The following is a 288,358-nucleotide window of genomic DNA, read 5'->3' as shown; positions in this document are numbered from 1 at the left end:
GGAGAGGGAGTTGAGGGAAACTGGAAGGAGAGATGAACCATGAGAGACTATGGACTCTGAAAAACAACCAGAGGGTTTTGAAGGGGTGGGGGGGGTGGGAGGTTGGGGAACCAGGTGGTGGGTAATAGGGAGGGCACGTACTGCATGGAGCACTGGGTGTGGTGCAAAAACAATGAACACTGTTACGCAGAAAATAAACAAATAAAAAATAATAATAATAGTAATAATAAAAAAAGAAAGGGTCAAGTCTAAAACCATACTGAGCCAGGACAGACCTTTCGTGTAATGCAGGAAAGTTAAAACAGGCTTGCGCAGAAGGAGGAAGCTGTTCTGGGTTCGTGCTATTGGAATTCTTTTGAAATTGCTTGTCTTTTTCTTCTGTGCATCTGTTGCAAGAAAAAGGACCTGGGGCTACATCATAATGGGTGGGTCCTCATCCTGGAAGGCCTGGGTCCAGATGCCATAGACCAGCACTTCTCCAGGCCTTAGAACAAACCCTTCTCCTCTCTGATTTTAGGACAGTCATACTTGAGTGTCTTTCCTCTTTTTGCCCACTGTGTGCTGAATTCCAGTGAGCTGGTATTAGTGTGTGGCTTAGGGGACAGACAGCAATAAGGTCTCTTGGCTATTTTGTCATGGTTGTTGTGGGTTTTGTGTTTATTACCGTTTATCTCAATCACTTAGGTCTGACTCCTCTGGATTAAAACATCTCATGATATATTGTGGTACAGCTCAGCTCCCAAGGAAACTAGATTTAAGTTTGGTGTTAAACTTCCAGGATTTATAGGCTATCTGTACCTGAATTTCTCTCTTACACATCACCTTTTCACTCTGATGCCGTTAGAAGACCGATCACTAATGATGCTCTACTTAAGATAATAAGCCTCTCTTTGTAAAGGTGGGGAATGACATATCCTTTAGGATTACATAAGGCAACTCTAATGGCCCTTAAAAGATTTTATAGCTCTGTAAAGAAGAGACAAACCTGAAGCATTATCAATATGATTAGAACCTAGAAATGGATTCAGAGACTTTCCTGCCTTGTTCCCATCTGATGTCCACAATTATTCACAGATGCAATAAGAAAACAAACCTGGTTGAATATTTGAACAGTACCTGATTCTGCTTTTCACCTTTGTAAACAGAAAATATTGCTTGTTTTGCTTTAATTGATTTGCAGCTTTGATATCTTGTTTATAAAGATAGAAAAACAAAGAGAGAATATAAAAGTCGTCCATGGTCTCAATAACTAGTTAACCTCTGTTAACATTTGCAGAATTCACTTTTATTCTTATATATACATATGTCTAAAGAGCTGATTTATATCTATATTTTCATTTTATTTCATTATCTGAGCAACATGGAGCTAATTTTTCATTAACAATCATTTTTTCAAAATCATATGTGAACTAATATTATTTTCTAATTATAAAATCCAATAGTAATATAAATATTAGTTTAATGCTCTTTTATTTCCCAATCTTTGCCAGTAAAACCCAAGAATATGCACCTGAAAAATCATGGTATTGTTTTTTGTCCTTTTTTGGTTTTGTTTTTGTATTTCATTTGGGTACCAATTTAAAACAATTAGCTGGGCCCCACTCTACAAATGTGTCTGACCTCAGTATTCTCATCATGGTCCTTTAGGACAATCTGGGTTTTATATCCTTACAAGTAACCTGTTTGTTTTTCTTGCTTGAAAACTTTAAATTGTTTTTATACTAGAAATTCACATTTTTCACCAGCATATATGTAGGACTCCTCAACTTCATTTATTCTGCCTGGAACGTTTTCCTAGGTCTATAGTGTCAGGTAATTTTTCAGATCCAGAAACTTTCTTTATATATCTTTGGTTATACACTTAATTACAGTTTTTATTATTCTCATCCAGTCTCTTTCTTAAGGGCACCAATTATTCATAGCTTTATATTCTATCTCCCAATCTATCACTTCTTTTTATAGTTTTCTTTTTTTCTACATTACATAAAAGATTCTGAATTAACTAACCCCGATACAGATTTTAGTTCTGCAATGGAGTTTTAATTTTTATGGTTTTTTTCTTAATTATGGCTGTTCTCTTTTGATCTTTATCAAGTCCCCCTTCAAATACTCTTTCATAGATTTTTTTGTCTTTTAATGACTCAAAGCATGTGCATCCTAAATTTTCTTCTTTTACTATGATGAACATTCACACTTTTTTTTTTATAACAATACAAATTTATTACCCTTCTAGTTTCTGTAGGTTAGAAGTCTGACATGGTCTTGTGGGGCTAAAATCAAGGTGTCAGCAGAGCTGTGTTCCTCCTGGAGGCTCTAGGGGAGAACCCGCTTCCTTGACTTTTCCAGCTTCTAGATACTGTCTGCATTCCTGGGCTCATGGCTTTTCCATTCAACTTCAAAGCCAGAACTGCAGGATCTTCAAACGTCTCTTTCACCGTTTCACTGAAATTCTTGCATCCTTCTTTCTCTCTTTTTTTAATTTGAGTAGAGTTGGCACACAATGTTACACTAGTTTCAGGTGCACGACATAGTGATTGCACAGGTCTATGCATTATGTTCACCACAAGTATAGCTATGTAGGTCTCTTACGTGTATCCAGAGAAAGTGTGTGTGTGTGTGTGTGTTAAACCTATATTGAACAAGTATGTTTCATGATGTACTAAGAAGCCAGCAACCCCACATTATCCCCTTTACTTAGGGTTTGTTCTCCCCTATTTAATATAAACTTTTAAATTGAAATGTAATATACATAAAGTTTACAAATTTTAACAGCAACTTGATGGATTTTTAAATACTGGATATGCCCACATATGCACCAACTAGATGGAAAATTAAAGCATCATCAGCACCTAGACACCTTCCTTGTGCCCTCTCCCAACCATTAATCCCACCCAAAGGTAATTACTTCTATCATCATGGATTAGTTTCCCCTATATCTGAAATTTACCTAAATGGAATTACGCAGTATGTGTTCTTTTATATCTAACTTCCTTTGCTCAAGATTATATTTCTGAGATTCATCCATGTTGTAAGTAATCCAGCATATGAACATACCACAATTTATTTACCCCCTCCCTTGATACACATTGATTTCTTTCCAGTTTGGAGTTATAAATATGTTTTGGGGGTACATATGCCAGAAGTTTTATGTATACAGAGTTTTAGCAAATTCTGCCCCAGAGTTTTTGTAAGCAATGGATGGAAGTTCAGTTACTCCAAATCCTTTCTAACTTTCAGCATTGTCAATTAACTTTTTTTATTTTATCTATTCTTATAGGCCTGTGGTGATACTTCACTGTTTCGTTTGCTTATTGACCATTTGAATATCTTCTTTTATAAAGTATTTATTCAATGACTTTCCTATTTTTTTTAAAGATTTTATTTATTTATTTGACAGAGAGAGAGAGATCACAAGTAGGCAGAGAGGCAGGCAGAGAGAGAGGAGGAAGCAGGCTCCCTGCGGAGCAGAGAGCCCGATGCGGGGCTCGATCCCAGGACCCTGAGATCATGACCTGAGCCGAAGGCAGCGGCTTAATCCACTGAGCCACCCAGGCGCCCCAAGGACTTTCCTATTTTGAGCCATCTTTTTTTCATTGATATATAGATCCTTTTTATATATTTGGATATAGATAATAGCCAGATATTTGCATGTAAAATATCTTGTCCTACTCTGTGACTAACATTTTACTCTCTTATTGGAGATTTTTAAAATATTTTCTATTGAAATAATTTCAGTCTTCAAAAGAATTGCAAAAATAGAGAGTTCCTGTGTACACCTCATTCAGCATCCCCTAATGTTAACACGAACATATAGTTTGATCAGAGAAATCGGAGTCTTAACATTGATTTAATACTATTAACTTATCACAGATCTTCAGCAGAAGTTTACCGAGAGTCCCACTAATGTTCTTTTTTATCAGGATTCATTGAAGAAACCAATATTTAGCTATCATGTCTCCTGGTCTCCCCCAGTCTGTGACAGTTCCTTAATCTGCCTTTGTCTCTCATGATTTGAAAGTTTCAAATGGAGTATCACCAGCTGGTTTTTTTTCTTTCCTTTTACTTACCTTCAATTTTGGTCTGATGTTTTCTAATGATTAGATTGAGGATAAGCATTTTCTTAAATATTTTATTTATTTATTTGTCAGAGACACAGAGAGAGTGCACACAAGCTGGAGAAGCAGCAGGCTCCCCACTAGGCAGGAAGCCCCATGTGAGACTCAAACCCAAGGCCCTGGGATCATGACCTGAGCTGAAAGCAGATGCTTAACCGAATGAGCCACCCAGGCATCCCAAGGATATGTATTTTTGGCAAGAATACCAAAGAAATGATGTTCTGTTTTTTCAGTGCATCACATCAGGAGATATATAAGATTTGCTCATACCAATGGTGATATTAACTGATTATTTGTCTAAGTGGGTGCTTGCCAGATTACTCCTCTATAAAGTTACTATGTTCCTCTTTGTGATTAATAACAATCTTCTGGAAAGGACTTTCAAACTATGCAATATCCAGCTCTTCATTATACTTTCACCATTAATTTTAGCATCCATCAATGATTCTTATCAGCAATCATTATTATTTATTTCTACATCTGTCCAACTTTGTGCATATACATGTATATTACAAATCATCAGCTCATACTGACACTCTGGTATCTCCGATGTCCACAGTCTCTTTAGCTTTCTCAAGTAGGCATGCGGCACAGTTCTCTTCACAACTGATCTTCTTGAAGCTCCTTCTCTAGGCATAGTACCCTACCATCCCCAGACTAGGGGAGGAACTTACACCATTCTGACACACCAGTTTGGACAGAACTTCAGGGATCCCTTGGCAAAATCTTGTCCAAAGGGTCCAGGAAATATGGAATGCCTTATAAAGCTATCTCTGAAGAGGTTCCCTCTCACACTCACTGTTGCTGCCCTTAAAATTGAGGCACCGAAAAGCCCAGACAGATGGTTTATACACAGCCTATAGATTTTCCCAAGGTTCTGACTGAAGACAAAGGAATAGCTTCAGCCACATTAGAAAGCAACCATGATCTGGGACAGAAGGAGTCTCCCGCCTGTGACAGTTGTTTGAGATGGAACACAGCATGTGGACAGCTGCTTTTTTCCTATTACTTCCTTGCTGGTGATACACTGATCAACATTTTGTTGTTGTTATTGTTGTTCTTGGTTTGTTTGTTTTTCCAAAGAGAGCATTGCTCTGTTTATTTTATTCCCTTTTATTTTACTTTATTTTTTTATTTTATTTTATTTAAATTCAATTAACACATAGTTTATTATTAGTTTCAGAAGTGATTTTTCAGTTGCATAGAACACCAGTGCTCATCACATCATGTGCCCTCCTTAATGCCCATCACTCAGTGACCTCATCCCTCCACCAACCTCCCCGTCTCCAGCAAGCGTCAGTTTGTGATCATTCACACAATAAAGGCAATTCCTTCAGATGTTGCCAAATCAGAAAATCATTTCTAGGTTTCCACAACACTCTGCCTCAGCAATGGCATGTACTTTCATAAATATCTCAGTGGGGAGGTTAGGAGGTAAATAAAACGTAACTAGTTGATCACCATCACACATTAGAAATCTCTATGTATTTTCCCAAACACATACAACTTTTTTTTAAAGGTTGTTTGAGGTTGTTTTTTTAGAAGATTTTATTTATTTGACAGAGAGAGAGTACACACACAAGCGCGGGGAGCTGCAGAGGAAGAAGGAGAAGCAGCTCCTTGCAGAGCAGGCACCCTGATTCAGGACTCAATCTGATGACCCTGGGATCATGACCTAGGTTGAAGACAGACACTTAACCAACTGAGCCACCCAGCTGCCCCTGTTGGAGGTTATTTTTAAGAAACATCTTCAAGATGGAGTAGTATAAAAAGAGATGGAAATAATATCAAAAACATGCATAATTAACCAAATTTTATTCTCTACTGGGTAAATTCATCAAACAAAATGTACAACTGGTGGGGTGCCTGGGTGGCTCAGCCAGTTGAGTGTCTGACTCTTGATTTCAGCTCAGGTCATGATCTTGGCATCATGGGATCAAGCCCCACATCGGACTCTGCACTCAGTGTGGAGTTTGCCGAAGATTTTTTCTCTCCCACTTTCCCTGCCCCTCCCACCTCTCCCCTCTCTCTCTAAATAAAATTTTAAAAAATATATAACTGCTCCAATTTCTGTAAGTGGTTTCCTGTAACTTTTTAAATTAAAATAAGAGCCAGTTCCCTCAATACTTTACACAAATTAGAGGACAAGTCCTGGTGAGTAGGGGTAGTCAGCTGAACATCTGGGGGCTGTCAGGATTAATAGAATCTCTGCTTACTGGGACAGTTTACCAGCTTTTTTTTTTTTTCCCTTTTTATTAATTTTTTCAGCGTAACAGTATTCATTCTTTTTGCACAACACCCAGTGCTCCATGCAAAACGTGCCCTCCCCATCACCCACCACCTGTTCCCCCAACCTCCCACCCCTGACCCTTCAAAACCCTCAGGTTGTTTTTCAGAGTCCATAGTCTCTCATGGTTCGCCTCCCCTCCCCAATGTCCATAGCCCGCTCCCCCTCTCCCAATCCCACCTCCCCCCAGCAACCCCCAGTTTGTTTTGTGAGATTAAGAGTCATTTATGGTTTGTCTCCCTCCCAATCCCATCTTGTTTCATTTTACCAGCTTTTTGGTGATGATGGAAAAAGCCTTGTTCCACACAAACAGCGAGATAGGATGGCAAACACAGTTACCAGTAACAATTACAAAGGCCAACAGTAATAAGAAAAACTGTTTTTGCTGATGAACTTTGGTCTTCCTCTCTCCCTGGTGGACCGAGTTGCCAAAGGATGAGCTCAGACTTCTGTCTCATTAGCTTTTACCTTGATAGACTTTCTCTCCTCTCCTCTAAGCAGCCCCTGTCCCTCATTTTCATCATGAATATGGTGGACAGAGGAAAACGTTATCTAAATTGAATACACACAGAGTATATTCTCTTTCTGACTATATTCTTATGCACAAGAGCATGACTAAAAAGCGTGATGGTCTAAATAGGGAAGCTAAGGCATTGATGAGCTGTTTACTTTCACATGTCATCAATTATCATGGCCAATAAATCAATTGTACTGATTGGCTCCCTACAGCACGGTGTAGGATGTATTTCTTCATACACTGATACATTGCCAGTTATCATTACTCTTTAATTATCATTGCATGGCCAATTTCCAGTGCCCAGTGAATTGGCAATGCTTCAAAAGTGAACCAGAATCAAATTTTCCTGTATCTATTTTTTTATTAATTCACTTACTAACATAATTTCCATTTACTAACCTTTATTCTAAGAACCCCTGTAGGCTTTGTGGTAATTATATAACAGTCCTTGCTTTCATAATAAAACAGAAATAAATATTATCTCAGCTAATGTTTACAAAATGCTATGCAAGAAGCACGGTAAAATGGCAAAGTGATACAGAAGTAGAAATACATGTTTCCACCCCAGATTAAGAAAAGTTTCTTAGAGTACTTAGTATCCAAGCTTCTGTGTAAGAGTAAGTAGGTTTTGAAAACATGATCTTGGGAGATGAAAGGACACTCCTAGTAAATGGAATAGCGTAGAAAAAAATAAGAATATCCAAAGACTGAAAAATGGCTTAATTTGACTGAGGGGTCAAAAAGACAGAAGATGTAATTTTGGAAATATAGGCCTGAACCAAGTCAGGGAAAGCTTCGAACGCCAGCTAAAAGGTATGGATTTTCTCTTGCAGTCTCTTCAGCAAATAAAATCAACTTTCAAACTTTATTTACTTAAAAAATTCTGACTGAAGATTTGCCAACTATTATATCTGAAATTAGTTCTTATTTTCAAGAAAAAAACTGTTCTCAAAAGCTACAGAGTTCATGTCTTACAATACCAACTGGGTGATTTTTTTTAATAAATTGTAATCTTGTAGTTTCACCATGTACATTATATGTTAGACAGCGACACCTAATGGTAGTATGTTACTTTACAGCCAACTCGAGGAATCTGGAAGAACACCAACAAAAGGCGAAGAATGAAGTCCAGTCCGAAGAGTCCTCCCAGCAGGAAGACTGCCCAGGACCATAAGTGAAGAACTTAGCTAACAACAGTGAGAAGAGATGCAGGGTGATTGGAAAGGACTCAGAATTTCCTGAATTACTAAGTTCAGATACAGCCCCCGTATCACTCAGCACCTGGTACTCTCCATGACCATATTCTCTAAATTTGCTAGATGATGACCAGCTTAGAGCATTTTTGACTAAGGATGGTAAGAAAGTGAAAAATACTATTTGGTTCTTGAAGGTCCCTGGGGATCCATGCATGCATGCCAACAAGAAAAACCCCAAAGTTCCTTGTTTAATACCACACACAACAGAAATGTATAAGAACTGTCTTATGTTCTTTTTACTGGTGTCTTTCTGGGGGGAAAAAAAAGAAAGAAAGAATGAATGAACAAACGTGGCCAAGTGTCATAAAATGTCTTCAGTCTCATTGTCACTGTTCTATCACTTTCCAGTTCAAAGGCCACTGCAGCATCTGACTGCAGATGGTCACAGATGTGTGCTGGAAAGCCTTCTCTTCTGATTACGTAGTACAAGTATGGGGAATGATCTCGCTAGGATAAACTCTCCCGAGTACATGTGCATGACAAATCCAACCTATTAAAGAGGAAGAGTCTGTCACACTCCTACATGACTACAATAACGTTCAAAGCATACATTCCCTTGCTCACCCTTTAATATTGGCAAACTCAGGAAGAAAATGTTCCCTTGTTTCAAAGAAGGGGAACTTAGTTGTCACTTACTCTTTGCCGGTGTTTAATATGAAGATCTATCATCACTCTGACTGCGACTCCAGGCTGTGATCCAATGTATCCTAGACTGGAGGAGAAAAAGTAAAAGTTAGTGCAAAACATCTAGGTTATTTTAGGTTTTCGGTTTGTCAACCTCACAGCCTTCCACTCACACTTTCAAGCACTACAAAAAAAGAAACACAAAAGAATCCTCTTTGCTTATATGATTCTAATTCGGTACACTTCATTTCAGCTTTTAGCTCGAGTTTTATAATTTTAGCTCACACAGCTTTGAATTATTTTTCTAATTAAGATACAGCTTTCTGAATATAATTCATTTCTGTAAATGACATTAATTTAATGCCATGTATTTAATATCTGTTCCAGACCATCACAGACTTAGATCCAAGGAAAAGGCTGACAAAAAACAGGCATACTTTGCTTCCAACATCAAGTGTTTGTTTCTCCGCTGCATTTGCATCTTAAGAAAATACTTTTTTTTTTTTAAAGATTTTATTTATTTGAGAGAGAGAGTGAGAGTGAGTGGGAGGGAGAAGGAGAGAGACTCTGAAGCAGACTTCACACGGAGTACAGAGCCTAAGGTGGGGTTCGAGCCCCACACTATGAGATCGTGACCTGAGCCAAAACCAAGAATAAAGCACTCAACTAACTGCCTGAGCCACCCAGTACTTTCTAAGAAAATCTCCTAAAAAAATAAAGTTTATTTATTTATTTAAGAAAGAATGAGAGTGAGCAAATGAGAGAGAAAGAGAGCATGAGCAGTGGGAGGGACAGAGGGAGAGGGAGAAGCAGACTCCCCGCTTGATCCGGGGACTCCTGGATCATGACCTGAGTGGAAGGCAGACGATTAACGGACTGAGCCACCCAGGTGCCCCTCTTAAGAAATACTCTTATGCACCTTCCATTTACTCAAATTTCTCAGTTGACTTATGATCGATTTGTATTATATAGTGGCTAAAGAATACTTCCAGCATCTTCAGTTCCTGTTGTTGTCTATACTGCAATCTCAGAAGAACATGCAGAAGCAGGGGAAACATCAGAGGAGGAGAAGGTTTCATATCCTGGGTCTGTCCTAAGGCATGTGGCCTGAGAATGGACTGGCAACACAAATGGAAATCATGTGTTGAGTCTGGAGCACTCTGATGCGAGTAATCAGGGTAGATGAGCCCTGACTGCTTTGCCCAGCCCCCAGAGAGAGGGAGCTAGTATGGGGAGAAAGACCTGATGTCTCCCACGGGGACCCAGCCTGCTAATGGCCCTGCAGGGACAGGTCCCTCGGTGAGCTGTAAAGAGACTGTCAGGCAGGACAAATTCTCCCAGGGAAGGAGCCTACCAGCTGCCCCACCACTGGATTCTTTCCAGCTGGTTGGAAGTCAGCCTCCTCCACAAGACAAATCCTAGAGAGACCGATTTTCCATTTCTCTTTCCTGCTTCCCTCACCTCCAGCACAATAATGTTCCCAGTGAGAATCACAGAAAGATAGTGATGCCCTTTGTTCACAAGGCTGTTAATTTCTTTTAGCATGAACCCCAAACCCAATCTGTATTCTACTCTAAAACCACAGCTTGATAATATCCTTCATAAACTTAAATAATAAGCAGCTACATGAAGTCCATACCACATGACTATCCTGCATCTTCAAGAACTTTGCAATCTTTTGGGGCCAATTTACAGGGCGTGTATTTCTTACAGAAAACCTATTGTCTATTTTTAAACTCATTCTGAATTTTTCTGTCTTTCAATTAATGAATGTAGCTCATTCCCATCTTACATGACAGGAGATATACATACTTTGCCCCTTTCATCTGATTTTAGGTTTCCTATTTATTGTTCTTTGTTATGGATCCATCTGTCCATAGTGGCTTTCCAGCCACACAGTGGAGAGAAGCACCATCCAAAACAACATGCTGTGATGATGGAAATGTTGTAGATCTACCCAATTCAGTAACCCCTGGCCCCAAATAGCTATCAAGCATTTGAAATGCCATTAGTGCAACTGAAAAATTAGAATTTTTATTTTATTGTATCTTGGCTAATTTAAATTTAAATGGTCACAGTGACTGGGATGGTGGAGAGTAGAAGCTTTTGTCAGGTCGGGTGCTACACGTGAGAACCCACTTCAGAGGCAGATGCCTGGAGTACGGGTTGGTGTGGCTGAGTCCGGCCTGCTTTTTTGGCAGCTCCGGAGCAGAAGAAGATCTCCAGATAGCAGAGAGGAGAAGAAGACTGCCATTCCGAGGAGGCTCAGAGTCAATTTTCCAGGTGTCCTCGCTGCAGATTCGTGTCATCCAAAGCACTGAAATGTCTCATATCCAGGACTCTGAAGGTTTCCACAGCACCTGAAAGCTCTCTCAGGCTTCAATACTGTAGGTCGTGGGGAACCTTCTAAGTTTCCTCCTTCAGTTGTTTTAATATTCCATAAAAGAATGGGAAGAGTAGCTCTCAAACCAGTCCTATTCCAAGACTCCCCTCCAACAAATCCTCTGAAAATGCTGCGTCTTGGCAATGACTTTGCAAATGACTGCTCCGAATGACTAGGAAGCACTAAATGCTAGGCCATTTTAGCCTGGGTCCCAGAAGCCTGGGTTCCACCCACAGTTGGCTGGAACTTTTCTGAAACTTAGCTTTTCTTACATTCTACTTAAGCTAATCGTTCCCACCTCTAACCGCAGAACCACAGGGGACCAAACTCTGTCCTCTGTGGCACCTCCCCACCCACCCTCTTCTTTTGTTTTCACATTTTGGAAAATGCCCCATTTATTATGAACATTTTAGAACTACAAGGGGACTAAAGACCTTCTAGTCTAAGCCCCTAATCTTACAGGGGAAGAAAAAGAATCCCAGGAAGGACAAAGAGAAGGCACACACACTGCCACTCTCCCTTCCTACACATGTGGCAGAAACCACCGTTCAGTTAGAGGAATTTTTTCTACCGAACCTGGATGTGGCCTTAAACTCGAGCTCAACAGAAGGCTCCAGGCAGCCTCTTCATATTTAATCACAAACATGACTGGCATCACACGTTAAACCCATTTGTGGATGCAGTGTTAAATGATGTCAAAGTAATTTGTGGCAGAACAGAAATCGAGACCTGAACCCATGTCGCCTGTCTCTCAGGCCACTGACCTTTCTGCCACATCACAGTGCTGCGCTGACGTCCAAATGTCATGCTTTACATTTGCCCAGCAAATATTCCATTTGGGTGTAAATTTCCCAAAAAACATCTAATCGTGTTTTTGGTTGTTAGCTTTTTTTCTTCTTGATTAATATGCCTGCAGGGCTTAGAAACCAAAGCAATATAAAGGCACACCCCGAGAAGTCATGGTGTCACCCTGCCTCCATCCACTCCATCCCTCCACTTTTAGTAGTTCCTTGTTTACCCTTCCAGGGTTTCTTTGTGCAAATACAAGCAAATTGAATATATATTTTCATTTTCTGCCCTGGTTATACACAAAAGGTAGCACAGTATATACAATTTTAGCACCTTGTTGTGTTTTTTCTTTTTTGTTTTTTTAACTTAATATATTCTGGAAATGGATCTCCCTCGTTTTTGAGCAGGTACATAATCATGTCACCTTTGACATTTAGGTCATTCGAACAAGATCCAATCCACAGTACATGTCTTCTTAAGCCCCACTTTTGTTTCTGCTAGGATTTCTTGTCTTTCTTCCGGCAGTTCGCACCTGAGTCCTTTCTGTTTAAGTGTAAAGATCATTCATGGTCCTCCTCAGAATGTAGGTGAAGTTTTTCTATTATCCATCACACAATATGGCCAACCTTTTTTTTAATTAACTTATTTTAAAAAACCACCCCTATTGAGAAACATTTTTTTTTTTAATCACAGAGACACCTATAAAGTATCATAATGGCATTGGTCAAAGCTTGGGATTTTGGAGTTGCCAAGTATACACATGGAGGCTTCGAAATTAATTTTGAGGACTGAGCCCTGGTTATTGGCTGACATGCTGTCCATCCCACTATTAGAAAGCCAGGGACCCCTCTGGCTCTCAGGGCCTTGGCAGAGCCCCTTCGAATCTCTGACCACCCTAGAACTGACCCACTTAGGCTGGGCTCTGATTAAATGGACCCCAGCAGGCTGGCCCACACTCTTGTGTCAGTTGCCCTAAGTGAGCAGGCCTGATCTATCAGAGGAAAGTGTGGAGTCTGGTCTGGGCAACATCTTTATTACCTTCTGTAGAGGTACGAATCACCGGGGTGCTTTCCAGTTCCTTTCAACTGCCTGATAATAAAGAATGATCCTCCTGTCTAAGGAAGCCAACATCCCTATGGGAAAGCAAATACTGAGGAATTTATATAAAGGAAATATTGGAGGATACAAAGCCTCCTTCCCTTCACAGTACTTCCTTGGATGGCAAATTTCATTGGAAATTTTAGAAAACCAATTTCAGCACGGTGTGTATGGAGACAATGTATTGCAAGACCTTGAAGCTAGCATTTTTGAGGCCAGAAAGGTGGATACACCACGTGGGGATTATTTTTGCATTATTCCTACCACTGGTCCCTGAAAAGCCCTGTGAGGGGACCACACTGGCAATGCTGCCGCATTTGCAGCCTGTGGGGCCCAGGACAGGGCAGGGCCTAGTAAGTCCACCTAAATGCTAGACAAGAAAATTAGCCCTAACAGCACTAATTAGTAATTTATTTCTTCCTCATGCAGCTGAGCACCTAATGACCCAAATCTCGGCGGGGAACAGGGTAGTAGTAGTTCCTTGCTGGACGACCCATCTTGACTTTAGAAGTCGCTATTGTTTTTACATTACCCTCAAGTATTATCATTAGGTGGTGAGCAAAACCAATTTTCTTAATCATCTCCAATCTCCCCAACCTCCTCCACTAGAATAATATCATCAACTAGCTGTACAAAGCAGGCATCTGAGATTTAGTTGAATTAGTAACACCTCAAAGATCATTTAAGGCTGCAGCAATCAGCCTCTAATTTCATCTAATTAGAGAGCAAGATGATTTCCCTAAATCCTCACTAATATTTTGAGTTGACAAACAATGAAGCCGTCCTGATAAGGAAAATAAATGAGTTTCATAAAGCCGCCGCTTTTTTGCTCCCTCAATAACCTGACCGCTATGTCGCACGTACAGATTTAAGTGGCAAAAACAGAATAGATGAGCATCTGTCACAACAGTCATTAGCCAAGAAACCTCCAAAGAAACTCCCCTGAATCATCAGAAACACTTAAACTCTGGGGCCGCCGTCCACCAGGAACCTTGCTACTGCTTTTGTGCTTAAATTCTTAAACACTCAGCGACAGCGACGAATCTTGCTTGGTCCCTTACCATGAGACTACTGAAGTATTTACCGAAGCTAATTTCTGCCAATAAATTATGGCTCATTCCCCAGAGATGTTGTTTCTCGAAGATGCTAAGGAGCATTTAAAAAGAGCGGTCAATAAAATGTTATGGGGAAGTGGCGACCTGACGAAACCTGCTCTCACTTGGTAAATGACAACTTTTTCCATCTGAGACAACATTTGTAGATATGTCTACTTTGAGCACACATAAGGATATTAAAATAAACACAAAATTGTGGACACAATGTTGGTGAGTGTGCTCTATGGAACAAGATGGGAAACACACAGGTGTAGAATGGAGACGAGCAGAGAGGGACGTGAACCAAAAGAAGGCAGAAATGAAGAGAAAGGTTAAGGGGGAGAGAAACTGCTGAGGTAGGCCTGACAAATGGCATGTGACCAGCTCCGCGAGGGAACCTGCTAGGTCAGGGCTTGGGCTGACTGAGTGTCCTGGGAATGTACCTGGCTTTGTCCCAAAGCTCCTCATGCGGTGACCCTGGCAGGGTCCTTCTCCACCTCAGCTTATCTGGCAATATTCTGGAAAGAAAAGAGAAAACCTGTATTAGAGAAGCAGTATGGATAGGGGTGTCCAGTAGGATATTGGGAAATGCTGGGTTTCCTCTCCATTAACAGGAGGTCAGGCAGTGTCCCCTTCACATCTGTCCTCAGCAAAATAAAACGTGCCACGCAGTCCTGCCACTTGCAACAAAAAGAATACCATGGGCAGGATTTGCAAAATGCTTTCTGAAAACTTAAAAGTGTCTCATAATTTATTTTCAAGTGAATAACTCACTTGGAAGTGTACAAAATTCTATTTCCTAGGAAGCTAGGAAAACAACTAACCCCCTTTTCTGAGGAGCAGCAGTATAGCTTATGAAGGCAGAGGTCAGCAAAGCAAAGAGGGCCTGTCTGTTGTCTTCTCTCTCCCCTGCAAGTGCCAAGAACATCCCAGCAGGAGTCTGCAGACCTGTTTGTTTTCAACCAACAAAGGCGATGGTTCTTAAATGGAGGGGCCACATCTGAGCTCCACTGTGTGGGACTCTCTTGGCTCCCTGACCTCTAAGCCACACACCAGTCAGTCCTCTGATTACTTACTGAACCCCATTTGTCAAACTTCACAGATACTTGAGAAGTGCCAAGATGGGGGGTCAGGGGGTCGTGCCTTTCTCCTGTTGATGGGAGGCCAGTGGGCTGCCTGCCTTGGGTGAAGACATCCCTAACTTGGGGAAACTGAGGATCCATTTAAGAGCTAACCTTGATGAAACACCTTCACTATATACCAACAGTGTTCTCAGCACCGATTGTGAATCAGCTCATTGAGCACAACTACTCTAAGTGGTTAGCCCTTTTACAGATGAGGAAACGGACTCCTAGAGAGGACAAGTGGTGGGGGGTGTCTAAGTGTGGACTGTGGCTCCAGCCACCGTCTGCCTGACTTCTCTCTCTCCTTTCTGAAGCTTGCTGATGTTTCTTTAAGCACAAAGCCCCAAATGCTTGGTTAAAAAATGGTTTAATAAATTTTATCATTGTTATCTTCTACAAAATTTGTACTTTTTCCCAAATGTTATCATGTCTTTCCAGTATTTTACCTTTTTTTTTACTTAAAAAAAAAATGGTTCACGCAGGATGCTATAGGATCTCCCTCTTTCCTACCATAGCCTATGCAGATAGACAACCCCAGAGACAGCCAGGACTAAAGGTTTGGGGAGGTGGTGTGCATGATTCTATGTATTTATCATATTATATCTGTGTACTATCTGTATTTATTTATTTAAATACACACACACAAACACACACGCATACACACCTTTTTAACGTAAAAGGATTACACCGAAGATACAGTTCTGCAACTTGTTATTTTCAGTAAACAAAAGGTCTTGAAGTACTTTTAACTCCTCTGTGTGTAGACATGTCATTCTTCCAAGAGAAGCTAATAGTCAAACGTCACCTTATCGGTGGGCACCCCCCACTCTCCTATATAAAATAGCACCCACTCACCTCAGTCATTCTCATCCCTTACTTGGCTTTGTTTTCTTCTTACCTTTTATTAAGCCAAAACGTATATTGCTTTGTTTATTTTCTACCTCCCTCCACTGCAAGAACAGGACTCTGTGTTTTCACAGTTATATCCCGAACCCATAGAGTAGCACTGCACCTAGGAAGCACTCAAGACATATTTTTTGAATGAATGGTATGAGATGACCCTTCAAAAAGGCTTTAACAGATTACATAACCACAATAGTGTATGCATGTCCATTGATCCGCCTAATGTTGCATATTATACAACTTTTTAATTTTTGTTAATCCGAGTTTATTTTAATCCACATTCCCAAGAACTTCTTGAGTAAATTACTGTTCAAATCCTTTTTCCTTTAGCAATCAGATTTGATGTCTTCTTATTTACATGGAAGAGCTCTTTATACACGTGGGCATTGATCTTTTATATCTTATGTGCTGAAAGCATTTAGTCCTATTCTGTCCCTGTGTGTTCCTGGTTAGGCACAAAAGCTTCTGGCTGGCTCCCCAGGGAGCCCCGCTTCTAGGTGGAGACCAAAATTCTAAGGACTTGACACCACCACAAATTGGCTTGTTCTGGATAACCTGGACCTTCCAGAATCATTCAGTCGGTATCCACCATTCACTGAGTCCTACCCTGAATAAGGACGGTTCCCTGGATTGTGCCTCCTCCAAGGCCTCGCACAGTTGAATTAGCTACTGTCCATCTCTCAAGTCAAGATAAAATATTTAAGGAATATGGCTGCAGGACCTGCTGCCCATCCAGGCCTTTATCTATTCTATCCAGCCTAATTATCTGAGAGTTGAATTCTTGGCCTCTGCTCTCCTGGAGTCAAACTAGCTGACCTCCACTTATCCAGCTTGCTGATTAACAGATGCTCCCCTGTTCCCTCTGAAAATGCACCAAGGAAATCTCACAATCAGCTGAATGCTAGCAGCTAGCAAATCCGGGCATTTCCATCTCCCTGGTTATTTGCTTGCTGGGGCTCAGTTGTGTTTTCTCTCAAAGCTATTTATACTAGTTATTAGGTTATTATAATTAACAATTTGATTAAATATGATATAAAGTGATCAAAATAGGGGTGAAAAGAAATCAGTTGTTTCTGTAAAAATTTAGTCGATTGCTTTGGATACGCTCAGTAAATTAGGTGCTAAAAATTGCTGTCATGCTAGGTTTATATGAGACAACTGTAAAAAACTGGGAAATTTCCAAAAATGCCGAAGTTCGGAATTCAGATTGCATCGTAAAGAAAAATCCCTGACTTTACATCAAAAATAGCTAAATGACGGCACCTTTAGTTAGAATAAAATGAGTATCGTAAGCATCTCTTTCTGATTCCCTGCTTTAATACCTTTCTCTAGTAGCTGACCCACTCAAAGTGCATGCTGCAGCCTCAGTGAAGCCTAGTAGCAATGCAGGAGAGCAAGCCCACCCCAGCACCACTGATTCAGGATCTGCATTTTAATTAGTCCCTCCAGTGACTGTACGCACGCAGCACTCTGAAAAGCCCCACTCTGCAGAGTGTTTTTCCTCTGCTTTTATAAGGATGTTAAAATAAATCCGTGGAGGTGAAGAATTTTCTACGCACAGCTTAGCCCATGTCAAAAATTTATTTTAAATTTGATGCTAAGAAAAGCTTTTAGAGCTGGTAGTTTCTTCCCTGCAGACAGTAATAACTATAAATCAAGCTTGCCTTCCTTTTCGCTTTGACCACAAGGAAGCTCATACACAGAGCTTTTACTCAGCTAGGTCACCTGTTCTCGTGTTCTTTTTTAATTTATAGTTCTCCTAGCATGATAGTTTTTTATTATTTCATTGTATATGTTCCTTGAAATTTATTTGCTTTATGCTTTCCCTAATATCATTTTTGGAGAAAAGGGGGAAGATGGAGAGATAGACACTCCTAAGTCTAGCCCTGAGGAACTGAATTTAACCTGATCCTTACCTCCCTTCCTGAACTCGGCTCCTGCTCCCCCCCAACCCCGTACACGAACAGCATATCCTAACCCAACTATTCACCCCTTTCCATTAGCCAGACATTAGCCTTTTTTCTTGAACTCTCTGATCTTCCACAGCTCAGCCCAGAATTTACACCTCTCTTTTTAGTGGTTTTCCCTAGTCATCACCAGAGATTCTTTCCCCTCTAAGCTCTAAAGAGCACTCTGTTGGTATCCCCAATAGAAATTCACGGTTAACCAAATATTGCATACGTAGCTTGCAAGAGTACATTAAAGAGAGGGGACCCACATCCTTTGGGCACTCTGAAGAGCCTACTGTGTGGTAAATGCTACCTTAATGAATGGATAAATTCTATGTGTAATAGAATAAAGTACATATGACAAGAATTTCATTTGATTTAAATTTTTTTTAAATTGACAGAAGTAGCCATTCTGAAAGGTAAAACAACCCATTATTTTTACATTTTCTGATTTACTCATTATCTGAAAAGTTTACTCAATATTTGTAAGATAACAAGTACAAATGATGTGAATTTTAAGTCAAGCCAAGTGGGTATTGAGATGGCCAGTAGAGAGAGTCAGATGTCCGAGTGACAGAAGAGATTTGGATGAGTGCTAGAAGGGATTTCCATTTTTCCCAAAACGCACTGCTCACCTGGGGCTTCTGGAACCATTTTTAAAGACTTGGAGCCTTTAGCCAAGAGTTTTAGGGCCAAAAGTTCCCCACAGACTGCCTTACAAGGATCTGCCAGGGAATAAGTTAACGTTAATTCTATGCTGCAAGGCAGAGCAACGCAGCAGCAGACAGACAGCCTGGCACCCAGCCATTCAAGAAAATGGGACATCTGTGTGTGAGCCAAAACATCCCACTGACCTTGAGCTGAAGGGATGAGCCTCCGGCAAGGACCATTAAAAGGCTCAGGCTCCCTAAGCAGAAAATGAATGGCCCAGACAAGTGCAGGAGAATGGCCCATGCCATGTTAGCCAGTCTGGGACACAGCAGTAATTAATAAAATCAACTTACTTAGGGGACACAGGGAATAATAAAGTTGATCAATTCTCTCTTCTACTGAGATCAGTATAGTACTGTCTGAGAGAAATGTAATTCAGGCTACAAAAGTAATTTTAACATTTCCAGTAGTTGTATTAAAAAGTGAAAAAGAAACAGGTGACATTCATTTTAATAATATGCTGAAAATAATAATAAGCTATATTTAACCTAATATACCTAAACTATTTCATTGAAAGCATTTCAATATCTAATATGTAATATATTATGAGTAAGATATTATATCCATTTTACATAACAAATCTTTGGGATCCACATCTTAATTTGGACTGGCCACATTTCAAGCACTCAATAGGCACCTATGGCCAGTGGTTACGATAATGGACAGTGCAACCTTTAGGTCCCCAAAATACAAAAGTGGTGAATTAAGCACCTCTACACAATGGGAAAGGTCCCGGATTGTAGACCAAAGCTTCTGGCTTTTATTTCTACTCCTTGGCTTATCACTTAGCTCTAGGCACTGGAAAGGCCTTCTAACCTCACTGAACCTCTCCTTATCAGGAAAATGTTGATGAGTAATCCCTACCTTTCAAGTTTGCTGGGATGAATGTATGCAGAGTACCAAGTGGCCATAGTCCCCCGGAGGACATTCAATAGCGACAATGTACTGATAACATACGGAGAAGGACTGTAATGTTAACTGCAGTGAGAGGGAGAAAACCCTCTAAAGCAAGGTAGAGCCTCATATTTTTCCTGGTTTAAAAATCACAAGAAGAAGAGGAGTGTTTCATCCTAATTTTCCTTAATTTTAAAGTACATTATTCCAATAGGTGGTATTCCTTTGATGAAAATACGCAGATTGGAGAAATCCATGTGCTGTTACATTATCATCTTCAAAGCAAAGAGCCAAGACATTTTGAATGTGCCGCAGAAGAATATTCGGAGAAGGTGGAAAGTAAATACCTTTCACCAAGAAATGTTTTACCTCATACTATTATTTACACAAAATGATTTCAAGATCAAGAAATTTAAAAGACAGTGTCTAGGGGTGCCTGAGTGGCTCAGTTGGTTGAGTGTCTCCCTTTGGCTCAGATCATGATCCCAGGGTCCTGGGAATGAGCTCTGTCTGCATCAGGCTCCTTGCTCAGTGGGGAGCCTGCTTCTCTCTCTCTCTCTTTATCTATAAAATAAATAAATAAAATCTTTAAAAAAATAAAAATAAAAATAAGTAAACAACAGTGTCTATTGTCAAGTGGTTAAATAAAATACCTGAAAATGTTCAGTCTTCTTGAGACCCACAACAGTGCTAAACTTAACATCTCATGTGCTTCATTGTCCTTTTGTCTTTGGTCCTTCATGGGTGTAATTGGGGGCTTGGTAATTCAATGCACATTTTTACTTATTCAAAAGTTGTATTTGAAAATGTCTTGGAAGAAGGGGAAATGAGTTAGACATTTAGGAATTAGGAAGTTATTCTAGAAGTGAAGAGTTGTTTTATGTCAATTTTAATAATAATAAAAAAAAAAGAACAGATTGTCAAGAGACAAATTGTGAAGAGACAATTTCCTGGCCTTAAGCAAAAGTAGAACAGAATCAATTTGGTAGGTAGAAGTGGAGCTTGGACAATATAGGAATTCACTGTCCTCCAGAAAACTCTAAGGTCAAAATAATTACCAGAGAGCCTGGGGAAGAATGTATGTTATGAAATGAAGACACAGGGTGCAGAAGGGCAATTTCTCAAATCACTGCCAGGGGAAAAAAGGAATCGTTTTCAAAGGACAAGCAGAGCAGGAAGGTAAGAATATGAAACTAGAGGGAAGATACCAGAATGTTTTCCTGGAAGGCAAGAATAATTAGAAAAGACAGTAGTTTCTCTCTTCAGAACAGAAACATAACTCCTGGAATGCATCTAGAAGAAGGTGGGTCAAAGACACTGCAGTCCTTGGAGAGGTCAGATGTGAACTGTGGCTGACTGCTTCCACCTAAGTAAGTGAAAAAGAGGGGCTGATGGACACTGACGGCAGAGGGAACAGAACGACATCCTGTGTGGTAAAGCAAAGAGCAATCTTGCTTATGAAGTTATTTGAGACAGGATTCTTATAGGCTGACATCGTTCACTAGTAATTGTTAGATATCTGTTGCATTCCTGCCTCCAGCTCTCCACACTTTGCCTTGCTTTTTTCTTTCCTGTTGCCACTGACAATTCAAGCACCAGCTCTTCCTTCCTAAGAATGAGGAAATTCTACAGACCCAACATATCAAATGGTTAGATTAGAAGGTACTGCTGGTGGGGGGAAAAAAGACACCTTGGGAAAAATTCCTTCCATTTAGCAAAATTCAAAATAGTATTTCTATAAGATTGGTTATTGCCACCTGTTTTGTCCTTTTTTTCTTTAGGAAGTTTTGAACGACACAAATTTTCCAGAGGACTTGTAAAAGTTGTTAACCAGATATGGAACTAATTTCACCACATGACTTCTTGAGGTCAAAAGCAGTAAAGTGTGGCTCTTACAAAGGAACTCCTCTCTCCTCATGCTGTTTGGCACAGGCCACCATTTCATGCCTCTGCAGCCCTACAGGATGAAGCCAAGATAAACTCCCCATGCAATCTCACTCTGCCGTGTTTATAATCTACACTCACTACAATGTTATGTGTTTCAAAATTGCCCAGGGTCTTTTTGGCAAGTTATTATCTATCAGGACGAATCAGTAGAGGAAGACACCACCTAATCAGTGGCTTTTAAACCTTTTTTTTTACCTTGACCCATGGTACAAAATGATTTTTATATCTTGACCTTGCACACACGTTTGTAAACTAGACAAAAATATTCACAAACTGAATCAAGAGAATCATGAAACAATACTTTCTTACCCTGATACACCCCAAAATTTCAATCCCAGCTCTTTTTCGTTAAAAAAAAAAAAATGAAATTGTTGCTGCACACTATGTTGGACACTGCCCTTCAATGGGTCATACACCTGTTTGAAAAACACTGGCCCAGAAGCTGTGACTGCGCTTCCCAAGTTGCAAGGCCTTCCACAATCTCATCCCATTTCCCTGTTTTATATGAGTTCCCACTTCTCCTAACACAGCTTTAAAAATAATACGACAATTTCCTTTTATTGGGCACCTACATTGTGACAGTTTCTGTATTAGAGATTATACATATAGTATCTCTAATACTCATTACCCTGTGATGAGAGCATGATTTCCTCTCAAATGACAAAGAAGAAACTGAGGCTCAGGGAATTTGATCAAGTGAGTGACTGAGCTAGAACTTGAACTAAACTGGGTATAATCCCAGAAGCCCTTCTCTTTCCACAGGAAAACAGTGGCCTGTGTGTCTCCCTACAGTCCCTCTGCTCATTTTGCCTGGAACCCACCACATTCATGTTGTTCCTTTATCTGGAAAGCCCTTCCACCTTCTGCCTCTGGCTCACATCTGTCTATTCACATTTCTGGACCTACCTCAAAATCTGCTTTTCCTAAGAAACCACCCAGATGACATTGGCCCATGTTTTACTACCTTCTAATTCTGGTAGATAGTAAATCTCAGAGGTTAGAACTCAAGCACAGGAACCAGACTGCCAGTTTTTTGTTTTTTGTTTTTTAAGATTTTATTTATTTATTTGATAGAGAGAGAGATCAAAAGTAGGCAGAGCAGCAGGCAGAGAGAGAGAGGGAAGCAGACTCTCTGCTCCCTGCTGAGCAGAGAGCCCGATGCGGGACTCAATCCCAGGACCCTGAGATCATGACCTGAGCCGAAGGCAGAGGCTTAACCCACTGAGCCACCCAGGCGCCCCCAGACTGCCAGTTTTAAATGCTAATTCAGTCACATAGAGCCTGGTGATGGTATTAACCATCTGTGTCTCCATTTTGTCCTCTGCAAATGGAGAGAATTACTGCTGCTACCCTTTAGGGTTTTTGTCAAGATAAATTAGTTAGCAGTTAACAGACACAGAGTGATTTTTATAGAAGCTGGTGGACAGTAAGTTTTTAATAAATATTATCATTACTTCCTATCCCTTATTTATGTATTCAACATGTGTGTGTCTTACTTTTCTGACTAAATTTTTTTTTTAATATTTTATTTATTTGACAGACAGAAATCACAAGCAGGCAGAGAGGCAGGCAGAGAGAGAGGAGGAAGCAGGCTCCCTGTGGAGCAGAGAACCTGATGCAGGGCTCGATCCCAGGACCCTGAGACCATGACCCAGACTGGACCACATTTCTATGTATAGTTATATCCCAGAGTTACATAATCTCTGACATGCCACAGTATGCATTTAACAAGTCAGAATTAAGCATTTCAAAACTGACCAATACCAGATGAAGAAATTTGTTTTAGCCAAGGAACAGCCAGTGAGGACCTGATAGCCTTCGTATTTCTGAAGGTAAATATTGATGACCTTTGGTGATCTTTTTTTTTTTTTTTTTTTTTTTTTTGAGAAACTCACCAGGACGGTTTTGAAGGTCCCCATGTAGAACAGCTCTTGGGGAGATCTGTGGTGCAGATCCACTGTACCCCATTCCATGACTAAGCAGACACAGATTTCATAGATTATGGACTGAGACTGGGAGATGCAAAAATTTACATCTTTTTATTTTTCCCAAGCTGATGTTATTTTAGCTCTTGAACTTTCATTTCCATTTCATTAAGTTGACTTTGTCTCTTCAGAGTAGAAGCTGTCATTGTAACTGTGATTCCTACCCTCTCACTTCACTTTCTCTCCTTCTTGACTGGGGTAGTCTAAGTTCCTAAGCCCAACTGGAGCAAGGATGGAGTGAGACATAGGACAATAAATTCTGGAGCTTTTTGCTACCGCCAGGCCTTAATGAGCCTGCAAACATGGCACCAAAAGGTCAATGTGTCATATGGGTCTCTGCAGAAAATAGGACATTTTGAATTCACTCAGTACAACCACTTTCTTTGCCCATGGTTTTCTTTTTTAACCTCACCCAGTTTGATCCATTCTGCAAACACCTGCCCCTCATAACAAGCACTTTGCTGTAAGGAAGTGACAGTTACAGCAAAGGCACAGACCTCCAGCCTGGCTGACTTTTGCTACTAGTCATAATGGAAACATTTTTTTTTTCCTCACAGAAGCACAAAACAGCAAACACAGAAAGAGTCACAAAGAGAAATCCCACAGGAAAAAGCATTAGGAACATCAAAAGAAAATCACATATCTTACTGTATTTATTATTTTTTCCAAGAAGTAACAGTGTGAGATCCCTTAGATATCTGCCTGTAGGGAAAACATTTCTGTTCCACTAACAAAGCTTTTATTGATTTTGATGGAACCAAAACACTGCCCCCTCTCTTTGGAATTTCGCTTGTTAAATGCTGGTCCTCAGAATGCGGTTCGGCACTCTTGCTCCCATATTTGTTGGCCTGGTTCAAGGAAGATTGGTTCAAGGAAATATGGATAGAAATGACAGCTCCCTGGGAAGCAGGATATTTTTTTTCTAGAAAGCTACTTGAGTAAGTTTCAGCTAAAGGATAAATCATCCTCAAACTCTACCTGCTCTATTGATGGCTCATGGAAAGTTCTAAAAGAGCCTGGACACTCACTGGTTGCTCAGAATTCTTGGAGTTATAACCTTGTCTGACTGATTGTCTGATTTCACTCCAGAATCTTTCAGTGCGTTATATTGCATGTGCTTCTACAAATCAGGGGACAGTCAGCCAGGTCTGAGGATTTTATAGCATCCTTCAAAATATTGGTAGCAGACTAAGATTGTAAAATTATATTCTTGGCTTTAACCCAAAGCAGTAGGTACTGGGGTGATCAGGATAGTGCTAAATATAAATTTGGAGAAATTTCTTTTAGGAACCACACACCCACTTTAGTTTGTGTTCTGAGACTGGTTCTCCCAGGCTGCTTGGGACATCTCTGAAGACCAGATCTGCTACCACAGCCACAAGCTCAAGTGGCCAATCAGTTTGGCTTATTGCAAACCCAGTTTAGGGGTCCAGTGGGGCTTATGACAAAGACAGATGTTAAGTACTACATGTTGGTATTACTTACAAAAAATAGTTATGTTTGTTAAGAAATCATAAATAATGTATTTCACTAAATAATTATTCAGCGATAACAAGACAGAACCAAAGAAAACAAAACAGAATAAAATCTTTCTGATGTACCGACTTTATTTTGATGTCTCTTTCTCACAATCTCCATGTAATTATTTTAAAAGTAAATTCTATTTCCAATAATAAATTAATGTCATCTTTCCTCTACCCTGCTGAAAGTTCTAAAATGAGATCAACCTGCAAGTCAGTTTGCTAGCTTTTAGGGTTTCTAAATAATCTGCCTGTTCCTTCTAGAATGGTATAAGTAGCTCCTCCTGCAGTAAATTTTTTTCAGCAAAATCATACTTTTGAGATTCTTCTTTTCAAAGCAGAGCTCTCCCTTTGAACTTCCCTTTCCAGGAATTCTACCCAGGGATGAACCAGTGTCTACTCTAAGCCTATTGAAAACTATCCTTAACTTTTACATACCAGAGGCTTATTTTCACGGAATAAGCATCATTGGATATAGAGTTAGAATACATTATGAGGAAAGAACTTCAGAAGGTCTATACTGAACCTATTCACTCAAACTTTGGAGCAGGGGGCTGGCTGGGGGGGAAGAAAGGACCTAATTCAGGGAGTTGATGAAATCTGGGTAGCCAGAGGCTATAGTCCTGTGCTCATGGAAAGTGAGGAAGAAGGAGAATTAGGTGTCCTTTTCCATCCCACTGGGTGTGGTGGAATATTGTCTGTCCTAGAACCCTGACCTAAGCTGTTTAGGTCCCTGTGAGAGGTCACAACAGATGAGGAGAAAGAGAGAAGGAGAGTGATGAGACATTCCAAAAACTCATAGACTACATCTAAGTCAAAGACAGGTACTCCCCAAAATGGCGCCATGGCCCAGAGATTCTGGGTCAGGTTTAACCTACATGAACAACAGCATGTTGGCATGAATGACAAGGTGATGTCATGTTACTCCCTGGTGTTCAACTCTCCAGTGGTTCCCTTTGTTCTCATGATGAATCACCAAAACGTTCCAAGTCCTATTGAACCTGCAGATTTGACCTTGACATAGCTCACAGACTCCCTCTCAAGCGACCTCCCTCTCCATCTTTGTGCTGAAGCCACAGTCACTTTTCTGATATTCCCACTCAGTTCCTGCTCCTCTCAGGACCTCCTCTGTCTAAAATGCCTATTCCCCCCAGCCCCGCACCAACTCCAATATCACTTGTGTCAATTTTTCCTGGAAGCCAACCTGATCTGTCATCCCTACACCTTCTCTTTAGGCACTTGATATATTTGCTATTAAATTATAATTTGTCTAACGGCCGTCTTCTGCATTAGACTAGAAAACGGATGAATGCAGGAAGTAGATCTGCCCTGAATTCTCAGCATCTAAGACAATGCCTGAGTCACAGAGGGCGCTCAGTAAACCTTTGCTGAGTGAACACCCGAAATGAATGAAGTTTTGTAGGAGGACATGGGGACACTTAAGTTAGTAACATGGTACATTTCTAGCATTCTGTAAAACCCCACATTAATGTTTCCTAAATACCGACTGTAGAGAGATTTTATAAATTATAAACAAAAGAGATCTCTTAACTTACAGAATAATTTTAGTCTATCTTCGAAGCCAGAATATAGCACTTCCGTTAACAGTCATGGGAGGCAAAGAGAAAAAATACGTAGAAAGATAAAAATAACTGTCCCACGATTCATGTGCTATGCCTTTCCACCATTTAATTCAGTGGATTAGTGGATTAAGTCAATTTTAGTTTAGTGGATTTTTAAAATTTAGAATTTCATGTGTGCAATTTCCTGCTTTGTTAGTATAGGCAGTACTCATGGCTGAAATGGAACAGAAAAAACTCTCTGGGCCAGAATTCATCATGACCAAGGGACAGGACTGGAACAGGTGTCAGAGTGATCAGAGATAATTACCAAAGTAGATACAAATGATCGTGATTCTTTTCCCTACATGTAGCTGAGTTTCATCAAGAGCAGCACTTCTCAAACTTTCATGTGCATTAGAAAGGGAATCTGGTTAAATGGCAGATTCTGATTCAGTCAATGAGGAGTGAGGCCCAAGATTCTGTATTTCTAACAAGCTCCCAGGTAATGTCTATCCCATTAGGTCAAGGATTACGACTTAAGCAGCAAGCAAGGGGCTAGGGCAGACAGGACCGGTCACAGGTGGGCACAGGTCAGATGGCACCATCACACTCTGACGCAAGTGTGAAGTAAGGATTCTCCTCACTGAAATGTAGTGTCAGAAAGTGCCAAATATAACATATTTTAGAGGCTAGCTAGGCCACTTGGAGAGGTGAAGAGCAAAGACCATCTGTCACCAGCAGAGGGAAGCAGAGGGCAGGGTAAGTGGCACAGGACTCCCCAACAAGCCAAACACCCAGATAGCAATTCCACTAATGCTCAGAGACTAGGTGAGAGGGCACCCAAAGAGTCAGCAGTGTGGAGAGAGGTTCACATGGATCAGAATAAATGCACAGGACAGAGCACTTTGTAGCAATGGAAGCAACACCCATCACTGAGTCAGGAGACTCAGGATTCAATTCAGACAGAAGCTGAAACCTTCTGTTTCAGTAAAACAGGAAGGAGTGCGAAGCATGGTCCCTAATGGATGTTTCCATCCTTCACATTCTGTGATGAGTGCTTCTTATTCAGACTTTGAGGAAACTGGAGGTGTCCCTATCCCATAGGCAAGGGATGGAAGTCTAAGGGAGGACAAATACTGTGAAGAAATGGCTGGTCACCAGGATGCAAGTCCCAAATGGACAGGCAGTGATTGGTTTGGTCTAAAGGTCAGCGTTCTGCTGAGGCTGTGGGGATTTTTTGTCAGTTTTAGGGGTTTTTTGTTGTTGTTGTTGTTGTTGTTTTTTAATCAAAGATTATGTGTAAATTGGTTTTAAAAAGCCAAAGAGGAGGCATCTGGGTGGCTGAGTCAGTGAAGCCTCCAACTCTTGGTTTCTGCTCAGGTCATGATCTCAGCGTGGTGAGATTGAACCCCACATGGGCTCTGTGCTCAGTGCAAGTTGACTTGAGATTCCCTCCCTCTCCCTCCAGACCTCCCTCTGCTCACACTCGCTTGCTCACTTGTGCTCATGCTCTCTCTCTCTCTCTCAAATAAATAAATAAAATCTTTTTTTAAAAAGCCAAATAGGACAAAAAGGCTTATAACCAATAGTCTCTTGTCCACATTATCCTCCTCATCCTTTTCCCCAGAAGCAATGTCTTTTAATTATTTTACTGTTTCTTCTCCATATTCACCTCCATATTTCCAAATAATATGTACAATATAATCCTGTTACTTGACTCAGTAGCTTTTGACTTTTTCCTATGGTGGATTAGGATATTAATCCAATCATACCATCTCTTCCCTTCCATTATTCTCCAAATATAGTATATCTTACTTTTTTAGATTATATCAAATTTCGCTGTTTCCATTATTATGACTATCTATTATTTAAGTAACCTACTGTGATTATACTTAATTTTTTGTACAACTATCTGTTTTTTCTGGAATAATTGTCTTTTTTTTTTTTTTAATTTGCTTCGTTTCCTTTGACCAGCTGACTAAATTTCCCACACTCTCCAACAGCTCTGTAAAATGTCTCTTTCAAAGACAGTTTTCCACATTGGGGAACTGTCAGATTATTCTCAGGTTCACCTTTTTTGTGTTGGATCCTGTTTTGTGAATTCCATCCTTCCTCTTGGGTATTTTTCCTATTTTAGTGGAGTATATCCTCTGGTAACATCCACAAACCTTTACTCAGCTATCAGAAAGGATGAATACCCACCATTTGCAACCACATGGATGGGAACTGGAGGGGATTATGCCAAGTGAAATAAGTCAAGCAGAGAAAGACAATTATCATATAGTTTCACTCATATATGGAACATAAGGAATAGCATGGAGGACCACAGGGGAAGGGAGGGAAAACTAAATGGGAAGAAATCAGAGAAGGAAACAAACCATGAGAGACTCTGGACTTCAGGAACCAAACTGAGGGTTACAGAAGGGAGGGGGTGGAGGGATGGGTAACTGAGTGATGAGCATTAAAGAGGGCATGTGTTGTGATGAGCACTGGGTGTTATATGCAACTAATGAATCGTTGAACACTACATCAAAAACTAATGATGTACTATATGTTGGCTAATTTAACATAATAAAAAAGGAATAAAATAAATAAATACTGATGAACAAACTAATCATTTATGCTAACTTTGCCTTAAAGCCTATCATTCAGGAGATAAAACAAATGGGCAAAAAAGACATTATTCTTCAGCTGTTGTTGAATTAGGACTGTGTGACATGCTCTGCCAACCCATTTCCTTCACCATTTTAGTTTACTTTGCATTCTTGCCCAAAAATAACAGCCCCCTACCCCTCCCACACCCCACACACCACCCCCTCCCCACGCTGTAGCATAGGGATTCCAGGACACCCAGAGTGCCAGAAACAGCTGCTGCTGAAAACGTGGCAGCATTGGCTTCATGCCTCCATCCTCTGGTCCAAGACATAAAAAATTGGAAACAATGTGGAGAATAGCTGGGCAGAGAACAAGGAAGAGCATTGTCCTTCTCTCACCGATGTTTGGAGAAGTCAGGCAGTCTGTTTTTAAGTAAATAGACTTGCTCTAATGGAGCAATCTGTCAAAATAAGCTGGGCTGCTTAGAGGGGATGGGAAGGTGCAGCACCGTTTCCCTCTCCCCTGGGAGCTATTTATTTGCAAGGGATGACAAATGAGAGTGAGGCAGAAGCCTGTGGTAATGACACTCAAAGCGAGAAAAATAATAGCGTGAGGCTTAGGATGGGCTCATCCTAACTCGATGTATAGATGGGTTTTGTGTGTTTAAATAGCTAGCCCTCCCATTTGCATCTCAAGTGCTCCAGAGAAGGAGCAGACAAATGCAGAACCATCACTAGGTGGTTTCTAGTCAGTGGGTTTTGCAAGGAGGGAGAGGGGGCACAATGAGCAAATTAATGAGGAGAAGCTAAGTCTCTGCAGGTTGTCTCCCTCTTTACTAATGGAGGGGGGAACAAACCAGAAGTTTGCTTCATCACCACATAGTACTTGACAAAGGAGTACCGTATTTACATCGGGAGGTCTATGCAGCAGGGAGTGGGTTGCAGGGGGACGTGGAGGAGGGCAATTACCAAATGCTCACATGAAAACTCATATTTTGGACTTTACCCACAATATTCACTGCTGGTGAAACAACACAGTGAAAGGGCCAGGTGTAGGTTAACTCTTTTAGTTTGTGCCAGAACCTTGAATTCTCTGGAAAGAAGAAAAGGATTTAATGTAAACTACAAATGCTTTAATCAAGTGGCTTTCTTCGCATACCATGAAAGCATTTTGAAACATTCAAATAAAAAAAAATTCCCTTATTTTCTGAAAATATAACCTCTTAAAACACCAAGGACGCTGCCAGACCAAGTCCCATCAAGTAACAAGGCACAATAAGAAGCTTAAAAGGGGTACGGATTAAGTTACATTTGTATGAATAAGCTCTTTTTTTGTTGTTCAGGTCTCAATCCTTAAATGATCCTATCTCGTGCATGGAAGGTGTCTCCTCATTAAATTATACATTTAAATCCTCAGTGTGGGTCCCAGACCCAGAAAGTCCCCAGGGCTCACCAACATTTGGAGACAAATACCTACATCAATGACTATAATTCAGTTTTCTGGCCCATTGTCCCCACTGGCAGGACCCTCCCCTCACCCCAGCCAGGTGTTGCTGAGATGCCCAGGACCGTGTCTCATGTGCAGAGGAGAAGCCTGCACATGCTACCTGCCGGTGAGCACAGAGACAGCCCCACAGTAGGCACCTTCTGTGGGGACGCCCTTCTTGCCCCGGTGGTGTCTCCAGGTTCTCAAATCCGCAAAGCACACCGCTGCCTAAAGATGCCTCAGCTTCAGGCCTCACTGGTCAATGCCATGCTGGTTCCACAACAAAAAACTGAGAGGGCCTCTCTCCAGTGCCGTGTCCCACTTTGTTCCTTGGGGCTTGAAACTGCCTGAGGGAGGCCCCACATCTCATAAAAATTTTTCATGAAGACATCTTCACCCGCTTCTGCCTTCTGCTTCTCTCTCTACCTGTCTCAGATTGAGACCAAGACCCCGGGAATGGATAAACACCGCTCTTCCCTCACTCGAAGGCGCCCACATGTCCTCCTTCCCAGACATATTGAAGTACCCATGCAAATTAATTCCCTGAGGCCTTCCCTCCCATTTCACAAACTTGCCAAGATATATCTGAACCTTAACATCCCGCTTTATCTTGTCTCTCACACCCAGGCACCAGGTCCTGGAAATTTTTCCTTTATAAGTCTTCACCCCGACTCTCCTTTCCTTCTCCTCTGCCTCCATCTTCATTCAAGCTCCTCTCTCTCTGCTCCTGGCTTACCCCAGAAGTTTGCTAATTGGAATCACTGCTCTGCTAATTCAGCCTAAAAGCTGCTCCTAAAACAGTAATCCTCAGATGCCGCCTTAAACACATAAACTTTTTGCTGTAGTTTCTGACTTTCAATTGGCCATACAAATCAGGTACGTTACAGTGGAGAGAATGCTAGCCTTGGAATCAATCACCCTGTGTACAAATCTTCTGTGCTTGAATAATTTCCATAACTTTAATTGCTTAAAATTTAAATTTCATCTTCTGTAAAATGTGATATTAGTATGTGCTTCATAGGTCTATTGTTTAAAAAAAGTTAAATCATGAATATGAAGTTTAAAAAAACTGTGAACTACAAATGTAAATAATAATGTTATAAAAATTCAAGTGCTTCCCTTAGAACTGAAGTCCTCCATAAGCTGGCAACCACCCACGTTCCAACCTTTTCTCCAGTTACTCCCATTTCCAAACCTCCTGCCTGGACTCCTCTCTCTGTTTCTCATCCTTCAAATGTTTCTTTTACTTCCAGATAATGCTAGTTGCTAGAACATAAAAAGCAAGATGTCATTGCCTTAATATGAGAGTGGTTTATTGCTTGCTCACTTAAAATCTAACACAGGTATTCCCACTTGGCATGTGGGTCTCCTCCAAGTGATCTTCAGGATCCTTCTCTCTACGGCCCCACCATCTTTAACATGTGGTTTCCAGGGTCACTTCGAAAGGAAAGAAAACATGGAGAATCGCACATGAGAGGTTCTTCTGGGTCAGGCCTGGAAGGGGCTCAGGTCAGAGCTGAGTCACAGAACAGCATCAAATGGGGGGCAGTGGCATGTCTGATAAGAAGAGGACACAGATTTGGAAGACAGCCAGCAACTCTGTGCCACTACCTCAGATACTCAACTAGAGAACAGTTGCCAGAATGTGTTCCCCGAGTATATCCTCCAATGACTAGGTTAGATAACCTCACTTCATTCATGAAATCCTTTTAGAGCGTTCTAGCAGATCTCATTCTCCAGATTCAAACTCCTGACACACATTGATTATATTATGCTTTGACTCATTAGCCTCCTTTCTGTTAAACCACAAAGACGTTTATCAGATCTCTTTCTTCTCAAACTCTCTGGAACATTTAAATCTGAATCTGTCAGAATCAATGAATCTTGATGAGACACCTCCCCACATTGATGTCCATAATTTTGGCCCTTCTCCTGACCCCAGGGAGCTCTATGGCTGGCTCAGTTCTTTTTTCCATAGCATAACTGTGAGAGTCTCCCAAAGCAGCATTCTTCTGGCAAAAGAGGCTGGGAGGATGTCATCTGGCCTCAGACCTCACCTCTGGTTGGAAAGAAGCTGACCCCTGCCCAGAGATCTTCCAAAGTATCTAAAGCCTCTTCAGCTGTTGAGTTGCATGATGTTAACAACACAGACACAAACACAGACACAAAACATAATAGCGTTTATACTTGTTGGTAGCCAATGATCCACAGTAAGAAGTTGGTAATATTGGCTATAGAAATAGTAGTAATTAAACATTTAAGGAAGTAAGGTGGGGAAGAATAGAAGATGTAAAAAATGTTTCTGTCTACTTTTTATAGTGTTCATTACTCAGACAGTAAAGTTTATGTAGTTTTCTCCCTATCGATGACAACATGTGTACTATTCACCCTTGTCTGTTCTTCATTGGTTTGGGGAACAAATGAGACTCTATGAGATGAAGATAAGAGTATGATTTAGAGATGGAAGAAAATTGGGGAATTCATCAGTAATTGCTTACAGAACTTTGAAATATGAAAAAAATTACCAGAATTCCAAAAACCCACCTGCAATTGTAAAATAGCCTCCAATTCCCTCACCTCTCCTTCACCTGGGAGGGAACTCAGATGCCCAGAGCTCACGGGACAATTTGGAATTCCCTACTGTGAAATCTCTATAGCAGTTGCTCCCCTACGGCTCTGAACAGCCCCATGGTGAAGGCTTCGGGTTCTCGGGGCACAGCAGCGGGCTCAGCCCATCCTTTTGAAGAGACACAAGCCTCACTTCTCGTTCCGCTGGTGACAGCATGGAACGGTGTAAACGAAAGGCTCCTTCACATTTATTCATGCAGCTCAGCTCCTGTCCTGTTGATGTTCCCGAGCAGATGTGCAAGTGCTCAAAGACAATTAAATTATGATTCATGCTCCAGGACGCCTGCTAAGGCAGGCTGCCTGGCCCTGAGCGAACACCTATTTTAGCAGTAGCTGATGTTTCCCTTTGGTTGAGGACCAAGTCGGACCAGGCAGGGCTTTGAAGTTATTTCTGTCTCGGTGGATTAGAGGTATCAAAAGAAGCAGCTCCACAAACCTTTTAACAAATATTTACAATCCTGCGCTAAACAACCTCCACCGTACCTTAACCTTTACCGTCTTGTGAAATGCTTGCCAACCTCCCTGCCAAACTCCCGCGCCTGCCAGAGTGGGAGAGAGGGCCCGGCTCGGAGGAAAACAAGTACAAAACGGCAGGGCGTCCGCTCTTTCCGCCCTGGAGGGGCACAAGGCCTGTTGGTGCTGCCCAGCCCAGGAGGGGCCTCTTCCCCCGTCCTCCCCACACCTCAGAGGGGTACTGCTCTGCCCCTGCGGGAGGGTTTCCCCTTCTCGGCCAGGGTGGTGGGAAGTGGTGTATTCACCTCGGGGGAGTCGTGGAACTGCCCTGAAGCCGGTTTGCAAATGTGCCTGAGGGTGGCCGCAGCCAGCCCAGGAAAGCCAGGACATGACAGGGAAGCTACAAGGAAGACGGTTGGGAGGCTGGAGGCCAGAGGCTCGGGGTTTTAGTCAGTTAGAAGGCTACAGCACTTCTTGTAGTTTCTAATAGGCCTCCTTCGGTGGGAACTGCTCATTCCGGAATTCTTTAGTTGCTTCCTAAATACTGTAGGGGTTAATTAAATGGATGACCAATGTTTTGTTTTTCTTTTTTTAGTTTACTTAGGACTCCTCACCTCATAAGCACGAAGACCTCACAACAAAAATAGATGGAGACCAAAAAGATACCTGAAGAAAGCCGGCAGGCGGGATACCAGTGGTCCAGTCCCTGGCTTATCTCCATCCCGACTTCTCCGGGGGTATCCGTGACACCACACCTGTGGAGTCAGGCCCAAGTCGTTAAAAGAAACTCAGAGCACTGGGGAGATGCCCCAGGTGGTTTTCATCGGCAGCAGAGGCCTCCATCAGAGAAATTAGCCAAGGCAGAGCTTTAGAGAAACCGATGGCAGCTACTGACTTAAGAGCCACCGTGGTTTTGCAGTAAAGCCCTGTGACGTGGTGCCTGCAGCCCCCCAGAACTTACCGTGAGACCCTGAAGGGACCTAGAAGAAGCCTCACAGCAGCAACAAAAGCAAGAGCACGAAGTATGCGCTATACTGTTCACAGGACCAGCAACTGTTATCTCCGGCTGTTGTAGCCCAGGACATGCAAATTAGAAGCATGTGAGCTCAGAGGTTTACTGGTTGTGGTCAGGGCCAGGCATTTAATTCATTCGTTCATTCATTCATTCATTCACCAAATGCTTATTATTTCAAGGCACTGGGTTAAGTGTCTTGTGAAACAAAAATAAACTACGCGTAGGTCTTGCCTCTAAAAGCTTACACTAATCACTACGGTAAATACACAAATAGCTATAGTACAGGTTAGAATAGGTCATCATGTAGTCAGAGAGTGTGCATTGTCTCAGGTGGCGGAGAGGGACGATCTCTGTATGGGGGGAATTAGGAAAGATTTTACATGGGAGCTAAGAGTTGAGGTAAAATTAGTGCATGCGAAGGTGACGCAGAATGTATTCTCAAGGAAATGCAGTGTGAGGGATGGCATTGAGAAGGGAAAGCATGGACTCACTTAAAAACAAAAGCAAGTTGTTCCATTCGACTGGGCTATATAGCCAATAGGAAAGGAAATATTGGACAAGTGGTCAGGAAAGTGGGATAGTTAGGAAATGGAGGGCGGAGTGTGCCCGCTCAGGGAGTCTGATTTTCAGGATAAAGTCATGGGAAGTCCCTAAATGTTCCTTAGCAAAAGAGTGAGTTGGTAAGATGGATACTTCAAGAAGATGTATTTTCTTAACAGCCAAGAAAACTCTGTACACAGGGTCAGGGTCACGATCAAACTTTGTAGTAGCTTCTATTATAGTAATACTCAGTAGCATCAACAAGCAAGGCGATCATCTGTTTTTAACACCAAACTGTGTCTTCCTAGTGCCCAGAGTACTCTTTCAGGCTACCAAATTTTCAGTGTGCTTAGGGAGTAAAAACTCATGTAAAACAAGTCTGTGCCAATTACAATTAGGAAGATCTGCCTGCTGGAGGAGGGGCAGGACAGAACACAGTGAAGAGTTAATGATGATACTTAAAATGATTCTTACCCACAATTACCAAGGGGCACAACCTCCAGAAGCCTTTCTGAATGCCCTACAATCTCTCCTCACCTCAAATGGATTGAGGGGACTGCTTTCATAGCCCAAAACTTCTAGGTACATATTTTGAATTTACTCAGAATACTTACAAAGTTTTTAATGCACCAGCTCATTTCTGAAAATTGGTGAAAATATCTTTTTCTACAGGGGTATTTTCCTTGGTAATTACATAAAAACAATGGTAATAGCACATAGACATTGGGAGTCTTATTTTTAGGCATTAAATATATGATAAACTCAATACACATTATTTCGCCCACTTTAAGAATAAGAAATGGTAGGGCGGGAGTGGACCTGGGTGGCGCAGTTAAGCATCTGACTCTTGGTTTTGGCTCAGGTCATGATCTCACCATCATGAGATATAGCCCCACATGGGGCTCTGTGCTCAGTGTGGAACCTCCTTGAGACCCTCTTGCTCCCTCCCCCTCTGCCCTTCCCCCCTCCTCATGCTGTCTCTCTCTCTCTCAAAAAAAAAATTAATATATCTTAAAAAAAAAAAAGAATATGAAACAGGAACAATGGTCATCACTCTAAGATCTAACAGACACGTGTTGGTTATACCCAATGTGATCATGTTTATTCATAGAAAATGTCTCCACAATTCCTATAGCAGTTCATAAATATTTGCTTTTAATTTCAGAATTGAAATAAAATATAAATAAATTGAAATAAAAATAAGAATTTAAAAATTAAATGAAGTTGTTTCCTTTAAAAAATGTAGAAAATACATTATTATTTTAGCCAAATTGAAAAATATATATAAAAAAATAAAGAAAAATCTTTAATCCTTTAATCCCACCAAAGACAATGACTATTAATATTGTATATATTCTGCTACATATATATGTAAACAGGAGCATATGTACATATTACTTTGTAGTTATATACTGCACAATATATTGTGAATATCTTTCTAGGGAAAAATATGTAGTTGTGATGTACAGTACTTGTTAATAGAGAAATAACATCTTATTGTATAAATATACCATAATTCATTTAACTTATATGTTTTTGTTTGTTTGGATTGTTTCTAGCTTTTCCACTTTAAAGGCAGAACTTTTATGAGCATGTTTTCTAAATATTTGCTTACATTTGTAATCATTTCCTTAGAACAAATTTGTATAAGTCTAATTTCTTGGTCAAAAGATAAGCATATTTTTAAAAGTTTGATGATTACTGACAAGTCTTCCAGAAATCTTAGGCCAATTTAGTTTTCTTCCTGAAAAGGATGAAAGTGGCTATTTTCTTGAAAACTGATATTACTATTGTACTGTATTGTTTATTCAAATATTTTATAATGCGTATTATTCATGTGATTTCTTTCTTTTTGAGTTATGTTATTTGCCCGTTTTAAAATTTGTCTATCTGGAATTTGTAATTCTTATGTTTAATAACTTCATATTTATGTTGCAAATATCTTTGATATGCTTTAGTTTACCATTTTTTACTGGTTTTGATATAGTTCAAACTCTGTACGTGGTTAAATCTATCTTTCCCTTTTACAGCTTGTGGATTTGTCCCTTTTATGGCTTCTGGGTTTAAAAAATCTAGCATACTAGATTCTGTAAATAGTCATCAAAACTTTTCATACTATTCTTATGAATTTTTGACATTTAAATGTCTTTAATCCATTTGGAATTTATTTTGGCATGTAGTGGTAAAGTAGTTGTTTGTCCCTATGCATTTTGCAAGTAGCTAACCCAACACTATTTGGTAAAACATCCAACCCTTTTCACTGTGGCCCCCCTTTTAATTACATACAAAATTTTCATAGATGAATGAGCCAGTTTAAGGATTTTCTATTTTTTGTTGAGTCAGAATTCCATTCCTCAGCCAATGCTATGCACTTTATTAATTTAGCTTTATAATACCTTGTAATATCTAGTATGGTATGGTGAGGTCCTCATGAGTGGTTTGTTTTGTTTTACTCAAATAGAAATTGAGCTACTCTCACCCATTTATCATTTAACATTTTTCATATGTTATGCAATTTTTCAAGCATTTAAAGAAGCATATAGAATAATAAAATTAACACCCATGTGCCCACCGTGAATCTAAATGTTCTTTTGAATCTATTTATAACCTATGTGAGCAGATATATACACTTGTTTCTAACTTTTAGTCAGCTAAGCATCTGCCTTCAGCTCAGGTCATGATCCCAGCATCCTAGAATCAAACCCCATGTCAGGCTCCCTGCTCAGCGGAGACTCTCCTTCTCCCTCTTTCCTTCTGCCCCACCCCCTCTGCTCATGCACACTTTCTCCCTCTCTCTCTCTCAAATAAATAAATAAAATCTTTTTTTAAAAAAGCTTAAAATCATGCTTTGAATATTATGTCTCCATTTTTTGTTGATGTTGTTCAATATTATGTTTGTGAAGTTTTTGCAAATACCATATATATATCTAGTTCTTTCATTTTCATTGCTTCATAATATTCCAATGTATGAATGGAATGTATAAATTATCTATCCATTGCCTTGTAAATGAGGTTTTATGTGCTTTCTTTTGCTATGAACATTCTCGTCCATGTCTCTGTATGTGCATGTAGGCATTTGTCTAGGAGGAATACAGACTTACGAGTAGAATCATGGAGTTATGGGATGCATACCTCTTCAGCTTTGTTCTGGGTATTGTCCTGGTACTCTCCAGAGTGGCTGTATATATTCGCTTTGTTACAATTAGTGTGTAAGAGTATCCTTTGCTCCACAGCCTCTCCAGAGCTTAGTGTCTCCAAGTTTTTAAATTTTCATCAATCTATCAATTTATTCTTCCACATGAACTTTAGAATTGTGTTGTTGAGTTCTAAAAAACCTAGCTCAATAAGATTTTTAATAGAATTTGTAACTCATATATTTATTTGGAAAAAGTAGTACCTCTATATGTAATGCAAACTCTCCCCATCTCAGAATATAATTTTTCTTTCCAGTACTTTCTTTTGCCTCTTTCTAAAGTTTTGCATTTTTTCATAGTCATGAACATTGTTTAAGTTAATTCATATGCATTGCGTATCTTATTGCTATTGTGAATGAACTTTTTTCAAAAGTTTTTTTAAGTCAAAATTTATTTTATTCTTTTATTGACTTTGAATTTAAGTAGATTAGTGCCCCAAAAAGATGGAAAATATGTTAAGAACAAATAGCTGCACACATCCATAGCATTATCTAAAATGTCAAATAAAAGGTCAGCACTGAAATTAAACTTCAGTACTATTATAAACACTGCTGGTCCCCTTCATCTGATATGCCCCCACTCTCCAGAAGCCCTATTTCAAAAAAAAAAAATAGTCATTTTCAATGGCTCCTCCTCCTAGCAGAATAATAACCTCGAAATGATCTAGAATTCGTCACATGAAGGAGCACAGAGTAGGCAATTCCTATGGGACACTCCTCTCCAGGGCACTTTGCACCATCTTGCAACATCTTACCAAGTTTCACTAGCAGTTTCACGGGACAGTGTTTAATCCTTAGCTCTATGTTCAAAACTCAAGGACACAGAGGAAGGTAGGAGTACAAATGGGGGTCTCCTACCTCAGTGTTCCTCCTTACCTCTGTGAGAATCCACCCTTCATCATCAGGTGTTATCAAGCTCCTGTCTGCACCAAGGGCTGGGTCCAATGCTGCTGGGGTAAAGGGAGACAGTAGGAAAAGAGCCTGAAGCATATTTCCTAACTTCAAGGAGCATACAGTTCAGCTGGAAAGAGAATTCATGTGCACACAGAATTAGAGAACAGTTCAGAACCTCTAAAGAGTCTCTCATTTTTCCACTACGACTCTCGGAAGTATTTAGTGATGGAGATAAATGGATAGATAGATAAACAAACAATATAAAATATCTGGGGTATTTTAGTTTCTATGTTACTCTGTGAATTGGAACAATGGACAACACCACAACTGGACAGAGGACCTATTTTAATGCTGCTGTGTCTCATGAGTGATAGCCAGGTACAAAGGATGCCATTATTTCCCTGTGTGCTCATAGTGCATCCCATCTGCTATCACCACTCACTGGCCCTCCAGCTGTGGGTTGTTCTGAACTGTAGCACTTTCCTCCCCAAAGATGTTATGTTGAGTCCCTTGTGCTGTTTAAGCAATCTCTGGTATGAAAGAGTAAACTAACCTGCTTCTCAGAACTTTGAAAGGGGTAAGAAAAAAGTCCAGAACCCTGTGTACTTGGGATTAATTTTTACCTCAGTTAGGGGAGAAAAAAAAAAAAAAGCTCCTCCCTCCATCCCATTGCCTTAGAATGACACTTGGAGTAACATCTAGTGAGAGAGAGATTAGTCTGTTCAATTGTCTTGCGTTATGGTGTACAACATTAAAGATCTAAATACAAAAGATATATACACAATCTTGAAGATTAAAAGTAAATTGCAAGCTATTTTGGTTCTTCAGAGGGAATTAATAGTATCACATTCCTTAATCTTTTGTAAAGGATTTACAAAGTAGTTTCATAAATATGATCTCCTTTAATTCCCACAACAACCCAGTTGGGTAGGTTGAACAGGTAATATTATTCCCATTAAATCCAGGGATCTTAAAGCTAGAAGGGACTTGAAGATCTATCCTGCAGATAAGAAAATATGTTCAGAGCAGCCAAGTTGACACAACTGGTAGAGATGGGACTAGAAAAATCTCATTCTGGCCACCAGACCTGTTGCCTTTCTGTTACATCATGATCTCTCATGTATGTCAAGTACAGAAAGCTGAAAGGGATGATTTAGTCTGCAGATTATAACAAGGGAAGGAAGAAGAACAATAGTAGAATGTCTCTGTTTTATAACCACATCAACTGAGACCCCCACATTCAAAGTTATGGAAGTGTGAGGTACAGAACCCCTTAAATCTCTGAAGGTATATGGGCCAGTGTGAAAGCTGAGGAAGCAGCAAAAAGCCCCACATTTAGCCTCTCCAGCCCCAAGGGAACATTGCTTTCCAGTCAATGCATCCCACCTGGCTTTCTCAGGGGATACCTAGGTCTGAAATTTCAGAGTCCCTGAGGAGGAAGGTCATCTCTAAAACTTAAACTATGCTCCACAGGCTCCAACTTTAATCCAAAATCTTGAAATCCCATTAGAACAAATTCTACCTAGAAACCAAATTGTACAGTTTCTCCCTACAATCAAAGCCACAGAAAAGCTCCAAAGCAAGGACAACTGTCTAGCCCCTCTCCTCGGACTACCCCTTGGGTTAGCCCATAGATGTACTGACAAGACTAGACAAGGTGACAACGCAGCTGAGAAAGGGGAGAGGGGCCATTTATTTTATAAGGAGACCCCTGTGTCTACACCTTCATATTCAACAGCTGACATGGGAGACGCACGGTGAGACAGGTTGCCCAAGGATTGTATCGCAACCTCCTTGCCCCTTGCGAGGCAGAGTAACGTGTGGCCGCCTAGCTAAGCTCTTTATTTGGCAAGCCACCAGGCATTTGGAACAGACAACTGGGTCACCATGGCCCTGTGACATCAACACTGTTCAGACACTGGAGCAAGTAAGACAGGAATTTGATCCAAAGATTGGTTTTGGACAACCACACTCAGACTGGAAGGCTGAGCCCCTGAAAAAGATCTGTCTCGCCAGCTGGCCAAAATAAATACGTGCGAAAAGAAAAGAAAAGGGGAGAAAAGCAGATTATGAAAACTTTTTCCAGACATGCAACTCTAAACCTTAAGTCCAGATATGCACTTTAGAAAAAAAAAAATGCCCTAGTCTTTAAACTATTACATCCCTGGGAACGACCTTATTTTACTTTCTATTTCCTTTGATTCAGAAAATTGACATAGAACAAGATCAAGGCTCTTATATGCATTTATGTAGAAGCTTATTATTCTGAGTATTAAAGCACATTAGTACAAGGCTGAGACTCATGTCAGTTGATTACGGCTGATATAAAACATGCATGAATACCTTCTATATCCTGGGAGTGAGCACTGCCTTTTTGTTGCAAATTACTGAAATCCATGTTCACATTTTATTTTTTTTTAAAGATTTTATTTATTTATTTGACAGAGAGAAATCACAAGAGAGGCAGGCAGAAAGAGAGGAAGGGAAGCAGGCTCTCCGCTGAGCAGAGAGCCTGATGCGGGACTCGATCCCAGGACCCTGAGATCATGACCCCAGCCGAAGGCAGCGGCTTAACCCACTGAGCCACCCTCCATGTTCACATTTTAAATTGTTTCTTTTCTGAGAGGTCAAATCCCCCCCCCACAATGTTGTTTTACTTATTTCAACAAACACACATCAAATACCTACTCTTTGCTGTGTAATTCATTACTGAATTCAAGACTTCTTCATTTTTATGTCGCAGCAAGGAAGAAGTGAAAGAAAATGAAGTTCCCCATGGGGAAATAGCTTTGAGACCTGATTGTTCACAATGCTAATCTTCATGTAACTTAGAAAAAGTACATATTGAATTTGGAAAGGGTTTTTTTTTTGTTTTGTTTTGTTTTTAAGATTTTATTTATTTATTTCACAGACAGAGATCACAAGTAAGCAGAGAGGCAGGCAGAGAGAGGAGGGAAGCAGGCTCTCTGCTGAGCAGAGAGCCCGATGTGGGGCTTGATCTCAGGACCCTGGGATCATGACCTGAGCTGAAGGCAGAGGCTTTAACCCACTGAGCCACCCAGGCGCTCCTGGAAAGGTTTTAGGACTCCCATTAAGATGAGATGGGTAGAGTTTTGTTTCCACTCATAATTTTTACTGCCGTCTTATTTTATTTTGCAATGGTAGCATGCACTGGTTGTTTCCAATTCCACAGTCTCAAAGAAGAACAACATCAGTGAAACAAATTTATAATGAATCACATATTAATTATTATGTGCCATAAGTTTAGCAGCAACAATATTAACTAGTAAGTAGACCCTTAAAGTCTTCAATGATAAAGAAATAATCGTCAAAATACTATAATACTATGGAAAAGGGAAAAGATATTCCTATAATTAACGGCTGTATTCCCCTGTTCCAGTACTCCGGGGCCTAGGAGAGCAGAATGTTTACAGCCGGTATTAACATTCATATCCTAAATAGCTTTTTAATGACACTGTTCTTCTTTGGTTAAATTATGTCACATAAAACCTCCCAGAGAAATGGAAAAAAAAAAAAAAAAGAATAAAGAAAGAAAACCACAGCAATGAACAAGACATATAAAGTTCCCAAATTCCTTCCATAGGCTTGCTGATACCTTGCCCATTACTGAGCATGCTTTCAAAGCAGCCATTCTGACCTTTCTAATGAGTATCTTTTGAGAATCACAACTGTCATAAAAGAAAAGAGATCTTATTAACCAAGAAAGTTCATGTTCCACGTAAGCCTCACACATTAAATATTGCATAATCCTTTCACTAGGGAGCAGTAAAGATCAATATTCCAAGTACGATGATCTTAGCTAAGCTTAAATGAACGTTATTTTTTGTATTTGGATAATAATGACACACTCTAAACCCTAAATTATGAGTAAACATTTGAATGCAAACCATATAAACACTTTCCCTTATTTTTGACAATTAATTTAAAACTGTTAATTATGCCTTTGATGCCTGACCCATTTATACACAAGTTATACCATAAATGAAAGACAAAGAGAAGATGCCCTTATTTGGGCACCACATAGCATAACTAATTTTCCATATCAAAGGATATTTATTCTTCTTTGGGACAAATTGAGATTAATTGGCGAGGTGCTCAGGAATATCAATCTTTATGTAACCTGCCCGGGGTTACTGTTAAATATCAAACTTCTCTATGCAAATAGCTAAAAATACCTTGTTTTGAAAATTCTCAAATCAAAGAAATGTGGATAATAGGGGATGAATAAAACAAAAACATTCAAAAATAAATCCACTCATGTTGTGTTGATGCTGAATCTATATGTTTCATATGTTTAATTATGCCTTAATATCTGCTTACCCATATCAATCATGTCTGGCTCTGTGGTAAAGCTCAGATTCATTACATTTCTTTAACAGCATCTAGCACAATATGATGCCCCTATAATAAGGACCTTTGATGACAGTTACAAACCCCCAGCTGAACTCCCAGTTACCACAAGAGTATCTTCCAAAAAAAGAATTTTTTTAACAAACTAATAATCATTAACAACAACAGATTCTTGCACTGACTTGTCACTGTTCTTCAGTACTCTTTCAGTCAGACGGAAACTCTTCTGAGGAATGCAGTATTTCTCTAACTCAAGGTGCAGACAGAGCACCTGCAGATCCTGATTCTGATCCTGGGGTGAGGCCCAAGATTCTGAGTTTTTAACCGCTCCCTGGTGAGGCCAGTGTTACCAGTCCTGGAACCACACTGCGTGTAGCCAGAACAGAGAATTACTTCTAGGATACCAGTAAAAAGCCTCGGTATACTACTGGAGCATGCTTTGGATTTTCCTGTGAAGGCGCTCATCCCAAAGACTACCTACCTTCTCAGCTAAATTAAAGAACAACTTTCATTGCTGTGACGACAGATCCTTCAAGTGGAAAAATGTAAAGCATTGGGACACCTGGGTGGCTCAGTCAGCTAAGTGCCTGCCTTTGGCTCAGGTCATGATCTCTGGTTCCTGGGATCAAGTCCTATACCAGGCTCCTTGTTTGGAGGGGATCCTGCTTCTCCCTCTGCCTGCCGCTCTCCCTACATGTGTTCAAGCACTCTCTCTCTTCCTTTCTGACAAATAAATAAAATCTTAAAAAAATAAAGAAAATATAAAGTAATAACAGTCTAGCCCTCATTTAAAGGAATTAAACACACCCTTCTCCCACTGAAATATTCATCCATTAATCAAACATCTGTTCAGTGTCAATGAAGTGCCACTGACAGGCAAGGCAGAATAAAAAAGGGCACAAACCTTGTATTTGAGGAGTCTGCAATTTGGTAGGAAAGCTGAAACATCTTAACATCTTCCCCAAACACTGTTAACTGCGCCCCCACATAGACAGGGATCAGTGTCCTCCCACAAGTGGAAAGATGAGGGGCGTTGAGGAGGGGCTGAGGAGAGAGAGAGCTCACTGTTGTGTGAATCCAGGATACCTGAAGGGGGTGGGTGTCGCCTCCGAAGATGAGCTGAGCTGAGCATGCAGAGAGTTGGAGAGTGAGGAATGCTCCCCCACAAAGGCCCAGAGAGAAATTTGGGTGTTTTTGTCAACAGTTTTCTTTTTACAAGCAAAATATTTGACATTTTAGACCATGTTTTCTTAAAAGGTTTTTTCAGGACTTCAAAGATTAGACTAGATTAGACTAGAACTTCTCAAAGCTCTGGAATTCATGAAGATTTCTGACCCAGTAGCATTAGCAATACCCAGGAACTCCATAGAAATGCAAGTTTTTGGTTCCCTCCCGGGACGTACTGGATCAGAAACTCTGGATCAGAGCCTGGAATTCTGGTGAAACAAGCCTAGAGTAAAATTGGAAAACCACGGGGTAGAGCTCCTGTGCTTCAGTATAGAAAGGAATCTCTCAGGAGCTTACTGAAATGCAGAGTCCTCAGCTCCACTCCAGAGATCCGGATAATTGAGGTAAGGCCTCAAATATGCATTTTAATAAGCATTCTAGCCATTTTGACCCACATGGACCACAGGCCCCATTTTGAAAAGCACACAGTTATAGTTTCAGAACAGGGTATAAGGGAAGGGGAAAAAAAGGTGTGAAGAGAGTCAACAAATAAACAAAAGGAGAAAAGGAAGGAAGAGAAAGTAAAACATCTCTGTGTTTATCAGTATGTAACCAGCCAGTAAGGAAAGGGTTTGATTCTGAATGCTCTGGGGAAAAAAAAAAAAAATTAGATCCAGAAGGCTGATACCTAAGTAACTCACACATTTCATAAAGTTTGATGGACAGTTCTGTGAGGATTTTTCAATAGCTATAAACAATTCCTCTTTTATAACAGAGGTCTCTGAGTAGGACTCCTCTTGACATTACAAGTGTAGAGAAATCACTTGAGTTCTTCCCTGCTTGATGCCCAAGATAAACCATGGCTGTTTTTAAAAGACTGTCATTTATTGTTTGTGGGTCACAGGAGAGCTGAATGGCAGAAATTACTCTTAAAGCCTTGTCCTATTTAGAAAGCTAGGTCAGCATTAGCCATTTCTTCTTAGAGCATCCTTTCTTTTTCTCATAAACTTTCAGGGATAAATCTCAGAGATTTATCTTAGTATCTAGAAATAAAGTTCTAGTGCAGTAGAGGCTACAACCTTATGGCGTACTGAGGTTAGATACTAAGTGTTAGGGTTGAATTGTCCTCTCTTATCTTCATCATTTTAAAACAAAATAAAACGGGATGAAATCAGAGAGGGAGACAAATCATAAGAGACTCTTAATCATAGGAAATAAACTGAGGGTTGCTGCAGGAGTAGGGGCAGGGAGTGGGAGATGGGGTAACTGGGTGATGGACATTAAAAGGGGCACATGATATAATGACCACTGGGTGTTATATAAGGCTAATAAGTCACTGACCTCTACCTCTGAAATTAATACTATATTACATTATATGTTAATTAATTGAATTTAAATTTTAAAAGGGAGTGGAAAAAGCCAATAAACAAACAAATAAATAAATAAATAAAACAAAATTATATTGCCACTTTGGACCTAGGTTATTGCAAACAGAAGATAAGGCATGGAATTCCTAAAGTCCTCACAGAACTGTATAGTTTCTGGAGTGTCAGAGTTTCCAGGGCACAGATCCCAAGACCTGCAGACCCCTGCCAGGTAACTTCTCTGTATTAGTTGGGGCCTCAGTGTCTGTCCTCTGAGAGACAACTTGGAAATAAATAAAATCTTTAATAAAAAGCCAAGGCCCTGGAGGGCAGATTGTTCAACCCCTTAACTGATTTGTGGCTTAAGTAAATTATCTAATTTGTTTGCAGTTCAGTCTTCTCATCTATAAAATGGACATGGTAATCACAATAACTTCATGGAGCACTTGTAATAATTAAAGAGATAATACATATATAGCATTTAGCCTTTGAAAGAGTCTTGACAGTTTGTAAGCACTTAAATGTTATTATTCCACATATTTTATATAGTATAGAACAGATCTAAGGAGACATGAAGACAGTACTTAAAATATCAAAATACAGGTATCCCTGAAAATTCTTTGAGAAATGAATTACTCTAATGAAAAATACTTTTGATCAGAACCAAAAACAAAACAAAACAAAAACCTCAAAAAGAGGAGCTTCAGCCCTTTTTTAAAATTTTTTTATTTATTTCTTATTTTTTTATAAACATGTAATGTATTTTTGTCCCCAGGGGTACAGGTCTGTGAATCACCAGGTTTACACACTTCACAGCATTCACCATAGCACATACCCTCCCCAATGTCCATAACCCCACTCCCCCTCTTCCAACACCCCCTCCCCCCAGCAACCCTCAGTTTGTTTTGTGAAATTAAGAGTCACTTATGGTTTGTCTCCCTCCCAATCCCATCTTGTTTCATTTATTCTTCTCCTATCCCCCTTAACCCCGCATGTTGCATCTCAACGTCCTCATATCAGGGAGATCATATGATAGTTGTCTTTCTCTGATTGACTTATTTCACTAAGCATGATACCCTCTAGTGCCATCAACATCGCCGCAAATGGCAAAATTTCATTTCTCTTGATGGCTGCATAGTATTCCATTGTGTATATATACCACTTCTTATTTATCCATTCATCTGTTGATGGACATCTAGGTTCTTTCCATAGTTTGGCTATTGTAGACATTGCTGCTATATACATTCGGATGCACGTGCCCCTTCGGATCACTAAGTTTGTATCTTTAGGGTAAATACCCAGTAGTGCAATTGCTGGGTCATATGGTAGTTCTATTTTCAACACTTTGAAGAACCTCCATGTGTTTTCCAGAGTGGTTGCACCAGCTTTCATTCCCACCAACAGCGTAGGAGGGTTCACCTTTCTCTGCATCCTCACCAACATCTGTCATTTCCTGACTTGTTAATTTTAGCCATTCTGACTGGTGTGAGGTGGTATCTCATTGTGGTTTTGATTTGTATTCCCTGATGCCAAGTGACGTGGAGCACTGTTGGCCATCTGGATGTCTTCTTTGCAGAAATGTCTGTTCATGTCCTCTGCCCATTTCTTGATTGGATTACTTGTTCTTTGGGTGTTGAGTTTGCTAAGTTCCTTATAGATTTTGGATACTAGCCCTTTATCTGATATGTCGTTTGCAAATATCTTCTCCCATTCCTTCAGTTGTCTTTTGGTTTTGTTAACTGTTTCCTTTCTGTGCAAAAGCTTTTGATCTTGATGAAGTCCCAATAGTTCATTTTTGCCCTTGCTTCCCTTGCCTTTGCCGATGTTCCTAGGAAGATGTTGCTGCAGCTGAGGTTGAAGAGGTTGCTGCCTGTGTTCTCCTCAAGGATTTTGATGGATTCCTTTCTCACATTGAGGTCCTTCATCCATTTTGAGTCTATTTTCATGTGTGGTATAAGGAAATGGTCCAGTTTCATTTTTCTGCATGTGGCTGTCCAATTTTCCCAGCACCATTTATTGAAGAGGCTGTCTTTTTTCCATTGGACATTCTTTCCTGCTTTGTCGAAGATTAGTTGACCATAGAGTTGAGGGTCTATTTCTGGGCTCTCTATTCTGTTCCATTGATCTATGTGTCGGTTTTTGTGCCAGTACCAAGCTGTCCTGATGATGACAGCTTTATAATAGAGCTTGAAGTCTGGAATTGTGATGCCACCAACTTTGGCTTTCTTTTTCAATATTCCTTTGGCTGTTCGAGGTCTTTCCTGGTTCCATATAAATTTGAGGATTATGTGTTCCATTTCTTTGAAAAAAATGGATGGTATTTTGATAGGGATTGCATTAAATGTGTAGATTGCTTTAGGTAGCATAGACATTTTCACAATATTTATTCTTCCAATCCAGGAGCATGGAACATTTTTCGATTTCGTGTGTCTTCCTCAATTTCTTTCATGAGTACTTTATAGTTTTCTGAGTACAGATTCTTTGCCTCTTTAGTTAGGTTTATTCCTAGGTATCTTATCGTTTGGGTGCAATTGTAAATGGGATTGACTCCTTAATTTCTCTTTCTTCTGTCTTGTTGTTGGTGTAGAGAAATGCAACTGATTTCTGTGCATTGATTTTATATCCTGACACTTTTCTGAATTCCTGTACAAGTTCTAGCAGTTTTGGAGTGGAGCCTTTTGGGTTTTCCACATATAGTATCATATCATCTGCGAAGAGTGATAGTTTGACTTCTTCTTTGCTGATTTGGATGCCTTTAATTTCTTTTTGTTGTCTGATTGCTGAGGCTAGGACTTCTAGTACCATGTTGAATAGCAGTGGTGATAATGGACATCCCTGCCGTGTTCCTGACCTTAGCAGAAAAGCTTTCAGTTTTTCTCCATTGAGAATGATATTCGCGGTGGGTTTTTCATAGATGGCTTTGATAATATTGAGGTATGTGCCCTCTATCCCTACACTTTGAAGAGTTTTGATCAGGAAGGGATGTTGTACTTTGTCAAATGCTTTTTCAGCATCTATTGAGAGTATCATATGTTTCTTGTTCTTTCTTTTATTAATGTGTTCTATCACATTAATAGAATTGCGGATGTTGAACCAACCCTGCAGCCCTGGAATAAATCCCACTTGATCATGGTGAATAATCCTTTTAATGTACTGTTGAATCCTATTGGCTAGTATTTTGGTGAGAATTTTTGCATCTGTGTCATCAAGGATATTGGTCTGTAGTTCTCTTTTTTGGTGGGATCCTTGTCTGGTTTGGGGATCAAGGTGATGCTGGCCTCATAAAATGAGTTTGGAAGTTTTCCTTCCATTTCTATTTTTTGGTACAGTTTCAAGAGAATAGGAATTAGTTCTTCTTTAAATGTTTGGTAGAATTCCCCTGGAAATCCATCTGGTCCTGGGCTTTTGTTTATAGCAGAGATCAATGAGGTAGAAACCAGAGATACAGTAGAACGTATCAATGAAACTAGAAGCTGGTTTTTTGAAAGAATCAATAAGATCAATAAACCATTGGCCACACTAATCCAAAAGAAAAGAGAGAGGACTCAAATTAATAAAATTATGAATGAAAAGGGAGAGATCACAACTAACACCAAGGAAATAGAAACAATCATCAGAAATTATTACCAACAGTTAAATGCCAATAAGCTAAGCAACCTAGATGAAATGGATGCATTCCTGGAAAACTACAAACTCCCAAAATTGAACCAGGAAGAAATTGACAACCTGAATAGACCGATATCTAGTAACGAGATTGAAGCAGTGATCAAAAACCTCCGAAAAAACAAGAGCCCAGGACGTGACGGATTCCCTGGGGAATTCTACCAAACTTTCAAAGAAGAAATAGCACCAATTCTCCTGAAGCCGTTCCAAAAAATTGAAGCAGAAGGACAACTTCCAGACTCTTTTTCTGAAGCCAGCATTACCCTGATCCCCAAACCAGGCAAAGACCCTACCAAAAAGGAGAATTTCAGACCAATATCACTGATGAATATGGATGCTAAGATTCTCAACAAGATCCTAGCAAACAGGATCCAGCAGCACATTAAAAAGATTATCCACCATGACCAGGTGGGATCATCCCTGGCTTACAAGGTTGGTTCAACATTCACAAATCAATCAATGTGATAGAACAAATCAATAAGAGAAGAGAGAAGAACCACATGGTCCTCTCAATTGATGCAGAAAAAGCATTTGACAAAATCCAGCATCCGTTCCTGATGAAAATGCTTCAAAGTATAGGGATGGAGGGAACATTCCTGAACTTCATAAAATCTATCTATGAGAGACCCACAGCAAATATCATCCTCAATGGGAAAAAGCCTGCAGTCTTCCCGTTGAGATCAGGAACACGACAAGGATGCCCACTCTCACCACTCTTGTTCAACATAGTATTAGAAGTTCTAGCAACGGCAATCAGAAAACAAAGAGAAATGAAAGGTATCCAAATTGGCAAGGAAGAAGTCAAACTCTCTCTCTTTGCAGATGACATGATTCTTTATATGGAAAACCCCAAAGACTCCACCCCCAAACTACTAGAACTCATACAGCAATTCAGTAACGTGGCAGGATACAAAGTCAATGTACAGAAATCAGTGGCTTTCTTATACACTAACAATGAAAATACAGAAAGGGAAATTAGAGAATCGATTCCATTTACTATAGCACCAAGAACCATAAGATACCTGGGAATAAACCTAACCAAAGAGGTAAAGGACCTGTACTCGAGGAACTACAGAACACTCATGAAAGAAATTGAAGAAGACACAAAAAGATGGAAGAGCATTCCATGCTCTTGGATTGGAAGAATAAACATTGTTAAAATGTCTATACTGCCTAGAGCAATCTATACTTTTAATGCCATTCTGATCAAAATTCCACCGGTATTTTTCAAAGAGCTGGAGCAAATAATCCTAAAATTTGTTTGGAGATTTTTGATGACTGTTTCAATCTCCTTACTGGTTATGGGCCTGTTCAGGTTTTCTATTTCTTCCTGGTTCAGTTGTGGTAGTTTATATGTCTCTAGGAATGCATCCATTTCTTCCAGATTGTCAAATTTGCTGGCGTAGAGTTGCTCATAGTATGTTCTTATAATTGTATTTCCTTGGTGTTAGTTGTGATCTCTCTTCTTTCATTCATGATTTTATTTATTTGGGTCCTTTCTCTTTTCTTTTTGATAAGTCTGGCCAGGGGTTTATCAATCTTATTGATTCTTTCAAAGAACCAGCTCCTAGTTTCGTTGATTTGTTCTATTGTTTTTTTTTTTGGTTTCTGTTTCATTGATTTCTGCTCTGATCTTTATGATTTCTCTTCTCCTGTTGGGTTTAGGGTTTCTTTCTTGTTCTTTCTCCAGCTCCTTTAGATGTAGGGTTAGGTTGTGTACTTGAGACCTTTCTTGTTTCTTGAGAAAGGCTTGTACCGCTATATATTTTCCTCTCAGGGCTGCCTTTGCTGTGTCCCACAGATTTTGAACCATTGTGTTTTCATTATCATTTGTTTCCATGAATTTTTTCAATTCTTCTTTGATTTCCTGGTTGACCCATTCATTCTTTAGAAGGATGTTGTTTAGTCTCCATGTATTTGGGTTCTTTCCAAATTTCCTCTTGTGATTGAGTTCTAGCTTCAGAGCATTGTGGTCTGAAAATATGCAGGGAATGCTCCTAATCTTTTGATACTGGTTGAGACCTGATTTGTGACCCAGGATGTGATCTATTCTGGAGAATGTTCCATGTGTACTAGAGAAGAATGTGTATTCTGTTGCTTTGGGATGAAATGTTCTGAACATGTCTGTGATGTCCATCTGGTCCAGTGTGTCATTTAAGGCCTTTATTTCCTTGTTGATCTTTTGCTGGGATGATCTGTCCATTTCAGTGAGGGGAGTGTTAAAGTCCCCTAATATTATTATATTATTATTGATGTGTTTCTTTGATTTTGTTATTAATTGGTTGATATAGTTGGCTGCTCCCACGTTAGGGGCATAGATATTTAAAATTGTTAGATCTTCTTGTTGGACAGACCCTTTGAGTATGATATAGTGTCCTTCCTCATCTCTTATTATAGTCTTTGGCTTAACGTCTAATTGATCTGATATAAGGATTGCCACCCCAGTTTTCTTCTGATGCCCATTAGCATGGTAAATGGTTTTCACCCCCTCACTTTAAATCTGGAGGTATCTTTGCGTCTAAAATGAGTTTCTTGTAGGCAATATATAGATGGGTTTTGGTTTTTTATTCATTCTGATACCCTGTGTCTTTTGATTGGGGCATTTAGCCCATTAACATTCAGGGTAACTATTGAGAGATATGAATTTAGTGCCATTATATTGCCTGTAAGGTAACTGTTATTGTATATTGTCACTGTACCTTTCTGATCTACTACTTTTAGGCTCTCTCTTTGCTTAGAGGACACCTTTCAATATTTCCTGTAGAGCTGGTTTGGTGTTTGCAAATTCTTTCAGTTTTTGTTTGTCCTGGAAGCTTTTTTCTCTCCTTCTATTTTCAATGATAGCCTAGCTGGATAGAGTATTCGTGGCTGCATGTTCTCGTTAGTGCTCTGAATCTATCATGCCAGCTCTTTCTGGCCTGCCAGGTCTCTGTGGATAAGTCTGCTGCCAATCTAATATTTTTACCATTGTATATTACAGACTTATTTTCCTGGGCTGCTTTCAGGATTTTCTCTTTGTCACTAAGACTTGTAAATTTTACTATTAGGTGACGGGGTGTGGACCTATTCTTGTTGAGTTTGAGGGGGGTTCTCTGCACCTCCTGGATTTTGATGCTTGTTCCCTTTGCCATATTAGAGAAATTCTCTACAATAATTCTCTCCAATATACCTTCTGCTACCCTTTCTCTTTCTTCTTCTTCTGGAATCCCAATTATTCTAATGTTGTTTCATCTTATGGTGTCACTTATCTCTCGAATTCTCCCCTCATGGTCCAGTAGCTGTTTGTATCTCTTTTGCTCAGCTTCTTTATTTTCTGTCATTTGGTCTTCTATATCACTAATTCTTTCTTCTGCCTCATTTATCCTAGCATTGAGAGCCTCCATTTTTGATTGCATTAATAGCTTTTTTGATTTCAACTGGGTTAGATTTTAGTTCTTTTATTTCTCCAGAAAGGGCTTTTCTATCTCCAGAGAAGGTTTCTCTAATATCTTTCATGCCTTTTTCGAGGCCGGCTAGAACCTTCAGAATTGTCATTCTGAACTCTAGATCTGACATATTACCAATATCTGTGTTGATTAGGTCCCTAGCCTTTGGTACTGCCTCTTCTTTTTTTTTTTTTGTGGTGAATTTTTCAGCCTTTTTATTCTCTCTCTGTCAAATAAATAAATAAAATCTTAAAAAAAAAATAAAATATTATTTTGTCCAGATCAGAGGACATGAAGGAGCAAATAAAGTATTAAAAAGGTGGCAAAGACCCCAGAAAAATGCACTTTAACCAAATCAGAAGAGACCCCAAATCGTGGGGGGGGGAAGGGGATAAAAAGAGGTTCAGGAAAAAAAAGAAAAAAGATTAAAAAAAGAAAACAAAAAAAGAAAAAATATAAAAAGAAAGAAAAAATATATATATTAAACTAGTCAAAAAACGTTAAAAAAGAAAAGGGTAAACGTTTTTAAAAATTTAGCAGAAGAGGAAAACAGAAAGAAAAAAAATTTAATAAAAAAATTGAATTAACCGCAAGACTAAAGAATCATGGGGAGAAAGCCATGAGTTCCGTGCTTTGCTTTCTCCTCCTCTGGAATTCCACTGCTGTCCTAGGTTTTGAACCTGCTTTCCTTGGTAGATGAACTTCGTCCTGGCTGGATTTTTTTGTTGATCTTCTGGGGGAGGGGCCTGTTGTAGTGACTCTCAAGTGTCTTTGCCTGAAGCAGAATTGCACCGCCCTTACCGGGGGCCGGACTAAGTAATCCACTCGGATTCGCTTTCGGGAGCTTTTGTTCCCTGAATGCTTTCCGTAGAGTTCTGGAGGACGGGAATGAAAATGGCAGCCTCCCAGTCCCCGGCCCAGAGGAGCCGAGAGCCCGGGGCCCCACTCCTCAGTGCGCCCCCAGAGAACAGCGCCCAATCACTCCCGTATCCCCAGCCTCCAGCCGCGCTCCGAGCTCACGCAGCCTGCGACCGGTTCAAGGTAACCCCGAGCTGAGAGCTCAGTCCTCTGCTCTGTCTCTGTAGCTGGCTTCCCCATTCTAATACCTGCGAGCTCTGCGACACTCCGACACTCCCGATCTTTCTGTGACCTTGCGGGACCTGGGGCCACGCTGACCCCGCGTGGGCTTCACCCCGGTTTAGCCTCTGGAGCAATGTCCCTCAGTGGAACAGACTTTTAAAAGTCCTGATTTTTTGCTCCGTTGCTCTGCCGCTTGCCGGGAGCCGGCCCCTCCCCCCGCGGTCTATCTTCCCGTCGTTTTGGATTCACTTCTCCACCAGTCCTACCTTTCAGAAAGTGGTTGATTTTCTGTTTCTAGAATTGCTGTTCTTCTTCTCTTCGATCTCCTGTTGGATTTGTAGGTGTTTGCAATGTTTAGATAAGCTATCTAGCTGATCTCCTGCTACCTGATGTAGTCTCAGCCTGCTACTTCTCTGCCATCTTGACTCCTCCCCCCCGCTTCAGCCTTTTTTATCTGGCTGTCTTGGTAATTTCATTCCAAAATATTCCTGAAATAGCATTCCTCAAATTTCTCAGGTTGCCTGGGTTTTGTATTAAGGCTCCTTCCTTAAATGTGGGACCTTGGTGAACCGCCTAATATCCCTGGACCCAAATTTCTCCATCTGTAAAATGGGCTCCTGAGCACCTGCTGTGGAGGGTCTCTCAGGCACGGCGTTGCTGTGTTGTAGCAGCAGTGGGGACTGCTATCTTGTTGTCCCCAGGAACACAGAGTGAATGCTGACCTCTACAAGTCTGTGGCACATCTCCAAGCAGCCATTCAAAGGGGAGAAATGTCTCCAAAGTCCTGTGTTTTATGGTTAAGATTCATGTGAACTTTTAAAGTTCTATTCCATGACTTAGTGGTATCTTTTTATGTGAAACTGCTTAAATTGCTTTCTGGTTAAATTACTGTAATCTCTCTCTCCTCTCTCCCTTGAACACTCCCCAAGTAAAACTGATACTCTTTGGCTACCCAGTTATTTCCCTTGTGGTAGGAACCCTAGAGGAAACGTTCAGAACCCTAGAGGAACGTTCAGAACCCTAGAGGAAAGTGCTGTTCAAAACTCACATTTTCACAATCAAGCTTAGACAAGAAGTCTAGTCTATTAAGGTATTTTCTGGATTGCCAAGGATTTTCGGTTCTCAGACATTCTTTCTCCACCTTGACGACTCACCATTAAAGATCCAGTATGGTAAACATACAGTCTAGGAATTGAAAGCAGGAGATGAGGTACAGGAGAAGCCAGGGTTCCTCGGAAATGAGAGTGCGCCGCAGAGCTATTTCACAACTCATACATTATTCGGGATCAGTTGCATCCAGAAAAATAATGTTGAGATGTCTCCCACATTTCAAAGGCACAGAGTTGTACTACAGAATTTGCAAATTTTCTGAATGGAGGGCCAAGACTTTAATAAAATCATTGTTCTGTTATTTTTTAAAGAAAGGAGACCTCATTTCTAGTTTTTGTGTAATAAATCACCTTAACTGAGATACTAAAATTCTTATCTTTCTCTTCAAATTCAAAAGAGAAATTTGTTTCTAGCTTATAAAGCAAACATACCTAAATGGCACTCTCCCACTTTAATAAATTCAGAATATTGTGATTTATAAGAAGCTTTTTAAAAAAACTTACAACTGCGTAATGGTCATAATGCCATAAATTATGAAGCTAAATTTCTAATTACCTTTTCTTTCTTTAAATAGAAGTCAAGCTAAGTTGATTCATAAACTTAAAAAGGTCTCCTTTGGGACGGTTATAGAAAAAAAGAAATGTTTCTTTGCAATATAATTAGGGATTTATTCCTTAGGCCTTAGAACCACATAAATAAAAATCATACTTTAAAGTATCAAATTATATATATTATATATATATAAATGGAATTGTCTAACCTAGTAAACAACTGACATAACATTAAAGAGAATTTTTCTATCTGGAATGTAAATGATGCTTTTTCCAGTTAGTGATTTATTCCTTGTAAGTGATGGTTATAAAATTACAAGTATCATCAGCATAAACCACTAGTCAGTTTAGATTCCTTTCTCTATTAAAATTTGTGTCATGAAGTTGACACAAATATGTAGAGGCAAAATTTTCAGTGATTAAGTTGTTGTTGTTGTTTCCCCCCCCCCCCCATCGGAGGCTTTGTAGAGCTTTCTATTTGCAAAGAAGCACCTCGAGTAAAACAAAATTACCATATGGGTACATTCAAACTAATACCGTCCCCTTTTGCAGATAAATTAAAATTGTAGTGCTGGGAAGATAAAAGATTTCAACTGAATCATAGGTTTAAAAAACAAATTTTCTATTTTTCTTGGAAATTTAAGTGACTATGATCACTACACTATATATTTTAGAAAAAAAAATTTTAAGGCTATTTTTTTTGAAGAGAAGGTCATGGTGCAAACATGGACTAAGAAGCTTTGTGAGCTGGACCTGCCTGACGCACATGGACCTCTAAAGGGGACCTGCCTGCCAACTCTAGCTCAGCGTCCCCTGTGGGCACCCAGGGAAAAAGAGCAATGTGTGTCTTTCATAGTCTTGAGTATTGCCTCAAATAAGCTATTTAACCTAGGGGACAGGGACATAACTCTATATCTTTTCTACTATAAAATCTAGACATGCTCAACAATTAAAAAATAAATCCAAGAATGCAGGAGCGTCAAAAGTGAAAAATCAAGGTTCTCTTAAATCTGCCGCATACCCTCTCCCAACAAAGCCTACACTGGCAATCTACTCTTCACAGGTACTCACTTTTTCAGGCTGGTGTAAAAAATGATTTAAGACTTTTATGAAACTGCAATAGGTATATTTTGTATATGTACAATTTTACAATAAAATGGAATTATACTATAAATGTTCTACATGTCCACATGGGAAGCCAAATTATCACTAGAAGGTTTCTTTGCTAGAACAGAATCTGAAAGAATAGACATAGTTAAATTGCCTTAGTGGTTTAGTCGATTAAAGTTATAACAGTGGTATGCTTCATTTACTTTATGGGAATTTACCAGGTCAGGATCCCAGGGTTGGGCTCCCTACTCAGCAGAGAGTCTGATTCTCCCTCTCTTTCTCCCTCTGCTCCTATCTTCTCATAGATTGCCTTGGATTCACGTCTCCACATGTCCTACCTTCCAGAGAATGGTTGCTTTTCTGTTCCTAGAATTGCTGCTCTTCTTCTCTTCGATCTCCTGTTGAGTTTGTAGGTGTTCAGAACAGTTTGATTACTAACTAGCTGAATTCCTGAGACCAGATGAAATTTAGATCTCCTACTTCTCTGCCATCTTGTTCCTCCTCCCTCTATTCTACTTTAAAAGCCACTGCTCCTTGGGGCGCCTGGGTGGCTCAGTTGGTTAAGTGTCAGACTCTTGATTTCAGCTCAGGTCATGATCTCAGGGTCTTGAGATCAAGCCTGGTTTGATCTCTCTAATCTGCTCATGCACTCTCTCTCTTTCTCTCAAACAAGTAAATAAAATCTTAAAAGAAAAAATAAGGTCAAAGATCAGAACATTCCTGTCCACTCTCTAGAGCACCCATTCAGCAGATAGAGCTAAGAACACACATGTAAATGTTTGCAGTCAGACAATTCCCTCCCCCTATTCTAGGTTCAATGCACACCATGTGCCCTTGATTAGCATAAACTTCCTCACAGAAGAATCATAATTAAAAATTTGTTATAGTCTCTTATTCATTATCCTTGATTGGGTTATAACTTGATTATATCATAGCATCACCCAGTTATAAAAATCACAATGATCAGCCTAAGATGTTGACACATGATGATTTCAGACATTTTGCCCTCATCACCTTGACCGAGATGTTTTTCACCTGTTATTTTTACTGAAGTCTAACCTCATTCATTACATCTGGAGATTTTCTAACTTTGTGTCTAAAGCTCTTCATCTTATCTTGTGGTTTTGAGGGTGCTGTGTGTGTGTGTGTGAGTGAGGCACTCTAAGAGCTGTGGAGGCAAAGATCTCTCTGCTCACAGAAAGTGTGAAGTAAGAAGAGCAATGATGTCATTGCTTTGACCTTTGAAGAGTCTGGGCTTGCCTAGAATCTCACGGGATGTTCACTTTATCATAGAAATGAATAGTCCCATGTATCCTTAGTGTGTTGGGTCATAATGTCCTGCAGGACACAATGTTCAGGACTGCCTTTTATTTAAGTAAACTCATCAAATATGTATGAAGTACCTGCTGTGTGCCAAGAACTGTGGTAAGCATTGGGGATAGAGCAGCAAACAAGGGAGACATAATCCTCGCCCATGCACAGTTTCTGACTAGTGGAGAAGACACCCACTAAAAAAGAGTGGACAGATAATGAAGCATGTTCCCAAGAGTAGGTAAGGTAGAGCAAAAAGGACTAAGCCACCCCCCCCCCACCCCCAGGAAGGGGAAAATGTCTCTTCCTGAGAATAAATTAGCCAGGCAAAAGTGGGTGAGAAGACAAAGAGATGTTGGACATTGGGAGCTCAGCATGGATAGTCATAAAACACCTGTTATTCTGGGAGACCAATGATTCTAAGACATTGATTAACATATTTTATGCCATTAGAGAACCTCTCAGAGTAAGATCTTGTTATTACAAAATGCTCAGAATATAGACAGACTCTCAAAGCACAAGATTATTGCTTCTGGTTCTACGCTGCCTGTCCAGGCACCAATCAGCTTCTGCTTCTGGTTCTTTCTCTTTCCCTCCACTATCTCAGCAGGCATTATTTGTTTTTTCCTCCTTCCCTCTGATCACTCCTCCAGATGCACTCATCAACCACCAGTACTGTGGAATACGGTGTTTCCCAAATTGTAATATGTGTAATACCAGCATAAAAGGAGATTCTTTTAGGCAGAACAAAGACAAACTTTTCATTAGTTACACATTTATTTTTACAAATTTCTTCTTTTTAAGTAAATTCGATTTACTAAGTAAATTCGATTAATACTAGTAAGTCTATTTAAAGAAATACATAGAGTAAACAAAAATGAAACAAAGTTTGGGCAACATCATTACACTAGAGGTACTCTAAATTATTCTTTAACCTTTCTGTACCTCATATTTTTCTCCTATAAATGGAAATAACAAGACCTGCCTCAATGACAATGGTGAAATAAAAATGTCCATAAGCCACACCTGAGGTTCTGGTACCTAATAAGTTTTTAACAAATGATGATTGTCTGTTTCTTCCCTTTCTTACTGCCTACATATTGAACTTTCTACTGTCATTCCTACCTGGTTTTTAACATTAAAGATAAAATGTTAATATTAAAGATATTAATATTAAAGTTATAAATATTAAAGATAAATAAACATTGCCCATTAGACTATATTTCAAATTAAAAACTCAAGCTAACCTCACCACTATCATGCATAATTTATCTAAGGCTATGTTGGATACGAGATACATAGACACATTGACAAAGATATAAATATATCCATAGATATGCCAGTACAAAAGAAATGTAAAAGACTGGCAATCTTTTTTCTGCACTAATGATCATTAGGCAAAAAGCTTTAACACTGGTATGATAAAGATTAATAGACTATGAGTTAATCTTGTTTTACTTTTCTGTGGTGAAAAGGAGGAGGAGGAGCAGTGACTTTTTTCAGGGTGGGGTTTGGTTAGAGGGAGGGAGAGAGAAAGAATCTCAAGTAGGATCCAGGCCCAGCTGGAGCCTGACACCAGGCTCGATCTCAAGACCCCGAGATCATGACCTGAGCTGAAATCAAGAGTCTGACACTTAACCATCTGAGCCACCCAGACGCCCCAAGGAGCAGTGGCTTTTAAAGTAGAATAGAGGGAGGAGGAACAAGATGGCAGAGAAGTAGGAGATCTAAATTTCATCTGGTCTCAGGAATTCAGCTAGTTAGTAATCAAACCGTTCTGAGCACCTACAAACTCAACAGGAGATCGAAGAGAAGAAGAGCCGCAATTCTAGGAACAGAAAAGCAACCATTCTCTGGAAGGTAGGACATGTGGAGACGTGAATCCAAGGCAACCTATGAGAAGACAGACCGTGGGGGAAGGAGTTGGCTCCTGGCAAGTGAGACAGCAGCAGAGCACAAAATCGGAACTTTTAGAAGTTTGCTCCACTGAGAGATGTTGCTCCACTGTAGGGGGTGTAGCCCTCACAGGGACAGTGTTGTCTCAGCACTCTCAGGTCACAGAAAGACCGGGGGTGTCTTGAGTGTGGCAGATCTCCTAGGTACTGGAGCGGGGAGGATGGCTGCAAAGATGGAGCCGAAGAGGGGTCTCTCAGCCTGGGCTTACCTTAACTGTGATCCAAGGCACAGTCGGGCCATGGCTCTTCAAGCAGGGACCCCACAAGTGGCAGATCTGGGGAACTGGGCAGATCCTTCCTCCACTGGGAGAAGTGGCACAGGAGAGTGCTGCAGGAATCAGCTGGGTTTGGAGACTCCAAACAGGGCTGTGCACCAGAGACAGAAATGCTCAGTCACAGGCTGGGTGAGCTCGGAGCGCAGCCAGAGACCAGGGAGACAGGAGGGATTGACTGCTTTTCTCTGAGGGCACACTGAGGAGTGGGGCCCTGAGCTCTCAGCTCCTCCAGCCAGAGATTGGGAGGCCGCCATTTTCATTCTCCTCCTCCAAAGCTGTATGGAAAGTGGAAAGCATTCAGGGAACAAAAGCTACTAAGTGAACTGGAGCAGATTACTTAGCCCACCCCCTGGCAAGGGCGGTGCAATTCCGCCTTGGGCAAAGACATTTGAGAATCATGGCAATAGGCCCCTCCCCAAGAAGATCAGCAAATGAGGCACCTGGGTGGCTCAGCTCAGGTCATAGTCCCAGGATCCTGGGATCGAGTCCCTCATCGGGCTCTCTAGTCAGGAGGGAGCCTGATTCCCCTCTTCCCTCTGCCTGTGTCTCTGCCTACTTGTGATCTCTCTCAAGTAAATAAAATCTTTAAAAAAAAAAATCAGCAAGAACATCCCTCCAATATGTTTGACCTGATCGATAAGAACTGGTGTTTTGCAGGGAAATACAGCACATAGAATTCATGGCTTTTTTTCCCCATGATTCTTTAGTCTTTCAAAGTTAAATTTTTAAAATTTTCATTATTTTTTCTCTTTTTTAAAATGTTTCCTCTTTCCTATTTTAACCTACTTTAACTATTTTATCTTATCAAATATCTTTTTTTAATTTAAACTTTATTTTTTCAATGTTCCAGGATTCTTTAAGAATCTTTTCTAATTTTCATTTTTATACTCACATTCTATTCCTTCACTGTATTTAACCTTATTTTTCATATACATGTAAGTGTTTCTTTATTTAAAATTTTGGGATACATTTTCTTCTAAGAGACCAAAGTATACCTAAATCTAGTGTATGGCTTTGTTCTAGTCTCCAGCCTGATCACATTCTCACCTTTCTTTTCTTTTTTATGCCAATTCCTTATCTTACCAATTCCTTTTTTAAAATCTTTTTAAATTTTCATCTTCACAATCATATTACATCCCTTCATCGTGTTTACATGTATGTGTGTGTGTATGTATGTGTGTGTATGTGTGTGTGCATATATATATATATATACACACACATTTTTTTTTCTTTAAAATTTTGGGAGGCAGTTTCCTCTAAGTGACCAAAATACACCCAAAATCATGTGTGTGGCTCTCTTCTATTCACCAGCCTAATCATATTTTTTTTTCTTTTTCCTTTCTTTTCCCCCTGGTTTTGGGTTTCTTCTGATTTGATAAGTATATATTTTTCTGGGGTTGTTGTTACCCTTTTAGCATTTTATTCTCTCATTCATCTATTCTCTGGACAAAATGACAAGGCAGAAAATCTCACCCCCCAAAAAAAGAACAAGCGGCAGTACCAACTGCTGGGGATCTAATCAATATGGACATTAGTAAGATGTCAGAACTAGAGTTCAGAATGATAATTATAAAGATGCTAGCTAGGTTTGAAAAAAAAAAATCATAGACTATACTAGAGAATTCTTTCAGGAGAAATAACACCCTTATCTGGAGAAATAGAAGAACTAAGAATCTAACAATTTGAACTCAAAAAAGCTATTAATGAGTTGCAGTAAAAAATGGAGGCTCTTACTGCCAGGATAAATGAGGCAGAAGAGAGAATTAGTGATATAGATCAAATAATGGAGAATAAAGACACTGAGAAAAAGAAAGATAAACAACTACTGGATCATAAGGGGAGAATTTGAGAGTTAAGATACCATAAGATGAAACAATATTAGAATAATTGGGATCCCAGAAGAAGAAGAAAGAGAGGGGGAAGAAGGTATACTAGAGTAAATTATAGCAGAGACTTCCCTAATTTGGAGAGGGAAACAAGCATCAAAATCCAGGAGGGACAGGGAACCACCTTCAAAATCAATAAAAATAGGTCCACAAACTGTCATCTAATAATAAAACTTACAAGTTTTAGTGACAATGAGAAAATCCTGAAAGCAGCCTGGGACAAGAACTCTGTAACATACAATGGTAGAAATACTAGATTTGGAGCAGACTTATCCACAGAGACCTGGCAGGCCAGAAAGGACTGGCATGATACATTCAGAGCACTAAACGAGAAAAACATGCAGCCAAGAATACTATATCCAACTAGGCTGTCATTGAAAATAGAAGGAGAGATAAAAAGTTTCCAGGACAAACAAAAACTAAAAGAATTTGTAAACATCAAACCAGCCCTACAGGAAATATTGAAAGGGTCCTCTAAACAAAGTGAGAGCCTAAAAGTAACATGAACCAGAAAAGAAAAAGACAACATACAGTATCAGTCACCTTACAGTCAATACAGTGGCACTAAATTCATTTCTTTTAATAGTGAATCTGAACGTCAATGGGCTAAATGCACCAATCAAAAGATATAGGGTATCAGAATGGATAAAAAACAAGACCCAGGAGTGTCTGGGTGGCTCAATGGGTTAAGCCTCTGCCTTCAGCTCAGGTCATGATCTCAGGGTTCTGGGATCAAGCCCCACATCAGGTTCTCTGCTTGGCAGGGAGCATGCCCCCCCCCCACCTGCTGTCTGCCTACTTGTAATCTCTGTCTGTCAAATAAATAAGTAAAATCTTAAAAAAAAAAAAAAGAAAGACCCATCAATATGTTATCTGCAAGAAACTCATTTTATACCCAAAGACAGCTCCAGATTTAAAATGAGAGGGCAGGAAACCATTTACCATGCTAATGGACATCAAAAGAAAGCTGGGGTGGCAGTCCTTATATCAGACAAATTAGATTTTAACCAAAGACTATAATAAGAGATGAGGAAGGACACTATATCATACTGAAAAGGTCTGTCCAACAAGAGGATCTAACAACTTAAATATCTATGCCCCTAACATGGGAGTAGCCAACTATATAAACCAATTAATAACAAAATCAAAGAAACACATCAACAATAATACAATAATTGTAGGGGAATTTAACACTGAAATGGACAGATCATCCAAGCAAAAGATCAACAAGGAAATAAAGGCCTTAAAGGACACACTGGACCAGATGGACATTACAGATATATTCAGAACGTTCCAACCTGAAGCAACAGAATACACATTCTTCTCTAGTGCACATGGAACATTCTCCAGAATAGATCACATCCTGGGTCACAAATCAGGTCTCAGCTGGTACCAAAAGATTAGGATCATTCCCTGCATATTTTCAGACCACAATGCTCTGAAGCTAGAACTCAATCACAAGAGGAAATTTGGAAAGAACCCAAATATGTGGAGGCTAAAGAGCAATCCTACTGAAGAATGAATGGACCAACCAGGAAATTAAGAAGAATTGAAAAAAATTCATGGAAACAAATGATAATGAAAGCACAACTGTTCAAAATCTGTGGGACACAGCAAAGGCAGTCTTGAGAGGAAAGTATACAGCAATACAAGCCTTTCTCAAGAAATAAGAAAGGTCTCAAATACACAACATAACCCTACACCTAAAGGAGCTGGAGAAAGAACAATAAAGAAAGCTTAAACCCAGCAGAGGAGAGAAATAATAAAGATCAGAGCAGAAAATCAATGAAATAGAAACCAAAAGAGCAGTAGAACAGATCAACAAAACTAGGAGCTGGTTTTTTGAAAGAATTAAGAAGACTGATGAACCCCTGGCCAGATTTATCAAAAAGAAAAGAGAAAGCACCCAAATAAATAAAATCATGAATGAGGAGAGATCACAACCAACACCAAAGAAATATAAACAATTATAAGAACATATTATGAGCAACTACACACCACCAAATTTGACAATCTGGAAGAAACAGATGCATTCCTAGAGATGTATAAACTACCAAAACTGAACCAGGAAGAAATAGAAAACCTGAATGGACCCATAACCAGTAAGGAGATTGGAGCAGTCATCAAAATCTCCCAACAAACAAGAATCCAGGGCCAGACAACTTCCCAGGGGAATTCAACCAAACATTTAAAGAAGAATTAATACCTATTCCCCCTGAAACTGTTCCAAAAAACAGAAATGGAAGGAAAACTTCCAAATTCATTTTATGAGGCCAGCATTACCTTGATCCCAAAACCATATATATATCCCATTAAGAAGGAGAATTACAGACCAATATCCTTGATGAACACAGATGTGAAAGTTCTCACCAAAATCCTAGCCAGTAGGATCAACAGTACATTAAAAGGATTATGCACCACGACCAAGTGGGATTTATTCCTGGGCTACAAGTTTGGTTCTACATTGGCAAATCAATGTGATATAATACATTAATAAAAGAAACAAGAAACATATGATACTCAGTAGATGCTGAAAAAACATTTGACAAAGTGCAGCATCTCTTTTTGATCAAAACTCCTCACACTTGAGGGAAAGAGAGCACATAGGTCAGTATTATAAAAGTCATCTATGAAAAACCTACAGCAAGTATCATTCTCAATGGGGGAAAACAGAGCTTTTCCCTTAAGTTCAGGAACACAACAGCACTGTCCACTATCACCACTTCTATTCAACATAGTACTAGTCCTAGCCTCAGCAATCAGACAACAAAAAGAAATGAAAGGCATCCATATTGGCAAAGAAGAAGTCAAACTCTCACTCTTTGCAGATGATATACCTTATGTGGAAATAAAATCAATGCACAGAAATCAGTTGTATTTCTATACACCAAGAATAGGATAGAAGAAAGAGAAATTAAGGAGTTAATCCCATTTACAATTGCACCCAAAACCGTAAGATACTTAGGAATAAACCTAACCAAAGAGGCAAAGAATCTGTACTCAGAAAACTATAAAGTACTCATGAAAGAAATTAAAGAAGACACAAAGAAATGGAAAAATGTTCCATGCTCATGGATTGGAAGAAAAAATACTGTGAAAATGTCTATGGTACCTTAAGCAATCTACATGTTTAATGCAATCCCTATCAAAATAGGATTATTTTTTTCAAAGAAATGGAAAAAATAATCCTAAAATTTATATGAAACCAGAAAAGAACCCAAATAGCCAGAGGAATGTTGAAAAAGAAAGCCAAAGTTAGTGGTATCACAATTCCAGACTTCAAGCTCTATTACAAAGCTGTCATCATCAAGGCAGTATGGTACTGGCACAAAAACAGACACATAGATCTAAGGAACAGAATAGAGAGCCCAGAAATAGACCCTCAACTCAATGGTCAACTAATCTTTGACAAAGCAGGAAAGAATGTCCAATGGAAAAAAGACAGTCTCTTCAACAAATGGTGTTGGGAAAATTGGACAGCCACATGCAGAAGAATGAAACCAGGCCATTTCCTTACACCACACACAAAAAAACAGACTCAAAATGGATGACAGACCTTACTGTGAGACAGAAATCCATCAAAATCCTTGAGGAGAACACAGGCAGCAACATCTTCAACCTCAGCTGCAGCAGCTTCTTCCTAGAAACATCGCCAAGGTGAGGGAAGCAAGGACAAATATGAACTAGTGGGACTTCATCAAGATCAAAAGCTTTTGCACAGCAAAGGAAACAGTTAACAAAACCAAAAGATAACTGATAGAATGGGAGAAGATATTTGCAAATGACATATCAGATAAAGGGCTAGTATCCAAAATCTTTAAAGAACTTAACAAATTCAACACCCAAAGAACAAATAATCCAATCAAGAAATGGGCAGAGGACATGAACAGTAATTTCTGCAAAGAAGACATCCAAATGGCCAACAGACACCTGAAAAAATGTTCAGCATCACTCGGCATCAGGGAAATACAAATCAAAACCACAGTGAGATACCACCTGACATCAGTCAGAATGGCTAAAATTAACAAGTCAGGACATGACAGATGTTGGTGAGGATGTGGAGAAAGGATAATTATGCAGACACACACACACAAAAAACAACCCACGAAATCTTGCCATTTGCAACAATGTGGATGGAACTAGAGGGTATTATGCTAAATGAAATAAGTCAATTAGAGAAAGACAATTATATGATCTCACTGATATGAGGAATTTGAGAAATAAGACAGAGGATCATAGGGAAGGGAGGGGAAAATGAAACAAGATGAAACCAGAGGGATCCAAACCATAAGAGACTCTTAATCTCAGGAAACAAACTGAGGATTACTAGAGGGGAGGAGGGTGGGATAGGGTAGGTGATGGACACTGGGGAGGGTATGTGCTATGATGAGTGCTGTGAATTGTGTAAGACTGATGAATCACAGACCTGTACCCCTGAAACAAATAACACATTATATGTTAATAAAAAGAAAAAAAAATAGAATAGAGATTCACTCTCAGCTCCACTGTTTACACCTATGTGAACTTGATCATGTAATCTGATATTTTTGTGCCTCAGTTTCCTCATCTAATGAAGCCTATTACCTTGTAAAACTGTTAAGAAGATAGAAGCGAGGTAGATACCTTGCTTGAAGTAAATGCTAAAAATCGTGATTATTATTGTTATTGTTTTCAACTTTAACCCACTTTGATCCATGGCCAAACTATACTTCATTGCAGAAAAGATTCTATTACTCTGATCCATTCATCAGAAAAGAAAACCTGTCTATTTTTTCTAAATCTTCGAAACTAGGGGTGCCTGGGTGGCTTGGTGGTTTAGGCCTCTGCCTTCGGCTCAGATCATGCCCTTCGGCTCAGAGTCCTGGGATTGAGCCCCGCATCCTGCTCCCTGCTCGGCGGGATGCCTGCTTCCTCCTCTCTCTCTGCCTACTTGTGATCTGTCTGTCAAATGAATGAAATCTAAATCTTCGAAACTGTATCAGAGTTAAGCCAAACATAAAAGAAACCATTCTTGAAATTTTAAGTAGCGTTTTCATACAAAGAAAGGGGTGCTCACATCACTGTTAGAATGTCTAATGAAGTGGCTTCTAGATTGCCATCAGGAGAGCAACACAAAATTGGCCAAACTTGGGAAATCTGCTCTGCCATAAAGAGAATGGTAGAAAATCAAGAAATAGGCACAGGAGCTATTGGCTTCAGAAAAATGTACAATTCACCCAGGATCAGAAAGACATGGCCATGAGGGTTAGCTGCAGAGCAACGTTGCTAGATAAGACAAAGGACACCCAGTTAAATTTGAATTTCAGATCAACAACAAAACATTTTTAGTGTGTGCCCCATACAATAATCAGGACATATTAGACTCAAAAATTTATTGTTGACCTGAAATTGAAATTTAACTGGGTGTCATGCATTTAAGAAGGAATCCTGAATTACCCCTTCATTTGAAATTAAAATTCAACCAGGTGTCCTCTCTGTTTATTTGCTAAATCTCAAGTTCTGATCTAGAGACACTCATAGCCTACTGCTTTAAGACCAGCAGAAGGGGGTCTTGCATGATGCGGCTTCAATTCAGTCTCATGCGATTGTGTCAGATTGGCAAAAACTAAATCACATCAGGAACTCTGGCCGCAAGGACATTTGGGAGACATAAGTCTTAGCTTTTCAGTCTCTGTATTATGGCAGGCATGGGAGAAGTGTGAAGGGGCATGTGACAAGCCAACAATTCGCCGGAATAGCTGCACAGTAATATTGATTCATTGCATTTGTAATTTGTTTTATTTTGACAGATATATACTGAACATCTCTTCTTTTTGGGTCAGTATAAGTATTAAGGATATGGCACTAAACAAAACAAACAAACAAACAAACAAAAAATAAAGTCCCTGTCCTCGTAAAGCTTAGATTCTAGTGGAGAAAACAAAATGATTAACAACAACAAAAAACCCCCACTAAATTACAGAAATTGAAAATAAAACTGAAAGTAAAAGCCACTTGTAATCCTACTAGTCTTCTTCTAGCTTTATGTAACAGCAAAGGTTAAAAAAAAATCTCCTTACTCTTTTCTCCCTCCAATTTTGTTTCCCAGAGTAATCATCAGTATCCCAGAGTATCATCAGTAGAAGTTGTATGTGTGTGCTTGCGTGTTTATTATAAATAAGTTAAACATGATTACTAAGTCCGGTGATGGTGGGAAGGATATACCTCAGTTCATCTGCTGAAAAGCTCAACATTACTCAAGCTATTACAAAAAAGACAGAATCCAGGCATCTCCTTCCTCCTCCCTTGGGGTCTTTTGTGCCTGATTTACCACCAGTAGTTTTCTGGAAATCACTTTCTCCCTTTGTCTTCATCCTCTATCCATTTTACCTCTATCCTGCTGGGTCTCCTTTACCTGCCTTGGATCTTCTCAGAAAAGACGGACTCACTTGGAGTCAGAGTGGAGCACATACAACACAGGGTAAACCTCTTTCTGCAGAGATCTGATCAATTTTCATATGTCCAGTTTTCATCTGGAGATGATCAAATGTCCCCCTTACATTAATGTGAGGATGGAGGGAGAGGAAGGGAATAGAAACCTGTTGCTCTCCCCACCCCACCCCCACCTTACACCGCACTCAGAGTTAAATCTTAACTCCTCATTCTGTCTCCTTTGTCTAGTACTAAAAATTCTTCATGTCTGACTCTATGTGAGCATGGTTTCCTGCCACCATTTCCTCACAAAGACCCTGCTCCAGCCACTCTCCAAACATGCTTTATTTTCCCATTTCTATCTCTGTCCTGACATTCAGTCGGTATGGACGGCCTTCAATCCAACACTTCTGCCCATGGGCACTGACCTCTGCTCAGGTTCTGGCTTCAGTGCCTCTTCCTCCATGATGCCACCTTGGATTCATTCTTGCAGAAGCTGACCTTGAGACCAGGATTTGAGGACAGATGTTTATTAGGAAGGGGGTTTCAGCAAGCTGGTGTTGAGGAGGAGAGAGAGGCAAGAAAGACAAAAACTAACAAAGGGTATGTTTTGAGGAGGCTGTATGGTGGGCAACAGAATGGCTGGGGTAGGGGGGGCGGTGTTCAAGCCAAAATTTGAAGTGCTTATCCCTCACCTTCCATCCATGATTGCTGAAGGTGGCTCCTAGTGACATGAACTGGACAGTCGTTCAGACCTGGCCTGTGAGTGGACTGAGAGAAATGCCTCAGGTGGAAAGTGCAGGTGTGTGCAGGAGGACACTGCCAGTGAGCACAGAAATTGGGGCCAAGGGGATGTGGACAGGGGGACGTGTAGCATTTTGACCAGCTGGACCTGATTTGTGCCATTATACTATTATGGCCTTTGGTTCATATCAGTCCTGCCTCATGTTATAAGTGTCTGTGTGTGGTCAGAAAAAAAAAAAAAAAAAAAAAAAAAAGGGTGCCTGGGTGGCTCAGTGGGTTAAGCCACTGCCTTGGGCTCAGGTCATGATCCCAGAGTCCTGGGATCAAGCCCCACATCGGGCTCCCTCTCTCTCTGCCTGCCTCTCTGCCTACTTGTGATCTCTGTCTGTCAAATAAATAAATAAAATCTTTAAAAAAAAAAAAACATTAAATTACTCATTGTCTTAGCCTGGTTTATCCCAAAAAGCAGAACCAGAGGCAAATGCTTCTGTGCTATGACTTTATCAAGAAATACAAACTGGGGAAAGTAGGAGCAGTGACAAGAGGGAGTGAGGCAGGGAAGGCAGAAGTGGGGACACAAGGTATGTTTTGAAGGTGGCGGCTGGGAGCGTCCAATTTAAGCTGATTGTCTCAGGACACCCCACCAAGAGAAGGGAGGGAGAAGACTCTACCTACCAGTTCCTTTCTCCCATCATGAGAGGTTCATTTGACAGGGATTTAGGTCCCGGCACGTCCACAGTACAGTTGGGGAAGTGCTGGCAGCATCCCGCAGCAATCCAACACCCCAGCACCAACACAAATGCCCTGGGGCAGGGGCCACGTGAAGCATGAGGCAAGGGGCTATCTGTGGGGACATGCACTTGGTCTGAGTCTCATCGGTGGCCTGGGCATCGGTGGCCCAGGCTGGGCCAAAACTGTCTGGAGACAAGTGAAGGCAAGAGATCCGAAGTGGCTTATTAAATGTGTCTGACTCACCAACAGAAACAACTCACTAGGGGTGACCCGATCCTCATGTGGGCCCCACATATCACGCCTAGAAGATTATCTTCAAATAGTATGAAGCATCCCCACCGTGGCTTACAAATGAAAACCAACCTTCTATTGCGAAAATCTGGTACATCAAAATTTTTTAAAAAGTAAACTGAGTGGATAGAGGTATTCTTTCCAAAATGTCTGATCTCTGTGAAAACAAGTCTCTGCGGAACTAGAGATGTACTAGAAGAAGGAAACGAAGAAGGAACATAAATGAGTGAAGCAAATGTGGATGAAATCTTGTTTTTATCAGTAAGATAAAGAAAACAGGGTCTCTGGTTCACCCAAGGATCCTTTATAGACATTCTATACAGAATTTTTAGCTGTCTTTAATTTTTACTCACTAACTTCTTTGAAGCACTAATTATAAATGTATACAAAGTTTTATATGTTTATGAAACTTTCATCAAAGGGGCGAAAAGAACTATATCGAGGAAATAGGAAGGTCAAAATTTTTATAAGTGCTGTGTTGGAAGGGAGGAAACATGTAAAAGAGAAACGTGTTTATCCAGTAGAATAACACAAGTACCAGGAAAAATAGGGGCCTGTGTAGACATTGTTTACAGGGAGAAGAAATGTACTTAATTTCTTTATAGCCATAAGCTCTGCATTTATTTTTTTTAAACCTGGATACAGGCGACTACATCATGAGCAGGTATTGATGAAAAGCTCAATGACACTTTTTCTATAATCATGAAGATTATAGTGTTTCAAAAGGAATTATTTTACTTTAAAGAAAACAGTTTAAATGTTAATATTCCCAAAGAAACATTCGCATTTGAATTCTGCACCTCATGAAGAAATTCAGTCATTAGTTTTTTCAAATGTGCAGAAAATGATCTAGAAGTCTTAGAATTAATATGTAAATATATTGTTAAAATGAATTAAAGGGTTATATAGATAAGAAAACATAATGAATGCAATAATGAAAATAGTGCAACCTTTGAAACAACAAATAAGTTTCAATTTCAGGAAGAAGGGCTGTGTAGATTGCTACGGAAACCATGGTCCTTGTAATCATGTTCCTGAGGCACATTCTTGAAGGTTGAGTGCTTGAATATAGTCAGCCACAGCTTCCTCAATCAGACCTATTTTACCACGAACCTCAGCTCTAAGTTTATACACTAGAGCATCATCAGGCGTCAAAGACAGAGCTGTAAAAGGAAAACATTTCAAGATATGTTTTATGATGACACTGGAAAATAGTCCCCTATTTTAAAAATAAAAATTTTCTAAGAACTTTAGCACTGCTTATTTGAGAGCATTTTTCTTCCAATGTAAATGATTATTTACTAAAATTAAATATGAAACCTTTCTAAGAAAACTAACTTGAGGAACAGTACAATGTCTTTCCTTGGACGGCTGGCATTGTTTATGTCCAGTTTCCCTGATGATTTTCTGTATCTCAGCTTATCCACACTTTAAGTTATTCCATAAAGGAATCTATATTGATGGCATTAAAGATAAGATATTTAAAAGCATTAATTCTTATGTAAGCTTACCTAGACAGACAGACCTGGTGATTTTCTTCTTTTATTGTCTAAAAACAAATATATCAACCACTGTGATTTCGCCCCAAAATTATAAAACAAAATACCTTGACTTAGGTCTTCCTCAGCTAGTTCATATTGCTTTAAACAACAGTAGAAGTGCGCTCTGTTAAAATATACTGCAGCCCAGAAGGGACAGCTTTCAACCACATATGCAAAATCTTCTTTGGCTTCTTTGTATCTCTCTAATATTGTATTTGCAATAGCTCGATTCATGGTAGCATATTCATTTTCTGGATCAAACCTTAAAGCTTTTGAGAAGTAGTCACTGGCCTATAAAATGTGAAGATGATGATAAGTTGAATATATTTTAATTGGCAGCTATATAGAGATCTGAAGCACTTTTGCTTCACATATAAAACTGGTTAAATTTAAAGTGTATTTGAACTTCTTTCTTTCTTTCTTTCTTTCTTTCTTTCTTCTTTCTTTTCTTTATTTTTCTTTGTGTGCCTGTGGTTCTATTTCCCTGGAACTGGACACACATTAGCTGGGCAAATATTTCATCTAAAATGTGTCCAGCCAAAAGTCAGTTTGCTTTTTGTTATCACCATGTATTGTCAAATCTCAATAATGTCAGTGATAAAATACTACTCCTTACTGAGGTGAAATGCTCTTCTACTTACCCCTCAAGTCCCACACCTTTACACAGTACCAGAAAAAGGTAAAATATAAATCGGAAAAGGTCACAACATGATAAAATGTTAGAAAATTAACATTTTTCTTATACAAGCAGAGTATCTAAGAGCTAAAAAGGTAAATGAATTCTCCAAATAAGATTCTAAACCATGCCACAAGGCTCACCCACCTCCCCACCCCCCCCGCCATGGAGCACTGGGCGTTGTACGTAAACAATGAAACTTGGAACACTGCATCAAAAACTAATGATGTATTTTATGGTGACTAATATAACACAATGAAAAAAATTTTTTTAAAGATTCTAACCCATACCAAAAAGGGATAAAAACTTAGTGATACTATGAAAGTTATGAAGAAGGAAGAGTGAGGGAAAAAATCAACTTGTCAAGATTGAAGACTCTAGATTATTCTTTACTCATCATCAAGCTGAAACGAACCCTTTCAAGTGTGGTCTGTAGATTGGTTTTGGGGTCTTAGTCTGAGAAATCATTTCCTACAGCTCTGTAAAGAGATTAAGTACAGAAACTACGAGTAAACCATTAGTAACTTTTATAGCACTTTGACATAGTTATGACATTCCAGGACATGAACATATTTCTAATAACTTGTTTATATTGTGTTTTAGCAAAATATTGATGAATAATAAGTTAGAAATTTTTAAATGGTCTTTCACCACAAATAGCTTCAGATGCGGCTTGGACATCCAACTAGACATCCCTTCTCTAATTCCATGAGGGTAAAAATTTGGTTCCTACTTTAAAATTTACTTCACTTAAAGGAAAAGTCATTTTTAACAATACAGGGTGCTCTATAATTTTTTGCCATTCAGTTTTTCCCAACACACCACAGTCTTGCTTCTATCTATCTTCCCCTATTTTGTGAGTTCCACTCTTGCTAAGGCTGCAGATGTCCTCAAGCCCAATGGACATTTTCTAGTTCTTTACTTTCAGGACATTTCTGTGGCATGGGCACTCTTGATCTCTCCTTCCTTTGTAAAATTCTCTGTCCTTGGGACAGAGCATCTCTCTGGTTTTCTCTTACCTATCTATCGTTTTCTCTGTCTCCATCACTGAACTATTTTTCTCTCTGTTTCCCAGGGATCTGACTTCAATTCACTTCCATCATGAGTGAAATGGAACACTGGTAGCATAGTGGCCAAGAGCTCAAACCACAGAGCTAGATTTCTAGGTTCAAATCCTGGCTCTACCACTTGTCATCTCTATGCCTTGGGTGAGTAGATAAAGCACTTTTTGTCACCAGTTTTCCTGTCTGTAAAATGGAAGTAACAACTAGAATTCTACTTCCAGTTTTGCTTTTAGGATTAAGTGAGGTTATTATGTGAAGTATATACAAAATATCCATCTATCCCAAGGCAATTCTCCATGAATTTTGCTGCCTCTGACTTTCAAGAGGCAATTCGTTCAAGATTGTGTAACCCATCTTATTTTTGGATGGAACTATTCGATGCGCCAGCGAAGTGCAGTAGAAGGATCTGTTAAGAGGATGGCAGAATTGACATCCTTCTGTGAAGGGCTTAAAGAGAATTCACTCGCAGACAGAAGACTGGACTCAAAATCATCAGAAATGAGGCAAGGAAATGACTCCAAGCAGGGCCAAGACTTTTTAAAAAAGTAATTTAGGCTTCATTTTAAGAATCAGTAAATGATCAATAAAGGCCACACTATTCTACATCACAAAACCAGGACTTCAATCAGGTAGGAGTAAATGCCTACCTCAGCTAAGATAAAAGAATTCAGTAACGCACAATAATGTGCCTGTGAACAATGTAAGTTTCTCTTACAGCTTCCAAAATATATTGCTGAGAAAATAGAAGCCTATCCATTTCATGAAGTAACTTGAAGTATAGGAGTAATGGCTGTGAAGCAGTTGAAGTCCAAAGACACCTACCACAATGATGGTCTTGATTTTTAACAATTGGTCTAGTGCCCTAATATCTGTAATTAATTAAAAATCAGATCCAGTTATCTTTTTAAAGTCACCCATAGATCATGATGCATGCACGTGGCTCATCCAAAAGTGATTTAAAATTATTGTCACTCATTGGGGAGGGTATGTGCTAAGGAGAGTGCTGTGAAGTGTGTAAACCTGGCGATTCACAAACCTGTACCCCTGGGGATAAAAATACGTTATATGTTTATAAAAAAATAAAAAATAAATTAAAAATTTTAAAAAAATTATTGTCACCGGGGCGCCTGGGTGGCTCAGTGGGTTAAAGCCTCTGCCTTCAGCTCAGGTCATGATCCCAGGGTCCTGGGATCGAGCCCCGCATCGGGCTCTCTGCTCAGTGGGGAGCCTGCTTCCTTCTCTCTCTGCCTGCCTCTCTGCCTACTTGTGATCTCTGTCTCTGTCAAAAAATAAATAAATAAAATCTTTAAAAAAAAAAAGTGGGCTAAAAAAAATTATTGTCACTAACTAATGCTGAAAGAAACCAGAACATATCTAGGTTTGAACACTTTAGAGATTTTTTGATGTATTGAGGGACCCTTCTTCCTGCCCCTAAATCTTCCTTCCAGAACAGTTAGAAACAAAGGTTGAGGAGGTGGGGAGCAGGGGACAGAAGCCATTTTCTCCAAAAAGAGGTCTGTCTGCATTCAACTGTGCCCCAAGTCTCTGCCTTCCCTCATGGTGTAATCGATAACGCACCCTGCTCCTTTCAAAGGCCACCCCAGGAACTTCCAAACTTTAACCTCAGTTCTCAAAGATTTTGATCCTAATCATCCCTGCCACTTTCTTCTGCCCCAACAATTTCTTCTTTTCTACTACATTTTTTATTAATATAGGAGCATGAATCACTATCCTTCATATTTACAAAATTAAGAGAACTTCTTACCACACTCTACCTCATTTCACTACTTCTCATTTCATGACTTCTCTTCACAGGACTTCCTGACCAGTTGAACTGCTTAATTCTTCACCTCATATTTCCTCCACAACCTTTACCTGTCTAAGTCTCTGATTCACTGTGGCCGCAAAAATGTTCTTGCCAAAATTATCAGTGACTTCCTCCAATATCCACTTCCTTGACTTCTCCCAGCAGCACTTGACACAGGACACTTTTCCCTTCTTAAAGCACATTATTCTCAAGGTATTATCATACTGTCCTGCTTTTCTTCCCATCAACCTGGCTGGATGCTCTCTTTTCAGTCTACTCTCTGGCATCTCCTCTCTGTTTCACTCTTAAACATTGGTGTTACCCCCAGAGCTTGCTCCTTAAACCGCTTCTCTCCACCTATACTTGCCTATCCAGGCAATCTCAGTCTCAGTCCCGCACATATGCTCACAATGATAGAACAATGCTTCTGTGAGACTGCCTTCGATCTTCATCACTACTACTATTTTCTTGTTTATTTTCTATTTGTTCCTCCAATAAGAAGTAAGTTCCACCAGGAAAAAAAGTCTTTCTTATCTTGTTTAACTCCATACCCTCAGGGTATTATTAATGCCTCATACAGGGCAGGTACGTCATTAATATATGGAGATTGAAGGAATAAAGAGCTAAGTGGTATAAGGAAGTATTTGCTGAACTTTTCCAGCAAAATAATAGCCTCTTGGTACATAAAGATGATGCAATGGATCATTTTATTAAGGGATCTGGTGGCAGTATTGGTGGCACAAGAGAACACAGAGGTTACAGGTCTCAGAAAATGCAAGCAAAAAAAAAAAAGGCAAGCCTTTTTAAAATGCATACATCAGGGGTGGTGCTTGGGTGGCTCAGTCAGTTAAGCATCTGCCTTCAGCTCAGGTCAGAACCCAGGGTCCTAAGATCAAGCCCTCCACTGGGCTCTCTGCTCAGCAGGGAGCCTGGTTCTCCCTCTCCCTCTGCTGCTCCCACCACCTTTGTGCTCTCTCACTCCTTCTCTGTCAAATAAATAAATAAAATCCTTAAAAAATAAAAATAAAATGAGTACATTGTCTTTGAAGGCCAGGATTGTGGAAAGTTCTGAAAAACACAGAGCTTGTGGTAGAAGCCTTCCCGGACTAGTTAGGCTAGAGAGGACATTTTGTAAAGTCCTTTGCCATAACATCAAACGGAGCACAAGTTGGAGTTACCATGGCTCATCACCCTGCTTCTCATAAGAATCTCTGCTATTTGACAAGGAACAAAATCTCATCAAATGTAACAGAAAAGTAATTTGCCTGCCTTCATTGCAAAAACAAGGATGAAAAATATTAGCTTAATTTTTGGAAAGAAAATAAAAACTCACCGGATAAAAAAGTATTGCTACAACATAGATAAAAATTATAACATAACATTTCAAAATGAACTAGAAAAAAATTGTTAAAGGAACAATTGCATTTAAGAAAAAATAAATCAGTAATGAAGGATCTCATCAGAAATGAGGCGGCCAGGAAGGTTTGACATGGGAATGAGATGAAACTAGAAAAAAAAAAATTTTTTTTAAGAAACCTGATCTATAAAGTCCACAAGGGATAATAGAGATTTCAGAGCACACAGGAGAGATTTAGAAGAGAGATGTGAAAAAGGCAAAGAAAATGAAACAAAAACTAAGAGATAAAAAACATGAGAAAAAATAATTGGTACGTAGAAGTCAAAGGACATCTTAGATATAATAATTGGCATTCATTCACAATGAAGAGAAAAATGAAACGAAAAAATTTTATACTGAATTCAACAAAACTTTTCTGAAATCTACATATTGAAAATGCACACTGTGTACGATGACGTACTTTGGCAAAACTTTTTACTTAAAAAAAAAATCTTTGATGATCTTGACAAAAAGAAGTCACAGATAAAAGAATTGAAAGTCAAGTTTGCAACAAAAAGATCATATTTTGACACCAACATACACCAGAATATAGTGAAACAATACTTAAGATACTCAAGGAAAGAAAAAGTGAGTCAGAATTTTAAACCCAGACAAGCTGCCTCAAGTTGTAAACACTGCAGGCAAATAGCTATGAACATTAAAAAAAAAAAAAATCAAGGAATATTGTTCTCATGAGCCCTTTCTCAGGACTCTGTTAGACGACCAATTTTAGGCAACTGAGAAATGAGTGGTCAGGAGGGAAACTTTGGCAAAAAGCCTGGTGATGAGAACTGAATATACTTAACTGGAGAGCTAAGACTAGCATGTGAAATAAGGGTAATAAAATGGTATACAAATATTAAGTCCTTTGGTGGTAGAGGAATAATGAAACAACAAAACGGGAGAGTCGAGACAGAGTAGAAGGCTGGCACTAACTGACACTGTAAGCTTACACACATTTAAGAATAAAAATGTAAATATATTTTTTTAAGATTTTGTATATTTATTTGACAGAGAGAGACAGCAAGAGAGGGAACACAAGCATGGGGAGTGGGAGAGGGAGAAGCAGGCTTCCCACTGAGCATGGAGCCTGACACCGTTCTCCCCCTGGGATCATGACCTGGCCAAAGGCAGATGCTTAACAACTAAGCCACCTAGGCGCCCCTAAAAAAAGATAAGTACTTTTTAGAAAAGAGAATACTATTAACTAAAATCAACAAACAGATGAAAGGGAGGAATAAGGGACAAAAAGATTAAATGATGATTTTATTGTTGTTCGTAATAGAAAATCTAAAGAAATAAGGAACTAAGAGTATAAAGGTATTTTTATAAAGTTAATCATTAAAACAAAGCTATAAACCTTCCTAAATATCAGAACTCTCTTAAAATAATTAAATAAAGTAAACCACAGAAAAAAATACATCAAATATAAGTACACTGTGACATTAAATAACAGAACTAAGATCAACCATGCCAAAATTTTATTATTATTATTATTATTATTATTAAAAGCTAAGTATTTTCAAATTGCCATCTAAAGCAAAATGCTGTATAAAAGAGATACAAGCTGGAAATAAAGTATTCTGAACACTAAAAATAAAGGGAAGGGCAAAGGAATACCAGGCAAAAGCAAACCATTTGAAATCAGAGGTTATGATCTTTGTATCAGATGAAAGTGAATTTATACCTAAGAGCATTTTAAAGAAACAGAGGGCATTTGATATGTATTCACAATGCATATGTAATATGTTTGAATATCTGTACATAAAATAATAATGTTGCAGCAATTTTTATAAAGCAGAAATTACAAGAGATGTAAAGAAAATTATAGAGGGCACACTAATTTAAACCTTTCCCACTACAAAATAAACCAAATGGAAAACAAGCATGGATATAGGCTAAATTAAAAACATAATTTATAAGGTAGATCTTTTTTTTTTTTAATATTTTATTTATTTGACAGAGAGAAATCACAACTAGGCAGAGAGGCAGGCAGAGAGAGAGAGGAGGAAGCAGGCTCCCTGCGGAGCAGAGAGCCCTATATGGGGCTCGATCCCAGGACCCTGAGATCATGACCTGAGCTGAAGGCAGAGGCTTTAACCCACTGAGCCACCCAGGCGCCCCTATAAGGTAGATCTTATATGGATATTTTTAGCTCTATATCCTTATAGTAGAAATTCTTTTTTTGAAAATTCCCCTGGAGTATTTTTTTTTTTAAGATTTTATTTATTTATTTGACAGAGAAAGATCACAAGTAGACAGAGAGGCAGGCAGAGAGAGAGGGGAAAGCAGGCTCCCTGCCGAGCAGAGAGCCCGATGCGGGACTCGATCCCAGGACCCTGAGATCATGACCTGAGCCGTAGGCAGCGGCTTAACCCACTGAGCCACCCAGGCGCCCTATTTTTTTTTTTTAAGTTGGCATGTACAGGAACACATTAAAACTCAAAAAACTCCAAAATTAGAAAATGTAAAGCCTTTCTACCTGGACATTTTCAGTGTCCTATTAATTTATTCTTCAGTCAAAGGGGAAATAATATTTCATGTGTAACATTTTAGGAAAACAAAAATAAAAAACATTACAGACCAAAGTACATATGATACTGCTAGAAGCAGTAATTAGGGAAATGGCCTAAACTTAACACTCATCACAGTGCAAATTAAAGGATGACAATAAATGAATTAAACTTCTGACTCGGGCGCCTGGGTGGCTCAGTGGGTTAAAGCCCCTACCTTTGGCTCAGGTTATGATCCCAGGGTCCTGTGATTGAGCCCCACATCGGGCTCTTCACTCAGTGGCAAGCCTGCTTCCCCCCCGCCCCACCCTTTGCCTGCCTCTCTGCCTACTTGTGATCTCTTTCTGTTGGTCAAATAAATAAATAAATAAGTCTTTAAAAAAAAATTTAAACTTCTGACTCAAGGATAGACAAAGAGCGAGATCAGATGAAGATAAAGAACAAAAGAGTGAATATAAATAAAAAGTTGAAGTTGAGTTTGAATTATGTAAGTGCATTACAGCTCAAATAAAATAAATTCAAAATATAAGAAATATCATCTAATAACCCAATACTTTCATTTCAGACATTCTGAAAAGATTACGATGTTATATAATCAGAACTGATGTCCTTACCTCCTCACTCTCAGTCAAATGCTCATGTGGCTAAAATTTAAGAATGTTAACAATTAAGATGAGTTTGATAATCACATCAATGAAAAAGAGTCTTGAAGAAGTCTGAGATTTGTCTAAGTGGGGGCACAGAGAGAAAGAATTTTAGTCCAGAAACTGACAATAATGGACAGCAAGGCCATGGCCCACACTTGGGGAAAGTCCAGAACAATGTTTACTGGACAAATGTTGAATGGTTGATGATAATGAGGAGAATAAATCCATAGAAATGTGAACATGTAATAAATAATTACAAACATTCTTAGGAAAGAGAACTTTGTTAAAAAGAGCTAATAAATGATTAGCCTGTGATGTTAAGGATTGCTTTTTGGAAATTATATGTAACAAAGAAATCATTTAGTGTCAAAAAGAAAATGTTAAGGAAGACACATTACCTGGGAAAACTGCCTGTGGTGAAAATAGATATTTCCTGCATTAAAGTAGGCCAGTGAATACGTGGGGTTTAGAGAAATTGCTGCTTGATAGTCTCTCATTGCATTCTGTTTTTGACCCATAAACTCATGAATCACACCACGATTTGTTAAGAATTCTGCTGTAGTATTGATCTGCAATATAATAGTATGAGTATTTAGCATCTAGGAACAGTATTTATCTCCAATTTCATGTCTGTAAAAATGAATGTTATGAAATCTACTTGTAGGAAACGAGTAATTTTATAGTGCTGGTGAAACCCCATTAGAGCAAATATTTTGAGAAAGGGCTTGGTGTGAAGTTGATTCAGTGTCAACCCTTTGTTGATCTGGTTGCAATAAAACAAATAATCTTACTGCTATCCTCAGGTCCTTTCCAAAGGATAGACGTGGTTGGAGGAAGCTTATCTGTTTGACTCCGTTATACTAGAGAATAAATTAAATAGTTAACGTGCTTATTTGTCCTCGGTAGTGGCAATTATCTTTCCATTCTTTTCTTTTCTTTGGCAACTAGCAATTACAAAATCTGCCTATTTATACAGAAACAGAATCCAAAAGCTAGAAGAAAAGGTTTTCTATCACTATATACAAAATCTGAGGCTCTTTTGTTTTGCATTCATTTTTATGACAAAATAATATTGATGTCCCATGAAACTATAAATTACATTTATTGAGAAGAATCAACATTTATCATGAGTTTGTATTTTGGATTTTAAATGTACTTAGGTTATAAAATTGGCAAGCCATAAAAATTATTTATTCTGGGAATCTCCTGGAAAAAATACCAATATTATTTTCCCTACAAGTTACTTTAAAAAGTTACAGAGAACTTACATGATGCTATTCATTAATGGTGTTAATTGATGCTAATGATAATATCATCTAAAGGGATTTTTACCTTTATGGCAGCATTAATGTCTTGAATTGCAGCAAAATTATTACCCATCTGAAGACAGACCATGGCTCTTCCTTCATAGGCTAAGTAGCATTTTGGATCAACTTCTATGGCAATGGTAAAGTGATTCCAAGCTTTCTGGAATTTTCCTTGGGCCTAGAAAAATTTTTCATTTACATGAAGTAGGAAATTGTCCATAACATAGTAAATGTTTATGGTTCTAACCTAATCAAATAAAGCCTTTAGTAAGGGTAAATTTATATTGTGCTAAATCTAACCTATTTTAAACAAGGAAGTAGACGGTACTCTGAGTGCATTCAATTGACTAAATTACCTCTGAGTATTTATGCTAACATTTTAATTAATTGAAATAAATCTAATTGTCAGAGTCATCTCTTATGCCAGTCTTGGACAACATAAAATCATGGCCACCATAAAGTCATGGCCACTATATGAAACACCGATGCTTCTGACAATCATCACCACAAAGCTTGCACTGAACTCCATGCACATAGGTAGAGATTGTATTTATTGCCTGGCATTGAATCTCCAGTTAAACATTTTATATACATATATAATGTTTATATATATATATATATGGAATATAATAAAATAAATGTGCTTAATAAATAAGAGAAAAAAATAATGGTATGAAACCTATTTTGATAAACTGTACCAGCATCTGAGATTTTAGGGTACCTATACATAGTCCATGGAAAATGCATTTAAATCTTCCAAGTTTCTGTTTATACAAACCTTAGCACCAACCGAAAAACAAGAAAAAAGTTAGGAGAGGGGCACTGTTCATTGAAAGGTATCTGAGTATTTCCTAGAGAAGACCAGCTAGCAACTAAATACCTCATCAGTGTAAGGTAGTAAGTTGATAAATGCACTGAGTCCGGAGTCTGTCCTTTATATGTATAGGCTAAAAATCCAACCTACCAGAATCTCAGAAGCTGAGAAGCTGACTCACATTAACCAAACTGAGCCCAGTGACTCTTGCATAAAACTAGTAAGATAACTACACACTGTTCTTTAACTGGCAAATCTTCTCCCTCTGGGGGAATTACGTGAAAATCAACACTGCCATAAGAAATTCAGTGGAGAAACAAGAAATATAAGAATATTAAGCTGCAAACAGCCTCACAATGGGATATCTGTCATCTGTTCCTGAAATCCTTTTTGGCTAACCTCAATATCGCTAGTGCGAGGTACATAGTAGGGACATCTGTAAGAATTTGTTGAACAAATGGTTATTCTTTCCCTTGGGCAGAACTTGGATGAACCTAACTCTCTTTTCTCAGTCCTTTCTTTTCTGATTCAATCCTTCTTCCTAACTGTTTCTCAGTCTTCTTTCAGGTTGATACATACCAAATGACATCTTCATAAAACAAAAATCTGATGTCATTGCTTTGGTTAATTATACTGACATTTCTAACAGCCTGCAAAGCCTTCACCTCCAGTCATTTTCCACTTTCTAGCCTGTCCTACAACACTCCCTTCTTGTCCATAACACTCCAACATTTGGGTCCTCTGTCTCTTTCATAAGACATTCGAATGGGTTGTTCACTGTGTCCTAGCCTCAACTCTTAAGTCTGACTGATTACCAGTCTTTCACACTCAATTTAAATGTTAATTTCTCAAAAAGTTCTCTCTTCCCCTTAAACAAATCTAAGTTTCCTTGTTATAAGTTGTTCTAAAACCCATCCTTTTCCTTTGTATCATGAGTATAATTAAATAACTTCATATGATTGCTTGATACTCATCTCTCTACTAAGTAGTAAACTCTTTAAGAACTAAGTATATTTGGTTCACTGCTGTATCCCTAGGCCCCTATCTTAGGGGATCAGTAAAATGCCTACTGAATGCAATGAATGATGATGTTAACACATTTCATTGGATTGCAGTTAGCTCTTACAGCTTTGGGATTCATCCTGTCTCTTCCAATTGACTTTATAATTTTCCACTGTGATCCAATAATGTCTAATTTTATGCTTAAGTCTCAGAGGGCAATCAAATTGTTTCCCTTATTAATGAGTTCTTGGGCATACCTCATTCTAACCACCAATTCTAAAAATCACCTCCAATATTATTGGATCAGCCAAACTCATATTCAAATTTTAAAAAAATCAACTTCAAATGCAGATTATTAACAAAAATTTCTGCAGATTATAATAATTTGAGCACTTTTTTTGCCCATTGTTTAAAATTTTAAATATTAAAAAAAGAAGAAGATTTAAAATCGTTCAGTTCCTCTTCACGGAAAATATAACACACTTAGCACTTTATTCCAAGAATGTCACTACAATTTTATTAATGCAAATAGGTTGGTGAGTGCATGTGTCAGGTCAGAGTGTTCCAGAGACCTACTTGGTAACAGACTAATGCTCTCCCGTGTTGCTGAAAGGACAAACACCGGGTCTCTTGCCTTCCCAGGATGGGCTCCCTGCCATTTGGAAGATGACCTAAATCCCTGTACAGTGGTTGTCTGACCCCGTGCATGGCTAAAATCCACTTCAGAACTTTTGTACAGTGTTTATTCTCTCTAGCTTGTCATTAATTCAACAGGACAATACCTATGCGGCCCAAGTATAAGTTAGTGAAACAAATGTTAGCCACATTCTCGTATGTGAAACTCATCAGGCAAATTTCAAAAGTTGACTGTAAGTGTGGGGGTCAGGTAAAGCATTAAGAAAATTCGGGTTCAAAGGGTCCACACTTCACTAGTAGCTCAGGTCCTTGGATGTGGTCCCCAGGCAGGCTCCCTATAACTAATAAACCCTTTTGGAAGCTCTGATCTGGATACTGATAGTAAGGGAAAGGTAAAATGCACACAACCAAAGAAAGAATATATATCCCTATCACCACTAAAGGGCTAAATATAGTCTTTCTCTTGTCGAAAAGGTGCTTTTATGGGCTAATATATTGTTATATAACGTTACCTGCAAGTTATAACCCAGGCTAATTCTGGCTTTTATATATGTTGGATTAATATGCAGTGCTTTCAGAAAGTCCTTCTGTGCTTGTTTGGTGGCTTTCTCATGACCATATTCCATGTAAGAATTTCCCCGTCCAACATAAGCATCCAGAAAACATGGATTAATTTTAAGAGCCCAAGTGAAGAAATCAACAGCTTCTTCAAACTCTTTATTTCTGAAAATAAATGAAAATATTGATGCTTTCTAGTGAATTTTCTAAGTACTTTTCTATACATAATTTATTCATGAAGATTTGCTTTGACCCTAAAAAAAAACCTTTCATTTTTTTATTACCCATCATAGGAAGTAAGTTCATATAACCTAAGAAAGTCGGACAGGATCTTTGAAGATTTTGGTGACAGGAAAGAGGGAGATAAGAGCCATTTTTACAACAGAATGTGTTGGGATGATATTTTAGAGTTCTTTTTTCAGAACTATAAATGTCTGAATGGCATTCTTGAACTTATTTTTAACAGCTATCAGTGGTCAATACAGAAAAACATATGCTATTATTGATGAAATATACTATTTAAATCAGAATAAAATAAATGCATTTATGTATTTAATATTTCCTTATACAATGAAAGGAACCAAATTTTTATCACATAGGAGGACTTACTTCAGATCTTTTATAAAGGCAAACACTTTTTGTGGACACCAGGAAAGGAGAAAAGAAAAAAAGGAAATGCATTTGATTTATTAAGTTACAAATAGATGTGACTAAATGATAACTCTATCTCTCATCCTTAATATTCTCTTGGGGGGTGAGGGCTAGAGAACAAATCAGTCATTTGCTCATGGCCAGAGAGAGTTACTTTTCCATCTTGTATGTGTATCTAATAATTACATTCAGTCTCAGCTGACACAGAGAACATCTAGGATCTTTTTTAAAAACTAGAACGAGGGAGCTAACATTGAGTAACTGCTGACTTATCAGGTACTGTGCTAAATGCTTTACGGTAACTATGTTATTTCACTCAATCCCTCCCCCAATTTGTAAGCTAGTCAGTTTTCTACATTTTATATATTAAAAGACAATGGCTCAGAAAAGTTTGCACATAGAAAATAACACGGTAAACGGCATAGTGAGGCTCAGCAGAGTACATATCTAAGATTCAGACTTGGGTCAACGATAACTCCAAACTTCACGTTTTTCCACATAGTCATCTCTACCTCACATTCTTCACCTTTGCCATGCCTGCAGTTGGAGCGCAAGATTTTATATCTCAACAGTGTAGTCAGAAGGAAGGTGTGACGCTCAGACCTAAACCTGAATGTGCAAATTAATACTAATTGTTCAAAGTTGTTAGGAGAAACAAATGTGCATGTGTGAAAAACATTTAGTAAAGAAATGCTCAATAAAGATTATCATCTTTCTCCTACTCCCTTCATTACTTTCTCAAAAAGGCTTCAAAATTTAACAAGATGCATCACTACTTTACTAATTTTTCCTTTAAAAAATACATGGAACCAAGGGAAACTATTCTAGAGACTGTCATCTCCTAGATATTATTCAGGAATATTCCTTCAAGTACTGTTTCCCAAACTTCAGCCCCTCCTTGGTGACAGTTCCCCTATGTTCTACCTATCCTATTATTTACTAAATATTTTTCTTTAAGTCAAATCACCATTTTACTTAATTTCAAAAAACAACAAAAAACAATTTCAATCCCATAACTATAGAATTATTTATTTCATACCATAAACAGAAAGCAACCATAAAAATAAACAAGTATTGGTGTTGGATACTACAGTAGTCTGCAGAAAACTGAACCTGAGAGCTGGACCATCTCTTAGAAAATGTTGGAAAGACAGAAAGACTAGCTTTTAGCTGAGACTTTCTCCTTGACATATTCAGAAGGTTTGAGAAAGAACTCATTTTGAAATTGAAAAGCACTCCAATATCTCACAATGTGATTGAATACTTTTAATGCCTGTCTAAGCCATGAAGAATAATTGAGGTACTTACGATATTTACTCCATGTTTTGGCAAACACTACCCAAAAGTGGGGCATCAAGTGTTCTGCCAGAAAACTGTACAAGAAACAGCAGTGAAATACCAGGAAAACTTGGCCTCTGATAATTCAGACAGGAAGAAAGTGAACATTCACATATATGCGCCAATTGTATCTGTTAAGTTCTCTATGGATTGTTACTAAGAAAACACAGGTTTATTTCCCTCAGTAGCTTAGAATGAAATTGTGCTTATCTCCTGATAACTGGCACTAGGGGAGAGATGAAAGTTCACTAAATAAGGGTAACAATGCCTGAGGAGGTGCTCTGTTTACAGAGATCTTTTCCTCTATACCTCTCAATCCCCTTCACCTATTTCTCTCATTACCCAGCCCTGTCCTCACTGGGAGCCACCAAACTGTTCTCTGTATTTATGAGGATGTTTCTGGTTTTGTTTGCTCATTTGTCTTGTTTTTTCAATTTCCACATTTAAGTGAAATCATAACATATTTTCCTTTCTCTGATCTATTGGACTTAGCATAATATCCTCTAGGTCCATTTATGTTGTTGCAAATGGCAAGATCTTTTTTTTTTTAATAGCTGAGTAATTCCATTGTGTGCATGCTTGTGTGTGTGTGTCTGGGTGTGTCTGGGTGTGTGTATTGTATCTTTACCCATTCATCTATCCAAGGGCACTTGTATTACTTCCATAACTTGACTATTATAAATAATGCCACAATAAACACATGGTTGCATAGATCTTTTCAAATTAGTGCTTTCACTTTCCTTGGGTAAAATAATGGAATTACTGGATCATACAGTATTTGTTTTTTTAAGGAAACTCCTTAATGTTTTTCACACTGGTTGCACCAGTTTACATTCCAACAGTGCACCAGAAGATTCCCTTTTCTCCATATCTTCACCAACACTTGTTATTTCTTGTTTTTTGGGTACCAATTAAGATGACTTGTATGAGGTCATTTCTCCTTGTGGTTTTAATTTACATTTCCTTGATGATCAGTGATGTTGAGCATCTTTTCATGTACCTGTTGCCATCTGTATGTTTTCTTTGGAAAAATATCTATACCAGTTCTCTGCCCATTTTAATCCAGTTATTGGGGGGTTGGTGTTGAGTTGTATAAATTCTTTACATATTTTAGATATTAACCCCTTGTCAGATATATCATTTGCAAATATCTTCTCCCATTCAATAGGTTGCCTTTTCTTTTTGTTCATAGTTTCCTTTGCTGTGCAAAACTTTTTATTTTGGTGTATTCCTCATAGTTTGTTTCTGCCTTTGTTTCCCTTGCCTGAGGAGACATTTCCAAAAAAAAAAAAAAAAAAAGTCACAAGGTTGGTGTCCAGGAGATTATGGCCTATGTTTTCTTTTGGGACTTTCATAGTTTCAGGTCTCACATTTAGGTTTTAACCTATTTTGAGTTCCTTTTTGTGTATGTGTAATAAAGTAGTCCAGTTTCATTATTCCGCATTAGCTGTCTAGTTTTTCCAACAGCATTTATGAGAATCTGTCTCAAAAACAGACTGTCGTTTCCCCCATTGTACATTTTTGCCTCTTTTGTGTAGATTAATTGATCATACAAACATGAATTTCTTTCTGGGTTCTCTATCCTGTTCCGTTCATCTATGTGTCTACTTCTGTGCTAGTACCATACTATTTTTATTACTACAGTTTTATAGTATAGTTTGAAATCTGGGATGGTGATACCTCCAGCTTTGTTCCTCTTTCTCAAGATTACTTTGGATAACAAATTCTTTATCAGGAATAATTAGACAGCAGTGATTCTGTATGAAATTCATTTAGCCGATAGGTTGTTGTGCTCAGTATATCTATGGGTAGCAGCAAATTATTTACTTATCATGCATACCTATGGTGATTAAGTCAACTGAAATTTCCACAGCAATCTCAGTTCTCTCATAGTTTTCTTATATATCATTGAAATGTTTCTAGTATATTGACATCCAGCTGCATCAAACGCATTGCCCCACTCATACCCAGAAGGAAATTAAAAATCCTTTGTGAGTACATATACCAATATATGGTTTATAAAATACAGTATCACTTTTTGTATAAACTAATCAATTTTAAAAGAAAAAATAAGGCAATAATTGAAGCTATTTTTCCATACCTATCTAGTTATCACCCCTATAGTTTTTGTTTTTGTTTTTGTTTTAGTTAACCTACAGTGCAGTATTGTTTTCTGGAGTACAGTTCAGTAGTTCCTCATTTTCATACAACACCCAGGGCTCATCATAATGAGTGCCCTCTTAATACCTACCCATCAGCCATCTAGACCATCCTCCACCCACACCCCTTAATCAAGCCTCAATTTGTTCTCTATCATTAAGAGTCTTTTATGGTTTGTTTCCCTCTCACCTTTTTTCTATATGCTCATCTGTTTTATCTGTTTTGTTTCTTAAATTCCACATATGAATGAAAGCATATGGTATTTGTCTTTCTCTGACTTATTTTGCTTAGCTTAATACACTCTAGCACTATACATGTTGTGCAAGTGGCAAGATTTGATCTTTTTTATGGCTGAGTAATATTCCCGTGTGTGTGTGCACGTGCATGTGTGTGTGTGTGTGTACACCACCTCTTCTTATCCATTCATCAGTCGATGGACAAATGGACTCTCCATAGTTTAGCTATTGTTGATAATGCTGCAATAAAAATCGGGAAGCATGTACCCCTTTGAGTATGTATTTTTGTATCCTTTGGGTAAATATCTACTAGTGCAATTACTGGATCATCGGGTAGTTCTATTTTAACTTTTTGAGGAACCGCCATACTGTTCTCCAGAGTGGCTGCACCAGTTTGCATTCCCACCAACAGTTCAAGAGTGTTCCCCTTTCTCTACATCCTTGCAAAAATCTGTTGTTTCTTGTGCCGTTAATTTTAGCCTGACTGGTGTGAGGTGGTATCTTATCATGGTTTTGATTTGTATTTCCCTGATGATGAGTAATGAGTATCTTCTCACGTGTCTGTTAACTATCTGGATGTCTGCTTTGAAAAGTGTCTATTCATGTCTTCCACCCATTTCTTAACTGGATTATTTGTTTTTTGGGTGTTGAGTTCAGTAAGTTCTTTACAGATTTTGGATACTAATCCTTTATCAGATATGTCATTTGAAAACATCTTCTCCCATTCCATAGGCTGACTTTTAGTTTTGTTGATTGTTTCCTTTGCTGTGCAGAAGATTTAATTTTGATGAAGTCCCAGTAGTTCATTTTTGCTTTTTTGTTTCCCTTGCCTCCAGCAACATGTCTAGTAAGAAGTTGCTACAGTCAAGGTCAGAAAGGCCTGTGTTCTTCTCTAGGATTTTGATGGATTCTTGTCTCACATTTTGGTCTTTCCTCCATTTTGAATTAATTTTTGTGTATGGTGTAACAAACTGGTCTAGTTTCATTCTTCTGCATGTTGCTGTCCAGTTTTCCCAACACCATTTGTTGAAGAGACTGTCCTTTTTCCATTGGATAGTCTTACCTGTTTTGTCCAAGATTAGTTGACCATATAGTTGTGGAACAATTTCTGGGTTATCTATTCTGTTCTATTGATCTATGTGTCTGTTTTTGTGCCAGTACCATACTGTCTTGATGATTACAACTTTGTAATATAACTTGAAATGAAGAATTGTGATGATTCCAGTTTTGTTTTTCTTTTTCAAAATTGCTTTGGCTATTCAGCATCTTGTGGTTCCATACAAATTTTAGGATTGTTTGTTCCAGCTCTGTGAAAAATGCTGGTGTCATTTTGATAGAGATTACAATGAATGTGTAGATTGTTGGGTAGTATAGGCATTTTGACAATATTTGTTCTTCTGATCCATGAACATGGAAGCTTTTTCATTCCTTTTTGTCCTCTTCAATTTCCTTCATATATGCTTTGTAGTTTTCAGAGTACAGATTTTTTACCTCTTTAGTTAGGTTTATTCCTAAGTATCTTATTGTTTTTAGTGCAATCGCAAATGGGACTGATTCTTTGATTCCTTTTTCTGCTGCTTTATTATTGGTGTATAGAAATGCAACTGGTTTCTGTGCATTGATTTTATATCCCATAACTTTGCTGAATTCATGTTTGAGTTCTAGCAATTTGGGGGTGGATTCATTTGGGTTTTCCACACAAAGTATCATGCCATCACTGTAGAGTGAGAGTTTGACTTCTTCTTTGCCAATTTAAATGCTTTGTATTTCCTTTTGTTGTCTGATTGCTGAGGCTAGTACTTCTAGTCTATATTGAACAATAATGGTGAGTGGGCATCCCTACCATGTTCCTGATCTTAGGGGGAAAGTTTTCAGTTTTTCCCTATTGAGAATGATATTTGCTGTGGGTTTTTTGTAGGTGGCTCTTATGATACTGAGGTATGTTCCCTCTATCCCTACACTGTGGAGAGAGTTTTAATTGAGAGGATGCTGTATTTTGTTAAATGCTTTTTCGGCATCAATTGAGAAGATCATATGGTTCTTTTCCTTTATTTTATTAATGTGATATACCACGTTGATTGATTTGCAAATGTTGAACAACCCTTGCTGCCCAGATAAATCCCACTTGGTCATGGTGAAAAATCCTTTTCATGTCCTACTGGATCCTATTGGCTAGTATCCTGGTGAGTAAATTTGGTATCCATGTTCATCAGGGATATTGGTCTGTAATTCTCCTTTTTGCTGGGATCTTTGTCTGGTTTTGGGATCAAGGTAATGCTGAATGAATTTGGAAGTTTTCCTTCCATTTCTATTTTTGAAACAGCTTCAGAAGAATCCTATTAACTCTTCTTTAAATATTTGGTAGAATTCCCTGGGAAGCCATCTCTCTCTGGACTCTTGGTTTTGGGGAGCTTTTGATTACTGCTACAATTTCTTTGCTGGTTATGGGTTTGTTCAGAGTTTCTATTTCTTCCTGTTTCAGTTTTGGTAGTTCATAAGTTTCCAAGAATACATCCATTTCTTCCAGATCGACTAATTTATTGGCATATAGTTGTTCATAATACATCCTTAAAATTGTATTTCCTTGGTGTTGGTCATGATCAGTAGACATGGTGTCAGCTTGTTGTTTGTGCTGGTCCTCTAGGAGAGAGATCTATTGCACAGATTCTCTGGCTGAATTCTTTCAGTGGAAATGTGCCTCCAGGGCATTGGGGTGGGGGACCCTTGGTGTAAGGAGCTCCAGCATCCTCTGGGTGGCATTGGTTTGCTCCCTGAAGGTTAATGGTGCTATTGCACAAGATGAGTATGGCGGTGCCCTGATCTTTAGCCTCCAAGCTGAAAGTCTGTGCCCCTACTCTTCAGTGCACCCTCATGGAAGAGCAATCAATCACCCCTCTTGTGTCCCCAGTTTCTCTCAGAACCCTGCATTCATTCTGCCTGTGTCCAAACTTCCCCACTTCTATGCCTGCGAACAATGCAGCGTGTTGGAGCCACCCATTCTTTCAACCCAGGGAATCTTCCAGCCATGCTTTCAGTCCTGGGATTCTGCCCCACTTTGCCACCTGAACACCTTTAAGCCAGGCATGTCTTCCACAACAGCAGACTACTAAACATCCATATTTTGCACTCCACAGTTTCTAATACTTTGTGGTAGCCTCCCTAAGTAGTCTCCCTCCCCACAAATATATCCACAGCTATATCTCCCCTAAGTCAACTCCACATCTCTTACTTTCCAAAAGTGGTCACTTTGCTACTTATAGACTTGCAGTTTTTGTTTTCACAGACCTCTGATTGATTTCTTGGGTGTTCAGAATGACTTGATAACTATCTAGCTATGTTCAAAGGATGAGAGAAGCTTAGGGTCACTCTACTACTACTTTGCTATCTTAACTCCTCTATAAGCACTAAAGTTTAATGAGCACCTAATCTATTCAGACTAAGTAAATAATTATTAAACCCTAAAGTTAGAAAGAGACCTTGCAAGACACATAGAAACCTCTTCAAAGATGACAATGACAAAAATCAAGTCCAGGGGAGGTGACATTGCCAAAACCAGAGACTTCCCAGCCCCCTGTACAAATAGAAAGAAAGAAAAACAGAAAGGCAACTTAGAAATAGCAGTCTCATTTTTTTTTGAATATGTAGATATCACACAAAATCCTAGATTGAAGCCTTTGTTAAATAATCACATGGCAGTTAAACAACAGAGGACGTGGTCAAGTATCTATAACAGGATACATATTCAGCCAAGACATAAATTATTAAGCATCAATTACAAATATAAAAATATCTAAAATTAGTTTTTTTAATAAAATGTGTTTTTATAAATATAAAATAAGATGATCACTGAGGAAGGTGAATGATTATCATTAGAGTGTCTATTACTATGGACCATGTGCTGAGTGTGCAGACAAGACCACAGACACAAAGGCCCACTGCATTTTCCAAATTAATCACATACGTGACCAGATGTGCCCTACTGAGTTGTACAAATAAATCATAAATACCTCCCAATACCAAAGAATGTGGCTTGCAGAGTCAAAGATTCAAAAATACTTTATGCAAATATAAAAAGAGTAAAATAGACGTTAAATAGACATTCTGGGATAAAAAGTGGCTAGGACATGTAACTGAGTAAATCAGGCTCTCCCTCTGTGGCATTTTTTTTTTTTTAATCTGAAAGTGGCTTTCTCAAAGAAATCTAAAAATTAACTCTACCATAACACTCTTAGTGACCAAATTGGACAACAAGTAGGATATTCAGCCTAAGGAATGTTGTCTCCTAGCAACCACAAGAGTGAGAGCCAGATATATACAAAGGCATACTTCAAAATTCTGCAACCCCATGAGTTCAAAGATCAAAGTCCTAAAATTTAAAGATTTATTCCTTTTTTTTGAATTTTCCAAATGGGAAAACTTTTACTTTCCCCACTATAAGACATCAATAATGAATCTCAGTACTTAGAAACCAACCTGCTGTGGTATAAGCACATTATAGCTTACCTTGAAAAGCAAAAATACTTTTTCTGGAATAAATATAACCAATCACTAAACATTCTTTATTGCTAAATTCAGTAAAACTTAAAACACATGGAATTGGGACTGTGAGTTATCAGGGCTTTACTGTTGATTTAAATTCTACTTTTATTAAAGGACAATAGAGATTCCAGTCGGCTGATGAAAGTTGGGTTATTTGGAATTGCAAAGCAGTATCAGCTTAAGGAGGCTCTGCCATATAGACCCAGTGATTACATTTCATAAAAGAGCTCAGGAACTGACACAGAGAGAACTTTACTGTCTCTAATAGTTGCTAAACATAGGAATGAGGCTGAGAGAAATTTTGGAGTCTTTTTTTTTTTTTTTAAGTTTAAGAGGATACAATAACCTCAGACATTTTTGGTCTGCACTAACCCACCAAAACAAACACGTCAGTCATCATTATTCCATCTCTTTTTAAGAATGACAATTACCTAAAGAAATGAATTGTGCGAAGGTTCCTGGATTAACATAGACAATGGTGTGACTATGTTTTGCTTTCTATATAAAATTAAATGTCTGAGACCTGTTTAGGCTTTTTACCTCAATAACACCTTTCACAAGTACCAATTATTATGTTACTATGTTCATAAAATTAAAAATCTGACTCTCAAAGAAAAATGTAGCTGTACTATGTCCTAAAAGGGGGAAAAAAAGAATGCTGATTTCCTAAATAATTCAAACTATGCTCTATTCTCTAAACTGGATATTTACACAGCCTAGCTCACATAATTTATGAACATCTAAATTTCTCCTCCAATTAATTGCTGTTGTTTCATGAAAAATAGTACTGTAAACTATTACTTAATCAAATATATCTCATCCTACCAAAAAATCTTCATGTGCTAAATATCTATGCTTTAAAGCAAATTGATCAGAAACTAAGTTTTAGATGCCAAATGTATATGTAGAAACATAAACACTACTGTTAACAAAATCTACCTATTCTAATATTATCTGAGTAACTTTTAAACTGATTGTCATCTATATTTGAGCCTATTCTTTTCTCCCCTTCTATAACTTACTTTTTTTTTTTTAAGTAGCCCCCAACACAGGCCCCAACACAGGACTCGAACTAATAAACCTGAGATCAAGACCTAAGCTGAGATCAAGAGTCAGGATGCTTAACTGACGGAGCCACCCAGGTGCTCCATTACTTATTTTTATAATAACCCCAGAAACAGGTAATAATGTTTTAAGTAATAAGTTTTTTATAGATTTTCTTATATCTTGTGGATATTTACTGGTATTGTTGTAATTAGTTTTAGATTTAGGACTACATTTTCTAAATGCAAAATCTTCTTGAAAATATGTTTTGAAATCACTCTCTCTTCCAGAAAAGAGGCTTTATAAAAGTTAGCTCCATTTTATGAACAAAATTAATTAATTTTATTTTGTTCTTAGCTATTTCAAGCTATGCATGATTTTATCCTGTATATTACCAAGGTCCTTTCCAGTAAATGGGGTTGTATCAGATGGGTTCCCCAATGCCATGATGCAGGTATTTCTTGAAGACTTGGCTAAATCTTTTATTATAATGACACATTCAGGGGGGCTCCCCACTTCTCTACAGGGAATCTTTGTGTCTCTCCCCATTTTTATACTCTGTTAGTTCCACAACATTTTCCTCTGTTTCTTCTATTCCTCTATCATTATAAATATGATGGTTCTACCTGTTTCACATAACATAAATTGCACTCCATACCTGTGATAGCACATGGCAGTCGCTTGACAAAGGCTCACATTAGTCTTGCTTATCAGTGCAGCTTGTTTAAAATCCTGAAATAGTTTTACAAGTTTTTGTTAATTTTGTAACATTATCTTTTGTGCTTTCTTAAACTTTCTTCTAACTTTGATTCTACCATGAATATACTTAACACAAACATTAAAATATATATCTTCCTAAAACTTTATTTTTCATTTTAGTATCACAGCTAATGAGAATGGATGTAACAGAGGAAACCCATAACTGAAAACTCACTCAGAATCTTATGCTACTTCTTTACACTTTCCCTGTGGCTTTGCCCTGCTCTGTGTAATGAGATATTTCATTTGCTTTCTTTTTATTGTTTTTTCCCCAGTGCACATCACCAGAGACTTCCCCTTCTAGATAGAAATGGAGATTCACTTGGAGAGTAGTTTTGGCAGTGCATGTCTATAGGACAAACAGGCACTAGGCCCAGGAAAGTGTATAACTGGGTGGTTTGTGTGGATTGACTAAGGCTGCTCCTACCTTTGGAATCCACACTTCTGGGAAGAATTACGTCGTTTTGTCCAGAGATCCTAGAAGCTCTTGAGAGGAAGCAATGTAAACTCTAACCCCAAGATTTTGAGTTAGAGAAGTCAGCTAGGATAGACCTGAATGGCCCTGGAGAGAAGGAAGTTAAGAGAATTAAAAGTGCTAAGTCTGCAAAAGGTCCTGACTTTGTGGCCCTAACACTCACTGTCCTCTCTTAGGCACTGAAGAGGAGCTAACCTTAATAGGTGGTCTCCCTCTCCTTCTCCTTCTCCCTTCCGCTTTCCTTCTCTTTGCCCCTCTTTCATCCACAAACCTTCCCAGGCTGTGCCACAGGGAGGAAGCTGGCTGTCTTGTGGGGGTAGAATGAGTTTTCTGCAAATAATGGGGTGAAAGAGGGAGCAATAGGGTCAAATGAGCACTCGAGGACCCTACTGGGAGAGGAAGGTATGAGTCACATAGACCAATCTGCGACTACAGACTCCCCATTTAGATTCCTCAAGTATATTTTGATATTAAATGAAAATATTTGGGAAAAAACAATTAAGGTATTGTCTACTCAAATATAATCTAATCACATATGCTGCCAGCTGGCTGCCCTACAAAGATTGCTTTGCTAAAATGGAGGCAAATTTATAAGGGTGAGATTTGTTACAAACATTCTTATTAATTTGAAGGCTGTGTGGAGTGACCACAAACTTAATGGAGAATACCAAGTTTCATTTTGTAATCACATATAATTTACAAATGTCAACTTGACTTTACATACATAACTGTTATTACGCTGTATGGTAATCAGGCATTAATTATCAGCAATAGACATAAATGATCACTGTTGGCATTACTTAGAATAAAGCTAACAGAATTTTTATGTTTTTCTTGTCTGTATGAATCTTTTCTCTAATATGGAGATCATAAAAAACAAACCATGTGAAGTCACTCACATACAAAGCAAAATCCCAACTCCCATTCCCTCCACTGATGAGTTTATTTGTAAAGACCTTCACCCACACTGTCTCACTTTCTGTGTCAGAAGGTGGACTCTTGACTTTATTCCTCCCTGTCTCCTCTGGAAACTTGCTCCTCCAGAGTCCTGCTGCTTTCTCTATCTTTAATCACTGGCTCACTGCCCTGCCCTAATGTGCCTTCCCTCAATCCTCCCTTCCCCCAAACTGAACGTGGCCTTGTCATTCTAATTCTTGTCACTATCAATCCCCTTGAAAGCATGGTCAACACACAGCGGCCGTGTCCCCAGATCCCTTCAACTGATTATTCTTGTTCCATAAGGCCAACTTTATTTTGTAATTGGTAAACTGTCTCTAAAGGCATTTGTTCTTTATTTATTTTTATTCTTATCAAAGCAAGCTTTATATACAATGCATAGGGTCTAATAAAACTAGAAAATGTACAAAGCTTATAGGGAGCCCCGCTCCCCCTCTTGCTCCTCCTCTTGGTACCCAACTCCACTCTGCAAAGACAATTGCTTTTACAGCTTGCTGGATTTTGTTCTGCTATTTACCTTCAGATTTCTAATAACATGAGTATTGTATCATGTTTAACTTCTGACATAGGATAATATTTAGCTATCTTATACCATCAGTCCATGCACCTCCCCTTCTTCCACCATCCCGTATACCTATGGCAATGCATTTGTTTGTTTTAGTCTCTGTTTCACTTCCCTCAAGTGTAGGATCCTTGACTACCCATTCATTTTTAAGTTTGAGGTATTAAAATCTTGAGTGGTAGTTTTGGTTGCCCCAAAGAGTTCTTCTCCACTATCTTTAACTTTGTGGAATTATATCCTTTTATTCCTTTACTGTTTTCCTGATAGGTTTTCAAGAAGACAAAGAGATAAACAAATATTCTCAATCCAACCAGCTTAACCATTAACTTCCTAAACAATGCCAGTCTAAATGCTGCATTCTACTTCCTGGTCAACTAGTTCCTATGAAGGTAGGACATAAAACTTTCAATTAACTAAAAGGTTTTCAGTATTTGTCCTACTTAACCACACTATTTATCAATCACTCCCACTAAAAATTTTTCCTTATGCAGGTTTTAAGATTCTGCTTTCTCTTGTTTTTTTTTTTTTTTTTTTTTTTATCTAGCCCTCTTAATATTAAGTCTTATATTCTTTCACTGGTTCTTCCTCAAACTGCATCTTTTTTCTTAATTTAATGTTTCAAATTAATAGTTTCAAATTAATATTTTTTACTTTACATTGAGAAAAACATCTTTTTTTTTAAACTTTTAATTAGTGTTTGCCTGGCATGCTTTTCTAGCCTTTTACTTTTACCTGTCTATATCATTATATTTAAAGTATGTTTCCTAGAGCCAAAATATACCTAGGACTTTTTTTTAAAAGACATATTTATTTATTTGAGAGAGAGAGGTGGGGAGGAATAGAAAGAGAGGGAGAGAGTCTTAAGTAGACTCCACACTGAGCATGGAGGCTGACTCAGGGCTCAATTTCACAACCCTGAGATCAAGACCCGAGCTGAAGCCAAGTCAGACACTTAACTGTGCCACTCAGGTGCCCCTATAGTTAAGGTTTTTTTTTTAAATTCCAATCTGATATTCTCATTATTTTAATAGGTATATTTGACTGTTTCTATTTAATGTAACACTGATATGGTTAGATTTAGGTCTAAATTTTATTTTTTGTTTTCTTCTGGTTTCCTCTGTTTTCTGTTCCTTTGCTTTCCCTTTCCAGACTTATTTTGAGTTTATTTTAATTTTTTAAATTCCATTTTAATCAATCTATGGTCTTTTTGACTAAGGAGGCCACATTTGGGCAGAAATCTAAAAGGAAAGGAAGGTATGAACCACAAACAGATCAGTGGGAAGAGCATTCTATGTTTAAGGAATAGTTTGTAAGATGATTCCGAGGCAGGAAGGGAGCCTGGCATTTCCAAGGAATAGCAAAAGGCCAGAGTGGAGTGACTGGGGTAAAAAAAAGACGAACATATGACAATGAAGTCAGATGAGTAGACAACAATCAGATCATGTAGGGTCTTGCAAAAAAAAAAAAAAAGAAAAGAAAAAGAATCCAGATTGCATTCTAAATGTTATGAGAAGCAATGGCATGTTTTGAGCCAAGGAATAACTTGACCTTCTTTATGTTTTTAAGAGGTCTCTCTGGCTGTTGTGTAAAAAACAGCATGCTGGGGAATAAGAACAAAATCAGAGAGGCCAGTTAAGAAGCTACTACAGTAGTCCACAGGGGAGACATGGTTGTGGCCTGAATTAGGAGGACAGCAGTGGCAAAAATGAGAAGTGATGAATTCAAAATGTGTTTTGATGGTAGAGCTGACTAGACTTACTCATGAGTTGATGTGGGGTAAAGAAAAGGTTAATAATGATTCCCACTAGACCATGAGCTCCTCAAGGACTGGAACTCTGTCTTAATGATCTCTATGATTATACCACCAATGCCAGTTACTTGCTTTGTGAGAAAGAACATAAGATTTGGAATTAAGAAAGATCTGAGTTCAAATCTTGCCCTTCCTAGTTGAAAGATTTTATTAAGTACTAAATGGTATATACTTGTTAGATAACACAGGGCCTGTATTTAATTCTCCAACAGCTGCAGTCTTTCCCTCTCAACTCCCATTTTCCTCACTTGTTCCACTCGAATACTGTGGCCCAGAGTTCCACAGCTCACTTGTCTATCCCAAAAAAGTTCTTTAGCTTGTTCTACCTGAGGGAATTCTAAATGGTATATCTCAAAACCAAAACCTAAAGGAGTTCAACTCTTAAAATTACATTTCATCATAGTATAAATTCCCTAGAATAAGATTGTTCAGACACCTCCTTAATAATATTTCTGTGGGAGCAGAATCGCTAAAGTTAACTCTAGGACATAGAAAAATAATACAAGCCATCTCTAAAGGTGAAAAAATTAGGGAACACCCCGGTCACTTACTTCTTATTGTTATTTTTATTTTCATTGTTATTCTGTTGTCATTCCTCAGAAACACAAAAGCAAAACTACCATTATTTAACTGTAAACTTCAAATTATTATTTGATTTTTGCATCATATCTCTTAATCTTAATTCCAAAGTTAATTTAAAATAGACAATACAAATAAGATAAAAATGAGAATGATGAATTTTGTTTAATTATAATTAATAACAATTAATTACTAAAATACATTTTAAACAACCTCTTTCTCTTTTGACACACTGCAGATGCTCTTTTATTGCAATTCTGAGTGTCTGTTTCCAGTAACTTAAAAGTCTATTCCCAGTAGCCTATTTTGAGCAGCCATTTTCTGCTCTATGCTAAACAAACAGATTTATTTTTATATATTTTCAATGGGGAATGAGGAAAATTCTGAATGAGGAAGAATTCGTACCGATCTGCAAAATAAACTGATACATAAATCATTTTATGTGCCAAATAATTGAGTTTTATTTGTAGCCAAGATACTCCCTGAGAGAAGGTGAGTGTATTGATATTTCATCAAATCAGAAACACTTTTTTACATATTAACTATCTACCTGTAATCAAAACAAAGTAAAAATACATATTTTGAGGCAAAGATTCTATTATTCATTCAAAGTACTTCAATACAGTTCTTGCTAAGTTTTTATTGCTTGTTAATATTGCCATTTGATACCAAGAAAAATTTGTTCACTAGTTTTCAGAAGAGAATGAGCAAAATCAAGTGGGTTCATTTTTCCAAGTGAACAGGAAGGAAGGTTTACCTCCAATGCGAAACTATACTGCTGTAGCTCTACGTAGATGAGTCCACGATTAATGAAAGTATTTAAAGTCACAGTTTCTCCAGCATCAAGAAGAAGTACAGTTCCATAATCTATTAATGCCTAAAAATAAAATAACACTTACAACATAGATTTAACTCTCTAGGGCCTTGCCACATTGGCTATGAACAAATGTGTTTATGCCCAAACTAGGACCTAACATGGATTCTTTAATGTGACTTACTTTTATGGCCAAAAATAATCATTCAGATTTAAAGGGTCCTGTTAACTAAATATTATAGAGACTGCTCTGTTTTAATAAATGATCCACACTGTGCTCGCCTTTCACATGTAATCTCTGGATCATCCTAAGCATTTTTATTGTATATGGTTTGGAAGGGTTGGGGGTGGGAGATGCAATACCTTCCCTCTCTCAGTAGTTTCACCAAATGACTTTTGACATTAAAGCAGAGTACTTGTTACCTTTTAAGATTTAATTCCTTTTTAGTGTTTTATTGTTTTTCCCACTGAAACCTAAGTTTTATGGAGGCAGAGTTTATCTATTTTGTTTACCATTGTAAAGCCAATAACTAACTCAGTGCCTGCCTCTAATGGTAGTAGATAAATTTTTGTTGAATGAATAAATCACGAATCAATGAAAATAGATTTTAATACACTAACAAATAAGCACTCATTGGAAAATTACTTCAAAATATTTTGATAAGCATACTTGTATTTTGAAAGACACTCATCTAAACTAAGAATTATCAATTCATAGGACCTTTCTCCATTACTTTAATCTTTTTTTATTTTTTCCACTGACTCTATACCAGGTACTAGGAATAGCATAAATCTGGGTTGGAACTTAATCTCTTATTTTCCTACTGAACATTTTGTCCAAAAGTGCCATATGGATTTCTATGATGTTTAAATGGGGTGTCTCTCAACTGCATGGGGGTTCCCAGATTTAGGGTGCTGATGGGGTGGAAACTGGTGGCATGGGCAGTGATGGATTTCACCTGAAGCAAAACAAAGGAGATAGAAGTTTATCAAATACACAGCAAGTGAGTGGGGAGGCAGGCCAGCAGAGGAAAGGCTGTCTGCAAGGAGGCAGTGGGTGGGCGCTGTTTTTAAAGAGGGAGGGTGAAGAGGTATGCCAAGTTTGGAATCTCCTCCTTTTTTGGTAATTGTGTGGGTTGTAAAAAGTCCTTTGGTTAGTTAAGGCCTACAGATATTTTGAGGTGGGTCACCTGATTGGGCTTTCTATTCAGCCAGGGGGGTGGCTGTGGGCCATTACTACCTATCATCCTCCAACCTGTTTGCCTGAAAGTGGCCTCCACAGTTTCATCAGAAAAGGGCCAAATCTTACATGCCTGTAGCTCATGCTAACTGAAATACAAATAAGCATCTTAACTATTTGCTCATTGGTCCTTCTCCAGTATTTCATTACCAAACACTCAAGAGTCTAAAAGAACTGTACAATTAAAGATCCTGTATGTGCGTTGTGACACAATTATAAGCAAACCTCTGGCAGAGCTGTAAAAATGATTCATAATATGCATAAAACAAAACAAAATTAGAATATTTGCAGTTTTCCTGTCATGGAATCCCAGAATGTAAAACCCGTAAGATGCCTTGGAGATCCACTAAGCAGCTGAGTATGTGACACAGGAGGAAATAAAAGGTGGGAAACGAGATGTCATGAAGGTCAATGAGCAGGATTTGGATCATGCCTCTGCTATTATTACTAGATCTTCAGTCTTGGGGAAATTACGTGACACTAAGCCTCACTCTACTCACCTATAAAACTGGAATATTATTAACATCATATTGTTGTAAAAGTCCACTTAAAAATATTTTGATTGTATGTTGGTAAAGCATGTAGCTCAGTGCTTGTCACCCAATAAGCCCTAAGTAAGTGGTAAATGTTATTTATATTAAAATGAAGTGGTAGGAAGCAGAATTCCCCTCTTCTTAATTTTTTATGATAGCATATCTTAGAAGAATGGCTAAGTGCATTTTCTGCAGAAAGGTACTTGGGTTTTCTCACTCTAGGGATGGCAGGAATGCTGAGAAACAGGTGGAGGGAGACAAACAGGGAGGAGGGGACACTGTTAATGACATCCGGTCCACATGCTGGAGGTCAGCTTCTTTTACAAAGCCGTCTAAAGACTGTTAGCCAGAAGCAAACAAACCTGTGAACGCCAATACAGGTTTCTACTCTGTGTGCCTTGGATATGTTCCTAACTTCTCCCTGCTTCCATTTCCTCCTCTGTAAAGTATCTGTAAAGTATGGAGGAAATGTGTTAGCTGTCTGACAGCTCTAAGATAACCAATATGTCATTATTCTAGTTAGAGCTCCAGGTAGTTTCTCATTTTCCTATTCATAGAACACCGATTCTGCTAGATATCAGAGATAACAAAAATGGGAGTTCTCTGCCCCCACCCAGTCCATTGTTTGTGGCTTCAGTTACCCAGAAAAGGCAGGAATGGGGAGGGGAGGGAGCCGGTCAAAGACGCCTGCTGTGCAGGTTACTTGATAAATGATCCTTTAATTAGCTTTTAGAATCTTAACAACTCCTTTGTTAAAAATTAGTTATTCATTTGTCAAGATTTCTGGAGGAAACCTGAGAGACTGGCTGCCAGGAATTCTACAGTCTCTTAGGTAGGAACAATGGTTCTCAACTTCTTCCTTTCCATAGAAAATACCTCTCTAAATCTCCGAATGTCTTAAACAAATTTCACTGTCCAAACTTCAGGGAGGTTGGAGGAGAACAGCAGGAATGAAAAGTAGTCTCTTAGAGGAAAGCTTCACTGACTGTGGGAGTAGAGAGAAATGAGAAGGGAAGACAAGCAGACAACAGAGAAGAGAAGCGAGAGGACGGGACAGGACAATGAGAGGCCAAGACCAGCTGGCCAGCGAGGAATCTTGACTGGGAAAGGACCAATCCTGCAGGGGTAGGGAAGAGAAGGGTAAGATTAGAAAACAGAAAAGAGAGTCTGCCCAGGTAGAAGGTGGATCAGGACAAATAGAGAAAAAGTTTTATTGCAGCCATCATTTGGGGCTTCAAAATACACAGGCAATGATCGTCACTGGTCCCAGACTTGGAAACCATCATGGAAAACTCCCTGCTGTGTCTGTGGTCTGAGTACTGTACAAAAAAAATCCCTAAACAAACTTTTCTAGCTAACGTTGAGATTTTGAAGCAAAGATATTGTTAATGCTCACTGTTTAAAAATTCTGCAAGCAGTATGTCAGTAGAAACATTCACTCAAATGAGAATTGTGAAATATATTTTAATTTATAAATATTTGCCTTTAAATGCTTATAAGAGCATTGTAAAATTAATTCTCATGTGATATTGCAAAGATTATATAAAAATATTTGGTGAGGACCAATAAAACATTAAATATTCTTTGAAACTGGTCTTTGGTTTCTCAAGTTTGTGTGTGTGTTTGTGTGTGTGTGTGTGTGTATTTCGACAAGAATTACTTTTCAAAACTATAACAGAAGAAAATGCTCTACACTTGCTTTAAATGTGTTTACAAATGTGTAGTTGACTAAAATGGTTACTTACCATTCGAAGTTCTTTTATCTTGGTGTAGCATAATGCTCTGTTATAAAATGCTACATAACTGTTTTTGTCCATATTGATAGCTGTAGTTAAATCTGTAATCGCTAGCTTATAAGTCTACAAAGAAAAAAATAACTAGATAAGAAGGATCAATCATAATGGACTGAAATTTAATTGCAAAATAAATTCTTGATTCTGTCAAAATTTTTGGAACACTCATTTACCCATTCTGTGCATCATCTGTGAAATTAAGACAATTAAGTTAATCTTTCACAGAGTTAATTAAGATCTCTTGGTAGGAATTATTTATAATAACGTTTCTCCTACCCGCAAATAAAATTCAATATATAATTTAATTTAGATGATTATCTTATTGCCAATATTGCTATAAAGCAAAAAGAAGATTATACTTCTTATTAGTAAAAGAGAAGCCACATTCATCTAGCAAACATTCACCAAACCTTGCTTGCTTCTGTCACTCATACTGTTATGTAACATAATGGTCATGTTTTCTACCCATGGTCTCTTTCACTTCCTCTTTGATGCTTCTCTGATAACTTAGATCATTCATTTCTGTAGATAGTAATTTTCATGGACTTAACATGTAATACAAGGTCTTACCTTTGCCTTAAGGTATTATTTGCAAAATATTTCATATGAAATAGTTACAAAGAAAGGTTAGAAAAGAAAAGTAGGGAGAAACAAAGTATTCCATGAAGTATCAGATATCAATGGGGCTGCTCACACCATTTGATCCAGTAAGTTCCATTTAGGAGTCAATCATAAACTCCAGCAATGGCTCTGTTCTCAGTGTGTGTAACTGTATTATTTAAGACAGCAAAATGGTAAAACATTTAAAACAACCCAAATGCCCAACAATAAAAATATACTATGGTAGAATATTACTCGGTCTTTAAAAATGGTATCTTCAAAGATTGTGAGAAGCAAGGCACAACAAATTTGTAAGTAGCATAATCCCAGTTTTGGAAAGTACATATCATATTTTCAGGGAAAAAAAGACTAAATGTAAATAAACCAAAATGCTCTCAAGAATTGTCATTTGATGATGGGGGTAATAGGTGATTTTAATCTTCTTTATTTCCCTATGTAATTTCCAAATCCTTTGCAATGAATATACGCCACTTTCTTAATAAGTAGTAAGTGCTATTTAAAATATAAATATAAAAAGTAAATATCACTATTTTGTGCAAAATTATGAATGGAAATCCCTTTGATGTACTGTGAAAGCATAAAGGGTTCTTTTTTTTTTTTAAGATTTTATTTATTTATTTGACAGAGAGAGATCACAAGTAGGCAGAGAGGCAGGCAGAGAGAGAGAGAGAGGGAAGCAGGCTCCCTGCCAAGCAGAGAGCCCGATGTGGGACTCGATCCCAGGACCCTGAGATCATGACCTGAGCCAAAGGCAGCGGCTTAACCCACTGAGCCACACAGGTGCCCCAGCATAATGAGTTCTATGCAGTTGTGCCCTCTATATCAAGGGGATTCTCCTCTCACAGTGGGAAAAAGGAAGCTAGTCACAACTTGGCATCTGAGCATCCGCCCACTCGAAAATCTCAGTTAATAAGACAGGAAACAGCCCTACCTTGTTGTTGTATTTCAGAACTCCTCTGTAGATATAGGCACGCACACTCTGAGGATAAATTTTGATGGCCTCATTACAATTCAAGATTGCTTTGGAGTATCTGCCTTTCAAACCATAGAAGGCTACTCGGCTTAAGTATGCCTTTTCAGGAAAAGAGCAGAGGAAAGCAGGAATGAATATTTTAGTAAAGTATCAATTCTCCCAAAATATATAGTTTGAACAAATCCATGCCATCCAAAGACGGTATAAAATATAGTCTTTTTTCCCCACTCTCTTTTTTATTAGAAAATATTTCAAACAGGCACCTGGGTGGCTCAGTCTGTTGAGCATCTGACTCTTGGTTTCGGCTCAGGTCATGATCGTGGTCAGGGTTGTGGGACCCAATCCCATGTAGGTTCCAAGCTCAGTGGGGAGTTTGCTTGAGATTCTCTCTCCCAGTCCCTTTGCCCCTCCCCCACTCATGCACACACTTTCTCTCAAATAAATAACTCTTTTTTTTAAATAAAGTATTTTGAACATACAGAATAATCAAAAAAATAGTACAATGAACATCCATATAACTACCATGTGGATTCAATGATTATTATTGCACAATATTTATTTTATCTATTTTTCTGAACTATTTGAAAATAAGTTGTAGACATCACTATACTTAATACATAATACCTGGTGACCCCTAGGTTTTCTATTATGCAAACATTCTCCTACATAAGCACACTATCATTACAGATCTGAGAAAATTAACAGTATTCTCTAAAATCATCTAATATTTAGCATATTCAAATTTCATAGCCAAGCTTCACCTCTTGAATTTTGTGTTGTCTGTACAGTCTCTTAAAAGACAGGAATAAATGTGATAGCAAAAGATGAAGTAAATAAAATTAATAACAGTATATGAAATCATAATTAATAGGTATAATAAAATATTAACAGTATTTATAAATATCACAATTCATGAAGCACTTTTGCATAAAGTATCACTGTTGTAAACAAAATTTTTAGTTCAGGGGGGAAATACAGATATAGGAATTATCAAAACACAGTCGAAAAGTAGGTATAAGTAACCAAATCTTGCTAACTAATAACAATGACATATGAAGATTTAGTAGTTTTAACAAATTTGACACATTCTCCAAATCATTGAATTATTCACTTAAATACCTGGTAATGTTTTGGATTGAGGGTAATTGCACGATTAAAATCCAGGATCGAGCTATCCTTGTGGAGTTTTACTTTACAAAGCCCACGTTGATAAAAGCCTTCTGCAAAATCAGGATTTGCTTTCACAGCTTTTGTAAAACAATCAAAAGCCTAGAAGAGTATTTTGTTAAGTAGTGAGTAGAACAGAGTGAGTAGAATATATTAGTGAAGATATATGAATGAGTAGAATATATTAATTTAAAATGTTAATAAATTATAGTGTGTAACAATTGTGGAAAATTTTCACTTATCTTTGGTCATTTTAAATTCATTTTTCCCAGCGAACTTTGTGAAGAAAATAAAAGTAATATAAACAGGCCAGGTTTATTACTGTAATTTATAGGTCCCTTTACTCCCAGACTAATGTCAATATAACTCATATTGTTAGATAACAGTAATTTTGGAAGTATGATTTTAATTGTGTTTATTCAAAGTACAACTTGTACATTTATTTTTCATGAGGGTCAAAGAACCATAGCAGATAGTTATGAAATTTCTTAACAGTGGAACTCTAAAATTTTTCCCAACATTGTAAAGCAAAGATAGGTTTGCTCTGGTTGTCCAAAAGGGCTAAAAACACAGAAAAGATTTATAATTAATCTTATATTTGGGGGGATTTCCTAGTGGAACTACTAATCAAGTGCAACTCTTTTTCAAGTATATGGAATTGCAAGACCTTATGGGTACCAAAGACCAGAATGATGTGTGGGTGTGTGTGCATGACTATGTGTGTCTGTGTCTATATGTCTGTGTGTAGAGAAATTAAATTATGAAATACCCCATGTTAGCCATTATAAAATAACAATTATTTTGTCACATCTTTAACAATTTTTAAATGGAGTCTGCTTGAGATTCTCTCTCTTCCTGTCCCTCTGCCCCTCCCCTGCTCACGTTCCCTCTCTCTCTAAATAAATAAATAAAATGTTCTTTAAAAAATAAAAATAAAGTACTTATAATTTAATAAATAAATTCATAATGTGATAAAAATATTCTGCAGTAATAATTTCTTACAGTTAGATTTACTGTTTTGGTAGGGATCAGACATTAGTCTTTGGAATATTGTGGACAAACAAGTCTCAAAATAAAATGTATTGAATAAGTAAAACAATATCGTAGGCATTGCAGAGTGCACACTGATTGCAATAAGCCAACCTTTATAAGAAAGTTGGTCTAGGGCGCCTGGGTGGCTCAGTGGGTTAAAGCCTCTGCCTTTGGCTCAGGTCATGATCCCAGGATCCTGGGATGGAGCCCCACATCAGGCTTTCTGCTCAGCAGGGAGCCTGCTTCCTCCTCTCTCTCTCTCTCTCTCTCTCTCTCTCTCTGCCTGCCTCTCTGCCTACTTGTGATCTCTGTCTGTCAAACAAATAAATTAAATCTTTAAAAAAAAAAAGAAATTTGGTCTAGTCACTCACTGTATAGGTCAGAAACAGAATTGAATGTAAAGAATGAATTTCTATAATCACAAATAATCTATGCTCCTAAACATACAAAATACCATTTGTATGTTGCCTTCTTCCATGTAACAAAGACCCAAGTTATACAGACAGTCTGCTGAAGCTGCTACGGCATTTGGTCCTTTATCAGAATGAGAAAAGATATCCAACGCCTTTTTAAACATTCTCACAGCTTCCTAAAACAATTAAAAAAAAAAAAAAGACAGATGAGATTGTTTCTTTCTAGTATTTACTTAACATGATGAACATGACAGCTTAAACATTAAAGGGAATCCTGAGTGCACAGCCTGACTCACATTTCACCCTAGGCACACAGGCCTGGTAATGATACAGGCTTTGTCAGTGCACTGCCAGATAAGGACCCTGGCAGGGAATCTGATGGCAGGGAATCCCACCAAGGTGCCTCTCCTACAATCCACTACTTAAGCAGGCTTATACATGTGCACTTTTGAAGCTATAATTTCTAAGTTCTCTGATGTGGTTTTAATCAACCTGCATTTTGTCCTACTGTCCTCTTATGGGATTCCACTGGCACCAGGAAATGAACTAACATCAGAAATCACCCATTTAAATGACTTAGTCAAAATAGTTGAAATTCGGGGCGCCGGGGTGGCTCAGTGGTTTAAGCCAGTGCCTTCGGCTCAGGTCATGATCTCAGGGTCCTGGGATCGAGTCCCGCATCAGGCTCTCTGCTCGGCAGGGAGCCTGCTTCCCTCTCTCTCTCTCTGCCTGCCTCTCTGCCTACTTGTGATCTCTCTCTCTGTCAAATAAATAAATAAAATCTTTAAAAAAAAAAAAAGTTGAAATTCATTAATGAAAAAAATTCAATTTCTCAGACAGAAATGACTTTTTGTAACAAACTAATAGGTACATTTATCTATATGGAAATACAAATATTTATGCCTCTTTAGCCCATTTTCTTAATTCTATTAGATTACTAAAAACATCATGAGATTTAGCTTGGATATGCTAAGTGTCCTCCGTGTCCCCCACTTAGCTTTTACTTCATATATTTATAGCCTACCTTAATGTCCATCTTTCCATCCTCACTCTCAGCATGCGACCTTGCTGTAGGAAAAAAGTATCACCTTCTTTCTCCATTTCCCTCCTTTTTCCTTTTCAGTGTATCTATATCTTCCTTCATCTCCATCTTTTTTCTCTCCTGTCTTTGAGTGGTTTCCTTTCTTCTCCTTTTCAGAGCTAACTCCTCAAGCTGTATTCTTGACCCCAAATCCTTCTGCCCCACCCAAACACAAGTTATTTCCTCCTCTTCTGGATTACTGCCCCTTCACTATCTCTTTGAGTCCATAGAGTCTTCCATCCCATTTAAATTAAAGTGAACACACCTTCACTCCCTCCTGCTTCCTCTCATAGTTGATGTCCTACCTGTCGCTTCTTCATGACTCTAAAAAAGTCTCCGAGGGAAGCTCTGGAGGGGCTTGCAGGTAAAGCATATTTACATTCTAAATAGAATACTGCATCTGCTGTGTGGATAAACGCTTGGAAGAGATCACCATGGTTGCTATCATTCTAGCAAAATAAAAATATGCTTTGGACTAGGATAATGACCACAGAAATAGAGAAAGGAAGTAGAATTGAGAGATATTTAGAAAGAACCAGGAGAACATCACTATTGATTGGATAGAAGAGGGCAATCAAAGGTAACCCTGAGTTTCTACAGAGTAATGGGTAGGGGCAGAGGAGGTTAAAGTAAACAGAAGAGTATTCCAAAAAGAAATTCAGTATCATAAAGGTGTCAATTCTCCCTACAATAACCTAGAGTTGACAGAATTTTTTAACAGATCTTGACAAGCTGAATTTAAAATGTATATAGAAGAGAATAACCAGGAGTTTCCTAGAGAAGAATATGGTGTAGGGACTAGCTCTACCAGATATCAAGAATTACAATAAAACTGTAATGATCATAATAATTCAGACATTGTAGGGGCTCCTGGGTGGCTCAGTCAGTTGAGCATCGTACTCTTGATTTCAGCTCAGGTCATGATCTCGGGGTCATGAGCCTGCACTGGGCTCTGTGCTCAGCAGGGAGTCTTTTCGAGATTCTTTCTCTCTCTTTCTGCCCCTCCTCCCCTGCTCGCTCTCTCTCTCTCTCTCTCTCTCTCTCTCCCCGCCCCTCTCTAAAAAAAAAAAAAAAAAAAAGACTTTACACTATTGGGCCAGGGATAGAAAAACTGACCGAAAGAACAGAATAAAGAGCCCAAATTCAGATCTGCATATACATGAAAACTAGATGTACCTCTTCAGATCTTTGGTTTGAGAGAACATTTCAATAAATGATACTAGAACACCTGAATGGGGAAAACTGATATTTTATCACTTATTTCACACTCAAAGAAATCAATTTAAGTTAAAGTCTTAAATGGAAAAAGCCAAACTTCTAAGTATTTAAAAGAAAATATGGAAGAATATCCATATGACCTTAGGATAGGGAAAAATTTCTTAAAACAAGATTTTTTTAAAGCCATGACAATAAAATAAAAAATATATTAATTCTACTACATTAAAATTAAGAACCTCTATTTAAAACCAGGCACACATTCAAGAAGAAACATGGCACACATAACTAACCAAGGATTAATATACAGAATTTATTTTTTAATGCCTAAAATCAATAAGAACAAGATAAACAAACAAAAAATAAGTTTAGGATATTGATGAGACGGGAAATATGAGTGGTTAAGAAACATATAAGATGTTCAATCTGTGCTCAAACAGAAAAATGGGAATCAAGACCACAATGAAACATCAGTTTTTATCCACCAAGTTGACAAAAATAAAGTCTGATAACCAGTTACAGTAGAGGATATAGATGAACAGGCACACACGTACATGTGGTATGTAAACTGGTACAACCCTATGTAATAATGTGTCACTTTCTTAGACATTCACATTCTCTACACACCAGCAATTCCACTCTCTAGGAATATATCTAGAAAACTACTCCACATGTTAACAGAATACATGAAAAAGAATATTTATAGCAGCCCTATCCTTAAGAGGATAAGAAGCCAAATGTTAACACAAGAATCAATAAATAAATGTTATAATTTAGTTTTATAAAAAAAAAGTATGGAAGCCATCGTTCTAATAAGCACAATATAAAAACCCTGTTAATAGGTTAGTAAATGTTATCCAAGACTTTTCACCTTGTTTCTCTTGGCCTTCATTTGAGCTTTTGCTAGTAGAATATACATGGTGAGCTCAGGCCTGTTCAAAGTGATCCTATCCAAGACCTGGATGGCCTTGTCATGGTTTTCACAAAATGAATAAATGAGCGCTTGCTGTATAGGACTCAACTCAATGAGACCTAAAAGGAAAAGAAAGTTTATCAATACCTTTAACAAGTATCTATGATTAAATTTTTTAATTTTTTTAATTTTTTTACTTATTTTTTTTCCATTTTATTTATTTTTTCATCATAACAGTATTCATTGTTTTTGCACAACACCCAGTGCTCCATGCAAAACATGCCCTCCCTATTACCCACCACCTGTTCCCCCAACCTCCCACCCCTGACCCTTCAAAACCCTCAGGTTGTTTTTCAGAGTCCCTAGTCTCTTATGGTTCGCCTCCCCTTCCAAAAAAATTTTTTTTAATAAACATATAATGTATTTTTATCCCCAGGGGTACAGGTCTGTGAATCGCCAGGTTTACACACTTCACAGCACTCACGATAGCACATACCCTCCCCAATGTCCATAGCCCCCTCCCCCTTTCCCAATCCCACCTCCGCCCAGCAACCCCCAGTTTGTTTTGTGAGATTAAGAGTCATTTATGGTTTGTCTCCCTCCCAACCCATCTTGTTTCATTTATTCTTCTCCTATCCCCCTAACCCCCCATGTTGCTTCTCCATGTCCTCATATCAGGGAGATCATATGATAGTTGTCTTTCTCCGATTGACTTATTTCACTAAGCATGATACGCTCTAGTTCCATCCACGTCGTTGCAAATGGCAAGATTTCATTTCTTTTGATGGCTGCATAGTATTCCATTGTGTATATATACCACATCTTCTTTATCCATTCATCTGTTGATGGACATCTAGGTTCTTTCCGTAGTTTGGCTATTGTAGACATTGCTGCTATAAACATTCGGGTACACGTGCCCCTTCGGATCACTATGTTTGTATCTTTAGGGTAAATACCCAGAGAACAAACAATCCAATCAAGAAATGGGCAGAGGACATGAACAGACATTTCTGCAAAGAAGACATCCAGATGGCCAACAGACACATGAAAAAGTGCTCCACGTCACTCGGCATCAGGGAAATACAAATCAAAACCACAATGAGATATCACCTCACACCAGTCAGAATGGCTAAAATTAACAAGTCAGGAAATGACAGATGCTGGCGAGGATGCGGAGAAAGGGGAACCCTCCTCCACTGTTGGTGGGAATGCAAGCTGGTGCAACCACTCTGGAAAACAGCATGGAGGTTCCTCAAAATGTTGAAAATAGAACTACCCTATGACCCAGCAATTGCACTACTGGGTATTTTTCTATTTTTTTTTTTTAAAGATTTTAATTATTTATTTAACAGACAGAGATCACAAGTTGGCAGAGAGGCAGGCAGAGAGAGAGGAGGAAGCAGGCTCCCTGCTGAGCAGCGAGCCTGATGCGGGGCTCGATCGCAGGACCCTGGGATCATGACCTGAGCCAAAGGCAGAGGCTTTAACCCACTGAGCCATCCAGGAGCCCCAATTAAATTATTTTAAAGAAGTCAAGCAATTCAATAATTTATGTTTGAAATATGGATTAATAAATCAATACAATATTAAAATCTATTTACCACCAACAAAAATAAGACATTCCAATTACAAACAATAACAAAAACAAAAAAATAAAAGTATAACCCTGGCATCTCCTCTAATAATCTCTCACAAGACTCATTTCATTATGAAGCATTTAATAGTTGACATGTACATAAGAAACTGAAGATACAAAGTTTCAAAAATCTATCTTTGATTAGAAATAAACTTTTCATGTTATCCATACATAACTATTGCAAACAGTATAAACATTCTTAGGAGGTATTTATTTTTAAATTAAGACGATTATAATTTTGCATTGATTATATTTACCTTTGTTCATTTCTGCTACTTGATAAATAGTAAACTTTGCAAGATCATAACATTTCATCATAAGAAGATATTGTCCTCTGGAAGAAATAATACCTTTTTAATTCTAAGCAGTAAAAAATAATTTTTCTTAAACAAAATGACATAATAAGTCACTTACATTTTTGTAGTTATAATACTTTTATTCATACTTATGTATGATAAAAACAATGCAAAAATTATAAATATTTTATATAGTCTAAATAGACCAATTAGCATGCAGATGTGATGAAAAACAATTTAGGAAAAATGAAGCTGAAAGTAAAATACTCAATTTTTTTTTCAATGATCTGTATTTTAAATTTTGTACTCTAAACCCACAGCTAACATCATACTCAGTGGTGAAAAACTAAGTTTTCCACTAAGATCAGAAAAAGACAAGAATGCCCATTCTTGCCACTTTTATTTAACATAAAAGTCCCAGCCACAGCAATTGACAAGAAAAAGCAATAAAAGGCATCCAAATTAGAAAGGAAGAGGTAAAACTCTCACTATTTGCAGATGACATGATACTATATAGAGAAAACTCTAAATACTCAAAAAAAAAACTATTAGAATAAATGAGTTCAATAAAGGTGAAGGATACAAAATGAATATAGAAAAATCTTTTGTTTCTATGCACTATTAAATAAGGAAAGATCTGAAAAAGAAATTTTTTTAAAATCTCATTTATAATTGCTTCTAAAAGAAACAAATTCCTAGGAATAAATTTAAACAAGGAGGTGAAAGATATGTACTCTAAAAATTATAAGGCATTGATGGAAGAAGCTGAAGATGACACAAGTCAATGAAAAGATATTCAGTGTTTATAGATGGAAAACTATTATTATTAAAATGTCCAAGCTGGGGCACCTGGGTGGCTCAGTGGGTTAAAGCCTCTGCCTTCGGCTCAGGTCATGGTCTCAGGGTTCTGGGATCGAGTCCCGCATCGGGCTCTCTGCTCAGTGGGGAGCCTGCTTCCTCCTCTCTCTCTGCCTGCCTCTCCGCCTACTTGTGATCTCTCTCTGTCAAATAAATAAATTAAAAATTAAAAAATAAATAAATAAAATGTCCATGCTATCCAAAGCAATCTAGAGATTCAGGGCAACCCATATCAAAATACCAATGGCTTTTTTCATAAAACTAGAACAAATAATCCTAAAATTTATATGAAACCACAAAAGAACCCAAATGGCCTAAGCAATTTGAGAAAGAAGAACAAAGGTGGAAGTTTCATACTCCCTGATTTCAAATTATACTAAAAAAACTATAGTAATCAAAGCAGTATGGTACTGACAGAAAACAGACAACAGACAATGGAAGAGAATAGAAAGCCCAGAAATAAACGCACACTGGTATGGTCAGTTAATCTATGAAAAAGGAAGCAAGACTATGCAATAAAGAAAATACAGTCTCTTTAATAAGTGGTTCTGGGGGAAAATAGACAGCTATAGGCAAAAGAATTGGATCACTTTCTTACACCATACACAAAAATAAACTCAAAATGGATCAAAGATTTTATCTAATGTAAAACCTGAAACTATAGAACTCCTAAAAGAAGACATACACCAAAAACTCTGTTACTGGTCTTAGCAATATTTTTTTGGATCTGTTTCCTCAGACAAAGGAAACAAGAGCAAAAATAAAGCAATGGAACTAAACTGAATTAAAAAATAAAAAGTCTTGCACAGCAAAGAACCATTAACAAAATGAAAAGTCAACCTACTGAATGGAAGAAGATATTTGCAAATGTTATATCTGATAAGGGGCTTATATCCAAAATATATAAAGAACTCATACAACTCAATTCCAGAAAAAACAAATAATCTGATTAAAGATGGGCAAAGCACCTGAACATTTTTCCAAAGAAGACACATGGATGGCTAAAGGATGTTCAACACCATCAGGGAAATGCAAATCAAAAGCATAATGAGATAATACCTAACACCTGTCAGAATGGCTATTATCAAAAAGACAAGAAATAACAAGTATTGATGTGAAGAAAAGGGCACCCTTGTACACTATTGATAAGAATATCAATTGCAAATTGATATGCAAATTGGTACAGCCACTATGGAAAACAGTATGGAAGTTCCTCAGAAAATTAAAAATAGAAATACCATATGATCCAGCAATTCAACTTTTGAGTATTTATCCAAAGAAAATGAAACACTAATTCAAAACAGTATATGCACCACTATGTCATTGCAGCATTATTTGTCACACCTAAGATATGGAAGCAATCTAAGTGCCCATCAGGAGATTATTAAGTCTGAAAAGACAAATACTGTATGATTTGTATTGTATACAGATACTGTATTATTGTCTGAAAAGACAAATACTATATGATTCCACTTACATGTAGGATCTGAAAACCAAATGAACAAACAACAAAAGCAGTTTTTGGATCATTTGGATACAGAAACCAAATGAACAGACAACAAAAGCAGAAACACCCATAAATACAGAGAATAGTTGCCGGGGGGGGTGGGTAAAATAGGTGCAGGAGAATGGGGGGTACAGGCTTCCAGTGTTGAAATGAATAAATCATGGGGATGAAAGATACAACATAGGAAGGAGAGTCAATAGTATTGTAATAGTATTATTTGGTTGGTAGCTACACTTGTGGTAAGCATAAAACAAGGTAAAGAGTTACTGAATCACTATGTTGCACACCTGAAACTAATGTAGCATTGTGTGTCAATAACACTCCAGTTTTTAAGAAGATATGGTATATATGTGAAACAGAATATTACTCAGCCATAAAAATTTCACCCATCCCCTCCACCCACCTCCCCTCTGGTAACCCTCTGTTTGTTCTCTTATTAAGAGTCTGCTTTTTGGTTTGTCTTTCCCCCCTCCCTTTGTTTTGTTTCTTGAATTCCACAAATGAGTGAAATCGCATGGTATTTGTCTTTCTCTGACTGGCTGGTTTATTTTGCTTAGCATTACACCCTCCAGATCCATCCATATTTTTGCAAATGGCAAGATTTCATTCTTTTTGTGGTTGAGTATATTCCACTGTATATATACATATCTTATTTATCTATTTATCTACCAATGAACACTTGGGCTGTTTCCATAGTTTGGTTATTGTAAATATTGCTGCAATAAACATAGAGATGCATATATATCTTCAAATCAGTGATCTGTATTCTTTGGATAAATACCCAGTAGTGAGATTACTGGATCATAGCATAGCTTAAACAGTTGTATATTAATGCAAGGATAGAGCAAAGGGGAAATCTGGTTATTTTATAATATAAATTATTTTAAACTTTAACAAATACAATAGCTATATCTGACTTGTTAATTAGAAGAAGGCCATTGCTGAGAGATTAAATATAAAAAGAGGAGCTAGAAGGATCAAGAGGGAAGTAAAGATCTCAACAGCTAGCTCATGTGCTAAGTTGTCCAAAGAAGAACTCCATTTCTATGTTCATACCTTATTATATATAATTGGATTCCATCTGGCTGAAGGTGGATAGCACGCGATAACTCTCTTACTGCCTCTTTCGGTTTATGTAACTGTTGAGTGATAAACAGAAACTTTGCTGATAATACTGATTGCTTCCCTTCTGTTGTTTCCCTCCCACCATTCAGTACGGACATTTTGCAAGAAAATCTCCTAATACACATTTTTTTCAAGATTTTATTTATCTATTTGACAGACAGAGATCACAAGTAGGCAGAGAGGCAGGCAGAGACAGGAGGAAGCAGGCTCCCTGCCGAGCAGGGAGCCGGATGTGGGGCTCGATCCCAGGACCCTGGGATCATGACCTGAGCAGAAGGCAGAGGCTTTAACCCACTGAGCCACCCAGGTGCCCCCTAATACACATTTTTTAAGAATTATCAAAGTAAATAGGATACAGGGAAGTTAAAAAAAGTTTATGATGCGAAGTCTTTGGTTCCTTAAAACCACATAAATGTGGTATATCACAATTTATAGTTTGTTTTCCCTTTTCACTTAGCTTTTTGGTTTTTCTCCTTTAACCAGAACACCTTTTCCACCTTTTCCATGCTAGTTAATAAACTAGCATGCAAAGGATGGTAAAATAAAAACTAAAAGTAAATTCTACTTAAAAATAGGAGGAAAGCGGCGCCTGGTTGCCTTAGTTGGTTAAGTGAGCAACTCTTGATTTCAGTTCAGATTATAATCTTAGGGTCATGAGATCAAGCCCAGCATCAGGCTCCATGCTGAGTACATGGAGTCGACTTGAGATTCTCTCTCTCTCTCTCCCTCTGCTCCTCTCCTTGCTTGCACATGTGCACTCTCTTTCTCTCTGAATAAGTAAGTAAAATCTTTTTAAAAAAATAAGGGAGGAGAAACAAGTTTGCCCTTAAGTAAGTGAATGAATAAAACAAAATACAAGAACAATGGAAATTATATGTTTAAAATCAATATATAATGTAAACATTGATTATTTCCTTAATATAGGTCACAGGAGCATAATCTGGGTTTGTACAAATGTGGGGGGGGGTCTACTATCACTGGGAGTATCACAAAAGGAGGACTATAGAGAAATGAACAAAATGAATCTGGGACATCAACAACTCCTCTTATAACGCTGACATAGTGATACAAAGAGGAGAATGCACAGAACTAATTTGTGCACAGAAGTAGGCAGCGTCTGTTGAAATATACAAACTGTCTGGAGGAAATAGTGGATGGAGTCAAAAGAAGGAATCCAAAAGTAGGGACTAAGAAATGTGTTTAAATAAATTTGAGAATTTCCATAGAACTTCAGTGTTTCTCAAGCTGATCCTCCTCCACTTTGTGTAATTAATAAACCATCTAGTTTCATTATGTCTGCATTGTTCCACCTGTTCCAATATCTATGTATTGAGGAACCCTGTTTGGGATATATGGAGACTCACTGTCTGATCTTTATAAGCTGTCCTGGGGTAGCACTTCTCCAGGCAGCCTTAGATTAGATTCTCTTTGTAGGCTGAACACACATAGTAGGCATATGCATTCTTCTATATACAAACACAGGGTTTGATGTGCAATTGTTTTATTTACATGAGATCATACTGTGCACACTTAACACTCTTCTGAATCTTGCTTTTCTTATTTGACAATACTGGTATCATTCTAATTACTGTTTTTATTGACTACATAGTATTCTATGGTATGACTACAACACAATTTATTCAACCATTACCACATAGACTTTTTCCTCCTAAGAATAATGAGACTCTGAATATATATCTTTATACCTTGATATCGTGCTGGTGCATTGGTTTGTAAGGGTGCCCAGAAGGAATTCCAACTTCTCCAGAAGTCTTCAGCTCCATCAACATGGAGTTAAGCAAAAAGACCACACACCAGAAGTATGTCCATCCCTTCCCCAGCAATAGTGAAGAGCAAACTTTCCCTGAGGCAATACTAAATCTGCCCTGGTTCTTTTACCTCCATCATCAGGGAGGGGAGGACTTTGTGTGGGACTCCAGTCACACTGGGTCCTGAGATGTGAACTGTGGAGAAGACGCTCTAGCAACTCTCAATGGACAAGCAGTATGAGCAAGAAATAAACATTTGCTATTTTATTACAGTGATTTTTTAAGTGTTTTGGAGATTTTGTGGTGTGTGTGTTTATATGTGTTAGTGTGTGTATGTGTTTAACCACAGCACAAACCAGGCTATCCTGACTGAAACCAGTGTGACTAGAGGACTTCCAGAAGACAAGGGTAGAAGGGAATAAGGAGCCAATTCCTGTGGCTCTTGCAGGCCTTTGGCTTTTGCAGGACTTGGCTTTTATTCTGAGTGCAAGGGAAACTATTAAAGGGTTTTGGGCAAAGTGAAATAATCTGACTTATGTTTTAATAGGATCATTATAGACGCTGTGTTGAAAAATCCATCAAAAAGTAGTAAAGAACAGAAGCAAGAAGACCAAGAGGTCCCTGCAGTAATCCTGGTGAGGAATGACAGTGTTTTGGACAGGATGGTTAGTGGTGGAGTGGTAGGCAGGGATATCTATCTTGAAAGGTAGAAATAGCAGTTAGTAGCGTTTATCACTGGAAAGTCCAATTTGATTGGAATCAGAGAGGACTTTTTTACTATTTATTGCATTGTTTATAACACTAAAGATAAATTACACTTTTTAATTTAAGTAACTTATAAAATTTAAACAATATTAAAGGCAAGTGTGAATGACTAGGATCTCATTATATGCATGGATCCCATTCTACAAACCCACCTGCTCACTACACACACACACACACACACACACACACACACAGTCCAAACAACAGACTGCAAAACATTAACAGCAGTTGTCTCTAGAGAATAAAATTATGGATGGTTTTTAACTTATTTACATACATATATTGCATGAAATAAATATATATTATTTTTGGAATAAGGAAAAAAGTTATTTTTTTTAAATGAAAGACAAAAATTCATGCCTCATAAGTAGAGTCTTTATGCATAGGTAATTATAGTTAACTACTATGTAATATTTATTGCTTGAAAATGCATTAGTCTCTATAATTAACTGAAAACAAGTACATTAATAGCTAAAATTATATCGAACAGGTAGATATCCAGAAAATTTTTAAAAATTTTTTAAATCGAGGTTTTCAAAACCTAAATACCTTCTGATAGGTTTCTGCTTGACAAATATAGCTTTGAATATATAAAGGATCAAGTCTAATAGCCTCAGAAAAATGCAAAGAGGCTTCAAAGTAGTTATCCAAGTATAGCAGATGTATGAGGCCAATATTTATGTAAGCCAAAATAAGAGTTCTAAAAAAAAATGAGAAAGCAAAACCTTGTTAGACATTTTAATTACTGTAAATGTTTTTCAATGTTGAATGAACCTAGTGAAATACATACATCAATATACAGCAGGGTTTTTTTTAATGTTTTACTAAAGCAAAGTAAATCAATTAACTATTCTCTATTAAAAGTTATAAACACCTTTATAAAATCCTTAGTAGAGAATCAACATTTGTAGAGAGTATGCTAGGAACAGAATTCCTGAAGTCCTCAGGCAATACTTTACTCTTCCTTGACTTAATCTTGACTTATCTTGAATTACAAGTTTAGTTTTTCTCAATTTAAAATTTTCACTTCAGGCTATATTGTATTTGCCCTGACTAACAGAAACAGTAATATTCCCAAAGCCTGGGATTAAAAATCCTCTCCACATAGGTATAACCCAGCTTCTTTTCTATATCAACTAAATGTATTTTTGTCTTAGAATCCAAAAATTCTCAATATATAAATGGTCTTAGAAATTACTTGATCCAGTGCCTCTATTTCAAAATGAGGAAAACTACATATCCTATAACCCAGCTTCATTAGAAGCCTAGACCCTTTGCCTAAAAGACATCAAAGTTTGCACTGCCCATTTTTGGTTTTGTTTTGTTTTTTTCAACTTAAACTCTTTTCCTTCCCTTCCTGGCTCAAAAATATACAAAAGAAAACTACGTGGGGCGGGGGGGGCGCCTGGGTGGCTCAGTGGGTTAAGCCTCTGCCTTCCGCTCAGGTGGTGATCTCAGGGTCCTGGGATAGAGCCCTGCATCGGGCTCTCTGCTCAGTAGGGAGCCTGCTTCCTCCTCTCTCTCTGCCTGCCTCTCTGCCTACTTGTGATCTCTCTCAGTCTGTCAAATAAGTAAATAAAATCTTAAAAAAAAAAAAAAAGGAAAAAACTACTGGGGCCATTATGGAGCCATTTTCTACCTTTCCTGAGTCAAACTTTTTACCTTATATAAGCTAGGTAAACATTCTGCTGGTTGGCAATTGGTATGCTCTGTTACTTTTTTTTTTTTTTTTTTGACACCTTTCATTTTAATGAATGCTTCATTGAAAAGAAAGGAAATTAATTAATTCTGTGTTTTAGAGCTGAGGCTTCTGACTAGCGTGTGCAATTCTCAGTCTTTGTTTTTTCCGGAACCTATGTTCTAGTGCAATTGGTTTTTTTTTCTTTTTGCTTTGCTATGCAAAATGAAGTCAGAAGTTCTAAATAGAGAGTTTCTTCTGATTGAGTCATATGTTGTGCATAGCTGTATCAAGCAGAATATTTTCTCATTATTTTATTTTTTTAAAGATTTTATTTATTTATTTGACAGAGAGAGAGATCACAAGTAGGCAGAGAGGCAGGCAGAGGGGGGGGGGGAAGCAGGCTCCCTGCTGAGCACAGAACCCGGTGTGGAGCTCAAACCCAGGACCCTGGGATCATGACCTGATCTCTGCCTGAAGGCAGAGGCTTTAAACCACTGAGCCACCCAGGTGCCCCTCTCATTATTTTAAAAGTTAGTGACAGTTTTTCATGAAGTTAACTTCAAAAAGCCCTAACCTGAGTATCCCCACACTGCTGTTAATAACTTTGTGTTGTTATCTGTGAATTGGACTCCTCTCAAATGCATGCAATCTCTAAAATTTGCAAAAGTATCTGAGGCAAACCAATGTTGGGAACAGGTCTTATTTTAGAAGTCATCTTATTTTCAGAAGTAGTATTCTGTTTCTAAGATGGCTTTATAAATGTCTCATTTTACAAGATTATTAATGATGAGGGGAAAGGGTTTTTTCTTTCATTCTCTTCTTAATTTTATACAAAAGTGAAATCAATAAGAATAAAAGGAAAACATACCTTTCTAGAGAAATAACGGTTTCAAAGTCACAGATTGCCAACAACCAAAGTTTTAGATCTGCATAGAGTATGCCCCGATGTAGAAAACAACCAAGATTCTCATAGCCATCGTTTATGAGAGCTTAAAAATAAAAATATATAGCTTATTCAGGTTCTGAACAAAAATATCTGAGTTATATTTTAGTCTTCACCCTTCTTATTGCTTATTCTTACACTTTAACATTTTATAAAACAGGTCTGTGATGAATATATTTGGTGAGTAAGAAGTAACATTCACATAAAAATGTATGTGTTTATAAGCAAAAATGTGACTATCAAGGTTCGAAAACTCATTAAAACTGGAAGAAATCCTGATGGTAATCCAGGATAGTCCACTCACTTCATACATGAAGAGATTAAGTGCAAAGGAGCTAGGTTCATTGACCACAGTCATGTTGCAAGTCAATGGCAAAGATGGAACCTCTGAGTCACATTAGTGGATGGCAGATAGAAGAGCACCCTTGCCCTTGGTGACCTGTTCATTATCAGGAGGGCATCGCTATTGGCCATAAAAAAGGCTCTGGTACAACCCCAGACTGGGGTAGATGGTAGAGATCAGGATACCACTCAACAACATGGAAGGGCAGCTCAAAGAGGCTACTTCAAGGCCAGCAGAGCTTGGAGTTAAGGCAGGCAACTTGACTATGCATGTCCCAAATAACAGGAGTGTGGGGCAAAAAGAATCTTCTCTCAGTTCTCCAGGTGTGTGTCTCTCATCTGTAACTGGTCTAGAGGTCATCTCATGTCTCTTCACTTACTAATTTTCCCTTCACTTTTTCAAAAGCAGGTTGGTGAATTATATGGGTTTTCCACAATATTTGATTCAAGTCTTCTAAGCGTCTCAAGCCTATACTGGCCGAGAAGGGAAAGTTTTGCCAAAAATGTGCATAGTGCTTAGTCTGGAACACAATCTCACAGTACTAGATTTTGGGAAGTGTATCTAGTGTAAGCAACGATCATACAGATTAAATAAATAATCCCATGAAGGCAGTCTGACTGCTCCATTCACAGTATGACTGGCTGGCAAAAAGCAACTCGGCTGCAATTTCAGGGTTGCTCTATGAAGGGACAAAATATTATAATTACTCCACTTCTCTGGGCCTCCACTTCTTCATCAGGGATGAAAATAATACCTACCTCATAGCACTATTCTGCATATTGATTGAAACGCCTTATACAGCTTTTAGAATAGCGTTTGGCAAGTAGTCAAACGCCCAATATATGTTAGATATTATTACTACTTGGAAAACGATCTTAAGGGTCCTTTTTGAGTGTGGAAGATAAAACTCTCTAGGCTAAGCTGCAGACAAGGATTAAAGCCAAAATCAAGCTGGTCTGCTCTGAATAATTAAATGACAGGGATTTTGTATTATTGCGATAGTCTAGAAAAGAGGGAGTGAAGATTCCACAACTGGGAAAAGAGAGAAGTATGAGAAGGAGGCTTAGATAACTGAAGAGAAAGGAGGTCAGGTGGCAAAGGAAAGGGCTGACAGAGAGAAATAAACTTCAAGAAAAAGGGGTGTGCTTGACCTTCAAATTTAAATTGTTTCTGTTAAATTTGTCCTTTGAACCCCAAAATGTTCACGAACAGTAACCACAAGAATTGTGTGGATGAACAAAAATGGAGAATCAAGCAGGGAGCAGAAATTAGATGCAAAGATTACAAGAGAATTAAATAAAAACTTAACTTAGTCTTCCTTTCCAAAAATCCTTAGAAGGGAGAACACCAGAGTCCTTTAGCACATAAAACGGACTTTTGAGTTATTTTATTTGAATATTCATGGGACGAGTGGCCTCAGAGCTGTGCAATTCTCTTTATAAGAGTCTAGTTGTCTCTTAATCTCATACTCCCTTTTCTAAAATGATAGGGTTCTAGCACTTTGCACCCAGGGGAACACAGCCATGTTTGGAATGTTGGTCTCTGGCTACAATTATCCAACCAAAATGGGTTAATTTATTCAACTGGGGACATTTACTGAGTGTTTACTCTATGCCCAGAATTGTGCTGCGCCTATTGATATAACAAGAATACACTGATACAGGGTAAAGTGGAAATGGTTACCTTTAGCTATTGGCATCCTATCAGTAAGGATTCTCAAAGCTCATTTTTAGTGTAAGGGTTAAAAAACTCTGAATTTGACTAATCAATGCCCACCAGGAAAATTCGCTGCAAGCTGGATTTCCAGAAATATCCTCAGAATTCAATATATAAAAAGAAATTTCTTTGATATGATATTCTCCCATTGCCAAAGTTACACACCCATGTAAGTACAAACACATTCACATTGACTAACAGGGCATACTAGGAACACTTTAGCTAAACCATTGTAGCTTGTAAATATATATAAAAATACATATTACATAATTATATATTAATATATAACTATATTTAACTACATAAAAATATACATAGTACATTAATCCTCCCATATTAGTATTACATTTTCTGAAAATGAACTGATGAACTTCAGATCAAACTCCTATATATGTGTAGTTGAAGGTGCAGTACCTGAAACACTATAATCCTGCAGCGCTCTAAAGGGGCTACTCTTTCTAAATAGGCAGGCTCTGTAATACAAAGCTAACCAGTTATTAGGATCTAAGTGAATTGCCACAGAAAAATCTTGAGTTGCTTGTTTATAATATTGCCGTTTAAAATATGCTCTTCCTCTGTATGTCCTAGAAAAAGAAAAAACATCATTTTAATATGTATTGCAAAATATACATTTTTCTCTTTTTGGTAAACACAACTAATTTTGTATTTGAATAATAATTTGTGATTATTTCCACTTGCTTCTCAAAAAAGTTTAGTGATGATGCTAATAGCAAAAAAAAAAAAGAGAACTTCTTACAAACAATTGTACTTTACTGTATATATAATTATATGCTTAGAAATAATATGCTATATCCTAATTATATGCTTAGTAACTTTATTATATTTTTTGCATTTATCAGAGAGATGTGTCAATAAAATAAATGTGAGATTTATTTTGATTATGTGAGTACCCAAAATATTTGACTAATTTATATAACACTGTTCTCTAGAGAAACCAAATAATTCATTTTGAAGGAAATGGGTCTCAATGAGTGGAGTTGTTAGATTTTTCTCTGGCACTGAAGATACCCCCAAATAAAATGGGAGGCTGTTTTACATGGATGAAATTTCATCAATTGTGTGATTGGATTTTATCTCTATTAACTTCTGCCTCCAATTTTGAAATTATCATGAAAATTCCATTTTCAGTCATTTAATAATGTAAAGCAAACCAGCTTTTAGAAATAAAATAGACAATTAAGGAAAAACAGGAATAATAAGCGAGTAGGCTACCTGCTATGAAGAAGTTAAATCTAGTATATGGGGGATAAAGAGATGTTCAAGAAAGTTATATTATAAAATCAATGATAATTTGGAGAAAAGAGTGCAGCCAGTATGTTGGCAGACTGGTAACAAAGGTCTTTCAAAAACACTAAGCACCCAGAGGGGTACCTGTGTGGCTCAGTCAGTTAAGCATCTGACTTCGGCTCAGGTCCTGATCTCCCATCAAGCCTCAAGAGGCCCCAGCTCAACGGGGAGTCTGCTTGTCCCTCTCCATCACCCCCTCCCCCGTTCATGCTCTCGTCTCTCTCAAATAAATAAATAAAATCTAAAAAAAAAAAAAAAAACTAAAAAAATATAAAAATATTAAAAATTTAAAAGGCACTAAACATCCTAAAACCCAGGATATTTTATCCTGCAGTAAAACCTTTTTTGTCTCATCATTAAGACATGTCTTATATATTTTCTAATGACTACAAGAACATTATATTTATTTTTAATTACTCCTGTTTGCTAGAATAATCCTAATATTTTTCAGCATATACATAATTCTGAACTTAAAATTTACAGAATAAACCTTCAGTAATATTTTTGTAAGATACCATTAAGTCATATCAATTCTTCAAATACAATGACTTTTACATCCTTTCCTTATTTTGTTTCCATTGCCTCATACTTCAGATCCTCATCCGCTCACACCTATGCAACGATTTTACTCCACTCCTAGCTCCAGAGTAATGAGATTTATCATCATGTAATAAAAATGTCTTTTCTCAAAAACTTTCAACAAACCCCTATTGGCAATAGAAGGAGGCCAAATTCTTTAAAATGGCATATAAGATCTTCCATAAGATAGCACCACCTTACAACGCCTTGAACTAATCTTGTTCTTCTCCAACTAATTTGATGCTGTTTGGTACAAGAGTTCTAGCACCAAACAGCCAAGTTGTGAGTACAAAGGCAAAGTTCTTGAAGGAAATTAACAGTGCTCCTCCAGTGAACACAGGAATGATAAGAAAGTGAAACTCCCTATTGCTGATATGTAGAAAGTTTGAGTGGTCTGGATAGGAAGACAAACCAGCCACAACATTCCCCTAAACTAAAACTAATCCAGGGCAAGGCCCTCACTCTCTTCAATTCTGTGAAGGCTGAGCGAGGTGGGAAGCTGCAGAAGAAAAATTTGAAGCCAGCAGAGGTCAGCTCATGTGGTTTAAGGAAAGAAGCCATCTTCATAACATCAAAGTTCAAGGTGAAGCAGCAAGTGCTAGACACAAAAAGAATATCACCACATGATTCTACTTTTATAAAATTTTTTAAATGGCAAAACTAAACTAAGAGTGTTTAGGAACACATACTTCTGTGATGAAACTATAAAGAACTACAAGAAAATGATTAAAATGGAATCCAGGACAGTAGTTACCCTCTGGGGGAGGCAAGGCTCAAAGAGGTCTCTCAGGTGCTGGAAATGTTTCTGGACCAGGTAACAGTTACTTTACATAGTGATAAGTCATTAAGTTGTATATTTGTATACTTTTCTGGATGCATGTTTTATGCTGCTCTAAAAAATTTCAATATTGAACAAATTGTGAGTGAAAAAATGAGAAAGTATGACTTATTTACACGTTTTAAATCTCTTCAAAGCAAAACTTAGATTGAAAGAAAAGCAATGAAACAAGAACTGTATTATGTACCACAAATCTGGAAAAACAAAGTTTATTATTCAAGTTATAATAAAGAAATCTAAAAAAAATGGGCCAATATTTTAAAAATTGATAATGTAATTAGCATTTAGAAAATAAAAATGAAACAATTCTAAATTGTCACTTTATGCTATTAAATTAAATTACCCACTACGGTTAGGATATAGGTAAAGATTTTCATTCACTGGTAACCATGAAAATGGACTTCACTATTTCTAAGGAACTGTCTGATGTATTTCAAGCAATTTTCTTTTCTGGGAATGTATTTTTTTTAAATAATTTCAAAAATCACATCTAAAATAATTCTTACCTGGCTTGAGAATTTTGGGGATCTATATTTAATAGAGCTGTAAAATCTTGTATGGCTGAAATCCAGTTTTCATTTTCATAGTAAAACATCCCACGTTTTAATAACGCATCTGTTCTTTTGGGATCATAAAAAATACACTACATGGTGGATAGAGAGGATGCACAAAAACATATCACATAATGAAAAACCAAAAAACACAAGTATATAATCTCATAGTAAATTAAATGGACTACAACTACATGTTTTTCAACTTGAGATTACATAAAAGCGAACTACTTTAAGATGCCTAAACTTTCTAATTTGCATTTAAAGACAACATCTTTAGGGGCGCCTAGGTGACACAGTCCATTAAGCATCTGACTCTTGGTTGTTGCTCAGGTCATGATCTCAGGGCTGTGAGATCCAGTTCCAAGTGGGGCACTCTCTCTGTCTCATTCTGTCAAATAAATAAAATTTTAAAGACCGTGTCTTTAGGAGGAGCATTTATCATCAAATTCTAAAAATGGGAGGTTTTCTAAGGGAAGGGAAAAAAAACTGCTTATATAAGAAGTCAAGGCTTTTTTGCCTGCTGAAAGTTTAACTGATAAAACTTCTCTGGGGTGCCTGGGTGGCTCAGTCAGTTAAGCGTCCGACTTCTGATTTCAGCTCAGGTCATGATCTCAGGGTCTGAGACCAAGCCCTAGACCAGACTCCACACTCAGTACAGAGTCTGCTTAACATTCTCTCTCCCCTCTCCCTCTGCCCCTCCTCCTGCTCTCTTGCATTCCTTCTCTCTCTCTCTCAAATAAATAAATAAAATCTTTTTGATAATAGAGCACAGCATTTATCCCAATTAAAGATGTTATGTATTAGACCGCATCAAGGTTGACTCAATCAAATCAAATATGTATTAATCTAGTCCCTAAAATGGTGAAAAGAAATAAATTGGTCTTGGTTTATTTATTTCACATTGACATACAAGGCGAGAGCAAAGAGACTCTATTTGTACACTCTATTATAAACTCACTGCCTGTATAGTGATATGGGGATGAGGGGAGAAGTGAAGCACAGGGACCACTGAGTGTTTGTTTTTTTTTTTAAAGGAGGGGGAAAAAAAAACCCGAAAAATTTTGAAGCTTGTTTGACCTCAGGTGGCTACATTAGTCAATGCAAAGAGGAAATGAATAGGAGTAGGTATCTAATAATTTCAATATTTTCAAAAGAGCCTTTTGGTCACTTCTAGGCTTTTGGTCATTTCTAAAGTAGAAGTGACCAAAACTTACAATATTCTCTTGAAGCAAAAGAATATCAAGTATGTTGTTATCATGGATTAAGAAACAGGGCTGTTGGGAACATGGGAAAGCTAAATTATTTCAATAACTTCTAAATTTTCAAATGTACTACAAACTAGAATTTAAAGTGAAGTAAGGAGATGAGTGCAATTCTGTTGCAATCAGGGGAATATATTGCCTGACTCTAGCCTCAAAGTATAGTTTGAATAAAAGTTTACTTCTTCAAGGGAATTCCCTGATATTCCCCAATATAAATATATAATTAAATATCTATTAACCCCCCAATCATCTGTATTTCCTTCATGACGCTCATCATAAATTATAACTATGCATTTATGTATGTTTTTATTTCTTTAATATCTGTCCTTTAAACTATAGGCTCCATGTAGGCAAGAAACATAATTGTTTTATTCACCAGCATTTGTTCCCTACATTGTACAGCACCTTAGTCAATAAATGTTTGAGTGAATGAATGAATGAGCCAATGAGCACAGCTTCTTTAAGAGCAGAGAGGTTTGCTGCAGAAGAGAATCAGCCATGTCTCAAGAGTAATAAGGGGAAAATAATTTTCTCTTTTGTTTGAAGGGAAAAAGCAATTTTCAAAGTTTCTCTAACCACTGTTTCATGTTTCAAGAGGAGAGAGCTAGAGAAGTCATGCATCCTCCCTCCCAGAGTTGTCTCAATGCTCCCACACCCAACTCTTTGCCATAAATTCATTCATTCACTAATAGTTTTAAAAAATTATTGACATAGTATTAATATCAATTCCAGTTGAGCACTCTGGGTCCTGACATATAATAAATTAGTTTTGATTATATAACAGATATGAAACAATTTCAATAATTTGCTATAATATCAGAATGAGAATATCATGATCTAAAATAATAAATGTCAGCATTATATGTAATAGAGCTTACTCTAGAAAAGTCATCAATGGCCAGTACTTTGTTTCCTATTTCATGCATCTCACCCCTCCTGAAATATATATCAGCATCCGTGGGCTTGCACTTAATTGCCTGGGTATAGTTTAGAATTGCTAAAGTAATGTTGTTTCTTCTCCTGAAAATTTCTGCCTTTGACAAATATGCCTCTAAAGAAAATTAAAAAGATAAAATTTAGTGTTACAGTCCTTTTATTACTTATGAAAATTTTAACCCCTTCTCCCTTTAAAAATGTTGTCTCAAAATAATTTTTCTCTATTACTTCCTTAACTATTTCATTTAAGGTTTTTTTTTTCTATTTCAACAATGCAGAACATGCTCTCAAAAGCTGATAAATGCTCACTATAGTTAAAAGCATTTTCAATTTCAAGTATCAAAAATTACCTTTTACCTTTTTGTATATCTAAAGTGTTTTGTACTCTTTTAATGTTTAGAGTAAAACAAAAATTTATGGACTTTGGCAAAAATAAGCATAGATCAAAAAATATTTAGAAAGCTCAAGTTATATTCTAGGGGTATGTTATGCATGCTGGGAACACAAAGATGAATGTGACATTTTCTTATTCCCAAAAAATTCTGTTTCCTCATTCCATTCAAGCTGGTTAGAGGATGGTACATAAAGGCAATTGTACAGATTCCATACAACTAAGAAGTCTTGGAACACTGCAAGGCTTCAGAGATTTGTGGTCAAGAAAGGCTTTATGAAGGGGCACCTGGGTGGCTCAATGGGTTAAGTAAGCCTCTGCCTTTGGCTCAGGTCATGATCTCAGGGTCCTGGGATTGAGCCTTGCATTGGGCTCTCTGCTCAGCAGGGAGCCTACTTCCCCCTCTCTCTCTCTGCCTACTTCTCTGCCTACTTGTGATCTCTCTCTCTGTCAAATAAATAAATAAAATCTTTTTAAAAAGAAAAAAGAAAAAAAAGAAAGGTTTTATGAATCACTTCTGTAACTTAAATTTTTAAGTTCATATCCTTCTTTTGGGACGAACAGTAAGGAACAAATTTATTGTAATATACACAAGGACATTAACATTTCAAAGCATGTATTTTGAAAAGAGTATAGGATCATATAAGTCCAATATATACAATATCAAGAGTAAATTTAACTTTTAAAAGCTACAACCATTTTTGGAGACTTTTATCTGTTAACTCATACATATTTATAACAACACTAAATGACCAAAACTTAGGTAAAGATATAAATAATACAACTGCCTAGACAACCCACCTCCATTATTTTTATTGTATTTATTTATATAATTCAAATCATCCAAAGCTTCATTAATTTTGTCTTGAAAAAGATAAATGAAATGTCGGTGCCAGTAGGCATTGAGAAACAATGGCTCCAAAAATATAGCCTAGAAAATATATGTATAAATTCAATTAAAGTTGTTTTATTAAAGGAAGACATACTATCAAATAAATTTTGCAAATTTATTTTTCCCAGTGGCTTTCTATGTATATGTATAAAATGATACCTCCCAATCTGACAAAAATATAGTAGTTTTAATATCAATTATTGAAAATGCCAATATTTATAATTTTATAATCCCACATGTATACTAAAATATTCGTGTTTCAAAATTCTAGTAGAAAATATCATATAAATTATTACATAGAGGATTATAATTATCAATAGAAGTATAAATTATTAATACTGTTATTTTGATTAAATAAGACTTACTTCCTGCAGATCTTTCATGGCACTCTGTAACTTTCCTAGTTTCCTATAAATAGCTCCACGCCTACAATATGCAAATGCAGGGTATTTTTTCTTATCATTTATTTCTTTAGTCAGGATCTCCACTTCGGATTCATAATGTTTAATAACTTCTGGAGAAAGAGTAGACTTCAAAGAATCACTCAATTCTATTTTTGGTGGTTCTTTTATTCTTTCAGATGAGGCTTTCTGGATAGGTACTTTAACAACTTTCTTTTTTGTGGTTGTCTTCTGATTTTTACGATGAGAGAACATATCAAGAGCCCACATTCGAGGGTCACAATTTTCTGGAATTCCTCCCTTACTTTGGACAAATTCGTCAAAATTTAAACACATAGGTAGACTGGGACAAGGAAGTTTACGTTCATATAATGGAACTTTGAGGAAATATTTCTTCTGTCCAGGAAGGATTCCATGAGATGCTGATCTAGTTATTAAAAGAGTAATTTTTAAATCATACAAATATAATTATTTTTATAATCAATAAATCAACTCAGCCACACATGAAATTACTATTTTCTATTATTAAAATATAATTATGCACTATTTTTATGCAAACCAAGTCCTCCTGTTCATTCATCAAAATTGTAACACCATACAAAGAGTTTCTTTATGAAAGCAGAAGACTGTTATCTAGAGATGTGGCCTTCTTACAGTACTGAAATAAGGTGTTGATGCTCCTTTCAGATTTAATTTATACCCCTGCCCCCCCACCACAGAAATTACAATGAGGAATTGAGAAGGTAAACTGATGTAATATAGGAAATGCCATCCAAGAGGTTGGAGAGCACAGGAACTTGAGGAAATGGGAAGAAGGAAGGATTTGACTAGAGAGTAAACTACCAAATTAACATCCCAGTCTTCACCCTTGTTTAGTAGACTAGGATACATAATATGCTTTCAATAGACATTTCCACCTCCACATTCATCTCTATCCTTCTCTACTTTGCCCTCTGCCCAGGAGACTAATCTGTACAGACTACATCCATAAGATCCTTTGTTCTCTGTCTTCTAATTGGGTATGTCCAAATAGAAATCCCAAAGAGGGAGAGAGGAGAGCGAAGTCAAGGTATTTATTCCTCCAGCTCCCTCCTGAAGGGTCACCTCAAACTGGCTGTAATCTTTGACCAAAGATCACTACTTTTTTTAAGGAAACACTTTCTACACAATTCCTCTTGAAGGTTCTAGTAATCACTCCTACTTTTTGTCCTCTCAGACTTAGGGGTAGAAAATGGCTCTGTTGTTTTGGACTCTAGGATACTACAATATCATGGTATAATTTGTACCTGGCTGATAAAATAATTAGCACCAGAGGTAGACTCGGGAAATACACACACAGAAGGATCCTAGGATAAACTTCTTGCCAGGATAAAACAGGACGCAAAGAATCCATGGTAGGTGGTGCTATCAAAGCTCCTCAAATTATCACCAGTGTTAGCAGGGATGGTATTCAGGTAGAAGGCAAGGAATTAGGAAATCAAGTAGCTACCACTTACTCACAAGGACAACAGTAATGATTGTAAAAATTGTGGAATCATTTTACTTCGGACCAAAAGAGAAGAGCAGTTCCTATTAAATACCCAAATTCCCTAAACCTTGTATACCACGGTAATGAAACTTCTAAGAAAGGAGTAGGAAACTGAAATACAGGATGTGAATATTTGAGCAAGCATAAATGAGGCTGACAATTTTGAATCTCCAAATTCCACTCATCTTCTCTTGACAGAAGAGATTAGTTGAGGGATGGTCAGATTCTTCCATCTGAGAGACTCAAACCTCTCCTGTATAAATATTTTGATGACTACACTGAGACATTGGTTCATATGCTATATCAAATATAATTTAGGCATGCCCCCAAAATCACTCAGCTGGGACCTCCTTACCCCTCTCATGGAGCTACAGCTACTACCCATCAGCCTCCTTTATCCCTCCCCCACATAGGTGGTCTTGGATCCATAGCTTTTAGCCCTAGCCAATGCAGCCTTGTTAGAACTTCCTACCATACTCTGAGTGATCTCCAAACTTTAGCATCAGTCACCTGGAAGACTTGTAAATACAGATTTCTGATGTAGATTTCTAGCCGGATTTGGTAGACAGAAATTTTTTTCAAGATTTATTTATTTGAAAAAGAGAGAGAGAGCAGGAGAAGGGGCAGAGAGAGAGAATATCCAATCACACTCCTGCTGAGTACAGAGCCCAGTGTGGGGCTTGATCTGAAGACCCATGAGACCAGGACCTGAGCCACAATCAAGAGTGCCACGCCTAACCAACTGAGCCACCCAGGTGCCCCAGACAAAACTTAAAAGTTATAGGGATCTGTGGCAATAACTAAATGACTGCAGGTCCTCAGAAAGTGAGGTAGATGGGCAGCTGGCTAAGGTGTTTTTTGACTTAAATGGATGAAAAACCATTAGGTCTTCTGGGAATAAGCCTGACCAGCCATAGTGGGGTTTTACAACCTCTTATGCAGCTCTCAGACCCTAGCCAGTTCATACCTAAAATCTCTCACCTGACAGGAAAGCCAGAAGGGGTCCTATTGAGGAAGGATCTTGCAATGTGGTCTTGATGTTTTTAATGATTTGTTCACAAAAGTTTCAAAAGTTCTAGGAAAAAGGAAACACCCAAGCCTCCTGGGAATTATTAGATACCCTAAACTTATGCTGATCCAGATACCCATTGTAAATGCCACTGAAGTCCAGAGCCAAATTAGGAAATTATGAAGATCAAGTGATATAAAGGATCTTGGCCTAAAACCATCTAACAGAAGTTAGTGAGACATGGACCCATCCTGAGATAATTTCCTTAGTTCCAGAATGTGTAGTAGGAAAGAATCAACTTAATAACTGTATAAACTATACACTGAAGAGGATAATAGTAGTAAGGATCAAGTGGAAATCTCTATAACTGTCCCCATTCCATCCTATACCACCATCCACCAAGATAGTATATCAAAAGCAATACCAGACCATGAGGGAAATTACAGATTAACAGCACAAGAAAAATACGTCATCTCCTGCTTGTGAGGGAAATAAATTCTGCCTCTGTTGGGGCGGGGGCAATAACAGCAGCAAGATGGGCCAAGAAAATCAGACCTGAGACTACCGATTCACTTTCAGTAGCTAGTCAAGTTTGGAAGTTTTGATAGTGGAAGTCAGGACCATGGCCAGTTATTCTAGAAAGGGAAGAAGGTAATGCATTCACAGAAATCAGAGAGCCAATAGCAAAATGGCTGGCCTGGATCTCAGATCAAGTATGTTACTCAGTCCTGGAAGAGAGAACACTGGCAGAGATCTGAGAGGCTAACAGTTTACAGAAGTCCAGGTCAAACAGAAGCAATGAGTACAAGGGAGTCAACATGGGCCAGGAGCCATCAACAAACACAGTTTCCTGCTGTATCCGTGAGCTGAAACTCTGCCAGTTGCTCACTGGCTGGTCCACCAATATTTGGCTCAGAGACAAAAGCAGAGGGAAATTTCCGGAGAAATGGTGAAGGAACAAAGTTTCTGTAGACACATGGCATCCTTCCATGACCTAGATGAGGGGGCAAGCAATAGGGGTAACCTATAGTAAAGGGACTGACAGAAAACACATGGGTCTGGGTTTTTAATCAGCTCAAATACACTTTGGCAGGAGTCACTTTTCACAGTCAAGCTTTGGCTTGATATATGAGTGTATATACGCAGTCTACTTCTAACCATTCAAGGGAGCCAGCAAGAATGAATATAATTAAACAAGCTTAAAAGTCAGATATAAAATGGTAAGGATAATTCTATGTTAACCACATTAAGATTAGTGGAAAAAGAACTCAAACTATAGGAATAAGATGATTTTTTAAAATTTTCTCCATAAACTTGTTTTAAAATAATTATTTCATGGCTACAATTTTGCACTAAATTAGTTTAGATTAAGATTTTTCTAAAAAGAAGTTAGGCAAGCTATACTAATCTATTATCTAGACAAATACTCCCATAGTTGGTTTTACTGCCTCCACCAAAAGGCACATCCTATTACCTCTATTGGTAATACATACAAATTTCAAATCCAGTTGTTAAAAGGTAAATAAGTCTCTTTAAATGGTGAAACTTTATAATCAAAGTGATAATCAGTATGCAGTAAAATACTATACCAAAATAGTGTTTCACCTGCTTATATCCTTTCTAGAGATAGACATAGAGATAGAAGTCACTTAGGTCATGGCCAAAATGGTGCAGTGTTTTATCCTCTCTAGGACAGTGAAGATTCATATGCTTTGAAATCAGCAAATGTTTCAAAAATGTATAAGCATGTCTGGTTCTTGTCAAAAACATTTGTCAATTTAGGAAACACCTATCTGAAGTCTTCTAAAGATGAGCTAACAAAAACAGGTCCACATTTTTTTGCAGGGAAAACTCAAGCATAAGGAGCATGCAGGAACTCAGGACTTAAATGGCATATCCTTCCCCAGGGTTAGTCTCTGTTCCACTCTGTCACTCATGCTAACATAGGCTGTTCCCAAGGCTTTTCAGGGACGGTAAGTCCCCACACCAAAACATCATTAACTTAACCCTTTTTCAGAACCAACAAGTCTTTATAATAATGAAGTAAACAAAACACTTATGACTCTCCCATGAACGGGAAAATCTTTACTTTTCAAAGGGAATAAATTTAATGAATTTTGTCATCTGAGGATATCTAAAGAGAAATAAAGTCCAGAGCTTTTTGCAAACTATTTTGCACAACCCTTCAGTTATAAGAAAGTCATGTTCTAAAACACTTAAATATGGGGCGCCTGGGTGGCTCAGTGGGTTAGGCCTCTGCCTTCGGCTCAGGTCATGATCTCAGGATCCTGGGATCCAGCCCCGCATCGGGCTTTCTGCTTGGCATGAGAGCCTGCTTCCTCCTCTCTCTCTGCCGGTCTCTCTGCCTACTTGTGATTGCTGTCTCTCTCTGTCAAATAAATAAATAAAATATTTTTAAAAATAAATAAATAAAGCACTCAAATATGAGCATACCTGGAACTTCCATTGCTGTCATCTTAGATCCATGCACCTTGGTTTAAAGAGTTATTTATTCACTTTAGAGAGACACAGAGAGAGAGAGAGCTTGCAAAAACAGGGGGAGGGGCAAGGGGTGCGAGAAAATCTTAGGCAGACTCCCTGTTAAGTGGGGAGCCCAGCACCGGGCTCCATCTCGTGCCCCTGAGATCATGACCTGAGCAGAAATCAAGAGCTGGATGCTCAACCCACTGAGCCACCCAGGCACCCCATGTCCTAGCACACTTTTAAACATGCTAGATACTGTCACTTTTAAGTAAGGAGAAAAATTAATTTTTTCTATGTGTTGATCCCTGAATAAGGGCTCACACAGCATAAAAAAGTTGATTTAGATTATTCAATTCATTAAGTTCAAATTTGAAAACAGTTGAATTTCAGCAATCTATTTGAACTTTTGAATGGGTGATATTTGTCTTGAGCAGAGGTGGTTTTTTGGTGTTAAATCACTTCCGAAAAATAACTTAGCAGATTTTATTTCTTTCCATTGAAAGATTTCATTTAACTATCAAATTGACTTAGTTTTACTTCATGTCCTTAAGTCAGCCTCAAATTTAAAATATAGTTTAAACCAGTCGTATATTTACACTATTGAATACCCATATACTAAAAAGTAGGGAATTCTCCTTTAGCTAAGACTTGAACATATTTTCAATGGTGAATAAAATAACTTCAGTTAGTGAAATTACAAGATTAAGGCCAAAACCAGAATATGTTTCATAAACTATAACAAATATTGATTAAACAAGACCTTTTCAGCACTTTTGGAGGCTTGGCTAATTCATCATACACAGTTTTAAGTTTACTGTGCTTCAATCTTTTCTTCAGTCTCGTCTTCTTTTTCTTGGGATAAACGATGTAACTAATGCCAGCTTTTTTAGATGCTTCAATGAGAGAGAGAGACAGATCTCTCAAGCTCCTTCTCTCTTGCATGTTATCTAAGATGGTATCTATATTTTCTTTCTCAGGGGGTTCTTCAGTTTCATTTTGCTGAGTCGTCCAATGCTCCAAATGCTTTGCTTTCTGAAATACAATGTCTTTTATATTGCTTTGCATGTCATCCTTAATCTCTATTGGCGTTGTGGGCTCCTCCTCCTTCTTCAATTCAACTGCAGATTTTACTCTCTTATTAGCAAGGAAACAAAGATAGAAAAACTTAAAATCAATTTAGTTGCTAGATGCTTTAAACTAATTCAGTTACAATTACTATTCATGTAGTTTGGTCACTTACTGAAAATTTTAAATTGTATTCTTGATGTTTTTCAAAGTCAGCTTATAAAGTTAATAGTAGGTTGGTTAAAGCAAAGTACAATAATTTGGTTATATGCCATTTTGTTAGCTACATAAAAATAACACTATAAAGTTGATATGCATTAACTGTTTTTTATATAAACTGTTATTTTATATATTCTTAATTAAAAGAGAATGCTCTTTACATCTTCAAATAAAGTACATACTCTACTTTTACTTTTAATTTAAAAATTGGTAGAATGGGTAAAAAATATTAAAGTGCTTTATCCTATAAAACCAATTTGTAGGCCTATTTTCAAAAGCATTTTAACAACATTGAATTTCTATACAACAGTATTCAAGTATCTTCTAAAATAATTTAATACTTACAAGATTAAGAACAGAATTCCAGCCTAATATTTCTTTTATCTAATCATCAGAGAATCAACTTAACTTTTAATAATAATACCAATATGGCAATATACTAACAATTATAAATAATTTGCAATAACCATGTATTTGTATTTGAAATTCTAAAAACTCATTGTTAATAAGAGATTAGTTCCAATCCTCTGATATAGCATTTCCAGCTTATTGAGCCACTATCAATAAATTAACTGCATTTAAGTTTGTTAGTAAATAATAATTTGTTATACAAATGTTTTTTCTTTATTGTGAAGTTAGGCCCAAATTCCAAACATAACAATTTCACACAAGCTATTTGTATTCTTTAAGCTACCCTAAAGTATAATAGAAATATTGACCCCCTATAACTTACCATACTTCCCCCATCTCAAGAAACTATATGTAACTCACTATATAATTAAAATAAAGAATAGGGTTATACATAGACTATAGAATATATGTATCTATAATATAGGTATATATAAAGAAATACAGACACATATGTATGTAAGTGTGATATATGTAATCAAACTGAGGAAAACATGTGCCTGAAAAAGAAGTAGAACATAAGATACTCATATTTCCCCTTGCTGACTACATATGAATTACACAGAGAGGCCATATGCAGCTCTGTCAAACACTCGGGAAGGAACCACTGACAGAATCTATAATTATAAAGCAGAGCTACCAGAATGGGTTTGGGGTTCTTTCCCACCTTTACTAAAATATTATATAAATATTATGTAGTATTATGTAATCTAACATAATACTATATAATATTTGGGTTTGGGGTTCTTTCCCACCTTTATGTAATATTATGTAAATATTACACAATATTATATCATATTACATAATATTATATAATAAAAATATTACAAAAAACATATGTAAGTTCAAGGTATACAATGTGATGATATGATACATGTATCTATTGTGAAATGGTTACTACAATAAGGTTAGTTAACACCTCCATCCCCTCACAAAATTACTATTGTTTTTGTGTGGTGATAGCACTTGAGATCTATTCTCTTAACAACTTTCAAGTATATACAGTGTTGTTAGAGTCACCATGCTGTACATTAGAACCCCATAATTTATGGGAGTTCTAATAACTGGGAGTTATCTGGCCAACATCTAAATCCTCTCCTTTCCACTGTAGCCCCACTGTCCATTCTATGTTTCTACAAGTTCAGCTTTTTTAGATCTCTCATATAAATGAGAACAGACAGTATTTGTATTTCTCTGCTGTGTTGTATAGTGTCCTAAGGTCCGGCCATGTACTTACAAAAGATAAAATTTCCTTCTTTTTTATAGTTATATTCCGTTATTTATATGTGTGTATTTCACACACACACACACACACACACACACACACACATGCACGCACTACAAGAAAAGAGAACTGTAGCCCAATATCCCTATATATATATATACACACACATATATATGTATACACACACACATACACAATGGAATATTATTCAGCCATTTAAAAAAAGGAAATTTTGCCTTTTGCAATAACATAGATAGACCCTGAGGACATCACATTAAGTAAAATGAATAAGTTAAATAAGTCAGACTGTGAAAGACAAATACTATATGATCTCACTTACATGTGGCATCTTAAAAACAAAAACAACTTGTAGGTACAGAAAATAGATTGGTGCTTGCCAAAGGCAAGGAGTAGGTGATGGGTTAAATGGGTAATAATGGTCAAAAGGTACAAAATTCCATTATAAAAATAAATAAGTCCTGCAGGTGTGACTATACTTAAAATACTGTATTGTATATTTGAAACTTGCTAAGAGAGTAGAAGGTTCTCATCAAAAGAAAAAAAATGTGTAACTGTGTGTGGTGATAGATGTTAACTAAACTTACTTCAGTGATCATATTGCAATATATACAAATACTGAATCATTATGTTGTACACTTGAAACTAATATAATGCTATATGTCAATTATGGGCCAATAAAAAAGTCTTAAGGATAGTGTGATTGTACAGGGATATAAAACAGAGGAATCAAAAGGTCACTAAGAAAAGAGAATGTCAGAAATGACATAGGAAGCAGGCTAACGTGAAGCAGGTTAAAAGCAAGTTACAAGCAAGTAAAAAAGAATTAAAAAGATTTAGATTTCAGACAGAAAAAAAAAAAAGCTGGAAGCTAGTTGTCAATGCCATGGAAGGTAAGAACCAGCTTCTTCAAAAAGCCTGAGGATTATCGGTGCAGAGGAAAGTACATTGCATTTAGTAAGGGGGGTGTGGGTCGAAGTTCTAGTTCTGCCATTTATTACCTTCTGACCTTTGCTTTTTCACACATAAAACAAGGATAATATCTGTCTTGCCTTCCTTCTCTCAGAATGTAGTGAAGCTCAAGGCCAGACTGGAATAGTGTCCATGAAAGTGCTTTGAAATTGTGAGCCCAATACAAATGTAGGTCGATATTATAATGACTTGGCTTATACCAGGTAAAGTCAAACTATGAACATGAGATACTCCCAAGAGCTGCCACCAATCTCAAATCGGCACCACCAAACCAGTTTTACAGGAGCTACCAAATACACACTTGAACCCAAACTTTTCATCAATTCTAAATGAATCAACTGACTACATTACTTCAGGAAAGCAAACAAACAAACAAAAAAAACCATCATTAGTGATTATTACTAGAAATATAGACATTTCTCTTGAACAATAAAAACTAAGAATTATCATACCTTTAACTGTGGCAATGGTGTACCAAAACATTTTTGGACATTTTCAAATGATGCAGATTTTCTTAGGAAAAAAACCTGAAATAATCAAATGATAAAAATTCATTGACTATAGATACTATTTGGTAAAGTAAAATATCATATGACAATCGACTAATGATAACTACTTAGGTAAGTTAACGAAATGCAGAATACTAATTAAAATATACATTCCAATTGATTTTTGAAGTCACTGACTTCACAGAGAGGAGCAGAACTGAAAATCTGTCAATTAACTTAGAAAACTGTATAATAATAGAAATTATCTTATTTTTTAAAATTCAACTTGATACAACAAAACTTACCAAAGTGTTCTGGTTGGTGCAAGTAGCACAGGTATGTACAAATCTGCCATGAATATGCTGACCCATGAATCTCCTTAGTACTGAGGCTGCACTAGTGGGACATGAAGCAGCTACTGTCCTCTGAACAGTCACCTCTAATTATGAGCAACCTCAACATTTTACTCCACCAGACCATACAATACCATCACTTATCATGAGAGCTATTATACTGAAAGAGCTGGGAAATACTACTTTACTAGATAGTGTGGAAAGTACAGGGGAAAAAATTGACATGTTCGATGTCCTCAACCAATATAATGGTGGAAACAGAAAGAAAAGAAATAACTGTAATCCAAAGGTGTGACACTGACTAAAGATGGCATGAATGGATCCAGTGTGAAGAGAACATAGCGGAGGGAGAAATCAACTCGCAATGGGATGGGACCTCAATAGACTGACAGGAAGAGGTAGCACAAGGCTTGCCTGTGAACGGTAGCAACAGAGACAGAGATAGAGCTGAGAATGGGCCAAGGAAACAGCCTAAACAAGCCCAGAGAAATATCAAAAGGCAGGGGGTTTTAGTCTCCAAAGACTTGGGTGCAGGCAGAGTACAGAGTATGTGGAGGTGCCCCCAAAGCAGAATATAATGGGAGGTAAGATAGAAAGTATAGTTGAAGCCAGGTTACGAGGCTCAATGAAGCACTTGATTTATTTGGTAGGTGGAGTTACTCAGTTTGAGACATGAGTGACATAATTATGCCTGTGTTTTAAGAATATAGTAGAAGGCAGTAGGAGGAAGGATTGGAAGAAGCAGCTACTAAAAATGAGAATATGTGACAGGCAGGTGTGAGTAGTGTTACTACAATAGTCCAGAAAGTATGAATGGCATTCCAAACTAGAAAGGGACATTCATTGGTTCAGTAATTTTTTTATACAATGGTTAATGCTTTAGGTGATATGGATAAAACAGAGATGAAGAGTGCTATGATGCCAGGCTGGTGAGGAATAAAAAAGATGAAACACACATAAGGAAAATACTTAGTAAGTAAAAAAGTGGTCTATATTAATTAGAAACATTATCCCCTCCAAAAAAAAGTATCACCTAACTGTATGGGGGATAAAGGAGGGGCAGAGACATCTTTTTAACCTAGTTAACTGACTAGAATAGTATTTGATTTGTCCCATGGCACTAAGACTGTGCCGTTCAGCATCCCAAGATATCATCAAGGGGAGCAGAGGTCTGAAGGCACTAATGAAAGAAAAATAAAACTGTTTCTTGTTTGTCTCCCATGACGTTCAAGACACTTATTATGTATACACAGTTATGTATACTTTATACTTTTCTTCTTCTCTCAATTTCTCTCAATCACTATCTCTTTTCTCTCCAATTATGTTTATTACTTAATTAGCTTACTTGATTACACTACAAAGATAACTATGTCATGAGCATGAGTCTAATCACCACCTAGAACATTCAGTTTTACTTTTTCATGGCCAACACCAATCATTTGGGTCTAAACATTCACAGACATGTTTCTTGAATCATATAAGACCTAGGCAAAGTGCAAGATGAGAAATTTTCAAAATTTTAAGAAAATCAGATATTCTGCTATTACTTAGTAAATAACTTCTTCTAAGCATCACAAAGACAACAAACATACTTGAAACAGAGGATATGTCCTCAGCAAAGATACCAGTAGTGAATGTTTTGAGGCATTTCCTTAAAGAATACCAAGAAATAATTTCCAGAAGTACTAGAAATAATATATCTGAGCTATTGGCAGATAAAGCAATCAACCCACAATTTAGAATAAAAATTGTACATACCCTAGTACTTCTGCTATGCTGATTTAAAATAATGACACTTTCCTTGCTTTCAGCTGAAAATCTCTCAGTTAAAATTCTGCTTGTTTGAATACTCTGTAATAAAAAGATAACAGTTTTAAATTATACTTTTAAAAGCTTATGATCATTGTTAATTCATAGTACCTTTATTACCAAAAGAGAAATGTATGGAAAAAGTAGAAGTATAGACAACACTTACCAGAGATACATCAAAAGTTCAGCTCTAATAGGCTTAGTATTTAGCCCAAACCCACAATTTGGTTTTCATGTTGGCCATTAGCCAAATAGATACTTCTACCTTACTTCTATCACTAATCTTAGAAGCAATCAATTATACCATGATCTCATAGCTTAGCCTTGAATCTATTTAGTATATCAATATCAGAATTATGAAGAAGACTTATTTGGATTCATTGTCAATATAGGACTATTTACTGTCAAATACAGGTAATCATTCTAAATTTATATTGGAATGAAAATCTCACTAAATGTTTATAATTCAAACTCTTTCCACCAATTAAGTTATATATGTATATTTATTGTTGTAAGGGTGAACTGCTGCAATCATTACAATTATTTTTTTTTAATATTTTTGTTTATTTATTTATTTGACAGAGAGAGAGGTCACAAGTAGGCAGAGAGGCAGGCAGAGAGAGAGGGAGAAACAGGCTCCCCACTGAGCAGAGAGCCTAACGCGGGGCTCGATCCCAGGACCCTGAGATCATGACCTGAGCCGAAGGCAGAGGCTTAAACCACTGAGCCACCCAGGTGCCCCCATTACAATTATTATTAAATGTGTTATCCTTCTATCTTACAATCAGTGACTTGGATATATAGAAACAACTAGAAGATTTAAGTTTGACATCCTGGTGTATTTATGATGAATTAAATCATGCTGCTACCTTGCTTAAATGTTTAGGTCTCAAACAAATAACATTTCAAATTAAAAAAATATTTATTTTTTTTAAAGATTTTATTTATTTATTTGACAGAGAGAGAGATCACAAGTAGGCAGAGAGGCAGGCAGAGAGAAAGGAGGAAGCAAGCTCCCTGCAGAGCAGAGAGCCCAATGCGGGGCTCAATCCCAGGACCCTGAGATCATGACCTGAGCCGAAGGCAGCGGCTTAATCCACTGAGCCACCCAGGCGCCCCACTTTTGTGGAGCATAACAAATAACATGGAGGACATGGGGAGATGGAGAGGAGAGGGAGTTGAGGAAAACTGGAAGGGGAGATGAACCATGAGAGACTATGGACTCTGAAAAACAACCAGAGGGTTTTGAAGGGGCGGGGTGGGGGGGAGGTTTGAGGAACCAGGTGGTGGGTAATAGGAGGGCACGTACTGCATGGAGCACTGGGTGTGGTGCAAAAACAATGAACACTGTTATGCTGTAAATAAACAAATAAAAAATATATATATTTATTTAGTAGGAAATTACTTTTAAAAAATAGCATGAAATTATCATTTGAGAATGGAACAGATATGAAAAAGGCTGTGGGTAATTTAGGAATCACCAGCATTGATTTTTATTCATGTTCTATTATATTTTTATAATGTAGCTATAGCGCAGTGTAAGGTAAGAGAACCATTAAACAAAGCAGAAGGATACTTGGTCACCATTATTCTTCAAAGATAAACTACGTGACTCACAAGAGATTTTGGAACTATTTTCATATGTTTACACAAAATATTCAAATATGACAGAAAAACAACTATTGTATATTTTAGGAAATGCTTTTAACAATAAGAAGGACAAAAGCCTTAATATTGTATTTTGCAGATATCAAAACAGCAAAATTTACTAATAATCAGTGGTCACTTTTTTTCTTTTAGTTGCTTTCTTTTTTTAGAGAGAGAGAGAGAGAGATGGAGAGGGGTATAGGGAAAGGGAGAGAGAGTCTCAAGCAGACTTCATGCCCAGGGCAGAGCCCATCGTGAGTCTCAGTCTCACAACCCTGAAATCATGACCTGAGCTGAAATCAAGAATCAAATGGTTAGGGGTGCCTGGGTGGCTCAGTGGATTAAGTCTCTGCCTTCAGCTCAGGTCATGGTCTCAAGGTCCTGGAATCGAGCCCCACATCAGGCTCTCTGCTCAACCAGGAACCTGCTTCCCCTTCTCTCTCTGCCTGCCTCTCTGCCTACTTGTGATCCCTCTCTCTGTCAAATAAATAAATAAAATCTTTAAAAGAATTATTTAAAGAATCAAATGCTTAAATGACTGAGCCCCCCAGGTGCCCCAATGGTTGCTTTTTCAAAAAAGAACATGGTTCATATGGAACCATATCTTGGAACCTACCAAGACATTGACCAAACCAATGTGTCTTGAGAGAGAAACTATTGCTTATATGATATTTGATGTAAAAATCCTCCTGCTCTACTCCAGAGATATTGCAAAAACTGGTATTCACCCAATGAAAGTTGGGATACAGGTAGAAATGGAACCAGTTTTGCTACTTTAAAAGCTGATTATGACTCTGCTTCTAATTATGGCAGACTAAGTATTTCTATTGAAGAAAACTAAGAAATCTACTTATACTACAAAAAATACAATCTTCAAAGCATCAAAAAGTTAACATGATGATGAAGAGATACTAAAGAGATACTAAACCAAAATCTAAGAAAATTCAAGAACCTGGAAAAGTAAGCCCAGTATTCAAGATGCTTTTGTTCTCATATTTACCAAAGCAACTGCAAGTCTGAGATGCAGACTGACTTCTTGGGGCAAAGGTGAGAGAAATTGAAGCCCAGAACCTACCTAAGGTATGGAGACTGATTTACTTATATATATTTACATATATGTAATATATTGTGTAATATTGTACATATAAAAAATATGCAAGTATCCAAGGCTACAGGGATGCTACACCCCCAGATTACGAGTGAATAGAAGTAGGCATGCCTTGCTGGCTTAGTCAGTAGAGCATGTGACTTGTGACCTCAAGAGATCAAGTCCTGAGCTCAAGCCCCATGTTGCCATGTTGGATGTGGAGCAAATCTCTAAAAAAAAAAAAAAAAAAAAAAAAAAAGTGAGTGAGTGGAAGTAAACCAAACTTTGTGTAGACTTTCAGCCTGTGTTCCATCACAAGGGTGGCCAAAGAAACTCAAGCTTCAACCTTTGACTAAGACTGTTTCTGAATGCTAAAAATTTCTCTGAAGAAAGAAATTGTCATTCTTGTTCTCAAATGTCTTCTAAAAATAATGTTTTAAATATAATAATAAACATTTAAAGACAGGTACATAAAGAAATAAAATGCCAGAACAAAACAGATTTGGAGAAAAAATTAGTATTCTAAAAAGAAAAACACAAAACTTAATTTAAAAATACAGTAAACAAGTTTAACAGTAGCTTAGACACAAATGAAGAAAGAATTAATTGACTTGAACTATAAGATAGATCAGAAGGGAAATTATTCAGAATCCAGCTTCAAGAGGAAAAAGGTAGCTATAGATTAAAGTCCCAAAAAATGAAAGAGAGAATGAGCAGAGGCAACATTTGAAGAGATGATTAAAAATTTTCCATAGCTGATGAAAGACATCCAATCACATATTCGAAAATCCCAATGACTCCAAAGCATAAATTAAAAAAAAAAAATCTTCTGTTAGCCACATCATAATGAAACTAGAGAAGAAAAGAGAAAAACTTAAAAGTAGCCAGTTTGGGAGGAAGAAAGGAATCTACTATCCTTGAAAAAAATTCATATTTAAGACTTACTTCCCAGGGGCACCTGGGTGGCTCAGTGGGTTAAAGCCTCTGCATTTCGCTCAGGTCATGATCCCAGGGTCCTGGGATCGAGCCCTGAATCAGGCTCTCTGCTCAGTGGGGAGCCTTCTTCCCTCCCCTTCTCTGCCTGCCTCTCTGCCTGCTTGTGATCTCTGTCTGTCAAATAAATAAATAAAATCTTCTAAAAATTAAAAAAAAAAAAGACTACTTCCCAACAGCAACAGTGGGTGGTGGAGAATATTAAAATATCATTAATATGCTAAAATAAACTATCTGTAATATACATCATACCCAGGTATAATCTCTCTCAAGAATGAGCTAATATAAAGACATTTGAAACAGGGGGGAAAAAAACAATATTTTCATTAATTGCAGACTTCCCACTTCCCTTAAAACAAATTCTAAAGTATATGTTTCAGGCAAAAAATAAAATGATTTCGGACAACACTCTGAAATGCTAGGGGAAAAAAAAAGAAAAGAAAAAAAGAAAGGGATAAGCATATGGGTAAAAATAAAAGAAATATTATATAAAATGATAACAACAATGTATTGAGGGTTTTAAAAGGTGAAGATCTGAAAATATAATGAAGTAAAAACATATCAAGTCAAGAAGGGGTAAATGGAATTGAAAGGTTTTAAAGTCATGTATTTTCCTGGAAGAGTGCAAAGGTATTGATTAACACAAGATTATAAGTTAAAGATGTCTATTCAGGAAAACCACCATAAGAATAAGAAATAGTATATATACTTCTAAAATAGGGATAATAAAAGATAATTTATCAAAATAGTTGAAAAAGTAAAAATAAAACCAGAGTATATTATATTTAGACCACAGATTTTTTTTTAAAAAGGAACAACAAAAGATAAATTAAGAAAAGGAATAAAAGAAGAAAATAAACAAAGGCAGTGTCAATAAAAAAACATGAATAATATGTCAAGATAAAAATAATAAAATGCCAGTAATCACAATATATATAAACATGGTAAATTTACCTTTAGCACATAGGGCACTCAAACCTTTGTATCTGCATACCATTTCCCATTCAAAGGAAATTTTGAACAAAGGATTCTTTGAACAAAGGTCTGATTCCAGTTGGGATGCATGAAAAGTGTCCTGGGCCATCTTTTTATGCCAGAAAGTCCTTTTGGATCCTTTTCCCCTAGACATTAGGTATGAATAACCACCAGCACTGACTTACTTTTGGACCCTCTTTCTAATGTGTTACTCCATCACCACCAGCTGTAACCAGTCCCAATTAGAAACCAATTTTAGCCCTGCTACAATTCTTATTTCTATTCAGAAACTTCTGCCTACTCTCAATTCCCTGTACTCACATTTTCTAAATGCAAACAGAGAAAAATACATGCTTCTACTTTATAAACATAGGGTTTGGAAAATATTGCACTCTTTACAGTATAATGAATAATATGCATATTACTCATATTGCCCCCCAGCTGGGCCATTTCCATTAGAAGATACTACCAGTGGAGGCTACAGAGAGAGGGAGTGGTAGGAAACCTTCAAACCATGATGTAGTCTGACACCTGTGAAAGGGGAAGATAGAGGAAGGAGTGAGAAGGAAGAACTTCAGGTCACAAAGCAGTTCTGAGATTCAGCCAGGCAGATGGAAAGTTCCTGAGCCAAAGACTCCTATTGAAATAATCCCACATCAAGGAGATAAGGGTCACCTCTAGCAAACCCCCTTGTGCTCACTCACCGGCTAGGAGAAGTCCGGAGGGAAAATGACCTTAGAGTGAATGCAGCTGGAGGTTGGCAGTCAAGTATGCTTATGTCAACAGATTCTTGGAGGAGATGGGAGCATCACATTTGCATGGATGCCATACCTACTTCTGCAAATTAATATTCACCAATCTTACACTACGGCAATCTTTTATATACTTTACGTTATGAACATTTTCATTTTAACCCACCACATATTTTCCCTCAAAAAACATTATCTTCTTAAATAAATAAAAGGTTTAAGCTATACTTAAGTAAAGGAAATGCAAGTATACACAACAATCGTTCAAGACTTAAATTACACATGTACTTTCACCAAGAATTCTAAATAGAAAAATATACATATGTATACAAAGATATATGTGCAAGTATGGTTTGTGGGAAGGTTGTCTTTGTTTTGTTTTTTGTTTGTTTTTTATGATGCAGCCTTAGCTGAGATCCTAACTAAAACCACAGGAGAGATACTGAGCCAGAACCTCCCAGTTAGTCTAGAAACTGTGGATTCCAGATCCTCAGAAACTGTTGTGAGATAATAATAGTTTGTTGTTTTAAACTGCTAAATTTGGGGATAATTTGATTTGCAGCAATGAATAGTTAATATAACTTTTAAAACTGGGTTAGTGGCTTTTAGCACCAGGAAGAGGTAAGGAAAAAGGGTAACAGAACAAATGGGAAAAAGGGGACTTTTTTAAAATGGGGACATAATTAGTACCTCTCTAGGTTCATAGGCAGTCAAATGAGATAATACACGTGAAGTGGCTGGCACAGTGTCTGGCTCATAGTAAATACTCAATAAATGAGAATCGAAGTATGTTTTAAGCAAAAAACTCAAGAGGCAGAATAATATATATTATATTATTCTACACATGTAAAAATATTAATTTCCCCACACTTGCATTACATGAATGAAAAAAAATGTCAAAGGGTACACACACTGCACTTAATATTAGTAAACTTCAGAGAGAAGAGAACTGGGAAGGGACAGCATTCAAGGGAGGGAGAGCTCTCTGTGTCATGTGCAGCTTTATCATTTGAATTTTTTCTACATTTAAGTGTTCATATATTACTTGTACAAGTTCTTAAGTAATTTTAATTGGCGTTGTTACTCAGAACAGCAAAAGTGATAATATTGCTAAAGAAAATAATGGTGGTTTAACAAGAGGGAGAATATAAATAAAATTTTAAAAGATAGAAACCACAAATTAGTAAAAATAATAATAAGTTGTAGTAGTAGTAGCAGTAGTAGTAATAGTAGTAGTAGACCAAATTAACCATATATCACTTACACGGCTCTTCTGAAACTAAACAAAAACAAAGAAAAACAGCAAAGGATTATAATGAAAATATTCCTGAATACAAACAGAAAAGAACACAAGGCTAGCCATATTACAGTAGAATTCCAGCATTAAAAAACCAAAGTTGATAGCCCCCTCCCCCTCTCCCAATCGGGGCTATGGACATTGGGGAGGGTAAGTACTATCGTGAGTGCTGTGAAGTGTGTAAACCTGGCGATTCACAGACCTGTACCCCTGGGGATAAAAATACATTATATGTTTATTAAAAAAAAAAAAAAAATTTGGAAGGGGAGGCGAACCATAAGAGACTATGGACTCTGAAAAACAACCTGAGGGTTTTGAAGGGTCAGGGGTGGGAGGTTGGAGGAACAGGTGGTGGGTAATGGGGAGGGCACGTTTTGCATGGAGCACTGGGTGTTGTGCAAAAAGAATGAATACTGTTACGTTGAAAAAATAAATAAAATGGAAAAAAAAAAAAACCAAAGTTGAAAAACAAAACAAAACCAAAGTTGGTCATATAAAATTGATGAGACAGAATTCATAAAAAAGGTAAAACATTGTTAAATTCATAATAAGGATAAAACAGCTTCTGATCACATAAAAGAACTACTGGTAACATGTGAAGATATAGGTAAGACACAACTGCTGAAAATTCCCAACAGTGTCTTTTATTTTTATTTTTTTAAGTTTATTTATTTTTTAGTAACCTCTATATCCAACACAGAGCTTAAACGCACAACTCCAAGGACAAGAGTTGCATCATTTTCTAACTGAGCCAGCCAGGTGTCCCTACAGACACAGGGTTTTATAGAGCAAACAAAAGATGAAGAGAGCAAGATGGCGGAGGAGTAGCAAACTGAAATGACATCCGATCCCAGGAGTTCAGCTAGATAGTTATCAAACCATTTCGAACACCTACATACTCAACAGGAGATAGAAGAGAAAAAGAGCAGCAATTCTAGGAACAAAAAATCTACCACTTCCTGAAATGTAGGCCATGCAGAGAAGTGAATCTGAAGCCACCGGAAGACAGACTGGGTGGGGGAGATGGGTGGCGGTGTCCGGCAAGCAGCAGAGCAATGGAGCACAAAATCAGAACTTTCAGAAGTCTGCTCCACTGAGGGACATAACTCCAGAGGCTAAATGGGGGTGGAGCCCTCGCGGGGACATTGTGGTTTCACGTCCCGCAGGGTCACAGAAAGATTGGGGGAGTCTGAGTGTGGCAGAGCTGTCAGGTATCGGAGCAGGGAAGCTGACTGAAGAGACAGAGCTGAGGCATGAGCTTTCAGATTGGGGTTACCTTAAACCATGATCCAAGGCACAGTATGGTCCCTGCTCTTTGGAGGAGGGTAAAACAGGTGATGGGGATTAAAGAGTATATTTATTATGATGACCACTGAGTAATGTATAGAATTGTTAAATCACTATATTGTACACTTGAAACCAATATAACATTGTATGTTAACTATACTGGAATTAAAATATGAAATAAAACAAAAAACACTGAACAACCCAAAAACTAGAAAAGAAAAATGCTTTTTTTTCAATGAGTTAAGCATAAATTATTTCAATATTCTTCTGTACATATGTTTGCAAACATTTACATTATAATGAAGGAAGATATACCTGAAAGCATATTATACTCAGTGTAGTTTCAATAAGCTAAGCACAGGATTTTTTTTTAAGTTTTTATTTAAATTCTAGTTAGTTAACATACAGTGTAGTATTGTAGAAAAGAAAAAATTCTAATTGTCAACCAATTACCTTCGCAAATGGTTCAAATGTTCCACTGAGTTGTTCCAAATTTTCTAGATTATTTCTATGCTATATTAATTTCAGAATATTTTTAAAAAATGAAATGCTACCCAATTAACTTTTTGAAGCAAGAATAAGCCTAATAGGAGGGTCCAGTGAAGAAAAAAAATGATATTACATACATATTTCACCATGAATATATATTAAAAATAAAATATTGCCTAAAAGAAATCAACATAATATTTAAGCATAATACACCATTACCAAGTAATCTAAAAAATGTAAAGATGTTTCAGTATTAACATTCAGAACAGGTCAAATATGAATGTGATTCCATCCATGCCTTGGTTGCAAGGAAGGTAAGAGGTAAATTGATTTTCCATTTCAAGCGACAGCATATATAGACAGAAATTTTTAATTTAATTTTACCTTTGACTCCATTACACTATTACCTTTCTCATATTCTCCCTGTGACTTCCTCAACTACCTGTTTTATTGTTTTCTAATATGAGTTTTAGTAAACTGCCTTAAATCTCATGCATATAAATAACCCTAAGTACCATTAAAAGATTATGCACAATAATGTTCATCACAGAACTGTTTTAAAAGGAAAAAAATAAAAAGGAAAAAGAAAGAGGGGTGAGAAAAGAAGGAAAAGGATGAAAAAATTTTTAACCATAAAAGAAAATGGCCCAAAAAAGCAGGCCGAAATCGTCTTGCAGAAATTCTTCACCAATAAAAGTTCACCAACGAACGTGGTTTTCGTCTCTTGATTTTTCTAAGTTTTAAAATAATCACTATAACATAAAATGAGAGAAAACACTGCTTAAGGAAGGAAGAAAAAACAGTGATAATCATATTGGGTGATGTTAAGCCTTTTTTAACATTAAATTAACTAAAAGTTCACTTTAAAAACTAATGACATGAAGATCTTATATATCTTGGAACTTCAGTCAAATAAAATATCTTTTCAAAAAGAAAACAGAACAATCTTCTTGACTGGCTAAAGTAATATGGATAAATATAATACTATAGTATCATCTAGTCATTCTTAATTATGCCAATAGTTGTCTGACAATTTCCATAAAACTATCCAGTAAAATTTAATGTCATGATCAATTACACCATTTAATTATTAATCAACAACAATGAAAAGTCATTCTGCAGGTTACCTCATATTCTGGATATAGAGTTTCCTTCATAACAGATACTGGCACAGAGAATTTGGGTGAAGTTAGACTCCAAAACAACTTCGTACATCCTGGATAAGCAGACACCTTTGAAAATAAAATAAGTCTATTAGAAACTAACAAACAGTCTGTAGTTTAAGAACCCAAACTTCTATTAAAAGTATTTCTAGTGGCCCAGATAGTGAGTTGATTTGTTCCACAACCTCTGAAATTCTGGGAAAGACAACTTTTCGTACCCACTGGATTAACAGAAATGTCAAGTTGGCAATTCCAATTTATGCTGAGAATGTGGAGAAACTACTAGAACCACACTGGAGGAAAGCTGGCCATTCCTAGGAAAATAGAAAATGTGCATGCCATACGAACCAGTAACTTCACTTCCAGTTATATATTCTAAGAAAATTCTTATACATTTGCATGAAGAGACACGTACAAAAATATTAATATAGGGGCATCTGGGTGGCTCAGTGGTCTAAGCCTCTGCCTTTGGCTCAGGTCGTGATCTCAGGGTCCTGGGATCAAGCCCCGCATCAGGCTCTTTACTCAGTGGGGAACCTGCTTCCCCCTCTCTCTCTGCCTGCCTCTCTGCCACTTGTGATCTCTGTCTGTCAAATGAATAAATAAAATCTTTAAAAATATATTAACATAGCTATGAAATATCAAAAAACAAAGCCTAATCTAAATGTCCATTAATAGAAAAACAAATGAATAAAATATGACATAGTCATATAACTAATACTATAGGGCTATTCAAGCCCCCATATTACAAACCATAGGTGGATCTTAGAAGCCTAGTATTGACAGTATAACAAGCAGTTTTTAAAAGATGGAAACAAAATAGTGTCCCTTATATAAATATCTCTAGAACACACAGAAGTATAGTATTTATTGTTTAGTATCACAAATATAAAAGTATTATCTATTAAAGTATATCTATTATCTATTAAAGTATAAAATCTTGGATGAGAAAGACCAGAATTATAACAGTAACTGCCCTTAAGTAAGGAGGAAGAGAAAAAGAATCAGAAAAAAGTACAAAAGGACTTATTTTTTAAGTTTACTTTAAAAATCTAAAACACGTATGACAAAAAGTTAGCATCAATTCTTGGTGAAGTGTCCCCAAGTGTACGTTAGTTGGTTTCTATAATTGTTTGTTTATTCAAACTTTTTCAAAATAAAACTTAAGCAGGCATAGGTGAATTTTTAGGGAGGTGGAATTATTCGATATGACACTTGAATTGTGGCTATATAACATGCATTTATCAAAACTTACTGAACTTTAGAGCACAAAGAGAGAAACTTTATTATGTATGTAAATTTTTAAAAATCATTTAGGAAATCAAGAGGAATCCCAGGGTAGAATGCAGAATATAACAACACAATCTAACTGTATTAGAAATGTATGAAACAACCTCACTGAAGGGGTTGGGGGGAGAGTTTGACCTTAGTAGCTTTGGAAATGAATATACTTTACAAGAGTAAAGGCAAAAGAAATTGTACATAACACTGAATTTAGTTGTGAAATTGTATCTCACAGAAATATGGGTTAATAATTCTGATACTTCTCTACTGGAATTGAACAGTTAAGTAAATAGATGGAAGACAGTAGAAGCCAGGGTTATCGCTGTTGGATTGGGAGTTTAAAGAAAAGCAAGGGAGGAGGTTGGAATGATCATGTGGTAATGGATTAGAGTTGAAGACATCAGTATAAACTCTTACTTAGCTTAATTTAGACACAGATGGTTACATATAGAAATATTTACAGGAGTTAATATACCAAACATATTTCCTTGCTGTGTCAGCTGAGAAGGCCTGGTACCAACAAGCACACCTAATGCCTAGATCTTCGTTTCTGATCACATTGGCCAATAAAGGCAACTAGGGTTTCTTATATAAATGGCTGAGTCTATGGACTAGGGCAGGAAATATATAAGATGAGCCTGTTTTTTTGTTTATTTTTGTTTTGGGTTAGTTGTTAGTTATTATTAACTAAGGTCCATACTTCATTCAGATTTCTTTAGTTTTTATATAATGTCCGGTTGTCTGGTTAATTTGTCCACCATAGGAATTCAAAATTAGGTTTCCATCTCATTTGTCCTCTGTTTTGCTGGGCACGCTGTATCACTTTATGCTGTATAGACCTAGAGCCACAAAGTCATTGCTAAGAAGATGAATAAAACCCTCCAAAATCAGCTGACGGCTCTTCTTCCAAAGATCACACAGAAATTAAGAAGATTTCAGGCATTCAAATGATAGGACATACACAATACAGTAACTCCTTCCATGTAGTAGATAGACGTCCAACAGCATAAGCCTCCAGAATAAAACGATTCTCCTAAAGTAAGCAAGATACAACCCTCCAAGTGGGAAGAGAGGAAAATGTTTCACTAAGCAAACAGCAACTTCGTTATCAAGGAAAACATAGGTGCACCTTCAGGAGAGAATTTATCAAATTAAACCAGTGAAAAAACACTCATCATGGTAAACTGATTTCTTTTGCCATGCTCAGAACTTTCTAAGAGAAGAACTAGGAAAATGGTTAAAAATGATGGGTTGGTAGCCACCAGTACTTAAAAGGAGCATAGATAATACAGAGAAAATTGAATTACTATTAAGCAACCAGCTTGACTTAGTATAATAGCACCTGCACAACCCCTATGGGTACTATGTATATTACAATCTAATACAATAATATCGTATTTTCCTGACTTTTCCAAAGTCGGGAAATTCTGTTCGCTAAGGGAGAGAGACATAATTCCTTAGTTCCTAGGGGCAAATTAAGCTTCATATAAGTGAAACATAAGGATGAACAAGACTTTTCAAAATGTGGTCTGAGACTCTAAAGAGCTGAAAACCTTTTCAAGGGTCCTTCCAAACTTTTTCAATACCTTTCCACACCTGAAAACTATTCACTCAATAATATTTAGAGGCTACTTGCCTTTCCTCTGCATTGAAATTTGCAGTGATAATGAAAAATACTAATAATAATAATAATAATTGGGCAAAACTGATGGCAGCTCAGCATGAATCAAGGCAGCTGCACCTTAAAAGTGCCCACCAGAAAGGAGGAAAAATATTAATTTTATTATATCTCAACTTTTTTAAAAAAGATTTTTATTTATTTATTTGACAGACAGAAATCACAAGTAGGCAGAGAGGTAGGCAGAGAAAGAGACAGAGGGCATGGAGCACTGGGTGTGGTGCAAAAACAATGAACACTGTTACGCTGAAAATAAACAAATAAAAATTAAAAATTAAAAAAGAAAGAAAGAAAGAAAGAGACAGAGGGAGAAGCAGGCTCCTTGCTAAGCAGAGAGCCCGATGTGGGGCTTGATCCCAGGACCCTGAGATCATGACCCCAGCCGAAGGCAGAGGCTTAACCCACTGAACCACCCAGGCGCCCATATCTCAACTTTTAAACACATCTTTTTTTTTAAGTACACATCAATGCGACTGAATGAGAAATACACATGAAGTGCTCCTGCGGCCACAGTGAAGGTGGATGCTGGTTGTGAGGAAAAACACATGTGCTATTGTTAGCGTTGTGAACTGAACTAGCCACCATTTTCATCTGAAGGACAACCATCAAACTGTTCATTCAGATTTCAGTACATGGCAAACATTTTCTTGAAAATGAATGAAGCAATTGTGGCATTTCAAATAAAACCATTAAGAGTAGGTGTGCCAATGAAAAAATTTGAGCTTTTAGCAAAAAAGAAAATTCTGGGAAATGTGTGTCTCTCACCATATAGAAGGAGTCTCTCACCATGAGTCTCACTTCCAAGTGTGTAGGAGTGTTGACAACACTGACTCCATTGTTGGCTCTCTGTCTTGTTCATGCCCATGCAAAGACCTCCCTCGGTGCCTCATGTTCCAGGACCCATGGAGGTTAATGTATACCCTGACAGGAATGTGAGAAGGCTTATTTTGATCTCAGTGCAGAAAGCGCTCCACTTTGAATAACTGGTTGAGATGACTGGTGCACAAATGGCATCCCTTGAGATGGCATCCCTTGAGATACCCTTTGATCTCACCTCCATGTGCCTCGCTCTATAAAAGTTAGGGATTAAGGTCCAGATTGGACAGAGATTACCTGCATCATACCTGAATCATTTGTGCCCCCAATCTCCCCTTGTCAATAAGTTACCCTGAATAAACTCTGTGAATAGTATGGAGTGGTTTGCTTCATTTTTCAGGCTCAAAGTGCCTCCTAAGTCTGGAGGATACTTTACTGTCCCTCCTCCACCTTCTAACACAATGCTAAAACCTTTTTCTGGTAATATTAAAAATAGATATTTTGATATTGTATAGTGAAATGTATAAACACTTATGAACCACATAACTTGAATAAAAAACTGATGCACAATGTTACAAATCATAAATGGATTAAAAAATCCACTCAAAGTATGAAACAATAGATTTTCTTTCTATTGACGTATAATGTATTATTTACTTCAGGGGTACAAGTCTGTGATTCATCAGTCTTACACAATTCACAGCACTTACCATATCACATACCCTCCCCAACATCCATCACCCCAGTACCCCATCCATCGCACTCCCACTCCCCTCCAACAACCCTCAGTTTGTGTCCTGAGATTAAGAGTCTCTTATAGTTTGTCTCCCTCTCTGGTTTCGTCTTGTTTAATTTTTCCCTCCCTTCTCCTATGATCCTCTGTCTTGTTTCTTTAATTCCTCATATCAGTGAGATCATATGATAATTGTCTTTCTCTGATTGACTTACTTCGCTCAGCATAATACCCTCTAGTTCCATCCACGTCATTGCAAATGGCAAGATTTCAGGTTTTTTGATGGTTGCATGATCCACTGTATGTATGTATGTGTATATATATATATATATATAACACTTCTTTATCCATTCATCTGTTGATGGACATCTAGGTTCTTTCCATACTTTGGCTATTGTGGACATTGCTGCTATAAACATTCAGGTGCATGTGGCCCGTCGGATCCCTACGCTTGAATCTTTAGGGCGAATACCTAGTCATGCAACTGCGGTCATAGGGCAGTTCTATTTTCAACTTTTTGAGAAACCTCCATGCTCTTTTCCATGTGACTGCTCCAGCTTGCATTCCCAACAACAGTGTAGGAGGGTTCCCATTTCTCCACATCCTCACCAACACCTGTCATTTTCTACCTTGTTAATTTTAGCCATTCTGACTGGTCTGAGGCAGTATCTCATTTCGGTTTTGATTTGTATGTCCCTGATGCCAAATGATGTGGAGGACTTTTTCATGTGTCTGTTGACCATTTGGATGTCTTCTTTGCAGAAATGTCTGCTCATGTCCTCTGCTCATTTCTTGATTGGATTATTTATTCTTTGTGTGTTGAATTTGATAACTTCTTTTTTTCTTTATTTCTTTATTTTCAGCATAACAGTGTTCATTGTTTTTGCACCACACCCAGTGCTCCATGCAGTACGTGCCCTCCCTATTACCCACCACCTGGTTCCTCAACCTCCCACCCCCCCATCCCTTCAAAACCCTCTGGTTGTTTTTCAGAGTCCATAGTCTCTCATGGTTCATCTCCCCTTCCAGTTTCCCTCAACTCCCTCTCCTCTCCATCTCCCCATGTTCTCTGTGTTCTTTGTTATGCTCCACAAATAAGTGAGACCATATGATACTTGACTCTCTCTGCTTGACTTATTTCGCTCAGCATAATCTCTTCCAGTCCCATCCATGTTGCTACAAAAGTTGGGTATTCATCCTTTCTGATGGAGGCATAATACTCCATCGTGTATATGGACCACATCTTCCTTATCCATTCATCCGTTGAAGGGCATCTTGGTTCTTTCCACAGGTTGGTGACCGTGGCCATTGCTGCTATAAACATTGGGGTACAGATGGCTCTTCTTTTCACTACATCTGTATCTTTGGGGTAAAAACCCAGCAGTGCAATTGCAGGGTCATAGGGAAGCTCTATTCTTAATTTCTTGAGGAATCTCCACACTGTTCTCCAAAGTGGCTGCAATAACTTGCATTCCCACCAACAGTGGAAGAGGGTTCCCCTTTCTCCACATCCTCTCCAACACACGTTGCTTCCTGTCTTGCTAATTTTGGCCATTCTAACTGGTGTCAGGTGGTATCTCGCAAATCAATCAATGTGATAGAACACATTAATAAAAGAAAGAACAAGAACCATATGATACTCTCAATAGATGCTGAAAAAGCATTTGACAAAGTACAGCATCCCTTCCTGATCAAAACTCTTCAAAGTGTAGGGATAGAGGGCACATACCTCAATATTATCAAAGCCATCTATGAAAAACCCACCGCAAATATCATTCTCAATGGAGAAAAACTGAAAGCTTTTCCATTAAGGTCAGGAACACGGCAGGGATGTCCATTATCACCACTGCTATTCAACATAGTACTAGAAGTCCTAGCCTCAGCAATCAGACAACAAAAAGAAATTAAAGGCATCCAAATTGGTAAAGAAGAAGTCAAACTATCACTCTTCACAGATGATATGATACTATATGTGGAAAACCCAAAAGACTCCACTCCAAAACTGCTAGAACTTGTACAGGAATTCAGTAAAGTGTCAGGATATAAAATCAATGCACAGAAATCAGTTGCATTTCTGTACACCAACAACAAGACTGAAGAAAGAGAAATTAAGGAGTCAATCCCATTTACAATTGTACCCAAAACTATAAGATACCTAGGAATAAACCTAACCAAAGAGACTAAGAATCTATACACAGAAAATTATAAAGTACTCATGAAAGAAATTGAGGAAGACACAAAAAAATGGAAAAATGTTCCATGCTCCTGGATTGGAAGAATAAATATTGTGAAAATGTCTATGCTACCTAAAGCAATCTACACATTTAATGCAATCCCTATCAAAATACCATCCATTTTTTTCAAAGAAATGGAACAAATAATCCTAAAATTTATATGGAACCAGAAAAGACCTCGAATAGCCAAAGAAATATTGAAGAACAAAGCCAAAGTTGGTGGCATCACAATTCCGGACTTCAAGCTCTATTACAAAGCTGTCATCATCAAGACAGCATGGTACTGGCACAAAAACAGACACATAGATCAGTGGAACAGAATAGAGAGCCCAGAAATCGACCCTCAACTCTATGGTCAATGTAGTTTTCATTTGAATCTCCCTGATGGCTAGTGATGATGAACATTTTTTCATGTGTCTGATAGCCATTTGTATGTCTTCATTGGAGAAGTGTCTGTTCATATCTTCTGCCCACTTTTTGATATGATTTTCTGTTTTGTGTGTGTTGAGTTTGAGGAGTTCTTTATAGATCCTGGATATCGACCTTTTGTTTGTACTGTCATTTGCAAATATCTTCTCCCATTCCGTGGGTTGCCTTTTTGTTTTGTTGACTGTTTCCTTTGCTGTGCAGAAGCTTTTGATCTTGATGAAGTCGCAAAAGTTCATTTTCGCTTTTGTTTTTTTGGCCTTTGGAGACATATCTTTTATTTATTTTTTTTTTACATTGTTTTTTTTTTTTTCATTTTATTTATTTTTTCAGCGTAACAGTATTCATTCTTTTTGCACAACACCCAGTGCTCCATGCAAAACGTGCCCTCCCCATTACCCACCACCTGTTCCCCCATCCTCCCACCCCTGACCCTTCAAAACCCTCAGGTTGTTTTTCAGAGTCCATAGTCTCTTATGGTTCGCCTCCCCTCCCCAATGTCCATAGCCCGCTCCCCCTCTCCCAATCCCACCTCCCCCCAGCAACCCCCAGTTTGTTTTGTGAGATTAAGAGTCATTTATGGTTTGTCTCCCTCCCAATCCCATCTTGTTTCATTTATTCTTCTCCTTTGGAGACATATCTTGAAAGAAGTTGCTGTGGCTGATATCGAAGAGGTTACTGCCTATGTTCTCCTCTAGGATTCTGAGAGATTCCTGTCTCACGTTGAGGTCTTTTATCCATTTCAAGTTTATCTTTGTGTACAGTGTAAGAGAATGGTCGAGTTTCATTCTTCTACATATCGCTGTCCCGTTTTCCCAGCACCATTTATTGAAGAGACTGTCTTTTTTTCATTATATATTTTTTCCTGTTTTGTCGAAGATTATTTGACCATAGAGTTGAGGGTCCATATCTGGGCTCTCCACTCTGTTCCACTGGTCAATATGTCTGTTTTTATGCCAGTACCACGCTGTCTTCGTGATCACAGCTTTGTAGTAAAGCTTGAAATCGGGTAACGTGATGCCGCCAGTTTTGCTTTTGTTTTTCAACATTTCCTTAGCAATTCGGGGTCTCTTCTGATTCCATACAAATTTTAGGATTATTTGCTCCAGCTCTTTGAAAAATACCGGTGGAATTTTGATCGGAATGGCATTAAAAGTATAGATTGCTCTAGGCAGTATAGACATTTTAACAATGTTTATTCTTCCGACCCAAGAGCATGGAATGCTCTTCCATCTTTTTGTGTCTTCTTCAATTTCTTTCATGAGTGTTCTGTAGTTCCTCGAGTACAGGTCCTTTACCTCTTTGGTAAAATAAAGATATTCCCAGGTATCTTATGGTTCTTGGTGCTATAAGAAATGGAATCGATTCTCTAATTTCCCTTTCTGTATTTTCATTGTTAGTGTATAAGAAAGCCACTGATTTCTGTACATTGACTTTGTATCCTGCCACGTTACTGAATTGCTGTATGAGTTCTAGTAGTTTGGGGGTGGAGTCTTTGGGGTTTTCCATATAAAGAATCATGTCATCTGCGAAGAGAGTTTGACTTCTTCCTTGCCAATTCGGATACCTTTTATTTCTCTTTGTTGTCTGATTGCTGTTGCTAGGACTTCTAATACTATGTTGAACAAGAGTGGTGAGAGTGGGCATCCTTGTCATGTTCCTGATCTCAACGGGAAGGCTGCAAGCTTTTTCCCATTGAGGATGATATTTGCTGTGGGTCTTTCATAGATAGATTTTATGAAGTTCAGGAATGTTCCTTCTTTCCCTATACTTTGAAGTGTTTTAGTCAGGAATGGATGCTGGATTTTGTCAAATGTTTTTTCTGCATCAATTGAGAGGACCATGTGGTTCTTCTCTCTTCTCTTATTGATTTGTTCTATCACATTGATTGATTTGCAAATGTTGAACCAACCTTGTAAGCCAGGGATGAATCCCACCTGGTCATGGTGGATAATCTTTTTAATGTGCTGCTGGATCCTGTTTGCTAGGATCTTGTTGAGAATCTTAGCATCCATATTCATCAGTGATATTGGTCTGAAATTCTCCTTTTTGGTAGGGTCTTTGCCTGGTTTGGGGATCCAGGTAATGCTGGCTTCATAAAAAGATTCTGGAAGTTTTCCTTCTGCTTCAATTTTTTGGAACAGCTTCAGGAGGTTTTTGATCACTGCTTCAATCTCATTACTAGATATCAGTCTATTCAGGTTGTCAATTTCTTCCTGGTTCAATTTTGGGAGTTTATAGTTTTCCAGGAATGCATCCATTTCATCTAGGTTGCTTAGCTTATTGGCATATAACTGTTGGTAATAATTCCTGATGATTGTTTCTATTTCCTTGTGTTAGTTGTGATCTCTCCCTTTTCATTCATAATTTTATTAATTTGGGCTTTCTCTCTTTTCTTTTGGATTAGTATGGCCAATGGTTTATCGATCTTATTGATTCTTTCAAAAAACCAGCTTCTAGTTTCATTGATACGTTCTACTGTATCTCTGGTTTCTACCTCATTGATCTCTGCTCTAATCTTGATTATTTCCCTTCTTGCATGTGGAGTTGGTTTGATTTGTTGTTGATTCTTCAGTTCTTTAAGGTGTAGAGGCAGCTGGTGTATTCTGGATTTTTCAGTTTTTTTGAGGGAGGCTTGGATGGCTATGTATTTCCCCGTTAGAACCGCCTTTGCTGTATCCCATAGGTTTTGGACCGAAGTGTCTTCATTCTCATTGGTTTCCATGAATTGTTTAAGTTCATCTTTGATCTCCTGGTTGATCCAAGCATTCTTAAGCAAGGTGGTCTTTAGCTTCCAGGTGTTTGAGTCCCTTCTGAACTTTTCCTTGTGATTGAGTTCTAGTTTCAAAGCATTGTGATCTGAGAATATGCAGGGAATAATGTCAGTCTTTTGGTATTGGTTTAGTCCTGCTTTGTGACCCAGTATGTGGTCTATTCTGGAGAAGGTTCCATATGCACTTGAGAAGAATGAGTATTCTATTGTTTTAGGATGGAATGTTCTGTATATGTCTATGAGGTCCATCTGGTCCAATGTTTCATTCAATGCTCTTATTTCTTTATTAATTTTCTGCTTCGATGATCTGTCTATTTCTGAGAGAGGCGTATTAAGATCTCCTACTATCAATGTATTCATATCAATATGACTCTTTATCTTGATTAATAGTTTTCTTATGTAATTGGGTGCTCCCATATTGGAGGCATAGATACTTATAATTGTTAGATCATCTTGGTGGATAGTCCCTTTAAGAATTATGTAGTGTCCGGGGCGCCTGGGTGGCTCAGTGGGTTAAGCCGCTGCCTTCAGCTCAGGTCATGATCTCGGGGTCCTGGGATCGAGTCCCACATCGGGCTCTCTGCTCAGCGGAGAGCCTGCTTCCCTTCCTCTCTCTCTGCCTGCCTCTTTTGTGATTTCTCTCTGTCAAATAAATAAATCTTTAAAAAAAAAAAAGAATTATGTAGTGTCCTTCTGTATCTCTGACTACAGTCTTTAGTTTAAAATCTAATATATCTGATATGAGAATCGCTACCCCAGCCTTCTTTTGAGGCCCATTGGCATGAAAGATGCTTCTCCATCCCTTCACTTTCAGTCTGGGTGTATCCTTAGGTGCAAAATGGGTCTCTTGTAGACAACATAGGGATGGGTCCTGTCGTTTTATCCAATCTGCAACCCTGTGTTGTTTTATGGGCACATTTAGGCCATTCACATTGAGAGTGATTATTGAGAGATAGGTTTTTATTGACATCATGTTACCTCTGAAGTCTTTCTGTCTGTAGATTGTTTCTATATTTCTATTCAGTGATATTCTTGGGATTTTTTCTCTTTTATAGGACCCCCCTTAATATTTCCTGCAGTGTCAGCTTGGTGGTTGCATAGTCCTTTTTTTTTTTTTTAAGATTTTGTTTATTTATCTGACAGATAGAAATCACAAGTAGTGAGAGAGGCAAGCAGAGAGAGAGAGAGGAGGAAGCAGGCTCCCTGCCAAGCAGAGAGCCCGATGCAGGGCTCGATCCCAGGACCCTGGGATCATGACCTGAGCAAAAGGCAGAGGCTTTAACCCAATGAGCCACCCAGGCGCCCCGGTTGCATAGTCTTTTAAGCCTTGCCGGTCTTGGAAACTCTTTATCTCTCCATCCATTTTAAATGTCAGTCTTGCCAGATAGAGTATTCTTGGCTGCATGTTCTTCTCATTTAGTACTCTGAATATATTCTGCCAGCCCTTCCTGGCTTGCCAGGTCTCTGTGGACAGGTCTGACGTTATTCTAATGGGCTTTCCTCTGTATATAAGGAGCTTCTTTGTCCTAGCTGCTTTTAAGAGGGTCTGTCTTGAAACATAATTCCTCATTTTAACTATAAGGTGTCATGAGGACTTTCGAGAATCTAAAATCTTGGGAGGAAATCTCTCTGCCTCTAGTACATGAACATTGTTTCATTCGTGAGATTGGGAAAATTTTCATAGACAACTTCTTCCACTATATCTTCTAGACTTCTTTCGTTTTCCTCCCCTTCAGGGATTCCAATAATTCTGACATTGGAACATTTCATGGGATCATTTATTTCCCTGATTCTGTTTTTGTGGCGTCTCAGCTGTTTGTTCCAAGCTTCCTCCTGATCCTTTCTCTCTGTTTGTCCTCCAGATCACTAATTCTATCTTCTGTCTCAGTTACCCTAGCTTTTAGAGATTAGAGAATTTAGAGAACTCATTGGGAGCATTTTGAACATCATCCCTGGTGGCTTTCAGTTCTGCTCTAACATTGTGAACATCATCCCTGGTGGCTTTCAGTTCTGCCCTAATCAATTCTGTTTGGTCATCCATGGCTTTCTCCAACCTAGCTATTGCCTGGATAATTGTTAGTCTGAATTCCTTTTCCAACATATTGTCTATGTCGATAGACATTAGCTCTGTTGCCAAAGGTCCATCCTCTGTATTTTTCTTCTGTTGGGTATTCCTCCTCCTAGTCATTTTGGTAAGAGATGACTGAACAGATGCAGCTGTATTTATCGATTGTGGTGCAGTCAAGGTGCACCCTCGAGCGCTTCTGTGCAATCAGGGTTCCCCACCCAAATGAGAGAAAAAAGAAAAGAAAAAGAAATAGAGAAGAAGAAAGAAAAAATAAAAGGAAAAGAAAAAAAGGAAAAAAAATAGAGAGAGACAGGAAAAAAAGGGAAGATAAAAGAGAAGGCCCAGCCCAAATGGGCCCCAAGGTAAGATTTATGAAGTATACAAACAAAAACAAACAAAAAGACTGATAAAAGTATATGAGAAGAGAAAAAAAAAGTATATATATATATATATAAGCAAAAAAAGGGAAGAACCTCATCAGAAAGAACCCCAAGTATAAGATTTATATATTATCAGGACAAACACAAATTCACAGAAACACTGGCAGAAGGAAAAATTGGGAGAGTGGTTATAAATTCTCAGTGTGGGCAAGGAAGTTTATTTTGATTCTTCCTGGATGTATCTTGATGTTTTTGTTAAGGGACTCAACTTTCCTAAGTTACAGGGGGATTAGAAACTGGTTTGCCTATAGGGGTAGCATTTATTGAGGAAAGGGGATTACCTTGAAGTTTAACTCTATATGTATAGTAGAAAATAAAAATTAAAAAAGAATAAACTAGACTAAACTAAGTTAAAATTTAAAAAAATTTTTAAATTAGAAATGCAAAAAAAAACCTCGGGTATATGTATCAAAAAGTTCAGGTTAGAAGGTTATTAAGGAATTTGATGTACTGGACATCTCAGTGTGATGGTAAATAGGTTAAAAAATTATCTGTATGCAAGTTAGTGCAGCCACTTTGGAGAACAGTGTGGAGATCCCTTAAGAAATTAAGAATAGAGCTTCCCTATGACCCTGCAATTGCACTGCTGGGTTTTTACCCCAAAGATACAGATGTAGTGAAAAGAAGAGCCATCTGTACCCCAATGTTTACAGCAGCAATGGCCACGGTCACCAACCTGTGGAAAGAACCAAGATGCCCTTCAACGGATGAATGGATAAGGAAGATGTGGTCCATATACACGATGGAGTATTATGCCTCCATCAGAAAGGATGAATACCCAACTTTTGTAGCAACATGGATGGGACTGGAAGAGATTATGCTGAGCGAAATAAGTCAAGCAGAGAGAGTCAAGTATCATATGGTCTCACTTATTTGTGGAGCATAACAAAGAACATGGAGGACATGGGGAGATGGAGAGGAGAGGGAGTTGAGGGAAACTGGAAGGGGAGATGAACCATGAGAGACTATGGACTCTGAAAAACAACCAGAGGGTTTTGAAGGGATGGGGGGGGTGGGAGGTTGAGGAACCAGGTGGTGGGTAATAGGGAGGGCACGTACTGCATGGAGCACTGGGTGTGATGCCAAAACAATGAACACTGTTATGCTGTAAATAAACAAATAACAAAAAATATCTATAGGTATTAAAAAAAAAAAAGAACCCGAATATTGGTAAAGAGTTAAAAATAAAAGTTGTACTTATGAAGTAGTGGTGGTTGTTCTCTTGTAGTCTTTTTTTTTTTCTTCCTTCCTGCTTGGTTTTCTGGGGGAGGGGACTGCCACGTGGGTTTTCAGACAATGATGTTCCCTGAGTTAGGTCCTCTCGCTCCCCTCAAGAGGGTGGGCTCTGAGGAAACTGTTTTTTCAGGCATTTGTTCCTGGGGGTTTTTATGTTCTTTCATCTGTTTTCTCTTGCCTTGACAGCTTTTGATGGTTTTTGGAGGTTTAGAGGAGAGCAAACTGCACCCAGACCTCCCTCTCAGAGAGAAGCCTCAGAATGCTCTGCAGAGCTGCTGGCAGAGTCGGTTCCAAGTCACGGTCCCTGGGGATGCAGGAGCTCCTCGTTGTATCCAATACCAGGGCAGCGGCAGCTGTCTAGGCAGCTCCAGACTGCCAGAGAGATTCCAAGCAGAGATTACACACTGAGATTTTCCCGCTGTCCTGGGCTGGGAATGTCTGGTTTTTCCGGATGCCAGAGCTCCAGGCTAACAACGCCTATGAGCACCTCTCCCAAGGGAGGGTGTGGGACGCGCGCGTTTCAGGATTGCCGTCTGGCCAGGCTCCCAGCCCCTCACGGGACCCAGACCCCACTCATTCTCGGGCGCGCTGGCGTTCAGGCGCACTGGCGGCTCAAGGACGGAGACCTGATTTCTCTGCCGCACTCTCTCTGGCTCAGTGCCAGGGGAGGCTGTCCTGGGTCCAGGGACTTAAGTCCCTGTCCCTAACCGCCCAGATTTCCACTATTTCCCCCCGCGATCATTTGCTCTTTGTTTTTTGAGTGCTTTCAACCAGACTCCAAGTTAATGCTGATCCCCAGATGCAGGGCACTCTCGTATTGGGGTATTACTTTCCAATCGGTCACCTCTGGTGGCTCCCTCTCCCTTTTGTTTATCTTCCAATATCAGTCTGATGTTCCCACTCTGCTTTACCTGTCACTGGCGTCTTCTGCTCCTGTAGAGATCAAGACATGTATAATTCTGATCTCAGGCTGATTTCATGGGTGGTCGGAGTTCCCTGGTAGGTAATCAGCTCACTTTAGGGTACAGGTTGAAAAGGCGCCTCCTCCTACTTCCCTGCCATCTTGACTCCCCAGTTCGAATTTGATAACTTCTTTATAGATTTTGATACTAGCCCTTTATCTGATATGTCATTTGCAAATATCATCTCCCACTCTGTCGGTTATCTTTTGGTTTTATTGACTGTTTCCTTTGCTATGCAAAAGCTTTTTATCTTGATGAACTCCCAATAGTTCATTTTTGCCCTTGCTTCCCTTGCCTTTGGCGAACAACAATAGATTTTTAATGTATCAAGGCATGAAAGTCATTGATGTGGTTTTAGCTGTGGGAATTATCACTTAATACATTCTCTTTTAGCTACACAAATTATCACTCAAGATTACCTTTACAACTAAGTTCAACTGCTTTGTTTTGCTCTAATGATCACAATTTTTATTACATTTTTTTTTAATTTGAGATAATTGTAGATTCACATGCAGTTTTAAGAAATAGTAAGAGAGATCCCACCTATCCTTTACCCAGTTTCCCTCAAAGGTAACATCTTGCAAAATTATAGTACAATATAACAAGCATATATTAACATTAACAGTGAAAATACAAAACATCTCATCACCGCAAGTGTCCCTCATGTTGTCCTTTTATAGACACACTCATCCAATGTCCCCCCATCCTGAAATCCTAGAAACCACCAATGTGTCTTCCATTTCTATATCTTCATTACTTCAAGAATGTTATATAAGGAAACCATACAGTATGTAATCTTTTAAAACTGGCCTTTTCAGTGTAATTCTCTGAAGATTCATCCTTACAGCTGCATATATCAAGAATTCCTTCCTTTTTATTGCTGAGTCAGAGTTGTATTTTCAGTTTAAAGAAAGGTGGGGAGAGCACATGGGTGGCTCAGTCAGTTAAGTGTCTGCCTTTGGCTCAGGTCATGATCTCAGGGTCCTGGGATTGAGACTGTCCATTCGGCTCCACACACAATGGGGAGTATGCTTGCCCCTCTGCTCCTCTCACAGCTCATGCTTGCTCTCTCTCAAATAAATAAAATCTTAAATATATATATTATATATGTATTTATATATTTAATATACATATATATATATTTTTTTAATCTTGAGACTTTCTTGTCAATGCACAGTTACTTCTAACTTTATTGTTTAGCTTCCAAATATTTGGAGATTTTTTTCTTATCTTTGTTATTGATCTCTGATTTGAGCCCATAATGGGTATGTTCTATCTTGGTATATGTCCTATGGGAACTTGAAAAGAATATTTATTCTGCTTTTTTGGGGTAAAATGTTCTATAATTTCAACTAGATTCTATTGGTTAATGGAATTTTGAGTTCTCCAATAACTTTGCTGATTTTCTAAGTGTTTTTATCAATTATTTAGAGAGGTGGTGACATCTCCAAAAGTAATTGTGGAATTGCCTATTTCTCATTCCAGTTTTTGCTGCATATAGTTTGTAGGTCTGTTCTTTGGTGCACAAACTTCTCAAGATTGCTATGTCTTCCTGGTTGGTTGACACTTTTATCATAATACAATGCCCCTCTGTCTCTGATAATTTTCTTTGCTTCAAAGTTTGCTTTATCTGATATTAATGATATTAATATTAACTAATAATCTGCTTTTCCTTATGTTTGCATGATATAATTTTTTTTAAGATTTTATTTATTTATTTGACAGAGAGAGAGATCACAAGCAGACAGAGAGGCAGAACAGAGAGAGAGGGGAAGCAGGCTCCCTGCTGAGCAGAGAGCCCGATGCGGGACTCGATCCCAGGATCCTGGGATCATGACCTGAGCCGAAGGCAGAGGCCCAACCCACTGAGCCACCCAGGCGCCCCTGCATGATATAACTTTTTTTACCTTTTTGTTTTCAACCTCCTATGTCATTATATTTGAAGACACTTACTTGGGCCATGTTTTTTAATCTACTCTGCAATCTCCATCACTTAATTGGTGTACCTAGACAATTTACATTTATCTTGGGATTTTGGTCTGCCATTTCATTTTTTGTTTTGTTTTCTTTACCTTGCCTTCCTGTTATCTGGACATATTTTTAAATTCTACTTTTGTTTATCTATGGTGTTTTTCAGTGTATCTCTTTGTATAGCTTTTTAGTTTTGATCTAGGAATTATATTCTAAAAACATAATTTATCAAAGCCTACAAATGTCATCATTTTACCAGTTCAAGTAATATGAAAACTTACTTCCATTTATACCTTTCCTCATTTATAACTATTTTAAACATTTCTTCTATATACAGTTAATAACATTATAATTTCTTACATCAACTGACAAACATAATTTAGAACATTCAAAAGCAGAAGGAAACTTTTGCTTTAATCATATTTTTCCCTTTTTTATTTTTTTTAATTAATTTATTTTTTAATAAACATATACTGCATTTTTATCCCCGGGGTACAGGTCTGTACATCGCCAGGTTTACAACTTCACAGCCCTCCCCATAGCACATACCCTCCCCAAAGTCCATAACCCACCCCCCTCTCCCGACCCCCCTCCCACCAGCAACCCTCAGTTTGTTCTGTGAGATTAAGAGTCACTTATGGTTTGTCTCCCTCCCAATCCCGTCTTGTTTCATTTGTTCTTTTCCTACCCCCCAAGCCCCCCACATTGCATCTCCACTTCCTCATACCAAGGAGATCATATGATAGTTGTCTTTCTCCAATTGACTTATTTCGCTAAGCATAATACCCTCTAGTTCCATCCAGGTCGTTGCAAATGGCAAGATTTCATTTCTTTTGATGGCTGCATAGTATTCCATTGTGTATATATAGCACATCTTCTTTATCCATTCATCTGTTGATGGACATCTAGGTTCTTTCCATAGTTTGGCTATTGTGAACATTCGGGTGCTATAAACATTCAGGTGCACGTGCCTCTTCGGATCACTACATTTGTATCTTTAGGGTAAATACCCAGTAGTGCAATCACTGGGTCATAGGGTAGTTCTATTTTCAACTTTTTGAGGAACCTCCATGCTGTTTTCCAGAGTGGTTGCACCAGCTTTCATTCCCACCAACACTGTAGGAGGGTTCCCCTTTCTCTGCATCCTCACCAGCATCTGTCATTTCCTGACTTGTTAATTTTAGCCATTCTGACTGGTGTGAGGTAGTATCTCATTGTGGTTTTGATTTGTATTTCACTGATGCCGAGTGATGTGGAGCATTTTTTCATGTGTCTGTTGGCCATCTGGATGTCTTCTTTGCAGAAATGTCTGCTCATGGCCTCTGCCCATTTCTTGATTGGATTATTTGTTCTTTGGGTGTTGAGTTTGCTAAGCTCTTTATGTTTTGGACACTAGGCCTTTATCCGATATGTCATTTGCAAATATCTTCTCCCATTCTGTCAGTTGTCTTTTGGTTTTGTTAACTGTTTCCTTTCTGTGCAAAAGCTTTGGATCTTCATGAAGTCCCACTAATTCATTTTTGCCCTTGCTTCCCTTGCCTTTGGCGATGTTCCTAGGAAGAAGTTGCTATGGCTGAGGTCGAAGAGGTTGCTGCCTGTGTTCTCCTTAAGGATTTTGATGGATTCCTTTCTCACATTGAGGTCCTTCATCCATTTTGATTCTATTTTCGTGTGTGGTATAAGGAAATGGTCCAGTTTCATTCTTCTGTATGTGGCTGTCCAATGTTCCCAACACCATTGGTTGAAGAGACCAATGTTCCATTGGACATTCTTTTCCTGCTTTGTCGAAGATTAGTTGACCATAGAGTTGAGGGTCTATTTCTGGCTCTCTATTCTGTTCCATTGATATATGTGTCTGTTTTTGTGCTAGTACCATACTGTCTTGATGATGACAGCTTTGTAATAGAGCTTGAAGCCCAGAATTGTGATGCCACCAACTTTGGCTTTCTTTTTCAATATTCCTTTGGCTATTCGAGGTCTTTTCTGGTTCAATAGAAATTTTAGGATTACTTGTTCCATTTCTTTGAAAAAAAAATGGATGGGATTTTGATAGGGATTGCATTAAATGTGTAGATTGCTTTAGGTAGCATAGACATTTTCACAATATTTGTTCTTCCTATGCAGAAGCATGGAACATTTTTCCATTTCTTTGTGTCTTCCTCAATTTCTTTCATGAGTACTTTATAGTTTTCTGAGTATAGATTCTTAGCCTCTTTACTTACGTTTATTCCTAGGTATCTTATCGTTTGGGTGCAATTGTAAATGGCATTGACTCCTTAATTCCTCTTTCTTCTGCCTTGTTGTTGGTATATAGAAATGCAACTGATTTCTGTGCATTGCTTTTATATCCTGACACTTTACTGAATTCCTGTACAAGTTCTAGCAGTTTTGGAGTGGAGTCTTTTGGGTTTTCCACATATAGTATCATATCATCTGTGAAGAGTGATAGTTTGACTTCTTCTTTGCCAATTTGGATGCCTTTAATTTCTTTTTGTTGTCTGATTGCAGAGGCTAGGACATCTATTACTATGTTGAATAGCAGTGATGATAGTGGACAGTGCTGCCATGTTCCTGACTTTAGCGGAAAAGCTTTCAGTTTTTCTCCATTGAGAATGACATTTGCAGTAGGTTTTTCATAGATGGCTTTGATAATATTGAGATATGTGCCCTCTATCGCTACACTTTGAACACTTTGAAGAGTTTTGATCAGGAAGGGGTGTTGTACTTTGTCAAATGCTTTTTCAGCATCTATTGAGAGTATCATATGGTTCTTGTTCTTTCATTTATTAATGTATTGTATCACATTGGTTGATTTTTGGATGTTGAACCAACCTTGCAGCCCAGGAATAAATCCACTTGGTCGTGGTGAATAATCCTTTTAATGTACTGTTGCATCCTATTGGCTAGTATTTTGGTGAGAATTTTTGCATCTGTGTTCATCAAGGATATTGGTCTGTCAGTGTGGTACTGGCATAAAAACAGACACATAGACCAGTGGAACAGAGTGGAGAGCCCAGATATGGACCCTCAACTCTATGGTCAAATAATCTTCGACAAAACAGGAAAAAATATTCAATGGAAAAAAGACAGTCTCTTCAATAAATGGTGCTGGGAAAACGGGACAGCGATATGTAGAAGAATGAAACTTGACCATTCTCTTACACTGTACACAAAGATAAACTCGAAATGGATAAAAGACCTCAACGTGAGACAGGAATCTCTCAGAATCCTAGAGGAGAACATAGGCAGTAACCTCTTCGATATCAGCCACAGCAACTTCTTTCAAGATATGTCTCCAAAGGCCAAGGAAACAAAAGCAAAAATGAACTTTTGGGACTTCATCAAGATCAAAAGTTTCTGCACAGCAAAGGAAACAGTCAACAAAACAAAAAGGCAACCCACGGAATGGGAGAAGATATTTGCAAATGACAGTACAGACAAAAGGTTGATATCCAGGATCTATAAAGAACTTCTCAAACTCAACACACACAAACCAGATAATCATATCTGCATAATAAGAGATTATGCTGAGTGAAATAAGTCAAGCAAAGAGAGTCAAGTATCATATGGTCTCACTTATTTGTGGAGCATAATAAAGAACATGGAGCAGAGGGAGTTGAGGGAAACTGGAAGGGGAGATGAACCAAGAGAGACTATGGACTCTGAAAAACAACCAGAGAGTTTTGAAGGGGCGGGGGGGGTGGGAGGTTGAGGAACCAGGTGGTGGGTAATAGGGAGGGCACGTTCTGCATGGAGCACTGGGTGTGATGCCAAAACAATGAACACTGTTGTGCTGTAAATAAACAAATAAAAAAAAAGGATATTGGTCTGTAATTCTCTTTTTTGATGGGATCCTTGTCTGGTTTTGGGATCAAGGTGATGCTGGCCTCATAAGATGAGTCTGGAAGTTTTCCTTCCATTTCTATCTTTTGAAAGAGTTTCAGGAGAATAGGAATTAATTCTTTAAATGTTTGGTAGAATTCTCCTGGGAAGCCATCTGGCCCTGGGCTTTTGTTTGTTTGGAGATTTTTGATGACTGTTTCAATCTCCTTACTGGTTATAGGTCTCTTCTGGTTATCTATTTCTTCCTGGTTCAGTTGTGGTAGTTTATATGTCTCTAGGAATGCATCCATTTCTTCCAGATTGTCAAATTTGTTGGCGTAGAATTGCTCATTATATGTTCTTATAATTGTTTGCATTTCTTTGGTGTTGGTTGTGATCTCTCCTCTTTCATTCATGATTTTATTTATTTGGGTCCTTTCTCTTTTCTTTTTGATAAGTCTGGCCAGGGGTATATTTCTTTTCTCCTACGGGGTTTAGGCTTTCTTTGTTGTTCTTTCTCCAGCTCCTTTAGGTGTAGGGTTAGGTTGTGCATTTGAGACCTTTCTTATTTCTTGAGAAAGGCTTGTACCACTATATATTTTCCTCTCAGGACTGCCTTTGCTGTGTCCCACAGGTTTTGAACCATTGTGTTTTCATTATCATTTGTTTCCATGAATTTTTTCAATTCTTCTTTGATTTCCTGGTTGATCCATTCATTCTTTAGTAGGATGCTGTTTAGTCTCCACGTATTTGGGTTCTTTCCAAATTTCCTCTTGTGATTGAGTTCTAGCTTCAGAGCACTGTGGTCTGAAAATATGCAGGGAATGATCCCAGTCTTTTGATACCAGTTGAGACCTGATTTAGGACCCAGGATGTGATCTATTCTGGAGAATGTTCCATGTGCACTAGCGAAGAATGTGTATCTGTTGCTTTGGGATGAAATGTTCTGAATATATCTGTGATGTCCTTCTGGTCCAGTGTGTCATTTAAGGCCTTTATTTCCTTGTTGATCTTTTGCTTGGATGATCTGTCCATTTCAGTGAGGGGAGTGTTAAAGTCCCCTACTATTATTGTATTATTGTTGATGTGTTTCTTTGATTTTGTTATTAACTGGTTTATAGAGTTGGTTGCTCCCACATTAGGGACATAGATATTTAAAATTGTTAGATCTTCTTGTTGGACAGACCCTTTGAGTATGCTATAGCATCCTTCCTCATCTCTTATTATAGTCGTTGGCTTAAAATCTAATTGATCTGATATAAGGATTGCCACCCAAGCTTTCTTCTGATGTCCATTAGCATGGTAAATTGTTTTCCACCCCCTCACTTTAAATCTGGAGGTGACTTCGGGTCTAAAATGAGTTTCTTGTAGGCAGCATATTGATGGGTTTTGTTTTTTTATCCATTCTGATACCCTGTGTCTTTCGATTGTGGCATTTAGCCCATTAACATTCAGGGTAACTATTGAGAGAGAAGAGTTTAGTGCAGTTGTATTGCCTATAAGGTGAATGTTACTGTAGTCTCTGTACCTTTCTGATCTACTACTTTTAGGGTCTCTCTTTGCTTAGAGGACCCCTTTCAATATTTCCTGTAGAGCTGGTTTAGTGTTTGCAAATTCTTTCAGTTTTTGTTTGTCCTGGAAGCTTTTTATCTCTCCTTCTATTTTCAGTGATAGTCTAGCTGGATAGAGTATTCTTGGCTGCATGTTTTTCTCATTTAATGCTCTGAATATATCATGCCAGTTCTTTCTGGCCTGCCGGGTCTCTGTGGATAAGTCTGCTGCCAATCTAATATTTTTACCATTGTATGTTCTAGACTTCTTTTCCTGGGCTGCTTTTGGGATTTTCTATTTGTCGCTAAGGCTTGTAAATTTTACTATTAGGTAACAGGGTGTGGACCTATTCTTGTTGATTTTGAGGGGGGGTTCTCTGTACCTCCTGGATTTTGATGCTTGTTCCCTTTGCCATATTAGGGAAATTCTCTACAATAATTCTCTCTAATATACCTTCTGCTACCCTTTCTCTTTCTTCTTCTTCAGGAATCCTAATTATTCTGATGTTGTTTCATCTTATGGTGTCACTTATCTCTCGAATTCTCCTCACATGGTCCAGTAGCTGTTTGTCTCTCTTTTGCTCAGCTCCTTTATTCTCTGTCATTTGGTCTTCTATATCACTAATTCTTTCTTCTGCCTCATTTATCCTAGCAGTGAGAGCCTCCATTTTTTATTGCACCTAATTAATAGCTTTTTTTATTTCAACTTGTTTAGATTTTAGTTCTAATACCTGTGAGCTCTGCGACACTCTGACACCCCCGATCCTTCTGTGACCTTGCAGGACCTGGGGCCACGCTGACCCCGCATAGGCTTCACCCCAGTTTAGCCTCTGGAGTGATGTCCCTCCATCGTGCAGACTCTTAAAATTCCTGATTTAGGGCTCCATTGTTCTGCCACTTGCCGGGAGCTGGCCCTTCCCCCTGCGGTCTATCTTCCCATTGCTTTGGACTCATGTCTCCGCTGATCCTACTTTTCAGAAAGTGGTCAATTTTCTGTTTCTAGAATTGCTGCTCTTCTTCTCTTCAATCTCCTGTTGGGTTTGTAGGTGTTCGGAATGGTTTGATAAGCTATCTAGCTGATCTCCTGCTACCTGATGTCATCTCAGCCTACTACTTCTCTGCCATCTTGACTCCTGCTTTAATCATATTTTTGTTTTACTTCTTTTTGTTCCTTCTAGATACTCCAAGATTCCTTTTTTAATTATTTTCTTCCTACTTAGAGAACTTCCTCTGGTCATTCTTTTAAGTCAAATCTGCCAGCAACAAATTGTCCTGGTTTCCTTTTCATCTGAAAGTATCTTGATTCTCCTTCAATCCCAAAGGATATTTTCTTGAGATAAAGGACTGATTTCTGGCCTCCCTAGTTTCTGATGAGAATGCACTGCTATTCAAATGTTTTTTTTCCTATAGATAACATATAGTTTCTCTCTTGGTGCTTTCAAGATTTTTTCTATCATTATTTCTCAGCAGTCTATTATATGGCTTACTACAAATTTCTTTAGATTTCTCCTTCTTGGGGTTTGTTCAGCTTCCTAAATATGTGTTTTTCCAAATTTGGTAAATTTGGAATTTTTTTTTCCTCCTACACATTTTCAGTCACCACCACCTCTTCTTTTTCTTCTCCTTACAGGAATGCAATAACACAAACGTTAGATCTTTTACTATAGGCCCACAGGTCCTTAAGGGACCTGCTCCCACAAGTCTGTAAATATTTTTTTCAATCTATTTCTCTTTGTTGTTCAAAGTGGATAAATTCTATTCTTCTGTCTTCAAGTTCACTGATTCCTATCTCCTCCATTCTACTTTTGAGCCCATCTACTAGGCTTTTTATTTCATTATTATATTTTTAATCCTAAAATGTTTGTGTTTCTTCCCAATATTTTTTATTTCTTTCCTGAGATTTTCTATTTCCTTTCTGTTTATTTTTGTTACTGAAGTATAACTGACATATAACATTATACTGGTTTCAGTACAATGATTTGACATTTATATATGTTGCAAAATGATCACCACAATAAGTCTAGTTAATATTAACTAGTTAATATTTATCACCATAACCTGTACCACTGGGGCAAATAATACATGTTAATAAAATACAATGTTAATAAAAATAATTTAAAAATAAAAAACAAACATATCCAGACTCTTTTTATGAAGCCAGCATTACCCTGATCCCCAAACCAGGCAAAGACCCTACCAAAAAGGAGAATTTCAGACCAATATCACTGATGAATATGGATGCTAAGATTCTCAACAAGATCCTAGCAAACAGGATCCAGCAGCACATTAAAAAGATTATCCACCATGACCAGGTGGGATTCATCCCTGGCTTACAAGGTTGGTTCAACATTCACAAATCAATCAATGTGATAGAACAAATCAATAAGAGAAGAGAGAAGAACCACATGGTCCTCTCAACTGATGCAGAAAAAGCATTTGACAAAATCCAGCATCCGTTCCTGATGAAAACGCTTCAAAGTATAGGGATAGAGGGAACATTCCTGAACTTCATAAAATCTATCTATGAAAGACCCACAGCAAATATCATCCTCAATGGGAAAAGACTTGCAACAACTTTCAAGAAACTACTAATTGTTAGGTTTTAGCATATTATCAAAAGAAAATATCCATAATTATATTAAAGTATATTAAAATAATATCTTCCAACTACACAGCTGTGTGAGAACAGAATTTTCCTCATGTATTTCAACCAAAACAACTTACCACAAAATTGAATGCAGAGGCAGACATGAGAATTCAGCCATCTTCTAGTAAGCCACATATTAAAGAGATTGCAAAACATGTAATTTAGGGGCACACCTGGGTGGCTCAGTGGGTTAAGCCTCTGCCATTGGCTCAGGTCATGATCTCAGGGTCTTGGGATCGAGCCCCACATCAGGCTCTCTGCTCAGCAGGGAGCCTGATTCCCCTTCTCTCTCTGACTGCCTCTCTGCCTACTTGTGATCTCTCTCTGTCAAATAAATAAAAATCTTTTAAAAAAATGTAAAATAACCCTCATTTTCTCAAAAAAAATTTTATGTTAACATATTATTTTGTTACTGTTTTTAGTAAATAAACACTTAGTGTCTTCTCAGTTTTAATTCCCAATATTTGTAAATGTCAATAGATATAACTCCTAAGGAGGCACCTGGGTGGCTTTGTCGGTTGAGCGTCTGCCTTTGGCTTGGGTTATGGTCCCAGGGTTCTGGGATCAAGACCACGTGTCAGGCTTTCTGCTCAGTGGGGAGTCTGCTTCTCCCTCTCCCTCTGCTCCTGCCCCCCCACCCAACTCATGCACATGCTCTCTCTCCCTCTCTCAAATAAACAAAATCTTTAAAAAAAAGATATAACCCACATAAATCATTATTGAGATCCTCAGTGATTCTTAAGATTATAAAAATGGTCCTGAGTTCTCAAAAAGTTTGAGAACTGTAAGGTAGAGAGAAATAGTATTTAAAGTATGTCCTTACTTCTTCTCCCAAGAGTTGTAGGTATGGTTTGGGAGCAAGTTGTCTAGTTCCTTGTGTCAGCTGAGGTAGTACCACTGGAGGTGGTGGGAGGACTGGAACACAGTCTTGATTGTGATCCACAGAAGGAATTCCTTGCAGTATTCTATAATATAATAAAAACAACAAATTTATTTTTTAGATCACTGATGAGTCTCATTCCATATCTCTGCTGAAACAAACACATTAACATGTGATGTCTATACTAGGCAGAAATTGTGCTGAAGTCAGATGATCAGAAATAGGAAATGATTCAAAATAATTTATCTCTGGTTCTGTATATACTTTAGTAGTAACCTTTATGATGGTTTTATTACATTGGAATAATAAATTCACACTGTGAAAGCCTAATTAAAAAAGAAGTAAAAAGGTCTCTACTTTCTGATCACTAACCTATTCCCACTCCAAGCCCACAGGAAATGGTGTCATGTTTTAGAGTAAGGTGAAGTGTCAGCCCAAGCAGAACTGCCTTCTCATGGTAAAGTTTTCTCTTCTTGAATCATAGCTTGCCAGGATGAAGCAAAAAACTATAGCATTAAGTTTTCCCCTCTAGGCTACATATGTGTATTAGGATATCTGTGAGATACAAAACTTATAAATAAAAGTCTTAGTTAAGCCAAAGAGATAAGCTAAATGAAAATTTGAAGGCAAAATGTGTTATTTATGACTGACTTACAAACTGCTTTAAAATAACATTAATTGTGTACTAAATTTTGTATTAATTTGTACTAATTTTTGCACTTGCTATAAAAGAACTATAAAATGAGTACAAAATGGGCCTGCACAGACTATGGCTGTATCAATTTTACATGGAAGTATTTAGAGCCAATGTTCCTTCCTTCTTTTGGATATGCCATTAGATGAACAGACAATCACTTTATGAGCCATCAAATGTGAAGACTAAGAGTATGCAAACCACCCAAGTAAGTATTATACTTAACTTAATAATATGCTGAAACCCTCAGATCCTGTCATACCAGCTCTTAAAAAAACAGGCTCACCCAACGTTAGGCTCGTGGAGATAGGGTTTGCCAAATTAGAGTCACAGAGAACAGCCTCCTATCTCAACTCATCAAAATATTTAAATTCAAAGAGAAGATAAAGTTCAACTGCCATTATGGTGAATATAGTAGACTGCCCCTCAACTCCCAAGTTATCCTCCTTCTAACGTGCTTTCCTGAGCTACTGAGGTTAAAACTCTCCAGCAGCCAGTGTCTTAGATGTGATTACGATCCTCTTATCAGATGTATTCACTTAACAATCTGGAAGGCAGAAGGTTCCCATGTTTTTGTTGGCAAATAGTTATGGCAACATTGAGCTCTACTGTAGCAGCATTTCGGTTAATAGTACTTTGTTTTTAGGTTGTTTTTCTTCTTTTGGTAGCGGGGAAGGGAGGTAGCAGTGAGCATATCAAACAGAAATACTGTGGTTCCAGAGTCAAAAGCAATATAGGCGGGGTGCCTGGGTGGCTCAGTGGATTAAGCTGCTGCCTTCGGCTCAGGTCACGATCTCAGAGTCCTGGGATCGAGCCCCACATCGGGCTCTCTGCTCAGTGGGGAGCCTGTTTCTCCCTCTCTCTCTGCCTGCCTCTCTGCCTACTTGTGACCTCTCTCTCTGTCAAATAAATAAATAAAATATTACAAAAAAAAAAAAACAGCAATAAAGGCCACTGTATCCCTGAATCACAACTAAGGTGGTATGTTGCCAGTACTGACTTCCAGATTTACTACCTTCCTGACTATGCTAGAAAGAGCAGCTCCCTTGGCAGCCAGTTAAGTGTGCTGTGTGAGTCATCTCTGGAAATCCTCCTGCCTAAAGCCCATTTTTCCAATCTTTCCACTGATTTTATAAGCATCAAATTCTCATTACTAACTCCCTTTTTGCTTAAAATAGCTGAAAATATTTCTGTTTTCTGAAACTGAATCCTGACTGATACATATAGAAAAAAAAACAAAGAACAGGGCAAACTCTATTGGCTGCAATAGTGAGTCAAGAGAGAACATACATCAAGATCAGTAAAATAGTTCCAAGATCACGAAGCAGAGGTCTGACTTCAAGAAGCCATCTTGAGACACTGCTGTGTTTTTATCAAGCTCTATACCAAAAGCAAGGTAGTAAGAGTCATTCCCATCTTATTGTCTTGTCACATTCCAAATGTGCACTAAAGAAACAGGCATAGTGGTTGACAGGAAGAGAAGTGAAAGAAGTCATTGGACATCTTAGAGTGCATAGCTCTGGCAGACACGTATGGGGGACCCTACTGAAAGCCTATGCAAGATTAGCCACTGTTTATGTATGACAAAGATGAATCATTTACTTTGAAATTTTTCTCCAGACTTTCCCTACCTCCTTCTTTATTTCCAGAGAGAAGAACTTAATCCCTTAATCCTTTCTAGAGTTCTCCCCCTTTGGAAAACACTATTTCAGACTGAAAATCTCTTCATAACCAACCTTACCCTCATGTCCAGCAGTAATCACTGGTTCTGCTCCTTCTCCTTCCATGCTGTCTATCCTGTCCATTGCATTTTCTCTCATCTGAGTCCTATGATATCATCTTTACTGGCCCCTTACCTTAGACTCTCCCTCCTCCAATCCATGCTATATCCCCTGCCAGAGTTGTCATCAGTCACCCCCTTTCCAAATACTTTAATGACTATACACGTTACATAAACTCAAGCTCCTGAGCTCCACATTCAGGGTCCTCCACAGTCTGAGCACCATCGACTTGCCGATCTCACTTTCCTTCTCTAACTCCTGACTGAACCTACATTCACTATGTGAAAGGTGCTCAAGGTGCCCAGATTACTAAGGAGCTGCAGGGAAGACAGAAGAACCAAATGGCAGTAACAGTGTGGCTATAAAAATCATGAAAAGCAAAAACAATGAATACTGTTATGCTGAAAAAATAAAAAAATTAAATTTTAGAAAAAATAAAAAAAAAATCATGAAAAGGCAGCCTTTAGATTGCAACTCCCTCATCGCACCTTTATAAATTCCCCTCTACCTGTCAAAATTCACCTTTCCTTCCCTAGTTTTCCTGCTGCATTTGATCTGATCTTTCATTGTAGGATATGCTACTTCTTTTTTTAAAAGATTTTATTTAAAGATTTAAAGACTTAAAGATTTTTTTTTTTAAGATTTTATTTATTTACTTGGCAGACAGAGATCACAAGTAGGCAGAGAGACAGGCAGAGAGCCTGAGCTGCTCTCTGCTGAGCAGAGAGCCTGATTCGGGGCTCGATCCCAGGACCCTGGGATCATGACCTGAGCCGAAGGCAGAGGCTTTAACCCACTGAGCCACCCAGGTGCCCCGGATAAGCTATTTTAGATTCTGTGTATCTTTTTCACAGTAGACGTAGACTGGTCTGAAGAGAAAAATGATTCTTACTCATTTTCTTTCTTCTATGGATGTAAATGCAGTAGATACTGAATAAGTATTGTTGTATTTTGGCTCATCAAGAACAGTCTCACAGCCAAAGCCAGTCCTACACTCTGTCCTGGGGAACTGAGAATCACAGGTACTGCAAGGTTCTCAAAGTGTGTTCCCAAACCAGTTCATTAACATCACATAGGAACTTGCTAGAAAAATGCAAATTTTTGACCCCCATCATACTTAATGAATCAAAATCTCAGGGTAGACCGGGTCATCTCTGTTTTAACCAGCCCTGCAGATGATTCTGATGTACACTGAAGTTTGAAAAGCACTGATGTACTGCAATCTTTCCTAAAACTCCCTGATCATAAGAATATTCTGGGATTTTGTCAAATCTAGAGCTTTGCAGATACCTCCTCTAGAGATTCTAATTCAGAGGAAATAGAGCCTAGGAATTGCTACACTCACCATAGACTCTAGATGGTTCTTTTCCAGGGGGAAGCTTAAAATTCACTGATACAGTGAGAAGAGCTAGCTTTTGAAATGAGGCTAAAAACCAGGATTTTAGCCCCACTTTGGCCTCTTGCTGTTCTATGTGGAATAGGTCACTTTTGCTTCTAAGGTCTGTTTCTTCATCTATCTCTAGCAACAGCGGTCAGGTCTTTCAGGTCTTCTAATGCTTAGAAATAATACATGTGAGAGTTTGTACATAGTGCACACTCAGGAAGTGGTAGCTATTACAATTATTATTACTCTTATTGAGGGTATTGAATGAAGAAAACATGCCCACCTCTCTCAGAGTGAGTTAAACCTCTTTCCTTGTCTCTAATGGGCCAGAGATATAAAATGTGTTTTTTGTTGTAGATTGTTATCAAAGAAGCTTGGAAAACATTTGCTCTAAGCTGGGAGTACTCTTTTCAAATCTCTGCATACATACTCTATGAGTTACATAAAAGTGAACATGAGCTCCATCCAATGAAGCATACAGAAAGGTTCTCCCTGCAGCATCCTTCTCCCCTCCTTGGTATTACCCTAACAGAGAAGGCCTACCTCATCTTTGATATCCCTTCCTTTGTGAATTTATCTTGCTTCTTGGGGGACAAAACCTGGAAGAGGCTTCACAGGATAGAGCTCACAGTTGCTTTTATACAACTCAGAGAAGATGTATATGGGGATATTTTAAGAGTACTCATGTATAAAAGTTTTGCCAAAATAATACTTATATGCAATCGAGTATTCTATTCAACACAACAGTTTTTTCAAGTGCTTGTAGCAAGCCACTAAATTGATTTCACGGCCCCTTATTCAGTCACAATCTACAATTTAGGAAATAATAACTTACAAAGAATGTTCTTGAGAGGCAAACTCCTAGATCTAGAAAAGACTTTAAGAGTTTGTGTTCTTGAAGATTACAGACGATTTTCTTTAGTCTTCAAAATTTGTAGTAGAGGTAATGAACACTGAAACTTTTTTAAAAATTCAGAGAATATAAGCTTAATAAAATAATAAATCTAAAGAAGAATAAGAGTATAACCATATAGATTTTCATTTTTTTTACAAAATATGATTAGGGAAGTGGGGATTTTATTTTTAATCAGTTTAACTTCATTGTTACATGCAAACAGTGACATCTGGTGGAATGACATTGCTTTGCTTTAAAAAAAATCAGCTTTCACATACTGAGTTATGAGATCAGATAAATGTCCAAATAATTCCTGTTTTTATAGTTCCACATAAAATCAAAAATACACTAATCTAATATCTTATCAAACATTGATAGTGCATAATAAAATGACTTCTATAATCTCAATCTGTATTTTTTAAATATGCTTAAGCCTTACTTATATACATATATTAAAAATGGATATAATAGAAGTCTAATTGAAGTTACTGTTGATTCTACTTCTAACTCTGCTACCAGCTGTGATTTGGAGTGTGAAATTTACTCTCAGTTTCCTCATCCATAAATATGAGAAAATTAGACTAGGAGAAGGGTAAGATCTCTTAAGGCTCTAAAACATGTGTTTCTGTGACAAATACCCAGCTAGACTTCAGACAGGAACTAAGTCTTATGGGCTTTGTGTATCTTGGGTCATTGCCTGGATTACATATCAAGGAACAAGGCCAAATAAGGGATGGGGGTGGGGCCGGGATTAGACTTAACCATTGAGGAAAGGAAGACAATGCAGGAAATGGGGCATAGTGAGGGAAAGTCAGGTCCAGATACCCACGTTGTAAGGAAATATAGACCAGAAGATAGAAAACAATATTCCAAACATAGTTTGACAGACCACAGGTGGTAGTGCACTAGAAGTGGCATCAGAAAGTTCTGGCTTGGGACTATGGCACGTTCTAGTGGAGGCGGGGATTGGGAAGGGGCGGTCAACTGGAAGTGGGGAAAACAAAGCCAGACAGTATTCAGTGAAAGCTTTTAGCAATTAAGTAATTAATATCAGGGAAGTCTCCCACAGTTAGTAGGGCCCTGGCCCTGGCCTAGTACTCAGAAATAGAATTTCAGTTGTTAAGAAGGAAAAAGCAATGTAAGGACCTCCACCCTAATATAAGCAGAAGCCCTGCTTCCAATGTTGGGTCACAATGAATCAACTATAGAACACCAGGGTTAAATAAAATATGCATATCCAACTAGATCTTCTGATTCTTTCTGGCTTATGTCAAGATTGGTTCTGAAAACAAGATAACAAATATTCAAAATGAAGCAAGAAAAAAAGAATGAGAGGGTCTTCACAAATTCACAAAACAGTGGGATAAAATAGAAACCACATTTAGAATAGGGGAGCTCTAGTTCTGAATCTTAGCTTTTTTTTTTACCAGCCCTATATACATGGGGTAGTCACAGAATCTCTGAATTACATTTTCTTCATTTGGGAAATGGAAAGGCTTTTTCCATTTATATACAGGTGTTGTTAATACTAAATTATATAGGGGCTCAGTTGGTTAAGCATCCAACTCTTGATTTCAGCTCAGGTCATGATTTCAAGGTCCTGGGATAGAGCCCCATGTCAGACTGTGCTCAGTGGGAAATCTAATTGAGGATTCTGTCTCTCTTTCCTTCTGACCCTTCCTCTATTCACACTCTCTCTTTCTCTCAAATAAATAAATCTTTCAAAGATATTAAATTATAGGGGCACCTGGGTGGCTCAGTGGATTAAAGCCTCTGCCTTCGGCTCAGGTCATGATCTCAAGGTCCTGGGATCAAGCCCCACATCCGGCTCTCTGCTCAGCAGGGAGCCTGCTTGCCTTCCTCTCTCTCTCTGCCTGCCTCTCTGACTACTTATGATCTCTGTCAAATAAATAAAATCTTTTAAAAAAAGATATTAAATTATATAACAAATCCATCTCGACACATTTCCTATTAAATAATCTTATTTTCATATTCAAATATCACTACAATATTTAGAAGATTCAGATAAAATCTTTGAAATGTCAGCATACTTTATATAGTTCGTTTGTAAACAACTAAGTATTAGAGATAATAAGTCAAAATAATTACTCATGTGTCTATATTTCAGTTTTAAAACAAGAATCCTCAAAGGAACATAAACTGCAAAAACAGCATCTTCAATATCATTTTTGTAAGATGTATGTATATATAATATATGTGCATGCACAGGAAAAAAGAAGCCTGGAATAATCTTCATCATATAGAAAAGCCAATGGAAAAGGCCAGCTTCTAGTATAATAGTTAACAATCACAGAAAAAATATGTAGAGGCAAAATTCTCAGAACCTGGTCCATCCCACCCCAAACACCTTTCAGGATTCTGAATGATTGCATTAATTATATAAAACTGCATCTTCTGGTACACCTACTTAAGATCTAAACATAGTATTATTCTAAGGCCTCCAAGATGATCAATAAAGAAATGCCAGGTAAATCTATCTGATATTAACTTTGGGCAACTAGAAATGACCTATCTTCATTCAAAGTGAGTACACACAAAAACCAAATATAAATTCTATGAAGACAGCCTGAAGTATATAAAAAAGAAATATACCATCCAAAAGTTATATGAAAAACATTCTTTTGAAAAAATTTATTATAGAACTCAGAAAGTACTTTTTTAAGATTTATTATTTGAGAGAGAGAGAGCATGTGAGCAGAGGAGGGGGAGAGAAGCAGACACCCCACCGAGGTGGGGGAGGCCTCACTCAGGGCTCAATTCCACCACACAGAGATCATGACCTGAGCCAAAATCAAGAATCACTGCTCAACCAACTGAGCCACCCAGGCGTGCTCTCTCTCTCTCACTCACTACCTCTCTTTCTCTCAAATAAGCAGATAAAATCTTTAAATAAATACAAAAATAAATAAAATGGTAGTTAGAAGAAATTTTTAAAATTTATACCACAGAAAATGAAACAACTGATTTGGAACAAAGGTTTGAGATATAAATGTAAGCAAAATAATGATAAATGTAGAGAATAGATAATAAAGGTCCAACATATAACTAATTGATATACCTGAAGAATAGTCATTAGATAAATAGAATGGAAATACTACTGAAAACAAAATAGAAAAAGTCCCAAACTGAAGAGGCCTGGAATCATATATTTAATAATGTAAACAGTACTATCTCTGGATGGTAGTAAATTAAAGCATTTTTTGTGTATCAGGAAAAGCTAATTAAAAAGAAATCCACTCCCAAACATGTGCTAGTGACGTTTATTTAAGGCAAACTTTAAAGTCCTAGAAGCGTCTAGGAGGAGTGGTGAGGAAATAGATTACTTGCAAATAAAATAAAAACAGGCTGGCTTCAGATTTCTATCTCATAATGTTAGACATCAGCTAATGATACAAACAAAAAAAAAACACATGTACAAATATTGGCTAATATGATATATTATAAGAAAGAGCAAGAAAAGAGAATATAAAGTAAGATGACAAGAATAATATCAAATATACCTAATATAACAATTATTAAGTGAATAAGGGGTGATCCAACCCATTATAAGAAAAATTTTGATTGGCTTACAAAATATTCTAGTCTATGCAATCTACAAGGGACACAACTAAACAAAGGTTAAAAATCAAAGGGCAAACATATACAATCTATAATGAAAACAAAAGGACCACGGTTAACAGTTTCTTCCTTCCACACACACAAAAATCTGTATATAATCATATATCTGTTTATATATTTAGTTCTACTTCCTTTCAGAACACAGAGCACTACCTTATTCTTAATCAAGGTTGCAGAGCATCCCATCATTCGATGTGTCATAAAAAAATCTTCCATTGATAAAACACCCAATAGTTTCCAGTTTTTAATTACTGTAACAAAAATGAACATCCTTTTGCATGTATCTTAGTAAATGATAGCATCAGCATATAGATGGTATTTACAGCCATAATCACACCCTGGAAGTAGGGGAGAAAAGAGATCCCAGTATATTTGAGTACTCCAATGTTTTGAAGTCAAGAGATGAGGAGACACCAGCAAGGGAGACTTGAGAAGACATAGTGAGGAAGACAGAAAGAGAACCATAAAAGAGTATAGTTCCAACAGTCAGGAGATTAAAATGTTTTAAGGAAGAGTTAATGCAACTGTGCAAAATGCTACTAAAAAGTCAAATTGAGGACTGTGTCTCTTACAGCAAATCTGATGATGTCATTCTTCCTCAAAAAAACTCTATCAATGCCTTCCCATACACTGTGAATAAGAATTTTTCCCCAAGGCTCCATATACATGCCCTCACACACACATACAGGGCATCTGTGAAATCTTACAGGATCTTATTCATGCCTCCCCTCAGCCTCCATTGCACCACTGCTCCTCCTGTTCTCCAATGCTAGACTTCTTTCCAGTTCTTACATGAGCTCCAACTGTCCACAGCAGGGACTCTCAAACTTCAATATGCATTTATGATGCCTGGGTGGCTCAGTGGGTGAAGCCTCTGCCTTCAGTTCAGGTCGTGATCTCAGGGTCCGGGGAGAGAGCCCCACTTCGGGCTCTCTGCGCAGCAGGGAGTCTGCTTCCCCCTCTCTCTCTGCCTGTCTCTCTGCCTACTTGTGATCTCTCTCTCTCTCTGTGTCATCTCTCTCTGTGTCATCTCTCTCTGTGTCAAATAAATAAAATCTAAAAAACAAAACAAAACTTCAATATGCATTCAAATCATCTGCATTTCTAACAAGTTCCCAAGTGATGTTGATTCACTCTTCAGGTTGCAATATATGTAACATTTCCTCAAACCTCTGGAGATAATCAGGAAATCTTCCAAGTTTCCACAGCACCCTGCACATCTGCATATTAATGGTTACATTCCTGATAAGTAAATTACCACTGTTCCTTTCTGCTAATCTCCACATTCCCTGAGGGTAGGGATTATGTTAGCAGATTAGTGCTAACACCCTAGTGCCTAACTCTATGCCTGCCACACAGTAGGCACACAAAAAATATTTGCTGATTGATTTAAGTGATTATTCAGATCTGTTTTCCTTGACATGAAAAGATAATTACAACACAGTTTAAGAAATCAGGTTACAAAACATTAGGCACATAGCATTATCCCAGTTTTGTTCTATGCTATTTATTTGCATACAGAAAATTCTGGAATCATATATTTAAGAATGTAAACAGTACTATTTCTTGACGGCAATATTTTGAATAATTGAGGGGTTTTGCATTTTCTTGCATATTTGCTAAAGTGTTGTTTTTATTATTACTTTGTAACAAAATAATAAATGAAATTAAACATTAGATTCTGAGAGTTAGCCTTTGGTTTTCCAATTGCTGCAGTTGCCACTGTTTTAATGTATAGAAGTAACAGCCTGTCAACATTTTTTTCAAAATGTGACTAAGAATTTCTCTTGTAATTTGAAGCCAAGTGGAGCGTTAAGTCTGGGATCTCTAGCCTAAGCACAGTTTACAACGAGGAAGCTGGCTATAAGGTGAACCCGACTTGAGAAGGTCAGCCAATGTTTGTAAGACAGCATTTTTTGCCAGCTCTCTCTTTATTGGTGGTGGATCAACAAAATACACAAGCAATTTTACATAGACAAGTCAGTAAAATAGAATGTAAATCCATAAATAGACTCAGTAACACATTGGAATTTAAGGTATGAGAAGCTGGCTTTCAAATTAGTGAGGAAAGAGGATTTTTTTGAATAAATGATAAGCAACTGACTAGTCACTTGGGAAAAAATAATGCTTATCCTATCAAATTAATTACAGATGGATCAAGGAAAGCTACGAAATTACTAGAAGAAAATATGAGAAAATACATTTAAATTTAAGTGTAGAAAAGCCCTTTCTAAGAATGATACCAAGACCAGGACACATGGAGAATGATTACTATAGTTTTTACTACATAAAAATTAAGGCTTCTGGATAGCATAAAACACCATAAACAAAACTAGAAAAAAGCAAACAACAAATTAAAAGAAAAAGTCTACTATCTAAGACAAATAGTTAAAATCTTTAATATAAAAGATCACTTAGGGGCACCTGGATGGCTCAGTGGGTTAAGCCTCTGCCTTCAGCTCAGGTCATGATTTCAGGGTCCTGGGATGGAGCCCCACATTGGCCTCAGAGACTGCTTCCCCCTCTCTCTCTCTGCCTGCCTCTCTGCCTACTTGTGATCTCTGTCTGTCAAATAAATAAAATCTTTTTTAATAAGATCATTTATAAATCAATAAAGAAGAAATGAATGTTGACTCAAGAGAACATGAATTGATAATTCTCAAAAGGAGAGAAATAGCCAAAGACATCTAAAAATGTGCTCACCCTCACTAGAAATCAATAAAAATATAATAATAAAGAGATATGTTTCCTCATCAGATTAGGAAAAAATCAAGAAGATTTTTTTTTTATTCATTTCCTTCATAAAGGAACAGCATCATAAATTATTGAAAGCAGTGTAGTCCATATAATTTTTCTGGAGAGAAGTCTGATAATATGCATCAAAAACTTCAGAGCAAAAATTTAATAAATTATTCCACATTTGAGGTCTTCTTACATTTCAGCTTGGTTAAATTAGTGAATAACATGAATGTTCACACATAACCTTGGGTGAAAAATCCGTCTATAGAATACCATACATGGTTTAAACACCTACACATCCAAGAGATGTTAGAAGAATATTCACCAAAATGTGAACTTAATCTAAGTGTTTAAACAGTTTTAATGATTTATCTTATTTTAAAACCCAAATCTCAAATTCCATGCTAATGCTAAACAACTATAAACTTCTCTTTAGAATACAGAAAATTTAAAAGCAAAATTATAATCAATATGAAACATTTTTATAGTTCTCATCAAAATTGCTATCTAGCAAGATAAATGTAAGTTTGAATAATATATTGTTATTTTAAATAAACTTAAGTATGTACCAATGCTAGTCCATTAAAATATCCTTGGTGTTTGCTACAAATAACAATTACTATATGCAGAATTAGGAGAGCATTAAAATATACAAGCACAAATATTGTTATACTTTGTAGTTAACTGTTCATCTCACAGAAAAAACAAAAACCACCAAATGAAAGGGTATTCATTTTGTGTTTACAATTACCTTTCTTGAGAACACTTATTAGTGCAGAAAAAAATCATACATTCTCCGAACTTGTAGGCTCAGCAGACAGATATATTTTGAAAAGGTTAAGCTATGTTTAGCAAGGTAATCCTCAAGAGATGGATGCCAGAGAATTAAATATTCAGTACTTAAATTAACTTCTTATTTGGTACTTAGGAACAAATTGCCAAGAATTATCATCATCAAATAGAACATTTATTGACTCTCTTGGAAAAAGAATGATCTACTTGAAGAAAAAGAATTTTAGAATTGGAAAGAAACCAGTATTTTTAACACTTTGCATGACTAACAGAAGCTATAACTCTTCTGAATGTTTCTTAGCTTATAGTGCTAATGGAAATTACTCAAAATGGTAGTTTTGTGATTACTAAATTATGTTTATGTCTTTATTTTCCACTCTTAGCTTTAGTTTTTAAAAGATATTCCAAAAATGTCATACAGAACTATTACTTTCTACCAGAGAAGCAGGAAGTTTTGAAATTTCCAAAATTCTTCACATACAATTTATTTCAAAAATTTCAGAACACTCACCTTATAAATCAAAACTAAGAGACTTAGATGTATAAGATTATGAATAGCAAATAAATCCTTGAAAAATATTTTTACCTAAACAGAAAATAAACATGAGAATGACCCTCTTTTAGGAATTCAAATTGAATTTCATTTTGGTTACTAAATGCAGGGAAATTGGATGAGTTGTTTTTTTTTTTAAGATTTTATTTATTTATTTGACAGACAGAGATCACAAGTAGGCAGAGAAGCAGGCAGAGAGAGAGGAGGAAGCAGGCTCCCTGCTGAGCAGAGAGCTGGATGCAGGGCTTGATCCCAGGATCCTGGGATCATGACCCAAGCGGAAGGCAGAGGCTGTAACTCACTGAGCCACCCAGGCGCCCCAAATTGGATGATTTTTAAATCCTGAAAGAATGCAGTAAAGTGTTACAGTTTTTACTAAAAGTCAAGTTTGAGAAAATGAGCTCAGCATATACCATGAAAAGAATGGATAAGTTACTTATAATTCTGTGATAATTCATGTAATTAAATGTGGTCTTTTAAAATACTCTCATATTTTAATGAAATACTTGAAACATAATACTTAAAATGTTTCTATTTAAATCTAACTATTCAATATTCTCAATATTTTCAAATGTGTCATAGATAATGTTTCAGGATTCCTATCAGCTCTTCTGAAAGACAGGAGACTTATGAATATACATTCTCAATGAGCAGGTGATTTTGCCCCCAAAGCGGCGAAAGCTGGTGCCTGGGGAGGAGGGAGATAAGAACTTACTCTTTATGTATATGGCATATATATCCACACACACACACATATATGTATATGTATATGTACACATATGTATATGTATATATGTGTGTGTAAATAGATAGATACAGCACCATAAAGAGATACAACTTATACCCAGGATATTAACATTTAATGGGGAAGGGCAATTAGGAGGAAAAGCCTTTTAAAAGCCTTCCTTAAAGGGGTGATGGTGAAAAGAAGTTTGAGGAAAAACTGTGTCAGACCCATCTGAATTTTTATCACTATCCAAAGATGAGAACTTGGACAAGCAACCCAATATTATGGAGCCTAAGCTTCTTCAAGACTAAAATGGAAATTATGACTTCTTATAGTTGAGGATTTAAAAAGAAAAGATGCAAAGCACACTGCACAGTGCTAGGATTATAGTTTCTGCTAAATAAATGTGACCTCCATACCCTTTTCTCCTCTCTTTTGAGGATGCTATGAATTACATACTCTCCAGTAAAGAATGCTCAGATGCCAAAGAGGAATGAGACATGAAAAAAATGGAAGAAACTCCAGAGAAAATGACTTTTATACATGATCCCTGGACTCAGTATGCCCAAAGGAGGTGTGAAATCTAAAAGACTGACTTGGAATCTCAAATCTGTGATTTTCTTAATTGTATAAGCCTAACAATGTGACTTGATTTTTATGAACCTCAATTTTCACATCTGTACTCCACAGAATTATTACAAAGAACAAATACGCTAATGTATGTGACACTCTGGTAACTAGACACCACTAAACTAAAGTTACCTTAGGATAAGCCATGGTTCATGCTGTTAATAGCAGGAAATGAAGATGTGTCCTAGATTGTATATGTACTGGGAAGGAATGGAAAAGGACAAAAACTGCTCCTCTCTAGTGTCTAAAAACAGAACTGAGTCTTCAAAATCTCAGCCTCAAAGACAGGATTTCTCTGACAGTTTAAATCTGGTTTAAAAGAAAATTACCAGAGGAACACTTACCTGTCTCTTCGCTCTTCATCTGTTAAGTGATTATCTAAGAAAGAGGTTCCCAATATTGTAAGCAAAGTATTGTGACCTTTCTTGTCAGCTGTATGGTACACTCGAGAAGCCAAGTGCAAGTTAACAGGCAGCTCCTGGGCTGGGACAGTGGTACACAGATCATGAAGGGTTGGAAAGCGGTAGTCTTGCAGAATTCTGCAACGGTGAAAAGAAAATGGACTTCTTTGGTCATTTGCGGCCTTTTCAATATAAAATACTTTGATGTTAACAATTTAGGGGCAAAAAGGGTGTCTAAATGTATAACATTTAAAACTATAATACTGGTTTATAACACATTTAATACCACCATTGACCAGATCTTCAAAGTTATATATCCAGCTTTCTGCTGAAGATCTCAATCTATGTGACCTACAGATACCTCAGAAACAACAGGTCAAAGAGCAAACTCATTGTTACCTCACCCCAAACCTCTTCTGCTGATTTCTGTAACTCAGTCAGTGATACCATATCCAACCATCATGCATTATGTCTTTGCTACTCTGCTCAAATGTTAATGTCCCTGAAGAAATAGAACAATGTAGCATATTATCCATTAACTAACATCAATGGAACCCAGGTCTCTAAAGATTTTATTTATTTATTTATTTATTTGACAGACAGAGATCACAAGTAGGCAGAGAGGCAGGCAGAGAGAGAGAGGAGGAAGCAGGCTGTCCACAGAGCAGAGAGCCTGATGCGGGGCTCGACCCCAGAACCCTGGGATCATGACCTGAGCCGAAGGCAGAGGCTTTAACCCACTGAGCCACCCAGGCGCCCCGAACCCAGGTCTCTAAAGTTTACGCAGCATCTTCCTTCCCACTCTGCTAGAACTTGCCTCTCTCCTGCCTTTCCAAAGTAGAGAAGAAGACATGAAAATCTTTCTTAATTCCCATTGTCACTCACCATCCAACCAACAAATATGTGTGCAACACCTACCATGTACTACTACTAGTACTAATCCGTACTAGGCTATTTATATACATTCTCACTAACTCCCACAATGAACTTATTATATGGGAGATATTATTATCCTTATTTTAGAGCAGGCTTATTTTGGAGAGGTCATAAAATTGGTAACTACTAGGATCTACATACAATGCTGCTGGCTATAAGCCAATTTTTTTCCCTAGTACTGCCTGTTAATGACCCCTGAGGTGGAAGTGGCTCCTATCCAATATGATTCCATCTCTGCCTCCCTACTATAATTACACCAGTAGGCTAAGCGTCTATCTTCAGCTCAGGTCATGATCCCAGTGTCCTGAGATCAAGCCCCACATTGGGTTCCCTGCTCAATGGGGAGCCTGCTTCTCCCTCTCCCTCTACCTCTGACCACCAACATCCCTGCTTGTGTGCTGCTATCTCTCTGTCATAATAAATAGATAAATCTTTTTTAAAATGTTTTTAAAAATAAATAAAGTTATACTCTTACATTAACCACATGATGTCCTTTTCACCAAACCAAATAAAATGAACTTTAGATCATGTTTTCTAGGACCTCTAAGGCACAGCTGACAATATCGATGACCCTTCTTGAAACTGCAAGCTTTTTTAAATCTGTGCTGTCCCCGCTCTCCATCTACCTTTCAAATTCATCATGATTTGATTTAGTCACTCTATTTTCTTTCTCCATCTTCCAAATGGAGGATGACTTCCAAATTTGAACTCACCTTTGCACACTGGAAAAGTAAGCTTCAGTGTTTCTATTTACTCTTGTGCTGAAACCTCCCAAATTTCATCTCCCAAATCTCACCTTGATTCCTGACCTATAAGATACAAAACACTGAGCCATCTTTGACTCCTCTTCCCTTCACTTGCACATCCAATGAAAAATTGGGGCTTTCTGCAGCTCAGGGCTGCTCCTTCTCTCCGCTCACTTCCAAAACACTCCAGGACAGGTCCTCATCACTTCAGCCTGAGAGCTGGACTGAGCACCACACCCTCTGTTTCTTCCTCTCTTCTATTCCTCCTGCAAAATTCTATCACACTGTTGGGTGCCTGGGTGGCTCAGTTGGTTAAGCCACTGCCTTCGGCTCAGGTCATGATCCCAGGGTCCTGGGATTGAGTCCCGCATTGGGCTTTCTGCTCAGCAGGAAGCCTGCTTCTCCCCCTCCCCTCTCTGCCTGCCTCTGCCTACTTCTGATCTGCCTGTCAAATAAATAAATAAAATCTTTAAAAAAAAAAAATTCTATCACACTGTCTGTAAACACTCCTTTGCCCAGCACAACAGTTCTCTGTCTCTTGCTGCATTCATCTACCTTCCTCTCTCTAATTTTCAAGGCTCTTAAAGTCTGACTGCACTTCTAACACAGGGGTCAGAGCCAGACTGACTCTGTTCAAATCCTGTTTAAAATTATCACTAGGTCATAAGCAAGTCAATTCATTTACTTATACCTTGGCAAATTGGAAAAAATAACATTAGCACATCCTGGATAAAGCTACTTTAAGAAAAAAAGGAGATGAGAACAACTGATGTTTGCCAGAGGGGAGGCGATGGAAGAATGGGCAAAGTGGGGAAGGGGAGTGGTAGATACAGGTTTCTAATTAAGGAAGGAATAAGTCATGGGAATGAAAGGCACAGGAGAGGGGATATAGTCAGTAGTATTGAGATAGCATTGTATGGTGGCAGGCATTAGCTACACTTGCGGTGAGCCTAGCATAACAGAATTGTTGAATCACTAGGTTGTACACCTGAAACTAATGTAATGTTGCATGTCAACTCTACCGCAATACAAAGAAAAGAAAGGATTGAATGCATTTAAAATAGTGTCACTCGCAGGGCAGATATAAGCTATTATTATCTGTCTCCGGGACCATTCATGAGGACAGCAATACCAGTCAGTTCCTTCAGTTGGATCAAGTGCTGCCCATCGTTTTGTCCATGTTTAAATATCCTTCAAACAATACCTGAAGACAAACTTCTCTGCAAAATTTACTGTTCTTTTTTCTTTTTTACAAATATCTCTTTTCATACATTGCCTTCTTCTTGTGCCACCCCTTCTGACCCTTTATCTAATGGATTAATGCTGATCTGTCTACCTACTGCTCCATGTAGTCTAGATAGGAGCAAACTATAAAGAATTTAGTCTTTAGAGTTGGCTGGGCCTGGATCAGAATGTTAGTTCTGACACTTGTAAGCTATGTCACTAGGTTCTCTGAAGGTCTTCTATAAGATGAAAATAAAATCCCTAAATATTAAAAGAAATCCCTCACTGTTTATTATTATCAATTTTACACAGTTCCTGGCCTGTGGGAGTTTCAAGAAATGATTGTTTTATTTTTATTGTTATTGTTATTAATTTGTATTGGACAGCACTTAACCCATCGCTAGGCACAATATGGACATTACTGAATCACTAATAGAGAGCAGTTTATATCATTTCCAAAACAGCATAGGACTCAACAAGGACAGGGCATAAAATCTATACATGTTTTTGAGTAGGGTAGGGGCTGGGGGAGGTAAAACCAAAGCATTTGGAAATGCCTGAGACAAAGAAACCTAACTAGAGGAGTGAAAATGGGTGTCCAGGAAGCCAGGGATCCTAAGAGAGGACTGGGGACAGGGGAAAAGGAAAAAAAAAAAAAAAAAAGGTGAACTCTGAAGTCAAGCTCATCTACATCATCATTCTCTCTAGAACAGGTCTTGGCTAGTGGAATGTACTTGAGATTTTATTACAAATTTTTTTTCCTTGAAAAATCACTACAACCAATCTGAATTCCTATGTTCCCATTATACTCTAATAACAGATTTGCAAGTGAATCTCCCTAGGTCATTGAGCTAACTAACATTACGTTTCCAAGAAATGGCTGAATTTCCAAGAAAATGATTTAATTTGGGGGCTAGTCACTGGTGAGAAAAGTTAGGTTAAAAAAAAAGTGTTTAAAAAAAAAGGAGTAGTGAATAAAAGATTTTTAGAAACATTTTTCTAAAATTGTCTTTTATTATGCAAATTTCTTAACTATCAGCTTTTCATTCCTTAGTATCTTATTCTTAATTCTCTCTAATGAAAACTTCTCATTTCAATTTTAATGAATTAACACAGTACTATATATATCAAAAAGATCTACAAATATTTTTGGCATGCTCGAGAAAGGCTGTATGTTTTTATAGCACACTCTCCTTAAACAGGACTATTTGTCATTCTTTGAAACACTAAGACATAAAAAAGAAAAGACTCTGACTCTGTGTGTGGCCACACTACTTTGCTTAATGCACTAAATGCAAGGTTTTTTAGGGGAAAAAAATCATGAAGTTTCTGCTTCATTGATAATCTGACAGTAACTATTTATTGAAGGTAAAATACTTGTTGTCTGCTGTCACTATTTGTTTTAATACATAATCTTGCTAACTAAATGAGCTTAAAGCAATGCAGATAAGCAATGGCATGTACAGGGTCACTTAAATGCCAATTCGACTCTTTCATAAACTTTGGAATTCTTTTCCCATGAGTCTATTCTCAGCTACTAAATTGTGAGTAATATCCATTTACAAAGTGTAGGCTGGCCATAAAAAGGTTGTCTCCCATGTCCAGCACACCTTTCAGTGCCCTAAGCAACAACAAAAGCTAATAATTAAAGCTTCTTTAAGCCCCAATAAAGAGTGAAATGAAGAAGAATCTAGAATAAACCAACCTATAAAAACCTAGTGGTAAAATAAGGAGAAAACCAGTTTCAACATGATGATTGGCAAAAGATAAACCCATTAACCTAAATTGCATTTACACATATTATTCAAAATTGTGGTACTCTTGCATAATAAGACCCTCCATTAAAAATTGGAGAGGGAGGATAAAACATGAAATGACAGTAGAGAAAAATAAGGCCATCTAAATTACCAAATTGATTGGCCTATGAATATTTTGTGTTGGGTTGAATTTTATTTTATTTCATCATAACAAAATAAATTAACATACTTAGCAGATAATCCAAATTAGTCATTATTGTGACCAAAAATATCAGATCTAACATGTTAACATTTAATTTTCCTTAGTCTCACAAAGAGCTATTTTTATTCAATTATATCATTGTTAAATCATTAAACTAAGTACATTGGTCAAAACAGTTATGGAAAGAAGTGTGAAGTGGAGCACATATATCCCAACCATAATATCTGACACCAGCTCTTCCTGTGGGAAGTTTAAATTAGATCTCATATACATGAATTTCTAAAACATTAAATTTTCCTTTAAAAATGTATTTTCAGGTATCAATGCTATTAAATAACTTCTCTTCAGGCAGTAAAATTTGTGAACTTAAGGAAGTTACTTTTTTTTCGGTAGTTTTTGATTCCACGAGGATTTTGAACACCTTCCTTGTCTCTGTTGGGGAATTCCTAATTTACTTTTTTGTGTTTGCTTAACTTCTTTTCCTCTGATTTGCAAAAATTCTGATGATTTCACCTTCAAGAAAATATAAAGGAGGCTATTAAGGAAAGTTGTAACATGAGAATTAGATCTTTCTCTCATATTTAATGGTCTATCTTATATTTAAACTCCTAATTTCTATGTATATTTTATAGCATAATATAAATCCTAAAGGTGAATTGCTATTTTCCTCTAAATCCTTTTCTAAATTTTTACTTACACACCTTCATAGCAATAAAAATATTAGTACCATATTTATCTATAATATTGTATTTATTGCCTGGGGCACCTGAGTGGCTCAGTCAGTTAAGCGTCTGCCTTAGGCTCAGGTCATGATCTCAGGATCCTGGGATCGAGTCACACGTCTGGCTTCCTGCTCAGTGGGGCGTCTGCTTCTCCCTCTCCCTTTGCCCCTTCTGCCCCCCCCCCACAAACACTCTCTCTCTCTCAAATAAATAAATAAAATCTTTTAAAAACATATTTTATTTATTGCCTTAAAACTATTAGAAGAAATATAAGATTTTCCCCTCCATGGCCTACTCTTCTTGATTCCTTTTCTTTTTCTAAAATTTTTTTTAAGTAATCTCTACACCCAACGTGAGGCTCAAACTTAAAACCTTGAGATCAAGATTCACACACTCCACCAACTGAGCCAGCCAGGCTCTCTTCATTGGTATTTTTAATCGAATTTTCCCTTAGTCTCTTAAAAGTTTGGCATGACTGGTGGTTGCAAGCAGAAGCCAAAATGAACTTTAATGTTTTATATAACTGTTCTGAGCAAAGTTTACCAATTTGTACTTCTTATAGTTTTCTATTTCTACTGCTTGGGGGAAATCAAATGCATTTCTGTCTCTTAAATAATTGCTTTTTAATCATTACAGGTATTAAGAGTATCATTTTCCTAGATTTCCTAGAAAATTTGCAGAATTCATGGTACCAGGTCATCAAAAGATATTTTCTCTGTGGGATGTTCTGTTTTTGTTTTGTTTTGTTTTGTTTTTGAGATTAGATTTAAGGAAGAAAGCAGGGAGGCTTTCTTTGGGAAATGCAGAGATATGGTTGAATAAATAGGAGAAGGCCAGATAAAGGGAGGTTTTTATAAATTAGGTAGAGGGTTTAGGCTCCCTGCAGTAGAAAGGAGAGAGCTATTGTGATTTCTTAGGTAAAGAAGTGATGATGAATAAGGAAAGCTCAGAGTACAGACCATTCTACTCACCATCCCATTAACGTTTGAATTTCCCTTACAGTTTCTCCACCAAATGGTCATCCATCCTGGCTGGAACATAGTGGGGAATGGAGGACTTTGATATATCCAAAGGCAGCCACTTTCTCTCTGAAAGTCCCCCAGTTGTTTGTTATAGAGACTAACAACTTTCATCCACCAGTCTCAATTCAAACCTCAGGATTGTACAGGTACAGTCTAGCTTCTTCCATCTGACTGGCAAGCAAATATTTGAATACAGCTGACACTCCTGGGCCTGCTTTTCCCCCAAATAAACAATGCCAATCCCTTCAATTCTACCCTATATGACATGTTTCTGAAGTACTGCGCTTTGTCATCTTGAATGCTCTCTTCCAAATGGTCTCCAATTTGTCGGTGTCGCTCCTGGGATTGGAAATCCAGATATGAACACGACATGTGAGGTGTGATGGGATCTGATCAACCAGGAGAAAGATGATCGTCTTTTATAGTATTCATCAATCAGCGCAAACTATGATGATTACACTTGTCTTCCTCTCACAAAACAAAGTCATGGCCTAAATAAAACTCTGAAGTCTTTCACATTTGCTCTGAGTCATGTCATCCCATATCTATGCACTTAGCTTGTGGACCCAAGGGCAGAACCATAGACATATTTATTCCAATTAAATTTCATCTGAGATTTGACAACCAAACCTTATCAATGACATTTGGATGTTATCTACCAATACAATCAGTAATCTTCCATATTTTCATTTAAATTATTAGGAAATATGCTACAATGGACACAGCCCTCTCACAGTCCACCGGGGACTTTCATGGCTAGCTGTGCATTATTTGCATAACTAATTACAAATCCATCTAGCAGTTCATCTGATTGCAGTCTAGTCTATGAAACCATCATTGAGAGGCTTGCATAAATGGATTGCTGAAATCCAAAAGCTAATAACAATAACTAATGTTTAATGAGCTTCCTTGTAGGCCCAGCTCTTCACCATGATAGCCTTTCATTGAACTCCAGGCCTGATACTTTTCTGACACTCAGTCCAGTAAGTCTAAAAAAGAAATAAGGTTGGTCTTCTGTGGCTTGTCCTTAAGAAACCCATGCTGGCTCCAAGTGATGACTGCTTCCTCTTATAAGCCGTATATAAGAGGTTCTTCTAAAGTTCTCACAGTTCTTTTAATGACTCATTTTGTCATTCCAGAGCTCTGTCATCTGATCAATGCATACATTACAGGAACCATAACCCTTATCCTTAAAAAGATCAATCTCAGATTTGCAGTTGCTGGACCCCAGGCTTTGAGCTCCCCTCCCACTACAGCCTGTCCTCAAAGCTGCTGCAGTCAGGGACACAACAGGCTTCAACCCATCTGTCTGAGTTGACAGGCTCAGGTACCTAAGTTACTCTTAAAATCTTTTACCAATCTTGGGCTTCAAGTTTCTTTTATCACTTTTTTTTCCCTTCTTTCTAAACTAAAAATTATTCTCTTTGTCATATTTAAAGAAGCAAAGTACAAGTTTATCAGCTTCCTTTTCTCTTTGTAATATTTCTGTTTACTTAAAACCTCAACCTTTTTTCAAAATTAAATTAAGGCAGCTTTGTCATATGTTGTCATCACATCATTCATCCATAATGATGGGGTTATCCTTCCTTTTTTCTCTCTTTACTCTTAAACTAATTTGAAAAAAAATAATTTTTTATTCTTAGCATGATTCACAGGTCTCAACGCATTCTGGATCTTGGGCATTTTGATATAATTATTATAGCCACATGTCACTTTTATGTTTATCTATGGATGTCTATTTCTTCTTTCATCTTTATGTATCTTTAAAACTCTGAATGCAGTAGATAATTTATAACTGTTTTTGTGAGAATTTTTTTTTAAGATTTTGTTTATTTATTTGACAGAGAGAGAGAGCAAGAGAGAGCAGGAGGAGAGGCAAGCAGAGGGAGAAGGAGAAGCAGATTTCCCACTGAGTAGGGAGCCCAATTATCCTGGGACTTCAAGATCATGACCTGAGCCAAATGCAGTTCCTTTACCAACTGAGCCACCCAGGCATCCTGTTTTTGTGAGAATCTGAGGGGATTTAGGGCATCCTGCGTCTCTTAAATTTCCTTCTATTTAGAATCCCAAGACATGTAGTATCTATATTTTGACAGACTTTTACTCTTTTCCCTCCTAAAATGTTCAACAATCCTCTTGCAGGCCCTTGTGTCAGTCATTTCATGGACACCATTACCTCATTTCTCTTTCTTATTTAATTTATCTAAGACATGTTGCTCATGACGGGACAGAGTCCTAACAATTTTTATTATAATAACGAGCTTCTTAGAATAGAAATGGTCATAAAGACTAATCAAATTATCTGCTTTTCTGCTGAATGAGACCTTCTGGCATATATCCAAGCAGTGGAAGTCCTGCACTACTCCTTTAACACACCTCTGTGCTAGTTCCATTTGCTGTGTCAAAAGAGGTCTTCTTGTCCCCCCAGGCTGGTTGGCTTGCTGGAGTATATTATTCCTCATTCTTGTACCAGAGATGCTAGAGACTAATTTTACGCCCTCAGATGTCCAAAGTAAAGTTCATGGATTATAACTGATCTTGACACATTAATGCAAATAAATACAAGATACTTGGTGGGACAAGTCACAGGACTACTGCCTTTCTATGGCATTTCTAACATGTCCCACACTATGCCAAAAAAATACACCATCAAGTCTTTGATGGTTTTCTCTTCTCGTGCTCTTGAAACAGTTCTGGTTCTAGTTTAGAGCTCTCTTAATCCATTCTCCCAAGTCTTTCTTGTCCAACCATTCCCTCTAGTTTTGTGAGGGCCACTCTATCCTGAGTCATTTTTGTAATGGAGAGTTTGCTTTTGTACTTACCCAGACATCTGTTAATTGTTGTTATGAAAGAGCACTGTTACAAAGAGGTAAAGAGTAAAGGTTCCAGAATTAGACCATCTCAGTTCAAGTCTTGCTTTTACAACCTAACTAGATATTTGTACTTGGACAAGTTCTTTATATTCTTTATGACAGTTTATTCAAATACAGTCTTGTTAAGAAATATAGTTTTAGAAGTAGGATAATATATGCAAAACACATAACAAAGTGGTTGGCATGTGATAAATAAAAATACTAATTACTTTAGGGAAGGGCTGCCTCTTTTTACCAAAAATAAATAAAATTTCTTAATATTTAATAGCAGCCACAACAATCCAAAAGAATTAATGTGGAATTTTCTAATGAGAAACTTTAATTCCTGCCAGGCTATCATGGTTAAATCACTGTCCAGATATCCACGTCATTGTTTTACACATTTACTAGCTAACCATTTGCCTCTCATGCCCACATTTTACATCCAAAGTCCCAATGTTCAGATAGAAGTATGGATGAAAACATTATCTATGCCCACCTACCTAACACTTTTTCATCAAGATTCCGTAGCCTTCAAAGATACTGTTTAAAGGGTGCCTGGGTGGCTCAGTCAGTTAAACATCTGCCTTCAGTTCAGGTCATGATCTCAGGTTCCTGAGACTGATTCCCAAGTTGGGCTACCTTCTCTTCGGGGGCCTGCTACTCCCTCTCCTTCCACTCATGCTCTCTCTTGCTATCTCTGTCTCTCCTTCTCTCTCTCAAATAAATGAATAAAATTTTTAAAAAGAAAAAGATACTGTTAAAAAAAAAAAGAAAGAAAGAAAAAGATGCTATCTAAGGGCTACACACCTAGAAGGTGTCAGCCTGAAAGACAGGATTCACCTGAAGTAGTTAGCGATGAATGCGTTCACTTAACCTTGGAAGGATTCACTTCATATCCCAAGTCCATGCTTTAGAAAGGCAGCATGACTTTTAATGGAGTCCATAGCCCATCACAAGTCCCTTCTCCTTCACAGCAGTTGTGGATTTTCTCTAGTCAATTATTATTTGTGCATCTTCCTTATTACCCATTATTCCCAGTAGATCAATATACTAGCCTCATGCAAGATGAACTTAAGAAAGTAGGACTAGAGAAATGAAGAAAAACCAGGAGACCACTGTGTTAATCCAAACACAAGGTCACTAGGACCCAGACTAGGATGAATGCAATTAGAAAAGAGAAGGAAAAAATTACAAGCAATAATATTAGGAGGAATCTAGATCTTGGGAGACTCATTGTGGGTTAGAGGCAAGGGGAGGGGAAGTCACAGATAAACCCAAGGTTTCAGAGTTGGGAATTTTGGGTCCAAGTTAAAGAATGGCCAGTTGACATGGGTGAAAAACATAGCAGCAACATTGTTTTCAATAGGAGAGGGTACCCAAAAGGAAAGGGAAGGTTGTTTACCCAAGAAGTGGTATCCATTTGAATCAGCTAGAGAGAGGATCCATGGTGATAATAAGATAATATTTTGTGGTTCAGGGAAAAGTGACTTTTTTTTAAATCCTAATGAAATGTACCCATTTTACATAAACTCATTAAAGTCAAAAAGTAACTCAAATTAAAGAAAAGTACCAAGTGAATAGTAGTAAAGTAATACACAGATATGGTAAAAAGTTATTTAAATTATACATATATAAAATGAATCTGAGAAACATCTCACAACAGGAAAAGACTTAGGATTAGGATAAACCCAAACAGGGCAAAGTCATAAAACATACAAAATTCACCCAGTTCTGTTCCCTGGGCTACAGTTTCTGACTCCCTCAAGATGGTAATGGGAGGACTTTGTCAATTTCTGAAAGCCCTGAGTTTCCTTCCCTCCTTAAAAATGTGTCTTCTTCCTGGGTGGATCAGTTATTAAGTGTGTGCCTTCTGCTCAGGTCATGCTCCCAGCATCCTGGAAGTCCTGAGATCGAGGCCCCATATTGGGCTCCCTGCTCAGCAGGGAGACTGCTTCTCCCTCTCCAGCTGCCCTCTGTTTGTGTTCCGTCTCTTGCTATCTCTCTCTGTCATAAATAATTTAAAAATCTTTAAAAAAAATATGTCTTCTCTCCCCAGAATTGTGATTAGGGTTGAGACAAAAAGCCCTCAATACACAGATATCCCCTTTTCCCAAATGAGCAATTTACAAATAGAAGGCCCTTTTTCAGGGCGAATCCACCTCCATGCCATGGCCTTGCCTGATCCATTTCTTCACACTTGCACATCCACACAAATCATAACTGTTTCCAACACAAATAGTGTTTTACCTTTAAAGATGCCTGTTTGGCTGCTTTGGAATCACCGGTGGGCTGTTCGTCTTTCAAAGGTCTACTTGACTCATCTGTTGGCCGAACTTCCAGAGTTTCCTGAGATTTACATACTGTGCTTCCTGCTTCTGAGACTCCCCACTCTAACACATCTTCTTGTTCAAGCTGGAAAATACTTGAGATAGCTTTAGGAAGTTCCTCAAGCATATTCTGTGGGAAAACATAAATGTACAAGAATGCTCTTCTTATTGGTCCTCCCAAAGTTTTAAGTGCTTCTTTTTAACCACAAAATGATAATAAAAATGCATGATTGAAATTAATCAAAGGTAGTAAATTTCTTCTGAAGATTTAAAAAGAGAAATTCAAATTGACTTAAGAACAATGTAAAGCCTAGCAAATTATTTTCTCTGGTTCTTGTCTCAGAAAATATAGCTACCCCACAGTAACTATGCACCAACTCTAAGGAAACCATGAGATACCAATCTGACCCTGACTTCACCTCATACTTATACAGAATCAAGGCCCTCTGAAATAACTGACCTCTGAGGTTCTTCAGTCCTGAGAAATGGGATTTTTGCTAACTAGATGCTCTTCCAGAAGCCTGACTTCAAGTACTCAAAGAAGAGCTGACCCAGAGGCCTAGAGGCCTCGAGAAGACTACCCAGACATCCCCGCTCCATTGCAAGCCCTAATGAAAAACCCTCACAAAATATTGCTCTTAAAACTATTTTGTGGGAGGTGCCTGGGTGGCTCAGTAGGTTAAGGCCTCTGCCATTAGCTCAGGTCATGATCCCAGGTTCCTGGGATCGAGCCCCGTGTCGGGCTCTCTGCTCAGCAGGGAGCCTGCTTCCTCCTCTCTCTCTGTCTGCTTCTCTGCCTACTTGTGATCTCTGTCTGTCAGATGAATAGATAAAATCTTAAAAAAAAAAAATTAAAAAAAAAAACAAAAACTATTTTTGTTCCTCAAAAATATCTCATTGATTTAATCTGTATTTCACCAAGTCTTAAGTAAAGTATATTTATAACCATATTTTGATATTACCCAATTTTAAACCAAAACTATTTGGGATTATGGAATACTTGCAATTAAAGCTTCATTGCCTCAAATTAACAGATGGATAAAACCAGTCTGATTTATACAAAAGTCTGAATTCTAGAGAATGACTTGAAAATGCAATTGCATCACTTTGTTTTTTGATACATTTTCATTTGCTAATAAGTAAAATAAAGGATAAAGATGTCATACAGCATCAAATACTATTTATCTTTATTACACAAAAAGGATGGTTAAACCAAGAAATTTCTGTTTGTAAAATGAAACTTTAATCTGGAGTTCATATTTCTATAAAACTATTTATTGGATGGTGCAATGAAAAGAGTAAAAGTTTTATAACTAGATGGGACATTATTCAAATCCTGGATCTGTCAATTAATAGATGGGTGATTTTGGTCAAGTTAGTTAATTCTTTTTAGCCTCATTCTCTTCATTGTAAAAAGGGGGGTTAATAAAATCTTTTTCATAAAATGGAAGAACAGATACGCTCAGGTGATATGTGTTATGGGCCTTGTGCTTTCTATGGCAAGCTCATTCGTTCCATCTTCCATAGATTTGGCACTGTTAATCACTTCCTTTCTTTTTAATTTCTCTTCTCCTGGCTTCAACACATACTCCCAGGTTCTGGTTTGGGAGACTGAACAGATGAAGGTACCACCCGTCAAAACAGAAAATGGAGAAAGAGAAGCTAGAGGAGAGGGCAGTGACAATCCTGTAGCTGCAAGTGACCCTCTTCAGGACTCTTCCGAGTCTTCCTTTTGCCACCAAATCTTTACAGATCATGTCTGTACCCTGTGCCCTCCTTCTGTTCCAGCCTGCATCACACTGTATTGTAGTTGTCTAAGTAATCATTATCATACTCATAATCATCAACATACATGAGCATTATCTCACTTAAGCTTAATCTTCACCACGACTCCACGAAGCAAGAACTGTTTGTAACCCCATTTTGTGGATGAAGAAACTGAGGCTTTCAAAAGTTAAGAAACCTACCCAAGGTCACAGTGAGAGTAAGTAGCAGTGCTCTGTTTGAACCTAGACAACCTGAATCCAAACTTCATTCTCTTACCCTCTTTCTCCTACTCCCAATAGACTAGCACTTCTCGAAGTATGGTTCACAGACTCTTGACAATATTTGAGACCCTTTCAGGGGATCTGCCATTTCAAAGCTATTTTTGTAATAACACTAAGCCTTATTTGCCTTTTTCACTGTGTTGATGTTTGCACTCGTGATGGAAAAGAAGTAGTGGGTAAAACAGTGAACCAATACTTTTCATATGATTAACATGTGAGCTTACAAAAGCATGCAGGCGTTGAAGAGCCATTCAAAGAACAAGGTAGACCAATAGATGTTAATCTAAGAATATACAATAAGTTAATTTATCTTGTTTCAGATTCCTCATTGCAATTCATCTTTAAGACACTACCACTTGTAGAGTTTTGGTATATTAATAAAGAATAATGGCCATAATTTTGTTAAGAAGTCATTAAAATATTATTCCTTTTTTAATCTGTATAAGACCAGGATTACCTAATATATTTCAACCAAAAAAACATACACAACAGATTGAATGTAGAAACAGATATGAGACTCTAGCTCTCTATTAAACTGGGTATTATACAGATATGCAAAAAAAATGCTCTTGCTAAAATTTTTTTAGTTTTTTTTTCTAAAACGATATGTTCCATGTTCATACGTAATTGGTTTATTATTATTTTAATTGAATGGGTAAATATTTTATATTTTTCCTCAGTTTTAATTTCTATTATGGTAAACATTGATCGCTACAATCCATATAAACAAAAACTCCTTTGGATCCTTAAAATATTTTTCAAGAGTTTAAAGGCATCATCCAGCAACTGGGTGATAGACATTAAGGAGAGTATGTGATATAATAAGCACCAGATATTATACAAGACTGATGTATCAGAGCTGTACCTATGAAACAAATAATTCATTTAATGAATTATTCAATGTTATTTAATTAATAACATTAATTATATGTTATATGTTAATTAATTGAATTTAAAATTTTTTAAAAAGAATATTTAAGCTGTAAAAAAGAAAGAGTTTAAAGTCATCCTGAGACCAGAAAGTTTAAGTACTTTAAAACTTAAAATCTAATAAAAAAGAATTGTATCTTACCTATCTCTATATCTCACGTACTTAGTGCATTTATACCATCTGCAATTATTTGTGAACAAGTAAATGAATAAATGAAAGAAAATTATATCAATTTTTTTCCTCTGCTATGTAGTCTTTATTTAGAATATTCATTAAGCAGTATTGTACTTTGTCTCTTTATATATTGGTCTACTCCGTACAATGAGTTCCTCAAGGTCAAGAACTGTCTTTTCTATCTTTACATTAACCATGTCTAAAACAAAACCTACCACGTTGTAAGAAAAGGAATGAATGAATAAACTCTTTGATTTTTTTTATTAAGTTTGTGAGGAAATTATTCTCCATGATGATTCAAAAACTATTGTATTTGAAATGTTGGGTACTTAAAGAAAATAAGTTGCATCAAAGAACTAAGAGATCTCTGACCTGTGGCACTGAGATGTTCACAAGTGAGGCCGCCATGCTCTGAGGGTAGGATGCAGGCACAACCAGATGACAGCATGTTAACCAATGTTCCCCAGATAAATATCAGCCCAGGAAACTTCTAGAAGCCTAAGGGACAGGTAGGATGGACAGATAGAGTTCTGCTCTCTGGCAGAGTGTCTGAAATGAAAGATATCACAGAGGAACCTTTTTACCATGACCAGGTATCAAGTTAAAAGGTATTTTCTATCTTAAAAAGCCAGTAGCCAGGACTGCCAAGGAGATTCAGTCAGTTAAGCATCTGATTCTTGGTCTCCGCTCAGGTCATGATTTCAGGGTCATGAGATCAAGTCCCACATCAGGCTCCATGCTGTGTTTGGAGTCTGCTTAAGACACCCTCTCCCTCTCCGTCCCCCTGCCCATCCTCCCATGCATGCACACATGTGCTCTCTTTCTCCTTCTCTCTCTAAAATAAATAAATAAATCTAAGGAGAAAAAAAAAAGCCAGTGGCCAGAAAAAGTCCAGTGATTGCTTGTAAATGTCAAAACTGAGAGAATGATTCCCACAGAATTACAAAGAAATCAATATTTTTGTTTAAATCTTTATTTTAAATAGTCAAAATGATGTCTAAGTCAAGTACCTGATATCGGGCCTTTTTCATATTTTCCTGAAAAATGGTATCTTTTGTTATACTTTACATGAATGCAGTAAATAGTTTTAAGTCAAATGGTATTAATGAAGAATTTCTATTTTTCCACACCTGACTAATCTTATATTTTCAGTTTATTATACCCATTGGAAGCATATACATCAGAGGTTTCGATATCTACCTATAAGTGGTGTTCCCTAGGGAAAGCTACCCTAGATGTCAGTTTTAAGTCCAAAGCATATGTGAGAAGGCTTCAAAATTGATATATCTACATATTAGCCTTACACATGTGGGGTCCTGGGGTAAGAGATAAAAATACAAAGCAGAAAAAGGCATGGTCTCAATCCAGAAGCATTTCAGACTCTGGTAGTTCAACCAGTTGTAGAAACTCTAACATTATAAGATCCATGGCTTTTGTGGAAAGATTCCATATATTTTCTAATGATAGCATATTATGATAAAAATGAAATGTAATCTGAATCTTTTATGTATGTGGACTCATTTTCAGGAACTAAAGGAGCTTGCTATGTAACAATATTTTACAAATCCTTTATAAAGGAAATGATCATGGTGCAATGGTTTGTTTTATGTAAATGTAGATTTCTATACACAGGGAGACATGTCCTATCCATAGGGAATATACTCCAGATTGCTTTGAATCCTATAAATACTTTGCCAGTGATAGAAGGAAGCTTAACTTCTGAAACAAATTTCTGTCACCAACAATCCATTATTTCTCTACAAAATTTTTCCCTCATCAATGCTATAAACAATTTTTCTAGCTAAATAAAATATAAGATGATGCTTCTTAGAAGCTAACAACATTTAATTAATTCTGCAACAACTTTTTGAATATAAATGCCTAGGCCAGAGGAATTGTTAAAATATTTCCCTTCTGGAAAGAGTTTTGGGCCTTAGCTCAGAAGGTCTATGACAGGCAGCAATGGTGAGCCTAAATAGCCAAGACTCCCAATGTGATATTGGATTAGATGTTCATATGGTTAAGAACACCTCTAAAATGAACGAAGGGAGGTTCTTTGTTTTTTAACTGTCTAAGTAAGCATTTAGGCAACAAGAGACAAACCACTACTTCAATATAGGCAAGGATTTTTATTAAAAACTTTACCATTTGAGGTTCCTCAAGATTTATCTGTAATCCTTGCTCTGCTTGCACTTGAGATGGCTTGTGCCAGTACACTTTCCCCATTAAAGATATATCCTTAAAGTAGAAAAAAAAAAAAAAACAATTAAAACAATGTCAATTTTTAACATCATAGAGGTATATTATTCAATGCAGTAAAATTCCAGTCATTTATCAGTGAAGAATATATAGAAGAAATTTAAGCTAGGTAATATTATGCAGTAAATAGGAAACATAAAACAAAAGTTACAATGAAAATATTTTATCTATTACTCCAATTTCATGGCTTTTTAAGTTATTGATATCAACAGATATAACATCAGATTTAATCAGACAATTAGGTATAGGTACAGATTTTGTAAAACACTGCTATTAAATGGCTGTACAAGGAAGATACATTAAAAACTAAAATTTAATCTAACAAAGGAAGAAGGAATATGAGTATACTTTAAATTTTAATGAGTATAACTATTAATATCATTTTTATCATTACTAATGCTAATTGCTATGATAAAGTCGCATTCAGCTGAAGTGATAAGAAGATAGCACACCACAACATCTAACAACAAAGAGAAATAAAGAAACCCAGCTCCTGCCCAAACTGCAAAGTCACAGACCAGGTATCAACAGGGAAGTTACTGTGTTCCGCCTCACCTCAGTTCTATCATCTTTAAAATGGGGATTCAATTCAATTACATGACTTTTGACAGCCCATTTCTCCTCTAGACTTTAATGACATCAATAGCAGATATAAACATTCACTGTGCTTTAAAACATTACCTTTTCTTTGCTTCATCAAAAAGATCCAACTTAGGCCATTGGCTTCTACTTCAGCCTTTATAACACAAATAACTATAAAATTGGACAAAATATAAGAGCAACTCTTTTAGGACTGGGCAATAAGCAGTGCACAACTGCTTTTGTTGTTTCCACACTGACTAAGATAATGGAAACCATAAAAGGTTAAGAGGCAAATCAACCCATATTTCTGCCTTTCACAATTTCCAGACCACAACACAAAATAGAGGAAAACAACATAGAATCCAGGTATCTCACTAAGTTGAAGAAATAGAAATTAGAGTAAGGGGAAGACAAAGAGGGTAGAATTTGTAAGGCATAGTATGAAAAGGAAGGGACAGCATAGAAAAATAGCTCCAGGAATCTGAATCAGGTATTTGAGTTATTGACTGAATACCAATCTGTTCATACAGTAGCGAAACCCATGAGGGCAGACAAAGATAAACTAACCCTCCCTGGGGCAGGGGAGAACAATTACCAAAGATCTATAACCACAATTCCCAAAGCTCACACAAGACCAGGAATCATCAGGTCTCCCACCAGACATGCTGAATATGTGGTACATTCATTATAAACCTCAGAAGAGTCAGACATTAATAGTAGTTCTAAATTAGCTCTAGAGCAAAGGCTTCTTAGGACTTTAACAACATTTTTAAAATAATACTTCAAAATATCAAGCTGATCTTCAGGTAGTTTAACAGACTATTTGAACAAACCCCAACACTTTTAGAGGAAGACAACAAAATCTTATATTCCACAATGTAAAATTCACAATGTTCAGCACTCAATCAAATTTTACCAGTCACATGGAGAAGCATAATTATGTAGCACACAATCAGGAGAAAAATCACTAGAAAAAGACCTAGAAGTGATATATATGTTGGAATTAGCAGATAAGGATCTTGAAATTTCTAATATAAATATTAAAATGTTCAAAGATGTAAATATAATAAGAAACAAATGTAAGATATAAAAACAGAATTAAATGGAATATCTAGATAAAACATTATCTGAAATAAAAATTTCACTGAGTGGCATTAATAACAGAGTAAAATTATAGAGGAAAATATTTGTTAACTTGAAGACACAGCAATAGAAACAACACAAAATGAATCACAGAGAGAAATAAAAACTGAAAAAAAAATTAATACTCAGTCTAACATAATATTTAATTAGAGTCCCAGAAAGGGCAATATGAAGGGAGCAGAAAATATCTGTACAAAACTGGCCAAAATTTTCCAAATTTGTTTTTTTGTTGTTGTTTGTTTGTTTGTTTTTAAGATTTTTTTATTTGTTTATTTGACAGATCACAGGCAGGCAGAGAGGCAGGCAGAGAGAGAGAGGAGGAGGCAGGCTCCCCGTTGAGCAGAGAGCCCGATGTGGGGCTTGATCCCAGGACCCCGGGATCATGACCTGAGCTGAAGGCAGAGGCTTTAACCACTGAGCCACCCAGGCGCCCCAAAATTTTCCAAATTTGATGACAACTATAAACACCTTGACACAAAAATTTCCACGAATTCCAAGCAGAAACACATAAAGAACATGATGCCGGGGCACCTTGGTGGCTCAGTGGGTTAAAGCCTCTGCCTTCGGCTGGGGTCATGATCCCAGAGTCCTAGGATCGAGCCCCGCATCGGGCTCTCTGCTCAGCAGGGAGCCTGCTTCCTCCTCTCTCTCTGTCTGCCTCTCTGCCTACTTGTGATCGCTTTCTCTCTGTCAAATAAATAAATAAAATATTAAAAAAAAAAAACGTGATGCCAACCACATTATAATCAAAATTAAGAAAACTAGTAATAAAGAACAAAAATCTTGTAAGCATCCAGAGAAACACTAAGTACAAAGAAACTAATAATTACTGACAGCTAATTACCATAAACAAACATTGCAGGCTTCCTGTCATAATTATGTGGGCCAGAAGACAATGAAGAAATGTATTTAGAGTACCCACAATGAAAAAAACAATAAGATCCACATAAAATTCTATATCCAGCAAAAATATCTTTCAAAACTGAAGGTGAACTACTTTTTCAGCAAACAAAATGTGTAAAAATTCATCATCATCAAACCTACAAGAAATGTTAAAGGAAATTCTTTGAGCAAAAGCAAAATGGTATCAGATCAAAACTTGAAAGCATGGGTGCGTTCAATGGGTTAAGCCTCTGCCTTTGGCTCAGGTCATGATCTCAGGGTCCTGGGATCAAGGCCTGCATCAGGCTCTCTGCTCAGCAGGGAGCCTGCTTCCCTCTCTGTCTCTGCCTGTCTCTCTGTCTACTTGTGATCTCTCTCTCTGTCAAATAAATAAATAAAATCTTTTAAAAAATAAAAAAATAAAGATATTTTAAAATATAATAGATGGTTTAAATAAAATTAATGTTTTGTTTTATACATAGATATGAGTATGCATTAATAATAATACAATAATGGTAGAAAGGAAAGGAAATATACTTCTGTTAAAGTTCTTATATCATATGTGAAATGGCATATTATTTATAGGGATATAAGTTAAATATGTACAATGTAAACTCCATAACTCCTACTAAAACAATAAAGAGATAAATAAGCTATTAGTACAAAACAGAATAAAATGCTAGAAAATATAATTAGAAGAAGGCAGGTAAAGGAGGGAAAAAAACATAAAAAATGTGACAAATAGAAACCAAATACCAAGATCGTAAATATAAATCCAACCTTATTGACAATTACATGTAAATGGCACTCCAGTTAAAAGACAAAGACTGTCACTGCAGAAAAAGACAAGATCCTCCAATATAACTGCTATAGGAAAGAAGCCCACCTAAAGTATAAAGACACAAATAGGTTAAAAGTAAAAGGATGAAGGGAGTTATAAAAACATTAATCCTAAGAAAACTGGAGTGGCTATATTAATATCAGAAAAGGCAGACTTCACTTCAAACAAGAAATATTAGCAAGAGAAAGATCATTTCATAATAATACAAGAGTCAAGTTTATCAGAAGACATAGAAATAGGTACTAATGTCAATGCTTCAAAGGACATTTTTTTAAAAACTAACAAAACTGGAAAGAGAAATAGAAAATTTCATTATTATAGTTAGGAATTTCAAACCAAGACTAACTGGCTCCTGAAACTCAGCTCTTCATAAATATACTAACTAAGGGTGCCTGGTCAGTTAAGTGTCTGACTCTTGGTTTTGGCTCTGGTCATGATCTCACGGTCCTGGGACTGGGCCCTCAAGGGAGCTCCACACTCCGCATGGATTCTGTCTGAGATTCTCTCTTCCTCTCCCTCTGCCCGTTCCACTTGTGCTCTCCCTGGCCCCCACTCAAATAAATAAATAATTCTTTAAAAAAATAAATAAATAAAATAAAATAAATATGCTAACTAAATCGCAAACATGAAAACCTGCAAAAAAAAAAAATTCTTTACAGCCTTTTAGGTTTATAAATATACCATTCAAGTATAAAAACCTGACAATAATGAACACGAAATTCAGAATATTGTTCACATCTGAGGAGGGAGAGATTGATTGGAAAGAGGTACAAAGGGTATCTCTACCCAATCTGAAGTGAATATGACAAAAATATTAAATCTTGAAAAATCTGAGCAATGAACACAATATTTCATAATAAAGAAATTTCTCAACACATTTCATGTAGGTAATGTACCAATATCAAAGATAGGCTAAAAATATCCTAATAAACCTATAGTTTTCCTCACTTATGAAGATAAATGCAAAAATCCCAATTAAAATATTTGCAATTAATCAGCATATTTAGAAACAATAAAACTTGACCAAGAAAAATTTTCCCATAACTTCATGGATGATTCATTACTAGTTTATAAGATTAACAGATTACCACAGAAATTCATGTAATCAACTCAGTAACTGCTGAGGATAACCTTCAATAAAATTCAACACCCATATCTGAATAAAGAGTAAACAGAAACAGAAAAAAACTTAACCCCACAAGAGATTTTTGCAGATTCCTGCACCAAATATATTTCATAATAAAACATTAGACAGATGAGACCCAATGCGACATGAAAAGAAAGAGTACATGTATAAATAACATAAGGGAGAAAACCAAAATATTACTTCTAATAGATTATGTAACCATATAATTGGTGAAAAAAAGAAAGTTAACTGAAAAAAAACTAGCAGGCAAAAGCATATCTAACAATTCAACAAATAAAATTTCATACTGGCAATAACCATTTAAGACTGCATTCTTAAAATAAAAATGAGCTACTAATATACAAAATGCAAATCTCAGAAACATTATGCTAAGCAGGAAAAGCCAGGTTAAAATAGCATCAGAATAGCCAAAAATAGCATCTCCAAACCACCCAATAAAGTAAATATAAAGATAAAAACAGATGAAAGTATTTGTCTAGTTAAAGTCCCATGCCTAGGTTTTTTTAAGAATAGTTTTTTTCTTTTCTATGGGTCATACTTCCTTCCTTCATTTGTATAGCTCAGAATTGATTGTTGAAAGGCTTATAGCAACACAGGGAGCACTTATTCAAAGATTACTAATGGATGTCAATAAGAACAGTGAGTATTTTAATGTCTTAACTTGCCCTCTTCCCATAATCTGCTATCCAGCTAACCAGTAACCTCGAAAAATAAAGATAACAATAAAATAAATATTTTAGTAACTTTCAGATACGTGAATGTGTATTGGTTGTTTAGGGTCAGTCTCAACCTATCAATAGCGATGTTATCAACTGGAAATGCCTGTGGGGAACCACCTGGGCCCACACTATTTGTGGTAGGTCCCCACAGAATTTCCCGAGCCACAGCAAATGTTACGGCTGGACCAGTCCTATAGTTCTTCTTATGAATATAAAATGTACCTCAGCAACAACTATCAGGGAACTTTGAAACAATAAGGTTTACTACTCATGAGTTCTAAAGGGTACATGGCATGCCCATGACCAGTTTGTGAGGATAGAGAGAGGAAGAGAGAGCAAGTTCATGGACCTCATTCTGACTTCATTGGAATTGAGGGTGGGATGCCCAGGGTTTAGCAGGTTCACTCCTTATCAGTGAATTTAAAATATAAGTGTGGCAATTAAAGCACAGGAAGGAAAATGCAAGCAGCAATTAGTCAAATGATTATCTAGGCAACCAGAACTTTCAAAAAAAAAAAAGGAACTTCATGAGAAGGGTATCCTTCTTTATCTAATTGTGTGGTTGGCAATGTGTTTATTCAAGATGGATGTCTTTGAAATGGATTCTTCAGCAATCAAAAACTTAACATCAGGTACTTACATTACAATCAAAAAAAGCCAATTGTCAGGTGCCTATTCTACATTGATATGCACACCACGGGCTGTACACATGCTCAGAAGAGAGTAGAAACCTTAAGTTTCACCTCTAACAACACTGAGGTTCCGGGCAAGCTGGAAGTTAGGACTAATGCAGTATTGTAAATTGTCTGCCTGAGTACTAGAGCATGTCCCAACACACAAAAAAATCCCTCAGCAAAATCTGAGAGACACTCATTCCAGGCATTTGAGAAAATCTATATTCAATTATTACCTGACCATTAAGCTAACCAAGCAGAGACTTCAGCAGCCACATGCAATAAAGAAGAGACTTTACAAAATTAGTTCAAGAAAGTCACTAACTCTTTAAATGACAACAATAAAAATAAGAACAACAGCAAACAGCAATAATAACAAACCCTGGGGGAAAAGAAGGATCTTATTTTCACAATTATCACATAACATAATTTTAAATGTCTAGTTTAGGGGTACCTGGTAGGCTCAGTCAGTTAAGTCTCCGCCTTTGGCTCAGGTCATGATCCCACGGTCCTGGGATTGAGCCCCACATTGGCCTCCCTGATCAGCAAAGAGTCTGCCTCTCCCTCTCCTTCTGCCCCTCCCCCCCAGGCTCATGCTCTCTCTCAAATAAATAAATAAAATCTTTTTCTTTAAAAGATTTTATTTATTTATTTGAGAGAGAGAGCACAAGTAGGCAGAGCAGTAGGCAGAGGGAGAGGGAGAAGCAGGCTCTCTGCTGAGCAGGGAGCCCAATGTGAGGCTTGAATCCAGGACCCTGGGATCATGACCTGAGCTGAAGGCAGCCACTTAAATGATTGAGCCACCCAGGCACCCCAAATAAAAAAAAAAATTTTTTTTTTTGGAGATTTTATTTATTTGACAGAGAGACACGAAGAGAGGTAACACAGGCAGGGGAAATGAGAGGTAGAAGTCGGCTTCCCACTGAGAGGAAGCCCGATGCGGGCCTCAATCCCAGGACCCTGGGATCATGACCTGAGCCAAAGGCAGACACAAAACAATGGAGCCATCCAGGTGCCCTCCAATAAAATCTTTTAATAAATAAATAAATGTTCAGTTTATAACAACAACCAAAACAATATGACACATGCAAAAAAATAAAAAAGCATATAGATCAACATAGGAAACAAGACAATCAATAGAAAATGTCTTTTACAACTATCATATGATCTCCCTGATATGAGGAAGTGGAGAGGCAACATGGGGGGTTTGGGGGGTAGGAAAAGAATAAATGAAATGAGATGGGATCAGGAGGGAGACAAACCATAAGAGACTCTTAATCTCACAGAACAAACTGAGGGTTGCTGGGGGGAGGGGGGGTTGGGAGAGGGGGAGGGGGGTTACGGACATTGGGGAGGGTATGTGCTATGGTGAGTGCTTTGAAGTGTGTAAACCTGGAGATTCACAGACCTGTACCCCTGGGGCTAAAAATACATTAAATGTTTATAAAAAAATTTAAAATTTTATTAAAAAAAAAAGAAACTATCTTTTAGAAAGTCCAGAGATTGGCCCTATTACACAAACACTTTAAATCACTTTTTCAAATATGTTAAAAGAGCTAAAAGAAATCATGTCAAAGCAAATGAAGGGAAAGTATGATAGTAATGTCTCATCAAATATATAATATCAATAAAGAACTGGAAGTTATGAAATGAACAAAATAAAAATTCTAGAGTTGAAAAGTTCATTAACTGAAATGAAAAATTCCACAGAGGTGCTCAGTGGTAAATGTGAACAGATATAGAAGAAAAAAATAGTGAGCTTGGAAACAGAGCAACTGTGTTATCTAAATTGAAGAACAAAAAGAAGAAAGAAGGAAGAAGAAATTTCAACAGAGCCTTAGAGACCTGTGGGACATCATCAAACAAAACGGCAGTCCCAGAGGAACAGGGAAGTACAGAAAGGATGCCAATAGGAATAATGGCAGAAAACTTCCCAAAGAACTCTGTATATCTCCTCTGCAGTGGGGGTCACATACATACCCCACTCAGAAAACATACCACACTTATATTTATGTTCTGGAAAAATTATTTGATGATGTAATTAACAGCTCCAAAGTGGAAAGTTAAAGTATAAAAAATAAATAAGTAGAGGTGATATGCAATGACACTGTTGAAATGTAAGTAATAATCTAAATAATTTTAAAATTTTCTATTTTTTAAGATTTTATTTATTTATTTGACAGATAGATCACAAGCAGGCAGAGAGGCAGGCAGAGAGAGGAAGGAAAGCAGGCTCCCCGCTGAGCAGAGAGCCTGACGCGGGGCTCGATCCCAGGACCCTGAGACCATGACCCGAGCCGAAGGCAGAGGCTTCAACCCACTGAGCCACCCAGGTGCCCCCTATGACTCACAAAATTAAGTGTGAATATCAGGAATTCGGTTTAAAAAAACAAGTAAACTATTAAACCTGATCCATGAAAAAGTAGAACATTTAATCAGAACTGTAACAAGTACAGAGATTGAATCGGTAATCAAAAATCTCCTTACAAAGAAAATCCAGGACTAGATGACTTCCCTGGTGAATTCTACCAAACATTTAACATCAATCCTTCTTAAACTTATACAAAATACAAAAGAGGAGGGAACACTTCCTAAGTAATTCTACGAAGCCAGCATAATTCTAATATCAAAGCCAGATAAAGACACTGCAAGAAAAGAAAATGATAGACCACTTTCCTTATAAATATAATAAATGGGTGTGGAGGTGACAGGTAAGAGTAAAAAAAGAAAAATGCTTCATTTAACTTTAGGAAATACATGATTTCATAAGTCAAATGAAAAAAAATATATAGTAAAATAGTTGCTTCAGTTAATGATAGGAAATTTATCAATTTATAAGTCAAAAAAAGAGAAACATATGATCATATCCATGGTAGTCTCCAGTGAAAAATCACATGGAAGGCAGCATGATAAGGAGGTTGAGCACACATACTCTATAGTCCAATTGCTTGGATTCAAGTCTTGACCCTGTTACTTTAGTCCCTAAGGAATCTATTGCAAAAGTATTAGAAATAATGTTTTTTAGCAGTAAATCCATTACAAAAAAACCAACTTTAGAAATTGAGAAAGGCAGTGGGAGGTGCCTGGCTGGCTGAGTCAGTGGAGCATGTGACTCTTAACCTTAGTGTTGTGAGTTAAGTCCCATGTTGGGCATGGAGCCTACTTTAAAAAAATAAAAATGAGAAAAGGAACAAAATCAGAAAAGCAACAAAAAATTATAAACTATCAAAACAGTGCCTTAAGAAATGTGAGAAAAACTAAAAAAAAAAAAAAAAAAAAAAAACCAAAAACTTTACCAAGATACAAAAGTGGACTTGAATCAGAAATCTTGGATTTGGGACTAAGGAAAAAAACCACAGAAAATTTTTAAAAGAAATATAATTATAGTAGTCCCTACTTATCCATAGGGGATATGATCCAAGATGCCTAAACCATGGATAGTACCTAAATATATATATTGTTTTTCCTATACAGATATACCTATGATAAAGTTTAATTTATAAAGTAGGGACAGTAAGAGATGATCAGCGGTAACTAATCATAAAATAGAGCAATTATAACAATATACTGTAATAAAAGTCATGTGTATATGGTTCCTGTCTCTGTCAAAAAATCTTACTATACTGCACTCACCTTCTTGTGATGAGATGATAAATGATCTATGTGATAAGGTGAAGTGAGGTGAACGACATACACACTGAGATGCAGCATTAGGCTACTACTGTCCTTCTGACAATACATCAGGAGGATCATCTGCTTCTGGACTGTGGTTGACTGTGGGTAATTGGAACTGCAGAAAGCAGCCCCAGAGATAAAGAACTACAGTTGTCTTTTGCCTAACATGTATGATTAATTCTATCTTGTCTCCCTGGGTCAGAAATGACAATGTGTAACATATTTCTCCATCTCTCACATGGTCTGTCATGGTGTTGAGCAAATTTTTAAAAGCCAGGAGCAACTTGATGATCCTGGATACATTTTCCATGTGTTTCACAGAGCAGTTTCTACCTCTGGTATCTAACTTAGAACCCAGAATGCTAGAGCTGGAAGGAACTTGAAAGATCAGTGAAGTCTGAAGGGAGCCCGAATTTCAGCCACTGAAACGAGCGCTCTGAGCCCCAAAGTGCACTGTGAAGTATTCAAAACAAACAGAGTCCATGGTCTTTTCCCTAAACTGCTTCAAGCAGATGGACCAGCAACAGAAGCAGCAGTGTCTCTCTGGCCTGTTAGGCAGGCACAGCATTTTTTCAATCATCTTCAAAAGAAGAGAGGTGGGGAGAGCAACTTCCCACCCCCCCCCCCCACTCTTCCTCACGCAATCCAGGTTCTTCCCAAAGGACGCTGGCTGCAAAGACGTGGACCAAAACAGTGTTTTTAACATAAGCCCTTTTATGATTTCATCAGCACTTATTCAAGGTGCCCTGCCTTTAAATAACTTACTATGAAGTTCAAGTTTCAGAAAGAAGGAAAGAAAAGACATTTTTATGGCCCTAAACAAATACTTGTCCACACAGGTTATTCTCCTGAGAAACTGCCCTGATTTGCATTGACTTTTTCTTGCTTCCCGCAGGCAAAACCCTGCCGGCATTGGCCTGTAGAATCCTGCTTACAGGCTCAAGAATGTGTCAAGGCTGCTTTGCAATCATTCTCAACCACATTTGGCTTTTTCTTTTTAACATTTTATATGATTGTTCTGAATGGCTGGACCCTGTATTCAGTAAACTGTCAGTTCTGAAAAACATGATTAAAAAAAAAACAGGAATCTGAATGGCTGCCATATAAATTTAAATTTCAAAATTGCTACAGACACTATCTATAACTGAATGTGTTGGTATCTTTTCCACAATGTCTGAACAGAATACAGTAAAATCCTCAAGCCTATTTTTTAAAAACTACAAATATTTCCAGAATCACTGTGTTTCAAGTAAATGTATGCTTTTTATATCACTTTTCTGACAGGTGCCCCATGACACAAAACTACATAGAACACTTAGAAAAAAGTTATTGAAACATTCATGAAAAGCTTGTTAAATTCAGGTCATCTAAAACAGATGTAATCAGAAAAATATTTCCAGAATATGATCAAGCCTGCAGTCAAACAAAGCACTATCCTTTACTCCTCGATATTTATACCAAGGAAGGCAACACAAATCTGGGCTTTTTCTTTCAGAAACCTATAGATAAATTTTCGTGACTATGCCTGCTTCTAGGTTATGGTATCTACCATATTAGATATGGAATTCCTTTGAATTAAGCACTATTTGGTGAATTAGAACGAGCTATGTGACCACCATTTTGCTACAGTGCTTTAGAGCCAGGAATCCAAGAGAGATACGAAGCAAGGTTCTTTTCCTCAAGAAGTTTACTATTTAATTAGGGAAATTAAAATAACAGCCTAGAAATAATATGTTTTTAATCTCAAGCAATGTATTCAAGCAAGCATAATTATTATGTGCAGGATCCAAGTTCAACAAGGATTCATTCAGTTTATAAAGAGAGATGAGGATAAAAACATAAATACCAGAATAGGCACCAGTTCCAATTATGCACTGAAAAATAAATCTGGGGAAGAGATCATTTGATTTTTGGGCTAGAGACAGAGAAAGAGGGAAGGAAGAACAGTGGTTCTCATTTCATATCTTAATATAAGACCACCTGAATAATTATGTGCTTGTGTTAGTTGACTTTGAAATTCTTATGCCTCTTTTGTTTATTTAGTCAACAGGAATTTGTAATACTAAAACTTCCAAGACACAATCTGAAGAAGGATGAAAATATTTTTCTTATGCTTTCTCAAATGACAGTAAATCTAAGAAACTCTTATTAGTTTTTACTTCTCTAAATCAAATAATAAGTTCAATTAATTTTCTTAAATATCTTCTACTGTAAAATTATTCAGAAAATTTAAAACTCAGCAAGTTAACACACAACTAACCTATCCTAATATTCAACAAAACATTTGCAGTAATAGCCACAGATCTTATTACAAAAAAGCTCAGGTAGCCAGTGTCCAAGATGGTCCCCGGTGGCTTCCACCTCCTGGTATTCATGCCCCTGAGTAGTCCCCTCCTCACTGAATAGGGCTAACCTGTGTAATCAGTAATATACAGCAGAAATGATAGTATATGGCTATGTCATAAAAGATACTGCAACTTCCACCTTGCTCTCTCTTAGATCACTCAATCTAGGAGAAACCAATTGTTGTGTTAACACTCAAGCAGGCCAATGAAGAGGCCACATGGTAAGAAATTGAGATCTCCTGCCAACTACCAGCACCAAATTGTCAGTCTTATGATTGAGATCGTTCAGTCCTAGTTAAGTCTTCAAATAATGGCAGCCCCAACAAGATCTTGATGACAACCCCATGAGAAAACTCAAGCCAGAATCACAGTTAAGCGGCTCCTGGATGCCTGAACCACAGAAACTATATGAAATAACAAATGTTCATTACTTTAAGCTGCTCAGGTTTGGGGTAATTTGTTGCAAAGAAATAAATAACTGAAAAAGGTTCTAAAGGTAAAACTCTAGCTCTTCAGGTATTTCATGACATTTCCTGGAGAACCTAAAATCTTAAAATCACATACCAATTACCATTTATTTAGGCAAGTACGTGTATTCTTCATTATTACCTTTATTACATAATTTTTGTTAGCTTTTTTGCTTAAGAAAATCCATTAAAAAGTGAAATATTTAGTGCTGGATTTTTAATCAAAACAAAAATATGTGCGTTAACAATATATACTGGGAGATACTTAATATACGTTTGTTTGTCCCACATAATTATTCCACGTACATTATGAAATATCATCTAACATTTCATTACATATGTCAGCAACTTTAAAAGACATATGCCATTTCACCTCACGCCTGTCAAAATAGCTAAAATCAACAACACAAGAAAAAAACAAGTGTTGGCAAGGACGTGGAGAAAAAGGAACACTTGTGCACTCTTGGTGGGAATGCAAACTGGTGCAGACACTCTGAAAAACAGTATGGAGGTTCCTCAGAAACTTAAAAAGGGAACTACCCTAAGATCAAGGATCTCACTACTGGGTAAAGAATACAGAAACATTAATTCAAAGGGATACACACACTCCTATGTTTATAGTTGCATTCTTTACAATAGTCAAGATATAGAATTGGCCCAAGTGTCCATCAACTGATGAATGGATAAAGAAGATGTAGTATAGGGGTACCTGAGTGGCTCAGCAGGTTAAGCCTCTGCCTTCAGCTCAGGTCATGATCTCAGGGTCCTGGGATTGAGCCCTGCCATCGGGCTCTCTGCTCAGTGGGAAGCCTGCTTTCCCCTCTCTCTCTGCCTGCCTCTCTGCCTACTTGTGATCCCTCTCTCTGTCAAATAAATAAATAAATTTTTTAAAAAAAGAAGATGTAGTGTATATAAAATGGAATATTATCCAGCAATAAGAAAGAATGAAGTCTTGTCATTTGCAATGCGGATGGAGCTAGAGAGTATAATACTATGTGAAATAAGTTTTAAAAAAAAGGCAAATATCATAATGATTTCACTCATACATGAATCTAAGAAACAAAACAAAGGGAAAAATTGAGAGAGACAGAGAGAGAGAGAAACCAAGAAAGAGACTCTTAGTTATATGGTTACCAGAGAGGAGGTGGGTGGGGGATGGGTGAAATAGATGATGGGGATTAAGGGATGCACTTGTGATGAGCACCAGATGATGTATGGAAGTGTTGAATCACTATATTGTACCCCTGAAACTAATATAACACCATAGGTTAACTAACTGAAATTAAAATAAAAACATTTTTTTTTAAGATTTTATTTATTTATTTGAAGACAGAGACCACAAGTAGGCAGAAAGACAGCCAGAGAGAGGGGGGGAAGCAGGCTCCCCACTGAGCAGAGAGCCCAATGCAGGGCTTGATCCCAGGACCCTGAGATCATGACCAGAGCCAAAGGCAGAGGCTTAACCCTCTGAGCTACCCAGGTGCCCCTAAAATAAAAACTTCTTAAAAAGACACATCCCATGAACCATTGCTACAGTCATTGTAAAAACTATGGAATCACAGAGAAATGAAGAGCTTACTAGAAGCAGGTGTCATAAGCCCACACCAAAAAAGGGGTTTTTGTTCAAAGCCAATGAAGGAAATTCTGTAAGTCCCCTAACACAAGTCTATGAATAATAATATCTAATCTATTCTTATATTCTAGGCAATACACACAAACACTTTCATTGGTTAAGATGAAGAATAACCAATATCACCAATAAAGGAGCATTAATTATCAGCCTTCAGTTATCCTTTCTCCACACTAAATTCCAGCTCCTCCAAAATTTTCTTGTATAGATCAGGGAATAGAAATGATAAATTTTCAGAAGAACCCATAAGAATATTCTTGAGGGCGCCTGGGTGGCTCAGTGGGTTAAGCCGCTGCCTTCGGCTCAGGTCATGATCTCAGGGTCCTGGGATCGAGTCCCACATCAGGCTCTCTGCTCAGCGGCGAGCCTGCTTCCCTCTCTCCCTCTCTCTCTGCCTGCCTCTCTATCTACTTGTGATCTCTCTCTGTCAAATAAATAAATTTAAAAAAAAAAAAAGAATATTCTTGAACCCTCCTAATCTCACACATGACTTAATAACAAATAAGTACTTCAATAATAAAATTCAGGTCTCCAAGAGTAAGCATTACTTTAATTTGTATCATTCAACAAATATTTATTTAAGGAATGACTACTAAGTCCAAAGAATTATGCTGGATAATGTGAGGAATAAAAAGGCATAAGATAAATAATCTTGCCTCCAGGTTGTTTATGATCTGATAGGACAGATTCAGCGTTCATTTGATCTATCCTACCAAAAATAGAAAGACAAGTAGGACTTGATTCTGATCAATAGGTATTCACAGCCTGGACAAACATATATATTGGTGTGTACATAAATAACAAAAATATATGACATAAAAGACACAAAAAGTAAATTTGCCCCATGGAGTTGGAGAAGAGGGCAGATTAAATAGATTTAAAATAGAAGGCAATATTGCCATAAAAACAGGCCTTAAGAGAAAGGTAGCAGTTAAAATCGCCCAGTGATGCAAAAGGCATTTCATGTGGAAAAAGACTCCTTGGTCATATTTTTAAGTCCTTTCTCTTCCCCCAGAGGAAGTACACACATGCCCCTTACTACAGATAGGTAAGGTGAGGATGGAAGCTATCTTCCTATTTGTCCCTTCACTCTCTACATCTAGGTCTACTTCCAAAGGGTGGTGATGAACTGTGATATCTCATGATATCTGTGCATACTTGCTTCTCCCAAATAGCTGTACTGATGATTACAATTTAAAGGGGAAAGTCATTCTATTCATTTGATTTCTATGAAGTGGTGATAACTTGTATCACATTGCCTATGTCCTTAATTTCCCTCCTCTCACTTTTTAAAACAACAAAGTTCATCTCTGGGTGGAAGCGAAGAGCTTATCCAGGTCTTCAAGTGATTTGACCAATGTTCTCAGTTGGGAGCATCAGAAAAAGACTCTTCTCATGTAGGTGTCACTGAAAGACTGGCAAGACTCATAGAGCCAGTGGGAGAGAAACCAAAGGAGTCACGGGATTAAGAAGCAGGAAGCATCATAATAATGTTATAGCAAGAATAGACTTGCCAGCCTTCTTCGTGACACAGGGCTCAGAATGAATCTTTACAATCCCTTTCTCAAGCAGACATGGTATGTTCAGGAAGTTTTAAAAGTATAGTGGATGGCTGGTGTGTCAAATCATACTAATGGCCTCAATTCTTTACTTCTCACTCTTTTCCATGTACACTTTTGGTTTTCCTATAAAGAAGCAAAGCATATTTTCCTATCTCTTGACTCTGAATTCATCTATGTGACTTGCTTTGGCCAATAAAATGAGGCAGAAGTAACAATATGGCAATTCTGAATTTAGGGCTCAAGAGCTCTTGCATGTTATTTTCTTGTGCTTCTGTTGTCACTATAAGGAAGGTATGCTTAGGGGTACCTGGGTGACTCAGTCAGTTGAGCGTCTGACTCTTTATTTTGGCTGAAGTCATGATCTCATGGGTCTTGGGATCAAGCACATTGTCATGCTCTGTGCTCCATCAGGAATCTGCTTGAGATTCTCTCCCTCTGCCTCTCCCCTCATTCATGTGCTCTCTCTCTCTCTCAAATAAATAAATCCTTAAAAAAAAAAAAAAAAAGGAATGCCTTGTCAAACCAATGGTTCCAGGGTAAAAACATACATGGAAGTGCCTGGTCCATATACTGGTTCCAGAGGGGAGACACATGAAATAAAGTTGCCCTACCTAAAGTCTCCAGCTGAGCCAATGACACATAAACAAGCCAACTGACCCACAGACACATGTGCAAGCCCAGCCTAAATCAGCTGATTCCAGCCAATCCACAGAGATGAGAGCTATAATAATATTGTCTTAAGCCACTGGGTTTGGGGTTTTGTTTGTTACACAGCATTAGCTGACTGATACATCTGATAAATGCCATTAGATGGCAAAGGAAAAGTATTAAGCTAGTAAGGTCAAATCATGAAAAACCCTCTATGCTATGTTTGAGAGTTGGACCCTATCCTGTGGTTAATAGGGATCCAACCAAATTTTAAATGAGAAAATAACATATTACTAGTGTTTGGTTAAGGGGTAAGAACTGGAATTTGTTCCCAGTGAATGTTCACGAGGGTTTAATTTAAGGTACAGTCAGTATAAATAAGGAGAAGGTTTAAAAAAATATTCCTTATTGGGGTGCCAGAATGGCTCAGTCAGTGGAGCATCTGACTCTTGATACTCTTGATTTTAGCTCAGGGCATCATCTCAGGGTCATGGGACTGAGCTCCACATCAGGCTCCATGATAGCCATGGAACCTGCTTGGGATTCTCTCTCTTCCCCTGCCCCTGCTCATGTGTTTGCGCTCGTGCTCTCTCTTTCTTTAAAAAAAAAAGGGGGGGGGGGCCCTGGGTGGCTCAGTGGGTTAAGCCGCTGCCTTCGGCTCAGGTCATGATCTTGGGATCCAGGATCAAGTCCCACATCGGGCTCTCTGCTCAGCAGGGAGCCTGCTTCCCTCTCTCTCTCTTTCTCTCTGCCTACCTATCTACTTGTGATCTCTCTCTGTCAAATAAATAAATAAAATCTTTAAAAAAAATAAAATAAAATAAAATAAAATAAAAAGAATATTCCTTAAGGCTATTATTACAGTTCAAAGTAAAAGAGTAATAAAAATAACCCTCAAGTATTTGATATATAGGTAGTCACATCTTGAATCCAAATGGGATTCGGATATATTTGAACATGTCTGGCAAAGTTTAATGGGATAGACTTTCCAAAATCTCATTTGCATAAATATGAAGAGTTACTTGGGAAATAAAGAAAAATCCCTGAGAGAGCCAGGCATGATGCATAGAACCCCATAAGAAAGCCTTGGTCTTCTGAGAGAAGTGACAATTCTGCCTCTCAAATTTGTCTTCTGGTCCAACCCAGTGGAACTCATGTCTAATGCATAGTAGTTATATGATGGGGGGTTGGAAGGTACACCAGAAAATGGGGATGGATGTTATAAGTAAACAATAGAAGAATTAACTAATTTAACACACCCACTAAGGGATGAAGAAGAGTCCTCCTCCCCCAACCCAATTCTCTTGCCTTAATCAGGGCTGACTTATCCAGTAAACTCAGTGCTGGGGGGAGCCAGGCATGATATTTGAAGGACCTACAAAGATGTTTTCACTTTAATTCTTTTAAAATCAGAAGAAAAAAATAAATGTAATAGTGGTGAACATGTGATAATGAACTCAGCCTTTAATGTTTTCTATAGCATAAGTATCCAAAGGCCAAAGTACGTAGGGCATACAAAAGTCATAATGCAGCTCTGGTGCCACCACAATGTAACTCTGGAACCCTGAGAGCCCTGAACTATGGTGGAGATTACCAGGATGGGGGTTGGATAATTGTCCTTCCCCCCACCTACCCTCACAGGAGACAAGAGTAGTAAATCACAAGGCAAGAGGTAGAGAATTTAGCAGATTGAAAACTAAGGAGTTGGGGTATCTTTTCTTAATTCCTCTCCCATCTGTCCTAAGAGAGACTCTGCCCCACAACAAGGTATCCCATTAGTAGTTATGACAAGAAAGCCACCACCTGAGAGAATCAAGAAATCAAGTAGCTTGAACAGGCACTCCACCTGCACTGCTTGAGAAAAGGGTTGTGTGGTGATAGGCATTGGAGAATTAAGACTATCAGAAATACTCTTTAAGTTAGTGGTTTCCAACTTTTTAAAAGCAGAATTCTTTTGTTGATTTGTTTCACAAACTCAATGCTTGGAGCTTCAGTCTATGAAGTAGATCAATAGGAAATGTTGCAGTAGGGTAAGTGCTGATGGGAGGACAGCATCCTGCCAACTCAGTCCTTCACCCATCTCCATAGGACCTCAGGATTCTCTGGAACTCCAAAAATCATTGCCTGTACTAAGTTAATAATATAGACAGGTTCATCTAAGAACTAATTTACATCTGGAACTCATTTCATTTGCAAATTGCTTTGTAATCATATGTTCATTTACCTCCCAAAGAGTCAACTAGTTACTTGGGGAAAAGGGGAAGAAAAAAAAATAATTCATTTAAACCAAGGCTCTGGGGGAGGAGGCCAAGATGGCAGAGGAGTAGCAGACTGAAATGACATCAGGTCCTAGGAGTTCAACTAGATAGTTATCAAACCATTCTGAACACCTACAAACTCAACAGGAGATAGAAGAGGAGAAGAGCAGCAATTCTAGGAACAGAAAATCAACCACTTTCTGAAAGGTAGGGCATGCGGAGGCGTGAATCCAAAGCAACAGGAAGATAGACCGCAGGGGGAGGGGCTGGCTCTTGGAAAGCAGTAGAGCAGTGGAGCACAAAATCAGAACTTTTTTCTAAAAGTTCTGCTCCACTGAGGGACAGTCACTCCAGAGGCTAAGCAGGGGTGCAGCCCTCACAGGGACAGTGTAGTCTCAGGTCCCGCAGCATCACAGAAAGATCGGGGGTTCTGAGTGTGTCAGAGCACCCAGGTATTGGAGGAGGGAAGCTGACTACAGAGACAGAGCTGCAGAGTGAGCTTTCAGACCAGGGTTACCTTAAACCATGATCCAAGGCACAGTCGGATCACTGTTCTCCGAGCAGGGACCCCACAAGTGGCAGATCTGGAGAGACCCCCTCCTTCCTCCTTCAGAAGGAATGGCACAGGAATGAGTGGCAGAAATCTGCTGGGTTTGGAGACTCCAAACAAGTCTGTATGCCAGAGACAGAAACACTCAGTCACAGGCCGGGTGAGCACAGAGCATGGCCAGAGACCAGGGAGACAGGAGTGATTGACTGCTTTTCTCTGAGGGTGCACTGAGGATTGGGCCCCAAGTTCTCAGCTTCTCCAAGCCGGAGACTGGGAGGCTGCCATTTTCATAGCCATCCTCCAGAGCTCTATAGAAAGTGATCAGGGAACAAAAGCTCCTGAGAGTGTGAGAGTGAACCTGAGCAGATTAGTTAGCCTGGCCCCTGGCAAGGATGGTGAAATTCTGACTCCGGCAAACACATTTCAGACTCACTGCAACAGGCCTCTCCCCCAGAAGATCAGCAAGAACATCCAGCCAAGACCAAGCTCACTGATCAAAGAGAAGAGCGGAACTCCAGACCTAGGTGAAAGCAATGCATAGAGCTCAAAACTTTTTCCCCATGATCCTTTAGTCTTGCAAAGTTAACTTTTTTGTTATTTTATTTTTTTCCTTATTCTATTTTTTAAACTTTTCCTCTTCCCTCTTTTAACATTTTTAACTAGTTTATCTCAATAATACCTTTCTTTTAAAAAAAATCATTTTAAACCTTCATTGTTATAGTCACATTTTATCCCTTCATTGTATTTAACCTTATTTTTTATATACATAGAGGGTTTTGGTTTTTTTTCCTTAAAATTTGGGATACAATTTCTTCTAATAGATCAAAATATACCCTAAAACTAGCACATGGCTTTGTTCTAGTCCCCAAACTAAACACATTCTCCCCTCCTTTTCTTTCTTTTATTTTCACAACCAACTTATCTTATCAACTCCTTTTTAGATTTTTTTTTAATTTTCATCTTTACAGTCATATTCTATCACTTTCATCATGTTCACCCTTATTTTTGGGTATATATATATATATATATATATAATTTTTCTTTCTTTAAAATTTTGGGAGGTAGTTTCCTCTAAGAGACCAGAATACATCCAGAACACCTGGGTATGGCTAGGTTCTACTCACCAGTCTAATACATATACATATATGTATATATATGTATGTATGTATACATATATATATGTATTAGACTGGTGAGTCTATATGTGTATATATATACATATATACATATATATATATACACATACACACACACACACATATGTGTGTATATGTGTATATAAACATATATATAATATATATAAATAAAAACATATATATACACATATATATGTATACATATGTATATAAAATAAATACAAAAATATAAAAATAAAAACATATATATATATGTTTCTATTTTTATATCTTTCTTACCCCTTTGTTCTCCCTCTGGTTGGGGTCTCTTCTGATTTGGTTAGCATACATTTTTCTGGGGTCTTTGTCATACCTTTAGTATCTTATTCTCTTGTTCATATACTCTTATCTGGATAAAAAGACAGGGAGGGAAAAACTCACCATAAAAAAAAAAGAACAATTTTGCATGGAGCACTGGGTGTTGTGCAAAAAGAATGAATACTGTTACGCTGAAAAAAATAAATAAAATGGAAAAAAAAAAAAAGAACAAGAGGCAGTACCAACTGATAGGACCTACTCAATATGGACGTTGCTAATTTATCAGATCCAGAGTTCAGAATGATGATTCTCAGGTGCTAGCTGGGCTTCAAAAAGGCATGGAAGATATTAGAGAAACCCTTTCTGGAGAAATAAAATCCCTTTCTGGAGAAATAAAAGAAAAATAATCTAACCAAGTTGAAACCAAAAAAGCTACTAATGAGGTACAATAAAAAATGGAGGCTCTTACTGCTAGGATAAATGAGACAGAAGACATAATTAGTGATATAGAAGACCAAATGATGGAGAATAAAGAAGCTGAACAAAACAGACACAAACAACTACTGGACCATGAGGGGAGAATTCGAGAGATAAGTGATACCATAAGAAGAAATGATATTAGAATAATTAGGGTTCCAGAAGAAGAAGAAAGAGGGGGGTGTAGAAGGTACATTGGAGCAAATTGTTGTAGAGAATTTCCCTAATATGGCAAAGGGAACAAACATCTAAATTCAGGACACAGAGAACCCCAAAATCAATAAAAAGAGGTCCACATCCCATCAACTAATAGTAAAACTTACAAGTCTTAGTGACAAAGAGAAAATCCTGAAAGCAGCTCCCAACAAGAAGTCTGTAACATACAATGGTAGAAATATTAGATTGGCAGCAGACTTATCCACAGAGACCTGGCAGGCCAGAAAGAACTGGCATGATATATTCAGAGCACTAAATGAGAAAAACATGCAGCCAAGAATACTGTATCCTGCTAGGCTATCACTGAAAATAGAGAGATAAAAACCTTCCAGGACAAACAAAATTAAAGAATTTGCAAACACCAAACCACCCTACTGGAAATATTGAAAGGGGTCCTCCAAGCAAAGAGAGAGCCTAAAAGTAGTAGACCAGAAAGGAACAGAGACAATATACAGTGACATTCACCTTACAGGCAGTACAATGGCACTAAATTCATATCTTTCAATAGGTACCTTAATGGAAATGGCCTAAATGCCTCAATCAAAAACACAGGATATCAGAATGGATTTAAAAAAAAACAAGACCCAGCACCATTTATTGAAGAGACTGTCTTTTTTCCATTGTATATTTTTTCCTGTTTTGTCGAAGATTATTTGACCATAGAGTTGAGGGTCCATATCTGGGCTCTCCACTCTGTTCCACTGGTCAATGTGTCTGTTTTTATGCCAGTACCATGCTGTCTTGGTGATCACAGCTTTGTGGTAAAGCTTGAAATCGGGTAACGTGATGCCGCCAGTTTTGTTTTTGTTTTTCAACATTTCCTTAGCAATTCGGGGTCTCTTCTGATTCCATACAAATTTTAGGATTATTTGCTCCAGCTCTTTGAAAAATACCGGTGGAATTTTGATCGGAATGGCAATAAAAGTATAGATTGCTCTAGGCAGTATAGACATTTTAACAATGTTTATTCTTCCAATTCAAGAGCATGGAACGGTCTTCCATCTTTTTATGTCTTCTTCAATTTCTTTCATGAGTGTTCTGTAGTTCCTCGAGTACAGGTCCTTTACCTCTTTGGTTAGGTTTATTCCCAGGTATCTTATGGTTCTTGGTGCTATAGTAAATGGAATCGATTCTCTAATTTCCCTTTCTGTATTTTCATTGTTAGTGTATAAGAAAGCCACTGATTTCTGTACATTGACTTTGTATCCTGCCACGTTGCTGAATTGCTGTATGAGTTCTAGTAGTTTGGGGGTGGAGTCCTCGGGGTTTTCCATATAAAGAATCATGTCATCTGCGAAGAGAGAGAGTTTGACTTCTTCCTTGCCAATTTGGATACCTTTCATTTCTCTTTGTTGTCTGATTGCCGTTGCTAGGACTTCTAATACTATGTTGAACAAGAGTGGTGAGAGTGGGCATCCTTGTCATGTTCCTGATCTCAACGGGAAGACTGCAAGCTTTTTCCCATTGAGGATGATATTTGCTGTGGGTCTTTCATAGCTATATTTTATGAAGTTCAGGAATGTTCCCTCTATCCCTATACTTTGAAGCGTTTTTGTCAGGAATGGATGCTGGATTTTGTCAAATGCTTTTTCTGCATCAATTGAGAGGACCATGTGGTTCTTCTCTCTTCTCTTATTGATTTGTTCTATCACACTGATTGATTTGCGAATGTTGAACCAACCTTGTAAGCCAGGGATGAATCCCACCTGGTCATGGTGGATAATCTTTTAATGTGCTGCTGGATCCTGTTTGCTAAGATCTTGTTGAGAATCTTAGCATCCATATTCATCAGTGATATTGGTCTGAAATTCTCCTTTTTGGTAGGGTCTTTGCCTGGTTTGGGGATCAGTTTAATGCTGGTTTCATAAAAAGAGTCTGGAAGTTTTCCTTCTCCTTCAATTTTTTGAAACAGCTTCAGGAGAACTGGTGTTATTTCTTCTTTGAAAGTTTGGTAGAATTCCCCAGGGAATCCATCAGGTCCTAGGCTCTTGTTTTTTGGGAGGTTTTTGATCACTGCTTCAATCTCATTACTAGATATCGATAAATGGTGCTGGGAAAACTGGACAGCGATATGTAGAAGAATGAAACTCGAACATTCACTTACACCATACACAAAGATAAACTCGAAATGGATAAAAGACCTCAACGTGAGACAGGAATCCATCAGAATACTAGAGGAGAACATAGCCAGTAACCTCTTCTATATCAGCCACAGCAACTTCTTTCAAGATATGTCTCCAAAGGCCAAGGAAACAAAAGCGAAAATGAACTTTTGGGACTTCATCAAGATCAAAAGCTTCTGCACAGCAAAGGAAACAGTCAACAAAACAAAAAGGCAACCCACGGAATGGGAGAAGATATTTGCAAATGACAGTACAGACAAAGGTTGATATCCAGGATCTATAAAGAACTCCTCAAAATCAACGCACACAAAACAGAAAATCATATCAAAAAATGGGCAGAAGATATGAACAGACACTCTCCAATGAAGACATACAAATGGCTATCAGACACATGAAAAAATGTTCATCATCACTAGCCATCAGGGAGATTCAAATGAAAACTACATTGAGATACCACCTGACACCAGTTAGAATGGCCAAAATTAGCAAGACAGGAAACAATGTGTGTTGGAGAGGATGTGGAGAAAGGGGAACCCTCCTACACTGTTGGTGGGAATGCAAGTTAGTGCAGCCACTTTGGAGAACAGTGTGGCGATTCCTCAAGAAATTAAGAATAGAACTTCCCTATGACCCTGCAATTGCACTGCTGGGTATTTACCCCAAAGATACAGATGTAGTGAAAAGAAGGGCCATCTGTACCCCAATGTTTATTGCAGCAATGGCCACGGTCACCAAACTGTGGAAAGAACCAAGATGCCCTTCAACGGATGAATGGATAAGGAAGATGTGGTCCATATACACGATGGAGTATTATGCCTCCATCAGAAAGGATGAATACCCAACTTTTGTAGCAACATGGACGGGACTGGAAGAAATTATGCTGAGCGAAATAAGTCAAGCAGAGAGAGTCAAGTATCATATGGTCTCACATTTGTGGAGCATAATAAAGAACATGGAGGACATGGGGAGATGGAGAGGAGAGGGAGTTGAGGGAAACTGGAAGGGGAGATGAACCATGAGAGACTATGGACTCTGAAAAACAACCAGAGGGTTTTGAAGGGGCCGGGGTGGGGGGGGGGGAGTTTGAGGAACCAGGTGGTGGGTAATAGGGAGGGCACGTACTGCATGGAGCACTGGGTGTGATGCCAAAACAATGAACACTGTTATTCTGTAAATAAACAAATAAACGAATAAAAAAAATAAATAAATAAATGTAGAGAGAGAGAGAGAATTGTCACCTTTAATTGAACAAGACAATTTTTTAAAAGATGGACTCTAAAACGAGTCTCTAGCTAAGATTCAATATCCTCAAACATGATTACATGATAGTTATATTGCCCTCTTTTGGATATGATATAAAATATCTTTATCATGATCTATATTTAGGGGAAAAAAGATGTAATCATTAAGGTGAGGAATGCCCCATTACGTGACTAGATTTAATGGTTAAACCAATATAAAATCATAAGTTTTGCTATCATTTACAGATTTTTTTTACTTGTAAAATTGTTTTAGTTGAAATATTATTGGCATGCCATATAAAACATCATGGTGCTTCAATATTTTGGCACATTACAAAATAATCTCCACAATAAATCCAGTTACCATTTCTTACCATACAAAGTTAATACAATATAATTGACTATATATCTTATGCTGTACATTGGAACATCCATAACTTATCTGTGTTACAACTGGAAATTTGTCCCTTTAATATACTTTACCTATTTTGTGTACCCTTACCATTTCCCCCACACTGGAAACTGACAGTTCATGTAATTTATCTATGATTGTGTTTCTGTTTTGTTTGGTTTATTTTCCTTTCTTTTTTTTTTTTAGATTTTATGTGTAAGTGAAATCATATAATGTTGGTCTTCCTTTGTCTGACTTATTTCACTTAGTACAATACCACTAAAACCTTGTATGCTGGAACAAATGGAAATATCTTTTTTTAATGACTGAGTATGTATATATTCTTTATCCATTCTTTTATCAATGGATACTTTTTTCCTATCTTGGATATCATAAATAATGCTTCAACAAACATATGAGTACATCCTCTTGAATTGGTGTTTTTATTTTCTCAAGATAAATATCCAGAGGTGAAATTGCTGGGTTGTACAATAGTTCTCATTTAATTTTTGGAGGAACCTCCATATTGCTTTCATAGTAGTTAAACCAATTTGCAATCCCACCAACAGTGTATAAGGGTTCCCTCTTGTCCACATACTTCCCAACACGTCCTATTTTTTGCCTTTTTGATAATAGCCAATTTTACAAGTGTGAGGAGAGACCTAATTGCAGTTTTGGTTAGCACTGTGATGATTATTAATATTGAGCACCTTCTAATAGAGCCTATGAGCCATTTCTATGTCTTCTCGGAAAAACTTTTAATCAAGACCTCTGCCCATGATTTGATCAAGTTGTCACTTTTTAAATTTAGTTGTATAAAGTCTTAACATTTTGAATATTAACTGCTTATCAGATGTATAAGTTAATTTAAATGTATATATAATTATAAAATTTAAAAAGAATGTTTCCTTTTTTTCAGTTGGGTGACTTTTCATTCTATTGGTGGTTTATTTTGTACAGAAATGCAACTGAATTTTATACATTTTGTATCCTACCACCTTGCTGCATTCTTGTTTAACTTCTAGCAATTTTTGCTTGGAGTCTTTTGGGTCTCCAAAATAGAGTATAATATCATTTGTGAAGAGTGAAAGTTTGACTACTTCTTTGCTGATGAAGCAAAAGAATAAATAAATAAATAAATAATAAATAAATAAATAACTAATAAATAATAAATACAATAAAAAGTCATTTTATTTCTTTTTGTTGCCTGGCTGCTGATGCTAAAAGTTCTAGTTCTATGTTGAACAAGACTGGTGAGGGTGGCCATCCCTGTTGTGTTCCTGGCCTTAGGGGGAATGTTCTTAGTTTTTCCTCATTGAGAATGATATTCTTGGTGGGTTTTTTATAAATGTCTTTTATGTTGTTGAGGTATGTTCCCTCTTTCCTTATGCTGTAGATAGTTTTAATCAAGAAAATATGCTGTATTTTGTAAAAAAAAATTTTTCTGCATCTATTGAGGGGATAATATGGTTCTTATCCTTTCTTTTGTTAATGTGGTGCATCACACTAATTAACTTGCAATTGTTGAGCCATCATTGCAGCTCAGGAATAAAGCCCACTTTGTTGTGCTGAAAAAAAAAAAAAAGAAATTAAGAATAGAGCTTCCCTATGACCCTGCAATTGCACTGCTGGGTTTTTACCCCAAAGATACAGATGTAGTGAAAAGAAGAGCCATCTGTACCCCAATGTTTATTGCAGCAATGGCTACGGTCACCAAACTGTGGAAAGAACCAAGATGCCCTTCAACGGATGAATGGATAAGGAAGATGTGGTACATACACACAATGGAGTATTATGCCTCCATCAGAAAGGATGAATACCCAACTTTTGTAGCAACATGGACGGGACTGGAAGAGATTATGCTGAGTGAAATGAGTCAAGCAGAGTCAAGTATCATATGGTCTCACTTATTTGTGGAGCATAACAAAGAACACGGAGGACAGGGGAGATGGAGAGGAGAAGGGAGTTGAAGGAAACTGGAAGGGGAGATGAACCATGAGAGCCTATGGACTCTGAAAAACAACCAGAGGGTTTTGAAGGGGTGGGGGGGTGGGAGATTGAGGAACCAGGTGGTGGGTGATAGGGTGGGCATGTACTGCATGGAGCACTGGGTGTGGTGCAAAAACAATGAACACTGTTACACTGAAAATAAACAAATAAAAAAAATTTTTTAAAAAAAAATCTCCTTCTTCTTAAAAAATAATTCCTCTGTAAGAGCGAATAATATTAGCTATTTGTCATTTGTCAGTAACAGTAGCTCCGTTTTAGGGAAAACACTCACTATTACCATACCTACCATACATTTACTACCATAAGACTATACATTGTCTTAGGAGTTAAGAATTCAAGAAAAATTAAACTCCTTTAGGATGCAGTGGTGGCATCAAAGGAAATATCCTAAAGAATAAGTTATCTTTCACCTATTTTTATCAACAGTTATAAGTCCACATTTATAATAACCACATGAAAATGATGGGTCACATTTCATGTTCTTGTTAGTCAATGAAAATATCAAAACAAAAGTTTCTGTTCCTCATATCATTCTATCTTGCTGACAAGAAATGTCCCATGAACAGAAACAGATGTAGTGAAGATAAAGGCCATCTGTACCCCAATGTTCATAGCAGCAATGGCCATAGTCGCCAAACTGTGGAAAGAGCCAAGATGCCCTTCAACGGACAAATGGGTAAGGAAGATGTGGTCCATATACACAATGGAGTATTATGCCATCATCAGAAAGGATGAATACCCAACTTTTGTATCAACATGGAGGGGACTGGAAGAGAACATGCTGAGTGAAATAAGTCAAACAGAGAGAGTCAATTATCATATGGTTTCACTTATTCATGGAGCATAAGGAATAACACAAAGGACATAGTGAGATGGAGAGGAGAAGGGAGTTGAGGGAAATTGGAAGGGGAGATGAATCATGAGAGACTGTGGACTCTGAAAAACAACCTGAGGGATTTGAAGGGGCGGGGGTGTGAGGTTGGGTGAGCCTGGGGGTGGGTGTTGTGGAGGGCACGGAGTGCACGGAGCACTGGGTGTGGTGCAAAAACAATGAATTCTGGTACACTGAAAAGAAATTTTAAAAATTAATTTTTTTAATTTAATAAATAAATAAGAAATGTCCCATGGAAAAATAAATAAATAAAATGAAAAAATTAAAAAAAAACAAGACCCATTAATATGCTCTCTAGAAGACTTTAAAACCAAAGACACCTCCAGATTTAAAGAGAGGGGGTGGAAAACAATTTACCATGCTCATGGACATCAAAAGAAATCTGGGGTGGCAATCCTTATATCACATCAGTTAGATTTTAAGCCAAAGATTATAATAAGAGATGAGGAAGGACACTATATCATACTTAAAGGGTCTGTCCAAACAAGAAGATCTAACAATTATAAATATCTATGCACCTAACATGGGAGCAGACAACTCTATAAACCAATTAATAACAAAATCAAAGAAACACATTGACAGTAATACAATAATAGGGGACTTTAATACCCCCCTCACTGAAATGGACAGATCATCCAAGCAAAAGATCAACATGGAAAGAAAGGCCTTAAATGACACACTGGATCAGATGGATATCACAGATATATTCAGAACATTCCATCCAGAAACAACAGAATACACATTCTTCTCTAGTGCACATGGAACATTCTCCAGAAGAGATCACATCCTGGGTCACAAATCAGGTCTCAACTGGTACCAAAAGATTGGGATCATTCCCTGCATATTTTCAGACCACAACGCTCTAAAGCTAGAACTCAATCACAAGAGGAAAGTTGGAAAGAACCCAAATACGTGGAGGGTAAAGAGCATCCTACTAAAGAATGAATGGGTCAACCAGGAAATGAAGAAGAATTGAAAAAAAAATCATGGAAACAAATAATAATGAAAGCACAACTGCTCAAAATCTGTGAGACACAGCAAAGGCAGTCTTTTTTTTTTTTAAAAGATTTTATTTATTTATTTGACAGATAGATCACAAGTAGGGAGAGAGGCAGGCATAGAGAGAGAGGAGGAAGCAGGCTCCCTGCCAAGCAGAGAGCCCGATGCGGGGCTCAATCCCAGGACCTCGGGACCATGACCTGAGCCGAAGGCAGAGGCTTTAACCCACTGAGCCACCCAGGCGCCCCGCAAAGGCAGTCTTGAGGAAAGTATACAGCAATACAAGTCCTTCTCAAGAAACAAGAAAGGTCTCGAGTACACAACCTAATTCTACACCTAAAGGAGCTGGAGAAAGAACAGCAAAGAAAGCCTAAAACCAGCAGAAGAGAAATAATAAAGATCAGAGCAGAAATCAATGAAATAGAAACCAAAAGAACAGCAGAACAGATCAACAAAACTAGGAGCTGGTTCTTTGAAAGAATTAAGAAGATTGATGAACCCCTGGCCAGATTTATCAAAAAGAAATGAGAAAGGACCCAAATAAATAAAATCATGAATGAAAGAGGAGAGATCATAACCAACACAAAAGAAATAAAAACAATCATAAGAACATATTATGAGCAACTATATGCCAGCAAATTTGACAATCTGGAAGAAATGGATGCATTCCTAGAGACATATAAACTACCAACACTGAACCAGGAAGAAATAGAAAACCTGAATGGACCCATAATCAGTAAGGAGATTGAAGCAGTCATCAAAAATCTCCCCAAAAAAAAGAGCACAGGGCCAGACAGCTTCCCAGGGGAATTCCACCAATGTTTAAAAAATAATTAATACCTATTCTCCTGAAACTGTTCAAAAAAAATAGGAATGGAAGGAAAACAGCCAAACTTATTTTATGAGGTCAGCATTATCTTGATCCCAAAACCAGACAAACACCCAAAAAAGGAGAATTACAGACCAATATCCTTGATCAACACAGATGTGAAAATTCTGTGTTGTGCTAAAATATTAGCCAATAGGACCCAAAAGTACATTAAAAAGATTATTCACCATGACCAAGTGGGATGGGCTCCAAGGTCAATTCAACATCTGCAAATCAATCGATGTGATACAATCAATTAATAAAAGAAAGAACAAGAACCATATGATACTCTCAATAGATACTGAAAAAGCATTTGACAAAGTACAGCATCCTTTCTTGATCAAACTCTTCAAAATGTAGGGATAGAGGATACATACCTCAGTATCATCAAAGCCATCTATGAAAAATCCACAGCGAATATCATTCTCAATGGAGAAAAACTGAGAGCTTTTCTGCTAAGGTCAGGAACACAGCAGGGATAACTATTATCACCACTGCTATTCAACATAGTACTAGAAGTCCTAGCCTCAGCAATAAAACAACAAAAAGAAATTAAAGGCATCTGAATCAGCAAAGAGGAAGTCAAACTCTCACTCTTTGCAGATGAGATGATACTTTATGTGGAAACCCCAAAAGACTCCACTCCAAAACTGCTATAAATCATACAGGAAGTCAGTAAAGTGTCAGGATATAAAAATCAATGCACAGAAATCAGTTGCATTTCTATACGCCAACAGCAAGACAGAAGAAAGAGAAATTAAGGAGTCAATCCCATTTACAATTGCACTCAAAACCATAAGATACCTAGGAATAAACCTAACCAAAGAGACAAAGAATCTGTACTCAGAAAACTATAAAGTACTCATGAAAGAAATTGAGGAAGACACAAACGTTCCATGCTCATGGATTGGAAGAAAAAATATTGTGAAAATGTCTACGCTACATTTAATGCAATCCCTATCAAAATACAATCAATTTTTTCAAAGAAACTGAAGAAATAATCCTAAAATTTATATGGAACCAGAAAAGACCTCAAATAGCCAAAGGAATGTTGAAAAAGAAAGCCAAAGTTGATGGCATCACAATTCCAGACTTCAAAGCTGTCATTACAAAGCTGTCATCAACAAGACAGTATAGTACTGGCACAAAAACAGACCCATAGATCAATGGAACAGAATAGAGAGCCCAGAAATAGACCATCAACTCTATGGTCAACTAATCTTCGACAAAGCAGGAAAAGAATGTCCAATGGAAAGAAGACAGTCTCTTCAACCAATGGTGTTGAGAACATTGGACAGCCACATGCAGAAGAATGAAACTGGACCATTTCCTTATACCACACACAAAAATAGACTCAAAATGGATGAAGGACCTCAATGTAAGAAAGGAATCCATCAAAATCCTTGAGGAGAACACAGGCGGCAACCTCTTCGACCTCAGCCGCAGCAACATCTTCCTAGGAACATCACCAAAGGCAAGGGAAGCAAGGGCAAAAATGAACTATTGGGACTTCATTAAGATCAAATGCTTTTGCACAGCAAAGGAAACAGTCAACAAAACCAAAAGAAAACTGAAAGAATGGGAGAAGATATTTGCAAATGACATAATCAGATAAAGGGCTAGTATGCAAAAATCTATAAAGAACTTATCAAACTCTACACCCAAAGAACAAATAATCCAATCAAGAAATGGGCAGAAGACATGAACAGAAATTTCTGCAAAGAAGACATCCAGAAGGCCAACAGACATGAAAAAGTATTCAACATCACTCAGCATCAGGAAAATACAAATCAAAACCACAATGAGATACCACCTCACACTTGTCAGAATAGCTAAAATTAACAAGTCAGGAAACTACAGATGCTGGCAGGGATGTGGGAAAAGGGGAACCCTCTTCCACTGTGGGTGGGAATGCAAGCTGGTGCAGCCACTCTGGAAAGCAGCATGGAGGTTCCTCAAAGAGTTGAAAATAGAGCTACCCTATGACCCAGCAATCGCACTACTGGCCATTTATTCTAGAGATACAAATGTAGTGATCCAAAGGGGCACATGCACCTGAATGTTTATAGCAGCAATGTCCACAAGAGCCAAACTATGGAAAGAATCTAGATGTCCATCAACAGATGAATGGATAAAAAAGAAGTGGTATATATATATAATGGAATACTATGCAGCCATCAAAAGAAATGAAATCTTGCCATTTGCAAAGGCGTGGATGGAACTAGAGGGTATTATGCTGAGCAAATTAAGTCAATCAGAGAAAGACAATTATCTTATGAGCTCCATGATATGAGGAACTTGAAAGGCAGGGTGGGGGGTTTGGTGGGTAGGGAAGGAAAAAATGAAACAAGATGGGATCAAGAGAAGACAAGCCATAAGAGACTCTTAATCTCAAAAAACAAATTCAGGTTGCCATGGGGAGGGAGGCGTGGAGAGGGTGGTTGGGTTATGGACATTGGGGAGAGTGATATGATGAGTGCTATGAAATATGTAAGCCTGACAATTCACAGACCTGTACCCATGGGCAAATAATACATTATATGTTAATAAAAATAATTAACTAAAAAAAAAAAAAAAACCAAGGTTCTGGTGTGTGTATGAGATGACAAACCTGCTGCCTAGATCATTCTCAGTTGCGGGTACAGCCTGGGAATATGAGCATCTCACCTAAGGAAAATGATTCTGGCTTTAAGGTGTTGTACAGCCCCAAACATAAACCAGCCTGGTCATCCTGGGCTCAGCCTGGCTCCCCTGGGCTTGCTTGGAGACCATACAGTTGCCTCACACAGTCCCACAGCCTTAGAGATGTTCAAGGGTAATTTTGACTATTCATCATTTTCAACTTATGTGCTGATTTGGGAACGTGGACCCCTCATAAGATAAAACTTCACATTAACTTTCATCCTGGCAACTCTCTGACTTTCACATGGTCAAGAATAGTACAAATGCCACTGTTGTCTCAAGCCTTTATCTATGTTAATACCATGGTAATCATGCCTGAAGTAATTAGCATAAATAATAAAGTAAAAAGGTTTTGATTTTATAATACAAGTAAGAGAATTAAGAATTTGGATTAGCATTTGAAATCAACTTGTAAATCTTGGTAATTAATCACATATAATTTATATTTTGAAGAAAAACAAACTGCACAACACGATGATTACAGCTCTGTGAGACTAATATCTAAATTTTAGAGAGGAAACAGAGATATATTCTCAAAAATTTCATGAGTTTCCACAATCATTTCATTTTACCTACATTTCAAAAGTGGAGCTAAAGTAAGGACTTTTTGGACATTTTATTTATCTAGGGCTTTTATAAGAACAGAGAGCCAGTGGGGCGCCTGGGTGGCTCAGTGGGTTAAGCCACTGCCTTCGGCTCAGGTCATGATCTCAGGGTCCTGGGATCGAGTCCCACATCGGGCTCTCTGCTCGGCAGGGGGCCTGCTTCCTTCTCTCTCTCTCTGCCTGCCTCTCTATCTACTTGTGATCTCTCTGTCAAATAAATAAATCAAATATTTAAAAAAAAAAAAAAAGAACAGAGAGCCAAGACTAACCAAACCAAAATTACCTCCACCAGAGGCTCCACCATCTCACATACACTTTCAAATAACAATGCCCAAGGTCTTCATGTTCTCTCTTTTATTCGGAAGAGGAAAATATGATCACATAAAATGACTGACACACTTTCACAACATGATATAAATCAAGAGTTGGCAAACAATGGCTTACCAACTATATCTGGCCAGTTACTTGTTTTTGTTTGGTCCATGAACTAAGAAAGGTTTTTATATTTTTCAATTTTTTTAAGATCAAAAGAATAATATTTCATAACACGTGAAAATTATATGAAATTCAAATTTCAACATTCATTAAATCATTCTGAATTTCATCAATAAATATTTGTGGAAATTCGTCTTCTCTCATTATATAAATACCTACATACTATCCTTGATTTTTGCCTCTTGGCTTGCAAAGCTTAAACTATTTACTATCTAGTCCTTTACAGAAAATTTGGTAACCCCTGATGTAAAGGACTGATAAGTAAGAAGAAATCACCAGTCTGTGGGAAAAATGCATTGCTAAAGAAGACCAAAGGAATGAATTTTTCACTCTGGAATTTCAGACAAAGTAAATACTGTTAAGAGTTGGTACATATCACAAAGAAATCAAACTATTTCCTTATGTAGCATTACATGGGTTACACTTATTTTATCACCTCATTACATACCATATTGTCTGAAAATTAAGATAAAGTGGGATCTCCTCTCAAAATTAGTTCATTGAAAGTTTAAGTCTAGAGGTGCCTGAGTGGCTCAGTAGTTAAGTGTCTGCCTTCAGCTCAGGTCATGATCCCAGGGTCCAAGGATCAAGCCCCAAATCAGGCTCCCTTGCTCAGCGGGAAGCCTGCTTCTCCCTTTCCCCCCAACCCCTGCTTATGTTCCCTCTCTGGCTGTCTCTCTGTCAAATAAATGAATAAATAAATAAATCTTTATTAAAAAAAGAAAGAAAGAAAGTTTAAGCCTAAGAATTAAGCAACCACTATATTTTATCCTTCCACCTTAACTTAATAAGATTTTTATTAACAAAAATACTATTTTACAAAATTAGTATCTGTGAAAACTCTACTTACTGGCAGGTAATGTATCATATAATTTTCAATTCATAAAGCATACCAATAAACTTTGTATTTTTCTTTATAAGTTGTTCAAATTCATACTGGAATAGTTTCCCAAATACACCACGCCCTTTCTTGCCTCAGCAACCTTACTTATGCTTGTTCCTCCATCAGGAATTCTCTTTCCAAATACTCCCCTGCAGTAGTTTTCTCCTGAGAGCATAGGTAGATGAGCAAGATATTTTGGAGTTTGTGGGGGGAAAAGGGAGGGGCCTTTTTTTTTTTTCTAATTCGATAGCTTCCAAACTTTCTAAACCTTTTGAAAATTATATTTTACTGAAATACCTCTCTTCCTTGAACATTTACTCAGGATTCATTGTCCCCACAATACATTATTTATATTTCTATTTATTATTTATGCCATTCTATCCAACGAGAATGTGATTTATGAATCAACCACCTAGTTCTTTACAGATTTCAAGAAGCTGGTTATCTTCTGGTGTTCCTCATCTCTGGAATGGCACTGTCAAGGAGCAAATGCCAGATAGGAGGAGCCATCTTTGACACTTCTCCCTTCCCTCACCTCCGAAATGCAATATATCATCAAATCCTTAAATTGCTACCTGAATATTTCTGGAACCCCCACTGTATCCTCTTAACTATTATAAACCACAACCAATCTAAACACCTCTCACTACAGCTGTTTCTTCCCCACAAAACAGTCAGGAAATGCTCTCAAATCAACTCATAGATACACACACATAGATACAACATAGATACATACATACATACATACATACATACATAGATACAACTCATAGATACACACATATCCTGATATCCCTGATTAGTTCATTTAATCATAGTCCAAGCAATCATAGCCCCTTCTGGCTTACAAAATTATATTATAGTTTGAAGCCTGCACTCCCACCATAAGTGGATCATAAGTGTATAATCTGTATACAGTAGCTGCTCAAAGATGTTTCATGATTGAATTAATGCTGTTCAACATCTTTTTATTCTTTGTATGCTCCAGGTTGCCAACTACTCTTCAGGGGTCCATTTTGGAAGTTCTACTACTTAATTCTATGATTTTTGGAATATCTTTTAGGATTGCCTTTAGAGACAATATGCCATCCTCAAAAGAAAAACGGTCTTTCTTCTTCATTGCTACACCTAATCTTTGACACAGAGTGGTTTTACTCCAAAGTGTTCACCGCTTTTATTCAAAAAACATTGCTTGACATTTGGTTGTTTCAAAATATCCAACCCATCCCTGAAGGACAGATAGGTAATAAAAGATAAGCAAATTAATGTTCTATGGACAATGAATGCTAAAAATTACTGAACGCTTACAGTATGCCAGGCATTGGTGAATATTTTGCAAACATTATTTCACTTAGTTCTTACAAAAACAACCATATGATAATAGTTATTATTATTCCAACTTTACAGATTAAAAAACTAAAACATAAGCTGTACCAAACATTCAATAAACAGTTAAAAGCTGTTCTCCTAGATTATTCTAAAAAATAGAGAAAGAAAAGCTTTCTTTTTTTTAAGATTTTATTTTTTATTTGACAGAGAGAGACATAGTAAGAGAGGGAACATAGCAGGAGGAGTGGGAGAGGGAAAAGCAGACTTCCTGTCAAGCAGGGAGCCCAAAGAAGGGCTTGATCCCAGGACCTTGGGAACATGACACAAGCTGAAGGCAGTCACTTAACAGCTGAGCCACCCAGATGCCCCAAGGAAAGCTTTCAAACACACTCTATATGGCCAATATTATCCTGATTCCAAAACCAGATAAAGATACTACAAAAAAAGAAAACTATAAACCAATATCTCTGATGAACATAGAAACAAAAATTCTCAACAAAATATTAGCAAAGTGAATTCAACAACACATGAAAAAGACCACTCATCACAATCAAGTGGGATTTATTCCAGGGATGCACAGATGATTTAACATTCTCAAATCAATCACCATAATACACCATATTAACAAAATGAAGGATGAAAATCATATGATAATCTCAATAGATGCAGAAAAAACATTTGACAAAATTCAGTATCCATTCATGATAAAAAGAGTATCAACGAAGTAGATTTAGAGAGAACATACCTCAACATAAGAGAGGTCTTAATGAAAAACCCACAACAAAGATCATATGCATTGGATAAAAACTGAGAGCTTCTTCTCTAATATCAAGAACAAAGATGTCTACCCTTGCCACTTTCATTTAACGTAGTATTGGAAGTCCTAGCTACTGCAATCAGAGAAGGAAAGAAAAAAAAAAAGACATACATATTGGTAAGGAAGATGTAAAACTGACACTGTTTATGGATAACACGATGCTAAACATAGAAAACTCTAAAAATGCCACCAAAAAAACTATTAGAAGTAATAAATTCCGTGAAGTTGCAAGATACAAAATTAATACACAGAAATTGGTTGGTCAGTAAAAACCCATAATAAGGCAGCAGAAAGAGAAGTTAAGAAAACAATTCCAGGGCCACCTGGGTGGCTCAGTTGGTTGGGCATCTTTCTTCAGCTCAGGTCATCATCCCAGGGTCCTGGGATCAAGTCCTGTGTTGGGCTCCTTGCTCAACAGGGGAACTTGCTTCTCCCTCTCCCACTCCCCCTGCTTCTGCTCACTCTCCCTTGGAAACAAATAAAATCTTTAAAACAAACAAACAAATAAAAACAATTCCATTTACAATTACTCCAAAAATAATCAAATACCCAGGAATAAACTTAACCAAGGAGGTAAAAGACCTGTCCTCTGAAAACACTGATGAAAAATTGAAGATAACACAAACAAACAGAAAGACATTCCATGCTCATGGATTGGAAGAATTAATATTCTTAAAACATTTGTGCTTCCCTATGAGATCAGATGCTGGAAAGATTGTGGAGTAGAAGGACCCTAAATTCATCTAATCCCAAGTATACAACTAGATAACTTCATGGAATAAATAGCAGGCCAGATGAAACAAAGGAACAAATTAATGACTCTGTCTTTGACAGAGTAATGGAAAGTAACCAACCTGCACAAATGAGGGGGGGAAAATTACGTAAATTGAGAATAGTTTTAGGGAACTCAGTGACTCCATCAAGCATAATAACATTCACATTAAAGGGATCCCAGAAGAGGGAAAAGGGGGTGCAGAAAATTTATTTGAGGAAATAATAGCTGAAAACATCCTTAATCTGGGGAAGAAAAACAGATATCCTGATCTAGAATGCACAGAGATCCAAAAAATAAATCAGCCCAAAGAGGTCCACACCAAGACACATAGTAATTAAAATGGCAAAAAGTACTGATAAAGAACAAATTTTAAAAGGAACAAGAGAAAAGATAGTTATGTACAAGAAAAACTCCATAAGGTTATCAGTGGATTTTTCAGCAGAAACTTTGTAGGCCAGAAGAGAGTGCTATGACACATTAAAAGTGTTGAAAGGGAAAAATCTGCAGCCAAGAATATCCAAGGCTATCATTCAGAACAGGAGAGATAAAGAGTTTCAAAGACAAACAAAAACTAAAGGAGTTCATGACCACTAAACAACCCCTACAAGAAATATTATACTTTTTGAATGGAAAGACCATAAGTGAGAGAATGAGAGTATACACAAAAGCAGTAAAAATAAGTATTTCTGTAAAAATCTGTCAAGGGATTCATAAAATAAAAGGATGCAGGGGCACCTGGGTGGCTCAGTGGGTTAAAGCCTCTGCCTTCAGCTTGGTCATGGTCCCAGGGTCCTGGGATAGAGCCCCGTGTCAGGCTCTCTGCTCAGCGGGAAGCCTGTTTCCCCCTCTCTCTCTGCCTGCCTCTCTGCCTACTTGCGATCTCTGTCTGTCAAATAAATAAATAAAATCTTTAAAAAAAAAAAAGAAGGATGCAAAATATGACACTCTATGCCTAAAACATGGGGGTGGGGGAGAAGAGTGAAGAAAGGGTTCAAACTTAAGTGACCATCAGCTTAATGTAGACTGCTATATGCAGATGTGATATACAAATCCAATGGTAACCACAAATCAAAAAACCAGTAATAGTTATGCAAAGAATAAAGAGAAAAAATCCAAGTGTATCACCAAAGAAAGTCAACAAACCGTGAAAGAGCAAAAGAAAAGATCAGAAAGAGGGAGACAAACCATAAATGACTCTTAATCTCACAAAACAAACGGGGTTGCTGGGGGGAGGTGGGATTGGGAGAGGGGGAGCGGGCTATGGACATTGGGGAGGGGAGGCGAACCATAAGAGACTATGGACTCTGAAAAACAACCTGAGGGTTTTGAAGGGTCAGGGGTGGGAGGTTGGGGGAACAGGTGGTGGGTAATGGGGAGGGCACGTTTTGCATGGAGCACTGGGTGTTGTGCAAAAAGAATGAATACTGTTACGCTGAAAAAATAAATAAAATGGAAAAAAAAAAAAGAAATAAATTACTGTATGGTGACTAACATAACATAATTTTAAAAAAAGAAAGAAACTACAAAACAACCACAAAACAAGTGACAAAATGCAATAAGTATATTTCAATTGATAATTACTTTGAATGTAAATGGACTACAAAAAAAATTTTTTTTCACAGAACTGGAACAAGTAAACTAAAATTTGTATGGAACCACAAAAGACACCAAATAGCCAAAGCAATTTTGAGAAAGAAGAACAAATCTGGAGAGATGTACTGATTCTAAGATATACTACAAATCTGGAGTAATCAAAACAATATGGTACTGGCACAGAAATAGACACAATGGAGCAGAATAGAGAGCTCAGAAATACGCCCACACTTTTATTGTCAATTATTCTATGACAAAGGAGGCAAGAATATACAGTGGGGGAAAGACAGTCTCTTTAATAAATGATGCTGGGAAAACTGGAAAGCTGGACAGCTAACTATGTGCAAAAGAATGGAATTGGAACACCTCCTAACACCATACACAATAATCAACTCAAAATGCATTAAAGACCTAAGTGTGAACCCTGAGACCATAAAAACCCCAGAAGAGAGCACAGGCAATAATCTGACATTGGCCATAACAACATTTTTCTAGATATGTTTTCTAAGGCAACAGAAAACTAAAGCAAAAATAAACTACTGGGACTACATCAAAATTAAAAGCTTTTGCACAGTAAAGGAGACCAACAACAAATAAAAAAGTGACATAGAGGGTGCCTGGGTAGTTCAATAGGTTAAGTCTCTGCCTTTGGCTCAGGTCATGATCTCAGGGTCCTGGGATCGAGTCTCTCATCGGGCTCTCTGCTCAGTGGGGAGCCTGTTTCCCCTCTCTCTCTGCCTGTCTCTCTACTTGTGATCTCTCTCTCTCTGTCAAATGAACAAAATCTTAAAAAAAAAAAACAGGGGGCGCCTGGGTGGCTCAGTGGGTTAAGCCGCTGCCTTCGGCTCAGGTCATGATCTCAGGGTCCTGGGATCGAGTCCCGTATCGGGCTCTCTGCTCAGCAGCGAGCCTGCTTCCCTCTCTCTCTCTCTGCCTGCCTCTCTGTCTACTTGTGATCTCTCTCTGTCAAATAAATAAATAAAATCTTTAAAAAAAAAAAAAAAAAAAACAAAGTGACCTACTGAATTGGAGAAGATATTTGCAAATGACATATCTGATAAGGAGTTAATATTCAAAGTACATAAACAATTTATACAGCTCAACACCAAAGAAAAAAGAAAAAACAACCAAAAAATAGAACAAATATAACATCTAGCATCATTCTCTGTGGATTAGAAAACAAAATTTTTCAATGACCCAAGTACCTGACTTATCCCTATTTCTGGAAGAACTATTATTCCAATTTAACTTTTGTCTAGGTACCAACCAGCCTTTCAAAGAAAATTGTTATAGATCTTCTTCCAAACTAAATAAAACAGGAGAAAAACTATCCCTGAGCTGCTTTATTCTCTGACAATTCTTTCAGTTCCAGCTTCGTTTTCTTAAAATTATTTTCACTATCTTCTCAATAAAAAGATGATTTCTAAAAAGTATATGTAGAAAAAGTTATCTAAGACAAGCTTAACTATAAAAAGACACTGCTTTTAAATAAACGTTTTTCTAGTTGGGAACAAATATAGTAGAGGAAGTTTACTTTGGACATGATTTGATAGACCATAAGAGCCTCAAAATATATTCTATAAGACATTTATTATTATGTCTCACTATTACAATGCCTATAGTTTAATTGCTAGTATATAAATGTGTTATTAAAAACAATAATATTGATAAACTGACACAAGAATGTCTTATAAATATATTATTTTTTCATCACAAACTCTCTATGAAATGTAACGACATTTTATAAAAATAAAAGCCTGGAAGTGAAACAAGTCATCATACTGTAGAACCTCAGAATGATTTAGGAGTTGGAGGCAACAATCTCCAAAAGTGATGGTGCAATTGGGGCTGAAAATGCCTCCTTAGATTCAACTCCATGCAGCCAAATCTCTCTCTCACACCAGATCAGAAGGCAAAAATGACTGAAAGCAAAATATATCAGTAGGAATGTTTACTTCAAATACAAAGAAGGAAACATTGAAAAAATTCTCCCAGAAGAAAGAGGAGGCAATGAGGAGAAAAATGGGAGAGAAATATTTTAAAAATTGAGAGAATTACTCCAGAGGACCAACATTCAAATATAAGTTCCAGAAGAAAGAATTGAGAAATCAGAGGGGAAGATATTTTTTAAAAGATAAAAAAAGAGGGGTGCCTGGGTGGCTCAGTGGGTTGAGCCTCGGGGTCCTGGGATCGAGCCCCACATCGGGCTCTGCTCAACAGGGAGCCTGCTTCCTCCTCTCTCTGCCTGCCTCTCTGCCTACTTGTGATCTCTATCAAATAAATAAATAAAATCTTTAATAATAATAATAATAATAATAATAATAAAAGAAATTTCCCAGAACTGACAGAAATGAATCACTGAAGTTGAAAAGGCTACTGAGGGCTCACCACAAGTGAGTTATGAAAGTATCACACCACTTCATTGTGAAATTCCAGAAAACTTTTACAGAGGTGGAGGAAGGTGACTGAAAAGGAACAGAAATGAGAACATCACTGGATTTCTCACCTGCAACCAGACGTTAGAAGATGAAAAAATATTTCCAAAGTTCTGAGTAAAATGATTTTCAACCTGGCATCCTGTGACCAGCCAAACTATTAAGTTAAATTAAAGTAATAAAATTTTCAGAGGTGAGATCTTTAAAAAAAAATTTTTTTAAGTACTTCCCATCTATCCTCTCTTGATAGCAAATCAAGAAAGAGGAAAATAAAGGATGCCATCAATCACAATGAAGGGAAATGAAAGGGCCATAGCAAAGTAGTGGCCCAGAGGGCAATTATTCCTTACTACAACAGGGAATCAAAGAGCTCCAAAAGGAATGTCTCAGTAAAAGAATATGAGGGGCACCTGGCTGGCTCAGTTGGTAGAACATGTGACTCTTGATCTCAGGTTCATGAATTCAAAGCCCCACACTGGGTGTGGGGGCCTACTTTAAATAAAAAATGAGAGATTATTTGATGTGTGTAAACAAGTAAAAGGACATTTATGCTCGTATCAAAGTTTAGGGATTGGAGCACTTGGGTGGCTCAGTCAGTTAACTGCCAGTCTCTTGGTTTCAACTCAGGTCCTAATCTCAGGGTTTTACAATTGAGCGGGACATCTGGCTCTGCAATAGGCATGGAGCCTGCTTAAGATTCTCTCCCTCTGGGGTGCCTGGGTGGCTCAGTCGGTTAAGCATCTTCCTTTGGCTCAGGTCATGATCCCAGGGTCCCTGGATCAATCCCCACACTGGACTCCCTGCTTGTCAGGAAGCCTTCTTCTCCATCTCCCACACCCCCTGCTTGTGTTCCCTCTCTCACTGTGTCTCTCTCTGTCAAATAAATAAATAAAATCTTAGGAAAAAAAAAAAAGATTCTCTCCCTCTACTTCTGCCCCTGTATTTGCACACGTGCTCTCTCTCTCTTTCTCTTAAAAAAAAGGGGAGTTTAGGGATAAGTTCATAACGTATACATAGAAAACTACTTAAAAAAATGAAAAAAGGGGGCACCTGGGTGGCTCAGTGGGTTGAAGCCTCTGCCTTCAACTCGGGTCGTGGTCCCAGGGTCCTGGGATAGAGCCCTTTATTGGGCTCTCTGCTCAGCAGGGAGCCTGCTTCCCCCTCTCTCTCTCTGCCTGCCTCTCTGCCTACTTGTGGTCTCTCTCTGTCAAATAAATAAATAAATAAATAAATCTTTTTAAAAAATGAAAAAAAACCTTTGCAATCAGCAGCTCTAGGAAGAAGCAGTTACTCAATAAAGGAAATATTATTTGTGATGTCTTCCTAGATATAACACTGTAAATACCAAAAATTATTGAGAAGATACTTAACTGTATATACCATAGTGGGTCTAGAGGGCGTTAGTAGTAGCAAAAGCACTAAACTGTCATGTTCCATAAAGGAAATCGATAAATGCTATCTAGTATGAAGAGAAATCCAAAATAGAAGAATTTAAATATGATTTAGAAATATACAGATATATAGATAGATATATATATATATATAAAGTGAGGCAGTGAAAGTGAGACAGTGAAAAAGTTAGATTGTAATTTTCTGTGGGGAGTCAGAATGGGAGGTGTGGAAAGGTTTGCAAAGGGAATGCTGTTAGAAGCCTAGTCATGCTATATGACCTTCTAAAGTATATTTATGTCTCACTTTGACCAAAATTAAGTTTAAAATGAAACAAAACAACAACATTAAACCCATTTCTTCTAACTTCAATCCTTCTCTCCCCTAGGTCTTTCCCCTCAGCACATCTTTTCAAAGAGAATCCTTATATAACTTCTTCCAATATAGTCCAATTCCTTTTCTTTCCATCACAGCCAATATCACTACAAATTATTCTCTAATCAGGCCTCACCATCACTCCTCAATCTGCTGCAACAGACTAAGTTGAACCGTATGAAAGGTTGATTTGGCCATTTGTTTTTACCTATGAAAAGGGCATCGCATATGGTTCAGCCTAGTGGTTTACTGTCATCGCCTCCACCAAAGTCTGAGTCTGTCCCCTCAATATGTATTGCTGTCTGTTTCATTTATCCCCTGCCCTCCTGCCTTAATTCACTTTTCATTTCTTTCTGAGTTAAGGCTTCAGCCCCATAACTCTTACCTCCCACCAGTCTATGCTGGCACCTTTGCCAGAAAGGTCTTTCTAAAACATTTATTGTAAAATGTCACTCTCCTGCTTACAATTCTTCAGGGCCATCCCAATGCCATCAAAACGAAACCTAAACTCTTTCCGGTGGCCACAAGCTGACCACTACCTGCCTCCCAAGCTTATCTACCTCTAGTTTCTACATCCACAATTCCTTGACCCCAACCTTGACCTTCACCTTAATGTAGAATTCACCCCAACTCTGTGCATGAGTCATATTATAAAACTAAAATGCAGAAATGTTCCTTCAATCTTTATATATTTAAATATATATGATTATATATCACTAATATTTAGCACTTCCAAAGCATCTGATAAATATGAAAGAAAAATTTAGTGTTTTCTTAATGATCCAAAAATTAATCATAGGTGAAAAATATATAAACATTCAATTTTTTCTAAGGGCTAAGTGAGTATTGAAAAGGCTGATGATGACCAGAGGGAGGGAGACAGGCAGGCAGATGGGCGAAATAGGTGAAGGGGATTAAGAGCACAATTACTGTGATGAGCACTGAGTAATGTATAGAATTATTGAATCAATATATTGCACATTTGAAACTAACATAATACTGTATATTAACTATACTGGAATTAAAACAAAAATATTGGGGCGCCTGGGTGGCTCAGTGGGTTAAAGCCTCTGCCTTCAGCTCCGGTCATGATCCCAGGGTCAGGGTCCTGGGATCAAGCACCACGTCGGGCTCTCTGCTCCGCAGGGAGCCTGCTTCCTCCTCTCTCTCTGCCTGCCTCTCTGCCTAGTTGTGATTTCTGTCTGTCAAATAAATAAATAAAATCTTTAAAAAATATATATTAATTAAAAAGAAAAGGCTGATGATGTTTTCCTAAATATTCAAATGCATAGTGACAAGGAACTAAAAACAACTTATAAATTGTATCAAATTGAGGAAGAGAGAGGACAGAAAAAAGGAAGGAAGGAAGGAAAGAGAGAGAGAGAAAGAGAAAGGGAAGGAATGGGAGGGGAAGGAAGGAATCTGGAAAAAAATAAGTGTTACCTCAATTTTACAATGTAACTGCTATAAGAAGAAAATTCATAAATATCACAATTAATCTGTATGCAGAAAATTGTTTTTCATTTTCCAAAAAGTGATAAAACCAGGGCTCTATGGTTAGCCATAAAGAACATATACACTAAGTATTAGTACCTGTATGTATTTTCTGGTGAAAGAATTGCATCACTAAGTTTTAAAAGCTGTCCAACCAGTTCTCAAACTAGCACCCCATCCAACAAAAGTTTAATTAGGCTTGGAGTTTTGTTTAAACTGACAGCTGAGGTTCAAAAAGCCCCCAAGGTCAGGGTATAGTTTGCATCTAAATAATCAAATTGCCCAAAGGAATTCTGTGGTTCTGTGGTGGTTATTTTTTATTCTGATTTGCAAAGAATCTAGTTAATAGCTCTCTTCCACGAATATGGTTCATTCAAATCTAAAATATTTTTACATTATCTCTGAATCAATAAAGAAAAAAAAGCAGTTATTCCTCACCTGTTCACCTTGCAGACATCCTGCAACCTCACGGATCTAGCAGACCGGAAGCAGGATATAAGCAAAAAAGGCCTTAGAGCAGGCAAAAGGGATGTCAGCAAAGGCCCACACAGGGGAAGCTCGCACACTTTCCCATAGAAAAGCTTTTGAGGCCCTACCTTGGAGGCTATTTACTCTCACTTTACAAACAATATTACCAGGCTTATTTATCTAGTTTCAAAGCCTAGGGCAGAATAGAAATACGATATTAGGAAGAGAGCTGGGAGAGGGGCTACTTACAACACACTGAAATACTGACTGCAAAACAGAGACAGCTGTCAGCCTAATGGGAAGGAGGAAACAAAAATCACAAAAAGAAAACAAAAGAACTCAAAGCACAGCTGAAAATAAGGTGTAGGGCAAACACTTCACTCACCCAGTAAGACCTTGGGCATCACTGTATCATAGGCTAGTGAAAGGAACTGACATCCAAAATGGTGTCCTTTGTCCTCAAGAAAAAGAATCAGCTTAGCACCTGAGCTAGGTAACTGGAAGGAAAGGAGCAAGTCACTCCTATTTTTACAAAAGGAAACAGTATAAAAGGGTTTCTTCTGAGAGAGTAAAAATTAACAAGGGCATATTTGTCCCTAAAGGATCGAACACATAGTTATTAAGAAAATGACTCATTTGCTAAGGGACCCTTATGATGGCAATTATATTTAAAAATCTAGGTGAAATAACTATTGAGTATTTACCCAAAGAAAATGAAAGCATTAATTTCAAAAGATATATGTATGCTATGTTTATTGCAGCATTATTGACAATAAGCCAAGATATGGAAGCAACCTAAGTATTCATCAATAGGCAAATGGATAAGAAAGATGTGGGGGTATGTGCATATGTACATATGTGTGTGTGTGTGTGCGCACACATGCACATGTGTATACAATGAAATATTACATGGCAATAAAAAAGTATGAGATCGTGCCATTTGATACAACATGATCTAGAGGGTATTATGTTAAGTGAAATAAGTCAGACTAAGAAAAGCAAATAACGCACAATTTCACTCATAAATGGGATCAAAACAAAACAAAACATGAATAAATAAGCAAAAAGCAGAACTTGACTTATAAATACAGAGAACAAACTGACAGGTACTGCAGGGGAGGAGAGAAGGGCACTGGGCAAAACAGTAGATGCAGGTTTCCAGTTACAGAATGAGTAAGACATGGAATAAAAGGCACAGCATAGAAACTATAGTTAGTGGTATTGTAGTAGCATTGTATGATGACACATGATACCTATACTTGTGAACATAGCATAATATATAAAATTGTCAAATTGCTATGTTGTATACCTAAAATTAATGTAACATTCTGTGTCAACCATACCCAAATTTAAAAAAATATATATCTAGATGAAATATATATTGGGTTGCAGAACTTAAACTCCATATGAGTTTCAAATAACTGTTATACAACTTAAAACATCAAAGAACACAAGAATAGGGGTACTTGCATGGCTCAGGGGCATCTGTGTGACTCAGGTGATAAGCATCAGACTCTTGGTTTCAGCTCAGATCATGATCTCGGGTTGGCAGGATCAAGCCCTGCATTGGGCTCCTCACTCAGCTGGGAGTCTGCTTCTCCCTCTCCCTCTGCTCATGCTCACTTTCTCTCTCTCTCCCACTCTCCCAAATAAGTAAATAAAGTCTTTTTTAAAAAGAAAAAAGAACACAAGAATAGTAGTTAGGGTATCTGGAGTTTGGTCTCTCTGCTTTATCACAAACTGTATGGGACCTTGGCAAATCAGTTATTCCTCTGAGACTGTCTCCTCTTCGGTCAAACTAAGGGTCTGGAGAGATAGTTTTGAAGTATTCACTGATGTTTCCCTCCAACCCACACTCCCAATATTCTCCCTTTACTCAGCTTGGCCATTCTTGGCCCATGGCTTCAGGTAAAAAGTGCCATCCCAGAACATAAAATGATAAAACAAGAGTCTTTTTCTGGCTTTCAGGTTTCAAAAGCCTGAGAATCTTTTGGAACCAAAGAACCCTGAGCAATGACAACTGATCGGTAGAAAATAAGGTAAGTTTATTTGAGTGATATATCCTCACTCTGAAGCTAGAAATGAGTTGAATTCCTGGGCCAGAGAAATCTGGTAGGGAGGTGATGAAAACACAGATGCTGCTGGGTGACCCTGTGAGGTCTCATACTCAGCTCTCCATGGCTAAGCCCCTAGGAAGCAAAAGGGCAGTATTTTGGAAATGGAGAGAAAAAAAATTGGGGACCATTTCCCATGGAGATTCCAAGAAGCAGCAAGATCCCAGAGAAGAAATGGCCCTGTGGGAGTGCGGAGGCAGATGGAGCATTGCAAAACCTTGCAGAGTTCACCAGGCCCCAGCAAATCTTGAGACTAGCAAAATGATTTCTATATGTCCAGAGGAGGCAAACACATGTGGGACAGCTGGGGGAACTGAAGGAGCCCGAGAGATGGGAATAAGAGGCAACTTAGCAGGGACCTGTGTGGACTGACAACGGAGTGGACCCCTATGGAGCAAAGGGCCTCTGTTGCCGGTCACCAGGAATAGAAGTCTACATAATTTTAACGCTGTGTCTTGGTATTAAAGACACTGGAAAACAACAGAGTCCAGCTCAGGATGGAACAATGTTACGTAAACAAGACACAAAGCAAGATCAGCTTTAGCAGTGGCCATCAGTCCATCCTGGCCAGCAGGTCCCTCCCAACAGCCAAGGCATGACTTCCAACCCACTGACCTTCACACTCCCCTCTTGTAATGCAGAACTAAGGGCCTCATCCTCTCCGTATAGGAGACAGATAGAGTAAAGGCACTGGCCAGGTGCCGTATGACACTCATACTAAGCAAAACGAAGAAGCACACATGAATCTGAAACACGAAAGCATATTTCCACAAAAGGCTACCAGCCCAGCACTAGCTATAGGTACTCTTTATCTCTTGGTAAAGAAGTGTTCCAGTAGAGCACTGGGTGTGGTACATAAGCAACGAATCTTGGAACACTGAAAAAAATTAAATTAAAAATTTTTTTAAAGTGTTCCACGCCTAAGGCCCATTTTTATGGGCCAAGTGAGGATCAAAAGACTATATGCACGAGACTTCCTTTCCCAACAAGACCTAAGTGGACTTCCAGATGGAAGTATGGATAATTCAACAGAGGTCAGCATGGCACATGACCTTAAGGAACTCTGTAAATATCCCAGGGATAGAGAGGGGAATCCCCAAATTGCCTAAAACCAAATTTCTGTGGTCCTGATGGAATGGGAACTCCAAATAAAGACTAAATTGAGTTCTAGAGAAATAAACATATTTCTTGCACATCTGTGTTTGGAGACTGAGATTCATGCCTATTACCCACTGAGACAGACTCCACAGCTATGAAATCAAAAGATTAAGCAAAGAATAAGAAGAAATAATCTATGAATAACATCATGCCAATAAATGTGGGAAAACTTGGATAAAAAGAGTTATTGTCTGGAAATACATGTCACAAAATTGACCTAGGGGTAAGAGGGGATCAAAAGCCTGAAAAAATTAATAATCATTAAAGAAACTGAGATAATTTTTTAAAATCTCTCTTTACCCAACTAACCAGCCTACCAACATAACAGATGAAAATTACCAAATTTCAAGGCGCAAAACAAGTTTATACAAACTGTTTTTAGGGAACAGAAAAAGAAAGAATCCAGTTTTAGTGGTTGGCACAACCTTGATACCAAAAATGAACAAGCGCCAAAAAAAATGGACAAGCACATTAGAAGAAAAAAATAGTATACACCAATCTCATGTATAGACACAAACACAAAAACCCTACTAGAAATCCTCAATATATAAAAACATACTGTAACATAACTAAAAACACTTCTCTCAGATTGCAGGGACAGTTCAGATGGATCAAAATTATGACAATAGATTTAAGAAGCAGAAGAATTCAACAAAATTCAACACTCATTCATGACTTAAAAATTCTTAACAAACTGAGAAAGGAAGTGAACCTAATAAATCTATCAAAAAGCTATAACAAACATCATACTTGGTGAAATTAAGAACCAAGACTTTGGTTTTTTTAATTTCTTTAAAGATTTGACAGACAGAGATCACAAGTAGGCGGAGAGACAGGTAGAGAGAGAGCGGGGGACGCAGGCTCCCCACTGAGCAGAGAGCCCGATGCCAGGCTTGATCCCAGGAACCTGCGATCATGACCCCAGCCAAAGGCAGAGGTTTTAACCCACTGAGCCACCCAGGCTCCCCACCAAGCCTTTGCTTTAAATCCAGGAATAAAATAGGGATGCTCACTACCACCACGTTTATTCAGCACAAATTTTCTTAAACAAGAAACTCAACAGACTAACTATTGGAACAGATAGGAGAGTTCAGAGAGATTATAGGATAAATGGTCAATGCATTAAACCCAATATGTTAATAAGCAATTTGAAAATGTAAATAGAAAAAAAATCTCATTCACAAAAGCACTAAAATCTATAACATAGGTATGCATGTGAAGTTAAATATTATAACACTATGGTTACACCTTAGAAGTTCTCATCTTACTTGATTTAGCAGGATTTGACACAGTTATCACATCCTTCTAGAAGTACGTTCTTCACATGGTTTCCAAATCACCATACACCTTCCCCTACTTGTACTTCCACACCTAGCTTTTCTTCCTGGTTCCTTTGGTTCACTCTAACTCTCCCCTCTGCCTCTAAACAACGATGTGCCCCAGGCTCCTGCTCCTTAGATTTATCCTCCTTTCCAGCTACACTCTTCCTCTTGGTCATCTCTTTCACTTTAATGAATTTTAAACACTGTGTTGTCACTGACGACTTCAATCTTTCTAGCCCTAACTTCCCCCACTGAACTCTAGAATTATAACTAAATGCCTGTCTAATATCTCCACTTGAGAGTATATTAGGCATCTGAAACTTAACATGACCAAAATGAACCCCACAACCTGGCTTACCTATGGTCTTCACCATCTCAGAAACAAACTATATTCTATGTTAGCTACATCCACCAAAAATGATGGAATCATTCTTGATTTCTTTCTCTCTCATAACACACACACACACACACACACACAAAACTCATAAGCAACCATCAAAATGTATGCTGAATCAGACTATTTCTCATCTCCTTATCACTATTGTTGGCCCAACCCACAATCATCTCTCACCTGGATGATCATAATACATGTCTAACCAGTCTTCCTTCCCTCCCATAAAATCCATTGTCCACATAGAAGGTAGATGCTAATTTTAAAACCCTCTGCTCAAAACCCTCCAATGTTCTCCACATCACTCAGAGTGAAATCCAAAGTTCTTATCAGGACTACAAGACAACACATCAGCAATTCTCAGCAGGGACAGTACTGCTCCCTAGGAAACATTAAGAAATTGCCTGGGGGGAGAGGGCAGCATTTTTGGTTGTTACGTTGGGAACATGCTACTGGCATTTATTTACTGGGCACAAAAGGAAAGACCTAGGGTATATTAGACATCCTGTACTTCCTGGGACGGTTCCACAGAACAAAGAAATATCCCACATCAGCTTGAATATCAAATGTCTTAAAAGGCTTTCATATGGGTGAAAGACATTTTACAAATGTCTGAGACCAGGAACTAATTTCATTTTATATGCTTAAATATAAAATATCCCCCCTTATTTAACCCATACTATACTTTCTAGGAAAGCAACTACTGTGTGAACAGAGGGAATACTACTTTGTCTTCTTCAGAAATTCAACAAGAGTTCCTTGCTATCTTAGAGTACCAATTCAACCAAGGCCACTGCGCTAGCAGTTTACCCACCAAAACAACACACCTGCTTCATTCTGTGTTGGTAGCAGTTGTCTGCAGATTTCAATAGAGGATATATGAAATCCGTGCCATTAACTTAGAACGAAACACAATAAAGCAGACATATGTCAAACACAGAAATGATGAATATTATAAAGGAAAAATTTTTGGAGCGCCTGAGTGGCTCAGAGTTAACCCTCATTACGTGAAGTAATGAGCACGGGATGTTATATAAGACTGATGAATCACTGACCTCTAATTCTGAAACTAGTAATACATTATATGTTAACTAATTGAATTTAAATAAATATTTCAAGGTAAAATAAAATATTAAACCATGTATCCTCTTCTGTGATTCTATGCTGGAGCTGGGTTTTTCCATTATTTTTTTAAAGATTTTATTCATTTATTTGAGAGAGAGAGAGAGTGAGAGAGAGCATGAGAGGGGAGAAAGTCAGAGGGAGAAGACTCCCTGTGGAGCTGGGAGCCCGAAGCCAGACTCGATCCCAGGACTCCAGGATCATGGCCCAAGCTGAAAGCAGTTGCTTAAACAACTGAGCCACCCAGGCGCCCTCAATTATTATTTTAGTCCTGATCTGACAACACCGTGTAAGAAAATTTCTATTATGCTAATGTCAGAATCAGGCAAACATGCACTTAACATAAGTTGAAACCCTTAAAACGTTGAGAAACAGGCTTTGTCTCAAGTAGTATTGAGTCTTGAAAGAAGACTCAGTGGCTCAGTGGGTTAAGCCTCTGCCTTCAGCTCAGGTCATGGTCTCAGGGTGTTGGGATCGAGCCCTGCGTCAGGCTCTCTGCTCGGCGGGAAGCCTGCTTCCCCCTCTCTCTCTGCCTGCCTCTCTGCCTATTTGTGATCTCTCTGTGTCAAATAAATAAATAAATCTTTAAAAAAAGGAAAAGTTTGAACTACATTATTGCCAATGTATATGATTTTTAAATGTTTCAGCAAAATAATAAATTTGTCATTAAAATTACATATTAAAGTTATTTAGTTTTGTTTTGCTCTCAGACTGTTTACAGAGGTCTGTTTCTCCATACCTTCCTGAATCACTCGTTTTTCTGTAGTCTCATCATCTATCAAAGGACATGGCCTCCAAGGTCTTTTTAAGTTCTAAAGACTGAAGGTATTCTGACCTATGTGGAGATTTCAAGTTGGAAGATATGGGGGCGGGGGGAGCAGCTGATACTTTTTCACCTTCTTCCATGTTGAAATAGGGATTTATTTTGACACTATCCTTATGAAGAGGCTTAGCTCATTTTCTCCATTTCAGAAGTCCTTAATTAGTCTTAACATACATCCCTATTTCACTCGTCATTTCCCATTTTCTTCTACCATATACACAAAAGCCTAATCTGCTATTTTTTATCCTAACATGCATGCTAGTGCCACCCGCACTGTGTTTTCATTTGCCTGTTCTCCTTATACATTACAGCAGCTTGTATTCTTATCAAGAGCACATTCATTATCAGTAGGCAAATCAGCTAACAACTTCATTGTATCTTCCAGAGTAGTTGTTTATAATTATGATTCAATTATAAATTACTCTCATTTTTTCTTTATGTTACAAATAGGGCATTATATCAATGCTTGATATTACATGGGACAGGAGACGGTAATTATCTACGAATTTTATTTCAGGATAGTCAAAAGGGCAAAATATATGCAACTTATATACAATAAGAACTGAGCACTGAGTCTGGTAGTATCGAGAACCACTGTCCCGGCTGACTGGGCTCTGGGCTACCTCTCTGACTTTATCTCCTACCATATCCCCATTGACAGCCCCATTCAAACTCCGCAAGAACATTCTTCCCTTGGAGATTTGCAACATTTCTTCCCTCTGCTTGGAATCACCTTTCCCTTTATAGGAATTGCACTGCTTGCTCCATTCTTTCAAGACCTCTGCTCAAATGTCCTTTCCTAACTATCTGATTTAAATATCTCTCCACCTCATCACTCTCTCTCTCCTATCCAGCATTATTCTTTTTTATGTCACTTATCGCCATCTGAGACGTTAGTGATTTGTTTATTCTCTATCTCCTCTCTCTAAAACGTAAACTCCAAGAATGCAGGAACTTCATTTTTTCATTGCTGTTTCCCCATGTCTGGTACAGGCACCCAATAAAACTGAATGGAAAGACAAATGTCTTCATGGACAAAGAGTGTGCTGATGTGAGCCTCAGTCAAGCAGGTAGGTTCCAGGTCCCTCATTCCCAACTGTGATGCTGCTGCCACAATATTAAATGCTTGGGATATTTAACATTCATTGAATATTTCATTTAAAGAAAGTTTCCCACAACTGCAAAGTATTGGGAAGGCACTGGCCTTTCAAATTAGCATAGACTCAAAAAACATAATAAGGCTGTGGGCTGTAGGGAAACAGATAGGTGGGAATTTAGGTGGTTCAACCTTACTGAAAGGCAATGTGAAAGTATACACTAAAAGCCTTTTGTAAATGCAGCATATTGGGGCGCCTAGGTGGCTCAATGGGTTAAAGCCTCTTCCTTCAGCTCAGGTCATGATTCCAGGGTCCTGGGATCAAGCCCCACATCGGGCTCTCTCCTCAGTGGGGAGCCTGCTTCCCCTTCTCTCTCTCTGCCTGCCTCTCTGCCTACTTATGATCTCTGTCAAATAAATAAATAGAATGTTTTTTAAAATGCAGCATATTTAACATGTGTTGTCTTATTTAAGGTCATTTTACTTCCACAGTATTATAAGGCAAGCATAAACTCTAAGTGCAAGGAGAGAAAACTCACATACCAATAATTTTAAGAAACAAATAAATTACGAACCAAGAATCCCTATCAAGGTCATCAAACTGCAATCCTAAGTCCTTCTCCATCATTTTTCATTGTCAGCTAGTTATCTTGGTATGTTACCTAACTGCTTAAAGCTAAAAATTGGGTCACAAATAAAAACTTCAAATTCTTAGTGCCTACTACAATGCGAAACACTGCTCAGGTGCTCAATAAGACTTTGTTGGAAAGATAAAGTCTCCATAAAAAGTGCATTATACATACAGAGTACGGCAGAAACTGCCCTAATAACTCTCTTATCCTCTTCCCTAGTAGTAGTATGTGAATCTTGGTACATAGTGGCCCAGAATAGTGACTTCATTTTTCATCCTTTTTTTCGTAGCTAGATGTGGTCATGTGGCTACGTTTTTATTTTATTTATACCTTTCTGCTGCCTGGAATGCAGATGCGATGGCCACAGCTGCCACACTAGACCCTGAGATGACCTTGGTAATGAGGGTCACAGTCAGTGAAGCTATAAGATGGCAGGTAGAATTCCTGACTCTGCAGAACACCATATCGGTCCTATGATTACCTTTTACATGACATTTTATAAGGGAGAAATAAACTTCCATCTTATCTACTTCACTATTATTTGGGGTTTTCTGATTATCTTTACCCATTAGCTGCCCAGAATAAGTTCTATTAGGACTGCTACTTATTCCCATTTCCTTGTTACTTGATATTTGGCTAAACTAATTCGGCATTGTACTGGTGACAGCCTATATGAATTATGCATTCCATTTAGCACTTTCAAAGATTCCATTGTAAATGGATATTTAATAAGCTTTTTCACTTAACCCTAAAGAGCAACAGAATAGTCACGCATAAAAAGCCATAATTTAGGGGCGCCTGGGTGGCTCAGTGGATTAAGCCTCTGCCTTTGGCTCAGGTCATGATCTCAGGGTCCTGGGATCCAGCCCCGCATCGGGCTCTCTGCTCTGTGGGGAGCCTGCTTCCTCCTCTCTCTCTGCCTGCCTCTCTGCCTACTTGTGATCTCTCTCTCTGTCAAATAAATAAATAAAATCTTTAAAAAAAAAAAAAGCCATAATTTAGTGAACTGTTTAATAGTCACTTTCCAAAGTAATAATTGATTGTCAAAGACTGTACATCTAGGCAGGTCTCAACAGCATAATGAAATCAGAACGATGAAAATTGTCTCAGCTGTCTCAATCTTTCATTTCTTCAGAACCTTATTTCAAATGATTAAGAGATGAAGAGCTTGAGACTGGAGATGTTCTTGAGGGGAAATCTGGCTGAAATGATGAGGTCTAGCTTCATTATAATCTTCTCTTGTGTGCCTAATAAATTTGCCGTAAGTCAAGCAAAGAATAGGAATTTTATTTACTGCATTATCTGTGAGATCTACAGAAAAGATACCAATTTAAAAGATGCATAAGGGGTGGAGAGTGCAAGGGGATTTTACTTATTATCAAGACTTGTCAAATTTGATGACCAGTATGCCAATTAATACTTAATCACACGATCATGGCAATCCTACATCCCTACGTAGATAATATCCAAAAAAATCGGCTCTCTGTCCTGGCTTTTAAGGGAATTCCTGGTAAGGCAACTGACACACTTCATTCTCTCAAGTCAAGGGTTCTCAACAAGATGCCAAACCACCACAGATAATAAAATTTCAAATATGTACAACGTTCCCCAAAAGGATGGGACTCCACCTATGCCCACCAGGCTAAGAAGAGAAAGTATCTGAGGGTATTTTTCACTTTGAGAATAGCTCAAAGAGTTAAAAATAAAATAAAATACAGCTATTAAGATGAAGGAGAAGTAGTTCAATGAGTGTGTGTGTGTATGTGTGTTTGTGTGTGTGTGACCTGTAATTTATCCCCCCTCTATCCTTTAATGTTATGACTAAATATGAATCATAGGTGCACATTCTGAGCCCCATCCCATAGTCACCATCCCTACCATCACCGCAGGGCTCTGTGAACAGCAAATCCTTGCTTCTTGATCTAAATGTGCTATGCTCAGAGGTCACGAGGCTAACCATTCCTGAATACAAGAGTGTGATGGTCCTCCCACTGATGTATTCATCACAGAAATCTGAGAAGGGAGAAGTCATGGTGAAAAAAGATTCTGGATACCTGGGGTCTAGGCCTTATAATAGTGAAGGAAAAAAAGAAGGGACCAAGGGGGGAAAGAGAGAAAGGAAGTGGCATCAACAAGACATAGTAAGAATAAAAACAATTCTTGTCTGCCTGGCAGGACTAAGGGATCCAGTCTCAACTATGCTAATTAGGTATACGGCCTTGCAACAGTCACTTGCTCTCATTGGGTCTCAGTTTTGTTATCTAAAATACAGAGTTAATTAGGTTGTCTTCGAGCTCCAAACACTATTTTACTGAAAAATGAGGGTAAGGAAACACTATGGAAAAGTTTATCACCAAGACTCTAAAAGTTCTTTTCCATAAAATAAAAACACAAAGTAAAACATGTCAGAGAAAATCTATTAAATAAGAACATATTATTTTCAATTGCAATGCAATAAACTAAAAATTGAACCTTTTTCTGTTGTGCTTACAAGAACTAATAAAGAAATAAAGATAATAAATATGACAAATTTTGTCAAGCCATCCTTTTCCACCATGGTGGGACCAAGATTCAGTGCATTTTGCAGGGGACTAGGGAAACCAGATACTTACAGAATAATATCCCTCTGAAATGAAATATATATATTTGAATATATAAATATAAATGTATTTAAAACCAGGTACTTACAAAATAATAACCCTCTGAAATTAAACATATATATTTATTCAGTATTTATTTATATATATATATATATTCAGTACAACTAGATAATGTGCTACACAGTCTATTAGGCTGCCTTGATTTGGGATGAGAGATGTTCAGACATGACTGTGGTTTGCTAGTTCTCAAGGTTTTGATTTTACTGTCAAAACTCATCTATCCATCCTTAAAACCCAAATGTTTGTGCTTTAAAACAAGGATTGTAAAGAATATAGCTGCCTAGGTTAAGGCTGTTTATAAATACAGAATAATGGGCTTAAATCACAACAAAATACTACACTTCTCAGTAATAAAAAATAAATGGCTTCCATGTATGATAAGTCAACACATAACTTAACTGAACTATTCAGTTGGCTCAATTTTCTGTCAAGGCAGCCATATTAGGCTAAGCCCTGATATCAACATTAAATTTCAAAAAATCTATTTAAAATTATATAAACTCTTTCCTCTCATTTTACACAAAATAGATGAAAATCATGACTTGAAGATATCACAAGAATTACCCTTAAAGTGGACTAGAACTCTACAATATTAAGGGGGCAATTTGTGCTGGATTTTAAAGGTGCAATTTACCAGAGAGTGCCCACCTCATTTTGTACTGAAAGAGAGCCTAAGTCTTTGAACCAGTCCTTAAAATTTTAAAGCATTAAAAAGGCCCATGTTAGGAAATCAAAATTTTAAATTGAGTTTTGTATTGAAATAACAATCTACAAAGGGAAATACTTTTGTCCTAAATATCCAAATAATTATACCTGAAATAGCAAGAAAAGGCAATTATTTTGCCAACTTATTTAAAACTTCTTCACTTTTCCTCACACATCCTTAAACCCTGGTATATGTGAAAATGGATCACTTTCAAGATTCAAATGCATTTGTCCTGTATGGTCTAAATTAAGGGACATTATAATACAAACAGGCAAAAGAAAAAAATATTGCTGAGAGGCATCTGTGCTAAGAATCAGAAAATAACATCTGAATTCTACAATAAATTAGCATTTCATCTTCCAAAAACCTTCATATTTCAATCTTGAAAGAAAATCCTCATGAAAAATAAATTTCACTTATATCCAGAAAGAATTATTTCAAAGGAATAACTTCTATGTTGGTTCAAAATCATTACTATAATCAAACTGACTAAAGGAATAGGAATTTTCCTTCAAAAACTAATTTAGTATTTTCCATCTTCTAAAAATGAATGTAAATTAAATACCTAAGCATTTGGTATTTATTGAAAGTACCCAAGTGTTATCTGAGATTTTAAAACTTCACAGAAAAAAAGGTGTAAATCAAGAAACTTCTTAATCATTATTTCATTTGTACTAGCTTAAGCTGTTATGTCTATGAGGACAGAAAGTACTGCACAAAGGGAATGTGTAAGAGAAAAACGTAATAAATGTGTCTGTCATTTTGAATAGAAAAGATTTATCCAAACTAGTCCTTCCCAATTGTATTATGTCATTTAAACAATACAAATTGCTTTTCTTGGCCCAGATCCTGGTAGGTTCCCTAATTTATACCTCCAATGAACAAAAATTTATTCCTAGGATAGGGAAAAATAGAATTTGAAAAGCAAAGAGCCAAGAAAATGTTTAAATATTATGAAATAATAAGCAGCTCTTTAAAGGAACAATTTAGAAGCTATACATATTGATACGTGTCACAGAGTATGTGGCAGAATAATGTATACCATATGTCCTTATCTTCGTAAAGAAAAAACTCAGTGTGCATGTATGTATACATTTGTACTAAACTATTAAGATAAGTGTAGAAGGATAAACAACAATAAGCATTGGTTACTATGGGGAGCTAAGGAGGACTTAGAAGCGAATATATTGCTTCCTTGTGTTTCTTCTTGTAACTTATAAAAAGAAACGCATTTTTATAAAGAATCTGATAACATTTTAAAGTATTTATTTTGAGATAACTTTAGACTCATACTCACTGTTGCAGATAATATAGAAATATCCTAAGTACTCTTCGCCTGCCTTGCCTGCATGGTAATACGTTGCAAAACTATAATACACTATCACAACCAGAACACTGACAGTGATACAGTCAAGACAGACACATTTCCATCCCCACAAGAATTTCTCATCTTGCTTTTCTCAAGCCACAAACACTTACCTCCTACCTTCCCCTCCCCCAAGCCTCTCCTTATCCCCTGGCAACCACAAATCTGTTCTCCATTCCTATAATTTTGTGCTTCTAAGAATGTTATATAAATGGAATTTTACAGTATCTAATGTTTAGAGATTTTTCGTTGTTGTTGTTGTTGTTGGGGTTTTGTTGTTGTTGTTTTTTGTCGGTTTGTTTGTTGCCCCAGCATAATTTTCTGGAGATTCATCCAAGTTAGAGCAGGTATCAATACTTAATTTCTTTTTATTGCTAATTAATATATCCATTTACTCCATGAAAGACATCTGGTTTGTTCCTTGGTTTTGGTTATTAAATAATAAAATTTGCTATGAACACTCATCTTGGATTTTTATTTGAATATAAGTTTTCATTTCAGTGGATAAATGCACTGCTTTGACTGTGTCCCACAAATTCTGACATGTTGCATTTTTATTTTCACTTGGTTCAATGTCTTTTTTTTTTTTTTGCTAAGACTTGCTTGTTGATCCATGGATCATTTAAAACTGTATTGTTTTGTTTCCAAGTGTGTGGAGATTTTCCTATTATTGTTCTGGTATTAATTTCTAGTTTTGTTCCATTATGGTCAAAGAGGACACTCTGTATGATTTCAGTTCTTTTAAATGTATTTAAGCTCATTTCTATGTTCCAGATACATACGGTCTTAGTATATGTTCCATGGACAGTTGACAAGAATGCGTAATCTATTTTTGTTGGGTGCAGTGTTCTATAAATATTGAGTAGATCCTGATGGTACTAGTATTCTTGAGTTCTTCTATATTCTTGGGGGAATTTCTATCTAGTTTTTCTACCAATCCTTAAGAAGGATGTTGAAGTCTTCAACTGTAATTGTAGATTTTCCTATTTCTCCTTTCAGTTTTTATTTCATATATGTTTCAGCTTTATTATTTGGTGCATACATATTTAGGATTGCTTTGTTTTCTTGATGTATTGACCCTTTTACTGTATTATAATCCCCTCTTCGTCTCTGGTAATTTTCTTTGTTCTGAAGTCCACTTTATCTGAACTTAATATAGCCAATCCTGCTTACTTTTAATTAATGTGTGAATGATATATTTCTTTTCATCTTTTCTTTTCAACCTGCCTATATCATTATATTGGAAGTAAGTTTCTTGTGGACAATATATAGTTGGGTTATGTATTTAATCACTTGACAATTTTTGTCTTTCAATTGGTATATTTAAACAACTTGTATTTACTGTAATTATCAATATGCAAGAATTTAAAGTGGTCACTTTGTTTTTTGTTTTCTTTTTTCTGTTTTTCATTTCTTTGTTTTTTACCTGCCTTCCTATGAGTTAACATGTTGTTTTTATGATTCTATTTTGACTTATCTATAGTGTTTTTTTAGTGAATCTGTACAGTTTTTTTTAAGTCACTGCTCTAGGCATTATATGTATTCATAACTTAACCACAGTCTACTGGTATTGTCATTTCCCAGTTAGAGTGAAGCATAGAAATGTTATCTCCCTTTATTTCTGTTTACCCTCCCCTGTTTATAATTGTCTTAAATTTCCTCTACATACATTTAGAACCACATTAGACAGTGTTATAATTTTAGCATCAACCATCAAACACAATTTAGAAAGCTCAAGAGGAGAAGGAAAATCTGTTGCATTTAGCCATAGTTTTTTATTTTATTTTATTTTATTTTATTTTAATATTTTTTTTAATTTATTTGACAGAGAGAAATCACAACTAGGCAGAGAAGCAGGCAGAGAGAGAGGAGGAAGCAGGCTCCCCACAGAGCAGAGAGCCCAATGCGGGGCTCGATCCCAGGACCCTGGGATCATGATCTGAGCCGAAGGCAGAGGCTTTAACCCACTGAGCCACCCAGGCGCCCCAGCCATAGTTTTTGTTTATTGTGTTATTCCTTCCTGGTGTCCTTTTTTCTAATAATTTCCTTTCTTTTTATTTTTATTTTTTAAAAAGATTTTATTTATTTATTTTACAGGCAGAGATCACAAGGAGGCAAGGAGGCAGGCATAGAGAGAGGAAGGGAAGAAGGCTCCCTGCCAAGCAGAGAGCCTGATGCGGGGCTCGATCCCAGGACTCTGGGACCATGACCTGAGCCAAAGGCAGAGGCTTTAACCCACTGAGTCACCCAGGTGCCCCTTTCCTTTCTTTTTAGATAATTAATTTTAGCCATTAAGGTATGACTGCTATTGGCAAATTCTCTGAGAATGTCTTGATTTCCCCTTCAATTCTTGAGAAATAATTTCACTGGACACAGAATTCTGGATATACAGTGCTTTTCTTTCAGCACTTGAAAAAATATTGTTCTTATTCCTTCCAGCCTCCATAGTTCCTAATGAGAAATCCATTTTCACTCAAGTTGTTTTCCTCCATAGGTAACACACTGTATCTCACTACTTTAAAGGCTTTATTGTTTTCTTTAATTTTCAGAAGTTTGACTTTGCTATTTTGGTCTTTGGACTTTCTATTTGGGTTTCTTTGGTTTGGGGATCACTCAGTTTCCAGGCCCTTGATGACATAAAGTTAGATCTTTTGTGATAGTCCCATAAGTCTTTCAGGTTTTATACATTTTTTTCCCTTGGTCTACTGTCTTTGTTGTTCAGATTGAGTAGGTTGTATTGTTCCATCTTCAAATTCACTGTTTCTTTCCTCTGTCCTCTCCATTCAGCTGTTTAGCCATCAACTGGGATTTTATTTCATTTATTATATTTTCAGTTCTAAAAATTTCCTTTAATTGGGCACCTGGATAGCTCCATCTGACTCTTGGTTTCAGCTTAGGTCATGATCTCCACGTTGTGGGATCAAGCCCTGCGTTGGGATCCATGCTCAGAGCAGAGTCTGTTTGGGATTCTTTTCCTCTTCTTCTCCCTCCCCTTTTGCCCCTTCCCCTGCTCACATGAACATGCTCACACACTCTCTCTCTCTTTCTCAAATAAATAAATAAATAAAATCCTTAAAAATTTCTTTGGTTCCTCTTTGTATCTTTGATTTCTTTACTGATACTTTCCATTTCCCTGTTAACTCTTTCTATTTTTTCACTGTTTCAAGTGTGCTCACATTGCTTAACGAAGCATTCTCTTTGAGGGTCATTTTAAAATCTTTCTCAGATAATTCTAACATCTCTGTCATTTCAATGCTGGCACCTATTAAGTATCTTTTTTTCTTTCAAGTCAAGATATTCCTGGTTCTTAGCATGACAAGTGATTTTCTACTGAAACCTAGACATTTGGGTATCATGAGAGTCTGGATCTCTTTTAAACTTCCTATTTTAGCCGGCTTCCTATGGCATTGTTCTAGTAGGGGTAGTTGGGAGAGGGCATTACTACCAGGTAGAGGTAGCAGTCCAGGTTCTAACTTGGTCTCTCTTGACACCAGGAGTAGGGGCTTTCTTGTTATTGCTGAGTGGGAGTAGGAGTTCTGGCTCCCACTAGGCCTCTACTGCCATCATCCTAGTTGTAAGGGATAGGGTTATCTCATTACTGTTCCCCACATGGGCTCCAGTGACACAGGGGAAGTGGAGAAGGTAACCTCTTTACTGCTGAGCATTGTTGAAAGTCTTAACTTTCCACTGACACCACCTCAGTGAGGAGAAGTGTGGGGTAACTTGTTACAGTCTGGTGAGACTAACAGTCCAGGATCCCCATTCAGCCTTGGCTGGTGGGGGTGGAGATGGGGCCATAGATTTTTTTTCCCCCTGCTGTTTCTGGCTTGAGTAGCACAGTTATTGACTAAAAGTTTTGTCTTTCTAGTCTGTCCCTTTCTTGATCACTTGGCTAAAGAGAGCTGCCCTTCACTGGAGCTTTTTCTGTATCCATTGGCATTCCTAGCTTGCCAGCTTCTTTATCTCCAAGTCTAGAGTATAGGGGGAAAAAAGAAAGCCCAAGGAAGCATCAGTATGTGATTCCTTGGAACCCAAAGTCCCTAAACAGTCTGTCTCCTTCTCTCCACCTTTTGGAGTATTCTCATGTTTGTCTTATATACAATGAACTTAGCTGTGGGGAAGATGTAAGGGAAAGTACATCTATTTCATCTTCCCTGAAGTGTAAGTAGGTATAAATTTTATGATACAACATTTGTGAGCTATATATTATTTGTTCATGGAAGATCTTGGAACATAAATTCTTTCTTAACGAGGTCATGTTAAGCCATTTCTCTTTTGAGCTCTGTGGCAAAAAGCAACTACACATGAAAGGAGCAAGATTGGGCTGGTTCCTTCATCCTCAATTAATATCTGGAAGATAGTCTCTGAATTTTAGTCTCATATAATTAGAATGTATACTGAGAATAACTGATTCCTCAGTAAAGCAAACATAGGACCATATAACATTTCTATTCTTCCTGCCATGGTATATTCATATTGTTTAGGCCAGTGATTCTCAATATGTGGAGGGAGGGTGCCCTACTCTCCAGGGTCTCATTTGGCAACAGACATATATTCTGATTGTCATGACTTGGGCAGAGGTAAGGAAGTGAGAGGATTGTGCTACTGTCATTCACAACCTACAATTCAAGATCAGCCACCCACGACAAAGAATTTTTTAACCCAAAATGTCAGTAGTGTTAAGAATGAGAAAACTTGGTTTAGATGTTTGACCTACATTTGACAGCTAAATTTAATCCTCAGGCATTCTATGCAACTTTGGGCCTATTGTTTGTGAAACTCTGAATGCTAGGTTGGGAATGGCCTTGCCCAAGCTCTAAAGAGAGATGACGCATCCTGCCAAGATTGTCTTTTGCTCCAGCTTTCCTTCTGAGATTTGCTGTGTGACTGCAAGGTAAAATATCTAAAGTTAAGAACCATATTCCTTATCTTGGAAAGGATGTTGCTTATATAAATTATAAATGTTTCAAACAAATGACTTATTCTATCTTGGGAATTTCTGGGGTGCCTGGGTGGCCCACTTGTTAAGCATCTGCCTTTGGCTCAGGTCATGATCCCAGAGTTTTGCGACTGAGTCCCACATCAGACTCCCTGCTCAGCAGGGAGCCTGTTTCGCCCTCTCCCACTCCCTCTGCTTGTGTTCCCTCTCTCACTGTCTCTCTGTCAAATAAATAAAATCTAAAAATCATCATCATCATCATCATCATCATCATCATAGGAATTCTTAAAACCATAATTTAGATACCACTTTAACACCTGATTTTTTTTTATTACAATCTGTCACCTACCTAGCCAGCCACAGCCATTTCTTACCCTAATAAAACTTTTAAAAGCACTTTTATTCAAAATAATACAGAGGTCTGTCTTCTGAAATCCTTGGGGTGGAGAAAGCAAAATTTAAAAAGGAAAAATGAAATCACTAAAGTACTAAAAATCATGAAAGCACAAAATCAGTATAATGGAAAGCAGGGATGGACTAAGGCATTTGATACAGGCTAAGTCCTATAACACAGCATTACTGTCCCTGGCTCCTGGCCCCTCTTCTACATTCAATAATTCAGGTAGCTGAAGCACCATGAAAGGAAACACAAGACAAATAAAATGTCAGAAAGAACAGAATTCACTGCTGGTATCCATTCCTCATTTGACACTTTCTTCTTTTATTTTATTCTATTTGAGCTCCTCAAAATGGGTTTCAGAGCAAAGCATTCCTCTTTTCTAGCCCTTGCTCTGAAAATGTAATTTTTCCCAACTGTGCAGGACTCTGAGCCAGTTTCTAATATGGGCCCCTCTTTGTGTCAAGTACCTTGACTATGTCACAGAGTTACTTCCTACAGGGGCAGGCACTGAGACCTTCGTTCTCTCTATTAAAGCTTGTCAGTGCACATTCCTGATCATTTTTTCTGTGAGACCCACACGAAATCTAATTAGAAATCCCCATTTTGAACCTTCATCAAAATAAAAAAATTTTTTGCACAGCAAAGGAAACAGTCAACAAAACTAAGAGGCAACCTACAGAATGGGAGAAGATACTTGCAAATGACATTAAAGATAAAAGGTCGGTATCCAGGATCTATAAAGAACTTCTCAAGCTCAACACTCAAAAACAAATAATCCAGTCAAAAAATGAGCAGAAGACATGAACAGACAATTCTCCAAAGAAGACATACAGATGACTAACAGACACAGGAAAAAATGCTCAATATCACTAGCTATCAGGGAAATACAAATGAAAACCACAAAGAGATACCACCTTTAACATCAGTTTAGTATGGCAAAAATTAATAAGACAGCAAACCACAAATGTTGGTGAGGATGTGGAGAAAGGGAACCCTCTTAAACTGCTAATGGGAATGTAAGTTGGTGCAGCCACTCTAGAAAACAGTATGGAGGTTCCTCAAGAAGTTAAAAATAGAGCTAGTCTACGACCCAGCAATGGACTACTAGGTAGTTATCCCAAAGATACAGATGTAGTGAAAAGAAAGGGCACATGCATCCCAATGTTCATAGCAGCAATGTCCACAATAGCCAAACTGCAGAAGGAGATGAGATGCCCTTCAACAGACAAATGGTTAAAGAAGATGTGGTCCATATACAGAATGTAAATACTACTCAGCCGGCAGAAAGGATGACTACCCACCACTTACATCAACATGAATGGAACTGGAGGGGATTATGTTAAGTAAAATAAGTTAAGCAGAGAAAGGTAATTATTATATGCTTTCACTCATACGTGGAACATAAGTAATAGCACAGAGGACCACAGGGGAAGGGGAGAAAAACTGAAGGGGGAAAAATCAGAAAGGGAGACAAACCATGAGAGACTATGGACTCTGAGAAACAAAGTGAGGGTTTCAGAGAGGAAGGAAGTGGGAATTGAGGAGGGCACATGTTGTGATGAGCACTGAGTGTTTTGGTTTTTTTTTTTTTTTAAGATTTTATTTATTTATTTGAGAGTGGGAAGAAGAGAGAGTATAAGCAGGGGGAGGGGCAGAGGGAGAGGGAGAAGCAGACTCCCCTGCTGAGCAGAGAGTCTGACATAGGGCTTGATCTCAAGACCCTGGGATCATGACATGAGCCAGAGGCAGATGCTTAACCAACTGAGCCACCCAGGCACAGCACTGGGTGTTATGAACAACTAATGAGTCATTGAACAATACATCAAAAACTAACAATGCACTATATAACTGAACATAATAAAAAAAGAAAAAATAAGAAATCCCCATTTTGAAAGGGCCCTAAAGCAGCCACACTCATCTGTTGAGTAAGTATGAGGAGGTGTGGATCTTAAGTGAAAACATTTGTCCTATTCTGCTGACAAACATTAGGTCAAAGACGACACTGGGGACTCTTGTCCTCACATGTTTTTGTTCCCTAATGGGCTTTATGATCACATTCCTTATAGCCTAGAGTGTATTTTGGGGCTAAAACTTTTTTAAAGACATAATGTAGCAGTAGAATTCTGTATACTAACAAGAGGTTTGGTGCCACAGCTAAGAACAGTAACAGAATCTTCTTCCCTCTTACAGTCATCCTCAATGCCATTCTCAAAAAACTAGGTCTCTTGTTTCTTCTTTCCTGCCTTTCCCTCCACTCTCCCCCCTTCCCTTCTTTCCCCTCCTCCCTCTCTCTGTCTTTCTGTAGGACTCAGATCCCCTTATTACTATGTTTGCTTTGCATGTCCCTGTCACAACAAAGTCTAGATAAATGGACAAAATATCTTAACTTCTGGGGTGTCTGGGTGGCTCAGTGGGTTAAAGACTCTGCCTTTAAGTTTTTTAAAACTTACAGGAGGAGTCAAGACTGCAGAGAAGTAGCAGGCTGAGATAACATCGGGTCACAGGAGTTCAGTTAGATAATTATCAAACCATTCTGAACACCTACAAATCCAACAGGAGGTCAAAGAGAAGAGGAGCAATTCTAGGAACAGAAAACTGACCACTTTCTGAAAGGTAGGACCTGCTGAGAAGTGAATTTGAAGCAACAGGGAGATATACTGCTGGGGGAGGGACCAGCTCCCAGCAAGCAGTGGAGCAAGAGAGTACAAAATCAGAACTTTTAAAAGTCTGCTCCACTGAGGGACATTGCTCCAGAGGATAAGAGGGGGTGGAGCCCACACAGGGTCAGCATGGTCTCAGGATCCATGGGGTCACAGAAGGATCAGGGGTGTCTGAGTGTAGCAAAGCTCACAGGTATTAAGCCGGCTACAAAGACAAAGCCAAGGAGTGAGCTCTCAGCTGGAGGTTACCTTAAATTGTGATCCATGGCACAGTAAGGCCACTGCTCTTTGAGCAGGGACCCCACAAGTGGCAGATCCGGGGAGCAGCAGAAATCTGCTGGGTTTGGAGACTCCAGATGGGGCTGTGTGCCAGAAATAGAAACACTCCATCATAGGCCGGGTGAGCTTGGAGTGCGGCCAGAGAGCAGGGAGACAGGGGTAATTGAGCTCTTTTCTCCAAAGGTGCACTAAGGAGTGGGGCCTGAGCTCTAGACTCCTGCAGGCCAGAGGTCGAGAGACCGCCATTTTCATTCCCGTCCTCCAGAGCTGTACAGAAAGTGTTCAGGGAACAGAAACTCCTGAGAGTGAACCCAAGCCCTGGCAAGGGCCCCTGGCAAGGGCAGTGCAATTCCACCTCAGGCACAGACACTTGAGAATCACAGCAACAGGCCCCTCCCCCGGAAAAGCAGCACGAAATCCAGTCAGGACCAAGCTCACTGGTCAAGGAGAATAGCAGAATTCCAGAGGAGGGGAAAGCAAAGCATGGAATTCATGGCTTTCTCTCCATGACTGTTTAGTCTTACAACATTAATTAAATTTTTTAAATTTTATTTTTGTTCTTATTCCAATTTTTTTAACTTTTGCTCTTTCCTCTTTTAATGTTTTTTTAACTAGTTTATCTTAACAGTACCTTTCTTTTAAAAAAATCTTTTTGAACCTTCATTATTATAGTCATATTTTATCCTTCATTGTATCTAACTTTGTTTTTTGTATATGTATAGGGTTTTTCCTTCTAAAAAACTTTGGGATACAACTTCTTCTAATAGATCAAAATATACCCTAAATCTAGCAATGTAGCACAGGGCTTTGTTCTAGTCTCCAGCCTGAGCAAATTCTCTCCACTTTCTTTTTCTCTCTTTTCCCAAACAACTTATCTTATCAACTCCTTTTTCAGAATTTTTAAAAAATTTTCATCTTTACTCATATTCCATCCCTTCCTCGTGTTTACCTATGTGTGTGTGTGTGTGTGTGTGTGTATTCTTTCTTTAAAATTTTGGAAGTTAGCTTCTTCTAAGAGACCAAAATACACCCAAAATCAAGTGGGTGGCTCTGTTCTATTCACCAGTCTAATATATATTTTTTCTTTAATTTTAACTTCTTTTTACCTCCTTTCCTCTCCCCATGATTTGGGGTCTCTTCTGATTATAAAACACATTTTTCTGGGGTCTTTGCCACCCTTTTAATATTTTATTCTCTCATCCATATACTCTTACCTGGATAAAATGACAAGGCGGAAAACCCAGAACAACAACAACAACAACGAAAAAAAGAGGCAGTACCAATGGATAGGGACCTAATCAATACATACATGGGTAATATATCAGATCTAGAGTATTGAATGACGATTCTCAAGGTGCTAGCTCAGCTTGAAAAAGGCATGGAAGTTATTACAGAAACAAGTCTGGAGAAATAAAAACCCTTTCTAGAGAAATGAAAGAACTAAAATTTAACCAAGTTTAAATCAAAAAAGCTATTAATGAGGTGCAATTAAAAATGTAGGCTCTTATTGCTAGGATAAATGAGGCAGAAGATAGAACTCATGATCTAGAAGACCAAATGATGGGGAATAAAGAAGCTGAGCAAAAGAGAGACAAACAACTACTGGATCACAAGGGGGAGAATTCGAGAGATAAGTGATACCATAAGATGAAACAATATTAGAATAATTGGGTGGGATTCCAGAAGAAGAAGAAAGAGAGAGGGGGGTAGAAGGTATATTTGCACAGATTATACTAGAGAATTTCCCTAATATGGAAAGGAAACAAGGATCAAAATCTAATCAATCTATCAATCAACAATCAATAAAAATAGGTCCATACCCCATCATCTAATAATAAAACTTACAAGTCTTAGTGACAAAGAAAAAATCCTGAAAGCAGCTCCCAACAAGAAGTCTGTAACATACAATGGTAGAAATATTAGATTGGCAGCAGACTTATCCACAGAGACTTGGCAGGCCAGAAAGAACTGACATGATATAGTAAGAGCACTAAATGAGAAAAACATGCACTCAAGAATACTGTATCCAGCTAGGCTATCACTGAAAATAGAAGGAGAGATAAAAAGCTTCCAGGACAAACAAAAACTAAAAGAATTTGTAAACACCAAACCAGGCCTACAGGAAATATTGAAAGGGTCCTCCAAGCAAAGAGAGAGCCTAAAAGTAGTAGACCAGAAAGGAACAGAGACAATATACAGTGACATACACCTTACAGGCAATAAAATAGTAGTAAATTCATATCTCTCAATAGTTATCCTGAAGTAAATGGGCTAAATGTCCCAATCATAAGACACAGGGTATCAGAATGGATAAAAAAAAAAAAAAAAAAAAACCCATCAATATGCTGTCTACAAGAAACTCATTTTAGACCCAAAGACACCTCCAGATTTAAAGTGAGGGGGTGGAAAACCATTTACCATGTTCATGGACATCAAAAGAAAGCTGGGGTGGCAATCCTAATATCACATCAATTAGATTTTAAGCCAAAGACTATAATAAGAGATGAGAAAGGACACTATATCATACTTAAAGTGTCTGTCCAAACAAGAAGATCTAACAATTTTAAATATCTATGCCCCTAACATGGGAGCAGACAACTCTATAAACCAATTAATAACAAAATCAAAGAAACACATCAACAAGAATACAATAATTGTAGGGGACTTTAACACCCCCCCTCACTGAAATGGACAGATCATCCAAGCAAAAGATCAACAAGGAAAGAAAAGCCTAAAGGACACACTGGACAAGATGGACATCACAGATATATTCAGAACATTCCATCCCAAAGCAATAGAATACACATTCTTCTCTAGTACACATGGAACATTCTCCAGAAGAGATCACATCCTGGGTCACAAATCAGGTCTCAACTGCTACCAAAAGATTGGGATCATTCCCTGCATATTTTCAGACCACAATGCTCTAAAGCTAGAACTCAATCACAAGAGGAAATTTGGAAAGAACCCAAATGTATGGAGGCTAAAAAGCATCCTACTAAAGAAAGAATGGGTCAACCAGGAAATTAAGAAGAATTGAAAAAAAAAATCATGGAAACAAATGATAATGAAACACAACTGCTCAAAATCTGTGGGACACAGCAAAGGCAACCCCGAGAGGAAAATACATAGCAATAGAAGCCTTTCTCAAGAAACAATAAAGGTCTCAAATACACAACCTAACCCTACACCTAAAGGAGCTGGAGAAAGAACAGCAAAGAAAGCCTAAACCCAGTAGGAGAAGAGAAATAATAAAGATTAGAGCAGAAATCAATGAAATAGAAACCAAAAGAACAGTAGAACAAATCAAAGAAACTAGGAGCTGGTTCCTTGAAAGAATTAATAAGATTGATAAACCCCTGGCCAGACTTATCAAAAAGAGAGAAAGGGACCCAAATAAATAAGATCATGAATGAAAGAGGAGAGATCACAACCAACACCAAAGAAATACAAACAATTATAAGAACATATTATGAGCAACTATATGCCAGCAAATATGACAATCTGGAAGAAATGGATACATTCCTAAAGTCGAATAAACTAACAAAACTGAACCAGAAAGAAATAGAAAATTTGAACAGACCCACAACCAGTAAGGAGATTGAAGCAGTCATCAAAAATCTCTCAACAAACAAGAGCCCAGAGCCAAACGGCTTCCCAGGGGAATTCTAACAAGCACTTAATGAAGAATTAATACCTATTCTCCTGAAACTGTTCCAAAAAATAGAAATGGAAGGAAAACTTCCAAACTCATTTTCTGAGGCCAGCATTAGCTTTGTCCCCAAAACAGACAAAGACCCCATCAAAAAAGAGGATTACAGACCAATATCCTTGATCAACACAGATGTGAAAATTCTCACCAAAATACTAGCCAGTAGGATCCAACAGTTCATTAAAAGGATTATTCACCACGACCAAGTGGGATTTATTCCTGGGCTGAAGGTTGTTTCAATATCCACAATCAATCAATGTGACATAATACATTAATAAAAGAAAGAATAAGAACCATATGATACGGGGCACCTGGGTGGCTCAGTGGGTTAAGCCGCTGCCTTCGGCTCAGGTCATGATCTCAGGGTCCTGGGATCGAGTCCCGCATCGGGCTCTCTGCTCGGCAGGGAGCCTGCTTCCCTCTCTCTCTCTCTCTGCCTGCCTCTCTGTCTACTTGTGATCTCTCTCTGTCAAATAAATAGATAAAATCTTTAAAAAAAAAGAACCATATGATACTCTCAATAGATGCTAAAAAAGCATTGGACAAAGTACAGCATCCTTTCTTGATCAAAATTCTTCAAAGTGTAGGGATAGAGGGTACATAGCTCAATATCATCAAAGCCATCTATGAAAAACCCACAGCAAATATCATTCTCAATGGGGAAAAACTGAGAGCTATTCCACTAAGGTCAGAAACATGTCAGGGATATCCATTATTACCACTGCTATTCAACATAATACTAGAAGTCCTAGCCTCAGCAATCATACAACAAAAAGAAATTAAAGGCATCCAAATTGGCAAAGAAGAAGTCAAAGTATCACTCTTTACAGATGATATGATACTTTACAATTGTACCCAAAACCATAAGATACCTAGGAATAAACCTAACCAAAGAAACAAAGAATCTATACTCAGAAAACTATAAAATACTCATGAAAGAAATTGAGGAAGACACAAAGAAATAGAAAAACATTCCATGCTCATGGATTGGAAGAACAAATACTGTGAAAATGTCTATGCTACCTAAAGCAATCTACACATTTAATGTAATCCCTATCAAAATAAGATTAATTTTTTTCAAAGAAATGGAACAAATAATCCTCAAATTTATATGGAACCAGAAAAGACCTCGAATAGCCAGAGGAATGTTGAAAAAGAAAGCCAAAGTTGGAGGCATCACAATTCTGGACTTCAAGCTCTATTACAAAGCTGTCATCATCAAGACAGTATGGTACTGGCACAAAAACAGACACATAGATCAATGGAACAGAATAGAGAGCCCAGAAATAGACCCTCAACACTATGGTCAAGTAATCTTTGACAAAGCACGAAAGAATGTCCAGTGGAAAAAAGAGAGCCTCTTCAACCAGTGGTGTTGGGAACATTGGAGAGCCACATGCAGAAAAATGAAATTGGACCATTTCCTTACAACACACATGAAAATAGACTCAAAATGGATGAAGGACCTCAATGTGAGAAAGGAATCCATCAAAATCCTTAAGGAGAACACAGGCAGCAACCTCTTCGACCTCAGCCGCAGTTACTTCTTCCTAGGAACATTGTCAAAGGCAAGGGAAGCAAGAGCAAAAATGAACTATTGGGACTTCATCAAGATCAAAAGCTTTTGCACAGCAAAGGAAACAGTTAACGAATCCAAAAGACAACTGACAGAATGGGAGAAGATATTTGCAAACGACATATCAGATAAAGGGCTAGTATCCAAAAATCTATAAAGAACCTATCAAATTCAACACCCAAAGAACAAATAATCCAATCAAGAAATGGTCAGAAGACATGAACAGACATTTCTGCAAAGAAGACATCCAGATGGCCAACAGACACGTGAAAAAGTGCTCCACATCACTTGGCATCAGGGAAATACAAATCAAAACCACAATGAGATACCACCTCACACCTGTCAGAATGGCTAAAATTAACAAGTCAGGAAATGACAGATGCTGACCAGGATGGGGAGAAAGGGGAACCCTCCTATATTGTTGGTGGGAATGCAAGCTGGAAAGCAGCATGGAGGTTCCTCAAAAAGTTGAAAATAGAGCTACCCTACAACCCAGCAATCGCACTACTGGCCATTTATACTAAAGATACAAATGTAGTGATCCAAAGGGGCACGTGCACCCAAGTGTTTATAGCAGCAATGTCCACAAGAGCCAAACTATGGAAAGAACCTAGATGTCCATCAACAGATGAATGGATAAAGAAAAAGTGGTATACATATACAATGGAATACTATGCAGCCATCAAAAGAAATGAAATCTTGCCATTTGCAACAATGTGGATGGAACTAGAGGGTGTTATGCTGAGCAAAGTAAGTCAGTCAGAGAAAGACAATTATCATGTGATCTCCCTGATATGAAGAATTTGTCAGGGGTGCCTGAGTGCCTCAATGGGTTAAAGCCTCTGCCTTCAGCTCAGGTTATGATCCCAGGGTCCTGGGATCAAGTCCCACATCAGGCTCTATGCTCAGTGGGGAGCCTGCTTCCTCCTCTCTCTCTGCCTGCCTCTCTGCCTACTTGTGATATCTGTCAAATAAATAAGTAATGGGGTCTTGGGGAGTAGGGAAGGAAAAAAATGAAACAAGATGGGATTGGGAGGGAGACAAACCATAAGAGACTCTTAATCTCACAAAACAAACTGAGGGTTCCTGGGGGGGTGGGGAGTGGAGGAGGGAGAGGATGGTTGGCTTATGGACATTGGGGAGGGTATGTGCTATGGTGAGAGCTATGAAGTGTGTAAACCTGGCGATTCACAAGCCTGTACCCCTGGAGCTAATAATACATTATATGTTAATAAAAAATAAAAAATTATGGGGCACCTAGGTGGCTCAGTGGGTGAAAGCCTCTGCCTTCGGCTCAGGTCATGATTCCAGGGTCCTGGGATCAAGCTCCATATCAGGCTTTCTGCTCAGCAGGGAGCCTGCTTCCTCTTCTCTCTCTGCCTGCCTCTCTGCCTGCCTCTCTGCCTACTTATAATCTCTGTCTGTCAAATAAATAAATAAAATCTTTTAAAATAAATAATTAATTAATTAATTAATTAAATTTATTTTGTGAAAACAAATGAAAAAAATTTTCAAAAAATGAAAAAAAAAAGAAAAGAAGAACAACAACAACAAAAAATCTTCTGCCTTTGGCTCAGGTCATCTTCCCCAGGTCCTGGGATTGAGCCCCATATCGGGCTCTCTGCTCCTCAGGGAGCCTGCTTCCTCTTCTCTCTCTCTGCATGCCTCTCTGCCTACTTGTGATCTCTGTCAAATAAGTAAATAAATAAAATCTTTTAAAAATATATCTTAACTTATCCTATCTAGCTTTACTCCCTTCTGGGTACATATCACAATCAAGGAATGGACAGTTTTGGAATGTTTCCACCACAGTCTCTGGGGTGTGACCACCTGGGGTAGAATCAGTTCTGCCATTTCTTAGTTTGGGACATTGAGCCAATCCTTTAACAACACTAAAGCTAGGAAACATCCTGTATAAAATGAGGCTTTTATAGGTATCCACCTGATGAGGTTTTTTTGCATTTTGGGACAAAATGCATACAATATCTCATTTTGCTTGGCACAAAAGAATCATTTAGCATCTCTATAACTGGGAAGGCCTAGGAAGTAAATTTTTAAAAAACATTTTAAGAGAGAGGCACCTGAGTGGCTCAGTTGGTTAAGCATATGCCTTAGGCTCAGGTCATGATCCTGGGGTCCTGGGATGGAGCCCCACTTCAAGAGGATCTTTGCTCAGCCAGGAGCCTGCTTCTCCCTCTTCCTCTACCCCTTCTTCTCCCTCTACTCCTCCCTCTCCTTCTATCCCTCCCTTTCTCTCTGTCCCCTCCTCCCTGCCTCCTGCTCTCTCTCACTTCTCTGTCAAATAAATAAATAAAATCTTTAAAAACATATATATTAAGAGCGATTTTTTCCCTAAAAAATCAAAGAACTACAAATTCAACTTCTTGACAGTAATATAGTGATCACTTAGTATAAAATTTTACTGCCATTCCTAAACTATAACAGAAAATGACTGAGTTTTCTATAGAAAACATCTGTTATTTTGATACTCAATAGTCACAACGACTTTGAAACTAAAAGTTTCCAGTGATGTATTACTCGAGTCTACAACCAATGTACTTTGAGCTAATTTTTGAGATAATCTCTCAATTTCTTTCACTGAAAGAGTATACACTCTCCTGGATGGAATATTTTAAAAGTCGAATTCCAAATTCTAAGCCCTTGAATAAGACCCAGGTGTTTCGTCTAGCTTACCTAGCTTGTAACACTACCCCATGCACTTAAATATGCTATGAATGTTTCCTTAAGTTGCATTTATCCAGGAAAAATATTAATTCTCCTTCTGGTTCACCTACTTCCATTTTAATGTCGTAGTTCTCGCCGAGGACGCTCTGGATGAGCTCTTTGATGGTCTGGTCGGAGGCCAGCTGGGCCTCCGACTGCAAGGAGGCGATGATCTCCTCTATGGAAGTCGGGATCACTCGCACCGGCTGAGCCGCCGGCCGGGCGGCCTCCCGCGAGCCGCCCAGCCGGATGCTCCCCTGCTGGCTTTCGGAAACCGACCGGAGCGGTCGGCTGGCTAAGGCCCCGCTCAAGGAGAGGGTGTGAGCCCTGGCTCTCCTCCGCCGGCCGCCCGCCTCCGCGTCACCCTCCGGGCTGGAAATGGAGCTGCCGGTCCTCGGTTTGGCCTGGCGGGCCTCTGCGGGCGGAGCCGTGCCCTCTTTCACGCCGCGCTCCCGGCCGGGGTGCGGGACGGGCTTGGGGCCCGTGGGCCGCGGGCTCCTCCGGCCCAGGCGCGCCCCCGGCCTCTCCCTTGCCGCAGGGGGCAGCATCAGGACTAACGGTCTGGACGTGCCAGCCCTGGAAGCGATGACCGGCGGCTTTTTCTGGGGCGGGTGCCGGAGGAACGCAGAGCTCCGCAAGTAGAAGTCCTGGGGGCGAAACCGCCGGGTCTTTCCCGGAGCGGCCTCCTCGCTCGGGGCCGGGGGCCGCGCTGCGCCTCGGGGCGCCTGCTGCCGGAGGGCCACAGTGAGGGTCGTAGGGCCTTTAGCTCGAGGGGACCCTGATGGCTTTTGGGGTCCATCGTAGGCGGCGCTGCCCTTCTCCCCAGGAGGGGCAGGGCCCGGGGCCTGGAGGCCACACACTGGGGCTTCATCCACAGCCGGCTTGGGGGCCAACTTCTGCTGGAATTGGAGAAGATCCTTTTTAGTTTCCTGTCGAATCCTCTCAAGCTCTTTAAAGATGTAGGATTCTTCTTTGTATTTCAGTCCAAAATGCTTCGAAACTGCGGACATCTTGGCTAATTTGTCCTGTGAAATAACGACAATGTATTACATATCTATAACAAAACTCATGTCGATAAATACGAGTCAAACTCAAAAAAAAGCCTCTTAAGGTACAACGCTCGGTGTGCTCCCAGGGGCACAAGTGGGTAGTATTAGTTTATGTCATTTTAAATCCAACTATTGGCCTTTTCACAGGAACCACGGAAAACCTTTAAAGCAGTAACCTTTTTACAGTAGGAATTTCTGAAACTCCGATTGGTTTTAACATTTTTTTTTAAGATTTTATTTTATTTATTTGACAGTGAGAGAGAGAGATCACAAGTAGGCAGAGAGAGAGGAGGAAGCAGGCTCCCTGCGGAGCAGAGGGCCCGATGCGGGGCTCGATCCCAGGACCCTGAGATCATGACCTGAGCCGAAGGCAGCGGCTTAATCCACTGAGCCACCCAGGCGCCCGGTTTTAACATTTCTTTAGACTAAAATGTAATGTCCCAATTCCAGACAAGACAGACAGGCAGAGAGAATCTAAAGAAACCCTAAGAGAGAATAGAGACCATCCATTGATTGGAAGCTAGCCCACGAACAGATTTTACAATTGCTCCAAATTTTTCAAAGATACAAATTTGTACCAGCAATTTTAAAATGAGACATTTTCACATAAAATTCCAGATAAATAGGTTCTCTGGGGAGGAAAAAAAAAGAAAAAAGGAAGGCTCTGGCAACGCAAGGACCAAATCCCTACTCTTGGGGCAAGATGGCAGTTTCCTCTTCCTTCTCCAACTGGTGGTGGGTGTCTCCATCCCTCCTCCAGCCCACTTCCCTCAATATGCCTCCAGAGCTAAAGCAAACCGTATGACAGGGGCAAGGCCATTCAGCAACAAGGTAGGCTGCAGCCAGATCCTGAGGCCTCGCATGCCAAATATTCGTACTTTTTCTCTTGGCTACTGAAAACCATTCAAAAACTTTTAACAGAATATGGCTTGATAGGATCTGGTGTTTGGGGGATATTGAGTGGAACAAAGAATAAAGGGAGAGAGGCAAAGAAGAATCTCCACAGCTTGAGCATAAGGCCTGGCTGGCATTGGTAATGGAGCAGAGTGAAAACAGAGACATAACAGGTAGAACTGACAGGATCTGGCCAAAGAGAAGGAGTAAATGAAAGTGATTAAAGATCCTTCATAAAATAGGAACTTCAAATCATCTTGATGAAGTCTTCTTCATAGCCAAGTACACAATAAAACCTCTGCTATTCAGTGACTTGTACACTTAAAAATGGTTAAAATGGCAAAATTTTATGTTATGTGTATTTATTAACCTGGTATTCAGCAGGGCCAGTTCATCTATGATCCTTAAGTAGATTTTTAGATCCTGAGAGATCTGAGGTCATTAACAAAAGCCAGGCTAACAGGAAATATAAATAGAGAAGGGCCCAATTACAGATTCTTTGGTAGGTGGGATTCGTCTCTGGGAAGTGGGATGAGTAGGAGCAACAGAGAGGAAAATGGGAAGAGTTCCACAGAAACCAAGAAGAAGGGAATTTTGAGAAATAAGGGTTAAACAATGAAAATAAAAGCAGAAAATAATGAATTAGAAAAACTAATTTGTGTATTTTTAGGAAGCCCAATGCCAAGGTTCTTTGAAAAAAAATTATAAAGCAGAAACAGGGGCACCTGGGTGGCGCAGTAGATTAATCCTCTGCCTTCAGCTCAGGTCATGATCCCAGGGTCCTGGGATCAAGCCCCACAGGGGGCTCTCTGCTCAGCAGGGAGCCTGCTTCCCTGTCTCTCTGCCTGCTGCTCTGCCTACTTGTGATCTCTCTCTCTATCAAATAAATAAATAAAATCTTTAAAAATAATAAAAATAAAGCAGAAACACCTCTGGAATATCACCATTATTTGCAAATATGATTATCTACCTAGAAGATCTAAACCAAAGAACTAGATAGAATTATAATAGATTTCTTTAAGACACTTAAATTTTTTAAGATTTTATACCAAAATCAATAACTTCCTTTAGACCAAAATGATCCATTCAAAAACACAGTGATAAAATTCCATTATAATTTTTTAATGTATCTAGCAATAAACACAATGAGAAACGTACTTAAACTGCATGAATAAATTTTTATAATTACTGAAGGACATAAAAGATGTGACTAAATAGTTAATGTCCCTTGGCGAAAAAAATCAAATATTGTAATTACATAAGGGCTTTCCAAAATACTGTGTTGGTTTAATGCTATCATAATCAAAATCTACAAATTCTATTTGGACTCTGAAAAGTAATTCTGGACTCATTTGAAATAAAAAACAGGATAGATTAGGCAAAATTTGTAAAAGGGAAATGAGGGAGCAGTAATCTAATAAAATAATTAGAACTTACACAGATGTAAGCATTAAACTGGATATACTATTGCTAGAATCATCACGTAGACTGAACAAAAGAATTAAAAACGCTATGAGTTATATTGTAAAAACTGTTAAATTGGCAATAAGAATTATTCAGTAAGTTGTGCTGAGGCAACTGGTAGAGTATTGGATGGGGGGAGGGGGAAATTAGACCTCATTTTATGCCATATACCAAAAAAAGACAGATTTAACACTTAAATGTGGAAAAAATTTTATTTTACTTTGCATTTCTTTGTTTATCATCTTATCCACATTCTTGATTG

At 37.7% G+C, this 288,358-nt stretch overlaps 1 protein-coding gene across 1 annotated transcript; it reads right to left on the bottom strand.

Moving 5' to 3' along the window:
* Window positions 1–72,033: 72,033 nt before the first annotated feature.
* On the bottom strand, window positions 72,034–285,699 carry TTC6 (tetratricopeptide repeat domain 6). The gene is made up of 31 exons (XM_046007869.1): window positions 284,761–285,699; window positions 209,783–209,875; window positions 204,405–204,614; window positions 197,938–198,071; window positions 192,637–192,831; window positions 178,402–178,543; window positions 152,903–153,007; window positions 143,201–143,293; window positions 141,054–141,128; window positions 137,455–137,828; window positions 131,638–132,100; window positions 131,182–131,311; window positions 129,932–130,104; window positions 127,744–127,880; window positions 124,927–125,096; window positions 122,379–122,499; window positions 120,379–120,529; window positions 117,227–117,309; window positions 113,767–113,843; window positions 111,832–111,992; window positions 108,706–108,840; window positions 107,172–107,321; window positions 106,011–106,151; window positions 104,411–104,524; window positions 100,836–100,955; window positions 95,595–95,668; window positions 84,923–85,133; window positions 81,984–82,136; window positions 81,050–81,220; window positions 72,614–72,839; window positions 72,034–72,170 (listed from the first exon to the last, which is right to left on the bottom strand). The coding sequence occupies exons 1-31, from the start codon at window positions 285,697–285,699 to the stop codon at window positions 72,034–72,036; spliced, it is 5,658 nt and encodes a 1,885-aa protein (XP_045863825.1).
* Window positions 285,700–288,358: the final 2,659 nt, after the last annotated feature.

This window comes from Meles meles, chromosome 6 (genome assembly GCF_922984935.1).
Source record: "Meles meles chromosome 6, mMelMel3.1 paternal haplotype, whole genome shotgun sequence".
NCBI classification, from domain to species: domain Eukaryota; kingdom Metazoa; phylum Chordata; class Mammalia; order Carnivora; family Mustelidae; genus Meles; species Meles meles.
This window is presented reverse-complemented; position numbering and strand designations above follow the sequence as displayed.

Excerpts from the sequence above, each read along its gene's own strand:
- TTC6 (XM_046007869.1), bottom strand. The coding sequence starts at position 285,699 with ATGTCCGCAGTTTCGAAGCATTTTGGACTGAAATACAAAGAAGAATCC. Across the intron at positions 130,105-131,181 it reads ATACAATAAAAATAATGGAG|AGGCATATTTGTCAAAGGCA; the intron begins GTGGGTTGTCTA and ends AATTTTCTTTAG. Across the intron at positions 117,310-120,378 it reads AAGCAGAAACCTATCAGAAG|TTACATAAACCGAAAGAGGC; the intron begins GTATTTAGGTTT and ends ATCACTCAACAG.